Source organism: Aquarana catesbeiana, linkage group LG02, assembly GCF_042186555.1.
Source record: "Aquarana catesbeiana isolate 2022-GZ linkage group LG02, ASM4218655v1, whole genome shotgun sequence".
NCBI lineage: Eukaryota > Metazoa > Chordata > Amphibia > Anura > Ranidae > Aquarana > Aquarana catesbeiana.
Genome location: NC_133325.1, coordinates 195,637,180 through 195,925,537, shown reverse-complemented (window position 1 = coordinate 195,925,537; position 288,358 = coordinate 195,637,180). Strand labels below are relative to the sequence as shown.

The following is a 288,358-nucleotide window of genomic DNA, read 5'->3' as shown; positions in this document are numbered from 1 at the left end:
TCCGACATCCGGCCATTCTTCCCCACGTCCACATATAAAAAATCATAGTGTGCCGACACCACCGCCATTAAAACAATACTGTGGAACCCCTTATAATTAAAATAATATGACCCCGAATGGGGTGGTGGCACAATGTGGACATGTTTCCCATCTATAGCCCCTCCACAATTGGGAAAGTCCCAACGGCTGGCAAAATGGGATGCCACAGTCTGCCATTCCTGTGGCGTTGAAGGAAACTGGGAAATCAAACAAGAAAACCAAAATCAATTAATTTTGAAGCTAACATTGCAAGAAAATTAGACAATTAAAAACATTATTCCCCAGCATCAGTATAACATTCAATAATTTAATTGTTCTGGAATAACTAATATGGAAAGGCACACTTATCAGATTGCTTACCCCCTCTGATGGAACATTGATTACATTTTAGGGGGTTGTGAAATCCCTAAAAAAAATTACTTTTAGGACACGCAGGAATTTAGGGACTAAAAAGGCTACAAGACTGCAGTTGTCGCACTCTGCAGGTGCAGTTGCTAACCAACTTACAGTAAATGAGGTAATGTAAAAAGGCATTCATGTTGCAAGGAGTACACAATCACATGCAAGGGCAATTAATGAAAACACTTTGAGGCTTGCATATGATTTGATGATGGAAATCAGCAGAGCTTCTGCTCATTTACTAAAGCACTGGAACAAATGCACTTGTAGAGTGCACATGCATTTTGCAAAGTGCAACATATATTTGCTTTAGACAAATCAACACCACAGAACATTCCAGCAAATTTTAACGAGGGTGGGGGTGGGGGGGTTGTGAAATCTAGATAATTGCTCATTAGCAGCACACTATTTGGAGTGAGTTTAGGTGGGGGGGGGGTGGGGGGGGTTGTGAAATCTAGATAATTGCTCATTAGCAGCACACTATTTGGAGTGAGTTTAGGTGGGGGGGTTGTGAAATCTAGATAATTGCTCATTAGCAGCACACTATTTGGAGTGAGTTTAGGTGGGGGGGGGTGGGGGGGTTGTGAAATCTAGATAATTGCTCATTAGCAGCACACTATTTGGAGTGAGTTTAGGTGGGGGGGGGGGGGGTGGGGGGGTTGTGAAATCTAGATAATTGCTCATTAGCAGCACACTATTTGGAGTGAGTTTAGGTGGGGGGGGGGTGGGGGGGTTGTGAAATCTAGATAATTGCTCATTAGCAGCACACTAAATACACTCAAACAAAATACATTCCAAATGAGTAGACTAGGTGGATATGTTCCCATCACTTCATGCTGGGAAGGTTATTGAAGGAAAATATACATGCATGACAAAAAATAACAGGAAAAAATTCCAGCATGTGTGAGGATAAAAAGGGGACATTCACACTATATTGCAATGATGGTAAGTAGTGTTTGAAGCAAGAAATACATCACATTATCAAAGATTACATAAAAGAACATGTGATGCTAATAAAAGAAAAATATCTTACCTTAATATAGTCCTTCTGCAGGACCTGTATGATGGCAGAACAGGTCTCTGGGATAATGATCCCCAGAGCCTGGGGGGAGATGCCTGTCGAGAACTTAAGGTCCTGCAGGCTTCTCCCTGTGGCCAAATACCGCAAGGTAGCGACCAGCCTCTGCTCCGGAGTGATGGCTTGCCTCATGCAGGTATCCTGCCTGCTGATATAGGGGGTCAGCAAAGCCAACAAACGGTCAAAAACGGGGTCCGTCATCCGGAGAAAGTTCCTGAAATCCTCAGGATTATTCTCACGGATCTCACGGAGCAAAGGCATGTGACAGAACTGGTCACGCTGAAGCAACCAATTCTTGGTCCATGAACTCCTCCTCGCCCTGTTCATGGACTGGTCTTGGGCTGAAGAATAAACTACAGCACCAAGCACATACAATGCACGAGCTCTACGACGAGTACGTACAGGTAACATGGCTTCAAAACGGTCGGCTGGTCAGAACGCACTAAACAGAACGCACTGAAGAACAGCAAGGCCTGTGAAGAACGACCTGAAAATCAGGAACGAGCGGCCAATAAAACAAAGATTTCTCAATGCCAACTGACCAAACGCACTGAAAAGCAGATACAAACCTCACAAGCACAGACTGAACAACAGTTAAAACGAACTGAAAAATACGAGTCTCACAAGCGCGAATCGTCTCTCACCAAACTTCTACTAACACGAGATAAACACGAGATTAGCAGAAGGAGCCCAAAGGGTGTCGTACGGGCTATTGAACTTCCGTTTTATAGTCTCGTCGGACTTGGTGTACGTCACCGCGTACTAGGCTGTCGTACTTTTGTGTGGTCGTGTGTGTGCAAGTCCGTTCGTAAGAAAGTCTGCCGCAAGTCCGCCGAAGGTACGTCGGAAGTATGTCGGACAGGCTGTCGGACTTTTGTAGACGAAAAGTCCGACCGTGTGTACGCGGCATAAGTGTCACTTACAGAAACCTTGCCTTTTCTTCTGAAAATTGTCAGTTACACTGTCTAAAGAAGGACATCTCATCCACTGCTATCGGAGTGAGACTAACCTGGAAAGATTGCCCCCCACTACCAAGACTTTAAAGACATTTATGATAAGAAAAATGCAGATCAATTGCCACTGCACCGAGCCTATGATTGCCCAATAGAGCTTGTACCAGGTGCCCCAATTCCCTTTGGTTGCATCTACAACCTTTCTGAGCCAGAACTGAAAGCATTAAGGGACTTTTTAAAAGAAAATCTGGCAAAGGGGTTTATCCACCCTTCAACTTCCCCTGCTGGAGCCCCGCTATTCTTTATTGAAAAGAAAGATGGAACCCTGCAATAATGCATTGATTACAGATAATTAAATAAAATGACAGTCAAGAATAATTACCCACTTCCATTAATTCCATAACTATTCAAAAGACTAAGAACAGCAAAGATTTTTACCAAGCTTGAGTTGTGAGGTGCATATACAGGCAGTCCCCGAGTTACAAACACCCGAGTTACGAACGACTCCTACTTACGAACATACCTCAAATGTCGGCCACTTGTGCTCCACACTGGTCCTGGATACCTCCGGACATATCCCATACTGCAGTACTACATGTACTGCATGGCCAGAAGAGCCCCAGATAACATAACAAGCGCCCGGAACATCCCACATCCATGCACAGGCGGACGTTACACTTACGAATGCAGTGTTCCGACTGTAAGTTACACTTACAAATGCAGTGTTGCGACTTACGCACAACTTCGACTTACGAACAAACCTACAGTCCCCTATTGTGTTCGTAACTCGGGGACTTCCTGTAATCCTGTTCGCATCCGACCTGGAGATGAATGGAAGACAACCTTTCGGACACGATATGGGCATTATGAATCCCTAATAATGCCCTTTGGACTCTGTAATGCACCAACTACCTTTCAAAATGTCTTAGAACAACTACGGCAAAATAAATGATATATTAATTTGGAAAAATGTGATATCTAATCGAACAGACCCATATACAGTTCTTGGGCTACCTCCTCTCTCCTGAAGGGCTGAACATGGATTCCAGCAAGATCCAAGCCATCCTAGACTGTCCTTCCCCAAGAACATAAAAGGATGTGCAATGAACGGTTCTTGGGGTTCGCAAACTTTTATTAGAGATTTTTAAACACTTTTTTTTAAATTGTGGCTCCCATTATATGCAGCTATCCGCATATATAAGCATCTGTTCAAGCCTTCTGGACTGAGTATCAATTGTGGTGAACTGTGTATATGACCGAATGTTATTACTGTATCAATTTTATATCTTGGAATAAATTTATATTTTATCAATACCCTTGTGGTTGTGCTTACCTCAGTGACAGAAAAACATATCCATTAAAATCCCATCACCCTATGGGAGAGTGATGCTCTCTCTTATCCTTTTTCTATTGGTGAAAAAATGTTATTACACCCATGTGCATTTTATTACCGCCAAATGACAACTGCAGAACAAAACTATGATATCGGCAACAAGGAACTTTTAGCAATAAAAGAAGCCTTCTCTGAATGGAGTCACCTTCTGGAGGGCACCACACATCTCGTAACTGTCCTTACTGACCACAAAAATCTTGAATTTATTAAATCCGCAAAGACGCTCAATGCAAGGCAAGCAAGATGGACTCTTTTTTTCTTTTTTTTTTCAAGATTCAATTTTGTCATTTCTTACAGACCAGGATGAAAAATGGAAAAGCAGATGCAGTCTGGTGACTCTTCTACCAAATTAGAACCAGTAAGAACTATCGTACAAGACAGACACTTTTTGGGAGTAATGTACCCTGCAGAGCTTCTTTCAAAGATTGAAGAAACTTATGATAGGGACCCACTCTTAAACAATCCACCAGAAATTTGTACATGGACTTTTATGATGGCCGCTGGACCTTTGAATAAAGAATGTATGTCCCTGAAGAGGCACGACTTAAGGTCCTTCAGCTGGTGCATGATTCAAAATCTGCTAGTCACCCTGGAATTAGGAGAACAGTAATCCTCCTTGCTCATACCTTTTGGTGGCCTTCCTATTGGAAAGATGCAAAGGAGTATGTTTTCTTATGTGAAACCTGTGCCTGACAAAGCACCACGCTCCCTCCCGGTAGGTCTGCTACAGCCTCTCCCTGTGCCATCACGGCCATGGGGATCCATTTCCATGGATTTTATTGTGGACCTACCCCCTACAAGGGATTTACAACTGTCATGGTGGTGGTGGACTGTTTAACTAAGCTCATTTTGTGCACTAGCATTCCTACAGCTGAAGACACGGCTGAAATATTAATATGAGAAATTTACAGACTGCATGGGCTCCCAGATTAAATAATATCAGAGTCCCATTCACATCACGACTATGGAAAACAATCTGTTCTACTCTGGGAATTGAAGCTAACCTATCAACTGCCTTTCATCCACAATCAAATGGACAGACCGAGAGAACGAATCAAACTTTAGAGCAATATCTTCGTTGTTTCATCTGCCATCTTCAGGATGACTGGACCAAATATCTACTGTTAGCAGAATTTGCTTAAATAACATAGTTCCATCTCTCAAAGCCCATTATTCGCCAATTATGGATGTCATCCATCTTTTATCCCTGGAATTCCTGTAGAGTCATCTTTACCAACTGTAAATGCAAGAGTCTCTGCTTTACAAAATGATCAGGAATTACTGAAGACTTTACACAAAGTTCAAGAATCCCTCTAAGGAAATTGCAAATAGACACAGACGAACCATTTCCCCCTATTCATTAGGTGATAAGTTCTGGCTATCCACTAAACACTTACAACTTAAACTTCCTTCTCAGAAACGTGGTCCTAAGTTCATTGGACCCTTCAAAGTAATTGCACAAATTAATCCTGTGGCCTACAAACTTAAACTACCACCTTCTATGAAGATCCATCCTATTTTTCAAACAGCTCTTTTAAAGCCTTTAAGATATAATCCTTTTTCTGGTCATTCACATCCTCCACCAGACCCTGTCCAGGTGCAAGGGGAAGAAGAATTCATATTGGATAAGATTCTTGACTCCCGCATACATCGTGTAAAACTACAATACCTATTAAGATGGAAAGGCTATGGACCCCAGGAGGATTCTTGGGAGCCTGAGGAGCACGTTCATGCCCCTAGATTAATAAGAGAATTTCACCAGAGATTTCCTCAAAAACATAGCCCTAAGATGTCCAGAGCACATCCTGGGCTCGAACCTGGGACCTCTTCTGTGTCGGGCATTGACTCTTCTCGCTGAGCTATCTGGGATGCTGGACAGCTCCCTGCCTGATCTATTGGACAACAAGGGACAAAAAACAAAGAAGCAGCGCTCTATGGGCAAAAGCATAGATACTTATAGACCATTGGCTAAGTAAAAGGTTAGTTTATTACACTTGAGAAAGGAGAACAACAACTGTTAATTATAAAATATATAGGGAAAAAAAAAACGCGCTCAAGTATATATACAGCAGTCTTATTGCAGATAGATGATGTTAATCATAATTTAAAATATAAAAATAAATATAAAAAGTCCCAAAGTAGAAGCAGCAGCATATAGCAAAGATTGCCCGTAGTATATGGAAGAGAAAAGCTGCGCTATATAAATGCAGGTAAACAATGCGTTGTGTGTCCAAAACGCTAAAGTGCAGTACAGACGTATGGCACCCAGGTGAGCTAATCTTTAACAGTGCCACCACCTAATAAAAGACTTGCTTACCAGATAGTAAGCAAGAAGGAGCGGATGGCTAAAACCCAGCCAAGGCCTTTCACTACACCGGCAGAGGCGTCCAGACAGGGGCAGTCACTATCTTGGATCCGTGCTCCTATTCCTCCACAGCATGAATAATCCATAAAACTCAGCAATGATCAGGGTAATCAGTTGTCAGTGGGGATCTGCCATTGACAACGTCAACCTGTGACAAAACGCGTCTGGAGGAGGATACGTGCTGATGTCACCACACTGTTGTCCTAGGAGGACGGGTATCTCTATTATAGCCAGCCAGCTCTGCTTTTAGCGTGAATACTCTGCAATTCAATTGTAAGTGCAATACTTTTTTATTAATAAACCTTATAAAGCGAGATTACGCTATGGTTGCCTTTCTTTTATATGCCGATTACCCTGATCTGAGTTCTATGGGTTATCCAAGCTGTGGAGGAATAGGAGCACGGATCCAAGATAGTGAGTGCCCCTGTCTGGATGCCTCTGCTGGTGTATTGAAAGGCCTTGGCTGGGTTTTAGCCATCCGCTCCTTCTTGCTTACTATCTGGTAAGCAAGTCTTTTTATTAGGTGGTGGCACTGTTAAGGATTAGCTCACCTGGGTGTCCTATGTCTGTACTGCACTTTAGCGTTTTGGACACACAACGCATTGTTTACCTGCATTTATATAGCGCAGCTTTTCTCTTCCATATACTACATGTTAATTATAAAAACTTGCGGAGATTGCAAAAAATAGTCATAAGAGCATATAGCCAGTATAGATACTAGTATAAAAATGTTAAATGAACGGTACCACAATGACATCTGGGTAAGGAAGGGTCAACATCATCCAGTCGACTTGTTGGTTAAGCATGGAAAGAGATGTAGTAAACCATGTGAGATGACGATGGAAGCCCAGTGGAAGGGGGGTTATGTGTGACAGCCCTCTGCCTCGAGCTGGTGGTCAGGCTCTGCTGGTGTCCAGGATGGAGACCGCAATGGTGAAGGACATTTTCAGAAAGCTGTAAGATGCTGAAGTTGGTCGCGGGAGTGAGCCACGCTGAGCCGTAGGCAGTGTGGTATAACATCCACCGCTTGGAGATGGAACCGGGAGAGCCGAACAAACTGACTGGAGCTGAGCGCAGGGGTTGACATCAGGGCCATGCCGGAAAAAAGGGGAACAGGAAGCCCGTCTGTAGTGGTGAACTGCAAGCTCTGGGTTGCCGTGGCTTACATGTTTCACGCTCATGCGTTTTTTCAAAGTCACGGAGGGAGCGGCAACAACAGTATTTAAACCCATTGAAGGGGATGGGGAGGGGATGGAGATAACAAGCCCAGTGTATGTTGTTAACCCCTCTCGACCCTATAGTTTAAAATAAATTAAAGACTTTATAAGGTGCTCAATGCATATGAGCCTACTTAACTCACAGATGATGAACATAATAGTAAACTATTTAACCACTTCAGCCCCAGATAATTTGGCTGCTCAATGACCAGGCCATTTTTTGCGATACGGCATTGCGCCGCTTTAACTGACAATTGCACGGTCATACGATGCTGTACCCAAACAAAATTGACATCCTTTTTTACATATATTAAAAAAAAATGAATCAATATATCTGTAAATAAAAATAATAACATTAATAATAAAAAATATATATATATAAGAAATAAATAATAAAAAATAAAATAAAATGTATTCATGGATGAGAAATAAAAATATGATTATATAAAAAAAAATATATAAAAATAAATGATGAAAAATTGATATGGACAATTAGACACTGAGGAATACCATATACATTTTAATAAAAAAGGGGGGAAAATATATATAGGAATAAATCTAATATCCAAAAATCAAAAGAAGATAATACATGATTTAATCAATGATGGTGACGGGATTATCAATACTGAGTAATTATACATTTGGTGAGGAAAAGAAAGAGACTGCATGTATGGATCTATATATATTCATATCTATAAACACATTGCATATGAACATACATGCATATGGTTATTATTAGGACAACTCTATTAAGTCTAATCAGTAGTACTGCAGGACTCGGTGCAGAAAATTATCAGAATATCAAGTCTAATATCACATAATACTAAGAATATCAAGTTCTTCATGGAGGCCCTCGGGCAAAAGGGAACCCAACAGATAAATCCAAAAAGTTTTCCTCCTAGACATGAGGTAAAACCTCTCATTGTTGGTAAGCGTACCTTTAGGGATGGCCTCAATCGCCAAAACCTCCAGGCATCTAAAATCTTTGTTATGTGCCTGGAGGAAATGGCGTGGGATGCTGTGTTTATCAAAACCCTTTTTAATAAAGCTATGGTGCTCGCCCACTCTAGTACGAAGGGTGCGTATCGTATAACCCAAAACAAGAGGTAGCAGGGGCACCGCAGGACGTAAATGACAAATTCAGTCGAACACTTAATGAACTGCTTGATCTGAAAAGAACTTATACTTGCTCGGGGCAATGATATTACAATGATACTTGCGAGCCTCCCTGGATGTTGCCTCAAAGTACACGAGGTTGGAATTACAGCTGTACAATACTTTCTGACTAAAAATGGAGAGATGAATTCTATACAATCTGAGTTCTTGCTCAAAAGCATAGATTTCTGTCTATGGCATAATTATTTTACTTTGGATCAATTTTATCTCCAATGTAAGAGAACAGCTATGGGGGCAAATTTTGTCCCAGTGTACGCTAATCTTACTATGGGGTACTGGGAGGAGAGGCATGTCTGGGCCAACAACCCCTTCTCTGTGCACACTGTCTTTTATGGTCGCTACATCGATGATGTCCTGCTCATTTAGAGTGGGGGCCCAGTCAGGTTTTCCTCCTTTGTTGCCTACTGCAATAACAGCACACTGGGGTTATCGTTCACACACGTGCTGGACCTTACAGAGTTAGTTTTAGAGACTTGGTCTTATCTCACGATCAACAGAATATTATCACTAGCAATCATACAAAACCCACATTTGGTAACTTGTATCTTCATTTCGAATGTTGCCACCACCCAACCTGGAAGAAAAATATTCCCAACTGACAATTTCATAGACTAAGAAGAAATTGTACAAGATTGGAAGATCATACTCTGCAGGGTGAACATATGCAAAGAAATGGGTACTCAAGGGATCAAGTCCAAAATGCTTTTTTTTTTTAATATGAATAAGCAACCAAAAAATAAAGAGAACATCATTAAAGAAACGGAAAGATTTGTGTCGACTTTCAACACTAAATATAGGGCCATCTCGAAAATGATCTATAAACATTATAATATCTTGAAGCTGGACCAACATTTGGCTCCCGTTGCCTCCTAAGCCACAAATAACTTTTAGAAAATCACGCACCATAAAAAATATCATTGCCACGAGCAAGTTAGAAAAATCCAACAAAAGACCTCTGCTTGATATTAGGGCCTATTTTGACACTAGAACAAGTATTTTTTAATGCCGGAAAAGAGGTTGCCTTACTTGCCAATCCATCACTCATGGATGTTCGAAGATTGATACCAACAAAGGCACTTCTTTTCAGATCAATCAGTTCATCACGTGTTTGACTGAATTTGTCGTTTACATTCTGCGGTGCCCCTGCAACCTCTTGTATGTGGGTCGTACAATACTCAGTATTGATAATCCCTGTCACCATCATTGATTAAATCATGTATTATCTTCTTTTGATTTTTGGATATTAGATTTATTCCTATATATTTTTTTCCCCATGTATTATCTTCTTTTGATTTTTGGATATTAGATTTATTCCTATATTTTTTTTTTATTAGATATTCCTATATGATGGTATATATGATATTCCTCAGTGTCATTTATTTTTATAGATTTTTTTATATAATCATATTATTATTTCTCATCTGTTAATACATTTTATTTTTTATTTTATATATATATATATATATATATATATATATATATATATATATATATGGTTAAATAGTTTACTATTATATTCATCATCTGTGAGTTAAGTAGGCTCATATGCATTTAGCACCTTATAAAGTCTTTTTTTTATTTTAAGCAATAGGGTCGAGAGGGGTTAACAACATACACCAGGCTTATTATCTCCATCCCTTCCCCATCCCCTTCAATAGGTTTAAATACTGTTGTTGCCGTTCCCTTCGTGACTTTGAAAAAGCGCATGCGCGTGAAACATGTAAGTCATGGCAACCCAGCTCTTGTGGTTCACCACTACAGACAGGCTTTCTGTTTCCCCTTGTTTCCAGCGCGGCCCTGACATCATCCAGTGCGCCCAGCTCCAGTCTGCTTCCGCGACCAGCTTCAGCATCTTACAGCTTTCTGCAAATGTCCTTCGCCATTGTGGTCTCCATCCTGGACACCAGCAGAGCCTGACCACCAGCTTGAGGCAGAGAGCTGACACACATCACCCCCCCTCACCCATTCTGCCCAGGCTTCAATCGTCATCTCAGTTTACTACATCTCTTTCCATGCTTAACGAACAAGCCGACTGGATCATGTTGACCCCTCCTTATCTGCATGTCATTGTGGTACCGTTCATTTAACATTTTTATACTAGTATCTATACTGGCTATATGCTCTTATCACTGTTTTTTGCAACCTCCGCAAGTTTTTATAATTGACAGTTGTTGTTCACCTTTCTCAAGTTTAATAAACTAACTTTTTACTTAGCCAATGGTCTATAAGTATCTATGCTTTTACCCATAGAGCGCTGCTCTATCCATTTTCCAGTGGTTGGCAGCTGCACTGGGTTCTAGTCTATTCCACATCTTTCCGAGCATTTATTCATATATATGGTTGACAGCTCCTAGCGCTCAAGGAACTTTGTGTTTGATCTATTGGACAATCCTGCCTGATCCATTGGAAAACCCTGCCTTGTGTCCTGATTGTTGATGAACCTTGAACTCCTTGCTCCTCCCATGAACTTCCTATATAAGCCTTGCCTCTGCACTTCCTGTTGCCAGATTATTGTGGTCTGATCCTGCTTACTACTTGAGCTACTGTTTGTAAACGACTTTGGCTTGTGACACCGACTACAAAACTCTCCTCCCGCATTGACCTTGGCTTGTGACCCCGATTATGAAACTCTCTCCTGCACCAACCTTGGTTCGTGACCCCAACACTGATCATAGGTCTAGCTATTTAGACTTTCCTATCTCGGAGACCTGAGAACTGGGCTTGTCTGACGTTGTTGGCCATTGGTCTCCACTCATTACAGGTGTTCTAACACACAGGATCCATTCCTTCTGTACTGACAGAATGGCAATCTGCCTTATTTACATAGGCAGACTGCCATTCTGTCAGTGTACCGAACAATCAGCGGGTGCCGGCAGACATCGCGTTCATGGGACCCACTGATCACCTCCCGCGATGTAAAATGACAGTGGGAGTGAGCCACCGGTAGCACACACTTGTGTCCAATACCCGGAAGTGCACCTGCACAGCGTGGCCGCCTTGTGGCAGTAAATCTACTAAGGGGCGGTCGGCAAGTGGTAAAGCTGTTAGTTGTTCAAAGAATTGTGACTTAGATGCAGAATATTTTGCTTTTGGCAGGCAGACTACTTGTGCATGCCTGAAATAGAACTAGAATCAGGTGCAAAGACCAGGGGTAAAATTGGTTCCTGTTCTGGTGCAAGGGAAGCATCATCACTCTGAAGGAGAGTGTTGTACAGGCGTTCAGCCAAGTAAATGTTCACCTGAGGTTTTACTGTGACTCTCTCCCACCTGGCTTCCAATATAGCTACGGGTGGGTGTATTCCCCTGTGGTGTACTCATGGAGTAGCACGTCTAGATGCCTAAATGCATTGAGTTGCTGCAATGTGGTTGGCTGATTAGCAATTTGTGTTACCAAGCAATTGAACAGAAAAAAAAGTTGTGTTTATGTGTGTGTGTGTGTGTGTGTGTGTGTGTGTGTGTGTGTGTGTGTGTGTGTGTGTGTGTGTGTGTGTATATATATATATATATATATATATATATATATATATATATATATTCTTTTTTTTTTCCCTTATATTTTCATGTAGTGATCCTGCACAAAAAAATACAGTACTTCCCACCCCTGTTTTTAGCAACCCCCATGTGCTGCTTTGTTACTAGGATATGAAAACCACTGGATACTCACTCCCAACATTGCAGGAGTGAAAACCAATGGTTTTCGTGTCCTAGCATCAAGGCAGGGTGGCAGGGTTACTAACTAGGACTTTTTTAGCCAGGCTTCACGGGAACCCAATGGTCTACAAGTAAAACAATAAAATTATCGATTCTTTTACAAAGCTACACAGATTTTTAATATTATCTACTGTGCCCCACTGTCTGCATAGGCTATTTTCAAAGAAAAGGTGAACGTAGCTTTTAATATCTACAGTCATTTTTAAATGATAACATTGGAGGCAACCATATTTGTCATACAGGCCAGATTTCAAATATGTCTGCTTTTCTGCATTTCTATTACCATACCTCCCAACAGTCACAGATTTATTTATTTTTTATTCCTATTTTTTTTTTTATTCCCAGAACTACAGAATTCCCAGAGCATTAAAATAACTGATAGCTAAACACAAAAATCACATGTCAGCCATCCAGGTGCCTTTCACATTACTTATATTCATCCAAAAATAAGACACAATAGGCAGGCTATATAATCTTTATTGACATTTTCCTCAGCTGAATATAATCATCATCAGTAGCTGAAACAGTATTGTCTGCAACTGTAGCATTACTACTGTGTTCTTCAAACCACCCAGGGCTTCATTGCTTCATTTCCTAAAGAGCAGAGAACGTGTAGCCGTATAGCTGAATATAGTGCTATGTCCAGAGCTGTCAGTCATATCTCCAGAGTATTTTCAGCTCTGTGAACTTGTACAGCTTCTGTCTTTTTACCTTTTAAGTGAAATACATCTTGCATGGTCAGTTGTGATTTGCTTTGCATCCCTATGAAACATTTTTTGTCTGTATTTAAGTACATGGTCAGTTGTGATTTGCTTTGCATCCCTATGAAACATTTTTTGTCTGTATTTAAGTATTCACTGACAGAACTAAATCACCTACTCTCATAAATATTCATTGGCACAGAACTGTGTCATTACCTTTGCAGGCACTAAATATAGGCCTCCCTTGCTTTATAATGAGAAATTGTGCTTAATCCAAGGTGCACTGGATCAGCAGTATAAATGCAAATAGAGATGTGTAAAGAGATTTAAAATAATACATTTCATGACATCTGTGTGAGCTACTGAAAAATGTGCCCATCTCTGTGTTGCCTGCCTATGTATCCTATTCTCATTTTCCTCCTTAATTGGGATCAATACGATAGAAACATAGAGCGTACATTACTACTCTTCATTGAGAAGGAGATGACTTTCCTACAGCGGAATATGAACAATGCATTGAGCAGCACTATACCTGCCACTTTGTGTACTTTTTTCACCAAATAAAATTTGATCATTGCATGTCCCAAAAAGGTGAATTCTTTTTGATTGGCTCTCTATATTCATGCCAACCATAAGATGATGTCCACTTGAACAGGACAGAAAGAAGTGTAGCCGACATCGAACTACAGTTATATGGCACGGCAGATTTACCCTCTCCTTTCTAATGAGGTATACAACACAGCCGGACATTTGGACCAAACTTGTCCAACAGAATGAATCCGTCGGCCAATTCGACCGTGTGTGGGCTTCATCGGACCTGCAGCAAACCTTTTCTGTCAAAAATGTGACGGACTTTAGATTTAGAACATGTTTCAAATCTTTCCGACAGACTCGAGTCCAGTCGAAAAATCCATTCGTCTGTATGCTAGTCAGACGGAAGAAAACCGACGCCAGCGCAGCTATTGGCTATGACCTTCCTTATTCTAGTCTGGAAGTACGTCATCGCAGTCGAATCCGTCAGATTTTGGTGTGATTGTGTGTAGACAAGTTCGATTCGACGGAAGTCCGTCAAAAAGTCCAACGTGGTTCAGTCCGTTGAAAGTCCAGTCGCGTGTGCACAGCATTAGACTGCCTCTGTGTTCCCCTAGTGCTAGGTCAGATTACATACCTCATATTCCAAAGCCAAGCAGGGAGCATTGTGGGAACTAGACATGTGCATTTGTTTTCGTCCGAATGCATTTTCGTCCGAATTTCAGGTATTTTCGTTATCATTTTAACAAACGATAACGAAAGTGCAGAATCCGAAAAACAAAAGATCCGACATAAACAAACGCTTTATTTTCGTTTTCGTTGCTACAACAGTTCGATATAGATAGGAGATTCGACATGATGATGACAATAACAATCTGTGTCCATCAAACCTGTGGTCGAATGTGCCTAACCTTAGCTCTATTAGTCCAAGATTATTCTACATAGAGAGAAAAGATTCGACATAGAGAGAAAAGATTCTACATAAAGAGAAAAGATTCGATGCAGAGGAGAAAAGATTCGACATAGAGAGAAAAGATTCGATGTAGGAGAGAAAAGATACATAAAAATAATGATGATGATGAATGTTATTGGCTGATTGTAACCAAAGAGGAGGAGTAGTAAAATAGCTAGAACTAAGTACACACGTACCTTGGCTTATGGTGTCTGTTGAAAGTTCTAAGAAGATTCGACGGAGCAGGTAAACTATACAGCGTTGTACAGTTTAGCTGCTCCGTCGAATCTTCTTTGAACATTCGACAGACACCATAAGCCTTCAATGACAGATTCAACCTTAATTTGGATTTTCGGACGAATGCAATTTTTAACGAAAAACGAAATAAATAAAAACGAATTTCGGGAGTAACTAAATAAATGTATTTTTCGGACGAAAACGAAATTCCGAAACGAAATATTTCAGTGTGCACATGTCTAGTGGGAACTGTAGTCTCTTTAACAGACATGCCTGACCTGCAGAACTATCCAAGAACTACACCTCCCAGCAGGCCATCTGCTCTAGGGAGAGAACACTGGGAGAAGCTATAAAGGGTTCAGTAGATCAGGCCCAAGCTCTCTTGCTTCCCGGGTTTCATTAGGTAAACACCCCCTCCTCTGTTGTGCGAGAGGACTGCAGCCTAGCACGCGGCGCTCTCAGCTCTGACCCAGGCGGGTCCAGCGCCGATTGCTACACGAGGGGCATCACCGCCGCATCGATGTGATCAGCAGGACCAGACGACTCACTGTTCCAGCAGACAGACCTCATCTCAGCCCATTCTGCAGAAGAAAGAATCAACTTGGATCTCTTTTCAGGAAGTTTCTACACGGTTCTCCAGAATGGTGAGCGGGCACCTGCCCACAAATCCAGTACCAGGCACTAGCATACTCCACGGGACACTGTATACAGACACTTTACTCCTGGAATTGCCTTAAGGATTACTACTGGTCAGTCTCAGTTGCTTTGCCTTGACTGCATATCATTGTGCCACACTTAGAATCTTTGTTTCTTTGAACTACAACGTGCCGGTGAAGACAATTGCAAGGCCTTGCATCTTGAATACAGCTATTCTATCGCTATTTAAAGGGACACACCACTAAAACCTATATTACTTCATCTCCCATTAGGATTAAAGGTATAATAGGCCAGCCTGGTGTTCCCCTTTAGCAGTGGTATTATATACAGCTACCCGTAACCCTTTTGAGATTCATTCATTTATTGTCTGTTTCTGTATGCTGTGATATTATTTATCTGTAATTTCCTATTGTCCTTTAATTGCTTTGGGGAACCTTTTCAACTGAGTCTTGGCTGTTTATCCAGGACTTGGCTGACTAGTACCCCGCTACAAAACTCTCCTATTGATTAAGTAAAGTCCTAAGAGAGCTAATCAATCTTCATCATGTCAGTGTGTTATTTAAAAGGTATACACAACATGTCTGAACCTAGAGTGTCAAAAGGGCAGGAAAGTTCACAGGGTCAAGGTGGCACAGACAAACATGCAATTCTAAGCACACCCCTAGGGGGCAGTGCTACAGAAGATTTAATTTCTATGTCCCTTTGTGTAGGGCAGTGCACAAGGGTCGGTGGGATGTAGGGCAGTGGACAGGGGTCGGTGGGATGTAGGGCAGTGGACAGGGGTCGGTGGGATGTAGGGCAGTGGACAGGGGTCAGGAGGGCATGGTACAGGAAGATCAGGAGGGCAAGGTATAGGGGGTCAGGAGAGTATGGTATTGGGAGATATGGAGGGCACAGTACTGGGGGATCAGGAGGGATGGGGTCTCAAGAGGGCATGGCACTGGGGGGGCAGGAGGGTATGGTATTGGGGTATCAGTAGGGCTGGAGTGGCAGGAGGGCTGGGGTGTCAGGAGGGGTGTCAGTAGGGCTGGAGTTTAAAGTTTTATATGTAGAGTGGTACACGAAGGTGCAGTGGCCCTGATCCCTGCCACCTCTCTCACCTTCCCTTTGATCGATGAGGAGGGATGGTGGCGAGGGGTGCGAAGCGCTTGGGCATGTTCAGAGAAGAGCCCGAACCCGCCTGAGCTATTCTGGAGGCTTTCCCCGCCTCGCAGCTGCACATATACAAGGGGTGGGGACTGCCTCTGCAGCCTAAAATTAGGTGAGTGTGCGCATGCGCCACTCTGGAGCAAGGCCAATGGAAATGGGGCTCAGGTATTAGGGGGTGCTGGGGCAGCTGCTGCACACAGAAGGCTTTTTATCTTAATGCATAGAATGTATTAGGATAAAAAAACCTTCTGCCTTTACAACCACTTTAAGAGACCAAGGTGTCCTTTTATGAAACTGAGATCAGCGGCGATCCCGAGTCTCACCGCTGATCTCAGCGCTTTACCAGTTTATGAAACTGAGATAATCAGCGGAGAACATGTTCTCCGCTGATTATCTCAGCACAGTGAGAATTCACAGAAACGGCCAGTTTATGAAGGTGCGATCTCCACACCTCACTGGCGATCTGTGACAGAATTCTCACTTTCTGATTCACCATTTCAGAAGTGGAGAATCAGAGTGAGAAGCCTGAAACTGGCTGATATTCTGGAGAAAGAAAGAAGTCTTTTGACTTCTTTCTTTCACCAAACAGTCAGAGCACATCTTCCCCACCATTACACACCCCAAAACCAGCAGGATAGGAATTTATAGTGTATATATATATATATATATACACATCTATATATATATATATATGTATGTATGTATATATATATATATATATATATATATATATACACATCTATATATATATATATATATATATAGCTATATATAGATACATATATATATATATATATATATATGTATCTATATATAGATATATATATATATATATATATATATTTTTTTTTAGATGTTCACGTCTCTGGCTGGGTTCACACTTGTGCGATGCGTGAACCAGCGTGATTCCTGTGCAGGTTTTCACATCGCACCTACATTGACATCTGCGCACCACTGCGGGTGTCAATGTAAAGTTAATGACACCCCCAGATCATCTCACACATCGCAGTGCGAACTATGTAAGGGTGCAGGAATCGGATCGCATGGGTGTTCACACCCATGCGATCCGATTCCAGTGTGGACCAAATAAAGGGTCCTGTACCATTTTGGTGCAAATGCAATATGATTTAGGGCCAGTTCCCACTGCTGCGGTGTCCGAGATCGGATGTGATTCGCACCGCAGTGCAAAATCACATCCGATCTCTGTGCGATGCGATTTCAGCCATACAGATAGTATTGCTAAATTTGCATTGCCCTCGGACCAAACTCTTACAGGACCCTTTTTTTGGTCCACAGCAGAATCGGATTGCATGTGTGTTCACACCCATGCGATTCGATTACTGTCCGAGTTTGCAGATTGCACTGCGATATGCGAACTGATTTGGGGGTGTTAACTTTTAGGCCCAGTTCACACTTGTGCGATGCCGGACATCGCACAGGCATCGCATGTTATTTGCAGCACACTGCCATTCACATTACATGTGATGTCTGTGCGGTGCGATATCAGCTGTACAGATAGTATGGCTGATATCGCACCGCATTCGGTGCAAACACGCACAGGACCCTTTTTTCTGTTCGGACCAGAATCGGATCGCATGTGTGTTCACACATATGCGATCCGATTCATGTCCGAACTGTCAGTTCGCAGTGCGATATGCAAGCTGATCTGGGGGTGTCCTTAACAATGTATTGACACTCCCCAGCGATTAGCATATGGCAGTGTGAACTGACATGCGAGTCGGTGCGATGCGGGAACCCGCAGTGGATTCGCAGTGTTCTCGCATCGCACCAGTTTATCAATTTTTATGTTTATCTATAATGAAATATATTTTATTTTAATTTATTAATAAATATTTATATTTGTATACTTTATTAAAATTATTTTTTTAATGATTATAAATGTATTTTGCATTTATATGAATGGTGTATAGCTGCAATACATATGTGCATTACATTCATTTACTATACACCATTCACATTTAAATAGGGACATGTATGATCTTTAAATATTGATAAAAACAATGTTTTTTTTATAATTAGGTTAATGTATATTGTGTAGGGGGAATTTATCTTTATTATTTTATTAATATGTTGGGGAATAATGTGTGCTGATTTGTGTTAAACTTTTGTATTTTATGGTTCCTCATACTGTAATCCCGCTATATCACACGAGAATACAATGAGAGGAGCCATTCTCAGGAGTTCCCGGCGTTTGTAGATCGCTCCTCAACTCAACATGAGAAGCGATCTACACACTTTCATAAACAGGCACTCAGAGGAGAGCGATCTCCTCTGAGAATGCCTGAGAACTGAAAAGCGGTATTTTACCGCACTTTCATAAAAGGACACCCAAATGTAATTGTCTTAGGAAAAAAAAAATTCCCCACTATACAGCAGTAAACGGTACATCTGTATCCTGGGCACTTGCTCTAGGATAAGTGAACACTATGGGGCATATTTATAAAGTGGTGAATGTGACTTCTTTTACCAAACATTTACTGGTGGTGAATCCATCACTGTCATTTAAAACACATGTAGGATTTCTATGATCATAATTTGCCAGAAACACTTACAAAAAAAAAAAAAAAAAACTATACATATACAAAAATTAAAGAATGTAACAAGTTATTGTTCATATTTTAAATTACGTAAAGTTTTAGCAAGCAGACAAAAGACTCAACAATCTCAACACTGTTTTGTACTGTTTTTAGTGCAAGTGACAATGATAAATATACCTTGCATGATCAGATGAGGAAACATATAAGAACATAAGGATGTCTTGAAGGTCACGGGAAGCCGACACAAACCTCATTGATGAGATTTCTTTAGCTCTGAATACAGACCTGTCACATTGGCCTCCATCCTTTGGGACAGAAGTGCCATATCCTTTAGCCTCTGCAAGAAAGCTTTCCTTTGCTGTGTTATCTTCAGTCACCTTTCCACAGGCTATTCTACAGAGAATTGTGTATGATTCCAGTTTTAAATCCACACTAGCTAATATTGTTAAGAAAAAAAATGTGTCTAGTTTGAATTTTAACTGCTTGCCGACTAGCCGCCATTATTATACTGCGGCAGGTCGGCACGATCCCGTGAACCGTCATAGCTATACGTCGGCTCACGGGATCGGGATAGCAGGCGAGCGCGCGCCCGCTGCACAGCAGGGGTGCCGATGCTTGTGCCCAACGGTCGCGATGACCGCCGGTCACAAGGGACAGAACACGGAAGTGTGTGTGTAAACACATAAATCCGTGTTCTGTTCTGACAGCAGTGACCGATCATGTGTTCCTATTAGCTAGGAACCACGATCCGCCACTTCCTCTAGTCAGTCCCCTTCCCTTTCCAGGGAACACAGTTAACCCCTTGATTGCCCCCTAGTGTTAACCCCTTCACTGCCAGTGACATTTTTATAGTAATAAATGCATTTTTATAGCACTGATCGCTGTATAAATGCCAAAGGTCCCAAAAATGTGTCAAAATTGTCCGATGTGTCTGCCTTAATGTCGCAGTCATGATAAAAATCACAGATCGCTGCCATTACTAGTAAAAAAAATAAATAATAAAAATGCTATAAATCTATCCCCTATTTTGTAGACGCTATAACTTTTGTGCAAACCAATCTATATACGCTTATTGCGATTTTTTTACTAAAAATATGTAGAAGAATAAAGATCGGTCTAAACTGAGAAAAAATTAGCTTTTTTTAAAAAAAATGGGGATATTTATTATAGCAAAAAAGTACAAAATATTGTGGCTTTTTTTCAAAATTGTCGCTCTTTTTTTGTTTATATCGCAAAAAATAAAAACCGCAGAGGCGATCAAAAACCACCAAAAGGAAGCTCTATTTGTGGGAAAAAAAGGACGTCAATTTTGTTTGGGTACAGCGTAGCACGACCACGCAATTGTCAGTGATGCAGTGCCAAATCGCAAAAAATGGCCCGGTCATTCAGCAGCCAAATCTTCTGGGGCTGAAGTGGTTAAAATGTTTGCTGTTAAGTTTTTTGCCTCCAAAGTGTATAGAATGACAATGTACCATATAACTCCAATATTCGCCGTCATATTTGTACCTATTCAAGCAAGAGATGGGAGAATCGGGTCAGTTTTTTCATTTAACCCGCTGATTGAACAAACGGACCCAAGTATAGCCAGCCTAAGAATTTGGTCCAGTATATACAGGATAAGCACTGCTTTTTAACAGGTGAGTGTTCTATAAAAAGCCCAGTTACAATATGCCCAACAGCACCTTGACACACCTCCCCTGCCTTTTTTGTGGCATTGGCGCAGTAAAAGTTTCTTCCTGGCAGCCCAACCATGCAGCTCGTTTTTATGCAAGTATCTTCGTGCTTCTCAAAAACAACACACTGGGGGTGATTTATGAAAGCCATGCTCCATCAGTAGAGGCACGAAGCGAGGCGTAATGCACATTTCAATATTTACAACATGGTGCGCCAGTAACAGCTCGAGTCCCCCATTTACTATAGCGATCTCAGCGCATGGGAGAATGCAATCTGTGCACCACTATGGACATGGCACATGGCATCTCCAATTCAATATTAACAGAAGATGGAGGTGCCAATATTATGGGGTGATGTGAGGAAGTTTAGTAACAACTGCCAAAGTAACATATATGCCCAAAATAGAATGAGAAAGTAACTTTTTCAGAGAAAGCCTGCTGTGCCTGCAAGTACGTTTAGAACTGTGTTGGTTCACTGTGTGGCCAAAATCTTAGTAAATCTTAAGCAACGTACATGCAATTGCATGGGTTGAATGGGCGCACCTCTAAACTTGAAAAAAATTTTTTTTTTTTTATGCTGGTTCACCCCTATGTATTTTTTTTAAGGAGATTTGCACACAGGTCATGTTAGCATGTTACGTTGCCATGCACCTTGTTAAAATTATGTAAAGACTCTCGCTCCTCCAGCTCCTCCTAAAAGGACATTTACCTTCCCCCTCTGATGCATATGATTTCCTTGGGCTAGCTTTTGCGTTTAAAGGGGAACTCCTCCACACTCCATTCTCCAATGCTCTTGTCTCCCCCCTCTAATCCCTTGGATTTCCATTGGCTAGCTTTTGCTTTTAAAGGGAAACTCTACACTCCATTCTCCAATGCTATTGTCTCCCCCCTCTAATCCCTTGGATTTCCATTGGCTAGCTTTTGCTTTTAAAGGGAAACTCTACACTCCACTCCATTCTGAAAAGGCCATGAGCTGCCTTCACCAATCCAAACCACATCCTTTTTCAGAGCATGCAACAGGGCCAGCTAGGAAAGGGGCGAGAAGAGCTATCTCCCAACCCCCTCCTAAACCACACAAGGCCACATGCACTCAACATAGCTGGCTGCCTTTGGGGCATGTTGGGCTCAGCCCAATACCAACCACAAAGCACCTTGTACCCAATAGTTTAAAGGGGCTTGCCACATTCCGTAATGCCCCCTGTCTGCAGCCCCACCATAACCCCAGCCTAGGGTGGGGGAGAGGGCCTTGTCCCCCTGAATATGGGAACAAGGTGGTTGACTTTTTGGGTGCCCGAGCCCCTCCTGCCCGCAAGCATCCACCCCCTTTCATAGGCTGGCTTGCTGTGTGTTTGGCTAGGGGTTTGTTAGTGTGTGGGAGGGGCACAATATTTTTTTCGTTTGGGGTGGTATTTTTCACGTGGGGGTTCTCACTTTAAGCCTTAACAGACCCAAATGGCCTTGTATGTATTTGGGGGGGGGGGCAGGCTATTTTTTGTTTTGGGTTAAAATCTTGCAGCTTCAATGTAGATTTGTAAGTTTTCTCTAAAGTCGTACAGCTTTGAAGCAGCATTTTGATTACATGCTACAGATGCACCGCTTTACAGGCAGAGTAAGCCCCCCCCCCCCCCCCCCCCCCAAGTTATTATCTTTTAAGCAATTTTGCTTTTTTAAAGACACTTCTTGTTTCTTTTTTGGGGTTGTCCAAATTGGTGACATTGATATATGTCCCTCAAGGTGGGACCTGAGTCCCCATACCCATTTTAAGGCCAATAAATAGAATATAAGCCAGCCAAGTGGGAACTAGCAACATTAACAAGTCAGTTCCCATAGAATGCAATGGTATTTGTTGTATAACTTTTGCCCATGTTAGGCTCTTTATTTGCCCCCCTGGACTGGGAGGTGGGGTGGCCCATCTGTAATTTGGAAGCATGCTGGATGATGTGCTTAATTTTGGACAAGGGGGTGGCTTATTTTGTGCTAGCTGCATTTGGGTTGGTCTGCGCATGCTCAGGGACTTTGGTTTTTTGCTGTGGCTTTTGGTGTGTGAAATGTATTTGGGTTGGTCTGAGCATGCTCAGGGACTTTGTTTTTTTGTGTGTGAACAGCACTTGGATTTTTCTGGGCATGCTAAGAGAGTGTGTTTTTTGGGTTAGTAATTTAAGGATAGCCTTAACAGGTGTACCCACTTTGAATTTCTGTCTCTACACTGGGTGAACTTGCATTTTGTGTGTTTCATGGACTGTGCATGTGTTGTCAATTTCCTCATTAGCACACAAACCAAATCTATGTTATATAAAGCTTGCAGATAGCATTCTTTACTTTGCCCTGAAAAAAAAGGCCAGATTGCTGGATGTGTGTGAAATATTTTTGATGTTGTCAATGTGTGTTGTTTGTAGATTGTTAGTTTCACTTTGATTTAATTGTCTGTGCTGCATTATTTTGCAAAATCTTCCTCAAGATGTTGTGACTATTAAATGTTTAAATCCTTAAGAGACTGTCCGTTTGACCTCAAAACCATATTCTGTTAGTGTCTCAAATTAACATACATGTGTTTTTTGCTTTCCTTGCTCTTTTCCAAGTCCTGTTTTGTTGACCAATAAAATTTGAAGCAAATTTTTATGTTTTATGTGTTTTGTTAATAATTTGTTTTGCAGATGCATGCTCAATGCAATGAATGCATTTCACCCCCCCCCCCCCCCCCCTTAATCACTTGAGCCCCGGACCATTATGCTGCCTAAGGACCAGAGGTCTTTTTCCAATTTGGCACTGCATCGCTTTAACTGCTAATTGCGCGGTCATGCAATGCTGTACCCAAACGAAATTTGCGTCCTTTTCTTCCCACAAATAGAGCTTTCTTTTGATGGTATTTGATCACCTCTGCAGTTTTTATTTTTTGCGCTATAAACGGAAAAAGACCGAAAATTTTGAAAAAAAATGATATTTTCTACTTTTTGTTATAAAAAAAATCCAATAAACTAAATTTTAGTCATACATTTAGGCCAAAATGTATTCGGCCACATGTCTTTGGTAAAAAAAATGTCAATAAGCGTATATTTATTGGTTTGCGCAAAAGTTATAGCGTCTACAAACTAGGGTACATTTTCTGTAATTTACACAGCTTTTAGTTTATGACTGCCTATGTCATTTCTTGAGGTGCTAAAATGGCAGGGCAGTACAAAACCCCCCCAAATGACCCCATTTTGGAAAGTAGACACCCCAAGGAAATTGCTGAGAGGCATGTTTGTCCCAAGTGATTGAATAATGACAAAAAAAAAAAATATATTTACAAAAAGTTGTCACTAAATGATATATTGCTCACACAGGCCATGGGCCTATGTGGAATTGCATCCCAAAATACATTCAGCTGCTTCTCCTGAGTATGGGGATACCACATGTGTGGGACTTTTTGGGAGCCTAGCCGCGTACGGGGCCCCGAAAACCAAGCACCGCCTTCAGGATTTCTAAGGGTGTAAATTTTTGATTTCACTCTTCACTGCCTATCACAGTTTCGGAGGCCATGGAATGCCCAGGTGGCACAAAACCCCCCCAAATGACCCCATTTTGGAAAGTAGACACCCCAAGCTATTTGCTGAGAGGCATGGTGAGTATTTTGCAGCTCTCATTTGTTTTTGAAAATGAAGAAAGACAAGAAAAAACATTTTTTTTTTCTTTTTTCAATTTTCAAAACTTTGTGACAAAAAGTGAGGTCTGCAAAATACTCACTATACCTCTCAGCAAATAGCTTGGGGTGTCTACTTTCCAAAATGGGGTCATTTGGGGGGGTTTTGTGCCACCTGGGCTTTCCATGGCCTCCGAAACTGTGATAGGCAGTGAAGAGTGAAATCAAAACTTCACGCCCTTAGAAAGCCTGAAGGCGGTGCTTGGTTTTCGGGGTCCCGTATGCGGCTAGGCTCCCAAAAAGTCTCACACATGTGGTACCCCCGTACTCAGGAGAAGCAGCAGAATGTATTTTGGGGTGTAATTTCACATATTCCCATGGCATGTTTGAGCAATATATCATTTAGTGACAACTTTGTGCAAAAAAAAAATAAATTTGTCTCTTTCCCGCAACTTGTGTCGCAATATAAAATATTCCATGGACTCGACATGCCTCTCAGCAAATAGCTTGGGGTGTCTACTTTCCAAAATGGGGTCATTTGGGGGGTTTTGAACTGTCCTGGCATTTTATGCACAACATTTAGAAGCTTATGTCACACATCACTCACTCTTCTAACCACTTGAAGACAAAGCCCTTTCTGACACTCATTGTTTACATGAAAAAGTTATTTTTTTTTGCAAAAAAATTACTTTGAACCCCCAAACATTATATATTTTTTTAAAGCAAATGCCCTACAGATTAAAATGGTGGGTGTTTCATTTTTTTTTTTTTTCACACAGTATTTGCGCAGCGATTTTTCAAACGCATTTTTTGGGGAAAAAACACACTTTTTTAAATTTTAATGCACTAAAACACACTATATTGCCCAAATGTTTGATGGAATAAAAAAGATGATCTTAGGCCGAGTACATGGATACCAAACATGACATGCTTTAAAATTGCGCACAAACGTGCAGTGGCAACAAAATAAATACATTTTTAAAAGCCTTTAAAAGCCTTTACAGGTTACCACTTTAGATTTACAGAGGAGGTCTACTGCAAAGATTACTGCCCTCGATCTGACCTTCGTGGTGATACCTCACATGCATGGTGCAATTGCTGTTTACGTTTGACGACAGACCGCCGCTTGCGTTCGTCTTAGCGCGAGAGCAGGGGGCGACAGGGGTGCTTTTTTTTTTTCTTTATTATTTTTTTGCTTTTTTATCTTATTTTTAAACTGTTCCTTTCATTTTTTTTTTTTTAATCATTTTTATTGTTATCTCGGGGAATGTAAATATCCCCTATGATAGCAATAGGTAGTGACAGGTACTCTTTTTTGAAAAAGTTGGGGTCTATTAGACCCTAGATCTCTCCTCTGCCCTCAAAGCATCTGACGACACCAAGATCGGTGTGATAAAATGCTTCCCCAATTTCCCAATGGCGCTATTTACATCCGGCGAAATCTAAGTCATAAAATGCTCGTAGCTTCCGGTTTCTTAGGCCATAGAGATGTTTGGAGCCACTCTGGTCTCTGATGAGCTCTATGGTCAGCTGGCTGAATCACCGGCTGCATTCTCAGGTTCCCTGTTGAGACAGGAGAGCCAGAGAAAAACACGGAAGACGGTGGGGGGGGGCATTCCCTCCCACGGCTTGTAAAAGCAGTCTAGAGGCTAATTAGCCGCTAGGATTGCTTTTACATGAAAGCCGACCGCTGGCTGAAAAGAATGATACCAAGATGATACCTAAACCTGCAGGCATCATTCTGGTATAACCATTCAAAGTCGTGAATGGCGTACCTGAAGACAAAAAAAATGGTTAACAATAAAGCACAGTAAACGGTAAAGTATAAAAAATTGCATACGTGAAAAGCAAACATGATAAAACATAATAACAATAAAACATTGCAGAATAGAATACAGTAAAAAAGAGCAGAACAATAGAGAGAGAGAATAGAGAGAGAGAACAATGAAACGACAACTATTTTTTTTTATTTCATATATTTTTTTTTTTTTTTACACTTTTTTTGTAACTAACTTTTATAACGGTAACCGGTTCCAGGTTCGGGTCTCTCAAAATGCGATGGCATCTTGGGAGACCCTGTGAAAGTGTGCCTAGTCTGTGCAATGCTGTACCCTACGCTAATACTCAACTAGTGAATGGTAGCGTTCAAAACATTCACCAATGCAAAGACCAGGATTATCAGGACAGGAGGGACAATAATAGCGGGTGTCACGCCTATATCCGCACTTGCTGCAAACACATCTTTTTTGGGGGGGTTCGTTGGGTAGGGGTACTCGGGAGGACATAAAGAAAATGCCTCTCATGCAGCTGACTGCATTTGGTTGGGGATGTGAATGGGGGAAGTACGGGCGCTGCAGAAGTGGTGGGTTCCCAATTAGGATTGGCGAATGCAGCAGGAAGGGCATTATGGGCACGACGGGCCTGTGTTTGTCTTCTTGGTGGCAGCGCGACACTACTTGTGCTTGCCACCTCACCAGCTTGAACTGCACTTATGGGACTCACCACATCACCAAGTGTTACTGCAGTGCTGGTTTGACTACGACCGGGGTGTACTAGGCCGCTGGCGCTTGCCAGTTCAATAAAAAGCTACCAAAAAAAACTGTTAGCGATCGCAGGGATCAGGCCTGACTCTGCGAACGCTGCAGTTATGCGTTAAGTGTTTTGTAAGTGACAGTGATCGATCGATACTGCACTTGGGTGGGCTGAGCTGGGCCGGGCGGAGGGGCAAAATGCAGGTGCTAGCAGGTATCTGGGCTGATCCCGCTAACACTGCGTTTTTGGGAACCCTAAACTGCTGGGGATGCCAGTATAGATCTGATCGGATCAGATATTGATCCATTCAGATACTATACCACTAAGGGAGGTGTATGCTGCGTGCGTGGGTGTTAGCGGTACTGGCGCTAACCTGACGCTGCTTGGGGCTGGTGCTTGCCAGTTCACCAAAATACTACCAAAAAAACTGTTAGCGATCGCAGGGATCAGGCCTGACTCTGCGAACGCTGCAGTTATGCATTTAGTGTTTTGTAAGTGTCAGTGATCGATCGATACTGCACTTGGGCGGGCTGGGCCGGGCGGAGGGGCAAAACGCAGGTGCTAGCAGGTATCTGGGCTGATCCCGCTAACACTGCGTTTTTGGGAACCCTAAACTGCTGGGGACGCTAGTATAGATCTGATCCGATCAGATACTATACCACTAAGGGAGGATACGGTGCGTGCGTGGGTGTTAGCGCTACTGGCGCTAACCTGACGCTGCCTGGGGCTGGTGCTTGCCAGTTCACCAAAATGCTACCAAAAAAACTGTTAGCGATCGCAGGGATCAGGCCTGACTCTGCGAACGCTGCAGTTATGCGTTTAGTGTTTTGTAAGTGACAGTGATCGATCGATACTGCACTTGGGTGGGCTGGGCAGAGGGGCAAAACGCAGGTGCTAGCAGGTATCTGGGCTGATCCCGCTAACACTGCGTTTTTGGGAACCCTAAACTGCTGGGGACGCTAGTATAGATCTGATCGGATCAGATATTGATCCAATCAGATACTATACCACTAAGGGAGGCGTATGCTGCGTGCGTGGGTGTTAGCGGTACTGGCGCTAATCTGATGCTGCCTGGGGCGACGCATATCACCACCGGGGCGATCAGAGCGCTAAACCTTTATTCGGTAATAAACGGCGGGTGCCCTGACACTATAAAAAATAAACGAACTAACCAGCGTCAACCGTAACACTTATACGGTGATCAGTGGTGAAAGGGTTAACTAGGGGGCAATCAAGGGGTTAAAACATTTATTCGGTAGTATATGGGGGTCACTGTCACTATAAAACGCTGACGGCGAACCTAAATATTTACATCCCTAACTAGCGTCACCAGCGACACTAATACAGCGATCAGAAAAATGATCGCTTAGCGACACTGGTGACTGGGGGTGATCAAGGGGTTAAAACTTTATTAGGGGGTGTTAGGGGGGTACCCTAGACCTAAAGGGGGCTAACAGTAACTGACCTAACACTGTAACTGTCACAAACTGACACTAATACAGTAATCAGAAAAAAAAAAAAAAAAAAAACCTGCTTGGTGTCAGTTTGTGACGGGGGGGGGTGATTGGGGGGTGATCGGGGGGGCGATCGGGGTGTTTTGTGTGCCTGGCATGTTCTACTGTGTTGTGTAGTGTGTTTTCACTCACAGTGATGTCTTCTCCCCTCGGCGCTGGAACGGAAACTACCGAGCCGAGGAGAGATGACATAATTTCCTTTGCTGCTGTTTAGCATACAGCAGCAAAGGAATGTTCCCATTGGCCGGCAGCGATCGCGAGGGGGGGGCCACGAACGGATGGCCTCCCCCTCACCTCCGATCGCCGGGGAACAAAAGACGACTCCGGCACCGGGGGGGGGGTCCGATCGGACCCCCCACCCACGGAAGGCAAATCACGTACATGTACGTGATTTTGCCTGTCCGTGCCGCCTTGCCGACATACATCGGCGTGAGGCGGTCGTCAAGTGGTTAAACAATATTCATGCAACAGATTTCCCAGCTGCAGCTTAACTAGACTGATTGGCATGGCAAAACAAAAACAAAACAAAAAAAGGTGCAATTTGTCTACAAGCTACTTTCCTGGTGCCTTCATGGTAGCATATGCATGGATTGTGCGTATGCTGCCATGGATAGGCACCAGTAAAGGAAAATTAAGAAGTATACAAATTTCCATTTTAGCGCAGTGGTTCTCAGCCTCGGTCCTCAAGTACCCCCGACAGGACATGTTTTGGGAATTTATCTTAGCTAAAATAGATGTCCAAAATACCAAGCCATTGACTCTGATTTAAAGCACCCATGCAAGATGAAGGAAAACCTGCAAACATGGCCTGTTGGAGGTACTTGAGGACAGGGTTGAGAACCACTGATTTAGAGCACTGAGCTAAAATCTAGCTCAAGACAATCCTATTCTAATTGTGGGCATTTGAGGGAAACCAAGTGAGTGTTAGAACCCCTGCTTGTCTTTTTTAGGTTGGGCTTTGTGTCCCTTTTCTGAAAATTGTCTTAACTTCCTGTCACATAGCCAAACAGGAAGTGAGCGTAAAACCCTACCAATATCTTTCCTTGGGGACACACAGGTCAATCTAACTAGTGTCCCCATTAGGCAAATTGCGCTCTAGAACTTTGTTGTGTATACCCCAAATTATTAGGTATTTTGGGGTTTATTAAAGGCAAATCCATTCTGCAACACAAGTGTACTTGTGTATCTTGTAAATCTTAGGGGAAGCACTGGTGATTTTATCATCCAATCACGTAGAAGCAAAGATGCTGTTTTTTTATTTTCCTTGCAAGTCCCCCTCGGATCTCCAGCAACTGCACTTCCAAGTGCACTTGTAGTGCAAAGTGGATTTGCCTTTAGCAAACTAACCCCAAAGTCCAAGATACCTAATAATTTGGGGTGTACACAGCAAAATGCTAGAGTGCAATTTACCTAAAGGGGAAACTATTTAGATTGACCTGTGTGTCCCCAAGGAAAGACATTGGTAGGGTTTTACCCTCACTTCCTGTTTGGCTCTGTGACAGGAAGTGAATAAGTTTGAAGGAGAAAGTGGCAAAATTTGGGAGGTGCCCTCACCCTGTCAGGGGTGCAGACATCCCCAAAAACTGACAAGACTTCTAATCCCTCTGCACTCTATCCCCAAGCAAAAATAAGAAAGGATTTAATTTAGTTTAATTTAACTTTGCAAAGACACATTCCTTCAACTGTGATGCATGTCAATGGCCCATTTAGACCTTGTTTAATAGAAAACACTAGTTGCCTTTCACTATAAACATTTGTTGTCCTGGAAATCTGCATCTGCTTTTATTAATTTCCATAAAAATTGGGTTGCTGCAGCTAGATGCGCGACTGCTGTGTATGTGAGATGTGTAACTGCTGTGTGCGCGGAGGTATGTACCCGTGGCACATATCTGGTTCCCGGAAGCGGTGGCCATGCCCAGCTCACTGTTCTCTGAGGAAGAGATGATCCTTATTTGCAAATTAAGATAATTTTTTATTTATTTTTACATGGGGTAGCGTTTGTGTGGGTCATGTGTGTATGTCTAAATGATTTGGCCTCAAAGCACATACCTACTTCCCGTGTACAGATTCACTTCTGGGCCAATGTACATTGCTTCCTACAATATATATAATGTTCTTGTGTCCACTAGCAGAGGGAAGTTGGGTAGATGCCACACTCCCAGTTCTGGAGGAATAAAAATGGTCTAGCACAGGGGTTTTCAAACTACGGCCCTACAGTTGTTCAGGAACTACAATTCCCATCATGCCTAGTCATGTCTGTGAATGTCAGGGTTTTACAATGCCTCATGGGATGTGTAGTTTTCCAACAGCTGGAGAGCCGTAGTATGAAGATTCCTGATCATTCAGCATGTCTTGAAAAAAGGTGGTTTCTCATGTGCCTTGTATAATGCCCAAGAAATATCTTTGGAAAATACAAGTGGGTCATGGCACATCTACATTCCAAATATGGCACTTGATAGTCATGCACTATGCAATTTGATTGGCCAATCTCTGTATGACTCGATATTTAGGCAAAATAGGTAATAGGAAGACGCACTTGAACAATTCAAATTATAGGAAATCAAACAGGCTCTTGCACTAAATCTAATTTAAGATCTAACTGATTGCAGTGTATGTATTTAACCATTTGCCGAGCAGCCGCCGCAGTTTTACTGTGGCAGAATGGAACAGCTGGGCGGAACAATGTTATGTGACGTTGCTTCGCCCTGTGGCCACCGGAGGCACGCGTGCCCGCTGCACTCCCCCCGGAGCCAATGCAAGTGCCCGGCGGTCACGATCGCCACTGGGCTCCCGTGATCGCTGGTGACACACTAAGAACTGGGATCTGTGTGTGTAAACACAGTTTCCGGTTCTCTGAGGGGGGAAAAGACTGATTGTCTGTTCATACGATCTGTCATCTCCCCTAGACAGTCCCATCCCTCCTTCAGTTAGAACATAGGGAAGGAACACAATTAACCCCTTGATCACCCCCCCAGTGTTAACCCCTTCCCTGCCAGTGACATATTTACAGTAATCAGTGCATTTTTATAGCACTGATCACTGTATAAATGCCAATGGTCCCAAAAATGTGTCAAAGGGGCCAATGTGTCCGCCATAATGTCGCAGTCCCGATAAAAATCACAGATCACCGCCATTACTAGTAAAAAAAATAAATAAATAAAAAATAAAAATGCCATAAAACTATCCCCTATTTTGTAGACGCTATAACTTTTATGAAACCAAACACTTATTGCGATTTCTCTTACCAAAAATATGTAGAAGAATACATATCGGCCTAAACTGAGGAAAAAAAAAAAAAAGTTTTTTTTATATATTTTTGGGGGGTATTTATTATAGCAAAAAGTTTGTTTATAGCGCAAAAAATAAAAACCATAGAGGTGATCAAATACCACCAAAAGAAAGCCCTATTTGTGGGGGAAAAAAAAGGACGTCAATTTTGTTCGGGTGCAATGTCACACGAACGCGCAATTGTCTGTTAAAGCGACACAGTGCCGAATCGCAAAAAGTGCTCTGGTCAGGTGGTTAAAGATCAAGATTTGAAAATATTAATTTATTGGGTTTAGAAACACTTCTCTGTTCTTTTTTTTTTTTTTTTCAATACATTACAAACACATTTCAAAGATATATTAGAAGTGATAGGAATGAGATTAGCATCAAAAGGGTTAATTAACTGAGAACACCTACTAATTGTCTAACAAGACACATCCAATTAGATTAAATTAACCAACTGTATTGGGCGTGCGCTATTACCAATGAGAAAACCGTTACCTCAGCACCCCGTTACCTCAGCACCAGTTGCAGTTTACATATGAGGGTATTTATTATCGCTATTTGCGCTTCAATGTGTGCCTGTTCGTACGTTCGATTAATGACTTCTCCAGCGCAACAATTAATGTATGAACTGGTGCAGTGCCTTCTTAGTAAATCACCCCACTGTCTTTTTCTAGAGCAGCCTGCATTTCTCCTAAGGTTACCTGTGGGTTTTTCTTTGTATCCTAAACAATTCAACTGATAGTTGTAGCTGCAATCTTTCTTGGTCTACCTGACTTTGGCATCAAGCGATCCCCAAAATGTATAATTCTTAATAAGTGATTGAACAGTACTGACTGGTATATTTACAGCTTTGGATATCTTTTTCCATCTTTATAAAGTTCCATTACCTTGTTACACAGGTCTTTTTGGCAGTTCTTTTCTGCTCCCCATGGCTCAGTATCTAGCCTGCTCAGTACAGTCACTTGAGAGCTAACAAACCCATTGACCATTTATACACAGACATTTTGCAAATTTAAAAGCCACAGATGTGAAAAATAAACATTTAATTGCCATTTTAACCTGCGTGTGTCTGTACCAAGGCCAAACATTTCAGGGTATGTAAACTTTTGGTCAGGGCCATTTGGGTGATTTCTGCTATTATTTAGAAAGGAGCCAAACAACTATGTGATAATAAATGGCTTCATATGAACACTATCCTTAACCACTTCAATACCAGGCACTCCCCCCCCCTTCCTGCCCAGGACAATTTTCGCACTTTGAATGACGATTGCGTGGTCATGCAACACTGCACCCAAACAAAATTTTTATTGTTTTCTTCCCACAAATAGAACTTTCTTTTGGTGGTATTTAATCACCACTGGGGTTATTTTTTGCTAAACAAACTAAAAAAAGAGCGACATTTTTGAAAAAAAAAATTTTTTCTTCAGTTATAAAATTTTGGTTTCTCCTTCACTGATGGGCACTGATGAGTTGGCACTGATAAGGTGGCACTGATATGGAGAATTGATGGGCACTGATAGGCAGCACTGACAAGTGGCTGTGATGGGCACTGACAGGTGGCACTGATGGGCAGCACTGATGATGGGGTACTGACAGGTGTTACTGTAGGGACCTGATTGGCACTGTGGTGGGCACCTACAGCCATTTCTGATGGGGCACCTTTTTGGCAGCTGTGGTGGCACATCTGATGGGGCTGTACTGATAATCAATGTGCTGATTATCAGCACAGACCCCGATCGGCGGCTCTCCCTGTCAGCGCAAACCAAGGAATGCCGTTTACTGGCACTTCCTGGTTCATGCGATGATCAGCTGTGATTGGTCACAGCTGATCACATGGTGAGGAGCCTCCGTCAGAGGCTCCATACCACGTTCAGAGATACAGTGTGTCAGCCTGACACGCCGCACTCGATCGGCGGGCGCACGCCGGCATGTTATCCTGATGGACGTCATATGACACCCAGTTGGGATAACTTAACCACCACCCGGCAGTCATTCTGCTATAGGCCGGGCAGGAAGTGGTTAAAAGACTTTTTTTGGCATGATCAGTCCTATTTTCAATATCAATGCCAAAATTTCACAATTTCTGCCAGGGTATGCTAACTTTTGACCACAATTGTAGGTACTGGGTAGACATATTGGTAGAGTTGATAATGCTAGAGATTTCAGTGCAGCACAGAAAGTAGGAGGCTCACTGGGTTTCTGTCAGGAGGAAGAGACATTGTCATATATATATATTTTTTTTATCTTGGCTTGATATACACTTTAATCTGCACCTTGATAGATAATGGATGACAAAATTATGCTTTTTTTCACCTCTGTGCTTTATTTTTTGCCTATATGGAGGTTTCAACTTCATAATCGAAAATGGCTGTATATCGTATGTAATGGAAGGAGACAATCCAATTGCCCGTAATTGCTTTTCCCTATATATATATATATATATATATATAATGTTGATACCCTAAGCAGATTCTGACAAATTTAAGTATAAGGGGCATATTGTTTCACTTCAGTTTGAGTTAGCAGGAAGAAGTGTATATTGTACTTTCTCCGAATTCTAGTCTCATGTTGAAATTCTACAAAATTCCTACTAAATATAAAAGCTTAACCTGTATTGAGTTAATAAACAACAAATATCTGTAACTTTAAAAATGCGCCTTTTTGCGGAATGGTAAAAATAGAACGTATGCAAACATGTAAATATCCAAGTTTCTCTAAAAATCTAAAGGTTTTCATTTTTCCCTTACAGGTTTAAGAATTTGTGAAAGACCCCCAAAACCATATATTTTCTGAAAGCATATACAATTCTAGAATAAAATGGAGGTGCTACTGATTTTTTTTTAGACTCCACGGCATTTGCGCAAATGTTTATCAAAACAATATATTCGCTAATACACTAAAATCATTATTAGCAGATAAAAACACAGCTAATTTAACAAAATTTCTGTTAAATCTCTACTAAATATAAAAGCTTAACCTGTATGGAGTTAATAAACAAAAAACTTTAATTTTTACATTGCGCCTTTTTGCAAAATAGTGAAAATCGAATGTATGCAAAAATGTAAATATCCAAATTTCTCTAAAAATTTGAAGGTTTTAATATTTCCCTTACAGCATTCAGAATTTGTGAAAGACCCCTCCAAACCATATATTTTCTGAAAGCATATGACCTCTGGAATAAAAGAAAAAAAGGTGCTACAAATTTTTTAGGCCCCGCGGTATTTGTGCAAATGTTTATCAAAACAATATTTCTGCTAAAATTACACTAAAACCATTATTGGCAGATAAAAACACGGCTAATTTTACAAAATTCCTGTTAAACTCCAACTAAATATAAAAGCTTAACCTGTATTGAGTTAATAAACAAATATTTGTAAATTATACATTGCGCCTTTTTGCAAAATGGTTAAAACTGAACGTACGTAAAAATGTAAATATCCAAATTTCTCTAAAAATCAGAAGGTTTTAATTTTTCCCTTACAGCATTCAGAATTTGTGAAAGACCCCCCCAAACCATCTATTTTCTAAAAGCACATGATCAGTAGAAAAAAAAGAAAGTGCTACTGATTTTTAAGGCCCCGCGATTTTTGAGCAAATGTTTATCAAATCCCTATTTTCACTAAAAAAAAAATGCAGTTGCGGCGCATTTGTCAGCAAAAATGTGATTAAAACAGGTGGTGAGGAGGCATCGTATTGCTTCCTCACCGCCTGTCAGTATCCTCTGGAGCAATGCAATTTGGGCGCATGTCTAAATGTGCCCTTAGGGTCCTTTCACACTGGGGCGGGGGTGTTGTCGGCGGTAAAGCGCCGCTATTGTAAGCGGCGCTTTACCGTCGGTATGCGGCCGCTAGCAGGGGGGTTTTACCCCCCTGCTAGTGGCCGAGAAAGTGTTAAAACCACCGCAAAGCACCTCTGCAGAGGCGCTTTGCCGGCGGTATAGCTGCGCCGTCCCATTGATTTCAGCGGTATACACTCTGCTCCTTCACCGCTCCGAAGATGCTGCTGGCAGGACTTTTTTTACCGTCCTGCCAGAGCATCGCTCCAGTGTGAAAGCCCTTGGGGCTTTCACACTGGAATTAAAGCAGCGGCTGTTTCGGGTCGGTTTGCAGGCGCTATTATTAGCGCAATAGCGCCTGCAAACCGCCCCAGGGTCCTTTCACACAGGCTGTCCAATCAGTTCCACGTGTCAGTTTTTCAGATGGACCTATTGGACCCTCAAGTCTCCCCTAAGGAGCGGTGGATGTCAGCGGTGACATGTCTGTTGACATCCGCCGCCATCCGATCTTGCCTTCAAAAAAACAGACGGATAGTGGTCCTATTTTCCATCTGTCTGATGGATCGGATGAAAATGGACAGGTGGTCCCTTTTCATCTGCTCTCCCCATAGAGGAGAGCGGGACTGTGTCCGTCTCTGCACAGCGGAGACAGACCTGTCATCCGTGGGGGATTAGCAGACCAATCTGCCACTGAACAAGCAAATTCTGTCCCATGGAGGTGCCTGTGTGAAAGGGGCCTCACTATGATTTTTATTTTGTTTTTTACTTTTTTATATTTATTTATTTACACATTTTGTTTTTAATTTTTTTTTTTACACATTTTTTATTTTAATGGGGGCGGGGGGAGTCTTTGGAGAGACATCAGGGGTCTAAACAAACCTCTGTCTCTTTTTTTTAGACAGAGAATGGGAGAGAGTGGGGGGGCACTGAAGGGGGTGCCAGCAGGGAGGACATCATTTAAGAAAGAAAAAAAGTTTAACTGTACAATTGCCAGCGGGAGTGGCAGGGAGCCGGCAATTGCAACGGATCCACAAAGATCCATGTGGGGGGGGGGCTGATGCTGGGGGGATAGATGTAATAGGCAGAGGACAGTGTGAGGGGGACAGAGCAAACATTTGAGGTAGTGCAGGAGGGGAGGAAGCAGTGGGTGACAGGTAGAGAGACGAGGGGGGGGGGGGTGTCATTGTAGCTGAATAACTCTGATTGTTAGCCGCTATTGTTTTGTTCACCAGAGTCTGCTGAACATTTCTGATATAAGTTTATGGTCACTGAAGTGACCATGAGCTTATATCAGAGGAGGAATGTAGGTCCGTAAAAAAAAAAAAAACCCATTATAAATACCTTTTTTTTCTCTTTTTTTTTTTTTTTATAAGTGATCACATTCCCTTTCACTGCTCAGTGTACTGTTGCTTCTTCTCCCCCCAGCTGAGCTCTTATATAGCTGAGAACAGAGGGAACAGAGGGAATGTGATCTCTTATAAAAAAAAAAAAAGGAAAAATGTATACAAATGTTTTGCCTTTTATTCCAATTTTAAACTGTTTTACAAGGTGATTGTTTACAATCACTGTAAGTCTCTCTCCATGCATGAAAAGGCATCAAAAACATGCTACAAAAAACGCACTGAAAAACGAAGTTACTTACCGGTAACGTTCTTTCCCAGAGTCTTTCAGGACAGCCACCTGAGAGACCTTGGCTCCTCCCCTCTATAGGAAACACAGCACCAGCCTTCTATAAATTTCCTCCTCCCCTGCTGGCTCCTCAGTTCTTTCAAGAGCACCTCCAGTCCGCTGGAGAGACACAAGAACATATGATACACATAATCAACTAAATCACATTTCCTGTAAGGAAATCTTTATGTCTTAATATACATTTGGGTGGGTACCCGGCTGTCCTGAAAGACTCCGGGAAAGAACGTTAAGTAACTTTGATTTTCCCCTAATCGTCTTTCAGGACAGCCATCTACGAGGATAAATGAGCACTTACCCCTAGGGCGGGACCACGGCTTGTAAGACCTTGCGATCAAAGGTCTGATCTTTAGCCGACCAAAGATCCACTCTATAGTGTGTGGCAAAGCTGGACCAGGTTGCCGCTTTACAAATCTGTTCCAGTGTTGCTCCAGCTCTCTCTGCCTGCGACGCTGACATTGACCTTGTGCAGTGTGCCCTGATACCCTGTGGGAACTGCATGCCTCCTAACTTATAAGCCTGTTCAATGGCTTCTCTTAGCCATCTAGCTATGGTGCATTTTGAGGCCTCGTGCCCTTTCTTCGCTCCAGAACTTAAAATAAATAAGGAATCCGTCTTCCTAATAGTTTGTTACCTCTAAATAACGTAGGACGCATCTCCCGACTTCTAAATTATGAAACTTTATCTCTTGTTCCTTAGAGGGATTCGGACAAAATAACGGTAACACAATTTCTTGGCCTCTGTGGAATTTCGAGGCCACTTTAGGCTCAAATCCCGGATCCATTTTAAAGATTATGCGGTCCGGGAAAATTTGAAAAAAAGGGGAGTCTGTTTGATAGGGCCTCTATCCCACAGACCCTTTTGGCTGTAGTAATTGCTACCAAGAAGACTGCATTAAGAGTCAGCATCTTCAGGCTGCAATTACCTAATGGTTCAAAGGGGTCTGCTGTCAGTTTGCAGCACTAATGACAGGTCCCACTTTGGAAAGACTGTACTCTGTATCGGTCTCTGTCTGCTCAAAGATCTAAAGAGTCTGATTATCCATGAATTAGATGCTAATCTTCTTTCCTGGTAAACCAAAAGTGCTGACGCTTGACTCTTTAATGTACTAAGGCTTAGTCCTTTGTCTATACCGCTCTGTAGAAACTCTAGTTCCCCGTACACACGGTCGGATTTTCCGATGGAAAATGTCCGATCGGAGCGTGTTGTCGGAAATTCCGACCGTGTGGGGGCTCCATCGGACATTTTCCCTCGGATTTTCCGACACACAAAGTTGGAGAGCAGGAGATAACATTTTCCGACAACAAAATCCGTTGTCGTCAATTCCGACCGTGTGTGGCCTGTTCTGACGCACAAAGTGCCACGCATGCTCAGAAGAAATTCCAAGACGGAACAGCTCGTTCTGGTAAACTTAGCGTTCCCAATGGACACAGCACTTTCGTCACGCTGCAATGTTAAAAATGGTTTAATACAGCGCAATCTCTTCTTCTTTATAATGTGACAAGAATTAAGTAGTTTTGCTGCTCATATTCACACACACTTCTCACAAACTTATTTCGTTACTATTTATCGTGATTCCCTCAATATATTTTGATTTCTCACACCTGACAACATATTTTTGTATATTTTTTATATATTTTTTGGCTTTAATGTAGATTCTTTTTTTGTGATTGTATTTTTTTTATTTTTTTGGGGGATTTTGATTTGTACTCCGAAAATGTTTGTGTGTGTTTTTTGTGACAAGTTCCCACAACACCATTGATATGTTGTTCTATTTAATCTGTAGGAGATTGTTTGGTGTTGTTGTCCCTTGTTAATTTTACATTTTATGTTAGAAATGTACCTGAATCGTCACCAACAAACTGTCTTTTTTGGCTGAAAACACACACAGGAGAGTATAATTTCCCTTAAAAAATGTTATTAAGGGCTCACAACTAAACAAAGAGGGAGGCAACGCTGGAAAAACTGCAGAAGTGGGTGAAGCCTTGGACCCCCAGGGCAGACATCAACTATTTTTACTCAAAATTGGTGGCCTAAGGAGTCCTTATCTAAGGGAGTGCTGTCTGGTCCAGAAGTCCCAGAGATCATGAACAGCAGCAGATGACATCTGTGTCCCCAGGCTGTGGTCATACAAGAGACTGCAGCTTTTGTCAGACCAGACTGAACCCAGGGCCATCACTCTCTGGTCTTCCTTCCACGCTTCCTTACACGCGGTGGCTGTGGTGGTGGAGTTGTGGCAGCAGGAGGAGGAGGATGGTCCAATCAACCACGTCGGTCTTGGGTGTTAATTCACCACTCACCCCCTTACGTAGGACTTTGTACATAAGGTCCTCACAGAGCTTGCGTTGACCCTCCTGCATGCCCTGCAATTTGGTGGCAGCCATGCAGGCAAAGGCCCCTTCAGGAGTTGGTAAGGCTCGTAGGGACACCAAAGCCTCCTGGATCAGCCTGAATGCTGAATCCTGCATGGGACTCGGAGTGGCCTTCCTGGCTCGTTTATATGGCAGGCGGAGGGGAGGGACCTGAGACTCAGTCAGGCTGCGACTTGTCCCTGGCTTCTCCTGGCTGACACTTAGCCCCGCCTCCTCCTGGCTGCAACTAATCCCCGCCTCCTCCTGACTGCCACATTCCACAGCCTCCTCCTGGCTGAGGTCTTCCTGTGTATGAAAAAGGGACATAGTTTTATTTTTTTATTCATCAATCACACACAATTTTCACCTCCTGACTGTTGCAAATTGAATGTTAACAAATATAACAGACTATCCTTCTGAGCCCAGCAGTTTTCATTCTTGTCCCAATTTTGGGTGCCCACTACTGTCTATTGATATGTAAAACACTTTCAAGCAGCAATTAGTGATCAATAATAACATCTAGTAAACATCATTTCTTTATTGACCAGAAAAACGTTAAACAATGCTATACCTGACTCCAGCTGGGCTCCTCCACTTCTTCCTGGCTGGAAGGCCCAGGTTGGACATCAGAAGCCTCAGCTGGGGTGGAAGGAAGTGTGGAAGGAAGAGTGGAGAGGGATTCCCTGACTTCAGTGTGGTCTGACAGAAATCGCAGTCTCTCATAGTACCACAGCCTGGGGACATAAATGTCATCTGCTGCAGCTCCGGATCTCTGGGAATCCGTGACCTTCTTGCGTTCCCTAAGATAAGTGCTCCTCAGGCCACCAATTTTGGCTTTTAAATAGGGGATGGTTGCTGTGGGGACCACCGGCTTCACCAACTCCAGCAGTTTCTCCAGCGCTGCCTGCCTCTTCTGTTTGTGATTATAGTGGGGGTGTCTCACCTGCCACAGACAAGGCAGCTCCCTGTATTTGTCAATGAACAGGGGCAGGAAATTGTGGTCTTTGAACCCATCCATTTTCTCTGCAAGACACAACACAAGACAAACCCTAATGTCAGGCCAAACTCCCCTAATCTTGTTACAATATAGGCTTCCTTTTCGAAGCAGTATAGGCCCAAGTTTAGATCTTACCTTCGTTATCACGATCGGCGTCTTCGATGCTCCTTCCTCCGCTCACAGATCGTACGTAATACGCACGTGTGTTACGCTTTATACACACTGCGCATGCGTATAACTCCGCCTGCCCCTGACGTTCTTTCTAGTCTATTCCCCACCCCTTTTCGTTTGGCGCAGTGGGGGAAGAGCACATGGCGGATAGACAGCAGGTGCATGCTAATTGTAGCAACGAGGAGGAGGAGGAGGAGGAGGAAAGGCCGGATCCGGACACGTCCCGATCCAGAAGGAGATTTAAGGACTCAAATATGTCCTTTGGGGAGATGTTGGAGATGGTGGACATCCTGAAGAGGGCCGACTATGATGGAAAGTATGGGCCTTACCCCAACCCCAATGTCCGAAAGGCCAAGATCATGGCGAAAGTGGTCAGGAGTCTGCACCGGAATTTCGGGGTACGACGATCGAAAGATCAGCTCAGGGAGCGGTGGTCGGACCTCAAATTACGAGAACATGAGCAGTACAGAAAGATCCGGAGAGTGCTGCAAAAAAGTAAGTAGTTGTGCTGTGTTCCTATTCTTTATGTTTATTACGTTCGTGCTGCTCCATGTGCTTTTAGGAACTGTTGTACAATTTAAAATGGCAACTTTCATGTTCATGGGCACATTATTCGTTCGGATCAAACATTTTTCGTTCCAACTATAAAATACCATTGTTTAGCCCATATGCATTTGGCCACCATTTTGACGCCCTATACTGGTCTTCAAAGAATTGGGTTGTGTAGATGGCTTTGTTACTAGAATGAAATGCAAACTAGATTCTGTGTAAGGAGAGGACACTCAGCAGCTGTTTACACATCTGGACACTGGAGCACTAGTGTGGGACAAAAGAACACCATTTTTATTAGGGGGCCACACAGGTGCTCCAGTGTATACTATAGGGGGGGCTACATCTTTGAAGCTTGTACAAAACAGGTAAAGTATTGCATGTTGACAAAGGACACTAAAAAAGCTACATCTTGGAACTCTGCTAAAATTGACAATTGTACCCCACTTCCAAGCAATGTTTCATCTTTATAGTTCTGCCATCAAATATCTGTGTGCCAATTATACCATTTTGTTTTACATAGGGGATAAAAGACTCAGAGGACACCCCTCATCCGAGGAGACCAGAGCCCACCCCCCTCTGGAAGAAGGGGAAATCCCCCAAACACAAGCTGAGCAGGAGGAAGAAGACGTGGTGGAACTAGTCACCACAACAGGTGAGTGTCTGCGACCACAGGCTCAGATAAGAGATGGATGGCGGCATTTTTTTGAAACCTAATTTATTTTGGGGTTCCTCTCTTTTTAGGTGATCGTGAGGGTGTGGATCCAGATCCTTTCACATCCGAAAGTGCCCAGATCCTGATCGGGGAGATCATGGGGTGTAATTTACAATTGGAAATCATCAAGCAAAACATCAATGACGTTATTCCAAAAAATAAAAACATCATTGATGTTTTGGGGCGAGTTTAAAGCCCCTCCAAATCACTTTCTTCTTTTGTGTGCCACAATGTGCTAAATGTTTTTGTGATTTTTCCCAAAGCCAAATTTGGAGGATGCACACAGTGTGTCAACATGTGCTATCTGCCATCACGGGAGATCAATGGACGCGTTTTGGGGGTGCAACCCCTTCCTCAATTATAAAGTAGCTGAGAGGAAGGGCTTGCTCCCCCAAAACACGTCCCTTGATCCCCCCGTGATGGCAGCTAGCACATGTTGACATTGGTAAATTGGTGTGCATCTTCCAAATTTGGCTTTTCCTGGGGTGACTTCACCCCATCTGAACGCAATATCAAACACAGTTCCTAAATACTCATGTCTGATATTGCCTTCAAATGCGACCAAATGTGATGTTTGTAAGTTCAAAATTTGTGTCTTTTCTTGTTGGTTTTACACATGCCTGTTTTATCTAAAATGGACATTTTGAGTTTTGATAATGCCACCACAAAAATTGGTATACAACAAACATGTTGGTTTGTTTGAAAAAAAAACCTTTGGTAAATGCACATGTGATTGTGCAGGTATTAAAAAGATTGTTAATCAAGAATGCGTGGATTATTGTCTCAACGCTACAACACTTTTGGGGTGATGTAATTGTTGTTTTCTGAGAAAATGGGGGTTATTTCCTAAGGGCAAATCCACTTTGCACTACAAGTGCAGGTTCAGTGCAGTTGCAAGTGCACTTGTAGTGAAATGTGTTTTGGCATTTAGTAAATAACAGCCAACAGTGCTTTGTATAAGGTTACACAATCACGCCATTTTCTGCACTCAAAACATTTCTGTCAGGGTCAGCTAAAACAAACACAAGCAGTAAATGTCCACAAAGAATTTCTTTTTTTTTTTTATTATAAAAAGGCTTCACAGATTTGATGGCATATTGATAGCCCCCCTACCCGCAAAGAACTCCAGGTAGCGTAACCGGACATCACGGGCACTCAGGGAGGGCAAGCCAGGACGACCACTTTCAAGCGCCGTCAGTGTGGTTTGATGTATCATTCCGGCCTCAGGCCCAACTGAGCCAGCATAGTTGGCCGAATGTTTCCTTAAAAAGTTATGGAGAACACAGCACGCAAGTATAATATGGTTCAGTTTATACTCCGCCATATGGATGGGTGTCATAAAATAGGCGGAACCGGCTGGCCAGGATTCCAAATGTGTTCTCCACCACTCTTCGGGCTCTGGCCAGCCGGTAATTAAAAACCCTCTGTTCCGGGGTGAGGGTCCTCATTGGGAATGGCCGCATCAGGTGGTCCCCCAGCGCAAACGCTTCATCAGCAACGAACACAAATGGGAGTCCTTCAACATTGTCCTCTAGGGGTGCTGGCAAGTCCAAGCTGCCATTCTGGAGACGCCTGTAAAACTCCGTCTGGGCGATGACTCCACCATCGGACATCCGGCCATTCTTCCCCACGTCCACATACAGGAAGTCGTAATTAGCCTACACCACCGCCAACATCACTATACTATTGAACCCCTTGTAATTATAATAGTACAACCCCGAGTTGGGTGGTGGGACAATGTGGACGTGTTTCCCATCAATTGCCCCTCCGCAGTTAGGAAAGTCCCACCGCTGGGCAAAGTGGGAGGCCACAGTCTGCCATTCCTGTGGCGTGGAAGGAAACTGTTGAGAAAAAAAACAATAAACATTACTATTTATTCACAGAAACATGGCAAACAGATTAGACAAAAAACATTATGGGGCAACCTCCAGATAGCATTTAGTAAGGGGAATTTAACAAGGCCAAAGTATAAGGTACACCTATCATATTCCCCTCCCCCCCTCTCATGGGCCATTTCTAACATTATAGGGGGGGGGGGGAACTCTTGGACAGGTAACCCTCTTCACTTCATTGAGAGATGAATGCCTAAATAATGGGTATTACTTGGAACAGCCCCTCCTTAGTTACACTATTGGCAGACCACTGGACAGGTAAGAAGTGTCATAATACAAAGATATAAATACACATTGTACACATTTGAGGACATTTGGACATTCTGCTATTACCTATCAAGATAATAATAGAATACAAAAACTTGAAACAGTACCATTTGAAAGTATACAGGCAAACCCTTGCACTACATGCTTTGGGCAATTCATCCATAAATCTGACCAGTAAAGAGGTGGGTATAGTGTGTATGGGTTTGGCAAAGTCAGCAGATAGATGATTGAGGATACATAGAGAATTGGGATCAGCTGAGTTAGCAGTTGGGGGAGGGAGAGTTACTAAAAATTATTTGGGGACACCAACAAAAAAAAGCCTCTGGCACTCTGCCTCAATTTAAATCAAAAATAACATTTCCAAACATTTTAGGGGGTGTTTGGGGTAAAGCACTACTATGGAGCTGATAAAATACATTGTTAAGTGACTACATGAGGTGAATATAGGGCCAGGAGACACCATGCTGGGGAGGTTAGTGAAGGGCAAATATGTATGAAGGACCTAAAATAATAATTACATAAAAATCCAGCATGCATGAGAACAAAGGGGACATTCACAGCATATTCCAATCATGGTAATTAGGAAATGAGGAAAGAAATACAAGATATTAGCAAACATTCAATACAATAAAATTTGATATAAAAGGATAAAAATCTTACCTTCATATACTCCTTCTGCAGGACCTGTATGATGGCAGAACAGGTCTCTGGGATAATGATCCCCAGAGCCTGGGGGGAGATGCCTGTCCAGAACTTCAAGTCCTGCAGGCTTCTCCCTGTCGCCAAGTACCGCAGGGTAGCGACCAACCTCTGCTCCGGAGTGATGGCTTGCCTCATGCAGGTTTCCTGCCTGCTGATATAGGGGGTCAGCGAAGCCAACAAACGGTGAAATACAGGGTCCGTCATCCTGAGAAAGTTCCTGAAATCATCAGGATTATGCTCACGGATCTCACGGAGCAAAGGCATATGACAGAACTGGTCATGCTGAAGCAACCAATTCTTAGTCCATGAACTCCTCCCCACCCTGTTCATGGACTGGACTTGTGTCAAGGTCAGGAGCCCAACACCAAGCCCCCGCACAGCACGAACTCTACGAGGAGTACGCATACGAAACATGGCTAGAAAACGGTCGGCTGCTCAGAACGAAGTAACAGAACGCACTGAAGAACAGCAAGGCCTGTGAAGAGCGACCTGAAAAACAGTAACGAACGAACAAGAATACAATGACTACTTAAAGTCACGCGGAACTTGCTTGCACGCACTGAAGAGCAGATACAAACCCACAAGCACAAACTGAACGGCAGAAAACGATCTGAAAGCCACGAGTCTGAAAAAGCGCGAATCGTCTCTCACCAAACTTTTACTAACACGAGATTAGCAAAAGGAGCCCAAAGGGTGCCGCGTTTGGTTCTGAATCGGCCTTTTCTAGTGTCGTCGTACGTGGTGTACGTGACCGCGTGGTTGGCGATCGGAAATTCCGACAACTTTGTGCGACCGTGTGTAGACAAAAAAAGTTTGAGCCAACATCCGTCGGAAAAAATCCTAGGATTTTGTTGTCGAAATGTCCGAACAAAGTCCGGGTGTACGCCCTATAAGACTGCCACTGAGCTTTGTGTGTTGAAATGGTTTTCTGTGCACCATCTGTTAAAGCACTTCCATACTCTCTGGTAGATGTCTCAACCTACCTGCTTTTCAGCAGTGTATCTATTAAACGGCTTGAGAACCCTTTTGCTTCCAGCAGCTGCTCTTCAGATACCAGGCGGCCAAGTTCCACCTTTCCACTTGGGGGCAGTGTACTGGGCCCTGGGAGCGTAGATCTTCCTGGATTTTAATAACCAGGGGGGCTCTACTGTGAGTTCTTTGAGCATAGAGAACCACGGTCTCCTGGGCCAGTGAGGTGCTATGAGAGTTAGTGTTGTGTTCTCTGTACGTAATTTTCTTATTACAGCTGGTAGTAGTACTGGTGGGGGAAAGGCATAACATCTGTTGAATGCCCACCTCTGTGCTAGCGCATCTACCCCGAGCGCTCCATCCTCTCTTTTAGGGAGAAGAACGCTCTGACTTTTCTGCTTTCTTTCGAGGCAAATAAGTCCACCTGAGGTGTTCCCCATTTTTGAGTAATCTCCTCGAATACCTCCTGTTTTAGTACCCAAAAGCCTTCTCTCACTTTTTTCCTGCTGAGGAAATCTGCCGCTTTGTTTAAATCCCCTTTTAAGTGGACTGCTGACAATGAGAGTATGTTTTCCTCTCCCCAGTTCAAGATTTCCTCTGCTAAAGTCCACAGGGTTCCGCTTCTTGTTCCCCCCTGTTTATGTAGGCGATTACCGATGAATTGTCGGACCTGACCTGCAAATTATGTCCTTTCAACTCTCTCTGGAAGGTTTGAAGTGCGAACCATACTGCTTTCAATTCCTTCCAGTTGGATGATCTCATCCTCTCTTCCTTTTCTCAAGTCCCTTGCGTTATCTGAGAGCCTAGATGTGCTCCCCACCCTACGCTGCTTGCGTCTGCGGTTAAGATTCGGGAAGTGGCCGAAAATGCAGGCCTGCCAATTGTACCGCTGGGATTGCAGAAGTTAGTAACCCCAGCGTTGACATTATCTGCCTTATAGCACATGGTAGATTGGCCTGCATTGCGCTCACTTCCTTTTGATTTTTTTCTATTTTCTCCTTGGGTAGGAACACTCTTTGTTGAGCGGAGTCAATGATATATCTCAGGTATGTTATCTGTTGGGTGGGTTGGAGGTCGTCTAAATAGGCAATGATGGATATGCCTTTGACTCGCAATGGTGCCAGAGCTTCCGCCAGAATTTTTGTAAAAATTCTGGGTGAGGAGGAAAGGCCAAAGGGTAGAGCTCAAAATTGAAGGTGCATGGTTTCCTTTTTTGTTTCTATTGCTAACCTTAGAAATTTCTGACAAGTCTGATGTATCAGGATGTGGAGGTACGCGTCTTTTAAGTCTAGGGAAACCATATAACAGTTTGGGGGTAATAGCGCCTTCACTGAATATATGGAATCCATTCTGAATCTTTTGTAAGTTATGGACACATTTAAGGGTTTGAGGTTGAGGATTGGTCTGACCTTCCCTGATGTTTTTTGTACTCCGAATATGTGGAAGTAGAAACCCTGCCCTCTTTCTACCTTTGGTACCTTGGTGATTACTCCTTGTTCTTTGAGATCCTTTATGGCTCTTATTAATCCCTTGGCCTTTGCCTTGTTTTTTTGTAAGCTTGGTGGTGTAGAACCTGTTTGGGGGTGACTTTGAGAACGCTAAAGGATGCCTGTCTTTTATCGTTCTCAAAATAAATCGATTGGAGGATATTTCTTCCCATTGTAGGAGAAAGGCCCCCAGTCTTCCTCCCACTGTGACTGTCATTTTTTATTGTGGGTTTGCTCAGGAGGATGAAAAATCGCTCCTCCCTTGCCTTTCCCTCTCTGAACCCAAGGTTTTCTCTGGTTATCTGCCTTGGGTGTTGTAAAGCAGGATCTTGTGTCCCTTCTTTGCCTGCTTTTATTCTGCTGTGGTTGAGTCTAAGTTGCTTTGCATTTCAGCGAAAATGCCTTCTTTTTATCCGCTGTACGGTCCAACACTCTCTCCAACCCTGGCCCGAAGAGCAGGTCCCCTGTAAATGGGATCACGCAGAGTTTGGCTTTGGACGCGCAGTCCCCCTGCCATGTCTTTAGCCATAGGGCCCTTCTTGTGGAGTTGGCCAGTGCGGAGGATCTGGCTGCCATTCGCACCAGCTCCGCTGAATCATCTGCGATGTACGCGATACCTCGCAGGAGTGTGGGAAAAGAAGATAGAATCTGCTCTTTTGCAGTTCCTTCTTAAAAGTGTGCCTGTATTTGGTTCAACCAGAACTCTACATTTCTGGCCACCACAGTGACTGCCATAGCTGGCTTTAAGCTGCCCACTGTTGAGTCCCATGACTTTTTTACTAGAGAGTCCATCCTTTTATCAATCGCCTCGGATAGGACCCCCATATCCTCAAATGCTAAATCCGTGTGTCTCGACACTTGTGAGAAAGCTGCATCTAACTTTGGCGTTTTGTTCCATACTGATGCTGGGTCATCTGTGAATGGAAACATTTGATCATGTAGGGATAGAGGTTTCTTTTTCGTTTGTATACCTAGTGTGGTATAAATGGCCCCTAAAAGATGGTCGACCTCTTCCAATGAGAGTTTGTATCGGGATGGCTTTCTGGAAACCCCATCCAGAGCTTCACCCTCAGAATCTTGGGAGCCAGATGCTGCACTGTCAGGTTCCTCTTCCGCCTCCTCTCTAGGGGCTACTGAAAGGCCTGCACTAGTAGAGGGTATTGCGGAATCTGAAACCCTTCAAAGAAGGTCTTAAAGGATTGGAAAGAGCTGGATAACTCTTTAACAGATGCCGCTAGCTCACTCTGCTCCATGGAATGCTCTTGTACTAATTTACTAATACATTCTTTACATAATGCTTTCCCCCAGGAGTCTCTAAGGGTAGTTTTTCAAGAAGGGCACCTCCTTTTTGAATTATGAGGGGCCCTGGTTTTGTCCGTTTTCTGAAAAGACATAAAAGAATACCCCACAGTATTAATACTTTAGTACCCTCCCCTGCAAAATTGCAGGTGCGCAGCATCTTCATATGCGCTTGTCTCACCAGGGGCCTTATGAACCACCCTCTGACACCGGAGGGTCCTTTATCTACCCCCCCCTTTTTCCTGTATTTCCATATTGCTAAGGGAGGAGGAGGGGGTGGTGTGTTCAGGCCAGGGGAATTCCACCCTAGGTTCCCCTTACCTTTACATGGCTGGAGCTGGTCTATGCTGGAGCAGTCTGGTCTCTTCCCTCTGCGTCCGACATTGTGGTGTCACCTCCAGAGCCTCTGCTGTCACTACAGCATGTGCGGCTCCTCTCCAGCCCATGCCTGCCTCCCTTTCATAATCCGCGGCCGGAACCGTAAGCTGCAAACCCGGAAGTGCACGCCCCATCAGCCGTACATGACGTCACCCGCCACGGGCTCCATGCAGTCCCAATATCCGGCGTGGTTTGCACTGCCTGTGCTACCACACGCTGCTGAGGGTATGGGACAGCTGGGCCTGCACCTCATTTCACTGCGCTCGGTGCTGAAAGGGAGCCCCCCCGACCTCCACCTGCACTCAGGGATGCGGGGGTGACAAAAAGAAAACTTTAACCAGGTTAGTTTATCCATGGATTAGATCTTTTCCTGGTTTATCCAAGGAGACTCTACTCCCTTTTAGGACATGCTGCCTGAGCCTCTCCATTTCCTCTGGCTCTCCTTTGCTTGGTTCCAGTGGTGTCTTCCCTTTGGAGGAAACACAAATAATTGAGGAGCCAGCAGGGGAGGAGGAAATTTATAGAAGCTGGCGTGGTGTCTCCTACAGAGGGGAGGAGCCAAGGTCTCTCGTGGCTGTCCTGAAAGACAATTAGGGGAAAAATGAATGATTATGTAACAGAACTAATGTGCACCTAGGCTTATACGCATTAAATAGTGTCCTCTTGTATTACTGTTTTTAAACATTTGTACTGACCATAAAATTATTTTTAGCAATTCATAGCATTTCACAAGCAGAGATATTTTCTCATTTGATTATTATTACTAAAGGTTAAAGGGGGAACCTGAGGTTGTAGACCACAAAGTGCTTCTACAACATTCTTTTAAAGGGACACCTTTTGAGGACACTGTCATTTTTCCCTGCCTGGGCAAGGTGACAGTGTCTACCTAATTAATGTGGTTTTAATTCAGAAGGTTTTATTTACCTTAAAGTGGTTGTAATACCCAGTGAAGTGACTGGCCTCTGGTGAAACACAGAGATGAAACAAATCCTCCTAGGTTAAGTTGTACCTGGTTATCTGGTGTCTTCTCTACATCCATTCAAAGTGCAGAATTTATAGATCTTATCTGAGCAGTCACAAAAAAAGGGGGTTGGGGGGTTGGAGAGCTGAAGTTACACTCTGCAGAGCTCATTGAGGAGAGTTCTGAGAGCTGAAAGGAAAGACAGGACACACCCCCCTTTCAGGAAGCACACATGCACATAGCTGAGGCTATCAATCAGCTTGAGCTCCCTCCCATCACTTTTTTCTCTTGGTGTTAATGGACACACAAAGCCAGACTCAGTAGCGACCCCCCACCAGTGCCCCTATAGCACACGGCTTGCTATCAGTGCACTCGGAAGTGGTGAAGGAAATGTTAACTCTACCAGAAGAGAGCTGTTTTCTTCCCAGTCCTTCATTTTGCCTACAAACAACCTCTCACGCTGGATGGTGGTCATTTTCCTCATATTCACCTATGTTGTTAATGATGCAAGATCGGTGAGGGAGGATAGCGCTGCTATTTTTCATTTTCCAGCTTCTACAAAACCTAGTGAACCTATAAACTATTGGTCCTCCACCCTGAAGTATGGCCGGTAGCAGAGAAAGATTGTAAATATGGAAATAAAAAATTGAACTGCAAAAAAAAATTCCCTGTAAAATTATTTGGCCGTTTCACAACTGGGAAGATTCACCCTTTATATTTAAAGTGGCTGTAAACCTTTTGTTTTTTATTATAAAAACAAACATGTTTATACTTACCTGCTTTGTGCAAGGGTTTTGCACAGAACAGCCCCAATCCTCCTCTTCTGGAGTCCCCCACTGGCGCCCCAGGGAAAGCCGTTTGTCCTGGGGGCACCCGTGCATGCTCGTGCCCGAGTCCTGCTACTGCATCCATTGACACAGACAGCGTGACTCAGCCCCGCTCCCGTGTCACAGCGTTTGATTGACAGCAGCCGGAGCGAATAGCTGGATTGGATCAGGCTCAGGTAAGAAAAAGGGCTGGGAGGGATCTGCAGCACAGAAGGTTTTTCACCTTAATATATAGAATGCATTAAGGTGAAAAACCTTAAGGCTTTGGAACCACTTTAACCTTGACCACTGTGCACAGTACATAAAATACTTATACCGGGATCTGTGAGAAGAGAAGGGCCAGGGGTACGGAAGCTGTACTGGGAACTGTGAAAGGAGAGAGGCCAGGGAATCCAGATCTGTACCGGGATCTGTGAGAAGAGAGAGAGAGGCTGGGGATCGGAGTCCTTCATCCCAGGAAGATATTATTACAGGCAGGAGAGAAGTAGAACAACGAGGTAATTTGCATCAAAAAATTAAGGCGAAGTTTGATGTCTTTGATGTTGATATTCAGGGCCGGACTGGCCTACCGGGATACCGGGAAATCCCCCGGTGGGCCGGCTGTCTGGCTGCCCCTGGTGCCGCTGTGAGGGCAGCGGCGCCTGAAAGAAACATGGCTGCGGGGCCGCCAGGCTGACATGCAACTGCGCATGCGCTAGCGCTATTCTCGTAAGTGTGTACGGGCTTTCCCGAGCTAGCTGTGCTCGGGAAAGTCCGTAAACACTCGGCAATTCTAGGAAATGCGGGCGCATGCGCAGTGACACGATGGCGCCGAGCTGCGCCATTTTTAAAAGTAACGCAGTGAGTACTCGTCTGGTGGCCTCTTCCTCCTACTCCCCCTGCAGCCTCTGACCTCCTGCCCCCCCTGCAGCCTCTGACCTCCTGCCCCCCCCTGCAGCCTCTGACCTCCTGCAGCCTCTGACCTCCTTCCCCCCCTGCAGCCTCTGACCTCCTGCCCCCCCTGCAGCCTCTGACCTCCTGCCCCCACTGCAGCCTCTGACCTCCTGCCCCCACTGCAGCCTCTGACCTCCTGCCCCCACTGCAGCCTGACCTCCTGCCCCACTGCAGCCTCTGACCTCCTGCCCCCACTGCAGCCTCTGACCTCCTGCCCCCCCTGCAGCCTCTGACCTCCGTCCCCCCCTGCAGCCTCTGACCTCCTGTCCCCCCCTGCAGCCTCTGACCTCCTGTCCCCCCCTGCAGCCTCTGACCTCCTGCCCCCCCTGCAGCCTCTGACCTCCTGCCCCCCCTGCAGCCTCTGACCTCCTGCAGCCTCTGACCTCCTGCCCCCCCTGCAGCCTCTGACCTCCTGCCCCCCCTGCAGCCTCTGACCTCCTGCCCCCCCCTGCAGCCTCTGACCTCCTGCCCCCCCTCTGCAGCCTCTGACCTCCTGCCCCCCTCTGCAGCCTCTGACCTCCCCTGTACCATCCGCAGCCTCTGACCTCCCCTGTATCATCCGCAGCCTCTGACCTCCCCTGTCCCCTGTACCATCCGCAGCCTCTGACCTCCCCTGTACCATCCGCAGCCTCTGACCTCCCCTGTACCATCCGCAGCCTCTGACCTCCCCTGTACCATCCGCAGCCTCTGACCTCCCCTGTACCATCCGCAGCCTCTGACCTCCCCTGTACCATCCGCAGCCTCTGACCTCCCCTGTACCATCCGCAGCCTCTGACCTCTCCTGTACCATCCGCAGCCTCTGATCTTCCCTGTACCATCCTCAGCCTCTGACCTCCCCTGTACCATCCGCAGCCTCTGACCTCCCCTGTACCATCCGCAGCCTCTGACCTCCCCTGTACCATCCGCAGCCTCTGACATCTCCTGTACCATCCGCAGCCTCTGACCTCCCCTGTACCATCCGCAGCCTCTGACATCTCCTGTACCATCCGCAGCCTCTGACCTACCCTGTACCATCCGCAGCCTCTGACCTTCCCTGTACCATCCGCAGCCTCTGACCTACCATGTACCATCCGCAGCCTCTGACCTCCCCTGTACCATCCGCAGCCTCTGACCTCCCCTGTACCATCCGCAGCCTCTGACCTCCCCTGTACCATCCGCAGCCTCTGACCTCCCCTGTACCATCCGCAGCCTCTGACCTCCCCTGTACCATCCGCAGCCTCTGACCTCCCCTGTACCATCCGCAGCCTCTGACCATCTCCTGTACCATCCGCAGCCTCTGACCATCTCCTGTACCATCCGCAGCCTCTGACCATCTCCTGTACCATCCGCAGCCTCTGACCATCTCTTGTCTTATATCACGTCTGCAGTCTGGAGTGGAGTCAACAGTGGGAGTGCCGCAGGGATGGGGGTCATAGGAGAAGTCAGACATGTATGGACTGTGGAGAGGAAACTACAGGATGAAACCAGAGTCACCGAGCTGGAGCCGACTGACTGAGCCCTGTAAGGTGCACCTGAGAGGAGGTCAGTGACAGCGCCGCCAGGCCTACCTGAGGGGGGGGGGTCAATACAATATTGTAAGGGGGCACTGATATATAGGTTTCCCCCTTATATCAGTAAACCCCCTTACTTTAGTGTTTTCTTTCTGCGGAAGGTACTCTCTGGTCACCAGAGTCCTCCCCACATTCCCAGAGTTCCCCTTTACATCATAGTCTGCAGGATTCCACCTTACAGTGCAAGGGGGAACTCTGATGTAAAGAGGAATGCAGTGGACTCTGATATAAGTGGGGTCTCTGGTCACCAGTGCCCCCCTTTTATATCGGAGTTCCCGCTTAGATCATGATCTGCAATGTTCCCCTTTATGTCAGAGTTCCCTTGCACTGTAAAGGGGAATCCTCCTGATATATGGGGGAACTGTGTGTTGGGTTATATTAATCTGACCTTCATGTAAATGGATAAATATGGTTTTTGACTTTTGTTTAACTTAACACATTGCTAATAGCAGTTTATAGCTTAAATATTGATATTTGCACTGAAAACTGCCATTTACGGCACCTTTTTTTTGCAGTGTCAATAAAAAATGTGCCAGTAAATGGCATGATTTTTGCCTTGAAAAAAATTGCTGCTGTTTGTAAAAGCCATGTCTCTCTTATCTATATATAATACACTCTTCAAATGTGCTTTAAAATGCATGGTTTTCCCTTTTGTGAACAAGAAAATAAAGACGTTATGCGGTTGGGCTGGTATAAAAATACTATGGGGCTGGTATGAAATTATTTCCAGGGCTGGTTTTTATTCCCAGTCCGGCCCTGTTGATATTGGTTTCACCATTTGTTTAAGTACGTAGATGTGAGGGAAGACATCCGAATACAGGAAAGAGAAATGTGGATGAAGGAGAAAGAGGAATATCAATTACCACCCTGAAGTAGTGGCCGGTACCAGAGGAAGATTGTAAATATGGAAATAAAAAATTGAACTGCAAAAAAAAAAAAAGCCTGGGGATTTCAAGCTGTATCGGGATCTGAGAGGAAAGAGGCCAGGAATCCAGAGCTAAAAATTTAAATGCATTGTATGGTGTGCCCCCCAAATATGTACTTGTAGGAATCCAGAGCTGTCCTGGGATCTGTGAGAGGAGAGAGGCCAGGAATCCAAAGCTGTACCAAGGTCTGTGACAGGAAAGAGGCCCGGAATCCAGAGCTGTACCGGGGTCTGTGAGAGGCGAGAAGCCAGGGATCCAAAGCTGTACCGAGATCTATTAGAGGCCCAGGATCCAGAGCTGTACTGGATTTGTGAGAGGAGAGAGGCCAGGGATTCGAGAGCTGTACCGGGGTCTGTGAGAGGAAAGAGGCTGGGAATCCAGAGCTGTACCTGGATCTGTGAGAGGAGACAGGCTGGGGATCCAGAGCTGTACCGGGATCTGTGAGAGGAGAGAGGCAGGTGATCAGAGTCCTTCATCTCAGGAAGATACTAATACAGACCGCAGAGAAGAACGACGAGAAGAACATTCCTATCAGAAAATGAAGGCGAAGTTGATGACTATAATGTTGATATTGGTATCACCATTTGTTGGAGAGAAGAAGTACGTAGATGTAAGGGAAGACATCCGGATATAGGAAAGAGACATGTGGATGAAGGAGAACCTCAGGTTTAAAATGAAAAAAGGGGTGGAGGAAATGTTTAACTTTACCAGAAGTGAGCTGTGTTCTTCCCAATCCTTCATTTTGCCTACAAACAACCTTTCACGCTGCATGGTGGTCATTTTCCTCATCTTCACCTATGTTGCTGAGTATATGATAATGCGAGATTGGTGAGGGAGGATAGTGCTGCTATTTTTCATTTTTTCAGCTCCTACAAAACCTAGTGATCTGGGCCTATAAGCGACTGGTCCCCCCACCCTTTGCACAGAGCAGCACCTATCCTCCTCTTCTGGGGTCCCCCGCCGCCACTCCAAACCCCTCCAGTTCATTGGGTGCCCCCAGGGGAAAGCCGCTTTTCCTGGGAGCACCCGTGCATGTCCGCTCCCGAGTCCCACAGACAGCGGGACTCAGCCCCATCTTGCCCCCCATTCCTATGTTAGAGCGAATCCAGGCCTGTACCGGGATCTGTGAGAAGTGAGAGGCTAGGGAGCAAGGGAGCAGTCGTTCATACCGGGAGGATATTATTAGCAACCTTATCAAAAAATTAAGGTTGGTAAGGTTGAAAAAAGACACAAGTGCAACCTGTGTGTGCGCTTTTATGTCAATATTACATTGTCTATCCCTGTATGTTGTGGTTGTTTAGGTGCCTAATAGTTTTTTTTTTAATTTATGCTCCCTGCTGAAACCAATGCTTGTGGAAGAGAATTCCACATTCTTACCGCTCTCACCATAAGTTCAGTACTAGTAATCTATCCTCATAACTAAGATCCTCCAGTCCCTTTATTAGCTTTGTTGCTTTCTGTTCCAGCACATCCTTCCTGAGGACTGGTGCCCAGAACTGGACGGCATACTCCAGGTGCGGCCGGACCAAAGTCTTAAAGAGTGGAAGAATTATTGTTTTATCTCTGGAGTTAATTCCCTTTTTATTGCATGCCAATATTCTATTGGCTTTGCTTGCAGAAGCTTGGCATTGCTGAGCCTGTCATCTACCTGGATCCCCAGGTCCTTTTCCATCTAGATTCCCCCAGAGGTTCTCCCTCTAGTGAGTAAATTGTATTCATGTTTTTGCCACCTAAATGCATTATTTTACATTTTCCTACATTAAACCTCATTTGCCATGTAGTTGCCCACCCCATTAATTTGTTCAGATCTTCTTGAAAGGTTTCCACATACTGCAGAAAAGCTTTTGCCCTGCTTAGCTTAGTATCGTCCGCAAATACTGAGATTGAGCTGTTTATCACATCCTCCAGGTCATTTATGAATAAATTAAATAGGATTGGTTCCAGGACAGAACCCTGAGGGACCCCACTATCCACATTGGACCATTCCGAGTACTCCCTATTTATCCACTACCCTTTGAACTCACCCTTGTAGCCAGTTTTCAATCCAGGTACTCACCCTTAGGTCCATGCCGACAGACCTTAGGTTATAGTAAACATTTGTGGGGAACTGTATCAAATGCCTTTGCAAAATCCAGATACACTACGTCTACGGGCCTTCCTTTATCTAGATGGCAACCGACCTCCTCATAGAAGGTTAATAGATTGGTTTGGCAAGAACGATTCTTCATGAATCCATGCTTTCTGCTAATGATACCATTCTTTTTACTAAAATCTTGTATATAGTCCCTCATCATCCCCTCCAAGAGTTTACATAATATTGATGTTAGGCTAACTTGTCTAATTTCCAGGGATGTATTGTGGGCCCTTTTTAAATATCAGTGCTACATAGGCTTTTCTCCAAGCACCTGGTACCATTCCAGCCAGTAGACTGTTCATAAAAATTAGGAACAATGGTCTGGCAATTACTTGACTGAGTTCCTTAAGGACCCTCGGGTGCAAGCCATCTGGTCCTGGTGACTTATTTATGTTAAGTTTTTCAAGTCTGTTTCTGATTTTATCCTCTGTTAACCATGGGGGTGCTTCCTGTGACGTGTCATGAAGATAAATATTGCAGTTTTGGTTACTGAAGCCCCTCGTTTCCCTTGTGAATGCTGAGGAGAATACATTCAAAACTTTTGCCATCTCACCATCCTTTGTAACCAGAATCTCTTCATCATTCTTTATGGGGCTTATTTTACTATTTATGTACTTAAAGACTTTCTTGGGATTTTTCTTACGCTCCTTCGCTATGTGCCTTTCGTGTTCCATCTTAGCCGCCCTGAATACACCCTTACATTTCTTAATTGCTTTCTTTGTACAGTTGGAATGCTGATGATGATCCCTCAGCCTTGTATTTTTTTGAAGTCCTTCTCCTTTGCTTTTATATGAATTTTTACGTTGGCGTTAAGCCACCCATGGCTTTTATTAGCGCTTTTAAATTTATTACCCTTTAGGATGCACTGGCTAATACTCTTATTTAATATGCTCCTAAAGCACACGCATTTTTCCTCCGTGTTCTTTGTTCCTAGGATTTTATCCCATTTAGTATCTTCTATCAAGAAGTGTAGTTTCTGGAAGCTGGCTCTTTTGAAATTCAGTGTCTTTGTATTCCCCTTATGTTTCCGATTTGTGTGATTTATGGTGAAACTAATTGACCTGTGATCGCTGTTTTCTAGGTTTCCCCGTATTTCTACATCCACAATCAAGTCTGTATTGTTAGTAATCGGTAGGACTAGTAACGCATTGTTTCTTGTTGGTGCATTTACCATCTGACCCATGAAATTGTCCTGTAAGACATTTAGGAAATGGGGAGCCTTAGATGAATATGCGGTTCCTTCAGCCCAGTCTGTGTCTGGATAATTAAAATCCCCCATTATAATGACACTTCCCAGCCTTGCAGCCATTCCAAACTGTAATAGGACGTCCATCTCCCTCAGGTTAGGGGGTCTATAGCATACTCCCAGTAGTACTTTCTACTTGGTTTCCCCTCTTTGTAACTCTACCCATAAGGATTCCACCCCTTCCCTTGCTCCATTAGCGATGTCATCCCTCACATTCACCTGTATATCATTTTTTATATACAGGCATACCCCTCCCCCTTTTTTACCCTCCCTGTTGATATGGGTATTACCATTTGTTAGAGAGAAGTATGTAGATGTGAGGGAAGGCATCCGGATACAGGAAAGAAAAATGTGGATGGAGGAGTAGGTCTATCAGTGACCCTGAAGTACAGCCGGTACCAGAGGAAGATTGGAAATATGGAAATAAAAAAAATGAAACTGCCAAAAAAAATTAAAAATCCTCTGCAAAATTATTTGTCTGTTTCACAAGGGGTAAGATTCACCCTTTATGTTCAACCTTGTGACCACTGTTTACAGTACAGAAAATACCTGTCCCGGGATCTGTGAGAGGAGAGAGGCCAGGGATCCAGAGCTGTACCCAGGATCTATGAGAGGAGAGAGGCCAGGTATCTGAGCTCTTCATCCTGGGAAGATATTGCAGACCGGAGAGAAGTAAGAAGACAATACAATTCCCATCAGAAAATGAAGGCAAAGTTGATGACTAATGTTGACATTGGGATCATCATTTGTTGAAGAGAAGAAGTACGTAGATGTGGGGGAAGACTTTCTGGAAACAGGAGAGAGAAATTTGGATGAAGGAGGAGTACTTCAGGAATAAAATGAGAAAAGCGGTGGAGGAAATGTTTAACACTAACAGAAGTGAGCTGTGTTTTTCCAAATCCTTCATTTGGCCTACAAACAACCCTTCATGCTGGATGGCGCATTTCTTCAACACTGAAGAAATGACACTTTGCTACAATGTAAAGTAGTAAGTGTACAGCTTGTATAACAGTGTAAATTTGCTGTGCCCTCAAACACACAGCCATTAATGTTTAAACCACTGGCAACAAAAGTGAGTACACCCCTAAGTGAAAATGTCCAAAACTGGGCCCAAAGTGTCAATATTTTGTGTGGCCACCATTATTTTCCAGCACTGCCTTAACCCTCTTGGGCATGGAGTTCACCAGAGCTTTACAGATTGCCACCGGAGTCCTCTTACTTTCCTCCATGACCACATCACGGAGCTGGTGGATGTTAGAGACCTTGCGCTCCTCCACCTTCCATTTAAGGATGCCCCACAGATGCTCAATAGGGATTAGGTCTGGAGACATGCTTGGTCAGTTAATCACCTTTACCCTCAGCTTCTTTAGCAAGGCAGTGGTCGTCCTGGAGGTGTGTTTGGGGTCGTTATGTTGAAATACTGCCCCGCAGCCCAGTCTCCGAAGGGAGGGAATCATGCTCTGCTTCAGTATGTCACAGTACATGTTGGCATTCATGTTCCCTCTATAAACTGTAGCTCCCCAGTGCCAGCAGCACTCATGCAGCCCCAGACCATGACACTCCCACCACCATGCTTGACTGTAGGCAAGACGCACTTGTCTTTGTACTCCTTACCTGGTTGCCGCCACAGACGCTTGACACCATCTGAACCAAATAAGTTTATCTTGGTCTCAGACAACAGGACATGGTTCCAGTAATCTATGTCCTTAGTCTGCTTGTGGGCTTTCTTGTGCATCATCTTTAGAAGAGGCTTCCTTCTGGGATGACAGCAATGCAGAAAAATTTGATGAAGTGTGCGGTGTATAGTCTGAGCACTGACAGGCTGACCTCCCCACCCCTTCAACCTCTGCAGCAATGCTGGCAGTACTCATACGTCTATTTCCCACAGACAGCCTCTGGATATGATGCTGAGCATGTGCACTCAACTTCTTTGGTTGACGACCACGAGGCCTGTTCTGAGTGGAACCTGTCCTGTTAATCTGCTGTATGGTCTTGGCCACTGTGCTGCAGCTCAGTTTCAGGTTCTTGGCAATCTTTTTATAGCCAAGGCCAGTGATGGGGCACCCCAGATGTTTTGGAACTACATTTCCCATGATGCTCAACTTCACTGCAGCGTGCATGTGCAAGATACCGTATGTTGTGGAGTACATGAAGCAAGATCAGCGAGGGAGTATAGCACTGCTATTTTTTATTTTCCAGCTTCTACAAAACCTAGTGATCTGAGCCTTTGAGCAACTTGTTCCCCCACCCTGAAGTACAGCCAGTACAAGAGGAAGATTGTGAGTACGGAAATAAAAAATACAACTGCAAAAAAAAAAAAAAAAAATCCCCAGTAAAGTTATTTGGCTGTTTCATATAGAGGGAGATTCGCTTTTTATATTTAACCTTGTGACCACTGTTTACAGTACAGAAGATACCTGTACCGGGATCTGTAACAGGTGCGAGGCCAGGGATCCAGAGCTGTACCGGGGTCTGTGGGAGGAGAGAGGGCAGGGATCCAAGAGCTGTTACGGGGTTTGTGAGAGAGGCTGGGCATCCAAAGCTGTACTGTGAGAGAAAAAGGATCCCCGGCCTGAGAGCTGTACCCCGGCCTGTGAGAGGAGACAGGCCAGGGAGCCAGACCTGTACCGGGATCTGAGGCCTTCATCCTGGGAGGATATTATTAGAGACCAGAGCATAGGACGTGAAGATCCCCATGACTAAGCTCTTGGGGGGCAAAGTGAAATCTGTTGGGGGCGTGGCCTGGTTGGAGTCCAGGCTGAGGTTGCCACTCTACTCACCACTCCAGGATACCTAGATGCGAGACTGATGCCTTGTACACACGATCGGACTTTCCAACAAAACCGTGGAATTTTGTCCGAAGGGCGTTGTCTCAAACTTGTCTTGCATACACACAGTCACACAATTGTTGGCCAACAATTACGAATGTAGTGACATACTACGTGCTTTTTTTTAGCTCTTTAGCGCCACCCTTTGGGCCATCCTTGGGGCTCCCTTGGGCTTTCATTTCGTGCTTTTCAGTTCATTTCTGAACGGCCGTTCGTCAACCAGACATGTTGCAAAATTGGAGGAGATAATGTGTTATTTATTATTTACCTTTGAGTTATTGCTTTGTCATTTTTTCGGTTGATTAATGATTTGATTTGGTATATGTTTGGATGCATAGAATGCACTTTTTGGTTAAGTTCTATTGGCAGATAGCATGTCTAATTTTATTTGTTTTCTTTTTTAATGCACAATAAAAAAATTGTGTGGAATAATACTTGGCTAAGTGTTTTACATCAAATGACATTTTGGGAGTAGGCAGTTACATTTAAAAAAAAATACAATGTAATATTAACAAGGGGCACCAACATAGTCGTATCTTTGATCTTAAAAACTCTGGGATAATGGTGCTATGTTAACTTGCCCAAATAAAAAAATAAAAAGCATAATATTATTCTTGATATCACTAGAAAAAAAAGCCATTGAAAATTTGTTTGCAATAACTCCATCAGTATCACCAGCAAAGCAGGTTCATTATTATCCCATTAACCACTTTCCTACCAGGCACTAACACCCCCTTTCTGCCTAAGCCATTTTTCAGCTTTCAGCCCTGTCGCACTTTGAATGACAATTGTGCGGTCATGCTACACTGTACCCAAACAAGATTTTTTTTTTATCGTTTTCTTCACACAAATAGAGCTTTCTTTTGGTGGTATTTAATCACTGCTGGGTTTTTTATTTTTTACAAAAAAAGAAAAAGACCAAAAATTTTGAAAAAAAAAATGTGTTTTATTTTTTCCTGCCAGTAAATTTTGCAACCAAGTAATTTTTCACCTTCACTGATGTGCGCTGATGAGGTGGCACCGATGGGCACTGATAGGCTGAACTGGTGGGCATTAATAAGGTGGCACCAATATGCCGCACTGATCGGTGGCACTGATGGGCACTAATATGCAGCAGTGGTGGGCACTGATAGGCAGCACGGATAGGCGGTACATATGGGCATTGATTGCCAGAACTGACTGGCATGGCTAATGGGCACTGATTGCTGCCACTGGTGAGCACTGTATTGCGACGCTGTATTTCACCATTGTAATCAGGGCATTGATCACATTCCTACATGTCCCCCTGTGAGGAGATGCTGCTCTTTGGCTCTCCTCACCACACACTGTCAGTGTGAGGCGAGGAGAGCCGATTACCGGCATCTCTGTTTACATGTGACCGGCTGTGATTGGACACAGCCGATCACATGGTTAAAGAGCCGCGTCCGCAGCTCTTTACACAGATCAGGGTCGCATCGTGTCCTAGCAACAAGGCGCAGCCACGATCGTCCTGCGAGCTGCACCGCTCCGCCGTCATTTGATGGTGGGCAGGCAGCAAGTAGTTAAAGAAGAGAATATGCGCTGCATTTCGAGATTTCATAATTTGCCACGTCACGAATGTTAATTCTCCATTACGAACGCTTCTGGCTTGATCTTGCTTCCGAGCATGCATGTTTGTACTTTGGACTTTTGTCCGACAGACTTGTGTACACACGATCGGAAAATCCAACACACATTTGTTGGCGGAAAATTTGAAGACATGCTAGCCAACATTTGTCGGATTTTCCGCCAACAGACTGACATCGAACATTTTCCATCGGAAAATCCGATCAGGTGTACAGGGCTTGAGAGGCCACCCCATTGTCCTGGTTCCTATAAGGCTTCAGAGAACCGGTTCAAACCATCTGCATTCTAGCAGCAGCTGCGGAAGCGCACACACACACATTTTCTAGGTCACAGGAAATTATTACAGACTGGAGAGTAGAATGACGAGAAGATCATTCCCATTAGAAAATAAATGCCAAGTTGATGACTTTGATGTAGATATTGGTATCACCATTTGTTGAAGAGAAGTATGTAGATGTGGGGGAAGACATCTGGATACAGGAGAAAGAAATGTGGATGAAGGAGGACTTCAGGAATAAAATGAAGAAAGCGCTTGAGTTAATGTTTAACTCTTAGCAGAAGTGAGCTGTGTTCTTCCAAATCCTTCATTTGGCCTACAAACAACCCTTCACGCTAGATGGCAGTCATTTTCCTCATCTTCACCTATGTTGTTAAGTATATGAGGACGCAAGATCGGTGAAGGAGGATAGCACTGCTATTTTTCATTTTCCAGCTCCTACAAAACTTAGTTATCTAGGCCTATCAATGACTGGTCCCTCCACCCTGAAGTATGGCCGGGAAGCAGAGGAAGATTGTAAAAAAAAAAAAAAAGAAAAAAAAAAAAAAGGAAATAAAAAATTGAAGTGCAAAAAAAAAAAAAAAAATGGTTTATCAGCGCAGCCCCCCCCCAGATGCCCACACTAGACCACCAGGGAAGCCCCCAGGAGCATGTGGATGGGCAGGTACATCTCCACAAATGGGCACTGACTGGCACCTCTGTGGCAATTTAAAAAACAGGGATGCCCAGCAATGCCACCCATAAGTGCCCATCAGTACTGCCTACGAGTGCCCATCAGTGCCGCATACCAGTACCACCTATCAGTGCCACCTATCAGTGCCCGTCAGTGCAGCCATATCAGTGCCCATCATTGAAGAAGAAAATGTACTTATTTACAAAAAAAGTAACAGAAACAAAGAAAACCTTTTTTTCAAAATTTGTCTTTTTTTTTTTTTTGCGCAAAAAAAAAATAAACAAAAAAAAAAAAAAAAAAATCGCACAGGTGATCAAATACCGCCAAAATAAAGCTCTATTTGAGGGAACAAAATGATAACAATTTAGTTTGGGTACAGTGTAGCATTACCGCGCAATTGTCATTCAAATTGCGACAGCGCTGAAAGCTGAAAATTGGCCTGGGCAGGAAGGTGTCTAAGTGGCTGGTATTGAAGTGGTTAAACTGGTCTTTTAAGGACTGACATACCCCAATTGCTGCCAGCGCAGGCTGAACCACTGAACCCCAAATCAAATTGGAAAAATTCTGTGAGCCACAATGATCTTATGCCTTGCTTGTGCTACCTCCAGCTGCATGCACTAATCACGCTTCATATATAACGTGCATAGGATAAATTTACAAGTTATGCGCTGCGCTTGGGTGACCCCAAAAACAAAATTAATAATAACCAACTCTGTGCTTACTAGTGCGATAATATTAAATACAAATAATATGAATGTTGTATAAACAAACAAGGTGTGAAAAAACAAGTGCTTGTTACACCATAAATTAGTGCTTAGTGCTTGTTACACCATACATAGTGTCTTAATCAACATAAAAAATGCTTAGTGCTCAATATAAAGTATCCTGCTTGTTTGAATGAAAAAAATTAATAAATAATAAAAAAAAGTTCTCTTTGGCACTCTAAATAGTGCGTGCAAATAATGTCCAGCAGTGATAATAAAACAATGCGTGCAGGTGGTGTTCAGCTGTGACAACAATCCAACACCATGCCGAAGATATCCTGAGTGCTGCAAAACATGCTCCGGTGCTCCTTCGTTACCCCCTTAAGCTAACATGCTCACCTCAGAGCGTGTGACTCAGCTTCTACCCTGAGTCCAAATACGCTTTGGAGCCACCCCTGGGCTCAGTCTCAGTGTCTGCTGCATTCCTCCAGCTGGAAACAATGTGGCTCCATACATATAAATGAAAAGGAAACTATATAGTGTAATATAGTCAAAATACTTTTATTAAAAGAAAACGCTCCCCACACCGGGGTACTCACATGGCACTGGTGCGTCAGTGCACCATACTATACCATACAGCGCTGGTGTAAAGTCCGTGTCAGTCTCTCCGTCCTGGCCCCTCCCCTACGCGTCTTCGACACAGGGATCACGTGTCATATATCCCCCTGATGATGACACGTGATCCCTGTGTCGAAGACGCATGGGGAGGGGCCAGGACGGAGAGACTGACACGGACTTTACACCAGCGCTGTCCCAGCACACCGCACCAAACATCCAGTGACTTCGCATAGAAAGCCGTTATAGTATGGTGCACTGACGCACCAGTGCCATATGAGTACCCTGGTGTGGGGAGCATTTTCTTTTAATAAAAGTATTTTGACTATATTACACTATATAGTTTCCTTTTCATTTATATGTATGGAGCCACATTGTTTCCAGCTGGAGGAGTGCAGCAGACACAGACTGAGCCCAGGGGTGGCTCCAAAGCATATTTGGACTCAGGGTAGAAGCTGAGTCACACGCTCTGAGGTGAGCACATTAGCTTAAGGGGGTCACGAAGGAGCACCGGAGCATGTTTTGCAGCACTCAGGATATCTTTGGCATGGTGTTGGATTGTTGTCACAGCTGAACACCACCTGCACGCATTGTTTTATTATCACTGCTGGACATTATTTGCACTCACTATTTAGAGTGCCAAGGAGAACTTTTTTTCATTATTAATTTTTTTCATTTAAACAAGCAGGATACTTTATATTGAGCACTAAGCACTTTTTATGTTGATTAAGACACTATGTATGGTGTAACAAGCACTATTAAGCACTAATTTATGGTGTAACAAGCACTTGTTTTTTCACACCTTGTTTATTTATACAACATTCATATTATTTATTTATTTAATATTATCGCACTAGTAAGCACAGAGTTGGTGGTTATTCATTTTGTTTTTGGGGTCACCCAAGCGCAGCGCATAATTTGTAAATTGAACCACTGAACCTGCCAGAGAATTATTGTTTTTAAATAGGAATTCCAACTTATCTGTTGGACCCTTCAGCATTTGAGCATTGTCTACCGGACAAGTCAAGTTTTTATTCACAGAGGATATAGCAGCGTCAATTGCTGGAATCCCCCATTTCTTATTAAACTCTTCCTCCATAGGATAAAGTTTTGAAAACTTTTTTAGAGGAAAAAACTTTGGGTACTCAGAATACATAAGCTCTTTTAGTAATGAATGGATAGGAAAAGCATGAATAGCTTGGGGAGGCTTTAGCGAACCCAAACAAGAAGTGGGCTCATCGACTGACTCCGCTACTGGCAGCAAAAATGTGGAGCGGACCAATCCAGTCAGAGATTGTACCAACAACCTTTCCTGTTAACCCGATCCATCCGTATTAGACTCTTCAGAAGAGGAGTCATCAGCCTCCTTCTAGTCCCCTGAGAGAAATTCATCATCTCTCGCCCCCTGTTCCTCAGTTTGAGGGTCTTGGGTAATGCACGGGGACCTGTTACACTTAGTCCCAACTCTGGGATGCGATTAAGGCATCAATCTTTTGTTCCAAGCCTAAAATGGTTGAAGAAAAAACCTCTTCAGTAATATACAGGGGCTGCAGTGTTAAGAGCAGCTGCAACACCCGACGTCCCTGATGGCTCACTCTGACCAGCCAATATCACTCTCAGGGGAGGATGCCATCTTTTTTTTTAGATGGTTCTAGGCTTCCTTGTGGCTGTAGACGTCTTTCTATAGCCCTTTTTTGAAGTGTTTTTACCCCCCCCCTTCCGACCATAGCCCGATGCACAAAGCAGAGGTACTACCAGAAGAAACGCATCCACTGCTTGAACAATGGTCCAGCCCTGCCGCTGCTATTAATGCTCAGCCTGATGCAATAGTAAATGTGTCAAAAGGAATGCCTGTGTCACCAAACCTCTTTCATGCCCCTCTTGTTCTTGCATCCCTCCATCAGCTTGCAGCAGCAATAGTGGTGCTTTTAAAAACACTCATTCCCACGCTGGACGACGCCAATGCTGCACTAAGCCCTGACACCCCCCCCCCCCATCGCCTACGGCCCCCTCCGCTTAAAAAAACAGCTTTCCCTGTGATCCTATGGGATCACTTCGAGGGGAAAAAATGGCGAGGAGGGAACCGCCGAGTAGGGCAGCGTGCTGATCTTTTTTTTTTTTTTCCCGTTTTTCTCCTGACACTCTTCCTCGCGAACTGGGGAGAATACAGCACAGGTGGGGGGTGATGTCTGGTGAGGAGGAGCAACTACCCCCCTCCCCCAGACTTACCAGAGGTCTGCTGCTGGCTGGAGAGAAAAGGAAGCCTGCTGTTCCAGACACAGCGTGATCTCTTTGAGGAAGCATGAGAAGGTATGTGCTCCATACAGCCTCCAGTGGTGACACATAGGCATGACAATATTTGCTAATTAAAGGAGACATTTCATAAGAAAATTGGAAAATTTCTTTGAAAACACCACTTACCTTTCCCGCTGCAGGGTTTTCTGTGGTAAAACCAACAGACCCAATCTTCACCCTTCACGGTGGGTTCCGTTAACAAATCTTCAGGAGCCGGGGACCCTCAGGGAACCCACAATCCTGGACCTGTAATAGCATTCCGCCAGTAAAACTTTATGGCCCTAATACCAAAAGTACTGGATCCCGGGATTAAGCTCTCTAAAAGAGAAGCGTTTACAGGCAAAACCTCGTTTCTTTAAATGGATCCGGCTGCATAGCTAGCCCCAACAAAGATTGCACCAGTGGAGCTCAGCACAGGACATCTGTACTCGTGACCAACACTTTGGTCACTGGCGAAAAAACTGAGGTACTCCCAGTAGTGGGAGGGGTTATATAGGGAGTGGACTTCTGGTCTTAGGGTGTGCCAGTGTCCATCACCTGAAGATGGCCTATAACCCACATAGTAACTACTATGGCTCTGTGTCCCGTGATGTACGATAAGAAATACCTGTTCCAGTGACAATGGTCTACAAAAGAGTTTACCCTCACTGATGTAGAAAACAGTACCTGCCTCTATTATTCTGGTTAATAACTATAGCAAATATTAAAAGATAACTCAAAAGGGTACATTAATGAAACAATTCCTGACTGAGAAGCATCTTCTACCGGAATCTGAATTTCTTTTCATTATACTCAGCATTTTTTACATTCTTAACCACTTCAGCCCCGGAAGGATTTACCCCCTTCCTGACCAGAGCACTTTTTACAATTCGGCACTGCGTCGCTTTAACTGCTAATTGCGCGGTCATGCAATGCTCTACCCAAACGAAATTTGCGTCCTTTTCTTCCCACAAATAGAGCTTTCTTTTGATGGTATTTGATCACCTCTGCCGTTTTTATTTTTTGCGCTATAAACGGAAAAAGACTGAAAATTTTGAAAAAAAATTATATTTTCTACTTTTTGTTATAAAAAAAATCCAATAAACTAAATTTTAGTCATACATTTAGGCCAAAATGTATTCGGCCACATGTCTTTGGTAAAAAAAATGTCAATAAGCGTATATTTATTGGTTTGCGCAAAAGTTATAGCGTCTACAAACTAGGGTACATTTTCTGGAATTTACACAGCTTTTAGTTTATGACTGCCTATGTCATTTCTTGAGGTGCTAAAATGGCAGGGCAGTACAAACCCCCCCCAAATGACCCCATTTTGGAAAGTAGACACCCCAAGGAAATTGCTGAGAGGCATGTTGAGCCCATTGAATATTTATTTTTTTTGTCCCAAGTGATTGAATGACAAAAAAAAAAAAAAAAAAAAAAAAAAAAATTTACAAAAAGTTGTCACTAAATGATATATTGCTCACACAGGCCATGGGCATATGTGGAATTGCACCCCAAAATACATTCAGCTGCTTCTCCTGAGTACGGGGATACCACATGTGTGGCACTTTTTGGGAGCCTAGCCGCGTACGGGGCCCCGAAAACCCAGCACCACCTTCAGGATTTCTAAGGGCATACATTTTTGATTTCACTCCTCACTACCTATCACAGTTTTGAAGGCCATAAAATGCCAAGATGGCACAACCCCCCCCCAAATGACCCCATTTTGGAAAGTAGACACCCCAAGCTATTTGCTGAGAGGCATGGTGAGTATTTTGCAGCTCTCATTTGTTTTTGAAAATGAAGAAAGACCAGAAAAAAATTTTTTTTTTTCTTTTTTCAATTTTCAAAACCTTGTGACAAAAAGTGAGGTCTGCAAAATACTCACTATACCTCTCAGCAAATAGCTTGGGGTGTCTACTTTCCAAAATTGGGTCATTTGGGGGGGTTTTGTGCCACCTGGGCTTTCCATGGCCTCCGAAACTGTGATAGGCAGTGAAGAGTGAAATCAAAAATTTACGGCCTTAGAAAGCCTGAAGGCGGTTCTTGGTTTTCGGGGTCCCGTACGCGGCTAGGCTCCCAAAAAGTCCCACATATGTGGTATCCCCGTACTCAGGAGAAGCAACAGAATGTATTTTGGGGTGTAATTTCACATATTCCCATGGCATGTTTGAGCAATATAACATTTAGTGACAACTTTGTGCAAAAAAAAAAAAAAAAAAATTGTCTTTTTCCCGCAACTTGTGTCACAATATAAAATATTCCATGGACTCGACATGCCTCTCAGCAAATAGCTTGGGGTGTCTACTTTCCAAAATGGGGTCATTTGGGGGGGGGTTTGAACTGTCCTGGCATTTTATGCACAACATTTAGAAGCTTATGTCACACTTCACCCACTCTTCTAACCACTTGAAGACAAAGCCCTTTCTGACACTTTTTGATTACATGAAAAAATTATTTTTTTTTGCAAGAAAATTACTTTGAACCCCCAAACATTATATATTATTTTAAAGCAAATGCCCTACAGATTAAAATGGTGGGTGTTTCATTTTTTTTTTTTCACACAGTAATTGCGCAGCGATTTTTCAAACGCATTTTTTGTGGAAAAAAACACACTTTTTTAAATTTTAATGCACTAAAACACACTATATTGCCCAAATGTTTGATGAAATAAAAAAGATGATCTTAGGCCGAGTACATGGATACCAAACATGACATGCTTTACAATTGCGCACAAACGTGCAGTGGCAACAAAATTAATACATTTTTAAAAGCCTTTAAAAGCCTTTACAGGTTACCACTTTAGATTTACAGAGGAGGTCTACTGCTAAAATTACTGCCCTCGATCTGACCTTCGCGGTGATACCTCACATGCATGGTGCAATTGCTGTTTACATTTGACGCCAGACCGACGCTTGCGTTCGCCTTAGCGCGAGAGCAGGGGGGACAGGGGTGCTTTTTTTTTTTTTTTTTTTTTTTTCTTTATTATTTTTTTGCTTTTTTATCTTATTTTTAAACTGTTCCTTTCATATTTTTTTTTAAATCATTTTTATTGTTATCTCAGGGAATGTAAATATCCCCTATGATAGCAATAGGTAGTGACAGGTACTCTTTTTTGAAAAAATTGGGGTCTATTAGACCCTAGATTTCTCCTCTGCCCTCAAAGCATCTGACCACACCAAGATCGGTGTGATAAAATGCTTTCCCAATTTCCCAATGGCGCTGTTTACATCCGGCGAAATCTAAGTCCTAAAATGCTCGTAGCTTCCGGTTTCTTAGGCCATAGAGATGTTTGGAGCCACTCTGGTCTCTGATCAGCTCTATGGTCAGCTGGCTGAATCACCGGCTGCATTCTCAGGTTCCCTGTTGAGACAGGAGAGCCAGAGAAAAACACGGAAGACGGTGGGGGGGGGGGGGGGGGGCATTCCCTCCCACTGCTTGTAAAAGCAGTCTAGAGGCTAATTAGCCGCTAGGATTGCTTTTACATGAAAGCCGACCGCTGGCTGAAAAGAATGATACCAAGATGATACCTAAACCTGCAGGCATCATTCTGGTATAACCACTCAAAGTCGTGAATGGCGTACCTGAAGACAAAAAAATGGTTAACAATAAAGCACAGTAAACGGTAAAGTATAAAAAATTGCATACCTGAAAAGCAAACATGATAAAACATAATAACAATAAAACATTGCAGAATAGAATACAGTAAAAAAGAGCAGAACAATAGAGAGAGAATAGAGAGAGAGAGAGAACAATAAAACAACTATTTTTTTTTATTTTTGTTTGTGTTTTTTTTTTTTTTTTACACTTTTTTTTTGTAACTGTAACTTTTATAACTGTAACCGGTTCCAGGTTCGGGTCTCTCAAAATGCGATGGCATCTTGGGAGACCCTGTGAAAGTGTGCCTAGTCTGTGCAATGCTGTACCCTACGCTAATACTCAACTAGTGAATGGTAGCGTTCAAAACATTCACCAATGCAAAGACCAGGATTATCAGGACAGGAGGGACAATAATAGCGGGTGTCACGTCTATATACGCGCTTGCTGCAGACACATCTTTTTTGGGGGGGTTCGTTGGGTAGGGGTACTCGGGAGGACATATAAATGCCTCTCATGCAGCCGACTGCATTTGGTTGGGGATGTGAATGGGGGAAATACGGGCGCTGCAGAAGTGGTGGGTTCCCAATTAGGATTGGCGAATGCAGCAGGAAGGGCATTATGGGCACGACGGGCCTGTGTTTGTCTTTTTGGTGGCAGCGGGACACTACTTGTGCTTGCCACCTCACCAGCTTGAACTGCACTTATGGGACCCGCCACGTCACCAAGTGTTACTGCAGTGCTGGTATGACTACGACCGGGGTGTACTAGGCCGCTGGCGCTTGCCAGTTCACCAAAACGCTACAAAAAAAAGTGACAGTGATCGATCGATACTGCACTTGGGTGGGCTGGGCTGGGCCGGGCGGAGGGGCAAAACGCAGGTGCTAGCAGGTATCTGGGCTGATCCCACTAACACTGCGTTTTTGGGAACCCTAAACTGCTGGGGACGCTAGTATAGATCTGATCGGATCAGATATTGATCCGATCAGATACTATACCACTAAGGGAGGTGTACGGTGCGTGCGTGGGTGTTAGTGGTACTGGCGCTAATCTGACGCTGCTTGGGGCTGGTGCTTGCCAGTTCACCAAAATGCTACCAAAAAAACTGTTAGCGATCGCAGGGATCAGGCCTGACTCTGCGAACGCTGCAGTTATGCGTTTAGTAAGTGACAGTGATCGATCGATACTGCACTTGGGTGGGCTGGGCGGAGGGGCAAAACGCAGGTGCTAGCAGGTATCTGGGCTGATCCCGCTAACACTGCGTTTTTGGGAACCCTAAACTGCTGGGGACGCTAGTATAGATCTGATCGGATCAGATATTGATGTGTTCAGATACTATACCACTAAGGGAGGTGTACGGTGCGTGTACGGTGCGTGCGTGGGTGTTCGCGGTACTGGCGCTAATCTGACGCTGCCTGGGGTGTTGCATATCACCGCCGGGCGATCAGGGGGCTAAACCTTTATTCGGTAATAAACGGCGGGTGCCCTGACACTATAAAAAATAAACAAACTAACCAGCGTCACCCGTAACAGTTATACGGTGATCAGTGGTGAAAGGGTTAACTAGGGGGCAATCAAGGGGTTAAAACATTTATTAGGTAGTATATGGGGGTCCCTGTCGCTATAAAACGCTGACAGCGAACCTAAATATTTAGGTCCCTAACTAGCGTCACCAGCGACACTAATACAGCGATCAGAAAAATGATCGCTTAGCGACACTGGTGACAGGGGGTGATCAAGGGGTTAAAACTTTATTAGGGGGGGTTAGGGGGGTACCCTAGGCCTACAGGGGGCTAATACTAACTGTCCTACCACTGCTAACTGTCACAAACTGACATATGCAGTAATCAGGAAAAAAACAAAACAAAACAAAAAAACCTGCTTGGTGTCAGTTTGTGACAGGGGGGGGGGGTGATTGGGGGGCGATCGGGGGGGGATCGGGGGTGTTTAGTGTGCCTGGCATGTTCTACTGTGTTGTGTGTGTTGGTGCACTTACATGTCTTCTCTCCTCGGTGCTGGAACGGAAACTGGCCAGCCGAGGAGAGATGACATCACATCCTCTGCCTCTGTGTACTATACAGAGGCAGGGGATGTTTCTCATTGGCTGGGAGCGATCGCGAGGGGGGGGCCACGATCGGATGGTCTCCCCCTCGTCTCTCAACTCTCCCAGCCAAACGCCGACCGCCGATGGCACCGGGGGGGGGGGTCCGATCGGACCCCCCGCCCGCGGGAAGGCAATCACGTACCAGGTACGTGATTTTGCCTGCCCGTGCCGCTCTGCTCACGTATATATGCGTGAGGCGGTCGGCAAGTGGTTAAAAATGCAATTCTGATATAGAATTAATGGACCCCAATTGAATACCATACCTCCCCACCTTTAGAATTTGAGATAGAGGGACACCTAGGGATGGAAAAGACATGCGAGGCACACCACAACAAAAATGGGTGTGGCCAAAATGCGCTTAATATTGAGGTGGCTTAAAAGGAGCATGGTTGAATAGTCTCAAGCTTCATTGAAAACACCTATAAATGAAACATGGCTAAACGCGAGTTACATTTAGACGCGTTTGCACACTGGTACAAGCATTTGGCGTTTCAAATGCTATTTGAAACGCCTAAATGCATTTTTTTGCTTTTAAAAAAATGCGACTAAACTCAATTGCCTCTAAATGACTATAAACTACTCAGGGTACATGTACTGATAAGATAACAGAGGAGAGTTCAGGGGCTGCTAAAAAAAAATAAAAAAAAAAAAATAGCCAACTGCTCCTGAACATCCGTTTATCAGCAGCAGTGTACATGAGGCCTTAAAGCAAACATTTTTTTATATTTCAGCTTACTAACTTCTTAGATGTGATGACTGCATTAGTTTTCTTTACTTTTGAGGCTTTCTTCCATTTTCACCTGGTGATCCACACATTACAGCTGTTGTTTTTCAAAGGAACAAGCTACCCTGCAGCTGTAACAGTCAGAGTGTTGAGACAAACTATTTACCACTGACAGGGGTGCTTACAATGATCAGCTTTTATACAAGACCTTTAGCCAAAATGAAAAAAATCTGTTTGCTACACCTTATAAAGCGTATCTAAATCTGCTAGTCCATTTAACGCTCCCTTCCCCCCAGACTGACAATGCTGCTGTCCAAAGGAACCCCCCAAGGGCTGAGTTATACTTAGTCATCCTTCCTATCAGAATCTCACCTTCACATCAGAAGTCTGACTTTCACATCAAGAGTCCCCCTTCACGTTTAAGCCTCCCTCTCCCCCCCTCCCCCTTTCACACCATTAGTTCCCCCTTACCTTAGGAGTCCAGCAGTTTCTCCCTTCACATCAGAGTCATCTGTTCGCCTGAAAAAGTGCCACCTTTCATAACAGGAGTCCCAACCTTTAAATGAGAACTTCCCACCCTTCACATTAGAGTCCCCCTTTACATCAGGAATCCCCTCTTACATCAAGAGTTCCCCTTTACATCAGTGATTCGAAGCCTAGGATGTGAGCTAAAAGGGGGATACTGCAGGCTAGATTACAATGTAAAGTGGAGGGAATTATCTGGGGATTGGAGGAGCCTAGCAGGAACTATTGGCGGGGAAACAAGGAATGCTGATGACTGAACCTGAGTGCCTGTTGGTAGGGAAAGGGAGTAAGCGTCCAGTGGAGAGAAAACAGAGGTCTGGTGTGTCCAGACAGGAGCGATTGATGACTGGGAAGGTGAAATTGTGTATCAGAATCGTAGATGCTGCCGGCGGGGGGAGGAGAGCTGCAAAAAACGCAGCTGCTGGACAAAAGTCACCGATTGCAGAGAAAGGAGTATTAGAGCTGCACCTGTTAGTTGTGGGGAAGAAAGGCAGAAAACTGATGTGGCTGAACCAGGAGAAAATAAAGTGTAGACCAAAGGAGAATAGATGATCTGGACCTGGGAGTAAAGCTTGCAGGGGAGGAGAAAGTGTGCAGGGAGCAGAGAGATCACCAACCTGTCAGATAATCGGAGAACTGGCATGTCAGGCACTGGATGTTGAGTGCCCAGATTTGGACAGTCGGTGTGAGATACTGACAAACGCGGAGGCAAGGTTATGACGACAAATCGGCTGTCCTTTCCCCTGCCTGGTATGTGCGGTGCAGGAGAAGAGTGAGCAGCAGCGGAGGCAATGCGGGAAACTATTCAGCTGAGCGGGACATAAGTCTAAAGCCGTGGCTGTCCCGCAGAATCCGGGACTGTTGGGAGGTATGGAATACCTGTGCTAAAGGTTTGATATACTTAAAGTGTTTGTTACCCCAGTATTTCATATTCCTAATATGTGCCTGCTGTACCTTGTACTTGTGAAAAAGTCTCCTGTTCTTTGTTTTGCTTTGCGTGAAATCCCTGGTATTCCTGCCAGTCCCTCTGCTTTCCTATTAAAAACTGACCACACAAAGGAAGAGAGCACACTGTGGTCAGTACTCTAGCTATGCTGGAAACGCAGCCTGATCTCCAATGATCAGGCATGTCCTGACAAACATGCCTGATCACGCTGAGGTTTCAGGAAAATAAAAAAGTGTACCCGGGGACAATATCTCACATATGGTGGCAGTGGCTGAAGATTAGGCATTTTAGCTACGTGTTTACAATTTCATTAACTTCCTCACCTTTTAAATCTTATCCTTTAAGTTCACCTTTCCAGAAAAAATAATAAATGCACATCTTTTTGCAGGTAAAAAAAAAAAATGCATTTTTTTTTTGTAGTTGGAGCCTGTAAAGCATTGCACCGGCGATCAGTAGATCGCTGCTGCCATGCAATTCTCATGCACACTGTCAGTGTATCTGCTTACCTGTACAGGCAAGCCGATTTTCACCGACAGGAAGACTCAAACTACCACAGCGCTGAGAACTACAAGCCGCCAGCTGCTAAGTATGTCGGGGCTTGTAGTTCGTTCGGACACACAGAGCTGCGTGTGAGTGACGCGGCCGTGTGGGCGGAGCACCTTACAGACACATGGTTTTCAAACAGTGACAGCTAGTATGGGGAACTTCGCTCCATACTGCTGCCACAGGAAGAGGAGGCAGTGGGCGGCAGCTGCAGCACTGGGAAAATGTTACATGTTCTCGAAAGGTGAACTTATCCTTTAAAAAATACCCACAACACATGTTGCTGTGCAGTTAAGTGGAGGAGGCCCAGAGACATCTGTGAAAATCGATTGCCTTTGTTTTTGTGGCGGCAAAATTTTACTTCGCTAGATCCTGGAAGATGCCCACAATACCATTTGATTTGGTTAAGTCTAAATTGATCTGAATCATGGTAAATGAGTGCATATTTTCAATCCTGAAAGGGGAACACAGCATTGTTATTGAATTTTTTGCTGTACTCTTTTTTTTTTTTTTTTTAAACCCTCAATATTATTGGAAAATAAAAGATGAAAATGATACTACATATTAAAAAAATATTTTTTTTAAGTTTGATAGGCCTAATTCAATATGATTTTAACCCCTAATTATAATATTGTGCTTAATTTTAAGCGGTCCTGTGTAAGTACAAATCATGCTTTTAACTATGTCCTCTATGTGATGTCACTGAAAAACTACAGAAATGTCTGTACAGTGTGTGTATATGTAGTTCTATATTCCTGAAAGAAAATCCAGTGAGCTAATCATTTCCTGTACTATGCACTGTTCTTGGTAGTTTTTCCCAGTTTACTCTGTGGATTACAGAGGGTGTGCCCCCCTATGTTACGGAATATTGTGTAGTCCTACCACACTTCCTGTCATATGATCTACCACCTATAAAGACTGGTAAGCTGCAAAATGAAAAGCAGGGACCGAGAGCTCGATCAAAGGATCAGGGTGCTGGCAAAGATGGTGGGAAAACAGCATGTCATTCCACATGTGTAGTCCAAAATGGCACACACATTTGCAGTACAAACAACCCAGGAGGAAGCTGGAGTGATGCAAAAAAGATGCTCCTGCAACTAAACCTTTATGGAACTCAGGGCAGCATAGCCCAGCTTAAGGGCTGAAGCAATAACTTACCACAGTGGAGGTCCTAAGATTTTCTGCTGCCCCAACAGGCAGGGTACCTGCCCCATCCACAGACAGGGTTTCCCTGACAGCAATCAACTCATTACACACATACCAGAATGAGTAATAGTTCTATGGCTAAAAATGAGGGATTCATTTAAAGTGGTTGTAAACCCTGATACACCACTTTTACCTACAGGTAAGCCTATAAACCAGGCTTACCTGTAGGTACCTTGAACATCTCCTAAACTTGCACAGTTTAGGAGATATTCAGAATATGCGCTGCTGCTGACCTCATCTGCGCATGCGCACTTAAGAAACGGGCCACTGCTGCCGTTTCTTCAAGAGTCGTGCCGTGACGTCATCGCGGCTACGGCCAATCGCAGCGCCAGAGCTGCAAACCCAAAAGCAACTCCGGTGGAAGATGTCTGCGCTGTACTCGGAGGGCTGACACCAATCCAGGGCATCGTTCTAAGGTACTTTTTTTATAATAAGCTAGTATGCGAAGCATACCAGCTCGATTTGCCTTGGTCTTTCAGGGTTTGATTTTGTTTTTTTCTCCCCGAGGTTTACAACCTCTAAGTATTTTTTAAATGATAAACTGTATTACATCCTACACAGTCCCTGCTTTTAGAAATGTATGCTTTAGGGCAATTTGCAGGCCTGAAATGTGCATTTTGACATACGTGCAAAATATTTTTAAATGGATGAAGCAAAAGGATTAGTGCCAGTTCACATCTACGCAGCTTCAAAGTCACGTAACTGACAGACGATATCCTGCGCGACTTCATTAACTGGTTCCTGACCGGTGCTCACGTCTTTTTAAGGGGGCAGAATGGTTCCCTTAACCTCCCTGGCGGTATGATTATTTCGGATTTTAGGTGCTGAAAGCGGTACCATTATTTTGCATGGAAATTTGGCGTTTTATATTGTAGGTCTGTAAATCTTAACAATAACACACTTAAATCTGTCCAAACCAGAGTCTAGTAGATATCCCGGGTATGATAAAGTTTGAAACACAAAAACATAAATTATAATATAATAAATAAAAATAATTAAAAAAAATTAAAAAAAATAGTAATAAAATAAATTTCCCCACAATTCACTATCGCTCAATTCTGCAAGTGTTCTAATTTATTATCGCTGTTTTCTAGCTGGTCTAAAGCCACTTTTGACGTAAAGGGACACTTTTTGGTTGCTATGGACAATCTCCAGTTTCCAGGCAGAAAGAACAGTGTATATCATGTAAAACTGCATGCAGGGCATGGGACAAAGCACTGGGGACAAAAGGGATGTGAAATCATTTCATACAGTACTGTAATCTGTAAGATTACAGTACTGTATGTGTTATGATTTTGACAGTTTTTTGAATTTGCCGCCAGGCTCCGCCCCCGTGCGTCGCGCCGCTTGCAGGGAACGGAGCCTGGCACGGAGAGGCTTCGGAGGAGGACGGAGCCCTCGAACACTGCGGGGGACATCACAGGATCCCGGGGACAAGGTAAGTAACGCCGCCCCAGGATCCTGCAATGCGATCCCGAGTGTGGCTCGGGGTTACCGCTAATGGTACTGAATTTTAACCCCGAGCCACACTCGGGAAAACCGCCAGGGAGGCTACAGAGCCATCAGAGGGACCCGCGCGTGACTGGCGGCACGATTGCGTCTACGAGAGCCAGCACGGGAATTTGTGTGTAAAAAATTCCTGTCTGGGGAGAGGAGACATATGGTTTGTTCCTAGTAAGTTGGAACAACGCTATGTCTCCTCTCCTAGTCAGTCCTATCCCCATACAGTTAGAACACACTGAGGGAATACACATTTAAGCCCTTGATCACCCCTAGTGTTAACCCCATCCCTACCAGTGACATTTACACAGTAATCAGTGCATATTTATAGCATTAATGTATAAATGTCAATGGTCCCAAAAATGTGTCAAAAATATCCAATCTACCCGTCGCAGTACCGCAAAAATCGCAGATCACCGCCATTACTAGTAAAAAAAAAAAAAAAGCCATAAATCTTTCCTATAGTTTGTAGACGCTATAACTTTTGTGCAAACCTATCAATATACGCTTATTGCTATTTTTTTTTTTTTTTTTTACCAAAAATATTTAGAAGAATATATATTGGCCTAAACTGATGAGAACATTAGTTTTTTAAAAACATTTTTAGGGATATTAAAGCAAAAATGTAAAAAAAATTTTTTTTTCAAAATTGATTTTTTTTTTTTTTATAGCGTGAAAAATAAAAAACCAGAGGTGATCAAATAGCTTCAAAAGAAAGCTCTATTTGTGGGTAAAAAAAAAGATGCAACTTTCGTTTAGGTATAGCATTGCATGACCGCGCAATTACCAGTTAAAACAGCGCAGTTCCAAATTGTAAAAAGTGCTCTGGTCAGGAAGGGAGTAAAACCTTCCGAGGCTGAAGTGGTTAACAAAAGTCAATGCAAGTTGCCCCAAAGTAGTGCAGGAACCTTTTTCTGAGCGGAACCGATTAGAACGGTTCCATTGCAGTTAGGCCCCTTTCACACTGCCACGACTTGAAAGTCCCGCAATTTTGACATGATTTCAGGGAATCCCTGTGTAAACTTGGTCTGTGGACCTCAACTCGCATCAAAGTCGGATCAAAGTAGTACAGGGACTACTTTGAAGTCCGTGCGACTTGAAGTCGAACAGATATGAATGGTACTCGTAAATCATGGGGTACAACTTGTCATGCGACTTTGCAGTCCCAAGTCGCAGGAAGTCGCACAAGTGTGAAACGGGTCTTAATGGAGTGCAACTTTGTCATGTGACTTTGATCTCTCAGGTCGCATTACAAGTCATGGCAGTATGAACTGGAACAGTACCCAATCTGACATATCAGGGTTACCTCCAACACAGGTCAGAGAGCCAAATCACTCAACTTAAACTGGGATCTAAGGATGGAAATCAATTGGCTGTCAGTGAAGTCTTAAAGGTTGAGCACACCTTTCAACCTTTTAGTTGTGGTTCTGTTAGCGTGGAGCACAGCTGACCAAACAGCTGGTCAGTGGTCCCAAATGATTTTGTATTCTTGTGTCCCTAAGAGCCCTTGCACACTGGGGCGGGGGGCGGCGTCGGCAGTAAAACGCTGCTATTATTAGCGGCGCTTTACCGTCGGTATGCGGCCGCTAGCGGGGCGGTTTTACCCCCCGCTAGCGGCCGAGAAAGGGTTAAATACCACCGCAAAGTGCCTCTGCAGAGGCGCTTTGCCGGCGGTATAGCCGCGCCGTCCCATTGATTTCAATGGGCAGGAGCGGTAAAGGAGCGGTATACACACCGCTCCTTCACCGCTCCGAAGATGCTGCTGGCAGGACTTTTTTTACCGTCCTGCCAGCGCATCGCTCCAGTGTGCAAGCCCTCTGGGCTTGCACACTGGAATGAAAGCAGCGGCACTTTCGGGGCGGTTTGCAGGCGCTATTATTAGCGCAATAGCGCCTGCAAACCGCCCCAGTGTGCAAGGGCTCTAAGGAGAGGCTTTCAAACAGCCTGTGTGCAGCGTGCACCCTACTTGCTGAAGTGAGTCGTCAGTATAGGGATGTAAAAAGCAGCATCTCTGGTCTGGCAAAGACTGGTTATGTCACTGATCTAGCACATTAGCAGAGCCCTTTGCTTGCAGGGGGACACATCCAGGTATGCTTCTGCAGAGGCAACGCCACTGCAAGATAGTCAGTCATCAATATTTCACTAATATGGGAAGACCTATGCAAGATGGCTGACTGGACAGACTTCCAGGATTTCAAACAACCTGTCTGAATCTGGCAGAAACTTGAGTAAAGAGAAAAAAAAATTAATTCTCAAAAAACTGAACAGGCTTATTAAATGTGGAGTTGCCTTACAGTTTTTTGCAGCTAGTGTCCCATGCCAGCTGGGTTGAACATAACTGAAATGTAGAATTAAAAAAAAAAAAAAAAACGGGGTGGAGAGGGATCAGAATGCCTTTTTTTCAATTTGTCTGTGCCAAAAAATAAACTGACAGGATTATAACCCTCATGACATAAAAAGTAACAAAGCCATTGCAGTCAGCCAGTCATTATACCCACCATACAGTAAAAAGTTGCAGTTGTCAACGTATTTCTGAAGATCTGTTTATAAACATCACTTGAGGAAAAACACAGGTAACCAGTTGTCCTGAGAATGGTTGTCATCTGAACTGTCTCATCAGACAGCTCAGATCACAAGCATGACTGGCTTTGAACATTCTGATAGTTGTGATGACCAATCACAGTGATCACAACGCTAAGCACATTTGAGAACTCTCAAAATGGAGAGGGTGAAAGTGAGAATTTATGAAGATTAGTGAATGACAAGATCAGCAGCAGATTCATAGAGAGAGAGAATGTGAGGGTGTGAGAGAACAAGTGGGGGGGGTAAAAAATGATTGTGGGTTATTGTAACCCTTTCATCTCCTCCTCTCTCGTGCAGAACACCTCTCCACACTATTTGACCTACATATTAACTTCTATGTTTGTCTATCTTATTCTGCACATTAGCCCCCTCATCTCTATCCTTCCACTGCATTTTTAATTATTACCAAAAAATTTTGGCAAAAAACAAGATCACCTTGGGGTGTTTACTTTCCAATAAAATTGGGTTGTTTGGGAGGTTTTATACGGTCCTGTCATTAGGGAAATAAAAGATGTGAAAAGTTAACCACTTAAGCCCCAGACTATTTGGCTGGCAAAAGACCAGAGCGGTTTTTGCGATTCGGCAGTGTGTCGCTTCAACTGACAATTGCGCGGTCATGTGACATCGCTCCCAAACAAAACTAACGTCCTTTTTTCCCCCACAGAGCTTTCTTTTGGTGGTATTTGATCATCTCTGCGGTTTTTATTTTTTGCGCTATAAACAAAAAAATAGCGACAATTTTGAATAAAAAACAAATTATTTTTTACATTTTGCTATATAATAAATATTCCCAAAAAATATATAAAAAAACATTTTTTTTCCTCAGTTTAGGCCGATACATATTATTCTACATATTTTTGTTAAAGAAAAATAGCAATAAGCATTTATTGATTGGTTTGCTCAAAAGTTATAGCATCTACAAAATAGGGGATAGTTTTATTTATTTTTTTTAACTAGTAATGGCGGCGATCAGCGAATTTTATCGTGACTGCGACATTATGGCAGACACAACGGACACTTTTGGCGCTATTTTGGGACCATACACATTTATACAGCGATCAGTGCGATTAAAAATGCATTGATTACTGTGTAAATGTGACTGGCAGTGAAGGGGTTAACCACTAGGTGGCGCTGTAGGGGTTAAGTGTGTCCTAGGGAGTGATTCTAACTGTGGGGGGGGCTATGTGTGACACGACACTGATCACCGCTCCCGATTACAGGGAGTGGTGATCAGTGTCCTGTCACTAGGCAGAATGGTGCTTGTTTACATCATCATTTCCCCGTTCTGCCTCTCCGTAAGACAATCGTGGGTATCCCCGCAGACATACCTTAATATGCCAGTACGTGCCCTTCTGCCGACGTATATAGGCGTGAGCCGTTGGCAAGCGGTTAAAAATTCTACAATTTGTACCAAAATACCGCTAATCAACCAGTACCAACAAACCACAGTATGTTTAAATATTTAGAGTTTGTTAAAAAAAAAAAAAAGGAAATATATATAAAAAAAAAATCAATCTTTACTTTTCATGAAAGGGTTGTGAAGTAGGTCAAGTTTAAAAATGGCTGCACACTGTTGAGTGAGACACATTCAAAGTTTATGGTCACAACCAGTCTTAAGGGGAATTAGGAAACACAGGTCTCGGTTTTTTTGTTTGGTACAGAATGTCTGTAATCATCAGTCCTTTCCTGATATGAAGCTGCTGTTTTTCTTTTGAAGAGACGCAAACTTAATCTTAGAAGCTCACTGTCAACCAATGGAGGATTCGAGTAAGTCTGTTTCACAGTGCCCTGGTGGGAGAAAAAAAAAAAAAAAGTCCAATTAACGTTCTTAAAAAAATGTTACATAATCTATAATCTTATGTTAATAAGGTTGGACAAAAAAACAAAAAACTTCATCCAGATAAATCTATATGTGATTTTTATTCTCATTATTATAGCCCTGCATATTCTGCTTCATGAGGAAGATACATTTTTTGAAGAAGTTGTTGACACTCAGCTAGTACCACTTCCTGGGGAAGGAAGTTCCACATTTTTACTGCTCCAACAGTAAAGAACCCTTTCCAAAATCTAAGGTTTATTTTTTTTTTCTAACCTCACATTATGGAGTCGCCATCGATATATTTTTTACAATGCAATCATATCACCTTTTAAGCATCTCTTCGCCAGAGTGAATAATTGTAATCTATGTAAATCGATCTCATAGCTGAAGGGAACGAGAGGCAGCAGACAGAAATTACACTTAATACTCTGGATTGAAACACTTTAAAAGAATATGCTTTGTTCATATTTCATGTCAAAGGTTTCCAACATTATATATACACACACACACACAATATATATATATATACAGTGGGGACGGAAAGTATTCAGACCCCCTTAAATTTTTCACTCTTTGTTATATTGCAGCCATTTGCTAAAATCATTTAAGTTTTCCTCATTAAAATGTACACACAGCACCCCATATTGACAGAAAAACACAGAATTGTTGACATTTTTGCAGATTTATTAAAGAAGAAAAATCTCACATGGTCCTAAGTATTCAGACCCTTTGCTCAGTATTTAGTAGAAGCACCCTTTTGATCGAATACAGCCATGAGTCTTTTTGGGAAAGATGCAACAAGTTTTTCACACCTGGATTTGGGGATCCTCTGCCATTCCTCCTTGCAGATCCTCTCCAGTTCTGTCAGGTTGGATGGTAAATGGTGGGCAGCCATTTTTAGGTCTCTCCAGAGATGCTCAATTGGGTTTAAGTCAGGGCTCTGGCTGGGCCATTCAAGAACAGTCACGTAGTTGTTGTGAAGCCAGTCCATTATTTTAGCTGTGTGCTTAGGGTCATTGTCTTGTTGGAAGGTAAACTTTCGGCCCAGTCTGAGGTCCTGAGCACTCTGGAGAAGGTTTTCGTCCAGGATATCCCTGTACTTGGCTGCATTCATCTTTCCCTCGATTGCAACCAGTCGTCCTGTCCCTGCAGCTGAAAAACACCCCCACAGCATGATGCTGCCACCACCATGCTTCACTGTTGGGACTGTATTGGACAGGTGATGAGCAGTGCCTGGTTTTCTCCACACATACCGCTTAGAATTAAGGCCAAAAAGTTCTATCTTGGTCTCATCAGACCAAAGAATCTTGTTTCTCACTATCTTGGAGTCCTTCAGGTTTTTTTTAGCAAACTCCATGCGGACTTTTCCGTTGGGTCACTCTGCCATAAACCCCTGACTGGTGGAGGGCTGCAGTGATGGTTGACTTTCTACAACTTTCTCCCATCTCCCGACTGCATCTCTGGAGCTCAGCCACAGTGATCTTTGGGTTCTTCTTTACCTCTCTCACCAAGGCTCTTCTCCCCCGATAGTGGCCAGACGGCCAGCTCTAGGAAGGGTTCTGGTCATCCCAAATGTCTTCCATTTAAGGATTATGGAGACCACTGTGCTCTTGGGAACATTAAGTGCAGCAGAAATTTTTCTGTAACCTTGGCAAGATCTGTGCCTTGACACAATTCTGTCTCTGAGCTCTTCAGGCAGTTCCTTTGACCTCATGATTCTCATTTGCTCTGACATGCACTGTGAGCTGTAAGGTCTTATATAGACAGCTGTGTGTGGCTTTCCTAATCAAGTCCAATCAGTAAAATCAAACACAGCTGGAATCAAATGAAGGTGTAGAACCATCTCAAGGATGATCAGAAGAAATGGACAGAACCTGAGTTAAATATATGAGTGTCACAGCAAAGGGTCTGACTACTTAGGCCCATGTGATATTTCAGTTTTTCTTTTTTAATACATCTGCAAAAATGTCAACAATTCTGTGTTTTTCTGTCAATATGCGGTGCTGTGTGTACATTAATGAGGAAAAAAACTGAACTTAAATGATTTTAGCAAATGGCTGCAATATAACAAAGAGTGAAAAATTTAAGGGGGTCTGAATACTTTCCGTCCCCACTGTGTATGTATGTGTGTCTGTATCTATCTATCTCTATATACACACACATTATATATATATATATATATATATATATATATATATATATATATATATATATATATATATATATATATATATATATATATACACACATACACACACACATTAAATGATTAATAATTGGATAATTGGCATGTTTCCTCACCTTTTCATTTTGCACAAGTTGCTTACGAATTGCCAAGTCCCTTCTAGAACACAAAGCTTTACAACAAGGCCCAAGTTTACTGAGTAAGCCAGCTCTCTCCCTTCTTCTGAGTAGTGCAGCCATGTTAAGAGCTCCTAGCTCATGTGCAAACAAGTTTTCTGCTTCTAAAGAAAATTTGAGGAGTTCAGTTTTTAACCAAAGCAAAACAGAGCAATGAAACAATTGTGAAAATAAATGCCATAAAATGTACCACAAATTAAACAATCAACATATCCAAAATGCATACAAGAGTCATTTCAAAAAGGATATACAGTGGATCAAAATAAATGCAACTCAAAAACACACAAATAGAGGTCGACCGATATATCGCCATTTAATCGGCATCGGCCAATTGTGCTGATAAAAAAAGGCCGATTATAACTTCAGCAGGACTTGCAAATGACTTCTGCAATAGAAGTCAATGCAAGTTGCCTGAAGTCTTCCATGTAGCGACTTGTTTCTCCTCTTTGGGCAACATGCCAAGTCTGATAAAAGAAACAAGAAGAGATACAATGTTTCTACTTATCAATGGACTGAACTCCCTGTGTAGGAGTTCTCAGTTTAACCATTTAAAGACTAAATCTTTTCTGACACTTGTTGCTTACAAGTAAAAATCCTGTAAAAAACTAAAAAACAGTAAAGTTAGCCCATTTTTTTTGGCCAAAAGTTTTGATTACCTGTCTTTGTGTATTTAATATAAGATATCTTTTTTTTAAAATCTTAATTATAAATACAAGTGAAGTGATTGGAGGTTTGTTTTGTTTAATAAATGTTAGACATTTTCTGTATCACTTATTAAGGCTGCTTTCACACTGGAGCGGGCATGCGTTGATGGTAAAACGCTGCTAGTTTTAGCGGCGCTATTCGGCTGCTAGCGGGGCGCTTATAACCCAGCTAGCGGCCGATGAAATGAGTCCATGAAGCGACGCCGCCGCTCCAAAGATACTGCTTGCAGGACTTTTTTTTTTTTTACATCCTGCCAGCGCATCGCCTCAGTATGAAAGCACTCGGGCTCTCACACTGAGACTGCAGGGGAGCCGTTTTGCAGGCACTTTACAGGTGCTATTTTTAGCCCAAAGGAGCCTGAAAAATGCTCCAGTGTTAAAAAGGGTCTAACTGTTAGATTTTATGAGATGAAGGGGGGAAAAAAAAAAAAAAAAAAAAAAAAAAAAAAAATCGGTATCATATCGGCCACCGCGATTTCTAAATATCGGCATCGGCCAGAGAAAAACCCGTATCGGTCGACCTCTACACACAAACCAATATGTGCATCCAGTCTATAAATGAGTATCCTTGCAAATGGTATCTATCAAATTGTGCCCTACTTCCAAACGAAAAAAACTTTATGGGTATTCCTTTTTATGTAAAGCATAATAAAACTCCTAAAAGGGTTACTTAAAAAAAAAAAAAAAAAAGTAACCTTGCTAGTTCAAACAGCAAAAAGGTATACTATTACATTAAATAATGCATAGAGGAAGTTGAGCGGTTTTAAATCATAACGGACAAATCAGAAAAAAAAAAAAACACACACACACACACACACACACCTGTTAGACATCTCAACAGGTGGTAAATAAGCAAATGGTATTAAAGCGGAGTTCCACACAAAAATGGAACTTCCGCTTTTCGGAACCCTTCCCCCCTCCGGTGTCACATTTGGCACCTTTCAGGGGGGAGGGGGGTGCAGATACCTGTCTAAGACAGGTATTTGCACCCACTTCCGGCATAGACTCCCATGGGAGTCTACGCCTCTTCCCGTCCCCACCGCGCTGTCTCCTGGGAACACACAGCTCCCAGGAGAGAGCGGGGACCATTTGGGACTCGCGCATGCGCAGTAGGGAACCGGGAAGCGAAGCCGCAACGCTTCACTTCCTGATTCCCTCACCTAGGGTGGCGGCGGCAGCTGCCGAGAACCGAGCGGGTTCTCGGCATCCCCTGCTGACATCGCTGGACCCTGGGACAGGTAAGTGGTCATGTATTAAAAGTCAGCAGCTGCAGGATTTGTAGCTGCTGGCTTTTAATATTTTTTTTTTTTTTAGCGGTGTGGGTGAACCCCCGCTTTAAGCAAATAATTTTTTTTTGTATTTTATATATAGGTGTACTGAGGTAATTTTTTTTTTAGGTTTTGTTTTGAATGTAATGAATACCAAACATGCAGACGAGAACCCAGAAAGCCAGAGCCACAAACTGGTAGTGCAGATGTCCACAGCAAAGTGTAGAAATGGCTGATGCACTGGAAAGTAGCAGACGTGTATATGCATCTTTGCACCTGGAAGTTCCCATAAGTGCAAGCCCTGCAACACCAAATTGATGTCCAAACAGAACCCAGGTCAAGGGACTAACTCGACTTGCAGTGGGATCTCTTAGAGACACACAAGTCAACAGAATTTGTTCAAGGGTCTCCTGAACGCACAAATTCCAGCGAGACAAACTAGAGAACCTGTCTGGATGTACACTCAGCCCCCCTTATTTATAGAGGTTGGGGAGCACCTTCATGCAGTCTAGTCAGAGGAGTTAGCAGAGCTCTGGTTCCGTGCTTTACTGTCTGAATGGGAGAACATCACTTCAGCCACCTGTGGCCTTGCCAATGACAGTTTCAAGAGCAAGTCTTTTGAAGAATAAGATGTTCCTTTCATCCCATCAGCACCCTGCACGTAGACCTTTGCATTAACACAGAAGTTAGTCCAATGCAAGACAAGTTTTGAGACTTGTAACAAGGTGTCACAACAAAAGCATAAGGTTCCAGGCATTTTCTCCAGCTGCTTTATGAAGCAAGGGGAAGGATCCCTTTTAAGGAACTCTACCCACTCTGACATGGTCTTAAGCCAACAACACAGGAGCTCTAAAAAACAAAACAAAAAAAACCAAAGGCATAGAACTGCAGGCCAATTTTCCAAATGTTAAGCAATACACCCAGCATCAAAAAGATTGGAAACAACCTCCTGCATACCCTGGTCAACTGCAGAAAAAGGGGCACAGGAGGTTCAGAAAGACTTTGCTGGAATGTGCTTAGAGCCTCTGTGAGCAGACTGCTCCAGTAACTGGACACAGACATCCAAAGTCCAGAGTGAACATGGAGGTCTTTGTGGGCATTAGGGCAACTTCGCTACCACCCTAACAGAACACAAGGAAATTTGTGACAATGACAACAATCCTTTAACAATAGATGTCTTAGGTTCCAGTTCCATCCGAAAGTATCGGGTAAACACACCCAGACCCTCCATGGCAGTACGGGTTACATGTAATTACATAGTAAGGTTGAATAAAGACACCAATCCATACAGTTCAACCTGAGTGTGTGTGTGTTTATATTAGCACCATTATCCATATCTCTATACATTGTATTCACTAAGAAACATCTTAAAGTTTTCTGAATTTATCTACACTCCCTGTTGACACCACCAACTGTGGAAGAGAGTTCCAAATCCTTACCACTCAAACAGTAAACACGCAGTTTCGTCCAACTTCATTGTGTGGCTGCTTGTCTTTTTTAGAAACCTTCAATTATAAAGATTCATCCCAATGCTAGAATCGCCACTTAAAAAGTTATGTATTGTGATCATATCCCTTCTTGAGCGCCTCTCCTCCAGGGAGAAGTTGTTTAGGCTCCTTTCACACTGGGGAGGTTTGCAAAAAAATAGCGCCTGCAAACTGACCTTAAACTGCCGCTGCTGTTTCTCCAGTGTGAAAGCCCGAGGGCTTTCACACTGGAGCGGTGCGCTGGCAGGAGAGAAAAAAAAAACTCCTGCAAACAGCATCTTAGTAGCGGTGTAGTAACAACTCCTGCCCATTGAAATCAATGTAGGCGCTTTGCAGGCGGTTTTAACCCATTTTTGGCTGCTAGCGGGGGTTAAAATCGCCCCGCTAGTGGCCGAATACCGCCGCTAAAACGAAGGTAAATCTGCGCTAAAAATAGCGCTGTTTTACTGTCGATGCCCCCACCGTCCCAGTGTGAAAGGGGCCTTAATGTTTCTTCTGGTTTCTTATAATGAAGGGAACCCAGCCCCTTAGTAGCTTTGTTGCCCTTCTCTTGACTCTCCAATTCAAGCACATCCTTCCTGAGCATTGGTTACCAAAACTGGATGGCACACTCAAAATGTGGCTGAACCATAGTTTTTTAAAGTGGTAGAACTATAGTTTTATCCCTTGGGTAAATATTGGGTAAATACCCTTTTTAAATGCATGCTAACAAAATAGCCTTGCTTGATCCAGCTTGGCATTGCCTGCGATTGCCGAGTTGTGATTTACTAGGACCCCAGATCCTTTTCCATCTGCTATCCCTCACCCCCAGAGGCTCTTCCCCCTCGCGAGTAATTTGCATATTTTGAGCACCTAACCTCATTTGCCATCTACATGTCCAACCTCCATTTTAACTAGTTTTCATCAGCAAACACTGAGGTTGAACTATTTATTCCAACTTCTATATCGTTTATTAACAAGTTAAACAAAACTGGTCCTAGGACAGAGCCCTGGGGCCTTCTGCTCACAACTCTAGACCATTCAGAAAATATGCCATTAAATTGCCACCCTCTGGATATGCTTCTGCAACCAGTTTTCTATCCAGGTACATACATCTCATAAATGCCAAATGTCCTTCATAATTTGTAAAATAAGGATTTATAGGGTACTGTATCAAATGCGTTAGTGATATCTAGGTACACTACATCCCTAGGCCTTACTGCATCCAAATTACAGCTTACCTTCTCATAGAATGTTAAAGGGTTGGTCTGGCAAGAGCAGTTCAAAAAATATATTTTTTGGTTACTACAAATGATCTTTTAATCAGCAAATTCTTGGATTTGGTCCTATCACTTTCCTTCAATAGTTTACATACTGCCTAGGCTGACTGGTATGTAGTTAGCAGGTAAATATCTTGGGCTGCTTTTTTTTTTTTTTTGTGATACCCCATTTGCATTTGGTCAACCAGTTTTTACCATCCCAGTCAGTAAGCTTTCCTTCAAATTTATAAATAATGGTATGGCTTTAACATGGCTAATTTCTTTGAGAACTCTCAGGTATATGCTATCAGGTCAGTGCGATTTGTAAGTTTTTCTAGTCTATTTTGAGCACTGGTCTCTGCCAGCCACACAGGCACATTCAATGCGTTATTAACATTACTGTTAATGCTGAGGTCACCCGTAGCGGTGGGAATGTCCTCTGTATCTTTGGGAAGACATGTTGCACCACACCTGTGTGGACGATCTGTGGAATTAATAAAAGCTGTGCTTGCCTAATTTTACATGGGAGATGGGCACGTAATTGTGGCATGTGCATTTTCCCATATTACTGGTGGTGCTCACCTTGAAGTGCAGATTTGTTTGACACTCGGAAGAACAGTAATGGTGATGGGAAATTTTTGTTTGGACTGATTCTGTTTAAAAATAATTTTTGATATTTACTTTGCATTGGTGGACTATGATCACAATTTTTATCCTTAAAACAGACCTTCACTTAAAAGTTAAAGTACTGCTCATCTGCCTCCTAGCCCCTCTAGCTCCCTTGTGGGAGCAGGTACCTTTTTTTAGACAGGTAACCACTCCCACAGTTCTTGGATTTCTGGGAGCAAGAGGACCCCAGCGCTGGCTGCCACAGGACTCTGGAGAAAGCTGAATATATCTGCTCTTTTAGATCATCGCCTAAACAAAACAATCATACCACAACAATTCATGATGTGCCCGTATAGTAAAGGTTAAAATATAAAAGCACTTACCATTAGGTTTTTCTATAGCTTGCTGGCAGGTTTCTTTAACTTTACTGAACAAGTCAGGCCCAGCTAAACGTTTTGAAATGCCAACACGCAGTAGCACAGCGCCAGGTGTGAATTTCAGGAGGGCAGCACCAGATTCACGAGGTTCCGTTGCCTGCTTGGGCATTAGACTAGACCAATCTACATCAATTACATCCAGAGGATCTGTACAATAAGAACACAATTCCCATCAAAACTAAAAATTAGATATTACAGGTCTATCATAAATTGAAAGCATACATATTTAGAAGGGATTTTATTAATTTTACATTTCACAGTGGAATAGACGATCACCAAACAAGAACATATTTCTTGAATGTCAAAAATAGAACATATTCTGCCTTTGGCAAAGCAGATGGGCCATTTCAAATTTGAACGTCTCAAATACAAAAATGTATAGGACTTGGTTCTTGTACATTTTACACACTCACTGCTTAAAATATCTTATATTTGGCATTTAAATACTATGACTGTTACCAAGATGACATTACAGATTTACAAGATTTTTTTTTTATTATTGATATGTCAACTATTACAAACTATTAAAATCAAATTAGACATATAAATAGGATGTGGCCAAGTAAGAAACCTCTGCTTGGCCAAATTTCTGTGAGATTCAGTGTAATGCAATGTGATTTTTAGACCATTTATTTAAATGTTATTGGCGATTCACAAAAAAAAAAAAAAAGAAAAAAAAAAAACTCAGTGAACAAATAGCTTGCTAATATTTATTCTTCGAGATGTATGATACATGTTAAGTGCAAGTCCTCAAAAAAACAAAAAAAAACATGTGAAACAATGTACATAAGTCCTATGACAATTGTTGTGAAGAATTTATTTTCCAAGAAGCACATTCTGGCCATGTAAATCCCACAGATGGCAACTTGATATTTAAACAGCTCCCAAACATAACACCTTGTGGAAATAAAGTGAAGATGATCCCCACTCACCGAATGTAGTTGACCCTCAATGCCTTATGACAAGAGAGATCAAATGAGCTTAAATGGTCTCCGTGACCCAAGGAGCCATAGACTTAACTCCAAAAAAAACATAGATCCCACCTTACTGCGTTTCATACATCCCAGGGTAAATCTCGTGGCAATCAGAGAAAACAAAAGCAGGCTCCACATTGCGTAAAAAAAAAAGTTATGACTCTTTAATAAAGGCCTTCAGGCAGGTAAGGATTAAAAAATGAATAGGTGGCAGACCAACCTGTTTAGATATCCGTAATAGCCAATGCTATAAACCATATGAAAGGCTCAGGGGTGATGGCGTGCGTTCCACCTAGAGAACAGTACATAAGACCGTGCATCCTGTCGCCTTTCGTCATCAGAAGCTTCTGATGACGAAACACATCAAGATAGGACACGTGGCGGGTTGTAGTGGGGATCTCCACTTTATTTCCACGAGGTGTTATGTTTGGGAGCACTTTCAATATCAAGTCACCATCTGTGGGATTTACATGGCCAAAACCTGTTTCTTGAAAAATAAATTCTTCACAAAAATTGTCAAAGGACTTGTGTACAGTGTTTAACCTTTTTTTTTTATTTTTTTTTTTTTGTTTGATTGTTTTTTTGAGGACTTGCACTTAATATTTATTCTATGATGCATGTTGTTATTAGCAAGCGCTGTTTTTTTTTTTGTGAATCACCAATAACCTTTAAATCACTAGATTGAAACAGCTGCTGCATCTTACACTATTCATTTGTTTAGGTTTCAAGTCATCCAGGCGCAGTGTTTTGTATATCGCATTTATATAAATGGGCTGAAATATCACTGGATCACACCAAAAGTAGTGCATTAACTACTTTTAAATTGCACAGTACTTCGGTACCGCGCAATCCAGAGCAAGCACATGCCCTACGTTTGGGGTGTCACTAGGATTACATTGACACTCACATATCACACATACATTGCATTTTAAACGCGGTGTGGGAAACATGGATTTCCCGCACGGATGTTCTGGTGTGAATGGGCCCTGCGAGCTAGTAACGGGAGTTGTTTAAAAGCTTTGTTCTAGGTTATTTTTCTAAGTCTACTAGATTGTACAGTGAGGGAAAAGTAATTGATCCCCTACTGATTTTGTACCTTTGCCCACTGACAAAAAAATGATCAGTCTATAATTTTAATGGTAGGTTTATTTTACAGTGAGAGATAGAACAAAAAAATCCAGAAAAATGCATTTAAAAAAAAAAAAAGTTATAAATTGATTTGCACTTTAACCACTTGCCGACCGGGCCATTGCCGAAAGACGGCAACAGCGCAGTCGGCTAGTTCTGGGTGGACGTCCGTGGGACGTCATTCCAGAATGTTGCTCCTGCGCGCCCCCTGGGGAACGCACCCGGGAACATCCGTGACCGTGATTGCGGCCGATACCACGTGATCGTTCCATCAAATGACGGAGCGATCACTTGTAAACAAACCGGCGTCACGTCATGACGCCGGTTCCTCCCTCCCCTCTGTGTACCGATCTGTACAGTGCGAGGGAAGAGGGGGAGAGATTGCAGCAGCGCTGTGGGCTGGATGTTTAGTGCCCACAGTGCTGCTCAATGCCAACACTTCTGGCAACACTTCTGCCAACACTTCTGCCAACACTTCTGCCAACACTTCTGCCAACACTTCTGCCAACACTTCTGCAATAAATTTTAACAGAAGCAAAGAATTTTTTTTTTTTTTTAAATTGAATTTTCAGTCTTTTTTGATTCATAGCGCAAAAAATAAAAAATCCCAGCGGTGATTTACCACTTCCCGCCCGCCCTATAGCGGATTGACGTCCGGGAAGTGGTTCTGTTATCCTGACTGGACGTCATATGATGTCCAGCAGGATAACATGCCGCAGCGCGCCCCCTGGGGCACGCATCGTGGCGATCGGTGGAGCGTTGTGTCAGTCTGACACACCGCTACACTGATCTTGGTAAAAAGCCTCCGGTGGAGGCTCTTTACCACGTGATCAGCCGTGTCCAATCACGGCTGATCACACTGTCAATAGGAAGAGCCGTTGATCGGCTCTTCCTCACTCGCGTCTGACAGACGCAAGTAGAGGAGAGCCGATCGGCGGCTCTCCTGGCAGGGGGGGTCTGCGCTGTTTATCAGCGCAGCCCCCCCTCAGATCACCCCACTGGACTACCAGGGATGCCACTAGGACCACCAGGGAAGGGGCAACGTGGATGGCCAGGTATGTACCCCATGGCCATCCACATGTGCCCAATCTGTGCCAATCAGTGCCCACAAATGGGCACTGATTGGCACTATTATGTCAATGATCTGCCCAGCAATGCTTTATCAGTGCCACCTGTCATTGCCCATCGGTGCCACCTGTCAGTACCCATCGGTGCCACCCATATATACCAATCAATGCCACCTACGAGTGCCCATCAGTGCCGCCTATGTGTCCCCATCGGTGCCACCTATGGGTGCCCATCAGTGCCACATACCAGTGCCACCAGTGCCGCCTATCAGTGACACACATCAGTGCCACACATAAGTACCCATCAGTGCCACCCATATATACCAATCAATGCTACCTACGAGTGCCCATCAGTGCCGCCTATGTGTCCCCATCGGTGCCACCTATGAGTGCCCATCAGTGCCACATACCAGTGCCACCTATCAGTGCCCATCAGTGCCGCCTATCAGTGACACACATCAGTGCCACACATAAGTACCCATCAGTGCCACCCATATATACCAATCAATGCTACCTACGAGTGCCCATCAGTGCCGCCTATGTGTCCCCATCGGTGCCACCTGAGTGCCCATCAGTGCCGCATACCAGTGCCACCTATCAGTGCCGCCTATCAGTGCCACCTCATCGGTGCCGCCGTCTCAGTGCCCATCAGTGCAGCCATATCAGTGCCCATTATTGAAGGAGAAAGCGTACTTATTTACAAAAAAATTTAACAGAAACAAAGAAAACCTTGTTTTTTTTTCGAAATTTTCGGTCTTTTTTTATTTGTTGCGCAAAAAATAAACACCGCAGAGGTGATCAAATACCACCAAAAGAAAGCTCTATTTGTGGGAACAAAATGATAAAAAATTTGTTTGGGTACAGTGTAGCATGATCGCGCAATTGTCATTCAAATTGCAACAGCGCTGAAAGGTGAAAATTGGGCTGGGCGGGGAGGTGTCTAAGTGCCTGGTATTGAAGTGGTTGAATACCACCAAAAGAAAGCTCTATTTGTGTGAAAAAAAGGACAAAAATGTCATATGGGTACAGTGTTGCATGACTGAGTAAATGTCATTCAAAATGTGAGAGCACCGAAAGCTGAAAATTGGTCTGGTTAGGAAGGGGGTTTAAGTGCCCAGTTGTCAAGTGGTTAATGAGCGAAATAAGTATTTGACCCATTCCCAAAACATGACTTAGTACTTGGTAGCAAAACCCTTGTTGGCAAACACAGAGGTCAGACGTTTCTTGTAGTTGGCCACCAGGTTTGTACACATCTCAGGAGGGATTTTGTCCCACTCTCTGCAAATCCTCTCCAAATCATTAAAGTTTCGAGGCTGACGTTTGGTAACTCAAACCTTCAGTTCCCTCCACATATTTTCTATGGGATTAAGGTCTGGAAACTGGCTAGGCCACTTCAGGATCTTAATGCGCTTCTTCTTAAAGCCACTCCTTTGTTACCTTGACCGTGTGTTTTGGGTCATTGTCATGCTGGAATACCCATCCACGACCTCTTTAAAATGCCCAGGCTGAGGGAAGGAGGTTCTCACCCAAGATTTGACGGTACATGGCCACGTCCATCGTCCCTTTGATGCGGTGAAGTTGTCCTGTCCCCTTGGCAGAAAAACACCCCAAAAGCATAATGTATAACGGTGTGGATGGTGTTCTTGGGGATATAGGCAACATTCCTCCTCCAAACACGGCGAGTTGAGTTGATGCCAAAGAACTCGATTTTGGTCTAATATGACCACAACACTTTCACACAGTTCTCCTCTGAATGATTCAATAGTTCATTAACAAACTTTAGATGGGCCTGTACATGTGCTTTCTTGATGAATGGGACCTTCCATGGGCTGCAGGATTTCAGTCCTTCACGACTTAGTGTGTTACCAATTGTTTTCTTGGCAACTATGGTCCAAGCTGCCTTGAGATCATTGACAAGATTCTCCCATGTAGTTCTGGGCTGATGCCTCACCGCTCTCTTGATCTCTGAAACTCCACAAGGGGAGATCTTGCATGGAGCCCCAGACCGAAAAAGATTGAGTTATTTTGTGTTTCTTCCATTTGCAAAAAAATCGCACCAACTGTTGTCACCCTCTCACCAAGCTGCTTGGCCGTGGTCTTGTAAGCCCATTCCAGCCTTGTGTAGGTCCACTATCTTGTCCCTGACATACTTGGACAGCTCTTTGGTCTTGACCATGGTGGAGAGATTGGAATCTGATTTGCTTCTGTGGACAACTGTCTTTCATAAAGATAACAAGCGGAGATTAGGAGCACTCCCTTTAAGAGAGAGTGCTCCTAATCTCAGCTCATTACCTGTATAGAAGACACCTGGGAGACAGAAATCTTGCCGATTGATAAGGAATCAAATACTTATTTCACTTATTAAAATGCAAATCAATTTATAACTTTACGTTGTAAAGCGTTGCGCAAACTGATGGCGCTATATAAATCCTCTATAAAAATAAGTCTTGTAAAAAAGTATTTGCTCCTTTTGTACACTATCTCGGACATAAAATGGTACTTCTTTCCTGGAGTGTTACCCAGTATTATCTTATTAGTGCGACAGGAACACAACAGGCACACTTCAGTCTTCCACACAACAGTATAGTGGTAGATAGTTCATAAGTACAACTAAAATAAAGTTCACAACTCTAAGGCCCATTTCACATGGGGCAGACTCTGATTTGATCAGCAGGTAATCTGTCTGCTGATCAGAGCAAACCAGGTGGACAACAGGTCCGTGCACGCTCAGTTTCTGCAGAGTGGACACAGATCGAGCCCGTTCTGCTCTATGGGCAACCAGGAGTAAAACAGACTCCGCTGTTCATTTACACCCTCCTGCCCTCCGATCCGATGGAGAGGGACATAGCCCCTTCTGTTTTTTTGATCGGATTGGAGGTAGGCAGGTGTAAATGGTCCGTTTACACCTGCCAGTCTATAGGGGTGAATGGAGGGGGCTGATCAGGTCAGCCTGAAAAAAACGACAGGCAGACCTGGTCAGACTCTTCGTGTGAAAGGGGCCTAAGATGACATTTGAGATGCTTAAGAGTCACACTGTTACCATGATTTGGCAAGCAGTTTAATTATAATGAATCTTATTGTGAATGCAAGCGTAGTGCACACTTCTGCATTTAATTTGCATAGCATACACCTGACGTGACAGGTCATATCATGTTCCGGTTTGCAGTGTGCCCAAGAAGCATTATGGTGGGGACACGGTCCAACAACAGTACGAATGCAATTCAACTATTTGAGATTAAAGTAGTAAATGGAATAAGAGCACAATTTTTTTTTTTATCCTCTCATAAGGTTCAGCTGTGGTAGCCAATATAAAGAATACAATGCGGAAGAAAGCCAAGCCTTTGCAATAAAATCTATACACAACACACTGGCATTAAACATGGTGTAAGAACAGTGATGTGCAATAACCTTCTGCTACCCGATATTGATAACTACACAAATGTAATTAATTTGCAGGTGTCAGAGTGTAAATGTGATTTAATCCCTTGTTCACCAAGGTACGGTACTGTTCAAAAGTTTTAGGCAGGTGTGAAAAAATGCTGTAAATTAAGAAAGCTTTTAGACAAACCATCACACTTCCAAGAGTGCAAAGGAAGGAAAGTTGGTGGCACATCCAGCATAAAAAGTTTGTATCTTTATTAGAAATCCATTAAAAAACAAGGATGAGACATGCAAAAGCGCTGTGCCCTCTCTTATTTCTTACTCATCACTTCCAGGAGACCTAGTTCTTTATGCTGAAGATAGTTCTTATCGACACCGGCTACATGCTTGAGGTCGCCATTCCTGCTGCAGAATATATTTACATGCCTCCCTAATAATATGGAATGAGGCAGTTTGTTCATGAATTTTGGAGAGCGGTACAATAATTTGTATCTGCAGGCAACAGTGAAGCATGATGGAGGTTCCTTGCAAGTTTGGGGCTACATTTCTGCAAATGGAGTTGGAGATTTGGTCATGATCAGTGGTGTCCTAAATGCTGAGAAATACAGGCAGATACATATCCATCATGCCATACCCAGGGAGGTGTGTGATTGGCCCCAAATTTATTCTGCAGCAAGACAACGACCCCAAACATACAGCCAATGTCATTTAGAACCATTTTCAGCGTAAAGGACAACAAGGAGTCCTGGAAGTGATTGTTTGGTCCCAACAGAGCCCCGATCTCAACATTGAATCTGTCTAGGATTACACAAAGAAATATAATTGAAGAATTGATGCCGTTTGAGGGAAAGGGTGGTCACACCAAATATTGATTTGATTTGTATTTCTCTTTTCATTTACTTTCCATTTTGTTAATTGATAAAAATAAACCTTTTATGACTAAAGCATTCTTAATTTACAGCATTTTTTGAACACCTGCCTAAAACACTTGCACAGTACTGCACATTGTCCTGGTATTGAAAGGAACAGATTTTACAGCTAGCAGTTGGCTTTGAGATAAAACACCCTTTCTCCAGTGCCTGCGGTGGTTGGAGGTGGGATCATGGTAAACTGCTCCCAACATTGACCTAGGCACAATTGGGGAAAAGCTGTTCCCTAATCTAAGCAACACAAATTTTGTCATTCCCAGGTTCAGAGTGGTCATTCCGTGCCTACTATGGCTAGGGGAGAGCAGCTAACAAGCAAGATCTGTGTTTAATTAGATGCAGTGGAGCAGGGGAAGAAATTGGGGTCTAAAATCCTTGTGAAAGCAATAAAATTTAAAAAAAAGCATAAAAAAAATAAAACAAATGTAAAAGCACCCCTGTACACATCTGGATGCAAGCATGCATGTAAACAAATTGTGCCACATGTAAGGTATCACAGTAAACATCTGAGTGAGAGCAATAATTATAGGACCATAAGCCATGGCTAAAGCCTAATTCCAGGTTTTCTTTCATTTTAATTAGCTGGCCCAAATGAAAAAAATATTCTTTTACATGATGCAGCCACTGTTGGTGCTCTATAAGCTGTATGTAGCATCAGCTAAATATATAGTATGCAGCAATGTGTTTTAGCAGCAATACATGGACATTGTTATTGATACCTTACTCCATGAGCCGTTTTAAAAAAAAAAAAAAACGTTTTAGTACCATAAGAAACCACTTATGTGACTAAAGAGCATTGTCAAATAATATTAAAAGTGGTTGTAAACCTTCTTTAACAATTGAAAAAAAAACAACAACCAAGAAAGGGGCATAATGAGCTAGTATGCATAGCATACTAGCTCATTATGAATTACTTACCCGAGAACGAAGCCCCCGCAGCCATCCTCGTTCCCCCTCCGGCCGGCGACATCTCTCCCGAGGGTTACTTTCGGGTATCGCGGCTCCGGCGCTGTGATTGGCCAGAGCTGCGATGATGTCACTCCCGCGCATGCGCGTGGGAGCCGCCAGGAACGGCACAGCACAACTGAAGCAACGGCACGTACGTGCCACTGCTTCAGTTGGCTTAAGTGCGCATGCACATGCAAATACAGGGATATCTCCTAAACCATGCAGGTTTAGGAGATATCCAGAGCAGCTACAGGTAAGCCTAATTATAGGCTTGCCTGTAGTTTAAAGTGGTTGTAAAGGGTTTCCAAACACTTTAAGAAGAGCCATATGCACCACAAGCCAACAATACAAGCTAACAATAAAACTATGAACTACTCTTAAACCCTGTTGGTCTTCACATATGGAGTTTTTCTGCTTTGATAAAAGGCAAGTTATACCTGATTATCCAATCAAACACTGTAAAAGAAGATTGCATATGAGCTTGCACAATTAATTTACCCGATATCTTTTCATCATCCTGTTGGTCTTCCTTCTTTTCAGCATCATCAGCTAGAATTTCGTCAAGCTCATCATCGCTGATTGGCTCATACTCTTCTCCAGCCACAGAATCATCAGACTGATCTTCAACAAGCTTAGAGAACTGATCCCCTACAAGTCGCAAAACAATTGAAAATGGTAGTAGCCTTGTAATTGGCATTCTTGCAGTTATAAGCATCAACTCTATTGTCACATCCTACGAATCCGAGGACAATTGGAGATATAATAGTCAGGAGGCCTAGTTGTTCTTGATTTATTTTTCAAGCAAAATACTAGATACATTTTTGCTAAACTGTCATTCAGAGCAGCTAACTTCAAATCAAATTTTACAACTGATCATTTCTCAGAAATGGAGTCCATTCACACATTAAAATGCATTTCAGGCCGAATTGTAATGGATTCTTATGTCTATAGATTATATATGCTGGTCCCAGATAACAGCAACTTGAGGTTTCCCTTCTCTCCTTCCCTCGCTCTTGCTCAGCTACTAAAAGCATTCCAATTCTCCCTTTTCAGTCCCAAGGAATTTGTAGAGGTATTACTTCTGGACTTTAATGAAAAAATTGGTGTACATAGGTGTGCTCAGCCTATTGCATTAGGGTGAGCACCCCACAGCTCAAACACACATGAGCACCACCTGCTGTCACAGGAAGGGGCTATGGTGGTGGTGGGAGACAGTTGATTTGGCGCATATTATGGTACATCCTAAATACGGGTGTAACGTGTTCAAAGATGAACCTAGACTTTAATATATTGGGGGCATTTATACTGGCCACTGGCACCCCTAACCACCCACCTGATGCCGCTTTTGGATAATGCTAATGCACATGGGGTGATCAGGGTGTGCCCAGGCACACCCGGCAGACCCTGCGCGCACCCCTATGTTGCTGTACATTAACATGTCACCGCTGCCACAAAAAAAATGAATGTTCCATCAACTCAAAATGAAACTTGTTTTGCAACTTTTGATATACAGGTTTTTCTATGCATTACCTGTGTTCTGTAAAGTGTTGCCTTTAATAAACAGGCATTGAATAAATCATTTAGAGCTCACGCAAAGTCCAACAAAAATTCTTAATACAGTGCCTATAAAAAGTTTACACCCCCTTGGAAACAAACAGAAAAATTATGGCAGAAAATGGCAGAATCCACTGTTGACGAACTCACCATCTTCGCTGGAAGTACTAATGACACTGGCTGGAAAAGGGTTAAACATCTAGGGTGATCAAAGGGTGCCTAACCAGTGTTTGTGTGTACGGTTTTTACTTAGGGATGTGATTTGCTTCCCTGCTTTGCAAGGAAAGAAAATCCATCACTTACCCCGTTAGGACGGAGCTTTGCCTTGTTTACATAGGTAGAGCATCGACCAGCCTCTTTGTGACGATCGGCAGGTGCTGGCAGACATCCATTCGCCAGGCACCCGCTGATCGGCTACCCTGTACCAGTAAATCTGCTATGGGGAGGTCGGGAAATGGTTGATGTATTTAACAGAGGTGCACCAAATAGAAATTTTGGTGCCGAAACCAAAAATCCAGGATACACTTAGCCGAAACCGAAAATTACAGTTTTAAAAAAATATATTTTTATGTATAACTAATTAAATTGGGCTTTTTAAATATTTAAAATATCAATTTGTCAGCCATCATCGGCACCTTTAGTGCAAGAAAAAGCTCAAGAAAAATTTAATAAAAAATAAAAAAAAAAACCCTCTCCATAAATCTGTGCGGCAGGTACAGTGCAATATTATTCAGCTTCATCACATGGGAACTTTGGGGAAGTTTTTTTTGTATCACTAAATGATGACTAACACTGTGGAAAAGCAAACCGAGCACTGCAGAACTATATAGTGTATTTGTATAGTACAAATAAATGCAAAACACATAGCGAGAGTCTCCTAGTGTTGGTTGCACGTCTGCTGGACTAAGCCATTAGTCATATGATCTCTTAAGGCAATGATCAGCAAATCTGAAATCTAAGGCTCCATTCACACCTGGGTGTTTTGGAATTGCGGGACACGTTTGCGATGCCATTGCTTCTCAATGGCACCCAAATGATGGCTACAGTGCGGTCATCCAGTTCTGGAAGGGAATTTATTGACATCCTCCCAGAACCGCACCCAGTGCGTGCTGATCGTTGTGTTGATCACAGATCAGGGTAAAGGGCCAATCACAGTGGCTCTTTACCACGTGATCAGCTGTGTCTGTCCAATCACAGCTCATCACTATGTAAACACACGTGCCAGTTTTCAGCACTCCTTTCCTCACGCCGTCACAGTATGGGGAGAGAGCCTGTAACAGGCTAGTGTGAAAGGGCACATCTATACTGATCAACAGTGCCCACCCATTAGTGCCCATCAGGGCAACCCATTAGTCCATCAGGGAAGGAGAAATTAAATACCACCAAAGGAAAGCTCTATTTATGTGAAAAAAATTATAAAAATTTCATATGGGTACAGTGCTGCATGACCGCGCAAATGTCAAAGTGCGACAGCGCTGAAAATTGCCTTGGCAGGAAGCAGGTAAAAGTGCCCAGAAGGCCCTCCTATAATACCATCCATCGCGTAAGACAATTTTAATGCAATAAAGGAATGACCACAGAAGACAGAGGGCCCTCTAGCTACTGTACTCCAACATAAGGAATTTACAGGCAAGTTAAAATCGTCAATCTTAATTGTATAGTAATGGACACGGGGTTTGCATTCACAGACCATGGGAAGTCCTGAAGCAAACTCAGGGGTGGGCAACATGGAAAACCACCCCCACAAAAAACATAGGTTAAGGAACCTGAAAATACTCAGGTGACAGCTTAAAGCACCTTACAGCCAAAGTTCGCATCAGCCAACACCTGAACATCCTTCTGGTAAAACCTGGAGAAGAGGCCCCATGTCAGAATACAATACCACAAAGGGGGAGATTACCGCACCAACACTACTTGTGTTGGTACAGCGATCTGTCAAAACCTGCAGCATGTACCAGGCTTAACGGTTCACATATACTTTTATGTGCTTTAACAGCCATGCCGTTACAGTCAATGACTGAGAAGCATGATGAACACAGAGGGCCCTGAGATAGCAGAACTGGTCTGCTGGGAAAAGGCCAGGGGTCGCCTCCTACTATTCCAAGTATGTGTGTATTTAATTCTTCTGGGATAATTCATTACAACAAGAATCACCATCTTCTACTCTTGCTCTTGGTTGTGGACCAGTTGAGGTAGAATACCAACTAGATGGAAGGCATACATTAGCCTGAACTGGGATTAGAGGATCATCAAACCATCCAATGTGTGTGCTAAAAGATCATTAGACCTGGCCACAAAACACAGGCAGTTTGAAGTTGAATCTGGAGACCAAAATATCCCCATCTGTAGTCTTCCATTTCTGACACACAAGATTAAAGATGGCCGTGGTGAAGTGCCCATTTCCCATGACCCAGGTGGTGACAGCTGAGGTAATCCATGTTGCAAAGCCATTTTGATTGCTGTGAGCTTCAGGATGTTGATGGGGGACTTAACTTCCACCAATGACCACATTCCCTGGACTGTGAAAAACTGGAACACTGCTCCCCAGTCTGAAAGACTGGCATCTTATCATTGGCGTTTTTTGCCTAAGCGCCTGAATGCACCTCAATAAAAGCCTGTGTGTCCATGCACATATAGGCTTTTAGAGGAGTTTAGGCGCAGCAGAGGAAGCATCGCATCCAAGAGGAGCTTTTGGGCATAGGAAAACTGCAAAAGCAGCTAAACTCTTTTAGACGTGCCTAAGCCCTAGGCACGCTTGTCACTTGGGTTTATTCATTTCGATGGCCAGAATAAAATTACATTTCTGGCCAATGAAATAAATGTCCAAAACACCAAACTCTGATAAACGCGTCTAAACTGATTTGAAAAAAAAAAAAACAGCTTAGGTGAGTTTTTAACACAGATTTTCTCCTATCAGGTGAAACCAGGTTTACAATAAACCAGGACTTCCCTATTAAGGGTGGGGATTTACCAAGCTAGAGACTTTCTTGCTTGGCTGGACAGGAGTACAGATAGATTGAGAGAAAAAGAATGTGCTAGTTCCAGGTCGACAAGATGTTGTCCTGGAGTGTTCTTGACTGACTGATGTCTCTAATCTTAATTCTCAAGCCAGGGCTGAAAGAGGGAGAGAGAGTGCGCAAGAGAGACAGAGAGCGGAGAAGAGAGAGTGAGAGGACAAAAAAAAAAAAAAAAGGAAGAGAGATAGAAGAATGTAATATATCCATGATCGGACACAAGTATTTCAGGTGAAAAGAAGGCAGAAAATCAGAATTGTGGAAAATGATCACCCCACCAAACTGTAGCATCTGAATTGTCCTGTGGATGCTGACAGATAGCTGGAAAGGAGAGGAGTGGTTTAGAAGATTATCCAGAAAACCTGTGACCTGGATGCTCCGAGTTCTTCAAAGTGGACCAGTGAAAGACGAGAGGTTTGCACAATAGAATCTCTGATGGCGTCAACAACGTAACATAAAGCCGCAGGAAGGTTAGCCAACCCCTGGGCCTGCTGTTCAGGTAATACTTTGATGACCTGCTTAACATGGTCTCTTAAGTATTGACAGACTCCAATCGCTGCAACTGCAGGTTGAGCCACTGAACCTGCCAAGGAGAAAACATCCTTCAATAGGGATTCCATCTTTTTATCTACAGGATCCCTGAGCATTGTCTACAGGACAAGTCAGACTATTGTTTATGGAGGAAATGGCAGCATCAATGGCCGGTATTCCCCACATTTTAATAAACTTTTCCTCCATCGGATAAAGTATTGTAAACTTTTTCGGCGGAAAAAAACGTTTGTCTGGGTGATCCCACTCAGAATAAATGAGCTTTTCAAGTAAATTATGAACAGGAAAAGCATGTGCTGTTAGAGGAGGCTTCAGTGACCCCAAAGAAGAAGAGGGTTCTTTAACTGATTCAGATATGGACAGCTTAAATGTGGAGCGGACCAATCCAGTAAGGATCTGCACTAAGACTTTCTCCTCCTGGGAAGTCGCAGAGGGCCCCTCTCCACCTGATTCCTCAGAAGAGGAATCATCCTTCCCGTCCCATCCCGATCCTCTGAAAGGGATTCCTCTCCTTTATCCCAGAGCTCCTCTTCCTGAGGGTCTTGGGAAACAGAGGAAGGCCTAGTGTGTTTTCTTCCACTGAGTGAAGATGTAATCACGGCCATTAAACTCTCCTCTAAACCACTAATGGCTGAGGAAAAAACCTCCTGTGTAATGTATACAGGGGCTGAAGTTCCAGAGGCAGGTATAGCCCCTGACCCCAATGGCTCCCTCTGGCTAGCTGTCCCTGGCCCCTCAGGGGGGGAGGATGCTGCAGAAAGGGGGTCCTCAGAACCCGACCGAGATCCCCTAGAGTCTCTGGTTCTTGGGGTGTTTGAACCTCTTCTACACATAGTGCAAAGCAACAAGGTGGAGGTATCACAAAATGAACACTGACTGCTGAGTGATGTAGTCTGGCTAAAAGCCCTGCTACCAAATGCCCAGTCTGGTGTTACCTTAGCAAATGCTGCCTAGGAGAATGCCTGTGTCCCACCTTACATGCGACCTGTCAGCTCTGTGTCCCTCCAGAAGCCTGTGTGCACCTGTACAGAGTGCTTTAAATAGCCTGTAGCTGGCCTGAGTGGGCGTCTAAGCACCTGTGCTGACGCTCCGCCCCCCCCCCCCTCGAATTTTGAAAAAACGAGCGCTTCCTGCGCTGGCCGACCCTCCGGAAACAATCTGGAGGAAGGAGAGAGGCCGGTAGTGATGTGCCTGTAACCTGTAAATGGCGGCAATGGCGGCGGCGGTGCTCAAGCGGTGTACAACCACCTGTGGCCTCCCTCTATCCTGGGGGGAACATTCGTACAGGAGAAATCCCCCCATCCCATCCTACCTGGAGCCGGCCGGAGACGCTGTGCAGCGTGAGAACACTGAGACCGATATCAGCATGTGAAGGTATGTGCTCTTGGCAGCCCCTGGTGGTCACAATAGGCATAGCATGCATTTAACTTAAAGGAGAATACCTAGTAGAATTAAAAAATTCTGTGGAATCCCCTCTTACCTTATCCAGCCGCAGGGTTCTGTTATACAGACCCAATCTTCACCTCTCACAGTGGGCTCCGTTTAAACAAACCGTCAGAGACTGGGGCCCCCTACGAATAGGGAGATCCACAGTTCTGGCCCTGTAAAGCACCCGGCTAGAAATTAGGCGAGAAAAAACATTTTCTAATATGCGGGGTCCAGCTCTCTAAAAAGAGAAGCGTTACAGGTAAAACCTCGTTTCTTCGGACACGAGGCCCGGGTACCATCCAATTCGGCCACGAAAGGACACTTTGAATGGATCTGGTTCGCCTGGCTTGCCCCAGTATAGGCTATGGGATATTCCGCTTGGAGCTCAGCACAGGACATCTTTAAAGTCCATCACCTAAGACACTGGCGTAAAAACTGAGGTATCCCTGCAAGGGGAGGGATTATATAGGGGGTTGAACTTTCTGATAGGGTGTGCCAGTGATACCTATATAACCCATCAGTAATTACTGTGGCTCTGTGTCCCGTGATGTTCGAGAAAGAAATAGGATTTTTATAACAGCTTACCTGTAAAATCCTTTTCTTTGAAGTACATCACGGGACACAGAGCCATAGAAGTTACTATGTGGGTTATAGGCCACCTTCAGGTGATGGATACTGACATGCCCTAAATTAAAAAAGTGCACTCCTTATATAACCCCTCCCACTGGTGGGAGTACCTCAGTTTTGTAGCAAAACAATACACGTGTATACCAAACAAGGGAGGGATCTCTGTGTCCCGTGATGTACTTCAAAGAAAAGGATTTTACAGGTAAGCTGTTATAAAAATCCTATTTTCTTATCGTACATCACGGGACACAGAGCCATAGTAGTTACTATGTGGGATGCCCCAGAGCAATGTCAACTGAAAGGAGAGAGACACAACAAAAGTAGGGCACCAAGAGACTAGAGGACTCATACTGCAGCACACTGCGCCCAAAGGCGATATCCTCATGATGTTTTACATCTACTTAATAGAATCTGTTAAATGTATGGACTGAACACCAAGTTGTGGCCTTGCAAATCTGAGCCATGGATGCTTGCTGATGCACTGCCTAAGAAAAACTAACAGCCCTGGTGGAGTGCGCTTTAATATGAAAAGGATGAATTTTCCTCTTTAAACCATAAGCTTGAACAATCACTTGAAGAATCCATTTAGAGATGGTAGATTTCGACGCTGCCTGTCCTTTAGGACCATCTGGCAACACAAACAAAACATCTGTTTTATGAATCTGAGCGGTCACTTTCAATAGACCTTGACCGCCCTTCACCACATCAAGAGAATGTAGTGACCTTTCTTCCACAGAAACGAGGTTCTGGAAAAAAATGAAGGCAGAACAATATCCTGGTTTAAATGAAAACCTGATACTACCTTCGGTAGGAATTCAGGATGAGGCCGCAATACAATCTCATCTTTATGAACAAACCAATCTTTACAAGAAAGAGCAGCCCACTCTGATATTCTTCTTGCTGAAGATATGGAAACCAAGAAAATTTTTTTTCCCCCATCAAGAGGACCAAGGGAATATCTCGTATTGGCTGTTTTTGTAAGCTGACAGGACTAAAATTAAGTCCCAAGGGTTCAGGGGTGACCAAACTGGAGGATTAATCCACGTTACCCCCTGAACAAAGTTACAAATCAGAGAGTGTGAAACAAGTTGTCGTTGAAAAAAAGACCGATAAGGCCGTCATCTGGCCTTTGATAGAATTAGCAATGAAGCTAGCCTTGAGTACTATCTGTAGGAATACAAGGATCCTACCTATGACATAATGCCTGGGGTGCCAACTCCTGGATTCACACTAGGAGACATATGCTTTCCAGATTCTATAGTATAGGACTCTGGAGGCCAGCTTCCCAGCATTAACAAAGTAGAAACTACTGAAGCCAACAGCCCACAATCTTTCAGAATGTGGGTCCCAATAGCCAAACCGCTAATTTTAGCGTTTGTAAGGTAGGATGGAATACCGGACCTTGCGAGAGAATGTCTGGCCTTAGTAGTAGAGTCCAAGGGTCCCCTACCGCCATCTTTATGATCTCAGCAAACCAAGATCTCCTGGGCCACAAGAATCACCTCCTTCCCATTTGGCTTGATCCTGCGTGAAGGCGCGGAAGCAGAACAAGAGGGAAAGCATAGATCAGTGAAAAACTGATCCCACGGAAAAACCAAGGCATCTGTTCCGTATGCCATCGGATCCCTTGTCCTTGACACAAAGTTGTCGATCTTGTTGTTGAACCTGGACGCAAACAGATCCACATCGGAATTCCCCATCTATGACATATTGACAGAAAGATGTCGGGGTGAAGGGACCATTCTCCCGGGAACAATTGTTGGCGACTCAAGTAGTCCGCCTGTCAATTCTCTATCCCTGGAATGAAAAATTGCTGATAGGCAAGGAATGTTGTTTTCTGCCCAAGATAGAATATGATTCACCTCTTTCTGGGCCACATGACTTCTCGTGCCCCCTTGGTGATTGATATAGGCCACAGCTGTGGCATTGTCAGATTGGATCCTGACAGGACAATTCCTTAGTCTGGGCCTCCAGGCCTCGAGGGCCAGGTGTACGGCCCGAATCTCTAGAATATTGATGGGCAAGGTCATCTCTGATTTGGACCATTTCCTTTCAGATGCTTCTTCCAGGACTGCTCCTCAGCTCAGAGGGCCAGCATCTGTTTTTACCACCTTCCAGGTAAATGGTAGAAAGGATTTTTCCTTTTTGAAGATTCTTGGATATCAAGCACCAATTGAGGCTCTGATGCACATCGGGGGATAAATGCATTGGAAAATCCAGAGCTTGGATCCTTTTGTTCTAAGTTGACAGAATACTGTTTTGCAGCAGTCTTGAATGAAACTGCGCATAAGGAACGATTCTTCTTTGTTTTCACCAACTGAATCAGTTCCCTTATGGAACTGATCCTTTCCCGGGCAAACACTCTTCTGGGCTGTATCCATGATCAGCCCCAAGTACTGCAATCTCCTTAATGGTTTTAAGGAGGATTTCTCCAGGTTGAGAATACAACCTAGGTATTCCAGGTAGCTGACTGCGGTGACCAAAGGTTGGTTTAAGCGGGCTACCGATTGATCTATTAAGAGAAGATCGTCTAAGTAGGCTAGTATTGTTATACCTTGAGCCCTTAAAGTGGAGTTCCACCCACTTTTACAACTCTTCAGCATCCCTCACTAAACTGTGCACTGTAAACGAATTGGATATATATTTTTTTTTTTCTCAGCACCTACTGTATATCTGCTGTATTCATTTTTCACTTTCTCCTCCCTGGCCGCGGCCCATCGCATCATTTCCTGTTTGCAATGCCTTCTGGGAAGGGGCGGCAACTTCCTCTGACACTGCCGTTGCTATGGAAACCTGACCTGAAACCTATTACACTGCTTGTGCTGCACTGAGCATGTGCGAGATCTGCAAGGATGAGATCCAGGAAGAAATACAGTCTGGCTTCAGATGCCCACACTAAAGATGGCCACAGCCTGCTGTAAGTTTATAAAATAACAAACTACTGCTATAAACTAACAAAACAGACCTTAGTTTACAGACTAATTTTACTAGAATATATTAAGCTTGTGTATTATAGGGGTATTTTTATTTAAAAAGTATAATTTCGGCCGGAACACCACTTTAACCTGGCCAAATGTGGAGCCAGGACCTTTATAAACACTCGAGGTGCAGTAGCTAGACCGAAAGGCAGAGCTACAAACTGGAAATTAAGATTTTCTACCTCGAAGCATAGAAATTTCTGGTGAGCGGGGAAAATCGGCACATGGAGCTAAGCATCCTTGATGTCGATTGACGTCAGAAGTTCTCCCCCTTGTAGTATGGAGATTATTGATCGGATCGACTCCATGCAAAAAGAACGGATATTCAAAAACCCGGTTTAGATCTTTGATACCTAAAATGGGTCTGACATCCCCGTCTGGTTTTGGAACCGTGAACAGGTTTGAATAAAACCCTAAACCTTGCTTCTTTCAAGGGGACTATTGATATCACTCTTTGAGACAAGAGATGATCCAAAGCTAGAAAGAGAGACTTCTTTTTCACTGGATCTCTGGGAACGTTTGATCTGAGAAAACGAGGAGACAGGAACTCTCGGAACTCTAGTTTGTAACCTAGAGAAATTGAGGAAGCCAACCATCTGTCCTGACATTGTTCCTGCCAGACTCTTGAAAACTGTAGAAGCCTTCCCCCCACTCAAGCGAGTGGGGTGCCCCTACATAAGGAGGCTTTAATATTCCGTTTTGTGGGTTTCCTCCCCCAGGTCCTCCTTTGACCCTGGGACTGACCCTGAGGTTTACCTCTTGAAACTGATAGTAGAGGCCGTCGTGACTGCCTGGAGGCTGATGCCCCTGGCACTGAAGAAGAAGCAAAGAAAAAAGCTTCTTAACCAGTAAAAGGGAACTTTCCCATTAGAAATTCTTTGGATATACTTATCCAGATCGTCTCCAAATAACCGTTCATCATAAAAAGGAAAACTTGCCAAGAGCTTTTTGCATGGCGCTTCGGCTGATCAATTTTTCAACCATAGGATTCTAGGAACATGTACCAGCCCTAGCATGAGCCGTGAGGCCTGGAGAATAGAATCTTTCATAACGTCTACTGTAAAACACAACGCTTCTGATATTCCAGCCAAATCCTGGGCCTGCTGATCAGGACTAACCGAGTACCTCTATAAACTGGTCCTATATAAGGACTGAGATACTCCGATTGCTGCCGGCGCTGACTGAACCTGCGAGCGAAATAGTTTTTTTCTTTTCTAAAAAGGAACTACAACTTCTTATCTATTGGATCCTTTAGCATATGAGCATTGTCTACTGGACAAGTCATGTTTACAGAGGCTATAGCAGCGTCAATTGCTGGAATTCCCCATTATAAAACTCTTCCTCCATAGGGAATACTTTATCTGGGTGCACCCACTCAGAATACATTAGCTTCCTTGGCCAAGAATGGATAAGAAAAAATAGGATTTTTTAAAACAGCTTACCTGTAAAATCCTTTTCTTTCGAAGGACATCACGGGACACAGAGCCACAGTAATTACTGATGGGATGTCCCAGAGCAATGCTACCTGAGGGGGGGGGGGAACCACGACCAAGTAGGGTGCAATCAGACCTGAGGACCCTGTACCGCTGCCTGCAGCACACTACGCCCAAAGGCGATATCCTCATGCCTTCTCACATCCACCTGATAGAATCTGGTGAATGTATGAACTGAAGACCAGGTTGCGGCCTTGCAGATTTGAGCCATAGAGGCCCGGTGATGCACTGCCCAAGAAGCACCAATAGCCCTTGTGGAATGTGCCCTGATCTGAAACGGAGGAATCTTCTGTTTCAAACCGTAAGCTTGAATGATCAACTGTCAAATCCATTTAGAAATGGTAGCTTTTGACGCTGCCTGTCCTCTATTGGGACCCTCTGGCAGCACAAACAAAACATCCGTCTTGCGGATCTGAGTAGTTGCCCCTAGATAGGCCTTAACTGCTCTTACTACATCCAACGAATGTAGAGATCTCTCTTCCGGAGAACAGGGATCTGGAAAAAAGGAAGGTAGAACAATGTCTTGGTTTAAATGAAAATCAGAAACCACCTTCGGTAAAAAACTAGGATGAGGGCGTAGTACCACTCTATCCTTGTGTATAATCAAATAAGGCTCCTTACAGGAAAGAGCTGCTAATTCTGATACTCTTCTAGCAGAAGAGATGGCCACCAGAAAAATTAATTTCCTTGTCAACAAGACCAAAGGAATCTGACTTATTGGTTCAAAAGGCTGTTTCTGTAACACAGCCAGGACCAAATTCAAGTCCCAGGGGTTTAGGGGCGCTTTAACCGGAGGATTAAGACGCATCACCCCCTGCATAAAGTTTCGGACCAAAGAATGCGAAGCAAGTGGCCGCTGAAATAATACTGATAACGCAGAGACCTGGCCCTTGATGGTACTCAAGGCCAGCTTCATCTCTAATCCCATCTGTAGAAAATCAAGGATTCTACCTATGACATATTTCCTGGGATGCCAACCTCTGGATTCACACCAGGTTATATAAGCCTTCCAGACTCTATGATAAATCATCCTGGAAGCTGGCTTCCTTGCATTAATCAAAGGTAGATATGACAGGACCTAAGAGCCCACGACTCTTCAGAAAGTGGGTCTCAATAGCCAAACCGTCAAATTTAGCGTTTGTAAGGCAGGATGGAACACTGGACCTTGAGATAACAGGTCTGGGCGTTCCGGTAGTGTCCACGGGGAACCTACCGTCATCCTTACTATTTCTGCATACCAAGTCCTTCTGGGCCAAGCGGGGGCCACCAGAAGTACCGACTTCCTTTCCTGCCTGATCCTGCGAAGGAGTCGTGATAGTAGCAGAATAGGCGGGAATGCGTAAATCAGTGAGAACCGATGCCACGGAATCACCAACGCATCCGTCCCGCATGCAAGAGGATCTTTTGTCCTTGCCACAAATCTGTCTATCTTTTTGTTGAATCGGGATGCAAAGAGATCTACATCTGGAACCCCCCATCTTTGGCATCTGGCCCAAAAGACGTCGGGATGCAGAGACCATTCCCCTGGAAGTAACTGCTGGCGACTTAGATAGTCCGCCTGCCAATTCTCTATTCCCGGGATGAAAACTGCCGATATGCATGGCACATGCATCTCTGCCCAGACTAAGATCTGGTTCACCTCTTTTTGAGCAGCTCGGCTCCGGGTGCCTCCCTGATGATTGACATAAGCCACTGCTGTGGCATTGTCGGACTGGAGCCTGACTGGACAACCCTGTAGCCTGATAGTCCAGGCCTTTAGAGCTAGATGTATCGCCCGGATCTCCAGAATGTTGATGGGTAAGGTCCTCTCTGTCTTGGACCATACCCCTTGGACCGCAGCCTGTTCCAGAACTGCTCCCCAACCTGACAGACTGTTATCTGTTGTTACCACCGTCCAGGTAACCGGTAGAAAGGATTTCCCCTTCTGCAGGTTTTCGGGTATGAGCCACCAATTGAGGCTCTGACGCACCGCATGCGACAGGTGCATCGGAAAGTCTAATGCCTGAACCTTCTTGTTCCAGGTCGACAGAAAACTGTGTTGCAGCATTCTTGAGTGAAACTGAGCATAGGGAACTGCTTCGAATGAAGACACCATCTTCCCTAATAGCCTCATACAAAGGCGGACTGAGGGACCCTTCTTGGTCCTTACTGTCAGAATCAGCTCTCTCAAAGCAGTGATCTTTGCCTGGGGTAGAAATATTTTCTCCTGGCTTGTATCTATAATCAGACCTAAATACTCCAGTCTTCTTACTGGTTTTAGGAAAGACTTTTCTAAATTGAGGATCCAACCCAGGTGTTCTAGATACCTGACCGTGGTCCTCAAGTTTTCATTCAAAGAGGCTACCGACCGGTCTATCAAGAGCAGGTCGTCTAGGTATGCTATGACAGCTATACCCTGAGCCCTTAATCTGGCCAGAGGAGGAGCCAAGATCTTTGTGAACACTCAAGGTGCAGTGGCTATCCCGAAAGGCAGAGCCACAAACTGGAAATGGCGCCCTCCTACCTCGAAGCGCAGAAACTTCTGATGAGCAGGAAAAATGGGCACATGCAAATATGCATCTCTGATGTCTATTGATGCCAGAAATTCTCCTCCCTGCAGGGTGGGAACTACTGTTCGAATTGATTCCATGCGGAAGGATTGAATCCTTAGGAATCGGTTCAGATCCCTTAAGTCCAAAATGGGCCTGACATCCCCATTTGGCTTTTGGACCGTAAAAAGGTTGGAATAGAAGCCCAATCCCTGGTCCTTTGCGGGAACTATCATAATGACCTCCTGCGACAAAAGTCGCTCTAACGCTAGAAGGAGCGACTGCTTCTTCTCTGGGTCTCTGGGAACATTTGATCTGAGGAACCGAGGAGAAGGGAATTCCTGAAACTCCAGCTTATACCCTAAGGTTACCGTGGAGACTACCCATCTGTCCTGGAAGTCCTCGTGCCAGAGCTCTGAGAACTGTCGCAGTCTTCCCCCCACTCGAGTGAGCGGGGGCGCCCCCTCATGCAGAGGTCTTAGTGTTTTGCCTAGTAGGCTTCTTTCCCCAGGACTTCTTTTGTCACTGGGGTTGACTCTTGTCTCTGGACCCCGATGGAGGCGGCCGTCGAGACTGCCTGGAGGCTGAAGCCCCCGGCGCTGGGGAAAGAGTCCGTTTGAAAGAGGGACGCTTACTCTTCTTCTTGACAGGTAAGAGAGTGCTTTTCCCACAAGAGATTCTCTTGATATAGTTATCCAAGTCCTCTCCAAACAACCTTGCACCACGAAATGGAAACCCAGCCAGTAGCTTCTTACATGGTGCTTCGGCTGACCAATTTTTCAACCATAGGATTCTACGTATATGCACCAACCCCAGTGAAAGACGGGAGGTTTGCACGATAGAATCTCTAATGGCGTCAACCACAAAGCATAAGGCCGCTGGAAGGTTAGCAAACCCCTGGGCCTGCTGTTCAGGTAATACTTTGATGACCTGCTTAACATGGTCTCTTAAGTATTGACAGACTCCAATCGCTGCTCCTGCAAAACATCCTTCAATAGGGATTCCATCCTTTTATCTACAGGATCCCTGAGCATCTGAGCATTGTCTACAGGACAAGTCAGGCTATTATTTACGGAGGAAATGGCGGCATCAATAGCCGGTATTCCCCACATTTTAATAAACTTTTCTTCCATCGGATAAAGTGTTGAAAACTTTCTCGGCGGAAAAAAACGTTTGTCTGGGTGATCCCACTCAGAATAAATAAGCTTTTCAAGTAAAGTATGAACAGGAAAAGCATGTGCTGCTTGGAAAGGTTTCAGTGACCTCAAAGCAGAAGAGGATTCTTTAGCAGTTTCAGGTATGGGCAACTTAAATGTGGAGCGGACCAATCCAGTGAGGATCTGCACTAAGACTTTCTCCTCTTGGGAAGTCGCAGAGGGTCCCTCTCCACCTGAATCCTCCGAAGAGGAATCATCCATCCCATCCCGATCCTCTGAAAGGGATTCATCTCCTTTATCCCAGAGCTCCTCTGTCTGAGGGTCTTGGGGAACAGAGGAAAGCCTAGTGCGTTTTCTTCCACTGAGTGAAGACGTAATCACGGCCATTAATCTTTCCTCTAGACCATTAATGGTTGAGGAAAAAACCTCTTGTGTAATATATACAGGGGCTGAAGTGCCAGAAGCAGGTGTAGCCCCTGACCCCGATGGCTCTCCCTGGCTAGCCGTCCCTGGCCCATCTTTAGGGGGGGAGGATGCTGCCGACAGGAGGCCCTCAGAACCTGAACGAGATCCCCTAGCGTCTCTGGTTCCTGGGGTGCTTGAACCTCTTCTACCCATGGTGCAAAGCAACAAGGTGTGAGGTATACAAATGAACACTGCCCGCTGAGCGATGTAGTCTGGCTAAAAGCCTTGCTACCTAATGCTCAGTCTGGTGTTACTTCAGTAAATGCTGCCTAGGAGAATGCCTGTGTCCCACCTTACATGCGACCGTCAGCTCTGTGTCTCTCAGAAGGCTGAGTGCACCTGTACAGAGTGCCTTTAATAGCCTGCAGCTGGCCTGAGTGGGAGTCTAAGCACTCTGTGCTGACGTCCCGCCCCCTCCTCTACCGCCCCCCCCCCCCCCTCGAGTTTTGAAAAAAACGAGCGCTTCCCGCGCTGCCGACTCTCCTGTCATGCTTCCGGAGAAAGGCTGGGGATGGGGGGGGGGGGAGGGAGGGAGGCTGGTAACAAGATCTGCCTGAACGGATATCTTGAGCGATGGTGGCCATTAGGCCACAGAGCCCGGGTGGTATAACCACTTTCTAGACCCCTGTGGCCCCTCTCTAGCCTGGGGGGGAACATTCAAACATGAGAAATCCCCCTTTTCACCTTACCTGTTTGCAGCCTGCTTGAGACGCTGGGACATAAACAGCGATTACAACACCTGAGACAGAGTCAGCATGTGTAGGTTTGTGCTCTTGGCAGCCCCCGGTGGTCACAATAGGCATAGCATGCATTTACCTTAAAGGAGAAAAGCCACTAGAACTCAAAAATTCTGTGGAATCTCCTCTTACCTTATCCAGCCGCAGGGTGCTGTTTACACAGACCCAATCTTCACCTCTCACGGTGGGCTCCGTTTGAAAAAACCGTCAGAGACTGGGGCCCCCATCAGTAGGGGGATCCAACAGTTCTGGGACCGTAAAGCACCTCGCCAGAAATTAGGAAGTTTAAAGCCATTTTCTGATCTGCGGGGTCCAGCTCTCTAAAAAGAGAAGCATTACGGGTAAAACCTCGTTTCTTCGGACACGAGGCCCGGGTACCATTCAATTCGGCCATGAAAAGACACTTTGAATGGATCCGGTTCGCCTGGCTTGCCCCAGTATAGGATCTTAGGATATTCCCTTTGGAGCTCAGCACAGGACATCTTTACAGGTCCATCACCTAAGACACTGGCGTAAAAACTGAGGTATCCCTGCAAGGGGGAGGGATTATATAGGGGGTTGAACTTCCTGATAGGGTGTGCCAGTGTCCAATCACCAGTGATACCTATATAACCCATCAGTAATTACTGTGGCTCTGTGTCTCGTGATGTTTCAGAAAGAAACATGAATCAGATCAGGGAGGCTTTAGTGACCCCAAACCAGAAGTGGGCTCATCCACTGACTGCATTACTAGCAGTAAAAATGTGGAGCGGACCAATTCAGTGAGAGACCGTACCAACAACCTTTTGTGCGAACCTGACACTTCTGTATCAGGTTCATCGGAAGAGGAGACATTAGCCTCTTCCTGGTCTTTTGAAAGAAATTCGTCATCTCTTGCTCCATGTTCCTCAGCAAGAGGGTCCTGAGCACTGGACGGGGACCTGCTACGCTTAGTCCCACTATGGGATGCAAGTAAGCATCAATCTTTTGCTTCAAACTTAAAATGGTTGAAGAAAAAAACCTCGTTAGTAATATACACAGGGGCTGCAGTGTTTAAGAGCAGCTGCAACACTTGCCCATCCTGATGGCTCACTTCGACCAGCCATATTACTGTCAGGGGAGGATGCCATCTTTACTGGGATGGATGTAGGCTTCCATGTGACTTGTAAAAGTCTTTCTAGAGCCCTTTTTGAGGTGTTTTCTCCCACCCCCTTCTGACCATAGCCTGATGCACAAAGCAGAGGTACTATCAGAAGGAATGCATCCACTGCTTGAGCAAAAGTACAGCTGTCACTGCTATTAATGCGCAGTCTGATGCAGTAGTAAATGTGTCAAAGAAATGCCTGTGTCACCAAAGTCTTATAGGGAAACAAAACATCTGTTTTACCTTTGCTCTTGTGCCCCTCCGCAGCTTGCAAAAGCACACATGGTGAATTTTAAAAGCATACCTTCCCGCTCTGGACGTTGGAGGACGCCAACGCTGCGCTAAGCCCCGCCCCCCCGCGTCACCTAGGGCCCTTCCGCTTTTTTTAAAATATAGCTTTTTCCCGCGCAAGAGCGGGCTCCTGATCCCATGGGATCAAGGGAGGGAAGCAGAAATGGCGAGGGGGGTCCAGAAGCCGCCGAGCGGCATGCCGTTCGCGCCTTTTTTTTTTTTAAATCTTCAGTGCTCTTTTCCCACTGAAGAGGGGAAGAAAAACCAGCGGGGGGGGGGGGCGTCTGGTGGGGAGAGGGACCCCCCCCCCCAGACTTACCGGAGGTCTGCTATTTGGCCGGAGGAAGAAGCATCTGCAGCTTTCAAGACACAGCATGGGCTCTCTGAGAAGCATGAGACAGTGAGTGCTCAATACAGCCCCCAGTGGTGACACATAGGCATGACAGCATTTACTAAATTAAAGGAGACAGTCATAAGAAAATTTTAAAATTTCTTAGAAAACTCCACTTACCTTTCCCGCTGCAGGGTTTTCTGTGGTAAACCGACAGACCCAATCTTCACCCTTCACGGTGGGTTCCGTTAAACCTTCAGGAGCTGGGGATCCTCGAGGAAACCCACAATCCTGGACCTGTAATAGCACCACCGCCAGTAAAACTTTATGGCCTTAATACCAAAAAGTACTGGATCCCGGGGTCCAGCTCTCTAAAAGAGAAGTGTTACAGGCAAGACATCGTTTCTTCAGATACGAGGCCCGGGTACCATTCAATTCGGCCAAAAAAGACACTTTAAAATGGATCCGGCTGCATGGCTAGCCCCAGCAAGGATTGCTCCAGTGGAGCTCAGCACAGCACATCTTTACTCGTGACCAACACCTTAGATACTGGCGAAAAAACTGAGGTACTCCCTCCAGTGGGAGGGGTTATATAGGGAGTGCACTTTTTAATTTAGGGCGTGCCAGTGTCCATAACCTGAAGGTGGCCGATAACATACATAGTAACTACTAGGGCTCTGTGTCCCATGATGTACGATAAGAAAGCAGTACAGCAATCTTAAAATGATTGCTTGGGAATGCAAAGTGCAGAAAATGCTGACATGGTCAATAAAGAGTATTCTGAGATCTCAGTAGGCCATCTGCAGAGTGCGTGTTATTTGGCCCTTTAGTCCCAGCTCCCTCGTGCCTGTGATCCACCCACTCCAGTGGAGTGCTCACAGAATGGAATGCAAAATAAGGGGATTTTGTGTGTTCAGAATGCAGGAGCCCTGATAATCCAGGTGCTGACCATGTTTCTAACTCCCCATTCCTCTTGCCTATGTATCTGCATTGTGTGTCAAGCAATGCATGTTTATTAATAGTCAGTAACTGGTCCTAATACAGGGATATGCTGCCTCACCATATCCATGTCGCTGAGCCCATTAGTAGTCCAGGCTCTGCCTGTCGCAGTGGGCATAGGCCCTGAAGCAGTCTTCTGGGTCTGGGAACCATAGATTTGGACCATGGACCTGTGTAGCACCCTGTGGCTAACCACACATACTGCACTCCATGCCAAGGTGAGCCCTAAAGCAGGATCAAGTACCTGTAGCAAACACAGGCTGGACCCATACAGTGAGAAGAAAGAAAAGAAGAAAAAAAAATAGGTTGATCACTGAAGGACACTGAAGTCTCATGGAGTGGGTAGACTTATATGAGTGTGCAACAGGGGTGGCCCTAGCAAGTTCTTTGCTAGTGTCCAATCACCTGACGGTAGCCTGCACATTACAGGTACGATTAAGATATGTTATTGACCCCTTATAAACAACAATTTAACATTTGCATGTAGGAAACTTTGTAGTATTATAAAGGGTCAGTCTAACCAAACGTTACATTTGGGCTGCATCACCCACTGAACTATTGTCTCTTGAAGAATCCAGCAATGAAATCGCAAAACCATAATAACTGGATGTTTCCAAATCATCTCCAGGTCATCTTACTCCAGGTTTTGCAAGTTAAAAACCCATTAGGGGGAAGGAAACTGCACAAATGTGAACACTTAAGGTGCATAGATTCAAAGTGAAAACATTGGTGGGTAGGTTCTATCCAAAAATAAAATATCAATTTTAGATGGACTTAATTACCAAGTATCAAACATACACTATATTAGGGTGGGTCAACACAATATTGAACCCTTCGGACTAAGACTGGGATCCCATTAAAGTTCATGTGCGTGTAAAGGCAGACGTCCCAATACTTTTGGCAATATAGTGTACATTTTAGACAGCTTATCCAAAATAGTTTTTCTGGTTTAAAGGATAAGTTACCCTTTCTGAACAGAATACATGCTACACCCATATTTAGGGTGTAACATGTTGAGCATCTGGCCCCTGACCCGCTGCCACGAGGGTGGGGATCGCGAGGAGAGGGATTTTCTCCCCATACTTGCTGTCACAATTTAAAGAGCACGGCCGTGCAGAGCTCAGTCCATACAGCCACGTCACTGATTCACAGATCCCTGTGAATCAATGAACTACAAGTACCGACAGCTTTTGCAGCCAACAGCTTGTAGTTCTCAATTCACTACTAGGTCACCGATGAACGCTCTAAGTAGTACACTGAGCTTCTAGTCCGTATGCAACTGTCTGCCCATATCGGTGGTACAGGCAGGCAGCTACACAATCTGCAGGAGCTGTCATTACACCCACGATTAATAGGGAAAAATAAGCACAGCGCTGCGCCAAAAAAACTGAAAAGATATATAATACAGTTAGCAGCTAACACCTCTAGACACAGGTAGGGGTTAGAAATACTAATAATAATAGTGTAGCGCTATGTGTATATATATATATAAATTATAAATCTTACGTATATAAACAGTGAATAGAAACCTGATCATCCCTTGCGGGGCAAAATAATATTGCTGTGACACTATGTGTTTCAAAACAACACTTGAAATACAGTGAATATTGATAATCAATAATAAAAAACAATATAATAGGTCTAGGAAACCATATATATGTGGTAAATAAACCAATCAAATCCATAAAAATTAACAAATATATTAATAGTGACTAGTGGAATAGAAAACCACCACCGAAAGTCTATGAGGGTTGTGTGTTGAAAATGATGGAAATAAAACTCCCGAGTTTCCTCGTAGATGGAATTGGTCACATCTGGCAGATGGATAGAGGGTCTACGTAGGTGGCGCGACCATCACCGGAGCATCAAAAGAGGCTTACCAGAGTTAGGTGACTTGAAAAGACCTACGTCTTACAAGTCAGAAGCTTATTGACCACCCGGTCTGGCAAGATGAATCATCAGATATCCTTAGCTTCCAACAGAGGGAGGGGTCTCACCACAGATTTCAGCGTCCCCAAACGGTCCAACAGGCCAAACGAATATTTCAAATATCATGCGAGAAATAAGACTCACATGGCATGATAACGTTTAAAAACATCAATTTATTAAAAGAAAAGAAAAAAACTCACATGATAGGAGATCAAAGACAGCTCAAAAAAGATCAATCGCGGTAATGGTGAGGGGTCCACCCGACATGTTTCGGCTACAAAGCCTTCATCTGGGGTGTGGAGCCCCCCCACCTCACCGCTTTTTAAACAAGTAATGACCCCCACTGGGAGTGTCACAATGCCGGAAGTTACACAATTGAAGTCACTTCCGGTTACTAGAAATAATAATTTACTATTAGACTAGCATAGAAATATATGAAATATGAAAAGAACATTACACAGTATCGTACATCTATCATCCAAAAATAAAATAAAAAATCCGGATTATATGACAAATGTTATACTAGCAGCTTGGTCTGCTAATTCGGAAGTGATCCGAACGCAAACCCAAGCCTCTCTATCGATACAGCCAGCTCGCATAGGCTGTAGCGCCGTCACGCTCCGTCCATCTGATTTGGCCTCGTAATCCGTATGCGCAATGACGCCATCTTCCGCTCTTCAAGTGCGGCGTCAGTGCGCTCCACTACTAGGACCAAGCCTCTCTTTCATACCAGCAGTCACATCTCGTCTCATACGAGAAACGAGACGCTGATAGGCTAGAGAGGACCGGAACCCAGCCATAATGATCTGACAACAGATTTAAGGTGTCAGCAGAGATGGATCTACACGGAAATAGTATTTAGATATATCATGATGGCGAAACTACATGAAATCTATGAACAAAACTAATTAGTAAAGGGGCACCAGCCATAACCATATATTAATAAAAAATGTAATAAAAACTAAAATGACACTACCAATGAGGGGCATCGCATAACAACCTATGCAACAAAATAAAAATAAATATAGGGAAAAAAGAAAAAAGGAACTGGACAAGACCTCAACATGAGAAAGCATCCTCCATATAATAATCATTATACAAATTATGCATATCCCAAGATAAGGTTAATACATACTTAATAATATGCAAAGTATATTAATCTAAAATACATATTGACATCAATAACCAATATATTAATCTAGAATTCATATTGACGTCAATAGCAGTAATTAGGATTAAAAATTGTTGAAAGGGGACCATAAACGAAATAAACGAAGCTTGATTAATAAAAGGATTGATGTCCCACTCCACATTGCGCTACAAGGGTAGTTTACCTCCTGACTTGCCCATGTGGTAAGCAGTATGTGGGGCGGACCATCAGATCATTTACAACACGAGTTTCTGAACACATTATCACACTTATCAAAGCAGGTAGCACTAAACACACTGTGCCTCAACACTACAGGGAATTCCATGACCGAAACCCTGAGGGCACACAATTTCTTATCATCGATAAATATGTTGCCCCCTAGCGGGGGGGTTCGACCCTTAGGGGTGTCTCCCGTTTGGAGACTTATTGGATTTATGAATTGGGGTCCCACTTTCCGCAAGGTATCAATGTGGAGTGGGACATCAATTCTTTTATTAATCAAGCTTAGTTTATTTAGTTTATGGTCCCCTTCCAACAATTTTTAATTCTAATTACTGCTATTGACGTCAATATGAATTCTAGATTAATATATTGGTTATTGATGTCAATATGTATTTTAGATTAATATACTTTGCATATTATTAAGTATGTATTAACCTTATCTTAGGATATGCATAATTTGTATAATGATTATATGGAGGATGCCTTCTCATGTTGAGGTCTTGTCCAGTTCCTTTTTTCTTTTTTCCCTATATTTATTTTTATTTTGTTGCATAGGTTGTTATGCGATGCCCCTCATTGGTAGTGTCATTTTAGTTTTTATTAAAAATGTTTTTATTGATATATGGTTATGGCTGATGCCCCTTTACTAATTAGTTTAGTTCATAGATTTCATGTAGTTTCGCCATCATGATATATCTAAATACTACTTCCGTCTAGATCCATCTCCGCTGACACCTTAAATCTGTTGTCAGATCATTATGGCTGGGTTCCGGTCCTCTCTAGCCTATCAGCGTCTCGTTTCTCGTATGAGACGAGATGTGACTGCTGGTATGAAAGAGAGGCTTGGTCCTAGTAGTGGAGCGCACTGACGCCGCACTTGAAGAGTGGAAGATGACGTCATAGCGCATACGGATTACGAGGCCAAATCAGATGGACGGAGCGTGACGGCACTACAGCCTATGCGATCTGGCTGTATCGATAGAGAGGCTTGGGTTTGCGTTCGGATCACTTCCGAATTAGCAGACCAAGCTGCTAGTATAACATTTGTCATATAATATGGATTTTTTATTTTATTTTTGGATGATAGATGTACGATACTGTGTATTGTTCTTTTCATATTTCATATATTTCTAGGCTAGTCTAATAGTAAATTATTATTTCTAGTAACCGGAAGTGACATCAATTGTGTAACTTCCGGCATTGTGACACTCCCAGTGGGGGTCATTACTTGTTTAAAAAGCGGTAAGGTGGGGGGGCTCCACACCCCAGATGAAGGCTTTGTAGCCGAAACATGTCGGGTGGACCCCTCACCATTACCGCGATTGATCTTTTTTGAGCTGTCTTTGATCTCCTATCATGTGAGTTTTTTCTTTTATTATTTTATTAAATTGATGTTTTTAAACGTTATCATGCCATATGAGTCTTATTTCATGCATGATATTTGAAATATTCGTTTGGCCTGTTGGACCGTTTGGGGACGCTGAAAGCTGTGGTGAGACCCCTCCCTCTGTTGGAAGCTGAGGATATCTGACGATTCATCTTGCCAGACCGGGTGGTCAATAAGCTTCTTAGACTTGTAAGACGTAGGTATTTTCAAGTCACCTAACTCTGGTAAGCCTCTTTTGATGCTCCGGTGATGGTCCCGCCACCTACTTAGACCCTCTATCCATCTGTGGCTCCTTATCTATCTATCCATCTGCCAGATGTGACCAATTCCATCTACGAGGAAACTCTGGAGTTTTATTTCCATCATTTTCAACACACAACCCTCAGACTTTCGGTGGTGGTTCCACTAGTCACGATTAATATATTTGTTAATTTTTATGGATTTGATTGGTTGATTTACCACACATATATGGTTTCCTAGACCTATTATATTGTTTTTTTATTATTGATTATCAATATTCACTGTATTTCAAGTGTTGTTTTGAATCACATAGTGTCACAGCAATATTATTTTGCCCCGCAAGGGATGATCAGGTTTCTATTCACTGTTTATATACGTAAGATTTATAATATATTAATATATATATATATATATATATATATATATATATATATATATATATATATATATATATATATATATATATATATATATATATATATATATACACACACACACATACACACACACACACACACACACATAGCGCTACACTATTATTATTAGTATTACACCCACGATTACATGCGTCTAACAAAAAAAATTTAGTAAAATGCACATTTTTTTTTAACTGCAAAAAAAAAAAAAGTGCATTTATTTTATTTTTTTGTAAAGGTGAACTTATCCTTTAGGTATCATCATATACTTAAATGACATTCGTTTTTACTGCTTGCAGACTGCTATATGTACATTTACTGCAGCAGGGCCGATGCTCTGTGCCAGATCACGTATCTAGTACATAATCTGACACGTCTGGGGCGCACTGCTGGCGACCCGGTCCCACTGTGCTTAAACACAGAGGGAGCTCAGCAGCAGGTACAGTGGACTCTATGTCCGCCGGCACCCACTGATTACACAGTACAGAGGCAGAACGACAATGCCTATGTCATTGTAAGAGGGGAAGGTACTAATCCTGTGTTTCTGCTAAGCAGAAACACAGATCTGTGCCTTACCCTAGTCAAAGCACCTCTCCCACAGCTAGTAAGCACAGCTTAGGCATACATTTAACCCTTTTAATCACCCAATGTTAACGCCTTCCCTGCCAGTGTCATTAGTACAGTGACAGTGCATATTTTTAAGCACTGATCACTGTATTAGTGTCACTGGTCCCCAAAAAGTGTCAAAAGTGTAAGTTAGGTGTCAGATTTGTCTGCCATATGATCGCAGTCCCGCTATAAGTCGCTGATCGCTGTCATTCCTAGTAAATAAAATAGCCCATAGTTTGTAGACGCTATAACTTTTGAACAAACCAATATATGCTTATTGGGATTTTTTTTTTAACAAAAATAAGTAGCAGAATACATATTGGCCTAAATTGATGAAGAAATTAGATTTTACACATTTTTTTATTGGGTATATTTTATAGCAGAATGTAAAAAATAGTTTTTTTTCTTCAAAATTGTCGGTTTATAGTAAAAAAAAAAAAAAATAAATAAAAACGCAGAGGTGATCAAATACCACCAAAAGAAAGCTCTATTTGTGGGGAAAAAAGGGCAAAAATGTTATTTGTGTACAGTGTCGCATGACCGCACAGTTGTCAGTTAACCACTTATGGACCGCCCACTGCCATTATACAGCGGCTGTTTGGAGGATATAGTTGTTATGGCAGAAGCTAGTTGCCATAACCTTGGTATCCTCGTCTTCAGCGGGCAGCCCGCTACAAGATAAAAGTGGTCTCTGCGGCGGATTCGCAAGATCACTTTTATCGGTGGCGGGAGAGGGCCCCCCTCCCGCCGCGATCCTCTCAGTAACTAGGTATGGAGACGAGTGAGGGGAAGATGGCCCCCACCCGTCTCCATACAATAGCTGGGCGGAAGCAACGTCATAACCTCACTTCCGCCCACAGCTCTTAAAGGGCCATTTTTTTTAAATCATTTTTTTAAATGACAATTTTTTTTTTTTTTTATTATTGCATTTTAGTCTAAATATGAGATCTGAGGTCTTTTTGACCCCAGATCTCATATTTAAGAGGTCCTGTCATGCTTTTTTCTATTACAAGTGACAATTTTTTTTTTTTTTTTAAACAGTGTAAAAATAAAAAATTAAAAGGTAAAATAAATAAAAAACCTTTTTTTTTTATAAACGCGCCCCGTTCCGACGAGCTCACATGCAGAACCGAACGCATAGGTGAGTAGCGCCCGCATATGAAAACGGTGTTCAAACCACACATGTGAGGTATCGCCGCGATCAGTAGAGCAAGAGCAAAAATTCTAGCCCTAGACCTCCCTCTGTAACTTAAAACATGCAACCTGTAGAATTTTTTAAACGTCGCCTATGGAGATTTTTAAGGGTAAAAGTTTGTCAACATTCCACGAGCGGGCACAATTTTTAAGCGTGACATGTTGGGTATCAATTTACTCGGCATAACATTATCTTTCACAATATAAAAAAAAATTGTGCTAACTTTACTGTTGTCTTATTTTTTAATTCAAAAAAGTATTTTTTCCAAAAAAAGAGTGCGCTTGTAAAAACCGCTGATCAAATACGGTGTGACAAAGTATTGCAACCACCGCCATTTTTTTCTCTAGGGTGTTCGAAAAAAAAAATGTATAATGTTTGGGGGTTCGAAGTAATTTTTGTAGCAAAAAAAACCTGTTTTTAACTTGTAAACAACAAATCTCAGAAAGAGGCTCGGTCCTTAAGTGGTTAAACGCAGTGCCATAAAATGGCCTGGGCATGAAGTGGGGTAAGCCTTCTGGTTAAATATGTCCCTGCAATCTCTTAGATCGATATTTGAACTTACCTTCAAAATTTTCAGTTTTTTCTGTTTTACGGTTAGTGATCACATCTTGCACATTTTCAGTGTCTCTGTCCAGAGAGGAGTTGTTTCGGCTGGAAGCCTCATAGCCTTTATCATTGTCTCTCTCTTTTGTGTCACTTCGTTTCTGCTCGGTTGTTGTGGGGACATCAGCAAGTTTAGTTCTCTCTTTCTCCATATTATCAGGAATAATTTTCTCCCGCTCTCTTTCCATGTCTCGCCTTCTGTCTCTTTCTCGGTCTCTATCCCGATCTCTTATTCGATCTCGCTCTCTATTTCTTAGCCAGTCTTTATCGGCTTCTCTATCCCACTCTCGTGGCCTAACATCTCTCCTTTCACGATCCTTATCACGGTCCCTGTCCCGATCATGCTCAAATCGATCTCTGTCAGGGGCTCTTTCTCGGCTGTCAAAAGATCCAGATCTTGAATGTACCTGACGATCAGAATCGGGTGAACTTCTTCGCGAGCTATGACTTCTAGAATCCCTGCCATCTATAAAACAAAATACACAATACTTAATTTTAGATCCAACACAACTGGCATATCACTCTGGGAAACAAATGACAAAGTCTGTGCAAAGGGGCTGCATTCTCACTCCATTAGTTAAAGGCTGATCTGAACCCATTAATATGTGCCAAACGGTATGCTAATACGACTCCCAATCTAAACCGTGCAGACCTGTGTGAGGAAGGAGTTAAACATCAGTTAACAAATGTGAAGAGTGCAAAAAATGGAAACCACCTAAAACAAGTTTTATAACACAGAAAAGAGATATACAAACATTAAACTTGATTTCCAAATGAAAATGCATTAAGAAAACAAAAAAAAAAAAAACACTACAATGGTTTAGGGGAGGTACGTACCTTTCTTTAGATTTAACAGATTGACTTAAACTTTATGCATTACAATTATCATCCTAAAATGATTACTGGATAGTCATCATGAATACTATTTTAGTTCCAAGATCTTGGGGAAAAAGGTTACAATAAGATTCGATTGTGCACTGAAAGGTGTCATATCTGCATCACCTGACCCCTTTTCAAAAACATAGCTAGAGCTACTAATGCAATTCAAAACCCCATTAAGAGCATGTTGCATCCATGTGTCCCCCTTCTCTTGATGTTCACAGGTGGTCTTGTGTTATGCTGTCGCCTAGAGGAGGATCGGAGAAAGGCAAACTTGTAGGCCAGGCCACGATAACTCTACTACCAGCATTCCTCAGTTTTGTAGTAAAGCCACCAAGAGCATGAACATGTACATAGAAGGTCGAGACCTGTGTCCCTCAATAGAATATAAAAAAAAAATTAACTGAATTTGAGCAGTTCTGCAAAGACGAGTGTGCAAATACTGCAAAATCTAGATGTGCAAAGTTAGTAGAGACATATCCCAACAGACTAAAGGCTGTAATTAAAGCAAAAGGTGGTTCAAGAAAATACTGACACAAGGGGGTGATCCTTTTTCCAACTCAGATTTTTTTTTCTTCAATTTTTGTTATTTTTTTCTGACATGTTGGTGTTGTAAGTTGCACGGAGTAAATACAGCTGGATAAAACAAAAAATGTGTGTCTTCATTTCAGGCTGCAAAGCAACAAAATGTGATTGTTCTAAAGGCGGGTGATTCTTTTCTATACCCACTGTATAAACTTGAGTTTGGTGGTGTTAAAACACATAACCGCGCAAGCCGCAGTTCACCATTAGGTTTTATTTGTGTACTCTATATAATAGGGGATAACTGTGCAGAGGTTTATTTATAAGTTTGACAAATTCAGTTAAATTTGATGGTGACCGTTTGTGGACTGCAGTCTTCAAGTCATTCCACCGATTTCCAATGGGGTTTAAGTCTGGGCTCTGACTGGACCATGCAAAGACATTCATCTTTTTCTCCACTGTGTGGTCATTTTTGCTGTGTGCTTTGGGTCAGTTATGTTGGAAGGTAAACCTTCATATTAACAACTTTCTGGCAGAGAGCAGCAGAATTTCCTAAAGAATTTGATGGTATTTTGCCCCATTGTTCTTCTATTCTGACAAGTGCTCTAGTCCCTGCTGCAGAAAAACACCCCCATACCAGGATATTAACACCATTCCTACAGTAAAGCATGGAAGTGGTATTTGGATGGTGAGCTGTATTGGATTTCCACCAGACATATCGTTTGGTGTTGAGGCCAAATAATTCAATCTTAGTCACATCTGACCAGAAGACCTTTTCCATGTATCCTCAGGATCTTCAAGGTGTGTTTTCGCAAAGCTCATTTGTGACTGCAAGTGGCCTTTGAGTAGCTTTTTTCTTGCAACCCTGCCTTACAAGCCACATTTGTGGAAAATGTGTGATATTGTTGTTACATACACACAATGACCACTCTGTCATAAATACCTGCAACTGCTTCAAAGTTGCTGTAGGCCTCTTGGTAGCCTCTGGCCAGTTTTCTCCTGGCTCTTTCATCCAGTTTGGAGCAACAATGGAATTCGAACTAGGGGGTTGATCTCCCACCCCACTTTTTTTCCCCTTTTACTACCCACTAGAAAATTATTGCCCTAGAGGGGCCATCTCTAATAACTTTTAACCCTTAAGTGCCTGGTTTATCACACAAATACAATATGATTGTGCCAAACTTGAGCTTCTGTAGTGTAAGTTCGGTACAATCCCCTTCCTAATTGTGCGCTTGTACTACTAATTTTGCAAAACTGAATAAAAAGATTGAAATCTATAAAAAAAAAAAACTGCTTGCAGGAAAATTTTTGAACATGCAGCTTCAATATGCACAGATATTAGCAAAGTATTGGACATGTTTAGTTGTCCACTTTGGTGTTCACAATATGGGAGCATCTAATATTCACTAACCCATGGTGACAGGGAGCCCTTCCAAGATTGTGAATTCTACGCCCTCTACCACTAATCTCCTTTAATCATGGAGGCGTCACTAAAGTGGAACTGCTATACATGGTAGACACTTGCTGAGTGTTAATACTCCCAAAGTCACTAAAGTATTCATTTTGTGAAGTGTGAAATACGTCTAGTTGATTCTGCCTTCAGCTGTGTCTCCCATCTTCCCTGTGTCCCCACTGCAATCTGAGATTGTGTAGACCAGGTTGTGTCCTCTACGGAGCACACTCAATTTCCGTTCCCTTCTAAGCTCTTATTTTACTCTTTTTTTCTTATCTGTGCAGCCCACATCACTATAGTCACACATATGGGCATACACACAGTGGTAAATGACAACCCCCTCCCTGCTCCTTCATTTCCACCTGTTGCTAAACACTATGGGGGGCGGGATATAGTATGCTGATTACATTCACCAAGACTCACAAAACACTTAGTTTTAACCCTTTCATGACTAAGCCTATTTTTGAAATTTGGTGTTTACAAGTTAAAATCCGTATTTTTTTTACTAGAAAATTACTTAGAACCCCCAAACACATATACATATATATATATATATATATATATATATATATATATATATATATATATATATATATATATTTTAGCAGAGAATCTAGAGAATAAAATGGAGATTGTTGCAATATTTTATATCACACGGTATTTGTGCAGCGGCGTTTTAAACGCAAATTTTTGGGAAAAGAGACACTTTCATGAATTTAAAAAAAACAAACAGTAAAGGCACCCCAATTTTTTTCTATAATGTGAAAGATGATGTTACGCCGAGTAAATAGATACCAAACATGTCATGCTTTAAAATTGCACGCACTCGTGGAATGGCGACAAACTACGGTACCTAAGAATTTCCATAGGCAACGCTTTAAATTTTTTTTATGGTTACCAGGTTAAAGTTACAGAGGAGGTCTAGTGCTAGAATTATTGCTCTCGCTCTGACGATTGCAGCGATAGCTCACATGTGTGATTTGAACACCGTTTACATATGCGGGCGCGACTTCCGTATGAGTTTTCTTTGCTGCGCGAGCTCACGGGGACGGGGGCGCTTTAAAAAAAATGTTTTTCTTATTTTATTTATTTTTATATTTATAAATTGTGTTAAAAAAAAAAAATTTGATGACTTATATTGCTGTCACAAGGGATGTAAACATCCCTTGTGACAGTAATAGGTGGTGACAGGTACTCTTTATGGAGGGATCGGGGGGTCTAAAAGACCCCTGATCCCTTCTTTGCACTTCAAAGTGTTCAGATCGCCGTTTATTTTTTTAAAATCACTTCCGAGTAAACGGGAAGTGACGTCATGACGTCGCTTCCGTGTTTACAATTAGAAGGCTGGAATGAAGCCGCCCACAGCTTCGTTCCAGCCCGCCCCCAGCCGCCGGAGGCAGCCAATTGGTCACCGGGCCTCCTGATCGAACGGGACCGTCCCCTCCCGCTGCTCTGGTATAACAGCCAAGCGGCTTTTAGCCGCATCGGTTGTTATACCCAGGAAAGCCGATCGCCCGCTGTAAAAAACAGTACCGGAATGATGCCTGCAGCTGCGGGTATCATCCCGGTATAACCCCGGAAAGCAGAGTACGCATATCTGCGTACGCTCAGTGGGAAGGGATTAATATAAAGCAGTATTAAATATAATATATCAAATGTATTTGCCAATACCTGTAAAAGTAAAAAGCCTTGGATGCAGATGCTGTCTGACCACAATTAAAGCTAGTTTCAATCATCTTTGACTCTGCCTACACCATATTAACGCACAAAACATACACATTTGATATTCAATAAAGATTTATTGGAAACTATAAAACAGGTTTTTGATATCTATAATTATTTTAAATTGTTTTTCTGAAATTGTTTCTTTGTGCACCAATCAGGGCTGGCCAGACACAGATTCACATCGTAGAGTACGAATATCAGCATAGAAGAGCCCCTCTCAAAGACCTCTCATTGCAGAAGCCAAAGAACAGGAAAAGATCATGTGACCACACAACAATATTGCAGGAGTAAGGTACTTAGGGGATTAAAAATAAAAAGTGGCAAGATACATATGATTTATGTGAATGAATTCTGGCAAATAACCACTGTTCTCTTTAGTATCACTTTAACCACTTCCCGCCCACCCGTCATATGACGTCACAGACTTTGAGTGGGGGCATCATTCAGATATCTTTTTAGAGCCGGCGATTGTCTTCACCGCAAGAACAATCATAGCGGCTGTTCAGCCGCTTGATCATTCTTACAGGTGGCGGGAGAGGACGCCTCCCCTCCTGCCGCCCTCCGGTGCTTCTACCGACTCACCCGTGCAATCGGTGAGTCAGAGAAAGAACCAACCGTCGCCGGATGTTGACAATGGAGATTTCAGGCGGGCTAGAAGGTCACCGAAGTCTCTATGATTGTGCGGAGGCCAGGCGCGATGTTATGACATCATACCTGGCCTCGGCAGTCGAAAAAATGCTGCCGCCTCGGCTGGGAAGCTGAGATTTATTTTTTTATTTCAGGCTTCCAAGCCTAGAGGTGAGATCTGGGGACTTATAGACCCCAGATCTCACTGTGAAGAGGACCTGTCATGACATTCCTATTACAAGGGATGTTTACATTTCTTGTAATAGGAATAAAAGTGATCTGAATTATATATATATATATATATATATATATATATACATATATATATATATATATATATATATATATATATATATATATATATCCACATGCAAGGTATTAAGGTATTGCCGCCAACGTTAGAGCGAGAGCAATAATTCTAGCGTAAGACCTCCTCTAACTCTAAACAGGTAACCTGTAAAAAATTTTAAAGCTTCGCCTATGGGGATTTTGAAGTACTCACGTTTGGCGCCATTCCACAAGTGTGCGCAATTTTAAAGCGTGACATGTTAGGCATCTATTTACTCAACCTAACATCTTTCACATTAAGTAAAAGAATTGGGGTAACTTTACAGTTTTGTTTTTTTTAATGCATTTTTAATTTTTTAAAAATGTGTTTGAAAAATTGCTGTGCAAATAGTGTGAGATAAAAAGTTGCATATTACCTAAGGTCTCTGCTAAAAAAACATATATAATGTTTGGGGGTTCTGAGTAATTTTCTATGAAAAAAATTATGACATGTAGGAGAGAAGTGTCAGAATTGGCCCCTTAGGCAAGTAGGTAAAGTGGATGTAAACCCGTTTCACGAAATTTGAGCTGGGCACATATATCTGCAGTGTTTTATCTTTCTTCAAAGCACTATGTCCCGTAGCCGTCTCCTGCTGCGTTCTTCTGTTATCAGCCTGACAATTCACCGTGATAAAAGCAGCCAGAGGTTTGTGTTAGGGAGGTTGCTATAAATAGATTAGCACAGAGCTGAACGAAGCGTAAAGTCTCTACCTATGAGGAGAGGGGGTGTGTGCCTTTCCTCCAATCCAATCAGCTGTCTTGGCTGTATGCCTAGGCTTCTACGCAGTCTTAACCAGGAAGAGAAAATCAGTAACACGATGTGCACTTTCTAAAGGATATATATAGTTGAAGACAGCAGATATACATGTAAAACATATGTAGGAAGATTTATTTCATCCCCGTGTATCATCTGAGGCTGTTCACTTCACTGGGTATATGTGAAGGTTTACATTCACTTTAATATTGGTGCATATTGAATCTGCATGTTAAATTTCCAGCACGCAGGTTAGCCTATTAAAAAAAATAATTAGGATTTGCAATACATTGTGTGCACTACTATACACTTTTTTGGTTGATAAAATGGACGATTATTTGTTACTGATATGTATATTGAGATCGATTGAAAACATTTCCAGCACACAGGATGGCAAACTGGTTCTTGGAACAAAAGATCCTGACAATCTCACAGTGTCCGCAGAGAATCTGCCAGAGGCTTACCAGATCAGTGTACTGCACCTGCCTGGGCCAGTCAGAAGCAATAGGGATCAAAATGCCCTTAATCTAAAATCAAGAAAAGCAGACAAGGCCGACGTTTCAGGGCAGGAAAGTAATCGTATAGGGTGTACAAAATCCACAAAGCCACCAAAGCATCAACTACTTCTACTAGAGTATCCCTGGAAATAAACGTGTCTAGATTGATTTTGAACTTAAAAAAGGCAAGAAGTCCATCCAGCATCCCCCACCGACAAAACAGGTCCAGAGTACCTGAGAATGTACGAAAAACTCAGAGTCTAGGAGATGCGTTCTGAGGAGTCTGCCTTCCACTTTTCTATCCCTGAGACGTTCACAGCTGTCTAGGCTAGAATGTGACGTTCTGCCAGGACAGGATCTGGGGTCTTACTGTGGGCGAGACTTCAATTTCCTCCCTGATGGCTGTTTGGCAGCGCTATGGTGTTGTCTGACTGAATTTGGAATTGAATGATTCTCCAGAAGGACAGTACGAAGCTGCAAAGACAGCCAAACCACCTAAAGTTCCAAGATGTTGATCAACAAGAACTCTCAGACTACCAAATCTTGCTCACTATATGGATGACCAGAAGTGCCAAGTTCCTCACTGGAGAGACATCTTCCTTCAAAGGGCATATGCGCATATAAATAGAAATCAGAGCTATTCTGGAAATGTGTAATTTCTTGTTCTAGAGCATACACACAAAAGAGCACAAAACAGCACATAACTGCTAATTGCTCAGTTAAAGCACGGTCCAGGAATTCAGGATTTTGTCGATTGCCCCAGTGATGGTGAACCTTGGCATCCCAAATGTTTAGGAACTACATTTCCCATGATGCTCACGCACTCTGCAGTTTAGTTGAGCATCATGGGAGATGTAGTTTCAAAACATCTGGGTTGCCAAAGTTAGCCATCACTGCGCCTAGTCCAGTTTGTTGCTGTTTGACAGACAGACATTGCAGCAATGGCTGGCTGCACAGCTGGGCCTGTTTGTAAAAAGAGACCTTTAACCTTTTCGCTGACAGCAGTTTTTGAAATTTTTGCACAAATATTTAAAATCGTTTTAGGCCTGAAGATTACATAAAACCCCCAAACATATTTTCTGAAAGCAAAAAGAATAGGAAATGCCTATTTGGATTTAGCAGGTCTCTTTGTACACAAAGGCGCATGGTGAGACGGAGATTTAACAACGCAAAGACTTTTGTGAACAGCAGAGGTGAGCATATCCATGTTGGCAAGCACATTGCATGAAGCCATAATATCAAATGCACAGGAGCCTTAAGGTGAGAAATTTTCAGTGGCCTCATCTAAACACCACCTCTGGCACTGGTGTCCTGTTCATTCCTTTGTCTCTTCTAGGCTGAGCATATCAGGCTCCGACTGAGCTGGAAAAGAAGTATGCTAATTCTGCACCCTGGAGAGGGATTGCTGTGGCTCCAATTTTGCCTGGTTTCCACCATTCCTATGGGTGGGGGTACTTTGCTATGAGGAAGTACCAGAGTAGGGTGCGGAAATGGGGTTAAGTGTGTCCGAGAGGGAGTACAAAGCAGTATGTAGAGAAGTACTCATGGCAAAAGAGCAGGAGGAAGCACCCAAGTACCAAGAAAGAGGCACTAGGAGGAAGTGGCAGTGGGTGTGCAACCTGCAGTGTGAGGTAACACCTGGTCATCCACCTGAGACTAAGCAGTAAGTTTGAACAGTTTATACAGTAAAGTGAAAACAATAACAGTCCCAGTTTTTACAGTAAAAGGTCAGGGATACAACAGGGTGACCCTGTCCTCATCACTGGTCCCTGTATCGGATTCCAGGATTCATGCATCATGTTGGACACACCCCTAGAGGGGTCTTTAGGGATGAAACATGGCCCTGGACCTGTATATCACCATGCGGCTTGCATTGCACAAAGTGCCAGTGAGAGCGTCCACGCAGGATCCATTGCCCAAAACACTATTAGCCCCTTGCTGACCAGCGCACGGCGATATACGCTGGCACAATGGCATGACTGGGCAAATGGGTGTACAGGTACAAATTTAAAATCGCGGCATTGTGGGCACGCACAATCCACCTGCTCTGTGAGCGTGCCTGCGGGTCCAGGGGACTCGATGTCTGCCGGGGGGCCCGCGATCGTGTCACGGAGCGACAGAACGGGGAGATGCCTATGTAAACAAGGCATTTCCCTGTTCTGCCTAGCAACATGACAGATCTACTGCTCCCTGTCATCGGGAGCAGTGATCTCTGTCATGTTCTAGTGAGACAATCCCCCCCCAGTTAGAATCACTCCCTAGGACACACTTAACACCTTCATCGCCCCCTAGTGTTTAACCCCTGCCCTGCCAGTGTAATTTACACAGTAATCAGTGCATTTTTATAGCACTGATCGCTGTATGAATGACAATGGTCCCAAAATAGTATCAAAAGTGTCCGATGTGTCCGCCATAATGTCGCAGTCACAATTAAAAAAAAATAAATAAATAAAATTCGCAGATCGCCGCCGTTACTAATAAAAAAAAAATAATAATGTCATAAATCTATCCCCTATTTTGTAGACGCTATAACTTGTGCGCAAACCAATAAATATATGCTTATTGCAATTTTTTTACCAAAAATATGCAGAACACATATCGGCCTAAACTGAGAAAGAAATATATATATATATATATATATATATATATATATATATATATATATATATATATATATATATATATATGGGATATTATAGCAAAAAGTATAGCTTTTTTTTCAAAATTGTCGCTCTTTTTTTTGCTTATAGCGCAAAAAATTAAAAACGCAGAGGTGATCAAATACCACCAAAAGAAAGCTCTATTTGTGGGAAAAAAAGGGCGTCAATTTTATTTGGGTGCAACATCGCACAATTGTCAGTTAAAGCGACGCGGTGCTGTATTGCAAAAAGTGCTCTGGTCAGGAAGGGGGTAAATCCTTCCAGGGCTGAAGTAACTTAAATGTCGTCCTTACAGGATAGGTCCAAAGGTTTTTACTGAGGTTGAACCTATCAGGATTCACTGCTTCTACTGCTGTATTACAAGACAGTGAAGAGTTGATTGAGTAATCTGAAGATAAATTAAGCTAAAGAGTGTGTCACCCCAACACTTCATATTCCTGATATGTGCCTGCTGTACCACGTACTTGTATGAGCATATATCTTTTTTTTTATTGCTTCCTTTATGTGAAATCCCTGGTGATCCTGCTAGCCCCCTTGCTTACCTATTAAAAAAACTGACCACACTAAGCAGGAGAGCAAAATGTGGTCAGTGCTCCAGCTGTGCTGGGAACTCGGTATGCTCACTTGTAAAAGAAAACTGGGGGGAAAAAAAAAAAAAATTTTTATATATCTATATGAAAATATTTTGCCTTTCATTTCTATTTTAAACTGAATGGGTTGTTTTACAAGGTGATTGTTTACAATCACTTTAAGCCAAGAGTGATTTATCTGTAAAGCAGAAGAGGTTAAACACCTTCGGACACTAGGAAGAAACTGAGGGCTCACAGAGTGGGGTAGCATTAAGGAAGGGGGAGGGGCAAATGTACCAGTCTATAACCCACAGTCTATGAATATTCAGCCTGTGTTCTGTACAATAAAGACAATAGGTTAGTCTTTAAACACAACAGAGTTGAAAAGATACACATTCCCCTATGAGACTAGCAATACACTGAGGCATGAAGTTTGTCGGAGAGGTGATCCTGGGCTGGCCTACAAGTGGCAGTATAACCAGAAGGTTAAAGACTTTCCAAGTCCAAAAATGAGAAATTTCTATATTTTTGGGTTCAAGTGGGGCACACACTAAGAAAATCAGGCTAACAATCTTCCGATTTTCGTAGTTTTACAGCAAGTCAGAACCGACGAAGGAAATTATGTACAAAAATTCTTGTATGGCAAAGGTTTTTTTGTTTTTGGTTTCTGATCATGCCCAGTCTTACATTTCAGATTTTTCACGTACAAAAACGGTATGCATTAAATGAAAATCGTTCATTCTGTTTCCGTACGAGAACATTTTTGTGGTTTGTCCCTTCGGAAATTTTTGTTCAGAAGGTCGGAATCGGCTGACAGAAATTTGTACGATCGTTCCTCGGATGAAAACGTTTGCCCAATTTTCTTAGTGTGTACGAGCCTTAACAGTCCAACCATGGCTAAATCGGAGTGTAAAACCACACTGCTTTATTTTTACATGCTCTGCTGTAACATAACTGCACCCTCATATAGCTTTTTAAAACTGTAAAAATTCACTGCCACTGACCAAATTCTTTTTTCTTTTCTGATCAAAGCCAGTGCAGATGTTAGTAGTAATTAAAATACACCTATTAGAGTTCAAATACGTTATTCTAAATATTTGCACACGTTTTCTGCCACGAGTTTGGTCATTCCTTCGAGACACAATTTAACATTTAAGCCATCCATATCAAATTGTTTGCTTAAACATATTTTAGCATTCTTATTTTAGTCACATATATACACATTAAAAAGGTATAATAAACAAACAATGTATTAGATATGTATTATCTACAAAGCCCACATGGAGTTTATTTGCCATGTGCAATGCTCTCCCTAGTGGCCTAGTGAGGTACTACACACCTGAATGCCGTGTTGGGATGTGTGGCTGCAACCCGATCGCATGTCCTGTATGTGGAATGCACAAGTTAGAGCTTTACAATTCAATATTTCACATCAGGAAAATGACCACAAGCATTTTAGCAAGAACCAAAAAGTTTCTATACATCTACTGGGAAAACACAATCTGTTAACTTTGTATAAGAGAACAAGGTATGCAAGGTATGGACAAAACCACTTCGAAGCTCATGTTTCCTTAAAATACACACATTTCATACAGGTTTTACATATTAAAACAGGTCAGAACACAAAGATCCAGTATGTTAGTCAGGAATAGGTGGAAGAAATTACGCACAAACATCCTGTATAATTAGGGACTTAAACAACACAGCCTCAGTGGCAGGGAAAGGTAAATTTAGAACTCCAGCAGGAAGTTTGACTCCTAAAAAGGCATTAGAACCCAGTGGGCAATTTAGCTAGAAACTTCCACTGACCAAAATTACAGTTCTGAATTAAGTGGCAAGCCAACTCTTAACCTTGTGTGTCAGAATATGGTTTCATGATCCTTAAAAGTTGAAGCCCATAGGATTAACTGAAATACACAAGGCTGATCGGATGTGCTTGACTGACAAATGCTAGACTGTTCACCTAAACAAAAGTTAAGGAAATCTTACAGAACCTAAACAAAATAGTTAAAGAAATAAGGAGTCTACCTGATGAAGTGCTGCGACTAGGTTCTCCCCTTTTCAGCTGATCAATTCTAGACTTGCGTTCACCAGAGGGCTCATTATTTTTAGTTCGTTCTCGGTCTTTGGAGCCTCCGTGTAACATTTTCCTTCTAGCAACCGGATCATCTCCACTGCGGTGAACCGAGTCAATAGACGGAGATCGGATACGACCGGAGGTACGACTCTGGTTACTAGATATGCTACTGCTACGTTTCTGTTCAGGAAGCTTACGACTAGGTGGTTCATCCACAGCTGTAAGTCTGGGATCTTCTTTCTCCACTTTGAGTTTTACTGGCTTTTTAATTGGCTCTTCTGTGTTTCTATCTGGAATGAAAGCTTCACCTTTGTCAGGTACATCCTCATCTGACCAGTCACTGAATGTGGTTTGGGTTGGTTCAACCGTCATCTTTTCTGGCAATACCTCAGGAAGTTCCTCTTTTAAAGCTGCTGCTGTAGGAACTGGAGCCACTATAGCTGGTGGTGTCCTGGGGCCCTTCTTTTTCTTATTGAGTTGTACAGCGAGTTCTTCATCAGAGACATCAGAATCACCCTTCTTTCGCTTCTTCTCCAGATTCTTCTTTTTAATGGCCTTCTTGGGTGAAAAAACTTTTACTTCTTCTTGTGGAGATTCAGTCACAATTTTTTCAACTAAAATTTCTTCATCTTTTTTCTTCTTTACAGTTTTCTTTAGCATTTTCTTCTTGGTTTTGTCATCATGCAGTTTATCAGAAACCTCTCTTTCTTCTTGCTTATGTTGCACTGGGTTATCAATGTCTTTTGTCTTTGAGATATCAGCATCTACTAATTGCTCTCTTTGTTTTTCTGAAGCGGATACTCGCTCTTTAACTTCTGGCTCCTCATAACGCCTGGAACCTTCTTTTCGGTCAGATTTGCGTTCATCTTCCTTCCAGCGAGCCGGTCTTTCTTCCGATACATGTGCAGGGCTTAGAGCACGAGACTCTTGGGGTCGGACAACCTGACTTAGGAGCCTATGTTTCTCATCTGAAAGCAAAAACAGTCAATTACATTTAATGTTTTATGTTACAAAAGTCCTTTAGCTCCAAGCAAAAGGTTGTAAGACAACCAGTATTTCAAGATTGAACATTCAACAGCCATATGTAAGTCCACAGATCTCATCCACCCCTCCCTTTCCCAACCCTTTTATCTTAATCTTACAGAACAGGACACATGACTAATTTATAGATCATTAGACATCCGAAAGCAATAAACTGTGTGGTGGGCATCATCAAAGCAAACCAAAATTGCCTACAGGCCACAAAAAAATACTTACCTGTAAAATTCTTTGAGTACATCACGGGACACAGAGTAAGACCATTATTCCTCACTTACTGGGTCTCCAGCTGAATGGACACTGGTAGACCAAAAGGTCTTTGGACAGGAAGTGATCTCTACATAACCCCTCCCATACAGGAAGTATTTCAGTTTTGTAGCAAGTACTTAATCCTCAAAAAGTGGGAAGGAACCTCTGTGTCCCGTGATATACTCAAAGAAAAGGATTTTACAGGTATGACGAAAAAAATCCTAATCATACATCACGGGACACAGAGTGAGGCTAATTGTTCCTTACTTACTGGGATGCCCCAGAGCAATAGCCTTGAGGGGAGGAACACTCCCTGCCAAAACAATAGCCATCAGACCTATATGGCAGCCCGCAGTACACTGTGGCCGAAAGCTGAATCCTTGACTGCTCGAACATCCACTTGATAACATTTTGTGAAAGTATGCGCTGAAGACCAGGTAGCAGCCTTACAAATCTGAGCCACAGATACCTGATGGGAAAAGCCCAGGAGGTTCCTACACCCCTGGTAGAATGAGCTCTCAACCTGAAGGGAGGAGCCCTACGTTTCAGACCATAGGCCTGAATGACCAATTGGCAATGGAAGCCGCTTGCCCCTTCTTGGGTCATTCTAGTAAAACAAAAAAGGAGTCTGATCCTCGAATAGCCGCAGATCTAGACGAAAACTCTGCTCACACTACATCCAAGGAATGCAGTTGTTTCTCTTCCGCCGAACGAGGCTGAGAGAAAAAAGAAGGTAAAACAATGTCCTGATTTAAATGAAAGGCCTACAGCACCCTGTCGTGGTGAAGTATCAAGTATGGTTCCCTGCACGAAGGGGCAACCAAGACCGACACCCTTCTAGCCAAGGCCATCAGGAAGGCTAGCTTGCGTGACAGCAAGACTAATGAAATTTCCTTGATAGGCTCAAATGGTTGTTTCTGTAACATAGATAGCATCAAATTTAAGTCCCAAGGACACAAAGGTGACACAATGTGGGGGGAAGCAAATGAGTTACCTCCTGTATAAAGGCCCTGATCAGTGAATGGGAGGCTAAGGGCCTTTGGACTCAAAGCCAATCTGATTTCCACAGCCGACTGTAGAAAAGAGAATTCTCCCAATCACTTATTTCCAAGGATGCCATTTTCTGGCTTCACACCAAGCAATATAAGTCTTCCAGACATTATAATAGATCTTCCTAGTGATGGTTTTTCTGGCATTCACTAGGGTAGACACCACCAGTCCCAAGATGCCACAATCCTTTAACAGCCTGGCTTCAATAGCCAAGCCGTCAAATTTAGAGACTGTAAATTGGGGTGGCATATAGGACCTTGAGACAGTAGATCGGGGCGGCGCGCAAGCGTCCATGGCCTGTCTATTGCCAATCTCACGATATCTCGGAACCAGGGCCTTCTGGGCTAGGCTGGTGCCACCAGGATCAACATCCTCGCTCCGAATCCTGCACAACAAAATGTGGAAGGAGAGGGATCGGGGGGGAAAAAGCATAAACCAGGGAGATCTGGTTCCATGGAACTACTAGAGCATCTGCCCCGATTGCCAGGGGATCCCTTGTTCTGGACACAAACTGCTGTAGCTTGTTGTTGAACCTGGATGCCAATAGATCAACCTCTGGCAATACCCAACACTGGCAGATTTCCCAAAACACGTTCGGGTGTAGGGACCATTACTACCGAGCAATCTGCTGGCGGCTGAGATAATCTGCCTTCTAGTTCTCTACTCCCGTGATATGGACCGCCGATAGAACCGGCACATGCCCCTATGCACAGGTAAATATGTGGTTCACCTCCTCCTGAGTTGAACGGCTCCTGGTACCATCCCTGGTGGTAGATATAGGCCACTGCAGTGGCATTGTCAGACTGAACCCTGATGGGGCAGTCCTGAAGCTCCACCATCCAGGACCGTAGGGCCAGATGCACCGTTCGTAACTCCAGGATGTTGATGGGCAGGCTCTGCCCTTTACCATCTTCCTCTGAGCCGTGAGCCCCTCTGGGGTTGCTCCTGAGCCTGAGACACTGGCGTCGGTTGTCAGTACTCTACAAGACTCCGGGAGGATGGATCTTCTTCCCTTTTGCAGGTTCCAATCCTGCAACCACCAGCTTAGGCTTAAGCGTGCCCGGGGAGATAAGGTCATGGGGTAATCCAGGGCTTGTGCTCTCCTGTTTTAAGCTGACAAGATGTCTTGTTGTATAGACCTGTTGTTTAGTCTGCGCATGTGTACAGACATGAGAGCCAGACCAATGACTTGCTGTATAGAATCCTTTGAGGCATCTACAGCAAAACACAGCGCTCGAGGAATATCTGCCCTATTTTCAGCAATATCATCCTACTGGTTAGACATATCAGGCTGTCTGACCTGATCCTTCAAGGACTGGCAGGCTCCAATTGCTGCAACAGCTGACTGAATAGCTGTACTGGCCAAAGAAAAGGAAGTCTTTAATGACTCCAGTTTCTTGTAAACAGGGTCTTTCAAGCCCTGTGCGTTATCCACTGGACAAGTTAAGTTCTTGTTTAAGGAAGAGACTTCCAATTTCTTAAACTTTTCCTCCATGGGATATAAAAGGGAAAACCCCTTAGGAACAAAAATCCTGTCAGGATGTTCCCAATCAGCATACACTGCCTGTTCCAACAGCAGGTGCAAGGGTAAAGCCTGTGCAGCCTGAGGAGGCTTCAGGGACCCCAAAGAGGACAAGGGAGGCTCCGAAACCTCTGTAGGAGGTAACTTAAAGGCAGAATGAACTATCTCGGTAAGAGTCTGGATCAAAAGCCTCTGCGACTGAGAGGCCGATACCAACTGGACATCTTCTGGCCCAGATTCCTCAGAAGCAGACTTCATCTGCCAGGCCCTTCACAGAATCCTAGGCATTTAGCTCTTCCACACCCTCAACCCATTCCTGCTTCAAATTAGGAGGCTCAGGGGAGGGGGATCTGTCACACTTCTTGCCACCCTGCGGGATGGAGGCAATCATACCATCAATCCTGTGCTCTAACCTGGCTAGGGCTGAGGACAGTTCATCCCTGGTGATAAAGGCTAAAGCAGCAGCGTTGACTGTAGGCACAATACCAGACAGGTGCAGCGGCTCAGACTGTCCAGAAACCTCTGGTCCCTCAGGGGATACAACACTAGGGTTTCGATTAGGCTCCTCAGGAGCTACTGACATAGGTATGCCCTTTACTGTAGTGTTAGCCCCGCTCCTCTTTTTTGAAGACATTGCAAGCCACAAAAAGGGAGTACCTGGGTTTAGTATTTTACCCCAGAAGAGAGACCCTTTAATATGGCTTACCAAGCACCTATGCAACAATCCTGCTAAGCTCTTTAGTTTGCCAACCAACACCTGGTGACTCACGTGACCCGGGTAAGGAGGAATGAACTTCTGAAAGAGAAAGGTTTTCAGAGCCTGCTCTGTGTCCCACAGCTGTCCCCTGGAAGCGCTGCACGTCAGCCACTCTCAGCTTAAATAAGATGGCTGTGTGCCAGGATGCTCTGTGCCTGCGTGAACGGTCACGGTCCCGTGTGCATGCATGCAACAAATTTTCGTGCGCGAACCATCCACAAAAGACAAGACAGCATAAGACAATAAGAAAGCTTACCCTTTCCAACAGTCAGCCCAAAACTCCCCTCTGCAGTCACCGCTACACAGGTGTTCAGCCTTAGCTAGATTGACAGATTGTTACACACATGGGGCACCCCACAATAAGTAAAGGGGGGTTTCACTTACCTGTCCAGGTGCAGGGCAACCTTAGAAACTAAGAGCCCAATCTTCACCCATCAAGTCAGGTTCCTGTCACTTGAGGACCTTCAAAGACTGGGTACCCTTTTCATGTTTTATGGTCCACTCCCTTGGACCTGTACAGCACCCTGCAGGAATGCTTTAGCTCTGTGGTGTCCAGGACTCTACTGCGCAGGGTCCAGCGCCCAGAGGTCGCATTACAGGCAAAACCTTGCAGGATCCTTGCGTCTTCTTTGCGAGGCTCAGGTACCATTTATCTTAGCATATAAACTTGTTTCAAATTAATCCAATCGGTCAATCCCTGGATTAATTTTAGAACCATGCTGGGACTTCAAGACCTGGAGCTCGAGAGAGCTCAAACGTGCCCACCCACCTTGCAGACACTGGTAAAAAACTGAAGTACTTCCTGTATAGGAGGGGTTATATAGGGGATCACTTCCCGTCTAAAGACCTTTGGTCTACCAGTGTCCATTTAGCTGGAGATGAAGTATAACCCAGTAAGTAAGGAATAATAGCCTCACTTGGTGTCCCGTGATGTATGATAAAGAAACAAGGTTATGGCAGCCGAAACTAATCAGCCTGAGGACTGAACAGCCACCTGGTAAAACATGGGGTGTACTGCCTTAAAAAAAAAAAAAAAAAAAAAGTCTGATACACCTGGCAATGTTGGAGCAGGAGGCCTGTTTATACGGCTCCATTTTGCAAACAAAAGCCATGGCTGCCAGGTAGAACCTGAAAGGCCTAAACCTCATACCAGGGAAACACACGTGCATGATGTGGGATGCCGGTTCGGCAAGCCCAGATCATCAACAGGTTGCCGACCTGCCATCCCAGAGTATCAGTGTGCATGAAGCTGGCGCTGGCAGCAGAGGAAACAGGTGGCTGCGGAGGGAGACAGAACTTGGCACTACAGAAGCCACATAAGCCGATGCTGATTCTCTAGTGCCAACTCCCCACAGGCAAAGCGATACCAAGAGCACTTCCCCTGGGACCTTTCTAGCAGCCTGGAGAGCAATGCCAGCAGAAGCTGGAAGAGGAAAAGTTTGGTGTATTAAACATCTCATATACTGCACTTTTGCAACGGGCATATTAGCACTTATTAAAAATGGTTATTAGGCTGCTTTCACACTGATCTGCAGGTGCAGCACACTGCTGTTTTCCTGCGGGTTAGCTGCACCGAGCCTTAGACTTCTATTATATCCTGCAGGTCTGGTGTGCTTTCTGAAAGCACGCCAAAACTCCTGAATGCAGAAATTAACTCTGTAGAATATAAGTTCCGGTTACTACACAATCAGCTTGCATAAGGAAACAGACTTTAAAGACCTAATTAACAATGAAGTACCCGACTCAAGTGCATTCAACTAGATTACTTAAAATTCTATTTTGTAGAGATCATTAAACAATTGTTAATATCTATAAAATTCTTACTCTTCTCATCACCACTGTTATAAGTATCGCTCTCTGGAGAGTGTTCTCTACGGCGCTTTGGAGACTGACGTGGACTTGGGCTACTTTCATTTCTATGCCGCTTTCTGTAAAAGTAAAATGGAAAGAAAATAAAAAAGTAAATGTAGAGCGAAAACTATAATTTGGGTTAAAGAATCTGAGACTCTGTACAGGGCACTGATAATGGAATACCTACACGGGCAGCAAAATAAAGTGCTCATTTTTGTTTCAGTACCTTGCTTCTCAAAAGGTAATTATATTAGATGAATGCCAGGCAACATGTAGGTGTGGAGTGAGCTAGTAGTTTAATCCAGTAAATAATGCAAATGCACTGTAAACAGAAGGTTCACTCAGTTTACAGTAATCTGAATTCTGTGTAACTTCCAACAGAACAAGTACACAGCCCCTCTACACATGATTAGTAGGGACTGTATTGGGAAATAAACTTCCTTGAAGATTGTGCTGTGTAACTTCAACCCTTTCTGCATCACCAATCTCGATTGAATTGCCAAAACAAGTTTTCAACTGATTTAGGGCTGTGAGAAAAGTCTTCTCCCAATGGGTTGAACGAAAAAAAGCTGACAGCTCTGATTGGAGCTGAAGTACTAACGTCAGATAGTACAGCAGTCTCCCTCCCCCCCCCCCCCCCCCCGCTGAGCTGTTGTGGTTCTGACAGGGGGACGGCCCCCCGCCAGAGCGGTCTGATCAGCCAATGGCTGAGAGTGCTGATCGGGAACCAGTTGGCTGCTGGTTTTCCAGCATGCTCGTTAGACAGAACCAGCCAAACACACACACACCTGCCATACACATAGGTCGAATGTCGGCCAGTTTTTATTGAACCGGCCGAAGTTGCCCAGCATTCGGCCCATGTGCACGAGGCTTTAGATATTTCAGGGAGGGTAGCAGGGTATTTCAGGATCAACAGCAAAAGGCAATGGGGTGTTTCCCAATTAAAGAGAAATTAGATTTCAGGCTTACAGAGAAACATTAATGCTTGTATAATTATGCAACTTACTGAACATTTATGACTTAGTCCATCATTCTTTACTAAACAGAAATTCAACCCTTTCTCCTCCCTGTCTGCATTTACAAGCATTTATCGGCTGTCAGTTTGACCACCAATATTTGTTTAATTTACACAGGAGCAGATCCCTTCGGCTTCTGACAGCCAGAACAGCATCTGCAGTATCAAGAGTTAGGCCCCTTTCACACGGCCGGTTAGTTGCGGCTTCCGGTTTCCTGCGGCAAGAATCCGTGGATTTAATTAGCATTGGCCAGTCAGACCATTTAAACTAATGGCGGGCTGACAGCGGCCGCTGCTGATCGCACGTAGCCGCACACAGAGTGAATAGCTGCGATTCCAGGACAGATGTCAGAGCCTGGACGCAGTCAGCCTGCCATTAAATAGGCTAAGCGGCCAATGCCAATTGCAAAATCCGGTCATTCCTGCAGCAAAAATCTGCAGATTCTTTCCGCAGGAATCTGGAAGTTGCAACAAACTGACAGTGTGAAAGGGGCCTTGTAATGATGCAATGTCATTACTTCATTGTTACTTTTCTTGGTTCATATCCCTAACAAATCAAAGTGACCTTTGATCAACACGTGTCAGAGAAAATGTGCTAGTTTGCTACCAATATTGGTAGCAAATGCTAGCCATTTGCTACCAATAATATGAAAATTATTTCTTAGTTTCCATTTGTTTCTAAACTATTTTATTTATAAATAACTTGCTATGCTTTGCAATATACACAGGTGAAATTATTATAAACATGCATTTTTTTATTGTCTGGAAAGCTTTTTAAAAACAAATTTTTTTTTTTGGCTTGCTACAATTGTCATTCAATTGTGTGTAAAATCACTTTCTTGGTTCGCATTACAGTCTTAGACCAAGGCCTTTAACACAAAGGGTCCAATCAACACAAACACAGAATCCAGGTGGATCAGGTGGAATGGACTATGAAGTCCATTAATACGCGGCCACCCATAGGGCAGAGTAGGCTCTGCCCGTGGTCGCTCCGAATAAACTGAGCCAGGGAACTGTCATCCACCCACTCTGATCAGCAGGTGATCAGTGGACAGACTCTCTGCTGATCTCAAAGGAGTCAAGCCTATGTGAAAGGGGCATAACAAACAAAGGGGGGCTTAAACGTTGTTGTAGATTCATACCTTTTGTTATTCTGAAGAAATCCCTGTGTTTGTCTGTGTCTATTTGGAATGTAAATATAATGGGAGTGGTTTCATAATTCTCATTCAGACTCCCCCCAATCCCCCCCCCTCCCTGCAATTTTCTGGGACAAATCACAGATCCCAGAAGATTGTCCAATAACTGAGAAGGCACAGTGCGCACCCAGCTGTAAAGCTGCAAGCTGTCACAGGTGGGTGCCCACACTTGCAATGGGAGAGGAGCCAGGGAGAGGAGCCAGGGAGAGGAGCCAGGGAGAGGAGCCAGGGAGAGGAGCCAGGCTTCGGGCGGCTGCATCGCTGGACCGTGGGACAGGTGAGTGTTTATTAAAAGTCAGCAGCTACACTTTTGTAGCTGCTGACTTTTAATAAACCTAAAAACGACTGGAACACCTCTTTGATTTTTTATTTTGGATAAAGTAAGGTAAGGTAAGTAAGCATGTAAAAATAGCACCTGTAAAGGGCCTCTCCTGCCACTCCAGTGTGAAATCCCAAGTGCTTTCACACTGGAGCGGTGCACTGGCAGGACGCCAAAAAAAGTCCTGCAAGCTGCATCTTTGAGGCGCTGTATGAATGATGTATACACTGCTCCTAAAGCGCCCCTGTCCATTGAAATCAATGGGCAGCGCCTCAGAAGAGCTGGCAAAGCGCCTCTGCAACGGCGCTTGGCGGGCGCATTTAACCCTTTTCCGCCCGTTAGCGGGGTTAAAAGCATCCTGCTAGCGGCCAAAAACGACGGTAAAGAGCCTCTAAAAATAGCGGCGCTTTACCACCGACACACCCAACATCCCAGTTTGAAAGTAGCCTTACACATCTGTTGGGCTTTAGTACTTTAAACGAGTTTGAGTAGAATCCTTGGAACCAGTCTTGTTGAGGTAGTGGCATAATGACTTGAGGTGAGATTCAGGGCATTTAGCCGATCTAGCTGTCCTTGGGCGGTTTTTGGTTGATTTGAAAAAATAAAAAAAGTTATGGGGTTTTGAACTCTTGAAACCACAGGTCTGGGATGTCTCTGACCCAGATAGGCAAACTGTAACAATGTCCTCCCACTATTAGGAGTAAGGGCCCACCTTTATTGTGAAGAGTACTTCGGAAAAAGGCTTGGTGGCTTTTGTGTGCCAATCCCTATGCCAAAAGGAAGGGCTGAACTTTAAGCTTTTAGGTTGAAGCCCTGTAAGAATGGACAGGTGCTTTGTTTTGGGGGTTCCTGAGGAGGAGGCGGGAGCATTGGGCACAGCTCCCAAGGTTTTTCTGAGGTGGCATTGACCCTGATGAAGAACGCAAAAGGGAAAAAAAGCTAGTTAAGCCAATAGTAATTTCTCCAAAAGGGGGAAGAGGTCCATCACCTTAGGACCATAGCAAGAAACTGCTAACTCACAAAGTGGGCTAGGGTTATAGGGGGAACGCTCAGAGGGCATTGGACCAGTGTCCAATCACCTGAAGGTGCCGACCTATAAATCAAAAGGTCTGTTTGATATTGATGAATATATATATACATACACACACATACATACATATATATATTTATTTCAACTCAACACAGAATTAACTATCACATAACAGTCTTTTCCCAAGAATAAAAAAATGTAAAGCTTGACACTTACTTGGTTTTCCTATCTTCGTGGGCATCTTTCAGATTTCTTTCTTCCCGTACATCATCCCTTTTCTCTCTACGATCTTCTCTTCCTTTGTCCTTTTCATCCCAGTCTCTTGGACGCTCTCTTTCTCGCTCTCTGCCTCTCTCTCGTTCTCTTTCACGCTCTCTCTCCCGTTCTCTTTCGCGTTCTCTGTCCCGTTCTCTCTCTCGCTCCCTTTCACGTTCTCGTTCTCTCTCACGCTCTTCTCGTTCTCTTTCCCTTTCTCTTTCTTTCTCTCTCTCACGCTCACGAGCTCTCTCACGTTCAGACTCGCGCTCTTTTTCCCTCTCTCTTTCCCTCTGTTCTCTCTCACGCTCCCTCTCCCTTTCTCGCTCACGCTCTCTAGTTCTGTCATCCCTCCTATCATCTGTTCGGTCAACTCTGCGCTCATCTCTTCTTTCTTCACGCTCATCATCATTCCTTCCTCTGTGAGGTGCTGGAGATGTTGGTCTTTGATCTAAAAATGAGAAGACAATTGAAAATGTACTTTGTTAGTAGAAATTTCCTTGACTACATACTAGGGGAGATGTACACAGAATCTGGTGCAGTTGTGCCTAGCAACCAGCTAACTTCAAACTTCAGCTTGTTCAATTAAACTTTGCCAAAAAAAAAAAACCTATACACTGATTGGTTACTAAGCACAGCTGAACCAGAATCCGTGTGCACCAGTTTTAGTAAATCTCCCCCACTGACTGCTCAAATTAAAGCAGTCACACAGAAAAATAGTGTATATAACCTATTTGACCGCCAGGGACTGGCATACAAGGAACCCTCCCTAACCTTAAATAGTATATTTTAGAACAGTTAGAGTTGTAAAGTCAGAAGGTTTTTTTATCTTCATGCATTCTAAGCATGAAGATAAAAAGCCTTCTGTGCGCAGCAGCCCTCCTCAGCCCCCCTAGCACTTACCTGAGCCCCATCTCTTTCCAGCGATGTCCACGAGTGTCTTGGCTGTCCCGGACTCTCCCTCCTGACCTCCGCTGACCATCCCTGCTGACGCTGAGGAGTTTGGTGCCTGTCATTGGGATCCCAGGCTGGGATTACAGCCACTCGCTCAGTGTGGTCCTCTATAAGGGACCACCACCTTCTGGTAAGCGGCAGCTGTTTTCTGTGGTGGAGGATATACCTATTCACTTAGTCACTTGAGTGTGGAATTTCACCAAAACATCACTTTTTGGATCAACATTTTTACTGGACTTTTTTTGTTTTCACTATATGGATTCATTCTTTATTATTATTGATTAACTTTGGGTTTTTTTTCAATCTCTTTTGTTGTATTTTCACTTCAGTCAGTGGATATTTTTAGTTTTATTTTGCAAAAAATGTTTTTTTTTTTTTTGATAACACTTGATTGTATTGATTTTTATGCACTTCAATATGCAATTTTTTAGTTGATGCATTTAATTTTGCATTTTCATCTTGATTATTGTGCCACTCACATATTAATTTTTTGCACTTAAATTTGGGCAACATAGATTATTGATTTTGCCACCATTCAGCGCGACTTTTTATCTTTGTATATTTGTACAGTGTCGTATAACACTTTTTAGTTGCAGCTCACCTTATTCTTACTCTTTAGCGCAGAATTTTTTATATCCATCTCCCTCCTGATTGGCTGAGACACAGCAGTGGCGCAATTTGCTCCCACTGTTGTCAGAACCAGTTAGCCAATCAGAAGAGAGAGGGACGGGGCCGAACCGCAGCTCTGTGTCTGAATGGATACACGGAGCTGCAGCTCGGCTGCCCCCATAGGAAGCTGCTTGCTGTGGGGGCGCGCAACAGGAGGGAGGGGTCAGGAGCACAGAAGAGCCACCCGAGAAGAGGAGGTTTAGGGCTGCTGTGTGAAAATCCACTGCACTAGGGCAGGTAAGTATAACATGTTTGTTATTTTAAAAAAACAATCTGAAAAAGCAAACTCAGAACCAATTTCCCTTAGACCACTCTAACAGACTAATTTCCAATATATAAATGATAGATAGATAGATAGATCCATATAGATATAACATCACACACGATTAGTGTTGCATTTTGACCTGACATAGGGGACTAGAAGTAGGGGGCGATCTGGTGCAAGGAGGAAACAAATGGAAGGCCAGGTATATACTGAAAGAAAACCTTTGTTATTGAAATTATGTTTAATAAATATGTAGGGAGCAATACAAATTGTATTTATTATGTACTCAATAATATTTAGACTAATGACCTTACCTCTCTCTCTGTCTCGGCGATCTCGATCCCCATGTCTACGATCAAATGAAGAATCTCTTCCCTGCTCCCGACTTTCATATCGTTCTCTATCTGCATAACTACTCCTGGACTCCCAGTTGTCATGGTAACTGCTGCTGCTGTGGTTATCAACCTGAGAGGCTCTTGTTCCACGACCAGCTTTTAAAAAAAAAAAAAAAAAAAAAAAAAAGGATCAGCTGTGATAGGTTGTCACCTCAATATAAACTAAACTACATAGAAGTTTAAATGGGAATTGAATTGAAATTTAATGAGCTTTAGGTTTATCGAGTAATTTTTGGAGCTACAATATACGTCAATAGTTTGTGTACATTGACAATGCAGTACCAGCTCTCCTAAATGGCGATGCATACGATCACAAATTCAAATCTCATACAGCACTCAAGAGTTCAGAAAATAACTTCAAAAAGAAGCAAAAGAAACTAAAGAAGATTTTAGAATGATTACTTGATCTGGGGCGCACAGACTTAAAAGAGGAAGTAAACCCTGATGGGTTTTACTTCCTCTTCATTTCCCTGCAAAGGTAAAGCATTAATGGGCTACTATGCACCGCATAGTAGCCCATTATGTGTCACTTACCTGAAAACAAAGGCTGCGATGTCTGCGTTGTCCCCGCTAGCAGCAAGCACCCATCTTCTACCCTCTTCCTTCCGGGGGCCGCGAATGCCGGCTCTGACTGCCCGGAGTCGCATGCGCGCAGGAACCGCCAGTCGCGGCCTGACCCGCTTTAGAAACGGCACGATCTGCCTAAAGTGCGCTTGCGCCGTAGACTTCGGCACACAGCTTTATTGTAAATATCTCCTAAACTGTGGAGGTTTAGGAGATATTTCCAGCACCTACAGGTAAGCCTTAATATAGGCTTACCTGTAGGTAAAAGTGGTTGTACAAACACTTTAAAGATAAATAATGTTTGTAGTAAACGCTATTAGATTGTAAGCCCTTATGAGCATGGTTCTCCTAACACTATTGTGTTGTAACTACTGTATACGGTCTCCCTTGGTTGGTGCTATATAAATCCTGTATAAAAGAATGAAGAATGCCTCAGACTACATGGGGTTGGTGTAGCCACCTGTTTTCCCCAATGTCTTAACACAAAGTTGGAATCTACATTTACAGGTTGGCCTGCTGCCCTAGGAATCACCACTGTTATAAGTGAGCCCCACCAGGGCTATCTGTGAGTATGTGTGGTCACTCTGAATACGAAGTCTGATATAAATTGCTATGCGACCCAGAGTTGTCAAGTTAACAAGTTTATTAAAGACCTGTAGTAAAAATGGCCAAAGTGTTAAATCAGAAAAATAGAAAATAAATATTGAAGCATCATTTGGATATACTGGAGACCATAAACACTAGTTGATGACTATATATGCAAGCATGATCTGACTGCAGAATTCTCAATTATACAAACAACCACCAAAAATCCATAAGCATGCATGTTCATGCTGCCCAAGGGAGGCAGAAAGATTTCACATTGGGTATATGCCCACACTAGCAGATAAACTAATAAATAAAACAAAAAAACAAACTGCTTTATTTAGTACATAAAAAAACAAAAACAAAAAGAAACCACTATAGAACAAGCATGTGAAAGTTAACCCCTTTGTGTTAGAGGGTAAAACAAACGATAATGCCAGAACACAATTTTGCAACTTTGACATCCAGGTAGATTATACCTTGTTTTTTTTTTCAGTACCAATTGGGCTTTCATTTGGTGGTAAATTGTAATAGATATCCCAACAAACTGGCCCAATATTGTAAAAAGAAAAAAAATAAAATTATATATACACACATACACACAGTGGGGACAGAAAGTATTTATTCAGACCCCCTTAAATTTTTCACTCTGTTATATTGCAGCCATTTGCTAAAATCATTTAAGTTAATTTTTTCCTCATTTATGTACACACAGCCCCCCATATTGACAGAAAAACACAAAATTGTTGACATTTTTGCAGATTTATTAAAAAAGAAAAACTGAAATATCACATGGTCCTAAGTATTCAGACCCTTTGCTGTGACACTCATATATTTAACTCAAGTGCTGTCCATTTCTTCCGATCATCCTTGAGATGGTTCTACACCTTCATTTGAGTCCAGCTGTGTTTGATTATACTGATTGGACTTGATTAGGAAAGACACACACCTATCTATACAAGACCTTACAGCTCACACTGCATGTCAGAGCAAATGAGAATCATGAGGTCAAAGGAACTGCCTGTAGAGCTCAGAGACAGAATTGTGGCAAGGCACAGATCTGGCCAAGGTTACAAAAAAATTTCTGCTGCACTTGAGGTTCCTAAGAGCACAGTGGCCTCCATAATCCTTAAATGGAAGACATTTGGGACGACCAGAACCCTTCCTAGAGCTGGCCGTCTGGCCAAACTGAGCTATCGGGGAGAAGAGCCTTGGTGAGAGAGGTAAAGAAGAACCCAAAGATCACTGTGGCTGAGCTCCAGAGATGCAGTCGGGAAATGGGAGAAAGTTGTAGAAAGTCAACCATGTAATATGGCAACCTGGAGGAGTTTTGTACACAGTTGGTGTACAGAACACCACTAGAAAGGTCATTTCCTGCTCGGGGAAAGAACTTTACACTAAGCTAAAAGGCAGGTTTTAGGCATCCTCTGTTTAAAAAAAAAAAAAAGTCATTTTAGGCATAATACTCCCTAAGGATTAATCACTTCTAAAAAAGGGATGCAGACACTGCAACTTTTCTCAACAGAACCATGAAAGAGCACCAGCTGATTAAAATGAATAAGTCACTTCGAATCAAAATCAGTATCCAAAGACAGTGGGACAAACTGCTTTTCTTTCAGAGAACAGACAGGTGGAGTCTGCAAGGATTTTGACAAAATTTGTTGCAATGTACATTAAATGACCCAGAAGAGATTGTTTTTTTCTCAAGAAAAGTTGTTACTCTTTACAAAGAAAATACTACAATAATAAAATGTGTGAAATATATGTGAACACACACTGGTTTTCCATTTATTACACCAAGGTACTGCTGTAGGTAAAGGAAAGAGGAGTGAAAAAAAGCTACCTTTTTCAGGAGGGTCAGGAGCACGTACTCTTGACCGGCCATTGCGATCATTTCTGGTATCACTTCTGGAGTCATTTCTGCTCTCACTTCGTGTTTCAGATCGGGAAGCATCTTCTCGTCCATGGCTTCTTCTGTAACTTCGATCTTCATACTGATCATCCTTTCGGTGGGATTCACGGTTATCTCTTTCTCTGTAGTCATGTGTGTCACGGGCTGACCGAGTGTCTTTCTGCTCACGGTTTTCTTTACCATCTCTGTAGTCCCGGCTATCTCTGGCCTCACGGCCTTCTTTGGTGTCTCTAGTTTCTCTTCGATCACGATTGTCTCTTATGTCTCTGCGATCACGACCATCGCGAGATTCTCTGTCATCTCTGTGCTCTCTAGAACTACTTGGTTCCCGGTCATTATCTCTATCATCTCGCTCTCTGTCTTTGTCCTTTCTTCCTCTGCTGTCTAAACAAAAAATACATAGTTCTTGAAAATTTCCTTAAAGTAGATGTAAACCCCATTAATGAAAACTGACCTGGGCACATATAAATATGTAGTGTTTACTTATCTCTCTCCAAAGAGACTGAGTCCCATGTTTTTATGCTGCTTCGTTCCTCTGTTATCAACATGATAACTTCTGACAATTTCTCCAAAACACGAGATAAAAGCAGCTGAAAATTTGTGTCAGGGAGGGTGCTATAAATATATTAGCAGAGAGCTGGTCTATTCACAGTAAGGGTTCGACCAATATAGTTTTTCAGGGCCCATACTTCGGCCGCCTTTCAGGCCGATAGCAGGTGCCGATAGTGTGTAGATTTAAACTTTTTTTTTACTGTTATTGCTGTCACAAGGAATGTAAACATCCCTTATGACAGTAATAGGCAGTGACAGGTACTCTTTATGGAGGGGTCTGGGGTCTACTAAGACCCCACCCCCACCTCTGCCCTTGAAAGTATTCAAAACTTCAAGATCGTGTTCTTGAACACTTTCCATTTTTTAAAACTGCCGTCTTTAGGATGCCAGTAATCCAGAAGTGAGGTCATGACATCGCTTCCAGGTTACTAGAACCGGGACCCAAACAAAGCCGATCTGGCTTTGTTCGGATCTTCGGCCAGCCAGTGGACACGCCGGCTGGTTGCTCGGGCCTACCAGTGGGTCTGGAGACCCGGGCGGAGCGGCGGGATGTCCCCTCCTGCCGCTTGTAATAAATAACAGCTGAGCGGATGCTTCAAAAAAAGTGAAAATCGGTTGACCCCTTAATCACAGCACAGCTCTTCAAGTTTCTTCGTTCCTTTGCCTATATGGAAGGGGGGGGGGGTTATGTGCCTTTCCTTCAATCAGCTGTCACAGTGTATGCCCAGACTCCACACCCACTGCTGGAACAGGAAGAAAAATTAACGGCTTCTAAAGCCTTGGCTATGAAGATTTTTTAGGTACAAAAGTCTGGCGCTGTTCCACAGGCATACACAATTTTAAAGTTTGCCATGTTAAGGTATCAATTCTCCAGGGCCTCTGCCTATAAAAATATAAAATCTTTGGGTCTTCTAAGTAATTTTTTTTTTTTTTACTAAAAATGCTGATTTTACATTTTATGAGAGAAAAGATTTTTTCTGAACTGGAAGTGGTTAATACATTTTTAAAATATGCAATTAAATGTAACCAGCTTAAGAAGAACGTCACTTTGAGAATACCAAAATCTGCTGTCTGGTAGTGCAGGCCACCCAGCCCTTTAGCAGCTACTATTTAGAGACACCAGAAAAAATTGTAGTTAGAGAATCTCTACAGGAAAAAATTTTTTTTAGAATAACCAAAATTTTGAACAGGAACCTCAAATCACTTTACATGGAGCACATACCATCCCTCCTGTCGTGCCGCCTGTCCTGGGAAGCAGACGTTCTCTCCCTCTCAGGTCTTCCTTTTTCTCTAGCTGGGGAGTGATGTTTAGACTGACTTCGTCTCCTCTGAGGAGATGATCCATGAGTACCATACGGAGAGGAGGAGCGCCTTCCAGCAGGTGAGGAGGTCCTCTGATAATGAAGGGATGGGGATCTTCTGCGACGAGGGGAGGGAGAGTGTCTCTGTACAGAGGATCCAGACTGTGATGATGGAGAATGATGTCTTGATGACATGGGAGAGTGATGACGTGCAGCAGGAGAAATTGACCTAACAAATGTAAAATAAAAAATAATGTTTTTGGAAATTGCACATACATAATTTTTCTAACCACCAACTCTAAGTTGGCTCCTTCAGTAGAAGATAAAAGGGTTGATTCTTTAAAGCAGAACTGCTACTGCTGGTTAAGATTATGGAAATATTTTTTCATCCATAGCCCGTTCAAATAGGACTTTTGTGCTGTAAAATCCTATTCTTGGGGTTGATAAAGGGATGCTGAAATGGTAAACTTTTGGGGTATACCATCACCTGCATAAATCAGACAATGCCCCCCCCCCCCCCCCCCCCAAAAAAGGAAAGAAAAAAACCCCTCCTACTTCCAGCATGCCTCAGAATCAAGAGTAAACACACAAGAGTAGGGCAGCAGTGTCCTACCCCATGCTGGTAGCATAGGGGTTATTCTGGGCATAGAATGGCTCAATTTTTTCTGTTCTTATAGACATACATCTGGAAGAAACTCACAATTATTGTAGATCTAACCCCTAAATGAAAGACATTTAGCTTCCTGGAGCACAGTGCATCAAAATAATTTGCCATTTAATCATAAAAATCACTGTTTTGAAAGTGAAATGCTGAAACAACATGTTAGAGTGTACATAAAATTGTAGTGATTTAGGTTTTTTGAGATTTAAAAAGGAATGTTAAAATGCAATAGCTTTTGTGAACTGACTTTTACACACACAAAAAAAAAAAAAAAAAAAAAAAAAAGCCACAAAAATGAATAAACTATGCCTGTGCTAAATACATATAGCTAAACAATGGAATATTAACAGAACAGAAAATAACAGATTGTAAAACAGAAAATCCAGCACTTGTTAAGCCCACTTTTCAAAGCCTACTATGTAAGATTTTTTTACATACATGGTTGTTTCTTCATATCACTTTCTATGCTGAGGAGCCCAATCCTAATGAAAGAATGACCAGAACTCCGAAAGCCTGATTTATCACATCCTGTCCACACATGAAAGCCTGACAGATGCATCATTGGAAAGCACAAACATGCATTCAATATAGCAATATATATATCACCATCCGAAAAGCTACACTTTATCTTGTAACCAGAACCACCACATAAGGTATGAGATTTACGCAAAGGAGTTTTATGTAGGTTTTCTTCTCGCAGGCTGGTCACGTCACAAAAGCTAGTCTTTAGCCCAGGTTCACACTAGCGCAATCTTAGACATCGCATGTGATTTGCACCCGCACTGCAGGTGCCGATCGCATGCAATGTCTGTGAGATGCAAGTTCAGCCATACAGTTGTATGGCTGAACTCGCATTAAATTCGCAGGAAAAAAAGTGCAGGACTTTTTCCCCCCCGCACTGAAATCGGATCGCATGGGTGTTCTCACCTATGCGATCCGATTCCTGTGCGCCTTCACAGTTTGCACTGCGATCTGGGGGTGTCATTAACAATGTATTGACACCCGCAGCAGTTCGCAGAAGGCAGTCTTAACTACCTGCGGGAGGGGATCGATGCAGGAACCAGCGCTGTAATCACGCTGGTTCACGCATTGCACTAGTCTGAAACTAGGCTCAACGTATTCACTTGTACAAGAAAAAAAAAATCCCTCAGCTAATCCATCTTGAAAAGAAAGAAAAGCCTCATACCTGCGGGAAGGGGAGATGCCATGCTTGTGAGAGGAGGATTTGACAGGTGTTGGCGATGATGTGCGACGCCTTCGGGATGTAGGTGGAGAGTAGTCTCTTGAATGGGAAGAATTACTGCCTGAGCGCTCAGCTGGGCTTGGAGACCTTTTCTGCCTATGAGATCCTTCTGAAGTATCCCTAAATTAAATGAGAAAACTCTTGTGTAACTCAGAATGACATTTGTCTTAAAAAAACACTGAGCCAAATTTCATAGATTGTTGTTGCAAAGAAAACTAAAGCAGCAGTTGACCAGAGGCCCATTTTCTCTCTAAACACTATCTTTAGAGTCACTTGGCCCTCCTTTGCTTTTAGATTGTAAGCTCTAAAGCATAGGGCACTCAGATTCCTCTTGTATGTAATTGTATTGTAACTGTACTGTCTCCCTCCATTTTGTAAAGCGCTTTGCAGACTGTGGGCACTATATAAATCCTATATAATATCTATACTAATTAATGGGACTGTTCTAGATTGAGGAAATATTGCTGATTGTAAAACAGGACCTAATACTTAACCGTCCTGCTCCCTGCACCAAGGATCTGTGCCATTTGAAGAGATACCACAGCCGAAGAACCATGTAAAAAAAATGACCAGAGCGCCAAGCCTATTGCATCACATCCTTTACTTTAGTTCTTGTAATTCTACTAAATAATCTTCAGCACTTCAAGACTTCATTTTCGAGAGTTTCAGGTGCCTGGTTTCCCTCTTCTGCAGTTCAATCTATCAGCTCTTATGTCACTAGGAAACGCAGCAATGATGAAGGGGCTGACAAACAATGGAGCACAGCATGGACCAGGCTGTGAGCGAAGATTGGAGATGCTGCCAGTGGGACAAATACATTTTAAGATATTAGAAAAAAAAAAAAAAAAAAAGTTATATTGTCCCAGCAGCGGACCATAAAAAGGTCTCCCTAGACATACAATAACAGTGGCAAAAAAAAAAGTATCAAACAAAATACACCATGACTGGCTTCAGATACAGAAAATATGCCTTTTGGAGTGGCCCAGACCTTAAAGTGGTCGTTAACCCACTTCTATTAAATGGTCTTATCCCCTCTGTACCTTAACAACATGTGTCCCTGTGCCTGTATTCTGTAAAAAATCTGCGATGTCAGGGCTCAGCAGCCATGATTATGGTGGTCTGTTTGCAGAGGGGAGGGTATAGCCAGGCAGGATCAGCCAGGTTTTTTAGGGTATACAGGGGGCCAAATGACACACCAAAAGCACTGTACTGTATAACATGCTTTAAAGGAACAGGATCTGTTTTTTGTTTTTTTTGGGGGGGGGGGGGGGGGGGGGGGGTTAACAATCACTTTAACCCCATACCCCATAAAGATACAGTGGAATGACCTCAAAAGAGCTGTTCACACGAGATATGCTACAAATGTGTGAGCTGAAGCAGTTTTGTAAAGCGGAAATTCCTCCTGAACATTGTGCAGGGCTGATACAAAGCTACCAAATGGCCTTGCCTGAAGCTAGTGGCTACCAAAGAAGGTTCAACCAGCTATTAATTCCACTGACTTTTTCCTCCAGCACTATGAATGTTTAATGAGTGTATTCAATAAAGACAAGAGAAATTAGAATGGTTTGTGTAGTAATCTGCTTAAGCACATTTTGTTTGTCTATTGTTTTAGATGAGTATCAGATCATATTTTATGGCGAATTACTGCAGAAAACCAGTTAATTCAAAGCAGTTCACATACCTTTTCTTGCCACTGTATATTAATACAAGGTGCAACTCTTGAAAAAACTCAAATCTTATGTTGTATAATCTTAAAAGTAAATAAATATGAAAAACCATAGTACAGTCTTATATGAAATATAGAGTGCAAAGAGAATAGAAAATCAAGTGCTACGCAGTATCAAAAAAGACCTATACACAAGTCTGTTCTATATAAAACAATTTTTTTTTCTTTGATCTTCTTTGCATCTCTCGAATCAGTGTCCAGCAATATCAATTCCAGCAATTTATTTTATTTAGAGGATTGCAGCAGATAAGATAAATATTGACTCCATACATAAGTCGAACGTATATTCCAGTCCTCTGCAAAAGTACATTTATAAAAATACAAATATCCACAGAGGTGTACAGTACGATATACAAAAACCACATTGAACAACTAGAATCCATGTGCGGAAATGTCAAAAGTATATCTAAATAAAGAGAAAGGACTTGGTACAATGGGTATATAGAAAGACCTCTTGGATTCCGAGTGGTTGCAGGAAAGGAACTTATGCTCAGACAACCTCAGACCATAGTAAGCATAGTGCCTGGATCCGTGCACACCCAACAAGTTTTTCAATATATTATAAAAAGAGGGTAGTACAGAAACGAGAAAACAAAAAAAAACAAAAAAAAGTATACACTCCTTTTGAGGGTCAGAAAAAGTTATCTGTAAATCTTTCCAATTTAGCAAGAAAGGAGGGATAAGATGCAGCGTGAAGTTCCAAAAGAAACTTGTATGAGGTGGAAAGGGATCTTCAAATTGGACCCTCTCCCAAACATAGCTCTTTGAAAAAAATGCAACTTCCTAGGAAAAAGTACAGATTTTGGGTAGAGAGTGCAATAAGACCCCTTTCACACTGGGGCGCTTCTCAGGCGTTTTAGCGCTAAAGATAGCACCTGTAAAGCGCCTCTCTCAAGCCTCCCCAGTGTGAAAGCCCGAGTGCTTTCACACTGGGGCTGTGCGCTTGCAGGACAGAGAAAAAAGTCCTGCAAGCAGCATCTTTGGGGCAGTGTGGGAGTGGTGTATACACCACTCCCACACCGCCCCTGCCATTGAAATCAATGGGCAGCGCTGCCGAATCGCCTGCAAAGTGCTTTGTCAGCAGCGCTTTCCAGGTGGTTTTAACCCTTTCCTCGGCTGCTAGTGGGGTTAAAAGCACCTTGCTAGCGGCCGAAAAGCGCCGCTATAACAGCAGTAAAGTGACGTTAAAACTAGCAGCGCTTTACCGCCGATGGGGCCTGCTCCCCAGTTTGAAAGGGGCCTTAATCTGATCACTGAAATGCTCCCCAATGATCCAGAGAAGGGTTAGAGGAGCTAGGGAGCAAAGTGCCAATCGCAAACTAGGCATTGGAATGCAGGAAATGAGAGGCACGTAGTAAGCCTTAAGGTGACAAGGAATGTAAGTGCAAGTCAGTACGTCCAGGTAAGAACCCCAGATGGCCCATTATTAATTCCAGTGGTTTAACACAGCATGCCAATGGTTCACACTTTAAAGTTCCACTGAAGAATTCTTCTAATAACACACTCCTTGACCCCGCTGGTTGTTACGCGTAAACAACCCTTAAACTAATAGGCGGGTCTGTAAACACTTTTGGATAATTATGAGGTACCCCCCCCCCCCGCCCATCATCAAATAGAGATGTATGAGAAAAATGGCAAGAACGCTCAATAAAGTATGAAAAAAAAACCCTTTACAGGCAATGCCGCCTTTCTAGAAATGTTTCACAGACAAGATAAAGGGCTACTTTGCCAGCAAAAACCTTCAGAAGAACATCCCTGAAGAATTAAAGTTTGGTTTGTGCAAGGCAGAGAGAGAACCAAATTAGGGTCCAAAAAAAAAAGAAAAAAAAGAAAAAAGGTGCTGAAACAGGGGCCCAATATGAGAAACACCTTCAATAAAGGTTTTTACAAGGGACTGTGATGTCAGAGGCAAAGAGGATGAATAAGGTCAATACCTAACTTTTAAAAAGGGGCCTAGAAGCCAAGTCAAGACCTATTTGCAGCCCATCTCCTGGGCTGAATTGACTGCATTCTCACCAGGCAAAATAAGATTTCCAGGTACGATAAGAGATCTTCCTGGAGGTGGTTTTCCTTGTTTTTAGTAAGGTATGAATCACAAACTTAGAAATGCCTCTATCCATTAACCGCTTGCCGACCAGCCACCATCAATATACTGCGGCAGGTCGGCACGATCCCACGAACTATCGTAGCTGTACATCGGTACCTTTAAGCGGGATAGCAGGCGCGTGCACCAGCTGCACTGCGGGGGTGCCGATGCGCATGGCCGCGATGACTGCCGGGTGGGCCGAGAGCCAGAACAGGGATGGGTGTGTGTGTAAACACACAAATTCCTGTTCTGTGAGGAGAGACAGTAGCTACAAACAACGATCTGTCATTTCCTCCAGTCACTCCCATCCCATTACAGTTAGAACACACACTAGGAAACAGTTAACCCCTTGATCCCCCCTAGTGTTAACTCCTTCCCTGCCAGTGACATTTACACAGTAATCAGGGCATTTTTATAGCACTGATTGCTGTATAGTTGTCGATGGTCCCAAAAATGTGTCAAAAGTGTCCGATCTGTCCGCCATGTTGCAGTCCCGATAAAATAGTAAAAAAAAAAAAAAAGCCATACATTTTCCCCCTATTTGTAGGCGCTATAACTTTTGCGTAAACCAATCAATATACGCTTATTGCAATTTTTTTTACCAAAAATATGAAGAATACATATTGGCCTAAACAGGAAAAAAGGGCTTTATTAAAAAAAAATTAGGGATATTTATTATAGCAAAAAAGTACAAAATATTGAGTTTTTTTTCAAAATGGTCGCTCTTTGTTTAAAAAGGGCAAAAAATTAAAACCACAGAGATGATCAAATACCACATAAAGAAAGCTCTATTTGTGGGGGAAAAAAAAGGGACATCAATTTTGTTTGGGTGCAGCGTCACACGACCGCGTAATTGTCAGTTAAAGCGACAGTGCCGTATCGCAAAAAATGGCCCGGTCATTGAGCAGCCAAATCTTCCAGGGCTGAAGTGGTTAAAGTGATTCTAAAAGGTAATCTACTAGACCCCTCATGTTTCACCTGCCCTACATTGAAGCTTATGGAGCACAAATCGCAAACATACCAGGAATGTGTGGAAGCAATTTAGCCAAAGCAGTAAAGGTCATTCTGGGTGGGTCCTGTGTCAGGCTCTCCTGTGACAACCCAAGTGCCATTAAAAGGACAGCTTAATAGTAATGCTATTACAAAGAAATTATTAACAGGTTGCAGAAAGATGAAAAACAAGGCATATAACGCTAACCTTAGCCTGTCTTTTCGGTCTCTGTGCTTCTCAACATCCCTGCCTCTTTCCTTTACATCCTTGACTCTCTCCTCAACACGATCCTTTGTCTTATGCTTATCTTTATGTTTCTTTGAAACAGGAACTTCTTCTTGAGCTGGGGGTGGTGGACTTGGAGTCCGAGGTCCTTTCTTCTTGCTCTGAGCTCCTTTGGAATGTCTACGATAGATTTCAAACACAGTTATGGTGGTGTTCCCCTTACAAATAATTAGTATATGACTGAATTTTTACAAGTAAAAAAAAAAAAAAAACCAAAAACAAACAGTACTATGCAAAAGTTTTAGGCAGGTGTGAATAAATACTGTAAAGTAAGAATGATTTAGGCCCCTTTCACACGATCGGACTGTTCAGGTCCGCCTGTCAGTTTTGACGGCAGACCTGAACGGGCGCTCCATGTTAGACTATGGAGCGACGGATGTCAGCGGAGACATGTCCGACCCTGTCTGATCCCCTAAAAGCAGATGGATGGCCCTACGTCCAGATCTGTCGCTGGCGGATCGGATGAGATCTGACGAAAACGGACATGCTGTCCATTTTCATCCGATCCCTCCATAGGCAGCAGTGGTGCCTGACAAGCCCCTCCCTGCTCAGTGAGCAGAGAGGGACCCGTCATCCGCCGGCTCAGCGGAGAGATCTCCCGCTGAGCCGGCAGACCGAGGCGGGCTCCGTGGAAACGGAGTCCGCCTCGTGTGAATGAGGCCTAAAAAAAAAACAAAAAAAAAAAAAAAAACAATTGTTTATTTTGTATCAATTTACAAAATACAAAAAATCAAATCAATATTTGGTGTGCATACCCTTTGGTTTCAATCCAGCATCAATTCTTACACAAGAGTCAGATGTATGATTAACCAACTACACCAAGCAGGTGCTAAATGATCATCAATTTCATATGTAGATTGAAACCCAGTCATTAACTGAAACAGAAACAGCTGTGTGAGAGGCTTAAAATTAGGTAAGGAACAGCCAAAACTGCTACTAAGGAGGAGAGAATGTGGAAGTCAGTTTCATGTCACAGGTCATACACCATGGCAAGACTGAGCACAGCAACAAGACAAGATAGTTCTACTGCATCAGCAAGATCTGTCCCGGGCAAAAATTTCAAAGCCAACTGGGGTTTCAGGATTGTGCTGTTCAAGCTCTTTTGAAGAAGCACAGAGACTGGCAACATTGAGGACCGTAGACACAGCGTTCAGTCAAGGAAACTTAATGCAGCAGATAAAAGACACAGCATGCTTATTTCACTTCGACATCCGAAGATGTCCAGCAGTGCAATCAGAACAGAACTAGCAGAAGCTAGAGGAGATCCAGGTACACCCATCTATTGTACAGAGAAGTCTGGGCAGAAGTGGTCTTCATGGAAGAATTGCTGCTAAAAATCCATACCAGCGACTTGAAAACAAAACCAAGCGACTCAACTATGCACGAAAACGTAGAAACTGGGGTGCAGAAAAATAGCATCTAAGCCACATACACAGTACATCCCATAATACTTTGCTTCCAAGGCAGACAAACAATGGGATACAGGCAATTCAACACATAAACCCCCCCACCCCCAAACTATCTAGCAATGGTCAGACGAATGGTGGCATTTATCTTCATATATTTCTTGGGGATATTGTTCAGAAATATGTCCCAAGTGAAAGAGCCCCTTCATTCATTCAACACAAACCACACATCTAGAACCCTGGATGACAGGGGTAACACGAAACGCTGAGTCCAGTGTGGTTGTACAGAGAGTCTGATTAGTGCAGATCAGGCTGAGGTTCACCCTATGCCCCTAATAGACACAGGGTAACTTACACGTAGGAGGGGGCGGTGGAGCTGGACAAGGAGTTTCAAGAGCTCTCCAAGGTAAGCTAGGTTCCACAAGCCCCCAGTCCAAAGTGACTCCCGTCACAAGCATTTCTGCTTTGCTTTTTGCAGTTTACATGACAGGTACTCTGATGGCCTGGTCACAGGTATTCGATACTCATATGAACTGTGACAGGTACTCAGATGAACTGTGACAGGTACTTTGATGGGTGGTGACAGTTACTTTGGGTGGTGACAGGTCCTCTTTATTGGGGGGGGGGGGGGGCAATCGGTGTGTGTTGGTGTACACTGTAAGCGGTAACGAGATGTTACTGCAATCTCCTCACACACGATCGGTGTGTGAGGAGGAGAACCCGGTAACATCTCGATACCGCTCTATGTTTACATTTCATGATCGGCTGTGAAAGGATCACAGCCGATCATGTGGTAAACAGCCGCTGGCCAATGGCTGTTTACCAGTGTCGGTGACAAGCAGTGTTCCCGGGAACACACCGCCACTGGCGTGCAAAGTGGGGTGGTACCATCTGTGATCGGCCGTGACTTCATCACGGCGGATCACGTGGTAAACAGCCATGCCCAATGGCTGTTCACCCACCTCGGTGTCGAGCGGCGTCTCTGTGACACCCCGCTGAAGGTACAGGGCTGCGCGCACATGATCGCGCGCATGCCCTGTTTAAATGGACAGACGTCATATGACGCCCGCCCAGAATAAGAGCCACGCCGCCTGGTCGTCATATGATGCTAGAAAAACTCCTGCAAGCAGCATCTTTGGAGCGGTGTATACACTGCTCCTGCCCATTGAAATCAATGGGGCAGCACGGCTATACCGCCGGCAAATCAATGGGGCAGCAAGCGCTCTGCGGTGGTTTTACCCCTTTCTTGGCCGCTAGTGTGTGTATGTGGGGGGGGGGGTAAAAGCGCCCCGCTAGCGGCTGAATAGCGCCGCAAAATTGACAGTCAAGCAAAGCTAAAAATAACGACACACCCACTTCCCCAGTGTAAAAGGGGCCTATGAACCATCTTCAGTGTAAAGAACAAGGAGCCCTGGAAGTGATGGTTTGGCTCCCACAGAGCCCTGATCTCAACAGAGTGTCTGAGATTACATTAAGGCTGCATTCACACCTAAGCATTTTCAGCTCATAAAACGCCCACCAAAAAAACGCCTGAAAAACGTCCAAGCAAAATCCCCTTCATTTCAATGGCACCTGTTCACATCTGAGCGTTTTGTCACCTGAAGCAAAAGGTCTGAAAAACGCCCATTGGGGCAGACTACAGGCGTTTTTCTGCCTTTTACATTGGTGATCTGTACAAAATCGTGGCAAAAACATCAGCGAAATCACGGTAAAAACGCCCGACTTTGAAATGCTCAGATGTGAATGCAGCCTAAGAGAAATATTTGAGGCAGCCTACATGCACAGAAGATCGATGGTTAGTTCTCCAAGATGTTACATAGTAGGTGAGGTTGAAAAAAGACACAAGTCCAACCTAGGTGTGCGATTATATGTCAGTAGTACCTTGTATATCCCTGTATGTTGTGGTCGTTCAGGTGCTTATCTAAAAGTTTCTTCAAACTATCGATGCTCCCCGCTGAGACCACCTGTGGAAGGGAATTCCACATCCTTGCCGCTCTTACAGTAAAGAACCCTCTACGTAGTTTAAGGTTAAACCTCTTTTCTTCTAATTTTAATGAGTGGCCACGGGTCTTGTTAAAATCCCTTCCGCGAAAAAGCTTTATCCCTATTGTGGGGTCACCAGTACGGTATTTGTAAATTGAAATCATATCCCCTTTTAAGAGTCTCTTCTCCAGAGAGAATAAGTTCACACCTGCCTAACACGTTTGCAAAGTACAGTATATACAAGTCCCCTGATGTCATGGGTGTTTCCACTTAACAGTACTCATATGATGATGTGCGAGTCCCATTGAGTGCAGTACTGTGAGCCAGACCAGAGTGATGAAGCCCCCACAGAGCATGTGTCCTCAACAGTTTGAGCTCACAGCAAAAAGTGGATTGAATAATGCTGGCAATCAATCATCCTGTAAACAGAATACCCATCTGGTATGGGAGAGAACCAGATTAAAGGTTTTGCATCTACAGCAACATACAGTACTCTATTTTCACTTTATTTAGCAGCCAATAGCAAAGTAAAGTACCATATATGCTCGAATATAAGCCGAGGCAATTTTACCATAAAAAACTGGGAAAACTTATTGACTCGAGTATAAGCCTAGGGTGAGAAATGCGCAGCTACTGTAAGTGGAAAAGAGGGTCAACAATGCCCATTTGCATGCCTCACTGTGCCCATTTGCAGCCATAGGTCCCCGAACTTCAAACTCGGTAGTTAAGGGTTCCTAGATGCCCACTAGCTGCAGCCAAAATTTGGGGTCTATGGACCCAAAGGGTCCTGAAATGACATTGCTGCAGGTGGACACAGTTGACCGACTTTGGGGCCCCCCTATCTCGGGGCCACTTGTTACTAGGAACCCCAAATTTGGTGTGCAAACCCAGTGGAAACAGCACTACAATATATCCAAAGCTGTGGTTCCTAGAACCAAGTGGTCCCGAGATACGGGGCCCCAACTTCGGTTCGGAAAATGTCAAGCACTTTTCTGCAGCAGAGAATGACATATGTGCATAAATATATGCAGGGGAGTAATGTACCCTTATAGTAATGCAAACCTGCTGTATTGTCCTGAACGAATTGTGAATTCAATTTTGTATAATGGGGAACACCCAAAGATGGGTGGGAGAATTAAAACACCACAAGGGGTACGAAGTGAACTAAAGAAGGAGAATCAGGATAAGAGAAAAAAAAAAAACAGCAAATTCCCCAGAACAACGAACTACCCAAAAATCATGAATCTGTCTGTGGCTCTTCAGTGGATACAGTGATTCTCTCCACATCAATCTCTGACAAAGATTTAGTCCAAGCTTTACTACCATGTTTGTCTGAAAATAAGACCGGGTCTTATATTAGTTTTAACAAAAGACACAGTAGGGCTTTATTTTCAGGGTAGGTCTTACGTAATGTGCTGACTTCTCTCCCCATCTCCCTCCCTTGTCAGGAATCCCCAGTGTGAACTAAATGTACAATGTGTGCGTTTCTGTAATATAATTGTGCCAAATACCTTCGTTATAGCAACGTGACCCGCCGGAGCTCTCTTCCCCGCTCCGAGCACTGCAGGGGGGGCACCAAGATCCCCTGCTGACAGCTGGGGGGGGGGGGGATGAGGAAAGGAGGGATGAGGAGGGAGGGATGAGGTCAGCTGAGCGCCGCTGTATTGAAGGTATTTGGTACATATATATTACAGAAACACACACATTGTACATTATATAATACTGTAATAGAGTAATATTAAAAAAATAAAAATTAATGATCTAGTATTTAAAACCACATACAGGACACGTAAAAGGAAAAACCTTAAACTGACCTGGTTGGTAAATCTGAAGGTGGTGGAGATGCTCCTAAGGAAGTTCTCTTTTCCTTCTTGCTGGTGGGGTTATTGGACTTTGGGCTGGACTTGCGTTTTGGAGACTTGCTAGATTTACTTGGTGAGGGAGACATTTTTGCTACAACTTCAGGTGAAATCTATAAGAAACAAATTTAGGAATTAGATCTATGAATATTTACAAGCATCCAAGCAATGGGAAATTTAATCGGTAACAAACAAGGATGGAAACCTGGCTACTAAAGGGCACAGGAAAAAAAAAAAAAACCAAGACAAGCATATTTATGTTCCAAGATCTGCCATTTAATCTCACCAACCACAAAAACACAACTGTCTTTATAATTCTTCACAATTAGGCTGAGACAAACACTGAGTCTGAGAAAGAATGCAAAGATCCATAAGAGCAGAAGGCAAACACAAAACTGAGCTTTTGTTGTCCCATTCACACATACCTTAAAAAAACACTTCTTACCTTTCTCAGGACTAAAGCTGGCCATATTCTGATCCAAATTTGGCTGCTTCAACAGGGACCAGCTTAATTTCAATCAGTGTGTGGCTGTCCCTGTTCAACAGAAGTTGATCGATTACTCAATCCACCTCGTTTGTGTGGATGGAGAAATCTTATTTTATTCAGCTCGCTGGCTAAAAAAAAATAATTTAAATAAGTCTTTGGCCAGCTTAAGTCTCCTGCAAAGCTGGCCATACAAATGTACAACCACAGTTCAAAAAAAAGGGAAGCTTTGTAAAGATCTACATAAAAACAGAATGCAATGGTTTGCAAATCTCATGAAACCATGGAACCCATATTTTATTTACAATAGAAAATAGAATACATATAAAATGATTAAACTGAGAAAACTTACCATTTGAAGAAAAAAAAAAATATAGAAGGCAATTTTGAAATTGATGTCAGCAACATGCCTTAAAAACAGTGATGTATGAAACTTTCTAGACAAATGCCACAGAAGGGGAGTAAAAGATCGACTGCATCAAGCCTGCACCCGTTTCTTCCAAAATCCACAGCTGCTGAAGATTTTTTTTCTCCGCCCACGGCAACACTGTACACACAGTAAGCTTCCAGATGCAGACAACACAATATATTTGGCCAAGCTGGATGGATTACTAGTGTTACCCTCTCCCTCTTGTGATTATATCTAGCGGCCGCTCAAAGCAACATCAAGAATCGGGGCATCCCTGATGCGATGAGTCATCCCTGTTGTCATTGGGGTCTCCTCCAAAATCTATACCAGACCCTTAACCACCCCAGCAGGCCACGCCTCTAGGACCACTCCCTATGACTTCATAGGGGTGGGGTCACCTTGGACCTACCATGAAAACCACACCCTATGATGCCATAAGATGTGGTCACGAGGACCGTTTTGTGACATCGCAGGGGCTGGGTCACCCAGTGAAGTCGGACAATTCCACCCCTATGACATCATAAGGTGTGGTCTCCAAGGGCAGTCAGAGGCAGGGTCATCCAGTGACGTCCCCGGGTGACCACACTCCTTTGCTTGGAGGAGAAGCAAATCATGTCATACGGCAAGTGTCAGGCGACAGGAGCCTTCGTGTTCGGCAGACGTCATTTTTTTTCCTCCATGCAGGTCCATGGCTGGCATTTGTGATTGACTATTGATTTACATCCGGGGGCTTTTGTTTGTTTTTTAAAGAACAAAATTTGTCTTGTGTTTTTATGACTTTTGGTGAATGAGTAGGGATACTTTTTACCCCGAACTCATTCACATGGTGGGGTGACGATCGGGGGGGGCTTCCAGATTCCAATGTTACCCCATGCACCCACACAACCACCAAGCCAGGGTTGTGGGGCAGAGGCCCTTGGCCTCATCAACATGAGCAAAGCACCCCATCCCCTATGTTGAGGGCATGTGGCTTGGGATGGTTCCCACCCCCCTTCCTTTCCTGGCCTGCATGCTCAGACAAGGGTCTGGTATGGATTTTGGGGGGGATCCTATTTTATTTAAATTTTTTCTCCCCTTAAAACCCACACATTTCACAGCTTAAATTAGCCACTATTACAAACTATTATCTCTTTATAAAAACTTGAGTAAGGATTGCTTGGTTGCACGTTAATCTATTGTTTAAAATTTTAAGCACTCTGTACTTTATTATGTATGAATTGTAGTAGGGTTGTCCCGATACCGATACTAGTATTGGTACCGATACCAAGCATTTGCCCGAGTACTTGTACTCGGGCAAATGCTCCCGATACTTCACCCGATACCTGGTCAGTGGTGATCGGTGAGTGGGGGAGTTACAAGCTTCTCTCCCCCCCCCCCTTTCAGCTGCTTTAGTGAAATCTATACAGCGGTGATCAGTGCTTGCAACTCCCCCCACACACGATCACCGCTGACTGTCACCGCATCCTCCTCAAGTCCCCCTTCATGTCCCCTCCGTTCTGTTGTTCCACTCCTTTCTTCCTCCGTGTCCCCCTCCGTTCTGCTGCTGTCCCCCTCCTTTCTGCTGCTGTCCCCCTCCAGTTTTCCTCCGTGTCCCCCTCCGTTCTGCTGTACCTCTCCATGTTCTCCTCCTTCCTTTATTGTATGGACAGAGTCAGCTGACTCTGCCCATTCACATAACTGAAACATTGTAATCTCCTGTGATTACGATGTCTCAGTTTATGAATGGAGAGGAGCCACTGTCTTCTCTCCATTCATTTTCAGTGCAGCTGAGGCTGCAGAGAAAGGAACTGGGGAATCTCTATCCTCTGTCTCTTTCTCTGTCTCAAGGGGGATATTTCAGGGGTCTATTAAGACCCCTGATATCTCACAAAGCCCCCCCACAAGGTTCATAAAAAAAAAAAAAAAAAAGTACTGCAATAAATAATTAAAAAAAAAATTGTAAAAAATAAAAATTAAAATAAAAAACAAACAAACAGACACCATCCACCCCTGCCTCCCTAAAAAAAAAGGAAGAAGAATGCATTGTAAAAAATAAAAAAAACAAAAAAAACAAATTGTAAACAAAATAGTAAAAAAAAAAAAAAAAACACCCCAAAAAAACCACTGTCGCGTGACAAAAAAGTATCAGTAATCGGTATTGGTGAGTACTTGGGGGGGGGGGGGGGGGGGGGGGAGTATCGGTACTTGGTACTCGGTCTTAAAAAAAAGTGGTATCGGGACAACCCTAAATTGTAGTTCATGTGTATGACTGGATTTGTTTATTTTTATTCTTGCAAATAAGGCTGTACCACCACTTTAGGGGAATTTAGTGCTGGCTTTGATGGTCTATAAAATAAAGCAATCGTGTTACATAAAAATATGCAATCAATCTTTTTGGACTGAAAGATTTAGAAATACCTCTTTTTTTATGACGATCTCTTCTCGCTTTTCCATGTTCTCCTGTTCTAATTTCATTAATTCTCGCTGAATCTTCTGACGCTTCATTTCCAATGACAATTCGTGGTCATAGTCATAACTGCCATCACCATTATCTGAATCAACTGTAATAGATAAATAGGAAGCTTTGTATTTTTATTTAGGTCTCACGGTAAGATATTTAAACAGCTGCTGGATTTTTAATGATGGGTTTAGGGTTAGGAGCTCAGAACATTCATTAATTATATAGCTTGGTGGGTGCCTATACATTCACACCCCAAGACAATATTACCTAATAGAAGAGATGCAGAGCTAAAGTAAATGGGACACCAAAAAGCATCCACCTAACTGCCCTAAAGAGAATGCCGCCAATGATCTTATCGTGAATCAGTTTCCCAAGGAAAAGTTTCTTGCCACTGCTTAAATCACAAAGGACTTGTTTCAAGACATAAAACTATAAGACAAGCTATGCATATTATACCAATGGATTTGTGGCCTCATTAAAATCAAACAGCAGGAGCATTACAGCTACTTTAAATTGGCCACCAGGCATACAGCTAAACTCATGAATATGTTCTGAAATATGTTCCCCATCCCTGAGGAGCCTACATTGGCTAACCGTAAAGGATCGGATCACATTCAAGACCCTCTGCCTCACCCACAAATGCCTACAAGGAAACGCTCAATACCTATGCGAGAAAATAAAACGCTACATACCTAATCGCAGTCTTCAATCAACCAACCAAAACCTCCTCCACATTCCCAAATCCTGCCGCAAATCGAAGGGAGAAGGAAGATTCCCAGTCCAAGGACCACGGCTATGGAACACTCTATCGACCAACATCCATATGGAAGAAAACCATCAGGCCTTCAGGAAAAAACTCAAGACCTACCTCTTCTAACAAGCTGGACCACACAGGACGGACCAAGTGCCTTGAGGCGATTGAGTTCGCATTTGCAGCGCTATACAAGTCATTCATTCATAAAAGCACTTCTTATATGCTTTAATTGAAATAAAGCCTACAGACCTACCCTACTGTGCAAGGGAGCTTGTGGCCATATAAATGTAACAGCAAGAGTGTGAGTAGTCCCCAGCCCAGCTTTCTATATGTTCTGAGGGTGGAAGTCCCTTTAATGATGTTGCAAAATGATTCAATTATGCAGCAGATCACAAGACTAACTCGACTACGAATTCAAGTCTAAGTGCTCCAATTACATACAAGTTTATTTTACCATCAATAACAAAACAAATAGGTCCACCATGTATACACAAATCAGCAAGGAATATAAACCCAAGGATCAATTAATAAGCTCGATTTATAATGGAAAGCTAAAATGTGCTTAAACTTGTTTTGCTATGCAGCACAAGGAGCATAGCTTACCCATAATCAAGTGCATCCCAGGTCTGTCTGACTGCTGCTTAGTGCGGGCATTATCTGACAGTATTCATCTTTAAAAGTAGAACTGAAGTCCCAATACTTACCATTCCTTTAACGGTCCGATGTCCCGTGCTGGCATTTTCTACATGCACAGGAGTTGAGTCATCCCGGCACACAGGTGCATTACCAGAATGTATACTGTAATGCACTTGCACAGCTCAGTGTACATACCAAAGAAAATTGAGCAAGCAGGTAGGATTATTTTATTGCAGAAGAGAAACTACATGCCTGCTCGCAGTCTTTAAATCTGGAACTTTAGTTCCGCTTGAACATCATCTGCTGCAAATACTAAAGTCTTGGGCCACTTGCCTGCTCCAGCAACCCACTTCCTCCATCCATAGAATTCAAATTATTCGGTCAGAGAACACCAACAGCATTCTGTGAATGGAAGACTGGCTCCATCTCAGATAATTTCAGAGCACTTTGCATCTGAGAAAGAAAGTTATGAGTTCTATAAATCGGGGGGGGTTAGAAATGGCAGGGAAGCAGCAGGTGATGTGAACCTTAGCAGTGCTGGATTTCTGCACTATGTAGCCAGACATAGGAAACACCTCAGGAGGCAAGTTCTGTTTCTGGTGCTAAAAAAGAAAAAAAAAAAACCCCACATATTTAACTACATTTAACACACTTGCAATGAGGGCACACCTGGGCTTGTTGCCGAGCCGCACTGTGTGCATCCAATGAGACTCATACAGTCAATGGTAACCATAAGAAAGAGCGCTAGTCGAGCCAGTCTTGTGTGGACAGATAACCAGGCAAAAATCAATAAGATAAACCATGTATTGAATTATTGTTACCATAAGATGATTTAAAAAACTGTTAAAATTCTCCTTGCATAAATATATGACAATCAGCTTGCTCACTCTGTGGTGGTACCTTATGGCGGTGGCCAGAATGGACTGGCTTGTTGAAGATTTGCTGTAGTGGCGGAACCCTCATGCCCCCTTACGAAACCCACAAAAACGGGGAAGGGTGAACCCAACTCATGTAGGGACTGCATTTTTATCACACCTCTCCTGGTGTGTTCATCCATATAGCTGCTTATTGGGCACAAGTAGTACACTGAAATTGTTCCCATTGCTACAAATGTCCCAGTTTCCTGGCGCCAGACCTTTTCTGTTGTTGTCATCCAATGAGACTTACCTCTGCCCCTGCTCTCTCCTCACTGGCGGTGATTGGCAGCAGCTGTTCTCAACAGCAACCACTGCTACCTTGAAGTCTAGTGAGGAGAGACAGGTTGCTCTCGGGCACAGCACTGAATCGAGATCAGGCTCTGATAAGTATAAGAGGGGTGGGGGGAAGCTGCACTCAGGTTTTTTACCTTATTGCATAGAACGACGCAATAAAAGGTACAAAAAAAAAAAAAAAAAAAAAACATCTGCCTTTAGAACCACTTTAACAATGGCAGTTCCCATGACAGGGCAGAGGAGCAGAAATTCAGCAAAACAACTTCATCAAAGAACATGTGCAACAACAAGAGCCTTGTAGGAAAGGGTTAAATCCCATGTTCAGCGTTTCAGCAGTCTGTCTCCCTTGTGCAGGGATTCTTGTCATTTCATATATGGTCACCTATAAAGGGAGTGAGGAGATAACACTACAGTGGGGACACTAGCAGCACTAAAACCTGCAAGGTTATGACTCCAACCCTCTTTCAACCCCCACCACACACAAACTTCTACATTATGAAGACTCTCTAAAAACACTAATGTTCTAACATGAAGACACTACGGGGTCTATTTCTGAAAAAAATAAAAAATTGCTGTGCAAATGTCTCAAGCATCCCCACAGTCAACACAAATAAATCCTGTGTAATAGGTTTACTTTCTAGGATCATCAGCTCCATCCAGTGGCCATAATAGTTTTTTTTTTTTTTTTTAATTGGGGTATTTCAGCATTATGGTCACTAGATGAAGTTGACAATCATAGGAAGTAAACATATTAGACAAAATTACAGGGATTATTCATGAAGGTTGTGCAGCACTTTTTTTTAAGCAAACCCCAAAAGTATTACATCAATACGGCTAGATGCACACATATGAACCAATGCCATTTTAAAAACACACATGCCCTTAACAAAAGTTTCCCAACACTACTATAGGGTTTTTCATAAAGGTTTTTTCTATCCTACCTTATACTCACTCATTTTTCCACATTGGTCAACTGTGTCAAAAGAAAAAGAACACCTGATTGCAATTGGTAAAAGCTCTAAATTTAAGCAATAGGCAGAGTACGTACAATTAAAATTTTAAGTGGATTTCCATTATGATGCACAGTTTTATATAGTAAGAACTGCTGTTACATTTGTGGAAGTTTCCATGTAATTCACAGTCAGCAGAAAAGTCATCAATATGGAGCACACTAGCCAGTAAGGTTTTCCCTGTCTTCCTATATGTCAGTCCTTGCAAACAATGAAAAAAAAAAAAATAATAATAATAATAGAGGACTCTTCAGATATTTTTGTGCCGCCCAATTCAAAAAAAAAAAAAAAAAAAAAAGGATCAACCACAGTGCAAGACATCCATCGCTAAATAAATATGCTGCCCAATTCTTGTGTAAAGAATTATAAAAATATAAAATACCAATGCCCCTAATATTTTGTTTCCATGTTCTCACCTTCTCTAGTGGTTTCCCATTCACCGCCCTCCTCGTCACTGTCTGGAGTTCTCTCTTTAGTAATTTTGATATCTTCTTTTTCTCTGTGTCTTCCCCTGGAAGACTCTTTCTATAGGAAAAAAAGACAAGACATGGTTGAACCATGCATGTAACACTACATGTCCATACAACAAATGAACACTGCCACAAACACACATATCTAGAGAAATCAGTCTATTGTTGTATTAGTTATATCCACGTGGGTGTGTTTGACTTCATTTAAATCAATCAAAAACCTGTGCGTAGAGTAAAAAAGAATTCAGTGAAAACAAGTGGATCCAAAAACATAGGCAGGTGATTTTACATGCAAATCTTGACTATTCCTGGTCCAGGGTATTCCTGCCCCATCCCAAAGCTGGCCATACACTAGTAGACTTTTGTTCAAAAGTTTTCATTGTAAGAAGGTTTTTGTTTCCAATCAGTGAGCTCCAGGGCGGATAAAGATTAATGATTTAAAAGAAATAAAATTCAAAAAAATGATTTTTTTTTTTTAATTTAAAGTCAAATTTGTTTTAATAAAATGCTTTTGGAGCAAAAATCTATCTAAAAGATAGTTTTCTATTTAAGATACATTAATAAATCTAGTTGACTTAAAGCCTTTTTACTAGTGGACTTAAATCATGATTTAAACCGTGATTTAAATCAAATCTACCCTGGTGAGCTCAAATAGACATTCATTTTTATCTGATGTAAGCAAAGGAGCAGAATTGCAAATTTTTCTCAAATGAAAAATGTTACATTTCATTTGGAAAAGTTCATTTACTCCAAAAGAAATAAGGCCCAAGTGTTCGGCTTCACATTAATAATGTTATTTCTCCTCCCTTTCTACTACATAGGGGTATTCAACAGAGGTGCCCTTTATCCCCCATATTATTTGCCTTAGCGGTAGAGCCTCTAGCCATCAAGATTAGGAGGGCCCCCAATCTTATAGGTTTTCGCAGAGGTCTGTTGGGAGGAGAAAATATCCTTATATGCGGACGATACCCAATTATATTTGGGAGATACCACAGATTCACTACAGTCCCTAATGGCGCTTATTAATAGAAGTGGAGACTTTCGGGTTTTACTATAAAATTGTACCAGATCAATTCTTGTGCTCCTTGATGTGCTGGGCTCCCCTTTACCTGAATGAGCCAACTCAATATTGAACCCTACAAACTAAGACTGGGATGCCATTAAAGTTCATGTGCCCCAATACTTTTGGTAATATAGTGTATGTATTAAATATATGGTCTTGCTCTCCTCCATTTCCTCCTTATCAGCATCTCACAAGCTATCTCAATTCATACTCCATCGGGCTTACCGGACACCTGCCAAACTGTTTGACTGGGGTAGAAGATATACACCCATTTGGCCTAAATGTAATGTGGAGACTTTATACACATGATCTGGCAGTGCCCAAAACTGACACGGTATTGCAGAGGTATTGAAAATTATTTCTTCGATTACCCATATCCCCATTCACAGTGATCCATTAGATGCTAAACTAAATCAACTGGGTACCTAGAACATGATCGTTCGCCTTCTGTATTTAGCCAGAAAGTTAAATGCTCAATATTGGATGCCTCTGTGATATCTACTAAAAAGCAGTGGGTGGATAAAGGTGATTCTTTTTTACTAAGAGCAGCTTACCTACAGTTATTGTAATGCTTTGCGCAAATTTGATTTGATCTGGCAGAGGTAAAGAAACCATGGTTAGTAATAGATAGGCTGCTGCAGATATGAGTGTTGATGGTCCCCTTATTGGGGCAAAGATAATGCTCCCCAGTTTCTTATGCTGCTCTGATTATACATGTCTTTTTGATAGGACATGTAACACTGAATATTTTTAGAAGAGAGCTGTCGTCTGCTTTTTTTATTTTACCTGCCTTGTGTTTGTACTGCTGTTTGTTTTCCTTTGGAAAGGTCCTACCTAAACTACTCTCTTATATTCCATGTGTAAATCGACAACGCAACATATTGTATTGCTTTGTTCTTAATAAAAGTTTGGATTAAAAAAATAAAAAGAGCAATATTGCCAGCTTAACTCCTGAGCCTGAAACTGATGACATTAAAAGGTTAATGGGAGAGCTCAGAAGGTGGGAAAAGTGTGTCCAAGATTGTTAAAGGAAAAGTCTACTGCTAACTTCAGCAGCCTATATCTTTGAAACCATTGATCGCTGGGAATACCAAGGCCATGCATACAGGTTCCACGCTACATTTTTAGTCAATATACAATACCCTTTTATGGTATTGGTCTAGTGATTATAATGGCTTAAAGTGGATGTAAACCCGTTTCATTAAATTTGAGCTGGGCACATATCTGCAGTGTTTTCTTATCTGTCTTCAAAGCACTATGTCCCGTAGATGTCTCCTGCTCCATTCTTCTGTTAACAGTAGAGCTGCATGATTCCGGCCAAAATGAGAATCACTATTTTTTTTATTAATTCATTAAAGTGTGTTTTTCCCCAAAAAAATTGCATTTGAAAGACCTCTGTGCAAATACAGGGGCACATAAAATATTGCAACAACCATCATTTTATTCTCTAGGGTCTCTGCTAAAAAAAAAAAATTATATATAATATATATATATATATATATATATATATATATATAATATTTGGGGGTTCCCAAGTCACTTTCTAGCAAAAAATACTGATTTTAACATGTAAGCAACAAATGTCAGAAAAAGGTTTAGTCTTTAAGTAGTTAATTTCCCTCATTTACAGACCGAAGTTCATTCCTTTGATCTAAAAGGACAAAGTGTTACAATGTTTCTCCCTATCTCAGTCTAAGTCTAAGGCAACTGTTTTTTTTTTGTTAGACAGCTGTCAACTGTGAGCAGAGAACTCTGCATAGAAACTGAATATGGTTTGTTAAGATCGCGAAGGGGAAAGAATCGCGATCTAATTCTTTAACGATTAATCGCGCACCTCTAGTTAACAGCCTGATAACTTCTGACAAGTTCTCTGTCACATATGATAAAAGCAGCCGGAGTTTTGTGTTGGGAAGGTTGCTATAAAATAGATTCAAAGAACACCCCTGAAAGTCACCACCTATGGAGGAGAGGGGGTGTGTGCCTTTCTTCCAATCAGCCATCTTGCTGTATGCCGAGGCTTCACTGCAGTGCTAAATAGGAAGAGAAAATCTAACAGGATTTGAACTCTCTAAAGAATATATAAAGCTGAAGACAGCAGCTGAAACTGTTCACTTCACTGGGTATATGTGAGGCTGTTCACTTCACTGGGTATATGTGAGGGTTTACATTCACTTTAACCACTTCAATACTGGGCACTCCCCCCCCCTTCCTGTCCAGGACAAATTTTCAGCTTTCACACTTTGAATGACAATTGCGCGGTCATGCAACAATGCACACACAATTGTTATAATTTTTTTTCCCACAGAGCTTTCTTTTGGGGATATTTGAAGAAAGAAGAAGAAAGAAAGAAGAAGAAAGAAAGAAGAAGAAAGAAAGAATAAGAAAGAAAGAAAGAAGAAGAAAGAAAGAAGAAGAAAGAAAGAAGAAGAAAGAAGAAGGAAGAAAGACCAACATTTTTGAAAAAAAAAAATAAAAAGGTTTTTTCTGCTATAAAAGTTTTTCTTCTCCTTCACTGACAGACAGTGATGAGTTGGCACTAATATGTAGAATTGATGGGCACCGATATGCACCACTGATAGGCAGCACTGAGGGAGGAGGTACTGACAGTTAGTGGTGGGCAACGACTGGCATCTGTGATGGGCACCTCTGATTGGGGCTGCGCTGATAATCAATGCATCTATTATCAGTGCACACCAACAGGAGAGCTACCAATCAGCTCTCCCTGTCAGCACGAACCAAGGAAAGCCGATTACCGGCACTTCCTGGTTACCGCTGTGATTGGTCACAGCTGATCACATGGTAAAGAGCCTACGTCACAGGCTCTTTACCACGATCGGAGATGCGGTGTGCCAGAGTGACATACACGCTGGGGGCGTGCACAAGCAGCTTATCCTGCTGGAAGTCATATGACACCCAGGCAGGGTAATAGAGCGTCATTGCGGATGTCAATCCGCAATGGGGACGGGTGGGAAGTGGTTAAGGAACTAATACTGTAAAAGCTCTATTCAAAATTTTATGTTTTGGGCAAAATAGCTGCAATTTTGCTTGCAATCGCAAATCGCTCTGCAATCGCAAAACGCATTTTCAATGGCACCAAAAATGTAATGCAATTTTGCAGCGATTATCACGCATTAATTGTGCAGCAACTGCAACGTGCAAAGTTTGTCGCCCAAAAAAAGCTCCTGGCTCCTTTTTGGGGCAACAAACTTCATGCGTTGCAGTGTGTGTCAAATAAATGGCACCCGAACATGCCCAAGGTCCAAATATGCCAAATGTGAATAGAGCCTAATACATAAGGCTAAAAATACCCCCACTCTGTAGTTCTGTATGTGGATACACCTATTGTTTTTTTATTATAATCTGTTACATGCCCCTACTGCTTTAGTAAACGATTTTAACTGCACTAAATCCATTATTAACCACTTAAGGACCGAGCCTGTTTTTAACATGTAAACACAGAGACTGAAACAAGTTTCTTTTTGCTAGAAAATTACTTAGAACCCCCAAACATTATACTTTTTTTTCTAACACTCTAGAGAATAAAATGGCGGTCATTGCAATACTTTTTGTCACATCGTATTTGCGCAGCAGTCTTACAAGCGCACTTTTTTTGGAAAAAATTCACTTTTTTGAATTAAAAAATAAGACAACAGTAAAGTTAGCCCAATTCTTTTTTATATTGTGAAAGATATTGTTACGCCCAGTAAATTGATACCCAACAAGTCACGCTTCAAAATTGCGCCCACTTGTGGAATGGCGTCAAACTTTTACCCTTAAAAATCTCCATAGGTAATGCTTAAAAAAATTCTACAGGTTGCAGGTTTTGAGTTACAGAGGAGGTCTAGGGTTAGAATTATTACTCTCGCACTAACGATCACAGTGATACCTAACATGTGTGGTTTGAACACCGTTTTCATATGCGGGCGCTGCTCATGTATGCGTTCGCTTCTGCACGTGAGCTCGTCGGGAGGGGGTGCTTTAAAAATGTTTTTTTTTCTTATTTATTTTATTGATTTTAAAAAGTAAACATCCCTTGCATTAGAAAAAAGCATGACAGGTCCTCTTAAATATGAGATCTGGGGTCAAAAAGATCTTTAATATAAGATCTTTAAAAAAAAAAAAAAAAAAAAAAAAAAAAAGGTTGTCATTTGAAAAAAATGACAACAAAAAAATGGCCCTTTAAGAGGTATGGGCAGAAGTGACGCTTTGACGTCGCTTCCGCCCCGCTATGGTATGGGGGCCATCTTACCCTCACTCGTATCCATACAATAGGAAGGAGAAGGACCTGATAGCCTCCGCTGCTGCCAACTGCTCCGGTAAGCGGCGGAGATCGGCGGGCCCTCTCCCACCGCCAATAACGGTGGCTCTTGCGGCAAATCCGTTGCAGAGACCACCATTATCGTAAACAGAACCACCCACTGAAAAGATGGATACCTCGGTTGTGGCAGCAGCTGCTGCCGTTACCAAGAAATCCATCTTTAAAGTGCCGACGTATATATACAGTGGGCAGTCGTTAAGTGGTTAAAAATACCACCACAAATAGGTCCCAGGTTGAGCAGGTTTGGTTTTTTTTTATTATTCTACAAACTACTAGGAATTTTGTACTTGCCCGTTTTGTCTGGGTAATTTTGTTAATATCAAACCCTTATATAATATCTAAACTCTGCTGCCTCTAAACTCTGGTAAAGTCTTTGTGCGCATGGACACACAGGCTTTTATGGAGTTGAGTTCCTGTGTCAGCTGACATCCGCCGCTCCATAGGGGAGACTGGGGGGTCCGATCTGGTCCGCCAGCCCGTGTGAAAATGCCTAAATACATGCAGGAAGCCCTTTAGAAGGGGGTTGTAAACCCTTGTGCTTTTTCACCTTAATGCATTCTATGCATTAAGGGTGAAAAACCTTTTGTAGTGCAGTTGCCCCCCAGGGCCCCCCCTTTTACTTACCTGAACCCGGGCCTTTCCAGCTACTGGGTGAGCACACCAGTTCCAGCCGGTGTCTCGGGACCTGATTGGATAGATTGATAGCAGCGCAGCCGTTGATTACCACTGCTGTCAATTATATCCAATGGTGCGGGAGTCGGGGCCGAGTCCTGCTGTCTGTGTCAATAGTCGCAGCAGAAGGACACGGGAGCGCAGGGAGAGCGGCTCTCCACGCAGCATTCGAGAAGAGGAGCCAAGAGCGCCGCTGAAGGACCCCGGAAGAGGAGAATAAGGGCCACTGTGTGCAAAACCAACTGCACAGAGGAGCTGTGACTTTTTTTTAAACATGCAAACCTTTAGTTACCCATTATCCTTACATGCGGCTTGGATTACCTCTGGAAACCCCTCCTTGAAGCTGAACCCCACTATATAAAATGTTGGTGTTAGGTACGCGTCAAATACGCAAAGCAAGCTCAAATCATGAAGACGAGGCCTAGAGATTCAACAAACTGCAATTCTTATCCTAACTCTCCAAAGATGTTTAAGTGCTATATCGAGTTAGGATACATAATAAAACAGGTAATTGGATAGCTGAGATTGAACAGATGATTTAGACCATTTAACACTTAGCTGCCAGAAGATTTTTTCCCCCAATTTATTTTGTATTTGCACACATTAAGATGCATATTTTTGGCTTGAAAGTTAGATTAACTACCAAACTCATGCACCCGCAAAACAGTGAAAAGCAAAAAGGCAAACAAAATTAAAAATAGTTGATACCTTATAAACCTAACAAGAGTGTGTAAAGAAAATGCAGACAGCCCATTTTTCCGCAAACCACACGAAACAGCACTTTTGGGACCCAGTCTACTACAACAAATACAGTCCCGACATTTTCAGACGTAGGCACCCCGATGTGTGGGATTACATTTTTACCTGCATATAAGTCTGTGGAGGGGGCCTCAATTTTTTGGGAGGATATTTTAGGGGACAAAAAAGTCCCCTGTAATAGGATTTCTGTGTCCCATGATGTACTCCAAGAAAAGGATTTTACAGGTAAGCTGTAATAAAAATCCTATTTTCTTTATCGTACATCATGGGACACAGAGCCTTAAGTAATTACTTAATGGGATGTCCCATAGCAATGCCACAAGAGGGGTGGGAGAAAACAACCTGCGGGGTACACCCAGACTTGAGGATCTATACTGCTGCTTGCAGCACACCGCGCCCGAAGACAATATCCTCATACCTCCTTACATCCACCTGATAAAATTTTGTGAATGTATGTACTGAAGACCAAGATGCGGCCTTACAGATCTGAGCTATGGAGGACTGATGACGCACTGCCCAAGAAGCACTAACTGACCTGGTAGAATGCACCTTAACTTGAAATGGGGGAATCTTACCCCTTAAATCATAAGTTTGAATTATCACTTGCCGAATTCACTTAGCGACAGTGGATTTTGACGCTGCCTGTCCTTTCTTAGAACCCTCCGGCAGAATAAATAAGACATCAGTCTTACGAATCTGAGCAGTTTTCTTTAAATAGATTTTCACTGCTCTCACCACAGCAAGACAATGTAGTGACTTCTCTTCCCTGGAACATGCTTTTGGAAAAAACAATTGCAGGACAATATCTTGGTTCAGGTGAAAACCTGAAATTACTTTTGGCAAAAAAACCTGGGCAAGGGCGTAACACCACTCTGTCCTTATGAAAAATCTAATATGGCTTTTTACAAGAAAACTAAGTTTAAGTCCCAAGGGTTCAAGGGAGGTTTGACGGGCGGATTAAGCCACGTCACCCCTCGTATAAAGCCCCGGACTAAGAATGAGTAGCAAGTGGTCTTTGAAATAAGACCGAAAAAGCTGAGACTTGGCCTTTAATAGTACTTAAGGGCAATTTCATTTCTACCCCTAATTGTAGAAAGGCAAGAATTCTGCCTATGATATATCTCCAAGGGTGCCAAACCTTGGATTCACACCAGGAAACATAAGTCCGCCAGACTCTATAATATATAGTTCTGGAAGCTGGCTTCCTAGCATTAATCAGGGTAGAGATAACTGACCCGGAAAGCCCACGTTTCTTTAGAATGTGGGTTTCAATAGCCAAGCCGTTAAATTTAGAGACCGTAAGGAAGGATGGAATATCGGTCCCTGAGAGAGCAGATCTGGCCCTAGTGGGAGGGACCATGGGCACTCCACTGCCATCTTTACGATTTCTGGGTACCATGACCTTCTGGGCCATGCTGGTGCCACCAGAATTATCGGCTTTCTTTCCAGATTGATCCTGTAAAGAATTTGAGGTAGCAACTGAATAGGGGGAATGCATAGATCAGTGAGAGCTGATCCCATGGGGTCACTAACGCATCCGTTCTGCATGCGAATGGATCCCTTGTTCTTCGCCACAAAGTTGACCAACTTTGTATTGAACCTGGATGCTAAAAGAACCACGTCCGGAGTCCCCCATTTTTGACAAACAGCCCGAAATATGTCGGGGTGAAGAGACCATTCCCCTGGGAATAACCGCTAGTGACCTAAGTAGTCCGCCTGTCAAATCTATACTCCCAGAATGAAGATTGCAGAAAGGCATGGAACATTCCTTTCTGCCAAAGTTAGAATATGGTTCACGTCTCTCTGCGCCGAGAGACTTTTGGAGCCCCGTTGGCGATTGATATAGGCCACAGCTGTGGCATTGTCGGATTGAATCTTGACAGGACAATCCTGTAACCTGAAAGTCAAGGCCCTTAGAACCAGGCGTACTGCCCGAATCTCTAGGATATTGATGGGCAAGATTCTTTCGGTTCTTGACCACTGTACTTGGACAGTGGTCTTTTCTAGTACTACTCCCCAGCCTGAAAGGCTGGCATCGGTCATTACCACTTTCCAGATGACTGGCCTGAAGGATTATCCTTTCAACAGATTCTGGGTTAATAACCACCAAATGAGGCTTTGGGTCACTCTTGGGGACAGCCGCATTGGTAAGTCTAAAGCTTGAATTGTTTTGTTCCAAGCAGATAGGATACTGTTTAGCATCCGGGATCGGGATAGCAGGTGCGCGCCACCGGAGGCGCCTGCTGCACTGCGGGGGTGCCGATGCTCGTGGCCAACAGTCGTGATGACCGCCGGCCATGAGCGATCGCGAGCACGAGAGGCAGAACAGGGAAGTGTGTGCGTGTGTATAAACACACAAATCCCTGTTCTGAGAGGAGTGACAGATTGTGTGTTCCTATTAACTAGGAACCACGATCCGTCACTTCCTCTAGTCAGCCCCTTCAGTTAGAAACACGTAGCAGGAAACACAGTTAACCCCTTGATTTTCCTAGTGTTAACCCCTTCCCTGCCAGTGACATTTTTACAGTAATCAGTGCATTTTTATAGCACTGATCGCTGTATAAATGCCAGTGGTCCCAAAAATGTGTCAAAAGTGTCCGATGTGTCCGTCAACCAAAAAGAATACATATCGGCCTAAACTGAGAAAAAAAATTTGCTTTTTTTTTAAAAAAAATGGGGATATTTATTATAGCAAAAAGTACAAAAGATTGTGTTTTTTTCAAAATTGTCGCTTTTTTTTTGTTTATAGCGCAAAAAATAAATACCAGATACAATTACGAATGAATACGCATTACACAAAATGCCTCCACTACACCAAAACAACACTACAGATTATAGTTAGAGAAACTTGAAGCATAAATTACTTTTCACTAAAAGATAACTCATACCCGGGAGGGAGAAGCTTGTTCCTCAGCAGAGCGTTTTTGTGGCTCTGTCTCAACCTCTTGGCGCTTATTTTTCATTCGCTCACGGAGATCTCCAGTTGGCCTATCTGGTGACCTGTTAACACAAATTATTAAAATGAACACTAAACGATATAAACCTTCAGCATTTTGTTAGAATTTTCAATACTATATCCTAATATGACCAGTGTGTGTGACTGAGGCTTACAAAGACCAATTCAAGAAATGTGTAGACGCTATACCAAAATAATAAAATTAAAAAAAAACTTTCCACCATTACAAACTTCTGTTCTTCTAAAGTCTAAACCATGTGCATAAACGCATTAAGAGTGCCTAAAGTAGTTCTAAAGGCAGAAGGATTTTACCTTAATATATTCTCTGCATTAAGGTAAAAAAAACCCTTCCATAATCAACTCCCCCTTCCCTAATAATTACATGGCTCCTCTTTCAATCAAATGCTGTGCCCCTTCTGCAGCAGCATGGTTCTCGCTTCCTCTTCACTCAGGAGACAGGGGCAGCACCAGCAACCATTGGCTCTTACTGCTGTCAAATGCTTAGAGGAGGGAGCGGGGGACGGGGCCATCCATAGACACCACAGGGGTTGATTTACTAAAACTGGTGCAAAATCTGGTGCAGTTGTGAATGGTAGACAATCAGCTTCTAACTTCAGCTTTTTCAATTAGGTTTGACAAAAAAAAAAAAAAAAACCTGGGAGGAGGACTGGTTTCTATGCAGAGATCCAAAAGATTTTGCACTCTTCAGTTTTAGTAAATCAACCCCAATAAGTTTTAAATCTAGTTACAACTGATAAAGAAGATAGGTAAAGACATTACTTGTGACAAAACACAGCTACTCAGCCCCCTCACAAACAAAGATAACCAAGTTATGCTGTGTGAATGGGGGTATGTAACAAATATAAAAGTAGGTGTTATCCCAATTTGGCTGAAACAGTGGAAATACACCAAATTTTCTTTTTCTCGTATGTATTTTAACTTGGGTTTCTTTCTCCTCTTGTATTTTTATGTGCAGTTTATCATGGTAAAAAACTGAACATTTTACACTTTAATAGCATATTATATATTTATATACTACACTGTAGTTTTTAGTTCTGGTAAATCATCCCCACATAGTCTAGCTTGTGCGCTTGCCCACACAGTTTGCTATGAATGGCACTAATAAAAAAATTAAAAAGGGGGACCAGAAAGCATCGGTGGGGGACCCCAGAAGAGGTCGTAAGGGGCCACTCTGTGCACTACCACTGAATACAACAGGCAAGTATAACATTGATTATTTTAAGAAGAAAAAAAATATATGCCTTAAGTGCTGATTCACACCAATGCAGTGCGGGAAAGCGATTCAGACAGGAATCACATCACGTTCCTGTTCAAATCACATGCATTTCTTTGCAGTGCGATTTGAGCCCATTTAATTTGTATGGCGCAAATCGCACCCCACCCGCACAGAAAAGGTGCATGCACTTTTTGCCACACTGGAATCAGACCGCATGGGTGTTCACACCCATGTGATCTGATTCAGCCAATCGCACTGCATTAAGCAACCCGGATTTGGGGTGTCGTTATTTTTCGCTGCCAATTCCGCACCACATCGGTGTGAACCACGACTTAGAACTGCTTGAAAGCAGACCTTGTCGTAAAATGCAAGGTCCTTTAAATACATCAGGTCCCATCCCCCGTCATAAATTGTGGCTTTACAATTCACATGAAAAGCCTATAAAGAAAAAAAAAAGTTAGTACACATACTTTACCTCCAAGTTTCCTGATTACAGAGGTTAATGACACGCTGCTTCCAGTGAGATCCCAGAAAATGCCGAGTAACAAAATTTCACAAGGAGACACTCCAGCTCAGTGAAGTACTAGGGGTACGCTACTTTTGGCAAACATAACTGAGAATTCATGACAGAAAAGTTGATATATTGAGGATAGTAAACTACACACACCCTCTCAACGCAACAAAAAGCAGTAATTTGAAAGGCTAAAATATGCAAATTACCTTCTGTAAGATCCACTAAATCCTTTTCCTCTTGGCGAATGAATATATCTGCAAGTATTACCATAAGCACAGTTTCCAGTTTTCATCCAGTTACGACACTGCGTCTGTAAATATGGGAAGTATGGAATCAGATCACGTTTAGCTGAAATAAAAATAAAATGCTTTTGTTTAGAAAGGATTTCTGCTCTTACCTCTGCACTGCTACCAGTGCTAGGCCCAAGCCTCTCAAATACACTTGGTCTACGTGATGTGCTATCCGATATGGTCTTGGTATTTTCTACTGTGACCTTCCGTCGAATTTTTGACATCTTGTTCTTTTTCTTAACTAGAAACATATCAAAAATGATTTTTGTAAATTCAGGACCAAACACATTAAAACTTACAATGTAACAAAAAAAAATAAATAAAAAAAAAAAAAAGAAAAACAGACAGCGCAGACTCGTCCAAGCAGATCCGCCTGCTCAACAAGAGACCTATCCGCTGATCCCCACTGAGCAGGCGGATGACAGGTCCGTGTCTGCTCCGCTATGCAGAGCAGACTCAGACACAGCCCGCTCTTTTCTATGCGGCCGTCACATGGAAACAGACTGCCTGTCTGTTTCCATCAGACTGTCATCTGATCCTCTGGCATACGGATCCCCATCTGTTTTCAGCAGAGTGGACTGGATGCGGTGGGTGTCAGCAGACACAGAGAGCTATGGATGGTCCAATCAGGTCTGCCTGAAAAATTGACAGGCGGACCCAATCAGTTTGTCAGTGTGAAAGGTCACCCCCCCCCCCAGTGTGAAAAGTCACACTGAAACGAATGGGAGGCGCTTTTCAGGCGCTTTACAGGTGCTATTTCGCGTGCTAAAATGCCTGAAAAACACCTCAGTGTGAAAGGGGTCTTAAGATGGCCATATAAATCTGTTTTGGCACACATTTTATATATACTATATATATATATATATAGAGATAGAGATAGAGATAGAGATAGAGATAGAGATAGAGATAGAGATAGAGATAGAGATAGAGATAGAGATAGAGATAGAGATAGAGATAGAGATAGAGATAGAGATAGAGATAGAGATAGAGATAGAGATAGAGATAGAGATAGAGATAGAGATAGAGATAGAGATAGAGATAGAGATAGAGAGAGAGAGAGAGAGAGAGAGAGAGAGAGAGAGTTTTTACTATTGCGATTCACAATATATGCAACAGTCCATACTCAGAGGTGCCTGCATTTTTCTTCTCCTCTTAAATCCGTGTTGGACCGAGTGCATGTTTATCTCATGTCTACTAAGGCCTGGTTCACACCTATGAAGATTTTTGGTGCTTTTTGCAGAAACGTACTACAGTCCATTTAACATGGTTTCCTGTGGGACACGTTCATATTATATGCTTTTTATCAGCTGCTGTGTTTTTGGAAAGGGACAAGGACTTTAAATAAAATTCAATGGAGATGACGCAGAAAAGCATGTAGTGTGTATGACGCATTTTGCATTTTTTAATCTGCCCAACAAATTTGTCAAAAACATTAAAAAAAAGCAAAACACATCAATAAACTTGTGAAACGCACGTGCAAAAACACTAAATGCACCGCAAAAAGGGATCAAAAAGCAAACTGCGTAGGTGTGAACCACTAACAGCATACTCTGCCCCTGTGAATATTAACAGTTCTGTGAAAAAGATTTCTTCATGGTCACATCAGGTTTGTATGCACAACCACCCTTTGGCTTTGAATTTGGTGAATTTTGTATACTGAAAATTCCTAAGGCCTGGCTCACACCTATGCAGTCTGCTTTTGATCCATTTCTGCAGTGCGTTTTGCACACGTGTTATTTTATAAGCTTTGCATTTTTTTATGCTTTTTTAGGGCCAATTTGTTGATGGGCAGATTAATCTCTCATTGCTATTCTGCATCCTACAAAACGTGAGTGAGGCCTCACGCTGGACTTTAAAGAAGTTTAAAATGGCCAACAAGTTCAATGTAAGAGATCTACACAACTTATATAAAAGAAATAATAAATTGAACCCCTTCCAGCCCACCCTGACATCCTTTTAACTAGACAATTACACCAAAGGGGCTGGAAGGTCTGCCTCATGTGACCACTGATTTGCTGTCACATGATTAGGAGCAGCTTGGTCTCCGTACCGGGAGCATGCTCTCAGTACAGAAGCCTCTGCTCCCCATAAATGCATATGTTCGGTAAGTGGGCGTTAAAGCCCACCCTTTTTGCAGGCGCACATATGTGTCACAGGGGCAGCAAGAGGTGAATCAAAACCCATTGTTTAAAAGAGAAGTTCAACTTTTGTAACCTGCTACACCCATGTTCGGGGTATAACATGTTAAAAATGCATGTGCGCCCCCCCCCCATCCCCTTTGACAGCAAGCGAGGGGGATCTTCCCTCCAACTCATTGTCACAATTTCTAAAAAATAAAAATGCAGTCCTGCAACTTACACACAGAGTCAGCAAGAAACCTGCTTATCGTGGGTGCAATGCTTTACAGGCACCTACCATAACAAAAAAAATTATAAATGCACATTTTTTTTTACCTGCAAAAAGTGTGCATTATTATTTTTTTTTTTGTAAAGGTGAACTTGGTGACCAATGCAAAAAGTGAAAATGTGCTATCTTAAAGCGGAAGTAAACCCATCCAAAAAACGGTTTTATTTCCGGCACGTGCCGGAAATGTAACACTCCGATTGGTTGTGCTCTCAACCAAACTGTCAAACCATCCAACAGCTGGTGTCATAACTGATCACATGTGCAGCATCATGGCAGTTGTAGATTAAACAGAGGCAAAGCAGGCAGCTTCCTTGGCTGAAAACAATAGAGGGGTTTACTTACACCTTAAGGAAAAGCATCACAACCACAGCATGAGTACACACCCTTGGGGAGCAATAAAAAAGCGGTGCAGCCACGTGTTTTACTCCCCCCCCCCCCAATATAAACAAATCCTAACATCTCTCATACACCTGCCTATGACAACTGCTATTTCTCACAAGATTTGGAGTGAGATTTGGGGATGACACTCCTGTTTTTGAGAGCTTGTTAACCCCTTTCATCCCAGCCAATTGTAAAATTATGTCTGGGCCGGAGCACTGTTCTGGAAAGAAGTCATATGACCTCCTCCCAGCATCGCGTCCACCGAACACAGCCGATCACAGATCACTGTACTGGTCCGCTGCCGGTAACATGTGATCGTTGTGGTCAACCTTAGCAGATCACATGACAGTACACAATAAAAGACTGTTAAATGTGTTTGTATACTATTAGGCCCCTTTCACACTGGGGCGGGAGGTGCGTCGGCAGTAAAGCGCCGCTATTATTAGCGGCGCTTTACCATCGGTATTCGGCCGCTAGTGGGGCGGTTTTAGCCCCCGCTAACGGCTGAGAAAGTGTTAAAAACCACCGCAAAGCGCCTCTGCAGAGGCGCTTTGCCAGCGGTATAGCCGCGCTGCCCCATTGATTTCAATGGGCAGGAGCGGTGTATACACCGCTCCGAAGATGCTGCTAGCAGGTCTTTTTTTCCCGTCCTGCTAGCGCACCGCTCCAGTGTGAAAGCCCTTGGGGCTTTCACACTGGAGACAGAGCAGCGGCTGTTTCAGGTCAGTTTGCAGGCGCTATTTTTAGCGCAATTGCTCCTGCAAACCGCCCCAGTGTGAAAGGGGTCTTATGATGAGCTCAAAGATTGGTCACAGTCATGATGGGAGTCATCACATGGTACAGACAAAGCCAATTACAGCCCATCTGTACCATCTGTTTAGCTGTGGCCAATCACAGCTCTTCACAATAGTAAACTCTGAATAAGTAGTTTTAATTTAGAAAAAAATGGTTACTTATAGTTGTAAAATGTTATGAGTAATCAGTGTGTGCAAAAAAATAATAATCCTGATCATCTCCCCAGAGTAGTATAGTGTTGCTGTGGTAACACTATTACTCTGGTCACTGTATGAAAAAAATTAATCAAAAAAATGTAAAAAGAAAATGTAATATTTAAAGAATTGAAAAAGTATGTAACACACTGAAACTTTTTTTTTTTAATTCCTTCATTTTGCAAAAAGGCAAAAAACAAAATTACAACTTTAAAAAAACACTAACCATGCCTCTTACTAAATACCTTGGACTGTCTACTTTCCAAAAAGAGGCCATTTGGGGGATATTTGTACTGTCCTATCATTTTCATGTCTCAAGAAATGAGATAGGCCATCAGTACCATAGTTTTGGGGACTCTAGTACTTTCCTACAGACAAATATACATTGATTTGGGTTATTTTCACCAAAGAAATGTAGAATACATTTTGGCCTAAATTTATGAAGAAAGATTATTTGCAAAATTGTATAACAAATGAAGAAAAATGAATTTTTCCTAAAAATGTACTGTCTTTAGTATATTTTGCAAAAAAAAAGAAAAAAAAAACAGAAGTAATTAAATACCGAAAAAGAAAGTCATATGGGTACAGTGTTACACAACTGCGCAATTGTCATTCAAAGTGTGACAGCATCGAAAGCTAAAAATTGGCCTGGGCAGGAAGGGGGGGTAAAAAAGTGTTTTGTATTGAAGTAGTTAAAGGCTAAATTCACCTTTCTGAACTTGTTACATCCATATTTAGGGTGCAACATGTTCACACCCCCCCCCCCCCCCCCCGTATAGTCTACAGATATATGGAAGAAAAAAAAAACAAAAAAAAAAAAAAACAGAAAACTTGTGTGCAAGAGCCCCAAAAAGTCACAGAGCAACATGATAGTAAGGATCCACAGCTGATATGTGGAGGGCCACAGAGATGCTGAAAACCACTGTAGTAATCTGTGCTACATACAGCGATTTCCAGGCTCTGTGCCAGTAGCTTTCCCTCTGCACACCACAGGAGGATGCTTGCTCAGCACTGCTACCATTCACAGAACACCATGCATGTTTTTCAATGACTACAAGGGGTTCTCCGATTGGAAGAGGTTAAGAGGTGGGCAGTAACGCCAAGACCTACCCTTGCCCAGTGAGAGAACACCTTGTATGCATACAAGGCATTCTGTGAATGGCAGCGATGCCGCATGAGCAACTTCTTAAAGCAGGGTTCCACCCAGAAATGGAACTTCCACTGTCCGGATTCCTCCCTCCGGTGTCGAATTTGGCACCTTTCCGGGCAGAGGGGGAAACAGATACCTGTCAAATCCAGGTATCTGCTCCCACTTTCGCAGAAAATCATCGCACATTGTGCAGCGACCTACACAATGTCCAGCAAATCCTCCTCCTCCACCCCAGCTGCCTTCTGGGAGACACACAGGTTCCAGGAGACAGCAAGGACCAATCAGAACGCGCAGCACAACTCGAGCATGCGCAGTAGGGAACCAGGAATGAAGCCAAAAGTCTTCATTGCCTGGTTCCCTTACCAGGAATGAGGGCGGCAACACCCAGGAGTCAATCTGAAGATCAGCTGGGGTGCCGACATTGTGGGCTCCCTGGATAGGTAAGTGCCCTAATATTAAAAGTCAGCAGCTGCAGTATTTGCAGCTGCTGACTTTAAAAGAAAATTCCGCCAGCAGAAAGCCGCTTTAGGTTACTATGCAGAAAGGCACCTGCGCTTACTCCTAGTTTACACTTGTGGTTGGGAGGAGGAAGGAGGGAATGCGAAGATCACTGTCAGCTTCTGGCAGGTTGTCACTATGCTGCCTGGTGGCATTTGTACAGACACACACACAAATCCGCCATGCCTGCACACATACTAGGCTTAGTAACACACTGCTTCATGTTTTAAGAGAGAGAGCTTAGTTCCTTGCTGCTCTATGAGAAGTGATCCACCACAAGCCCTTACAGGATTAAGAAGATGGCAGCTATCAACATAGTAATGGCAACCACTACATCAGTTTTCAGCATGCCCTGGATATCTGATGTGGGTTATTACATGGAGCCAAGCAGCACTACCATAAGTAAAGAAAAATATAATTCCTGGAGTTCTGCTTAAGGCTCTGTTCACATCAGTGTGACCCCCCCTGTTATGCAAGTAGGGCAGCCCATTCATTTTAACGGGCAGCCCTCCCGGCAGAAAGGTGAGTAATGAAGTTCCAGATCCTCCTTTAAATCTGCACCGCACAGAGCCTCATGGTGCTGTGGCATCATGCAGATTTGCACCTGTGAAAACGTGGACAGTACCATTAAGAATTAAAGGCACCCCCACGCATCTGCTAAAGGGCAGGGTGTTTTGCCTATGGGTTGGGAATGTGCACAACTGTGCAAGTGTCCATGACCCTCACAAGCGTGAACCTAGTCTTAGGCTCCATTCACACTTGTACAACTTGTCATGTAACTTTGGACATCAAAGTTGCACAAGTCGTTCCCCATGTTTTCCAATGATACCCATTCATATATGTGTGACTTAAAATTGCAGCAACTTTAAAGTAGTTCATGAAATACTTTTGTCTGACTTTCACGCAACTTGAGGGCCAAAGACTCGAATATTAACCCTCAGAAGTTGCATGAATGTTGAACCTGAATGCTATACAATGCAACAGTTTTCCATCATCACTGGTCAAAGCCAAAGTCGTAACCAAGTTGCACCCCAAAGTCGGAGCAACTTTAGAGTCGTACAAGTGTGAATGGAGGTTTAGGCTAAATACACATCTATGTGTTTTTTTTTTAGTGCTTCTGCAGATCCACAGAAACGCACTACAATCCATTTAATCTTGCATCCTATGGGTCCCGTTCAGTGCAGTTTCCTGCAACATGTTTTTTGGAAAGGCCCCTGCTCGGCTCCATACCATTGGATGACAGAAGCGACATCAAACGTCACTTCCGCCCAATGGTCTTAAAGGGGAAATGTTTTTCTCTTAAAAAAAACAAAAAAAAAAAAAAAAACACACTTTTTTTTATTGCTTATAAGCGTAAGACCCCTTTCACACTGGGGCGGTTTGCAGGCGCTACTGCGCTAAAAATAGCGCCTGCAAACCGACCTGAAACAGCCGCTGCTGTGTCTCCAGTGTGAAAGCCCCGAGGACTTTCATACTGGAGCGGTGCGCTAGCAGGACGGGAAAAAAAGTCCTGCCAGCAGCATCTTCAGAGCAGTGAAGGAGCGGTGTATACACCGCTCCTGCCCATTGAAATCAATGGGGCAGCGTGGCTATACCGCCGGCAAAGCACCTCTGCAGAGGTTTTTAACCATTTCTTGGCCGCTAGCGGGGGTAAAACCGCCCCGCTAGTGGCCAAATACCGCCGCTAATAATATCGGTGTTTTCAGATTGCACATTAAAAAGAAGGTCCTGTCATGCTTTTTTTTTTTCTATTACAAGGGATGTTTACATTCCTTGCAATAGGAATAAAAGTGATCCATTTTTTTTTTTTTTTTATTTAAAAAAAGACAGCGTAAAAATTTAAAATAAAATAAGAAAAATGTTTTAAAGCCCACCCATCCCGCGCGCAGAAGCGAACGCATACGTATGTCGTGCCTGCATATAAAAACATGTTCAAACCACATATGTGAGGTACTGTTAGAGCGAGAGCAACAATTCTAGCCCAAGACCTCCTCTGTAACCTGTAGGAATTTTTAACCGTCGCCTAAGATTTTTAAGGGTCAAAATTTGTTGCCATTCCATGAGCGGGCGCAATTTTGAAGCGTGACATGTTGGGTATCAATTTACCCAGTGTAGCATTATCTTTCATAATATAGAAAAAAGAATTGGGCTAGCTTTACTGTTGTCCTATTTAATTCAAAGAAGTGTATTTTTTCCAAAAAAAAATTGCGCTTGTAAGACCGCAGTGCAAATACGGTGTGACGAAATATTGCAACGACTGCCATTTTATTCTCTAGGGTGTCTGGAAAAAAAAAAATTATATATATATATAAATTTTTTTTTTTTTTTTTTGAGGGTTCTAAGTAATTTTCTAGCAGAAAAAAAAAAAAAAAAAGTTTAAAATATAGGCCTGGTCCTTAAGTGATGACGTATCACTGGCACCACAAGTGTGACGCATATTGTGTGTGTTCCTGTAGTGTAGAGATGCGAATGCAGCCTAATACTGGTGATAACACTGCTCTCCCCATCCCCCCTGTATACACAGAGCTCTCGGCTCTCCTCCTCACCCCGATAGCGGCGGCCTCCGCCGCCTGTAGCAGATTCCCGGGCCGTGACCGCTGTGTGTCTGGCGGCCGCAACTGGGAGATCAGCGCGGTCTCCCAGTGCCGCGGACCGACCGACCGCCCGAGCACGGCGACCACCTGCGCCTCCAGCCGCCCTCCCCGACAGCGGCTCCGCCTTCCCCCTCCTCTTCTTCTTCGTCTTCCACTGCGGCCACCACGTCTGCTGCCGCCGCCGGTCCCGGCCTCCGGGAGCGATCGTGACGCAGCACCGGATACAAACTAGAAAGCAAGGAAACCACACACAGGCCGAGCGCTTCCACCGCTGAGCCTGCTGGGAAACAGCGCTACCTCACAGGAAAAGGCTGGTGTTTCGTCAGATTAGGCGACCCGTCAGAATGTGTGACGGAAGTGACGTTTGGTCGCCGCCATCTTGCTACACCCCGCACTCATCCATAGTAAGGATGCACTGCGAAGGGGGAAAGCGGACATCTTCTTACACCCACTGCACACATTTTTAAAGAGGAAGTAAACCGTCTCAAAAAAAACACCCTGCAGGACAAAAGCATAATGAGCTAGCATGCATTCATTGTGAATTACCTGAGATCGAAGCCCCCAAAGCGCCCCTCGTTCACCTCCTCCGTCGCCGCAATGATACCCGGAGTGATTTCCGGGTATCACTGCTCCGGCGCTGTGACTGGCCGGAGCGGCGATGACGTCACTCTGGCGCATGCGCGTGGGATCGCCTTCACTAATCCTTCACTAACGACACGCTTAGTGCACCTGCGCCATCGTCTACAGCGCGCATGTGCCCTAGACATCGGTGCCCGTTTTTAGGAAAATATCGGTTAAGGAGATATTTCTTGCACCTACAAGTAAGCCTTCATCTAGGCTTACCTGTAGGTTAAAGTGGTCTGTAAGGGTTTACAACCATTTTAACAGTAAACTGAGGTTATATAGTGAAATACAGTACTTAGAACTCCGTCTGACTGGTTAGATGTTGATTTTTAAAAGCAGCGGCAAGCCTGCTGATCTCATAGCTTTGCTAATCTGACAGAAGTTCGCTGCTTTTAAAATTCAACATCTAAACATTCATACGGAGTTCTAAGTACTGTATTTCACGATATAACCTCAGTTTACTGTTAAGTGTAAAATGCAACACTCAAGTGGGTGTAACAAGAGGTCCGCTTTCCCCCTTCTCAGTGTATCCTTACTATGGAGGAGTGCAGGGTGTAGCAAGATGGCAGCAACAAAACGTCACCTGGGGATAGGATGTAACCTCAGTCTGAGCACTGCGGATGCGCCACCCCCCGCTAAGGATTATGGGACGCAAAGGGAACCTGACTGGAAGGAGAGAAGTGTTTAGATGAGACTTGTGAGGGGAATTTTCTTCTCTACCATCTCACACTCGGCCACATCTGCAATAAGAAAGGCTTTCTAAATGCATTACTACAGAAACTGGGGGCTGTATGTTTAAGTGGAGTTACAGCATTTTTCTTTTTTAACCACTTCAGCCCCAGAAGGATTTGCCCCCTTTCCTGACCAGGCCGGTTTTTGCGATACGGAGCTGCGTCGCTTTAACTGACAATTGCGAGGTTGTGCAATGTTGTACCCAAATAAAATTGACGTCCTTTTTTTCCCCCACAAATAGAGCTTTCTTTTGGTGGGATTTGATTACCTCTGCGGTTTTTATTTTTTGCGCTATAAACAAAAAAAGGCCGACAATTTAGGGAAAAAAACAATATAGTTTACTTTTTGCTATAATAAATATAAAAAAAAATCTTAAAAAAAAACAATTTCTTTATAAGTTCAGGCCAACATGTATTCTTCTACATATTTTTAGTAAAAAAAATCGCAATAAGCGTATATTATTATATCGTCTACAAACTATGAGATAGATTTATGGCATTTTTATTATTATAATTTTTTTTTCACTAATAACGTCAGTGATCTACGATTTTTATGCACTGATTACTGTATAAATGTCACTGGCAGGGAAGGTGTTAACACTAGAGGCAATCCAGGGGTTAAATGTGTACCCTGGAAGATGTTTCTAACTGTGGTGGAAATGTACTGACTGAGAGTAGAGAAATCGCTGTTCCTGATCACTAGGAACAGACGATCACTCTAAACTCTCCCGTCAGAACGGGGATCTGTTTGTTTACATTGACAGATCCCCGTTCTGGCTCTCTGTGAAGCGATCGCGGGTGGACGGCGGACATAGCGGCCGCCAGCCACTCACATCAGCTCCCCCCGCCCACTATAGCTGTTAAAGGGACCACCATACAGCTAAGGCAATTTGCGGGAATGAGGCGACTTGCCGCAGTATAATGACGGGGGCTGGTCAGCAAGCGGTTAAAAAAAAATACCCCGTGTTGTTTCCACCTAATCCCATATCCAATGGGATTAGTAGTGAATGTAGGTTCTGTAAATGCTTTTCTTTTTTGTTTTTTTTTTATTTACTTTGTCCCCACGAAGCGCGCTACCATCTGCAGTGTGAGCATCTGAAGCCCACTGGTATCTCATTCCGGGATACGGCGCTGCTTGCTATCTCACGCATGCACATATCATACAAAGCGCGGTGAGACAATGTTACCTGGGATTGATGACACTTTTATCCCCGGCCAGGGATCCTCAAACTATGGCCCTCCAGCTGTTGCAGAACTACACATCCCATGAGGCATTGTAAAACTCTGACATTCACAGACATGACTAGGCATGATGGGAATTGTAGTTCCTGAACACCTGGAGGGCCGCAGTTTGAAGACCCCTGCCGGAGACAATGGGCAGGCGGACATGATGTATCTCGCTGCAGCGAGGTACTGTGGAAGAGGAGGATTAAAACCTCAAAAAAAGTTTTTTGCACTGCAGGAAAAAAAAAGGAAAGTAGGTTAAAGGAAGTGGTCAAGAATGTGGGGGGGGGTTTGGTAGTTGATAAAATGCTTTGAACTCCGCTTTAAGGCTGGGTTCACACACATGGGAATTGGATGTGGGTTTCTCTGTATCCAATTTGCATGACAGGCAAGTGTGACCGGCTCTCACAGGTCCAGGGCGGCCGCAGTCCACATTCAAAAAGGGTCCTGTGCGTCTTTGGACATTTGGACCTGACCCAGTGAACAGGAACTCACCAGACCCCAGGCACGAACCTGCGGCCGCACATATGTGAACCCGATCTAAATGTAGAACTAAAGGCAGAGTGTTTTTTTGGGATAGAGTAAGAGAGGGTTATAACCCCTGTCAGTTTTTTTTTTTGCCACTTGTGTCCTATTGAGGAGATTTCTCTTCACTTCCTGTCTCATAGCTGGAGCCTTCTTTTGGGGGGTGGTTATGAGAAATGACCTTCCACAAACAGGATATTGTGCTAAACCTGTAGGTAAATAAGGGTAGATTTGGACGCGCATCATCTACCAGTTCTCTGAAGAGTGATTTGTGTTTGGATCGCTTTTCAAAGGTGATTAGCTGGTGGCAAGGAGGTAATGTGACCCCATTTTTGCCAACAAACACTGTTGCGGGGCATTCTGTGTTCACCCGTACAGGTCGCATTCGACAGGCTTGCGAACCACTGATCGCTCCATGTTAGGTAGTTTTTGAAACAAAGCATCGTGACCGTGGCATGTCAACCCCTGCCTATTTCAGCTTAACAACAGGGTTCAACCATGCATTTTCACCAAAAGGTTAAAGCCCACTGCCGGCTGACGTCACAGAGACGGTCTACGCTCTGCAGGGATCCCGACAATAATGTCAGGATTTGCTCCAGATGCTTGACCAGCAGCTGGCTCAGCCTTTCAGGCAGGGCTTGACAAATTTGCTTTAAGACTAGGAACAAGCTAAAAAAGTTAGAAACCATTTTTTTTAACAAATCTTTCAAATGGAAAATGTAACATGTTCCCAAAGGTGAACTTATCCTTTAACCCTTTCACAGCCAGAGCCGTTTTTGCACACGTTTAAAAAATAATCGTAGGCCTGAAGATTACATAAAACCCCCAAACATTATATATTTTCTGAAAGCAGACACCCTACAGAATAAAATAGTGATAGTTCCAATTTTTTATGTCACACGATGTTACCAAAAAGGTCTTTTTTAATTTTAGGGGGCAGAAAAACGCAATAAATTACCTAATTTGTTGGTAAAATATAAAAGCTGAGGTTGCACCAAATAAATAGATACCCGATGTGTCAAACCTAAACATGTCAGTACCCTATATTTTCCATAGACAACACTTTAAAAGTCCCCCTATAAGTCATCAGTTTAGTGTTACAAAGGAGCTCATGCTAGAATTATTGCTTTCTTTCCAGCATGCGCTGCAATATGTAACGTGTATCGCAATCAGCGTTTTCAGGAGTAGGCACCCCGCCATGTGCGTTTACGTTTGTAAATGCCTATATGGGGGGGGGGTTATGTGCTTGGGTGTAACTAATTTTTTTCCAATAAAAAAATGTATTTTTTTTTTCTACTTTACTTTTTTTTTTTCACAAAGAGGACAAAATGTAGTGGTCTCCTTTTTGGCAGCTGAAGCTTCCCACTGTTGTCTGTCACCAAAAAATACCAGATGCAGCTTGTCACTTTTTAAATGTAAAGGTAATTTGGTGGCAGGCAGCAGTGACAGCGAAGAAGAAGGCTTCTGGCTGTCTCTCCCCAGTGTTACAAGTGTCCGAGGGTGAACCGACACATGCGCATTGGCTGGGCCCCAGAGTGAGAGCGGGCAGTGAGAGATGATGTCATCTCTCTGCATGGCTGTGAGGGCGGAACTGCTGTGATGCGGGGTGGGTGAGCAGAGATATGACATCAACATCATCTCTCACCGCCCACCCCACATCACAGCAGTTCTCCACTCACAGCCGGCCGCACCTGTGACAGAGCAGCCTTTGCGGCCCAGCTGCAGAGGGGCCGCAGCCCGGTGGTTGGGGAGCCCCGCCCTATGTGATTATTTTTATTTTGGTGACAGGCTCTCGTTAATGAGACATCCAGGGTCTAATAGAACATCGCACTGCATTACTTAGTTTTATGAACGGGGGAACTGTCAAGGGGGACACGAAAGTGACGTCGCTTCTGTATTTTACTGGGCTTTTATGTGATAGACCAAAACAAAGTGGCACATAATTGTGAAGTGGAAGGAAAACGATAAATGGTTTTCAAAATTTTTTACAAATACATTTCTGAAAAGTGTGGTGTGCATTTGTATTCAGCCCCCTTTACTCTGATACACCTAACTAATATCTAGTGAAACCAATTGCCTTCAGAAGTCACCTAATTAGTAAATAGAGTCCACCTGTGTGTAATTTAATCTCAGTAAAAATACAGCTGTTATGTGAGCCCCTTAAAAAACCTTAGTGAACAAACAGCATCATAAAGGCCAAGGAACACATCAGACAGGTCAGGGATAAAGTTGTGGAGAACTTTAAAGCAGGGTTAGATTCTAAAAAAATATCCCAAGCTTTGAACATCTCGGGGAGCACTGTTCAATCCATCATCTGAAAATGGAAAGAGTATGTGTCAGGGCTGGGCTCAGCCCTTCCTTCTCAGAGCTGGCCGCTCAGCTGTCAGCTAATTTCCAGCTCCTATCTCTTCACAGTTACTCAGCTGTTGATGATTTCCTGCTCGTCAGTCCTGCCTACTTAAGCTACTTAAGGATCACTGCCTTCGCCTTGGTCAACATCACAGAGACATTCTCCTGCATCCTGTTTAAAGACTTGGTTTGCTGACATCCCTTTTATTTATTTATTTCAGGTGCTTATATAGCGCCGTCAATTTACGCAGAGCTTTTGGCTCCAGATCCTGCTTGCTGTTCCACTACATTGATCCTTGACTTCTGGCTTGGCTGATTATCCGTTCCGGTTGCTGCTCTTTGGCTATGTTTTGACTACGTTTGTTCTTTGTACTTTTATTATTAAACAAGTGTGATTTAACTGTACTTCTGTCTCGGTCTGATTTCATGGTTTCTGACAGTAGGCGAAGGCCATGAATTCAGAAGATGCAGTCGATCCACTTGTTGGTAATATTTTTTCCAGATTGGATGAACTGGATCACCGCATGGATCAGTTTGCCATGGCGTTACAAACGCTCCTGAGTCGCACAGCTCACCTGGAATCTTCCACTGTGGCCGCCCCAGTACAACCTATGTTGCAGGCCGACCCTGCTGCTGCTCCAGTCTCTGTGCAGGCACCCGCCTCGAGTATTACCTCTATAAGAGGTATGTCTGGTTCTGCTCTGCTTCCCCAGTGATTTGGGGCGATCAAGTCCAATGCAATGGGTTTCTCAACCAGGTTGAGATATACTTTAAGATGCTGCCCCAGGCCTTTCCCACAGACAGAAGCAAAGTAAGTTTCGTGATATCTTTGCTTTCTGAGAGAGCCTTGGCTTGGGCAAACCCTCTATGGGAGACGCAAAAACCTGTTGTCTTGTGCTACCCTGAGTTTGAGGCTTAGTTTAAAAGGGTATTTGACGTTCCCGCACACTCCGCTTCTGCTGCCAAGTGCCTCATGTCCATCGAATAGAGTACGAGAACTGTTGAAGACTACGCCATTGAATTCCTTACTCTGGCAGCAGAGGTTTCGTGGAACAATTAGGTCCTCGTGGCTGATTTTTCTCATGGTCTCTCGGATACCATCAAGGATGAGATAGCAGCCCGAGATATACCCACTGAGCTGGAGAGGTTGATCACGTTTGCCATCCTCATTGACTCCAGACTCAGAGAAAGACTCTCTTTTAAGGAGTGCTTGCGGAAGCCTTCTGTACATTTGTCTCCGAGCTTTGCAGTCCCACCCGTGCCTCCCTCACCTCCCATCCCTCCTGGTACCGAGTTGGTCAGTGAAGGTGAACCCATGCACTTGGGTTTCACGCATCTCTCTGGGGATGAGAGAACCTTTAGGAGGAGGGAGAGATTGTGCCTTTATTGTGGCCTGGCAGGTCACTTTTTGAAGTCTTGTCCTACCCGTCCAGAGAACGCCCGAACCTTGAGGTCCTGTCATGGACAGACCTTAGGTGGCATTGTTTCATCCCCAGTTATCCAGAAGGATAAGCCCCTGGTTTTGGTCACCCTTGGGCTGGATCGTCCATCGAGATACAGGCTCTAATCGACTCTGGTGCTTCAGGCCTGTTCATTGCTGCTGCCTTTGTATTGAAGCACTCGATTCTGCTGCAGCTCCGTGACACTCCACTTGCCATTGAGGCTCTTGACAGAAGACCTCTACAGCCTGCCCATGTGACTCATGAGAGTTGTCCATGGTCGTAGGGGCTCTTCACCATGACATAATCCAATACCAAGTTATTTCCTCACCTAAGTTTCCACTGGTTATTGGTTCTTTTGATTGGCTCCATGCTTCTCTCCTGGTCACTACAATGCAGTGAGACATGCTTCCAGAAGGTAGCCAAGGTCCTGTGCACCTCTTTATTCTCCTCCCTGCCGGAGGAGTACCGCGATTTTAGCGATGTCTTTGACAAAGGTCAAGCCGGTAATTTGCCTCCACACCAGCCGTATGATTGCGCAATTAACCTTCAACATGGTTCCATACCCCCTCGTGGCCGTGTTTACCCTTTGTCGGTCTTGGAGGATAAGGCCATGGAGCAGTATGTTGCAGATTCTCGAGGTTTCATCTGCAAATCCTCATCTCCTGCTGGTGCTGGTTTCTTCTTTGTGAAGAAGAAGAGTTGTGAACTGAGACCTTGTATTGATTATAGGGGTCTCAATCATTTCATGATGCAAGAAGAATGCTTATCTGATTCCATTGATTACAGAATTATTTTACTGTCTCAAGGTAGCAACGGTTTTCATGAAGCGTGATTTGAGAGGGGCATACAATCTCGTGAAGATTAAGGAGGGCAACAACTGGAAAACTGTGTTTAATACCAGAACAGGCCATTATGAGTACCTCGTAATGCCTTTTGGCCTTTGTAACACCCTGGCAGTTTTCCAGAAATGTATTAACAATGTCCTCTGAGATTTGTTGCAGTTATGTGTGGTGGTTTATCTTGATGATATCCTTATATTTTCCAAATCCCTGGAGAGCCACCACACAGATGTCTGTCATGTGCTTCAGAAACTAAGAGAGAACAATCTCTATTGTAAACTGGAGAAGTGCGAGTTCCATCGTGAACAGGTTAAATTCCTGGGTTATGTCATTTCCACTGCTGCTTTTTCGATGGACCCAGAGAAACTTTCGGCAGTCCTACAGTGGCCCCGACCCGTGGGCTTACGTCCTCTGCAGCGTTTCCTGGACTTTGCCAACTATTATCGGAAGTTTATTCGTAACTTCTTGTCTCTGGTCAAGCCCCTGACTGATATGACCAGAAAGGACGGTAACCCACAGAGTTGGTCTTCGGAGTCCATTAAGGCCTTTGAGAGTTTCAAGGCTGCCTTTGTTTCTGCTCCTGTGTTGGCACATCCTGATCCTACGTTACCTTTTATCTTTGAGGTTGATGCTTCTGAGACTGGTGTTGGCGCCCTTCTGTCTCAACGTCCTACCTCCTGAGAACGCTATGCTTCCTTGTGACTACTTTTCCAAGAAAGTGTCGCCTGCGGAGTGCAATTACGAGATTGACAAAGAGCTGTTGGCGATCATTTTAGCCCTGAAAGAATGGAGACATCTCCTCGAAGGTGCCACTGTGCCAGTTCTCATTCTTACTGACCATAAGAATCTCACATTCTTGTCTAAGGCTAAACGCCTCTCTCCCAGAAGGAGTAGTCAGTAGTCAGGGTAGTCAGTTTGTGTCCCGGTTCTGGCTAGCCTTTTGTGCACAGTTGGGAATTCAGCTTGTCTTTTCCTCTGCGTATCACCTGCAGTCTAATGGGGCCGCAGAACGAGCGAATCAGTCCTTGGAGCAGTTCCTACGTTTCTATATTTCTGACCATCATAACAACTGGTCAGACCTATTGCCGTGGGCAGAGTTTGCTCACAATAGTGCCTTGAATTCTGCTTCCCGATTGTCCCCATTTTTGGCGAACTATGGTTTCCAACCTTCCATGTTGCCTGACTCATTTGTTCTGCAGAGTATTCCTGCGTTAGAGGAGCATCTCCATGGTCTTCGTTCCACTTGGGCACAAATCCAGGAGGCTTTGCAACATGCTAATGATAGGTACAGACGCCATGCTGACCGCAGACGCCTGTCTGCGCCTTCCTACCAGGTTGGGGACAGGGACTAGCTGTCATCTCGCAACCTCAGACTTCGTGTTCCCTCACTGAGGTTCGCACCTCAGTTTATTGGGCCTTTCCGTATTCTTCGCAGGATTAATCCAGTGGCTTACACATTAGACCTTCCTTCTAATATGCATATTTCAAATGTATTTCATGTCTCCTTATTAAAACCTTTGGTCTGCAACCGCTTAACCACCTCAGTGCCACGTCCTCACCCTGTACAGGTTGAGAACCATGAGAAGTATGAAGTACAGTCCATTGTTGACTCCCATAGGTTCCGTGGGCGCATACAGTACCTGGTGCATTGGAAGGGGTACAATCCAGAGGCACGCTCTTGGGTCTCATCCTCAGACGTACATGCCCCTGTCCTCCTCCGTGATTTCCATAGATGTTTCCCCTCAAGCCTGGTGGTCCTCCAATGGGGAGGGGTCGTTGAGGAGGGAGTACTGTCAGGGCTGGGCTCAGCCCTTCCTTCTCAGAGCTGACTACTCAGCTGTCAGCTAATTGCCAGCTCCTATCTCTCCACAGTTACTCAGCTGTTGATTTCCTGCTCGTCAGTCCTGCCTACTTAAGCCATCCAGTCCAGAGGATCTCTGCCTTGGTCAACATCACAGAGACATTCTCCTACATTCCTGTTTAAAGATTTACTTTGCTGACATCCCTTCCGGCTCCAGATCCTGCTTACTGTTCCACTACATTGATCCCTGACTTCTGGCTTGGCTGACTATCCATTCCGGTTACTGATCGTTGGCTATGTTTTGACTACATTTGTTCTTTTTACTTTTATTATTAAACAAGTGTAATTTAACTGTACTTCTGTCTCAGTCTGATTTTGTGGTTTCTGATAGTATGGCACAACTGCAAACCTACCAGGACATGGCTGTCCACCTAAACTGACAGAACTGGCAAGGAGAGCATTATTCAAAGAAGCAGCCAAGAGGCTCATGGTAACTCCAGAGGAGCTTCAAGATCCACAGCTTAGGTGGGAGAATCGGAGAATCTGTCCACAGGACAACTATTAGTCGTGCACGCCACACGAGAAGCAATGTGGGGGACACAGCAAACACGTGGAAGAAGGTGAGATGAGACCAAAGTTGAACTTTTTGGCCTAACAGCAAAGCGCTATGTGTGGCGGAAAACTAACACAGCACATCACCCTGAACACACCATGAAACATGGTGGTGGCAGCATCATGTTGTGGGGATGCTTTTTTCAGCAGGGACAGGGAAGCTGGAAGCTGGAGGTGATGGGAAGATGGATGGAGCCAAATACAGGGCAATCTTAGAAGAAAACCTGCTAGAATCCGCAAAAGACTTGAGACTGAGGCGGAGGTTCACCTTCCAGCAGGACAACGACCCTAAACATACAGCCAGAGCTACAATGGGATGGTTTAGATCAAAGCATACCCATGTGTTAGAATGGCCCAAGTCCAGACCTAAATCCATTTGAGAATCTGTGGCAAGACTTGAAAATTGCTGTTCACAGACGCTCTCCATCCAATCTGACAGAGCTTAAGATATTTTGCAAAGTAGAATGCTCAAAAATGTCACTCGCTAGATGTGCAAAGCTGGTAGAGACATACCCAAAAAGACTTGCAGCTGTAATTGCAGCGAAAGGTGGTTCTACAAATTATTGACTAAGGGGGGCTGAATACAAATGGACGCCACAATTTTCAGATATTCATTTGTAAAAAATTCTGAAAACCATTTATCATTTTCCTTCCACTTCACAATTATGTGCCACTTTGTGTTGGTCTATCACATAAAGTCCAAATAAAATACATTTAAGTTTTTGGTTGTAACATGACAAAATATTTTCAAGGGGTGGGAATACTTTTTTAAGGCACTGTGTGTGTGTGTCTGTGTGTGTGTATATATATATATATATATATATATATATATATATATATATACACAGTGGGGACGGAAAGTATTCAGACCCCCTTAAATTTTTCACTCTTTGTTATATTGCAGCCATTTGCTAAAATCATTTAAGTTCAATTTTTTCCTCATTAATGTACACATAGCACCCCATATTGACAGAAAAAACACAGAATTGTTGACATTTTTGCAGATTTATTAACCACTTGCCGCTCGCCATATAGCAGAATGACGGCGGCAAAGTGGTTTCAATATCCTGACTGGATGTCATATGACGTCCGCAGGATATTGAGCCGCTGCGCGCCCCCGGGGGAAACCAGTCACACTGGACCACCAGGTATGCCCCCTAGACCCCCAGGGAAATACTAACCAGTGCAAAGGCAGCTGCCAATCAATGCCCAGGCAGCTGCCAATCAGTGCCCACTCCAATGCCTACCACTGCCAGTGCCACCAGGGATGCCTATCAGTGCCGCGTATCAGTGCCCATCAGTGCCACGTATCCGTGCCCATCTGTGCCCAGCAGTGCCGCCTATCAGTGCCCAGCAGTGCCGCCTATCAGTGCCCAGCAGTGCCGTCTATCAGTGCCCAGCAGTGCCGTCTATCAGTGCCCAGCAGTGCCGCCTGTCAGTGCCCATCAGTGCCACCCATAAGAACCCATCTTTGCAGCCTTTCAGTGCCCATCAGTGTCGCCCATCAGTGCCCACCAGTGCCACCCAGTGCCACCCATGAGTGCTCATCAGTGCCGCCTATCAATGCCCATCAGTGCCGCCTACCAGTGCCCATCAGTGCCACATATCAGTGTCCATCGTCAGTGCCCATCAGTGCCCGCTCATTGGTGCCGCCTTATCAGTGCCCATCAGTGAAAGAGAAAATTTACTTATTTACAAAATTTTTAAACAGAAACAAAAGCAAAACTTTTATTTTTTTCAAAATTTTCGGTCTTTTTTTATTTGTTTAGCAAAAAATAAAAACTGCAGAGGTGATCAAATACCACCAAAAGAAAGCTCTATTTGTGGGAACAAAATGATAAAAATTTAGTTTGGGTACAGTGTAGCATGACCGCGCAATTGTCATTCAAACTGCGACAGCACTGAAAGCTGAAAATTGGTCTGGGCAGGAAGGTGTCTAAGTGCCCTGTATTGAAGTGGTTAAAAAAGGAAAACTGAAATATCACATGGTCCTAAGTATTCAGACCCTTTGCTGTGACACTCATATATTTAACTCAGGTGCTGTCCATTTCTTCTGATCATCCCTGAGATGGTTCTACACCTTCATTTGAGTCCAGCTGTGTTTGATTATACTGATTGGACTTGATTAGGAAAGCCACACACCTGTCTATATAAGACCTTACAGCTCACAGTGCATGTCAGGGCAAATGAGAATCATGAGGTCAAAGGAACTGCCTGAAGAGCTCAGAGACAGAATTGTGGCAAGGCACAGATCTGGCCAAGGTTACAAAAAAATTTCTGCTGCACTTAAGGTTCCTAAGAGCACAGTGGCCTCCATAATCCTTAAATGGAAGACGTTTGGGATGACCAGAACCCTTCCTAGAGCTGCCCCACCGGCCAAACTGAGCTATCGGGGGAGAAGAGCCTTGGTGAGAGAGGTAAAGAAGAACCCAAAGATCACTGTGGCTGAGCTCCAGAGATGCAGTCGGGAGATGGGAGAAAGTTGTAGAAAGTCAACCATCACTGCAGCCCTCCACCAGTCGGGGCTTTATGGCAGAGTGGCCCGACGGAAGCCTCTCCTCAGTGCAAGCCACATGAAAGCCTGCATGGAGTTTGCTAAAAAAAACACCTGAAGGACTCCAACATGGTGAGAAATAAGATTCTCTGGTCTGATGAGACCAAGATAGAATTTTTTGGCCTTAATTCTAAGCGGTGTGTGTGGAGAAAACCAGGCACTGCTCATCACCTGTCCAATACAGTCCCAACAGTAAAGCATGGTGGTGGCAGCATCATGCTGTGGGGGTGTTTTTCAGCTGCAGGGACAGGACGACTGGTTGCAATCGAGGGAAAGATGAATGCGGCCAGGTACAGGGATATCCTGGATGAAAACCTTCTCCAGAGTGCTCAGGACCTCAGACTGGGCCGAAGGTTTACCTTCCAACAAGACAATGACCCTAAGCACACAGAAAATAACGAAGGAGTGGCTTCACAACAACTCCGTGACTGTTTCTGAATGGCCCAGCCAGAGCCCTGACTTAAACCCAATTGAGCATCTCTGGAGAGACATAAAAATGGCTGTCCACCAACGTTTACCATCCAACCTGACAGAACTGGAGAGGATCTGCAAGGAGGAATGGCAGAGGATACCCAAATCCAGGTGTGAAAAACTTGTTGCATCTTTCCCAAAAAGACTCATGGCTGTATTAGATCAAAAGGGTGCTTCTACTAAATACTGAGCAAAGGGTCTGAAAACTTAGGACCATGTGATATTTCAGTTTTTCTTTTTTAATAAATCTGCAAAAATGTCAACGATTCTGTGTTTTTCTGTCAATATGGGGTGCTGTGTGTACATTGAGGAAAAAAAATGAACTTAAATGATATTAGCAAATGGCTGCAATATAACAAAGATTGAAAAATTTAAGGTGGTCTGAATACTTTCCGTCCCCACTGTATATATATATATATATATATATATATATATATATATATATATATATATATATGGAAAATGATAAATGGTTTTTAAAATTTTTTACAAATAAATATCTGAAAATTGTGAGGGGTGTACTCCCTTTTGTGAGATACTCTATATATCTATATATATATCTATATATATCTATATAGATATATATAGATATAGATAGATATATCTATCTATATCTACCTATATATATCTATATATATATAGATATATATAGATAGATATATCTATCTATATATATAATTTTATTTTTTTTTTTATCCTACTGCTAGCACACCAATTTTAAACCCAACATAAGTATCTTGTATATGTAGCACATAAATGTATTTCCTCAAATTTTCTTTTCTCTAATTGTTAACTCTGAAGAAGGAATCTATTCCACCAAACGTGTCAGCTCTATTATTTTACCGAATATCAATAAAGTCTGAAACCGAAGCATTTTCATGTATGACTTTACACGCATGGCACTCCTTATTGCACACACAAGCCATCAGTCTGAGGAACCAGCACTTCTAATGCCCTGTACACACGACCGGTTTTGCCGTCGGAATAAACTCCGAAGGTTTCTCTGACGGAACTCCAACGCTCAAGCGGTCTTGCCTACATAGGTCACACCAAAGTCCGACCATCCAGAACGCGGTGATGTACAACACGTACGACGGGACTAGAAAAAGGAAGTGCAATAGCCAGTAGCCAATAGCTTCCGTCTCATACTTGCTTCAGAGCATGCCTCGTTTTGGGTCCATCGGAACAGCATACAGACGAGCAGGTTTCCCGATAGGAATTGGTTCCGTCAGAAATATTTAGAACATGTTCTATTTCTAGGTCCGTCAGAATTTTCGAAAAGAAAAGTCCAATGAGTCTTACACACGATCGGAATAGACGATAAAAAGCTTCCGTCTGACTTTTTCTGTCAGACATTCCGCTCGTGTGTATGCGGCATAAGAGTCAAGCAGCCCAGAACCTTTATATTGTTCTCATGAATCCCCATCGAAAGCCTTGTTGTTGAAGTTCTGAAACTCTACCAATATGAATTCTCAAATCCATCAAGTGCCACAGATACAAATATACAACCTGTCAATTGAAAGAGTAGAGCAAAGGAATGTAAAATTGTTTTCCACAGGAGGCAGAGATTCAAATTCATTTTCAAACCTGCACTTTAGAATTTAGTGAAATCTTATTGCTTGCCTTGGACAATATCTTTATTACACTTTGTTCTGGTTTCTTTGTTCCTCTTTTCTTTCTTTCTTTAAATAAGTCCCAAAACCTATTTCTGTATGATGCTGGATTTTGTACTATTAGATTATGGGGGCATATTCATGCAATAAACAATAGGGAGTCATTTACAAGATACGGTAAATACAATAAAAAGACTATATTGTATTTTGATGCATTTGTAGTCATATTAGATTATAAGAGTTCATGTGTCCAATGTTGGCTGTATGCAATTTATTTCAGGTAGTTAGCTATTACAGCATTTTTTTAACAATATGTGCAGATATTATTTTAATCCCAGTTAGAGCGTCACTGCATGTTGGTCTTATCAACTTTGGAGGAAGCAAAAATCCATAAGCCCCTTTATCCCGAAGCTCGATGGTGAAAGAATATTTAATTCCCAGATCATATGCCCAATCATCAGAGCCACCTGGAGCCAAGTCTGCAAAAGAAAAAAAAACAAAAAAAACACCATATTAAATTTGTATTATTCAAATGTTCATTGCAAAGCCATTGTGAACTGTATTCCACCTTTCCACCATTTATATATGTATTTAAAAAAAATCACCAGTGGAGCTATAAAGTCTTGAAGAACTAATGTTTTTCTATTGATCTCACAGTAGATTTAGTGAATCAGTAAGGATAACTGAAAATGTTTATTTCATTCAAGAAAATTAACTACCACCCCTCTAGGAATTGAAATTGGAGAAATGTAAATATTTTCTGACTTTTTATTATAAAAAATGTAATTGTTGCCTCATCCTTGTCAAAGTACAATCCACAAAAATCCAGGTCTACATTTGTTTCATGTATGTCATTCCTTTTCCTTATACATATTCAGAGTCAGAGACTTCTAAAACATTGAGACAGCAGAATTACATGACAGCCAGGGAACTCACATTCTCAAAGCAGAGTTCAAAAATAGTAATCAAATGCATAGTTGCCAACAGTCCCGATTTTCCCGGGACAATCCCGATTTTGGGACCCTCGTCCCGGATGGAGGCTGTCCCGAATCGGGATTTTCCATAAGGAAAATCGGGAATGTTTTTTTTTTTGTTTTGGAGCAGCTGGCTCCTGCAAAATGGCGGCCGGCGCCGCCGCTTGATCTTCCCCCTAGTGCCTGTGTGTTGTGTAGTGGAGAGAGGAAGGGGGCTCGATCCGTGCAGCCAATGAAGCGGTTGCACGGCCCCTCCCCTCTCCACTGAAGGAGAAGACAACGGTGACGGCGCCGTGTCTTGCCAAAACTAAGTTCCCCTGCCCCGTACTGCGCAAGCGCTGCACCTGCGCAGTACAGGGGGTCCATACTTGCCGAGGGGAACTTTCTCGGCAAACAGAACACCGGCCGGCCGCACCTGCACTGAGCGGGGGGTGAGGGGGGGCTGCATTGAGGGGGGTCTGCACTGAGGGGGCTGCACTAATTGAGGGGGGGCTGCACTGAGGGGGCTGCACTAATTGAGGGGGCTGCATTGAGGGGGGTCTGCACTTATAGAGGGGGGCTGCACTAATTGAGGGGGGCTGCACCTAGGGGGGGTCTGCACCTAGGGGGGGTCTGCACTAATAGAAGGGGGGCTGCACTGAGGGGGGCTGCACTAATAGAGGGGGGCTGCACTAATAGAAGGGGGCTGCACTAATAGAGGGGGGGCTGCACTGAGGGGGGGCTGCACTAATAGAGGGGGGGTCTGCACTAATAGAGGTGGGGTCTGCACTGATGGAGGGGGTCTGCACTGATGCAGGGGATCTGCACTGATGGAGGGGGTCTGCACTGATGGAGGGGGTCTGCACTGAGGGGGTCTATACAGACTCTGCCTGGGGCACCTGATGCAAGGACAGACTCTGCCGGGGGCACCTGATGCAAGGACAGACTCTGCCGGGGGCACCTGATGCAAGGACAGACTCTGCCGGGGGGCACCTGATGCAAGGACAGACTCTGGCGGGGGCACCTGATGCAAGGACAGACTCTGGCGGGGGCACCTCATGCAAGGACAGACTCTGCCGGGGGCACCTGATGCAAGGACAGACTCTGCTGGTGGCAGGCGACGTGGCTAGTGACACGCTCAGGGATCCCACTGATTTGGCATTATGGTGAGTTGAATGATTTAATTTTATATTACAATGTAATAATAGAAATAATGCGCTTCAATCATCCTGACACCATAACAACCATGGTGCCGGGATGATTGAAGCGTTAACACCAGGTGTTTGGAGTATCTTTCTAGAATACACATATTTCTATTGTGTAGGATCTGGGGCTGCTGTCCCGTCATTCCCCTCTCCCCCTTTCCTTCTCCCCCTTTCCCTCTCCATCCCTCATTTATCTCAGACTCTAACCACACCCTCTTGAGCCACGGCCATTTAAGCCATGCCCACTTTTGCGCGTAAGCCACGCCCATGCTTCGCGCGCCGCACTTGTCATTTTTTTGCTAGGCCACGTCTACAAACGAATGCTCCGCCCCCTAATTATTCTACGGCTCCGCCTACAGCCAAAAAAGTGTCCCACATATTTTTTTTGCAATGTTGGCAACTATGCAAATGTTATCCAGATAGCCAAGTTATACAATTAAAGTGGAGTTCCACCCACTTTTACAACTCTTCAGCATCCCTCACTAAACTGTGCACTGTAAACAAATTGGATATTTTTTTATTTTTTTTTTCTCAGCACTTATTGTATATCTGCTGTATTCATTTTTCACTTCCTCCTCCCTGGCCGCAGCCCATCGCATCATTTCCTGTTTGCAATGCCTTCTGGGAAGGGGCGGCAACTTCCTCTGACACTGCCGTTGCTATGGAAACCTGACCTGAAACCTATTACACTGCTTGTGCTACACTGAGCATGTGCGAGATCTGCAAGGATGAGATCCAGGAAGAAATACAGTCTGGCTTCAGATCAGTAAGATGGCCACGGCCTGCTGTAAGTTTATAAAATAACAAACTACTGCTATAAACTAACAAAACAGGCCTTAGTTTACAGACTAACTTTACTAGAATACATTAAGCTTGTGTATTATAGGGGTGTTTTTATTTAAAAAGTATCATTTCGGCCGGAACACCACTTTAAAGTTTGTTATGCAGAGTCTCTAACATGCTGCAGTGTGGTTTGTAGTAGCCAAGCAGATCAATTGTGCAACCATTGGGCTACTAGCTACACTAGAACACGCAGCAGCTCACAGCAGGAGTCCGGTGCGTCTCTATTCACAGGTTCAGGTCCGATTTCAGCCCAAATTTTGGGCTAAAATGGACCAAAAGACACACAGGGCTACTGTAAAATTTGCACCGGAGCCACTGCGAGATGTGTGAACCGGCTCCATAGAGAGCCAGTCACAATTTCCTGGTATGCGCATTGGATGCAGGGAAATAAGTGTGTACCCAACCTTAAGCCCAATTTCAGGCAAAGCTTTATTTATTGTTTTAAAAGGAGTGGAGAAGGATCAGAGCATCAGCCTGGTAGGTTGATTTCTCATCTCTACCTGTCAGGAAAGGAGGGAAAGGCTTTCTAAGGTGCCGTTCACACTAGTGCGATTTCTCCTGTGCCTGCTGCTGCACAGCCAGTCCCACAGCATTTCATTCTTTCATCTGGACACAGAAATCAGTCTTTGGCTTGGTTTTTGTGGTTTTATTAGGGGATGATAATTTGGATGGGGTAAGGGATTATGGGATGCCCAGTGTGACAACATTTCAGGGACACTTCCTCCCTAAATACTTCCACCAGCACAAACTTGGTTCCTCTTAGTATAGCTCATGCTGGCTCACTCATGAGGGAACTAACAGTCGATCACCAGTTCAGCAACAGCCCATTATAGGCAGGAACTCACCATTACTTTGGCAAAGCAATGCATAAGGAGTGAGCAGCATATACCATCACCTTCTGCTTCCCTGTGGCCACTAGTCCCAGTTCCACCTCTTGTAGAAATTGCTAGTCCGCCTGGCTGCCTTCCTCTTCCCAGTCCTGACTGACATGCACATGGAGACTCCCCAGGCCAAGGTTTGATGAAGAATTGGCACACCACTGTCTTCAAGAGAACACAGTTACAGCTGGCATTCTCTCCCCTTGTCTGTCTCTGCACCGTGCTGATCTACTCACGGTTTCCCCATGCTCGGTCTGCTGCCTCTGCAGCTTGAATCCCTCCTGTGGTGGGACCCTTCCAGGCCAACCTCCCAAGCTCCAGAATAAGGTAAGGGGTCCCTCCATCTTCCACCACCTGACTCTCCTGCTGGCATGGCTCATGTCTATTTAATGGCTCCCTGCCAGGCCCCCAACCTGGGTATTGACTAAAGGCCCCTAAATATTCAATGCAACCCCTCCTAGCTTCTGCCCACTATTTTCTAGAATGTTCTCCGACATTACAGAAACAGGGGAAGACACCAGAGAGCTGCCAGGATGAGTCATTCAGCCCTGGTCTCTAATAACCCTGAAAAAGATTAAGTGACTCAGGTTTATCCCTGGGCCAAGCTATATTTTTCCTCTTCTCACTTCTAGTAGCACAGACTAGAGGGTGCTAAACTTGCAATGCATGGCAATGTAAATCACATTATTCTATATGGTGCCCATTCACATCAATGTAACATCACATCAATGCGGTGCAGTGCAAGTGTAGGTGCTTCTTTGGTGCATTTTTGGCCCCATAGGCTTAAATAGGGTCGAAAACCACACGAAAAGCATATATACATGGCCGGATTTGACAGGGTGTTGTGTTTAAAAGTCACGTCCTACAAAAAAATGCACGAGGCATAAAAACACATCAACACATGTAACAAAAAGACAGAAAAATGTAGTTATGCAACAGCACTAATGTGATCATAGGCTTTCAAGATCACCTACAAGATAACATAGCAGGGGGAAAGTGTTAGAACTTCTGACAATCTTTTAATTGATTTCATTGCCTTCCTGCCCTAGTGACAACTTATCCACCTACTTCTTACATCAGAGAAATGGGAAGTGAGGACAAATTTCAGTCGAGTCACAGACAGTACAAACAACCTGAAATAAAATTTTAACTTTTCTTCATGCCATCCGAAATTTAGCAAATAGCTGGAATTAGGTCTTAAAGCAGTATTAAACCCTAAATCCAAAATGTAGGGGTGCACCAAAATTTCGGCCGCCGAAAATTATCGGCTGAAAGAAAAAAAAGCTGATACCAAAAGGGGGTGGGGTCCGCCCTGTGTGCTGCCCATTGCGGGAGTGTCATCCTGGCGCGCCCAGTCCTCCACTCCCTCCTTCTCTCCTTACTTCTATCTCCGTGTGTCACGGAGCTGAATTTCAGGGCCTGCAGTAACAATGTCCCGCCTCTTGTGATGGATGGCACACTGATCCAATGGCGGAACATTGAATCAATGTGACGTGATCACAGGAGGCGTGACATTGTTCCTGTGGCTCGGGCAACTCAAATCTGCTCCGTGATACACAGAGATCGCCGCTCTGATCGGGGCACAGGCAGGTTGCACTCACAGGCACTGGTGAGGCTGCTAGGTACAGGTACTGGCACTGATGAGTCTGCTGGGCACAGGTAGGCTGCATCCACAGGCACTGGTGAGGCTGCTGGGCACAGGCAGGCTGCATATGATGGGCACTAGTGAGGCTGCTGGGCACAGGCAGGCTGCATGTGATGGGCACTGGTGAGGCTGCTGGGCACAGGCAGGCTGCATCCACAGGCACTGGTGAGGCTGCTGAGCACAGGTAGGCTGTATATGACTGGCACTGGTGAGGCTGCTGGGCACAGACAGGCTGCATATGACAACACTGGTGTGGCTGCTGGGCACAGGTAGGCTGCATATGACAGGCGCAGGTAGGCTGCATATCACGGGCACTGGTGAAGCTGCTCGGCACAGGTAGGCTGCATATGATGGGCACAGGTATGCTGCATATGAAGGGCACTGGTGAGGCTGCTGGGCACTGGTAGGCTGCAAATGATGGGCACAGGTAGGCTGCAGATGATGGGCACTGGTGAGGCTGCATATGATGGGCACAGGTATGCTGCATATGAAGGGCACTGGTGAGGCTGCTGGGCACAGGTAGGCTGCAAATGATGGGCACAGGTAGGCTGCAGATGACGGGCACTGGTGAGGCTGCATATGATGGGCACAGGTATGCTGCATATGACAGGCACTGGGGAAGCTGCATTGATCTCCTGTATTATGTCTGCTAGAGGTGCACCAAATGGAAATTTTGCTAATACTATTAGCAGTGTGTTTAAGTTTAAGTAAGAGACTGAGGACATGATACAAGGGCTGGTTAGAGACTGAGGACATGATTATAAGAGATGATTAGAGACTGAGGACATGATACAAGAGATGGTTAGAGACTGAGGACATGATACAAGGGATGGTTAGAGAATGAGGACATGATACAAGAGATGGTCAGAGACTGCAGACAGCATTTTTCTTGAGCTTTTCTTGCACTAAAAACTGTAATTTTCGGTTTTGGTTTCTGCACCAAAATTTCCATTTGGTGCACCCCTACAAAAATGCAATATATTGTATCTTACCAATCATTAGATTTGGCAGCTGCATTCTGTTTTCAGGCATTTTCCTCTGTTTTTATCTGGTGATCAGGACAGTAACTCACTTCCTGTATTAGAGTGCTTCCACTCTGGATGAAGAGGCAGAGGGGAAGACAACTAGATAGTGGGATGGATGATGTATGTAACCACGGGTTAGTGGGATGGGTGATGAATGTAACCCCATCATGGCCCAGGAAGGAAGAGTAAGGGCCCATTCACACCAGAAACTGCATACAACTTGCTAATTTTTGACTGCATGTTTACATGCATTTGACGTGTGCTTGAATGTGTTTTGTGGTTTGTTTAGCACTGCATTTCCAGTGCATTTTGGCTTGGCTTTCTTGGCTTAAAGGAGCGCAGTGCGGTTCATTTGAAGCGCGTTCGTAACGCGTTACCTGCATTGCGAAAAAAATGCAGCATTATCTACTTTTTTTTAACTGCGCTGAACTGCACTACAATGACGTGAACTGTGCCCATAGGATTACCTTGGATTTGGGCTGTCTATGTAGTTGGAGTGCAGTTTAAAATGCATCCAACTGCGTTCGGTGTGAAAGGGCCCTAAGAACTCATTTCTGCTGCGGGATTAGGCGGGGAGAGAAATAGTAGCTGACCATGTTCCACAGGGAAAGGATGCAGTGGAAAAACTGCTCATGGACCTGAGAATGAAAAAAAGGAGGCAGGAAGAGAATTTATCATGGACAGGGTAGAGGGAGTCATGTACAACTTGTCATTCCTCCCTCCAAAGGGAGCAGTTCATATCCTTTCTCCTTATGTATAAAACCATTGTGCAACGGAATAACTAGGACCTGTTCATGAAAATTCTAAATTTAAAGAAAGGGTGCAACAAATACCAGAACATTTAACAAAAGTAGACAATGAAAAATAAAATAAAAAAATATAATAGGGACATCACTGTTTACAAAAATCAAAAGGTTTACAAATGGCAGGAAGATGAAGGAGGATTGATATCAAAAGAATCATGAGTAGAAAGGGAAATAGGACCACAAAAAATCAGATCAGATTTGGCTAAAGGTCCAGAAACATATACAGTAATACCTTGGATTACGAGCATAACTTGTTCCAGAAGAATTCTTGTAATCCAAAGTAATATCATATATATCATATCCTGTATCAAAGTGAGTTTCCCCATTGGAAATAATGGAAACTCAGATAATCCGTTCTACAGCCACTGCTTGTCTATGCAGTACTGCATGTGGCCAGAGGTGCGGGGGAGCCTAAGACACTCGGAAACACTCGGAGACACTCTAGAATCACTGGGAGACCTTCAGAGACTGTGTGACTCCGAGCGTCACCAGCGCCCCTGCACCTCTGGCCAAATGCGGTACTGCACACCCTGTTGGCTTGAATCCTGCAAAGTAAGTCAGGATGTATTTTTTAAAAAAGCTTGTATTGCGAAACGCTCGTAAACCGCGTTACTCGCAATCCGAGGTTTCACTGTACTAGCGAGTAGACAAATGTAGGAAGAAATAGAACAAAAAGAGATCCTGGAAGGGTAAATATCCCACAGAATGATGGAGACAGCTTCGGATTTTAGAGTACCTATATTTAACAGTTATGTACCGTTAAGGAATCCACCATTAAACAATTAGGAGAACAGGGAATTATTGGGTTGATAAACCTGTTAGACAAGTTCCCTATAAGAAAGGTCCTCAAAATTTTAGCAGAGTGGTAATTAGAGGAAATACTGAGATCCAAGACAAGGAGAAAATCAGAGGGGATAGCAATATTTTACACAAGGAGGATATCAGAGAGGATACCAATATACGAGAAACGATGGACCCCAGAGGGAAGAAAGACCCCCACAACGGGGGTTGGGGGGTTGGGAATAGAGCAGCTGGAAGGAGTCCTACAAGGCTCAGCAACATACACCAAGAGAAAGGAAAAAAAAAAGAGAAGAGAGGACTACAGAGACCAAATTAAGGATTGAGGAACCGTTCAATTTTTAGGGGGACAACAGTTTACTGAGGTTTTTAAGGGCATGATAGAAAAATATATTAAAAGACTTAAAAGGGGAGAAAGAGTTGGAGAAAAAGATCAAAGCCCTAGATAGTAATCCTTAATAGAGAAGTATGGCTTTTTTTTTTCCTTTTCAGAATCATACTTACCTAGGTGGATGCAGCATCAGATCCCATCGGCCCTAACACTGAGAACCCAGCGATCAAACACCGCCAAGCAAAAGATCATAATGGTCACTGTTGCCTTCCAGCTGGTGGTATGCTGGAAATGCTTTCCAGCTGGTGGTATGCCGAAATGCCAACCTTATGTATCCCTAGCTCAGTCGGCGTCTGACGTCTCCGACCGAGCGCGGAGGAGATGTGGCTACTGTTCATGCGCCAATATTGAGAACCCTCCACTGGCCTCCTGTAATACTGTACTGGCGCATGCACAGTAGCCACATCTCATCTGCGATGGCAGACGCGGACCGAGTGGGGGATACATACGGCTGTCATTTCCGGCATACCACCAGCTGGAAGGCAGGGGCGACCATTATGATCTTGTGCTGCTAAGTAAAAGGTAATAATTTGACCATTAATAGTAAAGTTATGAATGACTGGTATGTATATACCACAGTGCTGTAATGTGTTTGTGACCTATATACTGGTGCTGTATTGAAAATAAAGTGTCTGATTTGTAATCTAGATGTGTATATATTTTGAATGGTTTCATGTTTGGCTGCTGATTTGAGGATTTTTTCAATGTGGGTTTGGAGGCGCATCCCTTGAGGCACCAGTTCTGGCTGACACTGTCTGCGATTTTTGAAAGTTTTTCCATGTAGATGTGGTTGTTTTTGTTTGTGATTATATATTTTGTTATGATGCAGCATGTAAGACCATTTATCTCCCTTTTTTTTTGGCAGCGATGTCAATGTATGATAGCGCCATGTATTTGTGATCGCAGCTAGCTGCTGGCACCCCTGTACTTATCCGTGTGTATATCAGAGTTTTTTAAGTATAGTGGAGGCTATGTTAGCCCACAAATTGGACATATGTTGTTTGTGTCCAATACCCTATGTGATGTTGGAAGTAATTTTGCTCATTGTATTCCCTTCGCCTGGTCCCCACGTGTCCCCTGTGATCACACAATGCCTCCCCTCCATATTTCTGTGGACTTGGTGATTTTCTTTCTTTCTATGTCTCTCTGGGTAAGTTTGTTAGGGGAATGGACAGAATAAGCCATGATATGTGAATATTAGTTTTTTTGTATTTGTATGAATAATTATTGATTTGATATATGATCTTATCTTCATTAGAGCTCTATGAAAATTGGTGATCCTTAGAAATCCCCTGAAGAAGCCAATGCTGGTGAAATATGTTGGGATATAACATGAAATATTGATCGTCTCCTATATATGGACATCAGTGACCACTAATGCGATATATACTATACTCTGATTTTTATTGAACCCAATATTGTTGTAATTTTATATGAATAAACTTTTTTTTTTATACAAAATGTTTTTCTTCCAATTATGGGCACCGTTATAATCCCAATCATCCTGTTGTTGCTATTTTCAATTCAATATGGATGAGGTGCCGGATATCATATTGTCACCCAATTTGCTATTCAAGCTAATACCTACAACCTTTGGTAAATAAGGGAAAGTCTTTTTTGAAGTATAGCAAAGATCTTATTAATATTTTGAAGAATTTGAGAGTAAATGGGGAGTATATTCTGGCAACTGTAGATGTTGAATCACTTTATACGAATATAGAACAAAATATGGTCTAGAAACGATATTATGGTCATTAACCAACTTATCAGCTCTAAAGTAGGAACATACTGAAGTTATAGTAATAGTCCTGAAATTAGCAATGATTTTTGGTACGATAAACAGTCAGGATAAAGGTGTTGCAATGGGAGCAAAGTACACTTCTAGTGTTGGGGGCAAAGCCAAAATTTGTATATAGGATAGCCCCAGCTCTTAGAACTAAGCTGGTTCACAATATTTTAGATCCACCATAAAGAAATGAAACATTTTTAGATCAGAAGGGCCTTAGTAAATCTGGAAGATGCAAGGCATGTAAAACAATGTCTGATAAGGAGAAAAAGAAGAGGCAATTCATGTCATTATCCACCCATAGAAAATATAGTATTCGTAAATTCATATCTTGCCATAGTAAATTCGTTACCTATGCCCTGGAGTTGCAGCTCCAGTACATGGGTCGAATAACTAGGAGACTATCGATAAGGATCAATAAACATTTTAATAATATTAGAAAGGGCTATAAACAACATAGTATATCAAATCCTTTAAGGTTAAAGTAGTATAAGGATCCTAGCCAGCTTGTTTTCTATGGGATAGATAGAATAGTGAATAATCGAAGGGGCTTAAATATGAAAAGGGAAGGGTCAAAAAATGAGACCCAATGAATTTACGAATTAAATACACTGGAACCATTGGGTCTCAATTAAAATTGCTTTATTTCAGACTTTTAATCCAAGTTTTAATTTATTGCTATGTGTAGCCAATATCCATTACAATTTGAGCTATAATGAGATTTTAATATTTTCCTTTATATTGTTCTTACTATCAATATTGCACTATATATGGGGTGGAATTGTTAATTTTAGCTGTGATTATGATTAGATCACTTATTTATAAACTTTGAATGGTTCCTGTGTTAGTATATTTTATTGTGGTTTTCACATTTTATTATGATTTGTTATTATATTGTGTATGGTGATTAAGTTCCACTCTTGCCCACTGGAAGAGATGGAGAGGGCAGATTTGCAGTTTATTTCTACCTCCCAGTACTCATATAGTTTTAATAATATACAAATTACCTTTCTCAGCTTATTTTGCTTATTCTGTGTCTTTTTTTAATGTGGGCGGCAGTTTAATGTTAGCATATTAAGGAAGGAAAGGGTTAACGGCCAAGCATTTATGATCAGCAACCAATCACAGAGACACTGCTTCTTGAAGATGTAATTGATTGGATGAAACGCACATCAAATCTCTAGTGATTGCGCTCCCTCTAGTTGCTGAGTGTTCACAGCTGGGTGCCGAGTGATAGGCACTTTATAATGTGAGTTAGCATTTGTGATTTTTTGGTTTAAATTTTTTTTTTAAATAAATAGTTTTATGCAATGGGATCCCCCTTGTTTGGTCTATATTCCTTTAAATCTGAGCAGAGGAGGATATGGCTGCTGATATCTGGGGGAATAGAGAAAAGGCTGGAGGGAAAGTGAAGTCTAGAGAGAAAGGAAAAGGAGAAAGATTCAAGTGTATCCTGAAGATGGTAGCACACCCTAAATAAAGTACTTTTGGACCTTTAAGTTGATAAGGTCCCACAAATACTGGAGAGTGGCTAGCGAAGTGGGGTGGTGGACACTGGAGCACACAAATATTTTTTTGTGGTGAAGCTACATTCTTAGTATTGCATGTTGGAGTAAAAGTGGATAGGACTCTGACTAATTGAAAACTTTGTGTACTTTCTGCTGCACTTTATACATCATATTGTATGGTGATCATAGGCTAAATCAGGCATGTCCAAAGTTGGACCCAATTGCGGCCCGTGTTCCGGTTTAATATGGCCCCACTGGTAATTTGTATATAAATCTTTTGTGGCCCCCAACGAATCCCTGAGCACCGCGCAGCACTCAGGGATTTGTTGGGGTGCCACAAAAGATATATACCGCATTTATATTTACAACACACACTTTTTTACCCTGAAAATCGGGTGAAAATCATGTGTGCGTGTTATTTGCCGATCATTCAATTTGGCTGCCTTGGAGGGGACAGGAAGGAGGCGAGATTCTCCTGTATGTAATCTGTCAGCGCTTGTCCTGCCCCCCTCCTTGTCCCCTCTGAGGCAGCAGATGGGCATGGATCAATCTACACTGATGGCAATGGTGAGGCTGCATTCATGGCAATGGCGAGGCTGCATTCATGGCAACAGTGAGGCTGCAGATAGGCACTTATTAGGCTGCATTGATGTATACTGACCCTTATTTTGCTTCACAGTTTTTTATTTAAAATTTAAACTTCCCTCTTAAAGTGAAGGTGCGTGTTATATGCCAATACATATGGTATATCCAAATAACACGCCCAAGCTCATCCTTAGTCCTGAGCGGCGCTCAGGGGATTGTTGAGATATATATATATATATATATATATATATATATATAGACTCTTAGACTCTTTTACCACACACAGCCACAAAGGCAAGAGAATTCTTGTTGGGCAGTATATTTGTAATTTGCATTTAATTTTAATGTTTCAAAGAATATCAGGCAAAATGGTCGGCTCTCACGCATGTTCACTTCATCAAATCTGGCCCTCTTTGAAAAAAGTTTGGACACCCCTCGGCAAAATAGATATATTTTATTTATTTTTATTTTTATTATATATTGTTTGCAACCAATACTTACAGATAGTATTTGCTCCTGGGCCAGATACATATTTGATTTTTGAGGATAGCTTAATACCATCAATGACTCTATTTGCCAGCTGTGCCTAAAGAAAAAAATTGTAATAGTGAAAGCAACTTTAAAGAGACAGTTTAGCTTATATTGCAGTTGAATATTATTAACAACCTAACAACCATTCAAGTGTTCTGTTCATACCGGGAACGTTTTACTGTGTATCATATAACAGCTTTATTTTTATTTTTTGCAATGTCTGCTTAAACTCTGTGGAGGCCCCTAAGCAGTGGAAACCTTGATGCCCCCCTTGCAGGTTTCTGGAGGTTTTTCATGCATGTGCTCTAGTGAGATAACATTGAACTTGTTGAACCAGTAGATGGCAGTGTTTATAACTTTGTAGCTGCATCTATGCTATGTTCAATGTCTTTTCCCTGAATAAAGTTGCTGTTTCCTGTCTGCAGTTAAAGTGGAGGTCCACCCTAAAAAAAAAAATTACATAAGCAGGCTTTTTAAAACATTTTTAAAAAACATTTGAAAAAAAATTTTTTTTTTACCTACCCTAAATGCCTGTTGCTAGGCAGTCTTCCTAATCTGCCACTTCCTTCTCCAAGGAGCTGTTCCTTCTCTTCATCCCTCACGTGGTGTTCTGGGAAACTGGGCGTGCTGTCTTCTGGGACCTGTGTGTGTCTCAGAACTCAGCCGCCAATTCACAAAGCACCTCGCGACTCGCGCATGCGCAGTAGGAAATGGGCAGTGGAGCTGCAAGCCTCCACTGCCTGTTTCCCTTAGATAGAATGGCAGCGCTGGTACCCGATCTGATGGATGGATCGTCCTCTGGGGGCCGGCCGACATTGCGTGCTCCCTGGACAGGTAAGTGTCCTTATTAAAAGTCAGCAGCTACATTGTTTGTAGCTGCTGACTTTAACATTTTTTTTTTTTCAGCTGGAACACCGCTTTAAGGTGGTTCTGAAGGCAAAAGTGTGAGGAAAGGCCTTCTGTGCACAGGTTAACAGGTTCCTTTTTGTGCTCACTGGAATTGGGCATTTGCGCGCGCACACAAGCTCTCGCGCAACCTGTGACATATGTTGGCACCAACCAGGCTATTTAAACTCAGCCAGTGCTCAGGTTCAGTGCTGCTTTGTCTTTCAGCCTTCTGTATCTCCTGTGTTCCTGTTATCCTGTATTCTGATAACAGTTACTGACCACTCTCTGAACTCCATCTGCACCGTCCCCGGCTTGTCCTTAACCTCAGCTACTGTCTGCTCCATTGGCTTCTATTGCACTGATTGGCTCCTGACTATAGGGGTGCACAGCCTATTGCATTACGCTTTGCACCCCAAAGCTCAAACACACATGCGTGTGTATATATATATATATATATATATATATATATATATATACACACACACACACATTATATTGTCAAACGTATTGGGATGGCTGCCTTTACACACACATGAACTTTAATGGCATCCCAATCTTAGTCCATAGGGCTGAATATTGAGTTGGCCCACCCTTTGCAGGTATAACAGCTTCAACTCTTCTGGGAAGGTTGTCCACAAGGTTTAGGAGTGTGTCTATGGGAATGTTTGACCCTTTGTCAGCAAATCCCTGTGAGACGTCTGGCACATAGATGTGCGCAAGCGCATAGAGCTTCCCATAGAACAGGCACATGCATGCGCGTGAGAGTCCGCAATCGTGTGTGCGCATGCGAACGTGGGCATAGTTCCTCTAGGCGCCAGATGGCCTATTTAAAGGGAGTCGAGCCTCCTATCCTTTGCTGACTGATCTTCAGCTGTGTCCTGTATCTTTATCTGATCCTGTGGGCTCTCCTAGTTACTGACCTGGCTTGTTCTTTGACCTTGGCTGTGTATCCTGTTTCTGTGCTGCTGCTCACTTCTGACCCGGCTCCATTCCTGACTCTGGTTCTGTTTATGATTTGGTACCCCGCTGCCCGTCTGCTGATGACCCTGGCTATTCCTGAGACTCTGATCCTGGCTTCTGTTAACCCTCGGGTGCCTGCCTGGCTTCCTCTTGCTCCAGTTCTGCACACCGCTGCATACTCCAGTCTCCAGAACCCTGACAAGCTGCCGACCCAGAATCATCCACATCAGGCACTCATGTCCCTCTTGTCCTTCAGCTTCCTCTGTCTGATCCTCAGTGGGGCTAGGTCAGGAGATAAGAGAGACTGACCTCATCAACTCAGTCTCCTATCAGGTACCTGACACCCTTCTTCCAGAAGTGCATTTGTGAGGTTGGGCACTGATGTTGGATGAGAAGGCCTGGCTCGTAGTCTTTGCTCTAATTCATTCCAAAGGTGCTTTATCGGGTTGAGGTCAGGACTCTGTGCAGGCCAGTCGGGTTCCTCCACCCCAAACTCCCTCATCCATGTCTTTGTGCACCTGTCCAAATCATTTGGTGGTGGGGGGATTATGGCGTGGGGTTGTTTTTCCGGGGTGGGCTTGGCCCCTAGGTTCCAGGGAAGGTGTCAGTATACCAATACATTTTGAACAATTTCATGCTCCCAACTTTGTGGGAACAGTTTGGGGATGGCCCCTTCCTGTTCCAACACAACTGCGCACCAGTGCACAAAGCAAGGTCCATAAATACATGGGCTTAGCAGGGGTGGTGGAAAATTAACTTCAAGTGCAATAATTCACATTATAATAGTGACTAAAACATCAAAAATTAAGTGTAACAATCTAAAAAATAAAAATTCCAAAGTGCTATAATGGTGTGAACCTCCCAACTAAAAAGTTGTTGCACATGAAGTTAATTTGTATTGCAATTATCTGTAGAGGGGGTTCCACCATCCCTGCTAAGTTTCATTTGTTATGTCTTGTTTTCATTTTGAATTAGATGTGAAGTTGCGTATCACAGAGACCGGTATTGTGGTAATATTCAAGTTTATTGAGATTTCCATACATTAGAGGGTTCCACTATTATTGTTAAGTTATTGATTAGTAAGTTAGGGCTGCACTTTTTTATTTTTTTTGTCATGTGGGAACACATAACAGTGCTTAGCGGCAAGCCTTTTACTGACCCTTTTTTATTTTACCTCCAGTAGTTTATTGTAAATAGTGGTGTGGTGATTACCTATTATACTAAAAATTGGCATGTGGCATTAATAAACATTGACAGATTTCAGTTGTGCTCCACCAGGCCACCCCCCCCCCCCCCCCTCCATGGACAATGTGCCTGGCTGCAGAGTTCATCTGCCTATCCCTGCACTCAGTGCACTGATGGGCACTGATTGGCAGCACCGATGGGCACTGATTGGCAGCACTGATGGATACTGATTGGCACTGATAGGTGGCACTGATTGGCAGTGCCAAATAATTCTAGCCAAAGAACTCCTCTGTAACTCTAAACTGGTAACCTGTAAAAAAAATGTAAAGCGTTGCCCATGGAGATTTTTAAGTATCATAGTTTGTCGCCATTTAACAAGCGTGCACAATTTTAATGTGTTACATATTAGGTATCTATTTACTTGGAGTAACGTAATCTTTCACATTATACAAAAAAATTGGGCTAAGTTCAGTGTTTTGTATTTTTTTTAAATCATGAAATTTTTTTTGCCCGAAAAAACACGTTTGAAAAACTGCTGTGAAAATGCCACGTGACATAAAAAATTTCAACAACCGCCATTTTATTTCCTAGGGTCTCATGCTAAAAGAAATATATAATGTTTGGGGGTTCTAAGTAATTTTCTAGCAATAAAACACTGATTTTTACATGTAGCCCAGAAACAGAAATCATGAATAGTGACTATGCTTCTGTCGCAGTCTGTGTTAAAGACAAAAAATAGAAATACAAACAGTAACATGCAGCAAGAAACACATGAATGTGCTGTGTGCAAGAAACAAGGTCATTTATTGCAGAATCTGGAAAGCTAGAATGCAAAAACAAACTAAACGACAAAAGTGTAAAGGAAGAAACTGATTTTGCTTCAGATAACGAATATTTTCCAAAAGCTGCACCTCATTTTTGCAGGCATGGTGTGTTGATTTATGAGCCACAAGTCAGATGACAAATGACAGAAATTTCTTTATTCACCTTGACCAGAGGAAAACTTGTCCTGTATGTCCCTGCTTATGAAACTAATCTTTCATCGGTGAAGAAGCTCACAAAACAAGGAAATGTAGTGACCTTCCAAAATGACAGTTGTGTCATCACAAAAGGGGATATCTTACTTGCAAAGGCTAAAATTACAGATGAACTGCATCAGCTGAACTGCAAAGAGGTGGTTAATACCGCCAAAGAGGAAAAACATTCAAACTGCATTCACACATGGCACAGACGGCTTGGGCACAGAAGGTTTGACATAATAAAGAATTTAACTGAGAAAGATTATGCAAGTGCAATAAAAATGAATCCATGTTATAAAACAATGAACTGCACCAGCTGTATAAAATGAAAATGACAATAATGCCTTTCCAAAGCAGAGTAACAGCAGAACTAAAAAAACCTCTGGACATAATTAATTCAGATCTTTGCGGTCCAATGGAAAAATTGACTCCAGGAAAGAAGATATCTTTTCACTTTTTTAGATTTTACTCCAGGTATACTGGGGGGGGGGGGGGGGTTGCTGATGGCGGTGTTGTCGGGGGGAATGGCTGGTCTTAGTCCATCAATCATCAATTATTGAAGCACATTACTTCTATTATCACATTGTCATTGTAATGAAATAGTTTCACTCACCATAATGCAGAATCAGTGGGAGCCCTGAGCTTGCCACTGTCGCCACCAGATGCAGAGTGTCACTTGCCACCATCACTTGCCCCCAGTTGCAGCTTGTCACTTGCCGTCACCTGCCACCAGATGCAGCTTGTCACTTGCCACTGTCGCCTGCCACCAGATGTAGCTTGTCACTTGCCACTGTCGTCTGCCACCAGATGCAGCATGTCACTTGCCACTGCCACTGCCACTGCCACCAGATGCAACGTGTCACTTGCCATCATTGCCTGCCACTAGATGCAGCATGTCATTTGCCACCGTCACCTGCCACCAGATGCAGCCACTGTCGCCTGCCACCAAATGCAGCTTGTCACTTGTCACCGTCACCTGCCACCAGATGCAGTGTGTCACTTGCCACCATTGCCTGCCAGCAGATGCAGCATGTCACTTGCCACCATCACCTGCCACCAGATGCAGCATGTCACTTGCCACCGTCACCAGCCATCAGATGCAGCTTGTCACTTGCCACCGTCACCAGCCACCAGTTGCAGTGTGTCACTTGCCACTATCCCTGGCCACCAGATGCAGCATGTCACTTGCCACTGTTGCCGGCCACCAGATGCAACTTGTCATTTGCCACTGTTGCCAGCCACCAGATACAGCATGTCACTTGCCACTGTCACCAGCCACCAGATACCAGATACAGAATGTCACTTGCCACCTTTGCCTGCCACCAGATGCATCTTTTTTTACTTGCACCGTCAGCTGCCACCATATGCAGCTTGTCACTTGCCACCAGATCACGCATGTCACTTGCCACCATTGCCTGCCACAAGATGCAGCTTCCCACTGTACCCTGCCACCAATAGATGCAACTTGCCACTTTTTAAGAATTTAGGGCCAATTTCTGACAGTAGTGAAAGTACTTCAACAGTGAAAGGCGCTCCTCGTCTTTTCTCAGCGCTACGGACTCCAACATTCAGGAGCATGAGGAAACCGTCACATGTGCAGTTAGGCTCGATTCACACCTATGCATGTTGCTTTTGAGTGTTTCTGCAGTGTTTTTTGTGGTGCTTGCCACGTTTTTGAGCAGCGTTTTTACAGCATTTTTGCTGCGCTTTTGCTGCGTTTTGCGTTTTTTTTTTACAGTTTGTTTTAGACTGTATACAGTCTAAAAAAAAGAAAAAACGCCAAAAATGCAAAACACTGTAAAAACTCCACAAAAACGCTGCAAAAACGCTGTACTTGCATTTTTAAAGCTGGTCCATTGAATTCTATTACATGCAAAACGCTGCATTTTGCATGAAAAAAAGTCCCTGACCCTTTCCAATAACACAGAGGTGCAAAAATGCATTGATGTGAACATGTTCTATAGGAACCCACATTAAAAAAATCCCATTCATTTATGCAAAATGCAAAATACATAAAAAAATGCGTTAGTGTGAATGGAGCCTTAAACTCAACAGGGTTCACCTATGAGATGTAGATAGGAGGACCTAGCCTCTGCCACTGCAGCTCCTTCAGTGCAGCCTGTGTGTCCCAGCTGCAAACAGGGTACAGACCAGCAACGGTCCACAGCTCAAGAGGTTGAGGATCCCTGTGTTACACAACAATGGTGACGTACCAGAGAAACTTGAACAGTATTTGGCTCAAGTAAGCAACAAATTTGGCAAAATGCTGAGTGTATTGCGCACAGACAATGGAACTGAATATATGGGTGATAACACTCAGGCGATTTTCAGAAAGCATGGCATAATATTTCAAACTACTGTACCATACAACCCATAACAAAACAGAGTTGCAGAAAGAATGAGCTGTACTCTATGTGAGAGTGGAAGAACCATGCTGTTTGATGCAGATATGCTAATCACATACTGGGAGGTGACAATTATGACCGCATGCTATCTCCAAAATCAACTACCAGGAAAATCAACTGAGAAAACTCCATATGAACTGTGGAATAGAATGGCCCAGAATTTGAAGCATCTAAAAAAATTTTTTAAAAGGTACAAAATGAGATTCTCGCGCAAAGGAAGGTTAACTTGTGGGGTACAGTGAATCTCAAAAGGGATACAGAATTATATAGCAAAACACAAACAAGGTAACCATCAGTAGAAGTGTAAATGTCGTAAAAACTTCAAAGTGTTCAAAATTTCATGAACACAAACACTTCAAAACTGAGGGAAATTCCACATCAGTGTGACATGATGATAAGCAAAAAAGTAATACAAAAATATAAATTAACACAGACAAATGCTGTAAAAGAAGAAAACCGCCAGAAGAGGCTTTAATCAGGAAATCCACCAGAAGCAATAAAGGCATCCTAGCCAAACGTCTGTCCTATGTTGCTCGCATAGCATTAAAACCAGAGCCAGATTTGATTTGATTTGATTTGAGATGCAACCCGCTGGTTGAAAGATAATAAATTAAAATTATATGGCCTGCCTTACTGGCAGCACCAAACTATACTTGGGTTATCAGGATTCAAGGCCCGTGATTCACTTATCTTTTCACCCTTTGGTGAAATAATAAAAAAGGGTTACAACCTCTATACATTGTGTAGCCAGGTACTGGCACAAGGTTTCTGTAGGTAATGTTTGACTGAACTACACCAAACTGTTGTGGGACAGCAAGTTCCAGTATGTCCATCCATTGTGTTCCTATTGACTTTCATTGCTCCTTCCTAATTGGCCCAGATCAGGTGCCAGTGGGGAGAATGTGCTGAAGAAAAGGATCATAGGATGTGTAGTTCCATCACCTTTATTTGGAACTGCACTTTGTTAGGAAAAATAAAACTTCAGGGTTCCAGTAACTGGAGAGGAGGGGAAGAGGTCAGTTTTAACTGCCGGGAAGGTTCGGAACTGGGGAAAGAGACAGGTATTTGGGACAGAGTGCTGAGATTACTGATGTCTGTTTGCCAGTCTATCCTCATCTGTTCCAGAAGCACAGAGTGGGGTGGCCAGTCTGCTCCCAGCTGTTCCAGAAATGCCAAGTGGATTTGCCAGAGTCGTTGCATCAGTCCATGAGGGGCCCCTCTGCCATCAGTACCGTCAACTGAAGCGCAGGTGTTTGGTGAGAGAGTTGATAACCCATTCCCATTCACTGCCTCATCTCATCACCCATTGAGAGTTTTCTAGCCTATTGAGTCCATCATCAAGGCTACTACCTCATATATCCAGAACTGCATTTCTGACTCAGTATTGCTTTTGTTAACTCCCCTCCCTTCCTGAACTTATTATAGCCCTGCTACTGGTTTGATTTAATGAATTAAATCCCTCCTGTTACCTTTGCTACAGTTGTCCTTCAGACTTTAAGCAGGGGAAGACCATTGAGCTCCATCAATTGTGCCCCATCATAAGTGCCCCAACCAAATTGGCAAAACCAAATCCTCTTTCCTCTTCTGTGGGGTAAATTATTTTTCCCTCTTTCTTCCAATATCCACCTCCACAGACTTTACCATCCCAGCCTCATTCAGTTATTGGAGTTTGCTTAAAGTGTGTACAATAAACTTTTGCAGGTAGGGTTGGACATAGTTGGGTCACTCCAGGGGTCTGATGGTGGCATTTCCAGAGGGATTGGTACCATATTGCTTGGCTGCCATCATTGCATCCCTTGTGATCCCATTACAGTTTAAGCTGATCTTAGCATCTGGTGAAGCCCGGGCCCGGTCATTCTTTGCCTTATTGTCCACAAACATCTGTACCAAAGAAGGTCTTTGTATAGTGTTAGGGGTTATTGTATGCTCTTGTTCATTAAATGTGTTACTTTACTCTGGTTTGGACTGTTTGATATTATTAGATCTACAGTTCATACTTTATTTGGTGATGCTTGTTTTATTGATTGGGGGGGGGTGTCAAAGTGGTAACATCAATAGTTAATTCATCAGATTAGTCTCAGAGGGCTACAATTGTATTGTCTATTTATTCACCTCTAGTTTCTGTGCTTGTGGAACTCTGACACAGAAAATGTCATTAGAACAGGAAGTAGGAAGAATTTCCAAAATACTAATAAAAGCCGAAGTGAGGTTAGTGAGATTATTTCAAAAAGTCCAGTGCTTCAAACATCCAACTTCAATTTCCAAACAGGTATGTATATTCTAAAATCTCCAATCTCCCAGACTCTTACCAGTGACCCAGTCATAAAAATTGGGTCCAATAAAGCCCTTGTTCTCCAACCCTTCTGTGTCTTCTCTATTTATTTAGTGTTCTTCTTATTTTCTCTGTATGTTCCCAAAAGAAAAAACTCATATAGTGTAATATCTCCAATACTCATTATACAAAAATAAATCAATGTGCTCTCTTGTGTACATGTTCACCAAATGGTATCAAAACACCAGTAATCTGTGAGCCGTTCTCCCCCTCAGCCTAAATGCTTACCCAAAAGCACAAACTTTATCACATATCTTAAAGTTAGTTCTTCCAATTTCCAGTTCTGAATTTACCTTTCCACAGTATCTCTCCAAGAAAGAAAAATATATAATAGTGTAGTATAGTACATTAAAAATAAATATAAATATAATATACCTTAAAATTTGCTCACATTAACCTGTGCTCATATTTGTGCCAAATCAGTGATCCACTTACAACAGCTACAGTGTACTTCCCATGTGCCACACACCTTACCCTAGCAACCCCTAAACACAGCATTGAGTGATCTCGTTTTAAACTCCAATTTTCATAGACCAGATCCTTCTGGCAGTAAAACATTCAACTCTACAAAAAAAATTGGTATGAAGATGCAGAACATGTAAAGAAAAAAAGGGAAGCCAATAATGCAGAAATCCATTGTGATAGTCTGGCATATAGGTGCTCCTCAGGTTGTTGGGTGTATATAACTGGGGGATTCCCTAGTGTGTGCAGCTCCCCTGAATAGAATACGCAGTCACCTGGATACTGAGGACAAGTTTTCTATTATTGTGATTGGACTTAGATATAAGCAATGTTTTGTGGCAGATGAGTATCTATACCAATTGTTGATACAATTACTTGTCTCCTGATATGGCATAAGGCTTATTCTACCCTCACCAGTTGAAGTAATTTCTAGTTGGGACATATTTTATCCCGTCAACCTTCATAATTCATGTCCAGCTGACTGTACAAGCTCACCTAACACACACCATTTTTCACAGTCTCCTTGCTATAGCTCCAAAGCACTGTGCCAATTTTCTCTGCTGCCAAGGCATAAAAGGTCCTGAAGAAGCTTATTGATGTGACACGCGTCAACCTCTTGGACAGTTCAGCAAACTTAAGGTTTTCATTATGAATGTATATGGCTTAATTTTTGTGAGGGATTTGTTCCCATGTGGTTTTAACACATTATTTTATTATTTGTAATAAAGATTTATATTTTAAGAAATTTTTGTGTTAGTCCCTTTCTCGGACCATTAAAGTCCAATATATAAGGTACTTTTTTTGAAATGATATACATTATGGATGTGGTACATTTACAATAGCCAACTATTTCTCTTTCTAATATAACCTTAGAATCACTTTAATCATACGAGTCCCAGGACCATTTTCACTTTTCAGCTATTGGCCTATTTTTTCAGCAATAACATTTTTATTACTTTAGATACATAAGTTAGGTTAATATACTTTTTTTTTATGCGGGGGACAAGAAAAGAAATGGTCCACCTTTTGGTAATGTTGTCCTAAAAGTTTCATTGATCACTAAAGATAAAAATACACTTTGACCAATTAAATTAAAATGAACAATCGTTACTATAGATAAAAGTTACTACTGTATCATCACTGAAATAGCTGCTATTAGAAGATCCTATACACAGATCAGGACTTCAAACAGGATTTCAAACTAATAGCATGTCCTGCTAGCTTGCATGCACGGTTTACTAGGAAAGAGCTCTTGGATGTACCTGGAGGAGCATCATTTCACAGTTTGCCTCTGGCAGCAAAAAGGCTGGGCTAGGAAGAACCCTTGTAGTAAGCTTTAGAAATCTCACAGATGGTCTAACCCTTAAGCCCCTTTCACATGGCCAGATCCGTTTTTGCTCAGCAGGGGATCTGTCTGCTAATCTCCTGCTGAGCTGAGTGGAGCAGGTAGATGACAGGTCCGTGTCTGCTAAACTTAGGCAGAGCAGGCGCAGAGACAGCCTGCTCTGCTCTATGGGCAGCTGGATGTAAACAGATCGGCTGTCAGTTTACACTCAGTTTACACTTTTGCCGGATTAGATTGGCCCGGAGGTGTAAACTGACACAAGTCCCTTTACATCCAGCGCTCCATAGAGGAGAAAGGAGGGTCCAATCAAGTTGTTTTTCAGCCAGATCCGATCAAACCCTTCATTCTCTATGGAGTGCCAGATGTAAAAAGACTTGAGTCTGTTTACACCCGCCTGGCTATCTTTGGGTCCAATCCAATCTGGCAAAAGAGAACAGAATGGGATCTGTTCCCTCGTGTAAAAGGGTCCTCTCTCATTCTTTCCAAAACTGAGTTGGGCTCTACATTGACATTTACAATTACATGAAATATTTTGTTCTCTTTAAGCCACTAGACTGTCACCTATAAATATATCAACATCTACAAAAATGTACAAAATGGGCCTGTCTCTTACCAGTTCATCATGATCCTTGGACTTTTCTTTTTTATAAGAATACGGAAACAGCACCATCTGAGAGTAAGAGTGAATTGTTATGTAACCTTTTATTATATCCAAATTTTGTTTGATAAAATCAACCACTGCAGCCACTTCAGGTTCAGATTCTGGAAAACGTCCACAGTATGTTTCATGACAAGGATTACTGGAGGCTCCTTCAGCTAGAAATAAGGAAATGGTTATTCTGTAGGCACAGTTTCCTTTAATATTCTTAAGGCCCATTCTCAACCTGCACTTAAAATGCATGCTACCGAGCTTGTTCACGCCACATATGTTGAGCTTCATTAATCAGCAAAGTCCCAACGCATGTGTTGGCAGGTGCAGTCTGGTTTCTCTACTGCAAGTGGCACCAAACCTCATCGGCATTGCAGAGAGAGAAGTCATGAGGAGCATGGTTTCCTGGGTCATTGGGGCAGCTATCTTATTGGATGCTGGTGCCCCATGTTACTCCGGCAGACATCTTAGGTCAGGCAGAGTCTATTTAAGATCCTGGCTCCTGGGCTTGGAGCGCATTTCACATGTGGGTAGCGCAGAGACAGGTTACCTGTCTGCCAGGGACAGTGCTTAGTGTCAGGCAGAGGTTTCAGATGAGCAGGGAAAATGCAGTGACACGCCATTCTTCCTGGAAGCCTTTCCACTTGGGTACAGACTGACCAGCCAGGACACATTCTGCCCCTCAAGACAGACCATATTGGCACACCTGAGACCTACTGCTAACACTTTGCTATACATATTGTGAGTGTACCTGGTCGGGCTGTCTTCAAACCGGGCTAGCTGTACTTTCTAAACCTTAATTGCAATACAATTCTGTTTCTGCAACTGCACTCTGAATGTGTTTACTGCAGCCACACCCCGCTGCGCCTCCCCATACATGGACAAGGTGAAATACATTGCTATGTATTTTGTCAGTTCACACCAATGCACTGAAAAATGAGGCAGGCACCATTTTATTGCATCGTGCTGCATTGTGTAAAAGGGAAGTAATGTATTTCTTAAAAAAAAAACACACCTTAACATGCAAAAAAACAGTGCATGCACCTCAACGCACATCATTGGCACATGCCTGGCTGATGTGCATGTTGTGATGTGAAACTACCCTTGTTACTGCATAGTGTAGTCAGTTGTGGAGCAATTTATTTTGCGTTGCACCCCAATGCACTACATTTTAGTGTACCACAGTACACACTACATGATAAAAAAAAAATTGCATCTCTGCTAAATGTGCATTCCATTGGCACTCAATTCAAAATTATTATTGTGATAAAGAGTGTAGCTGCGCTGACTGTAAAGTGATATATATACCTTACCACGTGAACAATTTTTATCTGTGATTTCTGAAAAATTATTAATAAATTCATTCATCAAAACTCAGAATAATAAAAACTGAAATGAAAGAAATTACTAAAATGAAAAATCATGTGTTAACAATGGTCCCAATAATCCTCTTCACAAGCTGCCTATCCGAATCTCACGTGCACAAATTCACATCCGTGATTTGGAAAACATTTCACCAATTCGTAAAGCACCACCACCTTAAAATGGACGCTCACCAGAACCAGGGAGAAATTGCACCTTTGGTTTATGCTGGAATAACCACTCCACTCTTATAGGTATATCTGAGGTTCCCCAAATTGGTTGCTACTGGTTACTCCTTACACCTCCACATTAGTCTCGGTATCTCATAAAAAGCAGACATCCATCATTGCGCAACATATTTTTAAAATGTATTAAATCAATAGAGTAAAAATATAGTATATACACTCACAAGTCTGGTGCCTTTAGACCAGCACTGAGTCTTTCCAGCAGTGTGTTTTTGGCCCTAGATAGCGCCGTTCCGTCTCCCAGGATTGGCGTGCGGTCCAAGCCTCGATCTGGTACAGGTTGGGGCAGGTAGTGATGTTGGCGTTTACCCAGAAGCCTCTACGCATTTCAAATACAATCATGCGTCATCAGGAAGCCCAGAAAACACATAGAGTCTTCTGGGTAAACGCCGATGTCACTTCCTGCTCCAACCAGTGGCAACCAATTTGGGGAACCTCAGATATACCTATAAGAGTGGAGTGGTTAACCCAGCATAAACCAAAGGCAATTTCTCCCTGGTTCTGGTGAGTGTCCATTTTAGAAGGTGGTGGTGCTTCACGAATTGTCAAAAAGTTTTCCAAATCACGGAGCTTGTGAAGAGGATTATTGGGACTATTGTTAACACATGATTTTTCATTTTAGTAATTTCTTTCATTTCAGTTTTTATTATTCTGAGTTTTGATGAATGAATTTATTAATAATGTTTCATGAATTACAGATAAAGAATTGTTCATGTAGTAAGGTATATATATCACTATTGGGTCAGCGCAGCTACACTCTTTATCACAATACTACCTACTCCACAGTATTGGTGGGGGATTTATAACTGCAGCAGATCTGACATTTAAAGATAAATTTACGTATCATATATTTTTTTTTTTGCGCCGGTGACACACTTTTTCAATTCAAAATTAATAGGCTGCCTTGACGCAGCACACATTAACACATGTGTTTACTAAAGTGCACTAGTATGAACTTTTTTCAATAGAAATTGTATTGCAGAAGTTACTCTTAGATTCAAATGTATAACCACAAAGGGACATATTTTAAAACATGCTTACTCATTTGCATTTACAAAAGTGTGCACTCTGGGATTATATTAGTAAATATCGACAATATGATTAAAGTATTGTAGCTGTTTTGTTAGTAGTTAATTTGAGTTTGGTGAATGGGTTGTTTTCCATAATGTTAACCCTTGATTTAAAAAATAAAAAATACTTGACGTATTACATAAGTGAAATTATAAAGTTAAAGCATAAAAAGCATACCACACCACCCTGCATCAAAGTTCCTATTAAGATCTACTCCAATGCATTTGTTATGTGGATGTATAGAGCGATTCTTTCTCCACATCCGATGCTGAAAAAAAAAACAAGCTTGTGTCATCTACAGTTATTTAATGGTTTTAAACAGATTCTCACATAAACCATAGCAGTTGCATATGATGAGTATCTGATGCTTTACAAATCTGGACTGGAAGAAAGCAATTATGGGTAGACATTTGGATGTTAGGAGCATATAGTGGGGAAAAGTATTCAGACCCCCTTAAATTTTTCACTCTTTGTTATATTGCAGCCATTTGCTAAAATCATTTAAGTTCATTTTTTTCCTCATTAATGTACACACAGCACCCCATATTGACAGAAAAACACAGAATTGTTGACATTTTTGCAGATTTATTAAAAAAGGAAAACTGAAATATCACATGGTCCTACGTATTCAGACCCTTTGCTCAATATTTAGTAGAAGAACCCTTTTGATCTAATACAGCCATGAGTTATTTTGGGAAAAATGTTTTTCACACCTGGATTTGGGGATCCTCTGCCATTCCTCCTTGCAGATTCTCTCCAGTTCTGTCAGGTTGGATGGTAAACAAAAAAACCTTAGGCGCATTTAAAAACATAACTAGTATAAGCAGCCTTCAAAATTTCCACTTGCTTCATCACATTAGGAGAGTGGAAATAAGCTGAAAGCGAGATGAGGTGGGGGCGGGGCGGGGTGGGGTTGGGCGGGAGCTGCCAAAGTTTTTTTTTCCTATTAACAAGCTGGTGATTGGTTGCTCGGACCACCTAGCAACCAATCACCAGCTTGTTAATAGGAAAAGTTAACTTTGGCAGCCCCGCTCCCATGTCTAGTGCTGTGCTTTGCTGTAAGTCTCTCTTCATCCTAAATTAGTGAAAGTGTTATTCATTGGTTTTAATTTTTTTAATGCTATACTTAATATAGCATTAAAATAGGGCTGAAACAACTAATCGATTAATAGAAAATTAATCGATTATGAAATTAATCGATTACTATTTTCATAATCGATTAATCGGCCAGTAACATAATGGGGTTAAAAAAAAACTAAAATGAGCCCTTTATACAAAAAGAGCAAATAATCGCTACTGCAAATATTACTTTCACAGTTCTACACTAAAAAAAAAATTAACCCCTTACAATAGTGATTATCTGCTTTTTTTGTACTATAAACGGCTAATTTTAGTTTTTTTCACCCCATTATGTTACTAAATGTCTTAGACCTGGTTCACATCTATGTGTTTTTTGGTGCTTTTTGCAGAAAACGCACTACAGTTCATTCACATGGTTTCCTATGGGACACATTCACGCAAAACGGTGCTTTTTTTGGTTCAATATACTTCAATAGAGAAGCTGCAGAAAAGCATGTAATGCCTTTTTGCAGCAATATGGGTTTTTAATCTGCCAACAAATTGGCCAAAAAAATGCAAAAACGCAAATCGCAGCAAAATCACGTGCACAAAAATCAAAACGCATAGCAAAAAGCACTGCAGAAACAGATGAAAAGCACACTGATCAATTTTCAGACGAGAATATTCAGACGAAAAATATCTTTGTACATTCACTGAATGAAAGAACGAATAGTATATACAGTATATCTCCTCTAATAGTTTATACAGTATATCTCCTTTAATAGTTTGTACAGTATATCTCCTCTAAAAGTATATACAGTATATCTCCTCTAATAGTATATACAGTATATCTCTTCTGTCTGTTATGCTCAGTGGATTCGATATTTTGCTCCCTAACCATATAGTTGGTTATTTATATTTACCACTACATAGAGATATTTAAGAATAAATTACCTTTTTTTTTAAACTGTACACATTAACTAAATTATACACCACACTTTTTTTTAAGGTTATTAACCGAATAATTGATTAATCAAAACAATAATCGGCCAACTATGAAAATAATCGTTAGTTGCAGCGCTACATTAAAATATTTACTTAAAGCGGTGCTCCAGGCTCCCTTACCAAAAATTGAAAGTCAGCAGCTACAAATACTTTAGCTGCTGACTTTTATTATTATTAACCTGTCCATGAATCCAGCGGTTTTTCAATCCGCTCTCGGGTGCTGCCACTGCCATCTCAGGTAAGGGAAATCGGCAGTGAAGCCTTGCGGCTTCACAGCTGGCTCTCCACTGCGCATGTGCAAAGTGTGCTGCACTTTGTGAATGGCCCGGCGGCAGGGAGAGGAGGAGGGGGGCCGAACTTCCGCATGAGTCCGCATGAGTAGCCAATCATATTTTATCCTTATTTTATTTATCACAGTCAGATCAATTAAATATGCTTTATGTTAATATTCTTAACCTCCCTGGCGGTTTTCCCGAGTGTGGCTCGGGGTTAAAATTCAGGACCATTAGCGGTAACCCCGAGCCACACTCGGGATTACATCACAGGATCCTGGTGTGGCTTTACTTACCTTGTCCCCGGGATCCTGCGATGTCCCCCGCTGTGTCTGCGGGCTCCGTCCTCCTCCGAAGCCTCTCCGTGCCAGGCTCCGTTCCCTGCGAGCGGCGCGACGCACGGGGGTGGAGCCTGGTGGCAAATTCAAAAAATTGTAAAATCATAACACACTTACAGATTACAGTACTGTATGAAATTATTTCACATCCCTTTTGTCCCCAGTGCTTTGGCCCATGCCCTGCATGCAGTTTTATGTTATATATACTGTTCTTTCTGCCTGGAAACTGGAGATTATCCATAGCAACCAAAAAGTGTCCGTTTACATCAAAAGTGGCTTTAGACCAGCTAGAAAACAGCGATAGTAAATTAGAACACTTGCAGAATTGAGCGATAGTGAATTGTGGGGAAATTTTTTTTTTTTTTTAATTATTTATTTTTATTTATTATATTATAATTTATGTTTTTGTGTTTCAAACTTTATCATACCCGGGATATCTACTAGACTCTTGTTTGGACAGATTTAAGTGTGTTATTGTTAAGAATTACAGACCTACAATATAAAACGCCAAATTTCCATGCAAAATAATTGTACCGCTTTCAGCACCTAAAATCCGAAATAATCATACCGCCAGGGAGGTTAAAGTTGTTGTTGTTGTTAATAGTAATTTTTGTAACTTAATTCTGCATAAAACATTTAATAGTGTAATTTCATTAGATCATTTATGAGAGCGTGTTTAGGGGCAGGATTAGAGGTGGGGCAGGGTAGGGGTTGGATGGGCAACTGGTGGCAAGTAACTCTGGCTAGTAGCTCAAGACTTGAAATTTTGAGCCCTGCTTTAATGGATGTAATCTAACTATAATTTCTCCCAACATCTAAGATTCCCCAAAATGTGTGCAACTTTTGAAAGGTATTTTTTAAAGTGGAACGTCACTCTCCCAATCAATATTGAATGTTTTTCAGCCTAGCATCAGTAAATAGGTGGGAAATGTATCATATTTACTTGTTTTAAACATTTTTTTTTACATTTCTTCTGTTACTTCTTTGTTTGTTACCTAGGCATATGATGTCATGCATCCCAGGAGTCTTCAGGAGGGGAGGGGAGGAGGAGGGGTTTCCCCGATAAGCACACCCACCTGCATGCTTGCTTGAGCTAGGGGCAGATGAATTCCATAAAGTAAATGCTAGCTACATTATTCGTTTACCCTTACTCAAGATGGCCACAGCCAGAAATGCTAGGGAGGTGTTTTTCAAAGTAATTTTTTAACAAAATAATGTATGAAGACATTGATGGATGGGGGAGTTTGCTTTGAATATTAAAAATGAGTTAAATAGTGTTTTGGGTTTGTGTTGCTCAGGTGCAGTGAAGATCCGCTTGAAGGAGGCTGACCTCCTAAGCACATAAAAACACTTAAATATATGTATGTGGCTTATCTGCCAAATCATTTGTTATTTTGTTAACCAGTTTTGTGATCCAGGTGCATTTGCAAGACAACATTGCTAGGTCAGTAGCACCAGTTTTGTTCACTGCAGGCAAATTAGACAACTTGGTCATTGAACTGCCACTAATCTTCTGAGTGGACTTTCTGACTGGACCAGGGCCGTCTTTAACGCAGGGCAAAAGGGGCAGCTGCCCCTGTCATTGCTGTGGGGCCCAAAGCAGCTGCCACTTAAGCCCTGCGCTGCCCGCAGTTTTTCCGGAGAAGCGGGGGGAGCCGATCCCCCCTGCTCTCCCAAGTGGCGGCCACATTAATTATACAGGGGAGCGGGACAGCTGCGGGCTTCATGTGTTTGAGCCCGCTCGTCCCGCTTCTCCCTCTGTCAGGAGCTGCGGACCGGAGTCAATTACAGAACGAGAGCGGCGCTTCGTGTTCCTCCCACCCCCGCCTGGCAGACCTGTGTAGCACACAGCCGAGTGAAGTTTTCTGGCTGTGTGCTGGGTCTGATAGGCTGGGACTGTGTTGCACCGCTGTGTGATCAGGTAAGAAAGAACAAGGTGGAGAGAAGGGGAAGAGGATTCATTTGTGCAGACTGCAGAGAATTGCTGGTACAGAGGTGGACATGGGGGGGGGGGTACAGAAGTGAGAAGACATGGGGGGTACAGAGGTGGACATGGGCGGGGGTACAGAGATGGACATGGGGGGTACAGAGATGGACATGGGGGGTACAGAGGTGGACATGGGGGGTACAGAGGTGGACATGGGGGGTACAGACGTGGAAGGGGTACAGAGGTGGACATGGGGGGTACAGAGATGGACATGGGGGGTACAGATGTGGAAGGGATACAGAGGTGGACATGGGGGGTACAGAGATGGACATGGGGGGTACAGAGGTGGACATGGGGGGTACAGAGATGGACATGGGTGGTACAGATGTGGAAGGGGTACAGAGGTGGACATGGGGGGTACAGAGTTGGACATGGGGGGTACAGAGATGGACATGGGGGGTACAGGGGTGGAAGGTGAACAGAGATGAACATGGGGGGGTACAGAGATGGACATGGGGGTACAGAGGTGGTGGGGGGGGGTACAGAGGTGAACACAGAGGTGGACGGGGGTACAAAGGTGGATGGAAGGATATAGAGGTGAACGTGGATGGGGGAGATACAGAGGTGGATAGGGGATACAGAAGTGAGCTGTAGATGGGGGGGGGGGTACAGAGGTGGACATGGGGGGTACAGAGGTGGACAAGGGGGGGAACAGAGATGGACATGGGGGGTACAGAGGTGGACATGGGGGGTACAGAGATGGACATGGGGGGTACAGAGGTGAACAGAGGTGGTGGGGGGGTACAGAGGTGAACACAGAGGTGGACGGGGGTACAAAGGTGGATGGAAGGATATAGAGGTGAACGTGAATGGGGGAGATACAGAGGTGGATAGGGGATACAGAAGTGAGCTGTAGATGGGGGGGTACAGAGGTGTACACAGTGGTGGAGGGGGGGTACAAAGGTGGAGGGGGGTACAAAGGTGGAAATTAGGGGGTGCAGAGGTGAACACAGGTGGACGGGGGTACAAAGGTGGACATGGGGGGGTATAGAGGTGGACATGGGGGTATACAGAGGTGGTGGGGGGTTACAGAGATGAACCCAGAGGTGGACGGGGGTACAAATGTGGACATGGGGATGTACAGAGGGGGACATGGGGGGTTACAGAGGTGGACGGAAGGATATAGAGATGAACGTGGATGGGGGGATACAGAGGTGGATGGGGGATACAGAAGTGAGCTGTGGATGGGGGGATGCAGAGGTGAACATGGATGGGGGGTAATACAGAGGTGGATAGGGGGTACAAAGGTGGACATGGGGGGGTACAGAGGTGGACGGAAAGATATAGAAGTGAACGTGGATGGGGGTACAGAGCTGAACACAGAGGTGGATGTGGGGTACAAAGGTGGACGGAAAGATATAGAGGTGGACATGGGGGGGGGGGGGTACAGAGGTGGATGGGGGATACAGAAGTGAGCTGTGGATAGAGGGGTACAGAGGTGAGCTGTGTATGAGGGGGGACAGAGATAGACAGGGAATACAGAAGTGAGCTGTGGATGAGGGAGCAAAGTGTTGTGCATAGGTGACCAATAGATAGTCACTTTGCGGGAGGGAGGAGGATATGCAAGTACTTCCCCTTGTGCTGATTTTTTTCTGTGCCCTGTATGATACAAACACCTCAAAGTACACACAACCAATCCCTGTGTGTCATCCTGGACTCCTATCTCCCCCCTTCCCCCATTATCTTGAACTCCCCCATCCCCCCCCCCAATCATCCTGGACTCCAATATCTCCCCCCCACCCATCATCCTGGACTTCTCTATCTCTTCCCCCATCATTATTATACAGGATTTATATAGCGCCAACAGTTTGTGCAGCGCTTTACAACATGAGGCCAGACAGTACAGTTACAATACAATGCAATACATAAGTTTACGTGTGTGTTTTGTTTTTTCAAATGTTGGGGTGGAGAGACAATTTGCATGGGGGGGCCCAAGAATTTTTTTTGCCCAGGGCCCAATCAATAGTAAAGACGGCCCTGGACTGGACATAACTCATTCCCGACTCCTGCCAGAAACTTTCCAATGTTAGACTGACAGCACTGAGCAATGCAGTAAAGCCAAATTGTCTTGCAACTTTTTTTCCTTATTCTCCCAGGCTAAGCCCAGCTGTGCAGGGTACTGCAGAAGGCTAATATTAGGACAGGTTCTGACACATATGCTAACATTGAAAAATGTGTTTAATATTTTATATCTGTATTACAATTCTGCTTGTATGTCTCTGCTTGTCCTCCAGCTTTATAAGGCAATAAAAAAAAGTTATAGTTTTAGTACATAACTTTTTTTGTAGAAGTGTAATTAATGTTTTATTTTTTTTTTTTTACAAACTGGTCATTAGTGGATGTTTTCTTATCTGTGAAGTGAGACAGACAGATGGAATTTTGGTCATTTACTAAAGGGGTTGCAAATCTCCATTCCAGAAATGTGTGAATATTCATTGTAAGGCATTTGCACATAAGCGATTGTACAGGACAGTGCTTTTCACATGTTTGAATATCTGAAGCAAATGCTCACACATTTTTTTTTTAATTACAATTCTTAACCGTGTTAGTATATCAGCCTCAGTGTGTGCATAGAGCTGCTATGTTTTGTCTGTATACTAGTATACTCTGCAAGGAAAAAACTTTTGCTATGCCCTAGTTGAGCCCTAAAACTGTCACAGTTGGACAGATTAACACTTATACATATGTTTTATGTAAATCCTCATATTGTAAAACAATTCATTCAGCAGATTGACACTTACTGTATATACTCATTGTTTAAAAGTATATGTAAATCCTCACGTTGTAAAACAACCCATTCAGTTTAAAATAGAAATAAAAGGCAAACCGTGTGTATACATATAAAAACACATAAATACCTTTTATCCCCTTTTTATAAGTGATCGCATACCCTCTGTTCTCAGCTGCATAAGAGCTAGGGGAGGAGAAACAGCAGCACACTACTGAACTTCCCAGTGAAAGACGGGGGGGGGGGGGGAGGTGGAGGTCAGGACAAGTCTGATCATCGGAGGAGAGCAGGCTGAGTTCCCAGCATAACTAGAGAACTGAACACGCTGTTCACTCATGCCTAGTGTGGTCAGTTTTTAATAGTAAAGCAGAGGGACTGGCAGGAACACCAGGCATTTCACACAAAGGAAGCAATACAAAGAGAACAGGATAATTTTCCATACTAGTACATGGTACAGCAGGCACATATCAGGAATATGAAATATTGAGTTAACATATTCTTTAACACTAAATCTCAACATTGAAATACACCACATTTATAAAGAGGTATGTATGTGAATGATCCTTGCTTAGTATGGCATTATGACCATGATGAACCTAATTACTTGAAATAAGCCCTACCTATGCATTTGTCTAAGGCAAGCCATAGATTATACCATTTTCTTTCCTTCCACCATGGGTGCAAGCAAAGAAATTCACTTCAACACTGACTGTGGAATCTCTCCCGCAGCGCTATTGTATTCTACTGCCAGGGAGCTTAACCTACTGGCAGAACTTAATGATGAGAAAGGGTACAACTTGAGCCCCAGTATTTCTTTAGCTTACACCCTGTTCCAAATTATTATGCCAATGATATTTTTCTCATTTACCTAAATAATTGATGTAAACAACAGTCAGCATAATTCTCATGTTATCAACTATTAAGAGTACAATTCAAATTTTATTGAACAAACCTCCTAATAATAACAGTTTTTTTTTTCAAAATAAAAAACTTACAATGCACTGGTCCAAATTATTACACACAGTAAGTTTCAAAAAAACGTTATAGGTTGTAAAGAACTGAAAATTGTAATTTGTTGTGTTTTCAGCATATTTACTGAAATCAAAAGCTATTTCAATCAAACTTTGAACAACATTTTAACTTTTTAAACATTTTAACAGGTCACGTTACATTTTAACATAGGACCCCTTATTTGATAGGAGTCCTATGCATCCATTGAACATGTGAGTTTTTGGACAGTTTCTGTTTGAATTTGTTTGCAAGATGTCAGAATAGCCTCCCGGAGCTGCTGTTTGGATGTAAACTGCCTCCCACCCTCATAGATCTTTTGCTTGAGGATGCTCCAAAGGTTCTCAATAGGATTGAGGTCAGGGGAGGATGGAGGCCACACCAAGACTTTCTCTCCTTTTATCCCCATAGCAGCCATTGATACAGAGGTATTCTTTGCAGCATGAGATGGTGCATTGTCATGCATGAAGATGATTTTATTACGGAAAGCATAGTTCTTCCTTCTGTACCAGTAATGGAAGTGGTCAGTCATGAACTCCACATACTTTGCATAGGTCATCTTTACACCTTCTAGGACTCTAAAGGGGCTGACCAGCTCTCTTCCCATGATTCCAGCCCAAAACATGACTCCACCACCACCTTGCTGACGTCGCAGCCTTGTTGGAACAGGGTGGCCGTCCACCAACCATCCACTACTCCATCCATCTGGACCATCCAGGGTTGCACGGCACTCATCAGTGAACAGGACTGTTTGAAAACTAGTCTTCATGTATTTTTCTGCCCAATGCAGCTGTTTCTGCTTGTGAGCATTGGTTAGTGGTGGCCGAATGGAAGGTTTATGCACAGTTGCAAGACTCTGGAGGACTCTACACCTTGATGTCTATGGGACTCCAGAGGCACCCGCAGCTTCAAATATCTGTTTGCTACTATGTAATGGTGTTTTAGCAGCTGCTCTCTTGAACCGATGCATGGATCTGGCAGAAATCTTCCTCAATGTGCCTTTATCTGCACGAAACCCGTCAAACTCTGAATCAGCCACAAATCTCTTAATAGTGCAATGATCATGCTTAAGTTTTCATGAAATATCTAATGTTTTCATACCCGTCCAAGGCATTGAACTATTTTACTCTTTTTGGCAGCAGAGAGATCCTTTTTCTTCCCCATATTGCTTAAAAATGGTGCTCTGCTTAATAATGCGGAACACCATCCTTTAGTAGTTTTTCCTTTAATTGGGCTCACCTGGCAATCTAATTATCACAGGTGTCCAAGATTGTTTTCAGTGATCAAAAGGGCCCTGAGACACAATGCCATCCATGAGTTAAAATGAAAAACAAAATATTTAATCTTTGTGACACTGAAATAGAATTTGCATAATAATTTGGAACAGGGTGTATAAGGAATGAGGCTAGCTGATGGAATGGTGGTTTGCCTGGTGAGCACCTGCAAGTTACATCTATAAATAAACAAAGATCATTACCAGAATAAACACTGTTTTATGACAAATAATATACTTACAGTAGTCCATGAATAGTGGTAACCATCTACGTTCATCACTGGTAATACATAGAAGTTAGTATATTGCAAAAGTTTAGTCATTTGTAGGTCCACACCATAGAAACCGACAGCCTAGACAAAAACATGTGACTGTAAATGACAGAACTTGTTTATTTTCTGATATATATGATATATGTTATAGACAGCCTTTAAAAGTATCTGTTGGTTATCAAAAAAATGTGTGTTGAAGGTTTCAGTATGCCTGTGGAGGACAATGTGTAAAGCAAAGCTGTCTATGTTCACCAGCTCTTTCACAACACAATCATAGCTGTCTCAAAATGTGCAGTCGAAAGCAAATATGGAATGTAGTACCTTAATCTGATTATTATTAACCACCTCCTGTCCGCGCTATAGCCGAAAGACGGCTACAGCGCGGACCTAATTTGCCAGGAGGGCATCCATAGACATCCGTCCGTGCTTGAGTGGACTGCGCACCCCTGCAGGGCGTTCGCGGCGCGCTCTGTGCTCAGCGAGTCTATGAGACTCCCGACCCCTTACCACGTGATCAGCTTCAGTCAATGACAGCTGATCATGTGATGTAAACAGAGAAAATGGAAAAGGAGAGAGGTGAAGACCAACCAGGAAATAGGGGAACCCCACACTCTGTGTCACATCCTATTAGAAAATTTGGAGAAAGAGATATAGCCCCAAGGATAATGCGGACACAGAGGAAATATGAATTGGGGTACACCTTAGTTATGTAAAAATCTATTCACTTTATTGATACAAAATATAAAAAAATATAGAAATGAGGGTGTACAGCGATTGTAAAAACAATGATACATCACAATTGGGAATAAAAATAGCCGCTAGAAGATGATCACCAACATGTTTCGGAGGACAAAAAGAAATGTTTTTGACATATATATTTTTCCTTCTTCAGGGTTAAATAGAAAAGCAGGCTATTCCATTTCTATTGAGAAAAAAACAGTGAATAATATATCAGTATTTAGAGTAAATGGTTTACAAACAACAGATTTAAGCATAGTAATAGTATGGCACATGCAAAAAATATCTTTCGTACTTACAGATGTATGTTCAAATCTTGAAACAATGCACATCAGTGGATGAAATGCCCGACCAGGGGTATTTGCTCTACTGTGCCCCGCAGTTGAATTCATATGATTTGGGGTGTCCTATGAAATCAATCCTATGTATATAGGATGCAGGCTAGGTCAAATATAGCTGTAATACGTGGGGATAGGTGTGATGATTGTCCTAAAGCAGTCCAACAATGCTCACAGGGATACCCAAAAGCAATGGAGACGAGTATCTATTAGGGATGTGAAAAAGTTGGCCATAAGGACAGGACATATAGTGACCCATAAGAAGTAAGATGACAATTTGCCAAAAACAACGTGGCAAGGGTTCAGACATTAGTACAAAGTTTGCATTATCTGTGATGCCGGTATCAAACAAGCTCACAGAAGTCACTGGCATTTCCTGGCTGTGCAGAAATTAATGCTGTTAACAGCAGGAATATATACACCCAGAGACCAGGGAGGGGTCAATTAACGGAATTAGTGATGTAATTGTTTAAAAAATGGGGAGGAGGGGGTCGTCAGCTGACGACTCCCCAGAACATCTGACACGCCGCGTCAGTCCCCATACCTGTCTCCTACAAGTATCCCCCGGCCGATGCGGCATTCGGCGTCACCGCGTCTAGCGCAGTGACGTCAGACATCAACACGGACGCCGACACGGAGATGGGCGGGTACACAAGGCGCTGGAAATGCCTAGTGCGCCTGTCTCCACAGGAGCATCCGCCGATGCAACCCTGAATAGGGAGCTGCCCCAAAGGTGGCACGGAATGCCACAAATGGGGCCCCCCGTGTCGGGGAGCCTCGGTGGACCACCAAGAACAAATCACCTCAATCCCCATAAGGAATAATAGACATGTAGACACAGCGAGATTTTTACCGAGGCCGTCGGTTAACATCTAGACAGATGAGTCTATTGTTTATACAATATCTGTAACAGATAACACAGATAATAATAAGCTGCATATGATACAATATAACATTTGTTTGTAGTAACAATAGGCAAGAGGACCTACAGAATTAGAATACAATAAAAATACATGTGCTCATTTATATGTAAAAAACATACTGTCAATATTAGGAAAAAGGGGGGAGAGGGGAAAAGAAAGGAGAAGAAAAAAGGAAAAAGAAAGAGGTGGCAGAGAAAACGGAAATGCGATTACATGTCTTTGTCAAAAGAACCTGAAGTAAAGCCTGGTAAAAAGGACCTGAAACTGAAGGCCTCGTTGAGGCCACGGGGCGAGGTGGCATTGAGATGGAATATCCACCTAAGCTCCCTTTGAAGGAGAAGTTTGTCAAGATCCCCTCTGCGGGTGCCAGGGTGCACTCGATCCAATACCAATACTTGGATTTTGGGACAAATGCCATTATGAATTTGCAATACATGTCTTCCTAACGGTACATCAGGGTTGCTGGTTTGCATAGCCCTGATGTGACGATATAATCTTTGCCATAATTTATGTACCGTCTTCCCCACATAAAAACAATTGCAACTGCATAGCAATAAATAGACAACTGCACTCGTCTGGCAATTAGAAAAATGTTTTGGCATAAAGCGCATTCCACTGGGCAAGTATATATTCCTTCTAGGATCCATGTATTTACAATATGCACAGGAACCACATGTGAATGTTCCCAGCGTCTTACATGGGTCCCCTCTCCCTTATCCCTGCAACTCACTTTTGACCAAAAGATCACCAAGAGAGGTGGCACGTCTGTATGTTAAACTGGGGGGCAGGGGTTACATATGGTCCCACAGTGGGATCAGATGTGAGGAGATGCCAATATTTTCTACAGATTTGTCTGATAGATGAATGATCACTAGAATATGTGGTAATGATCCGACTGTGAGTCTCTGGTGATTTATTTTTGGCACTCAATAGATCATGTCTATTTCTGTTATCTGCCCGATTAAAGGCTTTCTTAAGGCTCTTGCGGCTATATCCTCTTTCCAAAAGGCGCTTTTTCAGGTTATTAGCTTCTCGTTTGAAATCTGAGTGGTTGGAGCAGTTGCGCTTAATCCTTAAATATTGTCCATAGGGGATGGATTGAATAAGGGGTCTGGGATGGAAGCTAGAAGATGGTGTTGCCTGCAGTAGTTTTCCTGTACAATTTGCAAGATAGCATGTTTGTCTAATTCTTAAATTTTTCCACATCCAAGAAAGTAATCTTGGAAGGGTCAGAAATCATGGTGAACTTGAGATTAAATTCATTTTGATTTAAAGCTGACAGACAATCAACCAATAGTTGTGAAGGTCCATCCCAGATCACGAAGATGTCATCTATGTACCTGTGCCACATAACAATGTGGCACAGGTACATAGAGAGATCCTCGTCACAGAAAATGGTTCGCTCCCATTCCCCCAGGTACAGATTGGCGTAGCCAGGGGCACAACAAGTGCCCCTGGCTACGCCCTGCACCTGGAGGAAGAGTCAATCGTCGAAGAAAAAAACATTGTGTTTTAGAATAAATTCTAAGGATAGTAATATGAAATCATTAAAAGAGCTTTCGTGGTGACTAGTCTGTGAGAGGACCTTTTGCATACAGGCAAGCCCCTTGGAATGAGGTATCGAACTATAAAGAGCTTCCACATCGATACTGGCAAGAATACATCCCTCTGAGATCTGTACACCCTCAATTATTTGTAGCAGGTGAATGGTATCACGTATATAAGAAGGTATGGAGAGAACAAAGGGTCTAATGTGCTCATCCACAAGGCATGACAGGTTTTCAGTGATGGCACCATTGCCCGAAATTATGGGTCTCCCCGGGGGGGTCACTGGTATGTTTGTGGATCTTCGGGAGGGAGTAGAAAGTTGCCAATCTCGGATAGGAAGTATGAATGAAGTCAAGGGTTTGTCTAGAGATAACCTTATTTTGAAATGCCTTATCCACAAATGCATAAAATTTGTTTTTAAATGCTTCAACAACATCGGGACCGACCGGACGCTACCAGTCCCGATTACTTAGGATTTTCATGCACATATGACTGTACTTGTCATTGTCCATCAAAACTATATTTCCCCCTTTGTCTGATGTCTTCATAGTAATTTCATGTTTATTAAGCAAGTTTTGGAGGGCAGTCTTCTCATTTTTAGTAAGGTTATCCGAGACAGGAGGTGTAGGTTTTAGATTTTTAATTTTTTGGCAATTCATTTTTAGAAAGGTAGATACACCCTGGTTGGAACTTGATGCAGGATATAGTGAGGATGTTTTCTTGAGAGAGGACTTTTTGGGGGCAGTTTCCCCCGAGGTGGTAGCACCAGTGAGGAGGGCTTCTAGGTCGATATTGTCAATGAGATCCTTAGGTTCACTCTCCTCAAGCAATGAGTTAAGGTTATCCAATGCTCGCCTTTCACTTAGGGTTCGAAAACCCTTAGTTTCGGGTTTGGTCTTATCGAACATGCTTTTTAAAAGAAGCTTACGTGTATATAAGTGAAGATCTTTAATAACTTCAAATTTATCCATTTTGTTTGTTGGAACAAAGGTAAGGCCCTTGGATAGAACCAAGATTTCATCTTGTGTGAGAGGATGAGAAGAAAGATTGACTACGTTGAGATTAGTAACGAGGGGGGGTGCTAGAGTGGCAGCCGAGGCGTGAGAGTGGGAAAGTTTCCCTGATTCTTAGGGAAAAACATAGTTTGAATTTTGGGAGTGGTAAGGGTGCATGCATTCATCCCAGCCGTCGGTTCTGACCCAGCGTCAGTATCCACAACCTCTTGTGGCGCTGGGTCATTTCCGGCAACTGAGGAGGACGCATCAGTGGAATGTTTCGATGAGCGTTTATTGGTGCCTAATGTGGAGGAATTATCATTATCCCGTCCTCTTTTAGGTTGTCTCATACGTTTGTTTTTGAAGGATCAGGAGGATGCCATAGAAGACAGAGATGAACTATCTGATATGTCTGTATGTGAGGTACATATATTTAAGGAATAAGCGCAACTGCTCCAACCACTCAGATTTCAAACGAGAAGCTAATAACCTGAAAAAGCGCCTTTTGGAAAGAGGATATAGCCACAAGAGCCTTAAGAAAGCCTTTAATCGGGCAGATAACAGAAATAGACATGATCTGTTGAGTGCCAAAAATAAATCACCAGAGACTCACAGTCGGATCATTACGACATATTCTAGTGATCATTCATCTATCAGACAAATCCGTAGAAAATATTGGCATCTCCTCACATCTGATCCCGCTGTGGGACCATATGTACCACCTGCCCCCAATTTAACAGACGTGCCACCTCTCTTGGTGATCTTTTGGTCAAAAGTGAGTTCCAGGGATCAAGGAGAGAGGACCCATGTAAGACGCTGGGAACATTCCCATGTGGTTCCTGTGCATATTGTAAATACATGGATCCTAGGAGGAATATATACTTGCCCAATGGAATGCACTTTATGCCAAAACATTTTTCTAATTGCCAGACGAGTGCAGTTGTCTATTTATTGCTATGCAGTTGCAATTGTTTTTATGTGGGGAAGACGGTACAAAAATTATGGCAAAGATTATATCGTCATATCAGGGCTATGCAAATCAGCAACCCTGATGTACCGTTAGGAAGACATGTATTGCAAATTCATAATGGCATTTGTCCCAAAATCCAAGTATTGGTATTGGATTGAGTGCACCCTGGCATACGCGGAGGGGATCTTGACAAACGTCTCCTTCAACGGGAGCTTAGGTGGATATTCCATCTCAATGCCATCTCGTCCCCTGGCCTCAACGAAGCCTTCAGTTTCAGGTCCTTTTTACCAGGCTTTACTTCAGGTTCTTTTGACAAAGACATGTAATTGCATTTCCGTTTTCTCTGCCACCTCTTTCTTTTTCCTTATTTCTTCTCCTTTCTTTTGACAAAGACATGTAATCGCATTTCCGTTTTCTCTCCCCCTTTTTCCTAATATTGACAGTATGTTTTTTACATATAATTGAGCACATGTATTTTTATTGTATTCTAATTCTGTAGGTCCTCTTGCCTATTGTTACTACAAACAAATGTTATATTGTATCATATGCAGCTTATTATTATCTGTGTTATCTGTTACAGATATTGTATAAACAATAGACTCATCTGTCTAGATGTTAACCGACGGCCTCTGTAAAAATCCCGCTGTGCCTACATGTCTATTATTTCTTATGGGGATTGAGGTGATTTGTTCTTGGTGGTCCACCGAGGCTCACTGACATGGGGGGCCCCATTTGTGGCACTCCGTGCCACCTTTGGGGCAGCTCCCTATTCAGGGTTGCATCGGCGGATGCTCCTGTGGAGACAGTAGTTTTCTGCACAGGCGCACTAGGCATTTCCAGCGCCTTGTGTACCCGCCCACCTCCGTGTCGGCGGCCGTGTTGATGTCTGACGTCACTGCACTAGACGCGGTGACGCCAGATGCCACATTGGCCAGGGGATACCTGTAGGAAACGGGTATGGGGACTGCCGCAGCGTGTCAGATGTTCTGGGGGGTCGTCAGCTGAGGACCCCTAGTGCCTGTTTTTCGCCCCCTCCTCCCCATTTTTTAAACAATTAAATCACTAATTCCCTTAATTGATCCCCCATGGTCTCTGGACGTATATATTCCTGCTGTTAACAGCATTAATTGCTGCACAGCCAGGAAATGCCAGGGACTTCTGTGAGCTTGTTTGATACCAGCATCACAGGTAATGCAAACTTTGTACTAATGTCTAAACCCTTGCCATGTTGTTTTTGGCAAATTGTCATCTTACATCTTATGGGTCACTATATGTCCTGTCCTTATGGCCAACTTTTTCACATCCCTAATAGATACTCATCTCCATTGCTTTTGGGTATCCCTGTGAGCATTGTTGGACTGCTTTAGGACAATCATCGCACCTATCCCCACGTTTTACAGCTATATTTGACCTAGCCTGCATCCTATATACATAGGATTGATTTCATATCACACCCCAAATCATATGAATTCAACTGCGGGGCACAGCAGAGCAAATACCCCTGGCTGGACATTTCATCCACTGATGTGCATTGTTTCAAGATTTGAACATACATTTGTAAGTACGAAAGATATTTTTTGCATGTGCCATACTATTACTATGCTTAAATCTGTTGTTTGTAAACCATTTACTCTAAATACTGATATATTATTCACAGTTTTTTTCTCAATAGAAATGGAATAGCCTGCTTTTCTATTTAACCCTGAAGAAGGAAAAATATATGTGACAGACCTAGCTGGAAAAGAGGCCTCCTGCAAACCGATTATGGGCCCTGGCATTTGGGGGGACAATGCTCTTTGTGAGCTGTATGCCTGGGGACCCTGGAGGTGGCGTTACTTTAGATTCAGGTCCATGTCCCCCAAGACACACAGACTCTGGGGACCCTGGATATGCCATTGTTATGGGAGTCGCTAATAGTGGCACAGGGTGAATGAGAACCCCACTATGATCTGTGCTAGTCAGAGACTCAATGCTGTATATGTGTGTATATATAATGTGTGCTGTCTCATTGTGTTGTGTACTGTTTGCTGTGCTAGTTTTGGGTGGGGCTGTATTCCAATGTTCTATTATGTTTGTCTGCCTTGGATCACAGGATGTATATTGCATTGGAGGGAGGGGGGATTCTTCCAACAGCTCTCCCTTCTAACACTGTGTACTGATGAGACGTTAAACACACCTGACCTGTGTGTCCATTGTCATTGGACAGTTTAACCCGCCCTCTTTTCCAAGGGTGGGGGGAAAGTGTCTCTGAGTTATTTTATCTGTTGTGTCCATGTGTTATAATAAATGTGTTGATTCCTGCTGAAAACCTGAAGACAGAGCCTTGTCTCGTTTTTGGGCTGGATTATTTGTATGGGTTCCTTGTTCGGCTGATTGGAGTGTTCGGTAGCTGCCTTTGTGTTTGGGTATGGAATGTCCTAAACGACTTTAACCCCTTTCATACTCGGGGTGTCGTTACACTGGTGGCTAGCAGCGGGATCATTCCCACAGCCCAGAAGGACAGCTACAAGAGGACACAGGACAATGGAAGCACAGTATGGACGGCTAAAGCTCTCTTCCCTCAAGGACTTACTGGAGAACCGGAGCCGACCTGCCAACAACCGTAAGAAGAGGGACATTATCTCAGAACTTGTCGAAATGGATAGAGCTGAAAGACCCAATATAACCGAAAGGCCCAGCATAGCAGACTTCAGTCACCCCAGTGGAGATATGGATCTGGCATCAAAGTTCCCGGGGCTGCTGCGGATCATCCTTTCAGCAATCCCCAGGACTGTGTCTGTGGATGAATACCTGGAGCTCTGGCAGAAGATCCGGGTAAGACACTGGATTATATCCCTCCAGGTTGCTGCAACACAACAGGGCAAGTGCTTTCCAACCCCAGAGCAGCAGGCCAGTGAACAACGGGAGTTACGGATGCAATTCCTGGGAGAGCGGCCCCAGGAGCAATGGGTGACTGAGTTGGACAGGCTGGTCCAGAAAGAAATAGAGCTGGACAATCGGTATCGGGCTCTGCAATGGCACGTGGAGGAGGAATATTTAGGGGAGAGAACAGAATGTTCTCCGGAGGGATATGACTTTGGTGGCCCTGGATTGCTGTGGGAGAGCCTTTCAGATTGTTTTGTGTATGGCGATGAAGGGGAACCTACCCTGGAGGACCTCCGAGAATACAGAGAGGCTATGTTCAGACTTGCAGGGGTCTCAGAGCTTAAACCTGATCTAGACTATTTGCTAAGGAAGAAACAGCATCTGGAAAGGGCATACAGGAAACTGCTAGAATGCGTTCAGCAGCATGCCAGAGAATCAGCAGTGGAAACTACAGAGATTGCCGTCTCCAAAGCTGAAGTGCTGACAACAGGGCAGAGTTCTGCTAACCTCTGCCCAGCACTGATGGCATCTTCTGGGTTCCACGGACATGAGATTGTGAACTTCTATCCCCAGACACCAGTTGCAGACACAGGGGATTTGATGGACTTTTCTGCTGGGGAGGAACAGCCGGGTGAGCCTCCAGTGGGGGAGCTGGTGTTAAGGCTGGGCTTCAGTATGCTCTGCCCAGCACCAACAGCAGTATCTGTGGAGTTACAAGGAACTTCCCCAGCTGAAGCCTTGGCCACCGGACAGAGGGTCCAAGACCTCTGCCCTACACCTGCGGCGGTTCCGGAGGCCCAGGGTGAGAAGGAGACGGTCTCTTCTCAGCAGCATATGGCACCCAAGAATGATGCCACCAATCCAGCAGAAGAGCTTTCAACAGAGCAGAGTGCTGCAAGCCTCTGCCCTCACCTAACAGAAGAGGGAGTTCCTGTGGTAGTGGAAGGGACTTCGGTCTTCACTGACACAACCCCAAAAATTGGAGCGGCACTGGGACAGGAGGATTTCAGCCATCCTTTTGCAAGCACTGGGGGATTTTCACCTACCAAAAGTGGATGGGACTTCAGTCTCCACTTGTATACCCCAGGGATGCTGGGCGGTCGGCCCAGATCCCCAACAGCGTGACGGAGTGAGCCCAGTCACCCTGTCTTCTCTCCAGCGGCTGAAAAGACTCCCGGGAGAAGGGCCAGTCCAGGCCTCTCCCCAGCGGCGGGCATGTTCTCTGAGAGATGCAAAGGTTGGCTGGGCGAGTAATTCTCTGTTTGGAACAATTTATTTGGGGTACTTTGTGGATACCGGCATTGGGGGACTGGAACTACTGACTAACTTCAGAGTCAACCCGTCTGGGGTCTCCTCCTGTGTTAGTCTCCTGCCGAAAGGGGAGAAATGTGACAGACCTAGCCGGAAAAGAGGCTTTTGAAGGGAACTGAATGCCAGCCTCCTGCAAACCGATTATGGGCCCTGGCATTTGGGGGGGCGATGCTCTTTGTGAGCTGTATGCCTGGGGACCCTGGAGGTGGCGTTACTTTAGATTCAGGTCCATGTCCCCCAAGACACACAGACTCTGGGGACCCTGGATATGCCATTGTGATGGGAGTCACTAATAGGGGCACAGGGTAAATGAGAACCCCACTATGATCTGTGCTAGTCAGAGACTCAATGCTGTATATGTGTGTATATATATAATGTGTGCTGTCTCATTGTGTTGTGTACTGTTTGCTGTGCTAGTTTTGGGTGGGGCTGTATTCCAATGTTCTATTATGTTTGTCTGCCTTGGATCACAGGATGTGTATTACATTGGAGGGAGGGGGGATTCTTCCAACAGCTCTCCCTTCTAACACTGTGTACTGATGAGACGTTAAACACACCTGACCTGTGTGTCCATTGTCATTGGACAGTTTAACCAGTTTAACTCTTTTTGTCCTCCGAAACATGTTGGTGATCTTAGTCTAGCGGCTATTTTTATTCCCAATTGTGATATATCATTGTTTTTACAATCGCTGTACACCCTCATTTCTATATTTTTTTATATTTTGTATTAATAAAGTGAATAGATTTTTACATAACTAAGGTGTACCCCAATTCATATTTCCTCTGTGTCCGCATTATCCTTGGGGCTATATCTCTTTCTCCAAATGTGATGTAAACAGAGCCGGTAATCGGCTATTTTTTTTCCTCATGCTTGTAGCCAATCACCGGCGGCTGTGAGAGTGACATCAGTCCCGATCGTGGAGAGCCTCTGCAGAGGCTTCTGTGCCCACCTGTGCTACCTACCAGTGCCCAGCAGTGCCACCTACCAGTGCCCACAGTACCACCCATCAGTGCCCACAGCGTCACCTATCAGTGCCACAGTGTCAATTATCAGTGCCCACAGTGCCACCTATAAATGTCACCAATCAGTGCCTCATCACCAGTGCTGCATATCGATACCACCTACCAGTGCCCACCAGTGCCCATGAGTGCCACTCATCAGTGCCACCCATCAGGGCCCATCAGTGCCATCTTATCAGTGCCGATCAGTGTCACCTTAGCTGTGCCTATCAGTGCAGCTCATCAGTGCCATGCGATCACTCCACATTTGGGTCCTCATATGAAGGAAAGAAGGGCTCCCATAGTGTAGTAATTAAAATAGCTTTATTAAAATAAATAAATTAAAAAAAAGCTTCCCCACCAACAAGCGTGGAGAAGCTGAACAGACTACACTGTCTAACATGTAGGAAGAGCTGATCCGCAGGGTGCGCTCCAAGCTCCCTACTTCCATGTTGGGTATGACGTGAAAGCGTAGCCCCGCCTTACGTGTTTTGTCATTGGACGTTCTCAAAGGCGGCGCCATCATTCAAAGTGTGACAGCGCTGAAAGATAAAAATTGGTCTGGGCAGGAGGGGGGTTTAAATGCCCAGTAAGCAAGAGGTTAAACATAGTTTTTCCCACCAACCATAAGTATGTTAAAGTATTTTGTCTCCTTCTGAAAATGTTTTGCCTGAGCAAGGGGGTAATTGAAATGTATCAAGTTGAATCCAGCTGCAATTGGAGGTAAACTTTGTGATGATGAAGGAGTTGGCATAGATGCAGTGGGTTGAGTGCCACTGGAAAAACTGTCTGCATACTAGCCATGGTGGAGGGTATCCACCACATCTCCTGAATGGAACTGGACAAAAGGTAGAGTGGATGAAGTGGTGAAGGTGGGAAGAGTGAATTTTGTGAGGACAAAGCAGAATGGAACATAGAGTGGGCAAACTAGTGAAGAAGATGGATTGAAGGTTCAGTTTTAATTGCACTTAAATGTTTGTCACTGTCAGGGGTCAGGCTTGGAGGTCAGTAGCTATAGCAGTGGAAAGGGGCACACAGAAACCAGCAGGATAAATGCACAAGCAAGTCCTCCTGGCGGATGACGTGGGCTCATCCAAGGCGCAGAGTCTAAGCACTAACCAGATTTCTCCAAGAGCTCCTGATGACAGAGATGTATTTCGCTGTATGGTAGTGCCAGGTGGAGGTCCTCAGGATCACAGCACCAGGAGGTGAGCAAGCCATGGTCCAGTAGCAGGTTGAGACCAAGTAGAAGCATGTGGGTGGGGCCTACTTCATCCTGCTCAAGGGGGTACCTTTTGCGCAGATGCCCAGGACCAGGCGGGGACTGTGGTCAGGTGGTAAATCTAACATTAAGGCAGTTTCCCGACTTAGAGATGAGCCGTCACTGTGTGCAGTAAAAAAACATACAGAGTCCCTCTGTGAAGTGTCTTGTGCCATGTCACTACACACTGTAACTTGGTAGATGTTGCATTAGGAGGGACATGCTGATCCTGCACCCACTCCACTAGTCCAGCATACCTCTGTTACCTCACTCCCAGTAGCAGAATGGGGTCCCGCCATGCATATAGCATGGACCTCATGTGGTAGGGAGCCAGAACATCGACCCACTCACTACTGGAGGACCTGTCACCTTTACCAGGTACCACGCCTAATGACTGGTTGCTTTGTGTCTTGAACTTATGCTTGGATACTCTTAGCAACTACACTCCTCTTTCTTGTCTTGCTTAGATAACCTTCTGTAGTGGTGTTACTTCATATGTCTTTGTGCTCTACAGACCCTGGTTGTTTTGATATGCCAGAACCCACATGCACCCCTTTAATAACTTCAGACCAGGCTTAGAACAGTTGATGCAACTTTACTGAAGAGATTCCAACATTACAGTCCAATATGAACAGAGTCCAATCCCTAACACTAACTATAGCTGTATGGCTGCCCAGGCATACCTCTGCAAGACAGTAGTCCATTGTGGCACCTCCTGTGCTTGGATGTTTCCCAGCCCTGGTGCCTCCAACAGACTACAAGGCCAGTAGTCCCTCTTCACAGTGCGGGCCAAGACCGCAAGCTAAGCTAAGCCAAGCGCATTGGACCTCAGCCTTACCTCTTTTTATACCACAGATGTGATGGCATAAACCAAAAAGCCCAGGAACTGATCACACATAACTTAACCCTTTCCTTCTTTCCTTCTTGACCTTCACGAAATGCTGTATAATCTAGTGCTATATGTTATCCCCCAGACCAGTGTGTTTTAGTATGGCTTCTATAAATTGCCAGTTTACCCTATCAAAGGTTTTGGTTTTTCTGGTGTTGGTCAAAAGCAGGAGACCTGGGTACCGGAGTTGCCATATGAATATGTTAGGCTGAGCATTTTGATAACTTTTCTCACGGGTCTTACAGGAAGGAAAAAAAGCCAACTTGGCCTGAGCTAATGAATTCTGAGATGTGGGGGAGGAGTTAAGTGGCCTCGGATTTTGTCACAATTGTCAGAAGTATGTTTAGAGGAGTGATGGGATGCTAACTGTCACAAGAGGAAGGGTCTTTCCCTTCTTTAAGGATAACTGTAATGTGAGTCCTTAGTGAGTCCTGGTAAAAGTGGGAGTTGTGAGTTTAGGAGCTAAAAGCTTTGGTGAGAATGAAAAGCATATGGGGGAGTAAAGTCTTTTACTATTGTATGGTCAGGTCATCTGAGCAAGTTTAGTGGCACCTGCCTGGTGTATAGTTTCTTGGAGTGGCTCATGTGTAATGGTAAATAGTTTGGGTTTTAATAGAGGGTATAATTTGGGTAGGCTGGACAAGGAGAAAAAAAATCAAAGATTTTATCAACCCTGGTTTGGGAGGTGGGGCTGGGGACTTTACCTTGTAAGTTGTAGAGGAAGTAGTTAAAGTTCCAGGGCTGTGATCCTTATCTTTATGTAGCACCCTCTTAGTATAGGTGCTAGGATGTAAATAGTTAGATTAGTCTAATTTGCTCTTCCGCCTAACGATGGGGCTAGAGGCAAATCTATCTTCAGTATTCTGAACAGAATGCTGCAATTAATTAGTTAGGACTGCTCATGGTGTTCTGGTACTGTTAGGTTTGCCTAGGGGCTCCTCCCGCCTTCTAGAAACTAGTAGAGCTTTCTGGAACATGGGTGGGAGCTAGACAAAAAGGCAGCATGAGTGTGTAGCAGTCTCAGACAATTACAGGGGAGGTGCCCCTGGGAATACTGAGCTTGGCCTATATAATCAGAGAACATGTGAGCTCTAAGTTCTTCCCAGAGAGTGGAGTGCACCAGATTGCCCCCCCTGTCACCTGCTGCCATGCGGCCTCAGGGCACCATGTCTGTATGACTCCATGTCGCTGACCTAGGAGTCCACCCGTTCCGGTAAGGGCACACGCACTTCTTTATTATTGATGATGCAATATCTTTGATGTCCACCATATCTAACAGTGTTCAGGTCTTCACCACTCTTCACTAGAAGATCAGCCTTGGTTGGACTATAACTCACACACCTGTATATATATTTTTTCACATTTTCCAGGGCCCCCTGGTGTTTGGTTACTCATTCACTGAGTTTATGTAAATTTATTGGACACTTTGTATTTGTGATTTGTTGCATTATTTTTCTCCACCACCCCTTTCATTTATGTATTTGCTTGTTATGTCTATTATCACAGGTTCTTTTCAAGACAGCCCTATTGTAAGCTTCTGCCAAATTCTCTTTCTACTGCAGTCTAGCAAAAAAGAACACCAGTACAAAAAGCCTGTGTGCTTGTTTCCTAAACCAGGTAATCTTACCTTTATAAAAGCTTTTCACTACACATAGTTTGAACAAGCCCTAAAAGTTTCAGTGCCTAGCTTTTACTCACATGGCCAATGAACCACAAGCAGAAGGCAGGAGAGATCCATTCCCTTGCATGTATTCCACAGTCAATCCATATGGCATTTGTTGTATTCGTATCTTTCCCAGATAGCTAAAATATAATAAAAATACATTGGCATCAATAAAGTGAAACTACTTATGATAAACGTATGCATAAACGCGGAATGGCTTTAAAAAGATTCTAAAACCTTGTGTAGCGCTCTCTAGTGTGCTAGGAAATTAGTGTAGGGTTTTTTCTAGTGCATGTCAATTTCCAGGCTTGGCTGGTAGCCAAGCCTGGGTGTGTTTTGTGATCTGGGTTGGGAGTGGCTCAGAGTAAGTGCTGGGTGATTGACAGGTGGCATCACTAAGATCTCCTACTTCTTTCTAGAATGTTCCAGTATTTTATAGAAAGAGAGGCTGGAGTTGGAGCCACCTGGGGTGTTCTAAGGAGCCCTGACCAATTTCCAACTTGGATTGACAGGGGGCAGGCCTCCCTAAATACCCAGAGTCAGCCTAGCTGGGGAGGAGTTGATCAGGTGGAAGAATGGAGATGGAGTGTTAGGCTGTCGGGGCCCTTGAGGAAGCTCCCCAGTCTGGGTGGGGGGGGGTGACCTTGGGCCTGGGCTCGGGTGCGGACGGGGCCCTCCAAGGAAGCGTGGAGGTGTCCTGGACAGGAGGCACAGGAGGAGCAAGAGAGGACAGCAGGGGAACACTGCCGGGCAAGACTCCAGGAGTTCCACTGAGACAGCCAGGAGAGCTGGTGAGTGTGCACACAATCAGGATTACTGGGGAGGCACGCCTGAGAGGACTGTTGTGGACCAGTCTGTGATGGGTGCAGAGCCAGTCTGGAGGATTGGGGTGGCAAGGGCAGTGGAAAGGGGCAGCTGCAGCCAGGAGGGCTGGCAGTGCCTGAAGAGGTGGTGCTGGGAGCAGTAGTCACAGGGACAGCTAGCACTCTGACTTTTCTATTTGCTACACCATATGGGCCTGGGGTCCCTGCCTGTAAATGGCACTTGCTTTGGAGCTAGCTGAGCCAGTGTTAGGCCTACCAAATCAATGCTAGCTAGTCTGGAGAGGAAAAGAGAGAAAGCGATGTGCAGGAGGAGTATGGAGTGATACTCAGTAGAAAGGAAGAGATGTGCAGGAGGAGAAATTGAGTGATGTATATACCGGATATACAGTATTTCACAAAAGTGAGTACACCCCTCACATTTTTGTAAATATTTTATTATATCTTTTCATGTGACAACACTGAAGAAATTACACTTTGCTACAATGTAAAGTAGTGAGTGTACAGCTTGTATAACAGTGTAAATTTGCTGTCCCCTCAAAATAACTCAACACACAGTCATTAATGTCTAAACCACTGGCAACAAAAGTGAGTACACCCCTAAGTGAAAATGTCCAAACTCGGCCCAATTAGCCATTATCCCCTCCCCGATGTCATGTGACTCATTAGTGTTACAAGGTCTCAGGTGTGAATAGGGAGCAGGTGTGTTAAATTTGGTGTTATTGCTCTCACTCTCTCATACTGGTCACTGGAAGTTCACCATGGCACCTCACGGCAAAGAACTCTCTGAGGATCTGAAAAAAAGAATTGTACATAAAGATGGCCTAGGCTATAAGAAGATTGGCAAGACCCTGGAACTGAGCTGCAGCATGGTGGCCAAGACCATATAGCGGTTTAACAGGACAGGTTCCACTCAGAGCAGGCCTCGCCATGGTCGACCAAAGAAGTTGAGTGCACGTGCTCAGCGTCATATCCAGAGGCTGTCTTTGGGAAATAGACGTATGAGTGCTTCCAGCATTGCTGCAGAGGTTGAAGTGGTGAGGGGTTAGCCTGTCAGTGCTCAGACCATACGACGCACACTGCATCAAATTGGTCTGCATGGCTGTTGTCCCAGAAGGAAGCCTCTTCTAAAGATGATGCACAAGAAAGCCTGAAAACAGTTTGCTGAAGACAAGCAGACTAAGGACATGGATTACTGGAACCATGTCCTGTGGTCTGATGAGACCAAGATAAACTTATTTGGTTCAGATGGTATCAAGTGTGTGTGTGGTGGCAACCAAGTGAGGAGTACAAAGACAAGTGTGTCTTGCCTACAGTCAAGCATGGTGGTGGGAGTGTCATGGTCTGGGGCTGCATAAGTGCTGCCTGCACTGGGGAGCTACAGTTCATTGAGGGAACCATGAATGCCAACATGTACTGAAGCAGAGCATGATCCGCTCCCTGCGGAGACTGGGCCGCAGGGCAGTATTCCAACATGATAATAACCCCAAACACACCTCCAAGATGACCACTGCCTTGCTAAAGAAGCTGAGGGTAAAAGTGATGGACTGGCCAAGCATGTCTCCAGACCTAAACCGTATTGAGCATCTGTGGGGCATCCTCAAACGAAAGGTGAACTCTAGCTAACAGGTTTAAGCAGCTACAGCAACACTTTTTTCCTTTCCTTACATAAATAAATAAAATTTGATCATTGTAAGTACCCATGTCAGTGTTAAATGGTTTGTCTCAACCCTCTAACTGCTACATTTGTAGCACATCTTTTTCTGTTAAAAAAACAACAGACTTACTGGCAGCACCAGGTGAAAATATAAGAAAGACAGCTTAAAAAGGAAAACAAATGCTGCCACCACATCAAAGAATTGGTAAGCTGCAGTATAATAAACAGTGGCTGCTGTTGCTGTATATTTTGGGGTGGGGACGGCAAACACAAGACATTCCACCGCCAACCCCCCGTGCGGTCGATTGGCCATCCCCACACTTACCAACCCCTACCCCCCCCCCCCCCCCACCCCATCAGGTGTGTAAAAAACAAAACCATTGGAATCCATGCATTCTGCGCCCTGCATGTAGATACAGGGCCTGGGCGCATGGATTAGGGGGACGCCCTGCATGGATGGGCCACCACTGATGATGAATGTTTGCTTTTAGGTTTAATAAAAAGAAATTTTTTTTCCACAGTTACACACAAGCCAGGTTGACCAGCAAATGTGACAGTGGTTTAATAAAACTGTAAGGGGTTTAAACCACAGCCATTGTTTTAAACCATTGAAATTGAAGATGACTGTTGTAAGTGGATAAGGCATGTGAAGCTAAACTAGATTTAACATTCTATAAATTACCATTATATGTTTTAACTGCATGCAGTGATCCAAATACAATATTTGTTTTCGTAAAAATGGTCCTTTATTGCCAAAAAATAGATATTCACTATTCATCTTTTCAGAACAATGAGGTGCTTTCATTGGGTTGTTGTTTACAATTGTATTTGTATATATACCTTTAGTACATAGAGTGGACGCTTTTCATATGAACTTCCAATGTTAATTCTCTCTAACATATCGGGATTTTTCTCTGTCATTTGCTCCATCCAGTAATATATCTAGAAAAAAAAGGAAAGGAAAAGCATGCTTACTGATAAATCATAATTAATGCAATAATTTATGTCCAGTTATTTGATATCTAGAGCTGCCTATTTTTTCCACCTATTTTTGTATACTGTTTTAAAATTATTGTTATTTTTTTCCCATGATCACTACAAGTATAGTGAAAACGTAATGACTTTAAAAATAGACCTAAGTAGACTTGGTCTGAAATAAATGTTTAGCATAGTGTGTTTTCTATTATGTTATGTAAAGCCAATGCCCAAGTTGAGCTAAAAATAAAAACTGAAAAACCAGCACAAGGGACATAACTTCTCGTTCACACTAGCTGTACATAGTTACATAGTTACATAGTTACATAGTAGGTGAGGTTGAAAAAAAGACACAAGTCCATCAAGTCCAACCTATGTGTGTGATTATATGTCAGTATTGCATTGTATATCCCTGTATGTTGTGGTCATTCAGGTGCTTATCTAATAGTTTCTTGAAGCTATCAATGCTCCCCGCTGAGACCACCGCCTGTGGAAGGGAATTCCACATCCTTGCCGCTCTTACAGTAAAGAACCCTCTACGTAGTTTAAGGTTAAACCTCTTTTCTTCTAATTTTAATGAGTGGCCACGAGTCTTGTTAAACTCTCTTCTGCGAAAAAGTTTTATCCCTATTGTGGGGTCACCAGTACGGTATTTGTAAACTGAAATCATATCCCCTCTCAAGCGTCTCTTCTCCAGAGAGAATAAGTTCAGTGCTCGCAAACTTTCCTCATAACTAAGATCCTCCAGACCCTTTATTAGCTTTGTTGCCCTTCTTTGTACTCGCTCCATTTCCAGTACATCCTTCCTGAGGACTGGTGCCCAGAACTGGACCGCATACTCTAGGTGCGGCCGGACCAGAGTCTTGTAGAGCGGGAGAATTATCGTTTTATCTCTGGAGTTGATCCCCCTTTTAATGCATGCCATTATTCTGTTTGCTTTGTTAGCAGCAGCTTGGCATTGCCTGCCATTGCTGAGCCTATCATCTACTAGGACCCCCAGGTAGTACTGCTTCTATGAATGGCAGTAGGATATGGGAGGAAAGGGTGGGCATAGTCGGGGTCTCTTGATAAGAGCTCCTGACAGCCCCTTGTATGCATGCTGTATTAACAGCTCCCCACCTGCAAATTATGATGGTAGGGGTGGGGAGATGGTGGAGGGGGGGGGGGAGAAGAGTCAACACAAGGGACACATTTTGCTAACTGTACATTATCTCCCTTGTGGTGATTTTTTGTTTTTATTTGTAGCTAAACTTTTATTTTTTTTAACAAATATGTCTGTTCACTTTTTTCCCTATTGTAAAATATCACAGATTATAGTCTCTGTCCACAATTACTTTTCAATTTCCAACACACATTCTTTAAAAGTTTCTGACATCACAATTTATTTTGGTGTGATTTGGAGTGATTAGAAAATCTAGGAATAGGACTTACATCTTCTAGTGAATGATATTGCTCATAGTAGGAGACGGAACCGCGTTGGCCAGTAGTGTCATTGTATGTTTGTTGATCAATGAGCTCCTGGGCATTCTGAACCAATACTCTAGGACAGATATTAGCTTGTTAGGATTCATTGAGACTGATATGTAAAGTGGCTCACATAGAAGCTGCTCATGACTTACGTGTATGTGATTGCAGATTCCTTCAACTGAAATTTTACATCTTCCACAATGGATGCATTTACATAGAAATGAACTTCTTTGTTCTTTTCTATGTGTTCAGGTGAATCAGGCTTCCACAGAACAATCTAAAAGTAAAATTAACAACAAAAAAAAATTAAGAGTCTGTAAACATTAAAGTTAGTTTATCAGATAGAAACATTACAGGTTCACTTTGAAGCCTAAATCCTAGTACACGCGATGAGATTATCGGATGAATGATCGTCTGGTTTTTTTTTGCATGCTAGTCTCCATATCAAAAACGAAAAGGTTGCTAAAGTACAAAAATTTTCGTACGACAGAATAAAAATGTTGGTGTCATGTATTTGTATTGTATATAGATGAAAAGTGTACTGATTAAACGAAAATTGTCAAATCTGGTATCATACAAGAAAAATGTTCATGTTTCCCTTCGGAAAAACTTTGTACGAAAGCTATGTACTAACAATCAGATTATTGTACGATCCCTATGAAAGCGGTATTTTTTAACGATATTCTGATTGTGTGTGGCTTAAGCTCCCTTTTATCATGTTTTCTGCTGTAAAAGGGAGAGGCTCAATGGCAGTGGTAAACTATGCATGAAACAGGGACATCAGGAACCATCCAGTCCTGATTTTTTAATAGGCAAGATAGAAAACAAATGCACTTTAGTTTCATTGCAGGTGGGCTTTGTATGGCAAGTCATAAATCTAAACTTATGCCAGCTCCTAAATAATTGGGTGCCACCCTATTGGGTTCCCCAAAACAAAGAGGCAGTTCTGGTACCTTTTAGCATTCTGCTAGTAGTCAGCCTTTCTACCCAGCAGCAGGCTCCTGTGGCAGAAAGAATGAAAGAGAGCCCAAGGGCAGCTGAGACTAAAGCCTAGTACACACAGGACTTTCGGCCCGTGTGTACTGCAGCTGGTCAGACAGAAGCCAGCCTTTCAGCCAGCTTCTGTCAAAGGGTCACAACCAAAAAAGGTTTGCCAAACGCCCCCCGTTCAGGACCCTGTCGGAGTCAGGGCCATCCCCCTGTCAGAACAGCATAGCACAGCAGGGGAGATTGCTGTACTAACATTAGATAGTTAGTACAGTGGTTCCAACCTGAGCTGCCAGGTTTTCTTTTTTCATTCAACCAAAGAACTTGCAGTGTGTACTAGGCTTTAGTGAGGCCTGGCTAACTGGTAAGATGGGAATCTAGGACAGTTTTTACCCTACCTAAAGCTCTACAAAGCCTACAGGCACCAGGACCCAGACTAAAACTTATTAAGATCTGAAAAAACAAAAAGATTATTTAGCTAGGAAATTCAACCTTAAAAACTATGAAAAAGGATTATCCGAAACAAACTATAAGAAAAATAAAGGTGTGCCGCATCCCAAATATATAGAAATAGGGGACCCCCCCTGGGGGTGTGAATTTAAAGGCACTATCAAAACAATATAGGTAAATGTAAAAAAGTATAAAGTTTATTCAATACATATAGATCAAAGAATAAAAAAGAAAGGATGCATTAAATAGTACAAACAAGAGGCCAAACGGCGTGATACATATTCCTAAAATCAACGACGTTTCAGAGATGAACTGTGGTCTCCTTCATCAGGGGTTTTCACAGGAAGTATAATGTATTGTAATAGCCAAAGAAGTACATGTATGCCTCCAAAAAATCAAGTTAAAATAAGGAGAGTTGGGGCCTGCGGTCTCCCACCGATCCTGTCCACCAATGGGTACCAAACCAGACGCGGCAAACAGGAATGAAGGGGGAGGGAAATATCCCCCTTCAAATACCCAACAGCCCAGCTGAATTCTGAGAGTTCAGACTCACAGTGGGCTGGCATGTGTACTGGGGCCCAAGAAATGGGAGGCCTAAATGAGCAGATGGTAATGCTTGTAGATCAATGGAAGATAGAGGGAGGCAGTTGGGAGGTCTGGAGAGATGTAAGTTTGGCAAAATCAACGACTGCTTGGAAATGCTAGACCAAGACTCAGCCAAAGAACCGTCGTACCCCTGGCCCTACCTAGAGCTGTACTGTACTGTACTGTACTTTGTGTACTAAATTAGCCACTATAAAAATAAACACATCAACGCGTGTTTTTTAAAAGTTCTATACCACATCTAAGTTCTGCAACAGTTCTGAGATTAAAATAAAGTTATGGCACAACAGAGAAAAGGGGAAGACAGTCGCTATTTGGTTGTCACACAAAATTACAACAGTTTTTTGGTTGCAAAACAGACCAAGAATTAAACATATTTGTAAGCAAAATGCTCATCTGAAATTAGATACAATTGTGTTAATAAATGTGCCCCAGAGGCAGTGGTGTCGGGAGGGGGTGGCTAGACTTGACTGAAGCCCCGAATGTGCCCCCGAAAAGCCCCAAGCCTCAGGCATGCAGCTCACAACTGAAAGCCCCGAGCGGCGAGCGCTGGGACCGATCTGATCCCGAGCGCCGCTGAGTTTGGCCGAGTGCCATAGCAGGTCCCGCCTTCTGGAGCCTGCAACGCCTATGATGGATGTCCCCCTGGTCCAATGCTGGGACCGCGAGACGTGTGACGTCCATCATAGGTGCTGCAGGCTCCAGAAGGCGGGAATTACAATGGCCGCGCCACATCCCCGCTCTGCGCTCAGGCGGGCCGCTCTCCTCTCCTCCTCGGGTCCTCCTCCTCCTCTGACTGACTGCCTGGCTGCTATGACACCGCACACCACAGATGAGGCAGGTCAGACAGTGTATGTAAATGTCAGTGTATGTGGGTCAGGTAGGTCACTGTATGTAAATGTCATTGTAGGTAGGTCAGTGTATGTAGGTCAGTGTAGGTAGGTCACTATCGTCAGTGTAGTTAGGTCAGTGTATGTAGGTCAGTGTAGGTAAGTCAGTGTAGGTAGGTCACTACCATCAGTCTAGGTAGGTCAGTGTAGGTAGGTCAGTGTATGTAGGTCAGTGTAGGTAGGTCACTACCATCAGTGTATGTAGGTCAGTGTAGGTAGGTCAGTGTAGGTAGGTCACTACCATCAGTGTAGGCAGGTCAGTGTAGGTAGGTCACTACCGTCAGTGTATGTAGGTCAGTGTATGTAGGTCAGTGTAGGTAGGTCAGTGTATGTAGGTCAGTGTAGGTAGGTCAGTGTAGGTAGGTCACTACCATCAGTATAGGCAGGTCAGTGTAGGTAGGTCACTACTGTCAGTGTATGTAGGTCAGTGTATGTAGGTCAGTGTAGGTAGGTTAGTGTATGTAGGTCAGTGTAGGTAGGTCACTACCATCAGTGTATGTAGGTCAGTGTAGGTAGGTCACTACCATCAGTGTATGTAGGTCAGTGTAGGTAGGTCAGTGTATGTAGGCCAGTGTAGGTAGGTCACTACCATCAGTGTATGTAGGTCAGTGTAGGTAGGTCAGTGTAGGTGGGTCACTACCATCAGTGTAGGCAGGTCAGTGTAGGTAGATCACCACCGTCAGTGTATGTAGGTCAGTGTAGGTAGGTCAGTGTATGTAGGTCAGTGTAGGTAGGTCAGTGTAGGTAGGTCACTACCATCAGTGTAGGCAGGTCAGTGTAGGTAGGTCACTACTGTCAGTGTATGTAGGTCAGTGTAGGTAGGTTAGTGTATGTAGGTCAGTGTAGGTAGGTCACTACCATCAGTGTATGTAGGTCAGTGTAGGTAGGTCACTACCATCAGTGTAGGTAGGTCAGTGTAGGTATGTCATTACATCAGTGTAGGTAGGTCAGTGTAGGTAGGTCACTACCGTCAGTGTATGTAGGTCAGTGTATGTAGGTCAGTGTAGGTAGGTCACTACTATCAGTGTATGTAGGTCAGTGTAGGTAGGTCAGTGTAGGTAGGTCACTACTGTCAGTGTAGGTAGGTCAGTGTAGGTAGGTCACTACCATCAGTGTAGGTAGGTCAGTGTAGGTAGGGCAGTGTATGTAAGTTATACCCATGACACAGGATTCCCAGAGAGTATGGACTTTCTAAACACACTGCACAACAGAAGCTGTTTACTTTCTGACTATCTGTGATTGAAACTTCATATAGACCTCTGTGAGGGGAGGGGGGAGTGGGGGACATGTTATTGCTCTCACTCATTTAGTATATTAAATGTTAACTGCACTGTGAGTTACTAAACCCTGTGAAAGACAGTCTTTTTTTCAGTGGAGGAGCTAAGGACAGCCTGTAAACATGTGTAAAGAAGCACAGAGCTCCAACTGTTGGCTGTATTAAAATACAAACTAATATATATAAAATCTAAAATTTAAAATAAAAAATAAAACATATTTTTAAACATATGATTCTTCTTTTAACCCTGAACATAATGTAGAAAGAAAATATATACAAGACCACTCTACATTTCCTTTGAAACAATAAAATATATACAACCAAGTTATGGTGTACACATAATTAAATTGTATGAACAATTTAGGTTTCTTCAATAAATTTTTATGGGCAAAATAGATCAAATTAAAGTATAACGGCTATTTTTGTTTAAACATTTCACTTAAAGGAAAAGTACAATCAAAGCTTGTTTGTCTGTACTTCTCCTGTGGATCACTGTGCTCATGGAGCACTGATAACCGAGCAATCAGCGGTGTTTGATCGCTCAGTCTTAGAGGCGGCAGGGAACAGATGCAGCATCGGACCGATGCTGCATCCATCTAGGCAAGTATGATTCTTGAAAAAAAAAAAATGCCAAACTTCTCTTTTAAGACACTACATATGCTCATGATTACCCAATCATGTTTTTTTATAACAGGATTTAGCAACATAGTCTTCTCTTGAAGTCCTGTGCTGGTTATGGAACACAACGTTGTAACAGTTACAAAGGTGACATAACCTGGCACTATGAGGGCATATAACTAAAACGACAAGGTATTTTAAAATAGCTAGTGGTGAGAGTCAATCCTAGCAAGTAACTTCAGCGTTGTGATATTATTGCTGAACTCTACATAGATATAAAACACATTAATGCAGTTTTGTCATTAATACATTGTTAAAAATAATTGTATTAATCGCCCAATCAGAGAACAACTCGTACTCCTTTATTAAAAATATGGAGTGCTTCGTGAATGGCAGTGGAGCCGAGCCTGAGCCTCCCAGCTCATGACCTTGAAGAGTATGGTGATCACCATAGAAGTGACAACTACTACAGTGATTTTCAGCTTCCACAGCATATGATATGTAAATACTAACATTGGTCAAATTTAAACCAATATAACTATGCAATAAAGATTATACCTAAACTTCAGCTTTAAAGTGTGTCTATAGCAATAAGTATTTATCAGTTTAGTTAGAGTAGCAAAGGGATGTTTAGGGCCTCTGTGCATCATTGTGGAAATTTCCCTTTTCTTTGTGCTCCACAACACACAATGAGTGGTGACAGGAGATGTCTCTAAAGTCATGGGTAATCATCTCTTAGGCTCCTTTCACACTTGTACGACCTGAAAGTCACGCGACTTTGCCACGACTTTGCCACGCGACTTTTACTCAACTTGAAGCAATGCCTGTGTAACCTTGAGGTCTATGGACCTCAAGTCATATCGAAGCCAGACCAAAGTAGTGCAGGGACTCCTTTGAAGTCACCGCGACTTGAAGTCACACAGATATGAACGGTACTCATCGGAAATCATGGTGTACGACTTGTCATGTGACTTTGCAGTCCCAAGTCTCAGGACAAATTGCGCCACTGTGAAAGGGGCCTTAGACGGTTGTCACTGGAAAACGTCCCTACAGGACAATTTCCCCTCACCTCATGTTTCAGTAACAACTATTAAAAGTTTTGACAGTTGTACAATAAGTAAAAGCAAACAGGGTCACTTATCCAGCGCTCAAGATAAGAAGTACATATAGCTCTCCTCCAGCCCGCAGCTTAACGGCCTGAAAAGGGGGATTTTCAGCCTCGATATATGGGAGGAAGCAGAAGGACCAGATCCTCTAGGACCCGGGGTTCGTCCCAGCCTCCATCCGGCTCCGCTACGACCATCCGGACATACTTTAACCGGCCCTCCATGTCGGAGGACGAGCGGGACAAGATGGCGCCGACAGCCTCCTCCTCCGCCACGAGACTGCAACGACGGCAGCCTTCGGCGGCTCCATCTACACCCCACGCTACAGCGGGACAGACTCAGGAGATGGATGGGCTGACCGACCAGGAAACCACAGCGGTGAGTCCTCCCCCATCTCTCTCCGCACACGAGGTATCCCGGAGCACACCGCGGGACATCACACTAGGCCGCACTGCACCCTCCTATACACAGTGCTCAGAGGCCTTTCCGCAACTACTGCGCTCATTAACAGACCCCTACTTGCCCCAGGGGGGAGCGACTTCTCCTACTCCCTCTCTCCAATCGGGTGATTTTCCCCCACTGCCAGAACCGGAGGGCGATTGGAGCTGTGATCAGGGACTAAGGGCACACCACGGAAGATTTAGTCCCCAGCAAGTGCACGGCCCCCCCCCCGAGCTCCCCCCAGCCACAAAGGCATGTGCGTCAGGGTGCCTTCAGACCGGTGGAACAGGGGACAGATCAAGCCAAATCATATGCCCAGGTGGCCTGTTCACCAAGCAGGACCCCTGTGGATGCTCTGGTGGGGGCCCACCCCCCTCCTCCTAAGCAGAGGCCTTCCTGGGGAGACTTGCAGGCACCCCAGACGCAGCCCCAGGACTCACAGGATCCCATGCTCCCCCCAGCGCTACACAGGGAATCCTCTCCTCCATGCTACCCCCAATTTCACATGGGACACAGCCCATGCATGCAGCAGCCTACTTCCTGGCAGGACTGTCTCCAAGCCATACCTACCAAGGAGGACTTTAAACTCCTCATTGAAGAAGTTAAATCCGCTTGTCGGGCGGAAATCCAGATTATCCATACTAACCTCAAACACCTCTCTGAGAGGATGCAAATGGCGGAGGAGGAAATCCAAGAGACTAAACTGGCAGTACACCGTACTCAAATACAAGGGGCGGACCACCACTTAATGCTCCGGAACATGCAACGTCATATCGAAGATCTTGACAATAGGGGGCGCCGAAATAATATCCGAATCAGAGGTTTACCTGAGACAGAAGGTCCCGAAGACCTCCATGAAACCCTGCAGCTTCTGTTCAACAACCTCCTGGGGGACCCCCCAGACAAACCTCTAGAAATGGACCGAGCACATCGGGCCCTGCGCCCTAAGGGACCGGCCTCTAGACCCCGAGATGTTATCTGCAGGGTCCACTCCTTCCCTTTAAAGGAGGACATTATGCGCAAAGCACGCAATGCAAAGAAAGTGGTCTTTGAAAACACACAACTCCAGCTTTTCCCAGATCTTTCCTGGATTACTCTGCAGAAGAGAAGATTGCTCCAACCCCTGCTCATCTTACTCCAAGAGAAAGACATTACATATTGCTGGGGCTTTCCCTTCAGCCTTACAGGCCGCCGTCAGGGTAAATCTGCAATATTACGCTTCCCGGAGGACTTGGAAAATTTTTGCGACACCTTGGAGATCCCTATCCCTCGGATGCCTGATTGGAACCTTGTGGACTTGCCAACGCCACCCCCAGTGGTATGGCACAAGATCCCCCCGACTAAGCGCCCCAGAGACCGGGATTCTCCCCGAGGATCTACTAAACCCAAGCCTAAAAAAGGCTGACTGGCGAGATACTTACTTCTGCCCTACCCATTTTTGCTATGAGCACCCCCCCCAAGGCCTTCCTTCAGTCATTTTGTTTTCAACATCGGGCATTTTTCTTTTATAGGAGACTAGTTAGTGTTAGTCCTAGTTGTTTCCGGCCCACTAGTCCCCCTAGTGGTTTATCCTACTAAAGTTCCTCTTTATTATATTGTTCAGATAGCTTAATTACAGTTGAATTTGCACTGAGAGGTTCTCTATGCCCCCCCGGGCCGAACCCTGGTTTGGGGTTCTGACCGGGGAGACTTATTGGAACTTAATGGAGCTCGGGCGGTCTACACTGTCCGGGCCCACAATGAATCGTTTATTCTTATTTGTGATGACAATAATCATTCTTTCTCTTTTTTACCTCTCTTTCTCTCTATCTTTCCTTCTTTCTCCTCTCCCCCCCCTCCCCCCCCTTTGGCCTGTCGCGAGTCTGGGACGGTCATCTGGTCGAGCCTCATCTATGGATCTCCTCGCTTTCCGAACTCCGTGGGAGTGTCCCAGCAGGACAAGCTAAGTAAACACGCCCTCACACACACCAAGAACCATGGTTAGATTCATGTCACTTAATGTTCAAGGGCTGAACTCAAATAAAAAAAGACATCTTACATTGAAAGAACTTAGGAGATCAGGGGCAGACATAGCGCTACTACAGGAAACACATTTCAATAGGGGAGAAGCCTTCGCCTTCGCATCCAGACAATACCCCCAGGTCTTTCAAGCATTTAACCCCCGCAAACGCGCAGGTGTGGCAATCCTATTTAAGCACGGTTCCCCGTTCAAATGCTTAGAGTCCTTTATTGACCCAAGGGGACACTACATAATTTTACGAGGCCAATGGCAATCGCAGGCGGTAACTATTTGCAATATCTACGCTCCTAACACGCACCAGATACACTTCCTATCCAAGGTCTTTACACGCCTATTTAAGTCCCCCAATGAATGTCTGATTGTAGGAGGCGATTTTAATCTGGCTCATTCAGTGGGTCTAGACCGTCATGTGATTAACCCCACAGCCCCCCAGGCCCGAGCCGCTCGTGATTCCAAACTATTTAGACAATTAACTAGACGTCACGCCTTATTTGATGCATGGCGAGCACTCCATCCAGGAGACAGACAATATACTTTTTTTTCGGCCCCCCACCGTATGCACTCCCGTTTAGACTACTTCTTCGTTAATAACGCCACCCTACGGGTCACAAAGACAGTCCAGATCCTTCCCATTTCTTGGTCAGACCATGCCCCAGTAACTCTATCACTTGAGATGGGAATCACGGCACGTAAACCTAGCAACTGGCGGTTAAATAACTTTCTTCTCCAACATGTCCCGTCTAGGTCGGAACTAGAGACGACTTTGAAAAACTACTTCTTAGACAATAACACTCCCGATGTCTCCCTCACAACCCTCTGGGAGGCTCACAAAGCAGTTCTTAGGGGACGATGTATTGCGATCTCTTCGGCCATGAAGAAAAATGCGATAGCATCTAAACTTCAGACTGAAAGAGAACTCAAAACCCTAGAACTTCGCCTACAGGCTTCACCATCTATAACTCTCCTTAAAAAAGTAGTATGTCTCAGAAACAACCTTCGAGATCTGGCACTAGGCCAGGTGGAGAAGGCACTTTTGCGGCTAAAACAAACCTATTATGATAAAGGCAACAAAGCCCACTCCTTCCTAGCGCGCAAACTGTCTGAACGCTCCCATATGTCCACCCCCCACCAAATTAAAGATAGGACGGGCGCTCTGCTTACACACCCTCAAGACATAGCCCAGACCTTTGGGGAATTCTACACAACCCTATATAACAATCCTGAGATCCCCCGTGACCCATTACCTTCTGACCTCAATGACCGAATGCGACACTATTTAGAAGACAGCGGCCTTCCCAGACTCCAAGGTGCGGACCTTGTGTCACTTAATGCCCCAATCACAGAGGAAGAAATAACAGCCACTATAAAAACTCTGCCTACACACAAATCCCCTGGACCGGACGGGCTTCCCTACGAGTACCACAAGACATTCCTCTCGATTCTCCTACCCTACATGTGTAGGATGTTTAACGCCTTTTTTCAGAACACCACCATCCCCGCGGACATGCAGAGATCATTCCTCACGCTAATCCCCAAGCCTGACAGGGACCCCTCAGTATGTGCTAGTTACAGGCCAATCGCACTTCTTAACTGATTTAAAAATCTTTACTAAGCTTCTCTCAGTGCGATTGAATCTGATACTTCCTTCCTTAATACACAAGGACCAGGTGGGCTTTGTCCCCCTGCGTCAGGCGGGGGATAACACGAGACGAATTATTGACCTTATAGACGTGGCGAACAGGGAGGGACTAGATGCGCTGGTTCTTGGTCTGGACGCAGAAAAGGCTTTTGACCGCCTTGGCTGGCCTTTCCTGTTCGCCACGTTGCGCTGCATGGGATTCCGAGGCCCTTTTCTGCAGGCTATTAGACACTTATACACTAATCCTTCATCCCAAGTTAAGACCCCCTTTTCGTTATCGTTGGCCTTTCCGATTGCTAATGGAACTCGCCAGGGGTGCCCGCTATCACCGCTATTATTTGCGCTGTGTGTTGAGCCCCTGGCGGCGACCATCCGGAAAAACACGAGCATACATGGGATCCCGGTGAGAGGTAGGGAATTCAAGCTAGCATTGTTCGCTGACGATATCATACTTACCCTGACCCAACCTAGGATTTCACTCCCCAACCTACACGCTGAGCTCGACCTGTACAGATCCCTATCGGGCTATAAAATAAACGCAGCCAAATCTGAAGCTTTACCCATTAACATACCGGCTCAGGAGATCCAACATCTACGACAATGCTTCCCTTATCACTGGAATGAGCTATCCCTAAAATATCTGGGAGTCCGGATTACTCCCTCCTACTCTACCCTTTACAGAGCCAACTACCCCCCTCTTCTAAAAAATATAAGAGACCTCCTGAGAAAATGGAAGGCTCATCATATCTCCCTCTTAGGGAGGATAGCCTCGGTTAAAATGGTCATTCTGCCAAAACTGGTCTACCTATTCCAAACGCTTCCCATTCCAGTCCCAACAGCGGAGCTGCGGAAACTGCAGGCGGATATGATCCGCTACGTTTGGAATTATAGGAGACATAGAATACCACGATCGGTCATGCTGGCGTCACGAACAGACGGCGGGTTGTCCTTCCCTGACATAACCAAATATTATCAAGCAGCCCAATTACGAGCCCTGGCTTCCTGGTTTACCCAACGCTCCTATAACAAGTGGACAGTGAACAGTATGTTATGGAATGCGATGGTGAAGGTAGACCCCTCCCAGCTCCTGGGCCCCATGCTTCACCTTAACACGCTCTGGCGTAGATTGTCACGAGCCCACAAACTATGCTCCGAGAGATCAACCCTTACGTCTTTTCTATATAACCCCAAACTGCCTGCAGGCCTCACTCATCAGATGTCCTCCCCGTGGGCGACCAGAGATCTGTTCCATTTTGGCCACCTAGTCCACCCATGCACACGCAGGCTACTCTCCTTTGCGGAGCTTCAAAAAAAATTTGGCATCCCAAGGCAGGCATTCTATGGATACCTGCAAATAAGACACTATGCCCAATCCATTGCTCCGGACCTACAATTCTCAACTCCAACTATGTTTGAGGGCCTGATATTGGAAGGCTCGGCTAGACGTGGGCTGATCTCTGACATATACCAAATATTGAATTCCTACAGTTTCCTAGACCAGGGCAAGCACACATACATGCTCCGCTGGGAGAAGTATCTAGGCGAGGAGATACCGGAAAACACATGGCAGGTGATCTGGTCCCAGGCAGCCAAGAGTTCACTTTGTACTTTGTATAAGGAGAACGCATATAAAATCCTTTTTTTCTGGTATATGACGCCTGAGCCCGAGCCATCTACCCTTCCAGTTCGGACAGATGTTGGCGATGCCACAGGGATAGAGGGACCCTATACCATATCTATTGGTCATGCCCTAAAATAGTCCCGTTCTGGACGGAAGTCCAACTACTACTAACTCGCTTGCTGGGGGTGAGGGTGCCCTGGACTCCGAAATTATTTCTTCTTGGGGTATCTGGGTTGAATATACCCCGCCACTCTAGGAAACTACTAGGCCATGTAATCACGGCGGCGAGGTGGCTGGTCGCCCTGCGCTGGAAAAAACAGACCCCTCCCACTCAAACAGATCTTTACACCAGAATAAAGGATATAGAACTCATGGAAAAAATGACAGCCCGTTTGCAGGATAGACTGGAAATACATGACAAGGTTTGGGAAGACTGGCACAGGCGGGAGGACCCACCCTAGGCTGGCGACAGAGCCTCCCCCCCTTCCCCCCCCTCCTTCCTACATTCTCTTTTCTCTTTATTTCTCTTTTTACTATCCTTTTCCTTAATGTTGGACTATGTCCAGAACAAAATAGATATTTGATGGTTGACGAATTTTGCGGATGAAGAATCTATTACATCTCTACTTTATCTAGATGAATATATCCTACTGCCTACTGAATACCAGTTTGAATGTCTGCCAAATGTATTTTGTATTGAGCAAACTACAATTCTTTTGTATCTTCATACATCTGCAACTGCTATAATCAAATATAACATTAAGGAGAAAGCAAAAAAGTTCCAAAGAAATAGGTTCTTTCCAGCTTAAGCAGCGCTCGAAGCACTGCTTAAGCTGGAAAGAACCTATTTCTTTGGAACTTTTTTGCTGTCTCCTTAATATGATATGACAATTTCCTTAAATAGCAAAGTTCAAGTTGTAAAGGTGCACAGTGAGAAACACATGAACTCTTTTGAGTCCTTCAAACACCCAGATTTATCCAGATTGGAGTATTTCGGACAGTTGCACTTTGTAATTGCAGAAAACCTAATAAAAACCTAATGCTGAGTTTGGCTGCGCAAATAGTAAATTGATGGTATGAGCCATTATAGTACTGGAACTAGAAATGTATGCCTAACCAAGCTGAGGGTGTCCTTCTGTGGTGATAATTTCATAAGCAAATGCTTATGAGGACAGGTTCAAGAACTTGTGCCTAGACATCTAGCTGCTAACAATGCTGCAACTATGTAGGTAATACATTCTACTGTAGAAAATTGAGTAAAGTAAGCCAAAATAATACTTCTCATTACCTCATCAGATGATGATGTGATGTTCTTTAAAACTCCAACCTGCCAATCACTTCGAGGTAGAACGTATATCACTTGGTCTTTCCTAGCAAACAGAGTACAATATCAAATCTGCAAGTTATGTAATTTAACACAAAGTATATTTTACTTAAAAAAAACATGCACAGTGTTAGTTTATTTAAGATCACTGCAAATGTCATAGTCTATTCATTGGATCAATCAGCACTGATCCTTTGGCCTGAATGGGTACTTCATATTCTCAATCAGAATGCAATCTGTCTTAGTGATTTTGGAATTTAACTCCAATATTCAGTAGCTTCAGTAAATGGATGTCATTGCTTTATCAGTTAGAGCAAGTACCACACGTAATACCCTTTCCTTATAGTTGGTATTAGCTGATGTTATTTTTATGCAAGGGAGAGAATATGCACATCCCCATTGGCTACCAAGGGCAGGTAATAGAAAGCGTTTGTTGATTTAACCCCTTGTCTACCAAGGTATGTTTATAAACATCCTGGTATTCAAGGGGTTTCAAAAATGTATATACATATTTACAACAGACTCCCAGTTTTCAGGGGGCTTTCTGTTCCTCTGAGAGGATGTTCCCCAATCTCCCCTGTGGCTAATGAACCTGGAAGCTCTGTGCATTACATCACTTCCGGGTTCTGAGCACCCATTCACTTGCTACAGCACAATATGTGCTTTATTAATTGCAGTGAAGGGCAGGGTAGCCCTTGGGGGTCTAATAGACCCCTGATGTCTCCATAAAGAGAATCTGTCACCTGTCAATGCTATCACATAGAGGGCTTGCTAGCTCATCCATGTTTTATGGACCTTGCTTTTGTGCATTGGTGTGCAATTATGTTGGAACAGGAAGGGGCCAACCCCCAAACTGTTTCTACAAAGTTGGGAGCATGAAATTGTCCAAAATGTCTTGGTATGCTGACACCTTAGGAGTTCCCTTCACTGGCACTAAGGGGCCAAGCCCAAACCCTGAAAAACAACCCCATACCATAACCCCCCTCACAAAGCAAGGTCCATAAAGACATGGATGAGCGAGTTTGGGGTGGAGGAATTGACTGGCCTGCACAGAGTCCTGACCTCCACCCGATAGAAGACCTTTGGGATGAATTTGAGCGGAGACTGCGAGCCAGGCCTTCTCGTCCAACATCAGTGCCTGACCTCACAAATACGCTTCTGGAAGAATGGTCAAACATTCCCATAGACACACTCCTGAACCTTGTGGACAGCCTTTCCAGAAGAGTTTAAGCTGTAAAGCTGCAAAGGGTGGGCCAACTCAACATTGAACCCTATGGACTAAGACTGGGATGCCATTAAAATGAATGTGCGTGTAAAGGCATGCATCCCAATACTTTTGACAATATAGTGTATGTCAGGGATTACCATGAGTATCAAATATGAGAGCAATACCTCTAGGGACGAAATTCACAGTTAACAATAAACCAATAACCAGTAAAAGCTTTAAAAACATTGCCTATGGACAATTTTGGGTGCCAAAGTTTTTAGGAATTTCAGAGACACATGCAATTTTAATGCTTGACATGTTTGTTATCTACAGTATTTACTGAACACAACCTCTTTTTATATTTACCACAAAATTAGGTATTATATTCTGTTTCTTTGCACTAAAATTTATTTTACTGTATTTTGTACAGAAAATATGTGTTTGATCAACAGTTGCGCCAATATCATTTAACATAAAAAGTTACAACTACCTAAAAAAAATTCTGGAGGGACTCTTCTTTCAGAAAATATATAGTTGTTTCTAGCAAATATAGATTTTATAGACTTCAAAGAAAGAAACACTTGTTCTCAGGTACAGTGCAGTGAAGATAAGACAGAGCTTAAGTTTTGTGGATGAGTTGTTCTTTGGGACTTTTGATTAGTATTCTATTAAAGCGCTCATCACTGATCACCCTAATGCCCTGTACACATGATAGGATTTTCCGACAACAAAACTATGGATTTTTTTCCGAAGGATGTTGGCTCAAACTTGTCTTGCATACACACAGTCACACAATCACGTCAAGAACGCGGTGACGTACAACACGTACAACGAGCCGAGAAAAATTAAGTTCAATAGCCAGTTCAATAGCGGCTCTTCTGCTTGATTCCGAGCATGCGTGGACTTTTGTGCGTTGGACTTATGTACACACAATCGGAATTACCGACAACAAGTTTTGTTGTCGTAAAATTTAAGAACCTGCTCTCAAACATTTGTTGGCGGAAATTCCGACAACAAATGTTCTATGGAGCATACACACAGTCGGACTTTCCGATAACAAGCTCACATCGAACATTTCCCGTTGGAAATTCCGTATGTGCGGCATTAGTGGATGCCAAGACAAAAATATTTGTGGGACAAGCCATATTAAGAAAACAATTAGGACATACAGCTTGATGCTGCCCAAAAATAAAAAATAAATAAATAATATAATATATATAAAATAAATTAATACACACCAATTTGCAAGTACAAACCAGTGCAGTACAGCTCATAGTAAAGACAGATGACATTTCATAGATTCGTGTGGATAGTTCCACTAGTTCGCTTTCCAGTGCTTTCTCTAGGTTAGACTCTCTTTTCTATAGGTTAGTGTTCTATAATAATTCATAATTCTATGATAAATTTGATCTAAAAAATGTGATATTTACTGTTCTGTAGGAGAAGATGTCGTAGGATCCACTGGATTTCTAAAATATTAAAAAGATAAAATTAAAAACACCACTTTGTAACTGCTCTATAATTGAATAGAAAATACTGTCAACTTGTGTGAAATGCTATGTAGCATTGTCCAAATCAAAGAAGGATACTCAAATTAAAGAAAATCCAAAAGCCTTTATAAACTTACTGCCACTGCACCAACACGCACTTACTTACATGCCATCAGTGCACTGGCGTGTACATATATACTCACCAGCACTGCACTTGCTGCCATTAAAACTATGCGCACAACCTCCCTTGGTGCCACTGTAGCCACGCACATTTTTTTACTTGCTGTCACTGCATTGATGCACTCTTATTTATTCCATTAAACAAGTGGGCAGACTAGTTTAAATCAAAGAAAACCTTCAGAAAGAGAAATACAGAGAATGCCATTGCTGACCCTCTTCTGAAAATGCTAGTTGTATGGCTGTCCCTGAACTCATCACTGTAAGTTGTTGGCTTAAAATAAACATGCAGCTAAAAAAGTTGCAGAAAAGTCAGAACTCCAAATCTGCATATATGCTCTGGGTCGCTGAGTAGAAATTAGAGATGAGCTGAACACCCCCCTGTTCGGTTTGCAGTAGAACTCACGAATAGGGGAAAAGTTCTAACCCAAACGGTGATCCCTAGTGAAGTCTATGGGAGCTGAACAGGAAAAATCAAAAGTGCCCATTTTGAAAGCTTATATGGAAGTAATTGGCCATAAAAGGGGCATGGGGTTCCAGGTACTGCCCCGAGGGGCATGTATTAATGCAACAAAACTAAAGTTTTTTAGGAGCTGTGATTTTATAGTGCCGGGGGGGGGGGTCCCCTTAGTCTGCCTGTAAAGTGGCATATCTGTAGCATGTATAGAACATGCTGTAGCAAAAATTACATTTCTAAAGAAAGAGGGGCCCTTTGGGTCTGATATGGACTTTAAGGGGAACCTCATGCCAAAATTAGGAGAAAAAACGGGGTGGGGTGCCCCCCAAAATCCATACCAGACCCTTATCTGGGCATGAAGCCTGGCAGGTCATGAAAGGGGTAGGAAGAGCGAACGTCCTCCCTCCTCCACCATACCAGGCCACATGCCCTCAGCATGGGGGGGTCGGTGCTTTGGGCAGAGGGGCTCTGCTCCCCACCACAAAGCACCTTGTCCTTATGTTGATAGGGATAAGGGCCTCATCCCCACAACCGTGGGCTGTGGTTGTGGGGGTCTGCAGGCAGGGGGTTTATCAGAATCTGGAAGCCCCTTTAACAAGATCCCTATGTGAATGAGTATGGGGTACACAGTAGCCCTACCCATTCACCAAAAAATTGGCAAAGATTAATAAAAACACACAGACAGTTTTTGACACAGTGTCCCTGATGCAAAACTTTAATCAGGCTGCCCATCGCACCCAAGAAATAAAGAAACAAACAGCTCCCACCATCTATGACGGCCGACCGCCTACTGTCAAAAACTGTCTGTTTTTATTACTTTTTGACACTTTTTTGATAAATGGGTAGGGGGTACCCCCATACTCATTCACACGGGGGGCAGGATCTGGGGGCCCCCTTGTTAAAGGGGACTTCCAGATTCCAATAAGTCCCCTGCCCGTAGACCCCCATACCCAGCCCCCCATGTTGAGGGCATGTGACCTGGTGTGGTTCAGGAGGGGGGTGGTATTGACCTGGGGGGGGGCGACACACATCGTTTTTTTCAGCTTTTTTTTAACCGGCAATTTATTTATTTTTTATTCAGCTGTCAGTGGCCCTGCTCCTTAACAAAAAATCAGAAAAGAAAGAGGGCGCACCAACATAGTGCATTACCACTGATAAACTTTAATGCAGCATAAAAACAGCAAAAATTATACTCACAAACGAGCTAATAAAGATAGCTTTCAAAAGGGCGCAAAAGCGCTGTTCTGTAGATCGACACCCCAGGACCTGTTGCCCCTTTCTTCAGAGCCTAAGCGGGCAAATCTAGCTTGAATACCCATTGTTCAAACGAGGGCTGCAGGACACTAGGCATTACTTCTCTAGGTGGCTGCACCACATATCCAGTTCATGGACACCTGAGCGCAGGAGAGATTTTTTGTGGGTTTTTTTTGTGTTTGCCTGCTCCTTAACAACCAGCTCATACTGCGCAAAATGCACTGTGCAGCGTGCAATGCACTGCAGGGCGTTCGGCAGGGCAAACACTCGATGAACACCCTGCAAATTCAGGTGCTGAACGATAGGGCCAAACAGCCAATATCTCATGCTCAGGCCAAACCGTTCGCCCAACACTATTGGAAATCATTGAAGCCTTTGGATCCGCATGACAGCCAGTCATCTAATATTTTCAAAAGGAGAGTTATGCAATGGCAGCCTGCAAATTTGCTCATCTGAAGTTTTCTTTATTCACTATGCATTAATGTATTTAAAAAAAAAAAAAAAAAAAAAGTCATTTTAGTACAACTCCAGTTCCAAAAAAGTTGGGGCACTGTAAAATCTACACAAAAACAAATAGCAATGATTTGCAAATCTCATAAACCCATATTTTATTCACCATCGAAAATAGTAAACATATCAAATGTTTAAACTGAGAAAATTTTAAGAAAGAAAATGGTCATTTTGAAATTAATGGCAGCAACACACCTCAAAAAAGTTGGGACAGGGCAACAAAAAGCTGGCAAAGTAAATTATATTAACAAGGAAGAGCAGAAAGAACATTTTGCAACTAACTGGGTTAATTGCAACAGGTTAGTTACATGACTGGGTATTAAAAGAGCATCTTAGACAGTAATGCCCCGTACACAAGGTCGGATTTTCCTATGGAAAATGTCCGATCGGAGCGTGTTGTCGGAAATTCCAACCATGTGTGGGCTCCATCGGACATTTTCCATCGGACATTTTCCATCGGATTTTCCGACACACAAAGTTGGAGAGCAGAAGATAAAATTTTCCGACAACAAAATCCGTTGTTGGAAATTCCGATCGTGTGTACACAAATCCGACGGACAAAGTGCCACGCATGCTCAGAATAAATAAATAGATGAAAGCTATTGGCCACTGCCCCGTTTATAGTCCCGACGTACGTGTTTTATGTCACCGCGTTCAGAACGATCGGATTTTCCGACAACTTTGTGTGACCGTGTGTATGCAAGACAAGTTTGAGCCAGCATCCGTCGGAAAAAATCCTAGGATTTTGTTGTCGGAATGTCCAAACAAAGTCCGACCTCTGTGTACGGGGCATAAGTGTCTCAGAAGTAAAGATGGGCAGAGACTCACCAGTCTGTGAAAGGTTGTGTCTAAAAACTGAAATACAATTTCAGAATAATGTTCCTCAACATAAAATTGCAAAGACTTTAAATATATAATATCAGCAAAAGATTCAGAGAATCCGGAGAAATCTCTATGCGCAAGAGACAAGACCAAAGTGCAATTTTGGATGCCAGTGATCTTTGGGCCTTCAGACAGCACTGAATTAAAAACAGGCATTAGTCTATGATGGAAAACACTGCATGGGGTCAGGGATTACTCTAAAAATCACTGTCTGTGAACGCAGTTGACTGTGCCATCCAAAAATGCAAGTCAAAGCTCTATCATGCAAAGAAAAAGCCATATCTGAACATGACTCAAAAACACTGCCGTCTTCTCTGGGCCAAAGCTCATTTAAAATGGTATGTTGCAAAGTGGAAAACTGTTCTGTGGTCAGACAAATTTAAATTTGACATTCTTTTTCGCAACCATGGGTGGTGCGTCCTCCAGACTAAAGCGGAAAAGGACCTTCTGGCTTGTTATCAGCAATTTATTCAAAAGCCTCCAACTCTGTGGTGCATTAATGCAAATGGAATGAGCAGCTTGCATACCTAGAAAGGCATCATCAATGCTGCACATATGCCCCTATCCAGACAATGTTTTTTTCAGGCCTTGCATATTTCAGCAGGACAATGCTAAACTGCATACTGCACTCACAGCAAGGCTTCGTAGTAGAAGAGTCTGTGTGCCTAACTGTCCTGCCTGAGGCCAAACCATTCACCAATTAAAATATCTGGAACATCTTGAAACAAAAAATATGAACAAGAAGACCAAGGACTGTTGAGCAGTTAGAATTCTATATCAGGTAACTGGTCTCCTCAGTTCCCAGACATTTAAAGAGTGTTGTTAAAAAGAAAAGGGGTTGCTACACTGTAGTAAACATGGCCCTGTCCCAACTTTTTTTGAGATGTGCTGCCATCAATTTCAAAATGACCATATTTTTTTCTTAAAATTGTACATTTTCTCAATGTAAATGTCTCATATGTTTTGTTTTTTCTATTTGTAAGTAAAATATGGGTTTATAAAATATACAAATCATTGCATTCTGTTTTTATGTAGATTTTACACAGCACCCTAATGTATTGAATGTATTTTCATTAGTAGGGTGTTCCGCTGTGTTTGCATTAGCATAATCATTACACTTTGGAATTTAGACTATGTTTTTGTGTATTTACTTTTGGCCTTACTGCAAAAATAAATAAGTAAATAAATTGCAGCTGAAAAGAATGCATGTTATTTATATACCTCTACAACAGCTAACAGTAAATTGTGCAGTCTTGATTTTTGCTCTCAAAATATATGTAGCACAAAGTTTTTTTTCTTTTTGACATAGTAGGGATGTTTTTTTTTCTGCTGTCTGTTTCCTGCAGGGTAGATTTTCATACATTTCCTGTCCTAGAGACCCAGCAGGAAATGAGAAAATCTTAGACAGCTGTCACCGTCCCCACTAGATGATTTACCCTCACCTCTTCTTTTAACAACTCTATCCTCACTTTCTGTTTTGGGGACAATGGCCAGCAGGACAAAAAGTTAAAGTAAAACTCCCCAGTGGGAACATAGACAGCAATAAAAACCTGACCTAATTCTTTTCTATAATTATATTATATCTATTTTGCAGTCCGGTTATCCGGTTTTGTGTAGCTGTTTTGGTTTGTCTGAGATGGGTGGCTTTACCTCCCATTTATTACTATGTCTTTCCTATTCTATAACATAAAATAAAATAAAAAAAAGTTGCACTTTAATTAGGCATTGACATGAATGTAGAAAATTGCATTTTTGGTCCCTGTCCCTTTTGGTTTTACATGCTAACAGCATATAAATGTTTTTGACTTCCTACTATACTACAGTATTGCCTATGTATTATATAGTAAAGAGGAGTGTGCAAAGTACACTTCTATACGAGTCCGTACAAAATCCACTTAAGAGATTATTAGTATTGTGGATTAACATTCTATTATTATTATATTATTATCATTCCGTTATAATTTGGTGCTGTATGAGAAAAGAATAAAAAACATTACCTTAAAGAAATCGCCTGGTTGTCCACTAATAAAAGGCCAAATATAACTAGCAATAAATAAGTCTTCATTTCCAGCAAGTTGGGTGTACGTTTACCATCTGCAATCCAAATGTTAGAAGAGTCACAATCTCCCACTTGCTAGGGTCTGTAGGAGTGTTTGCACTTCAGTTAAATTTTAAAGAGTATAGTTCACATTGCAGCACTGAGCATTTGTTTTGGTATACCTGTCATCCTTTCAGAATTCTTTTTTTATTCTCCCAGTATTTTGTCACGCTAACTAAACATCATAGGACAGCAACTCTCAGGATTAGAAGTGAAAAGCCAGTTGTTGATAACTTTTAAATGTTGAATCTGCTTATATTTTGCTTTCCCTAGTTCCTCCTTTCTCCCCGTCATCAACATGCTAATGACAATTTTTTTTTATTTAAAATCTTTTTATACATTTTTTCATTGAAAAAAAGAAAACATTACAAAACATGACACAACATCCACAATCACATATAACATTCCTACATTTGAACAGAAAGGAAGATTCAATGATATTTGCAGTGTAAAAGTAAGGAAACAGGGGCTCCCAATATGGGACATCTCTCTGGTTCCACCTATCAAAAATACCCCCCTAAAACTACAAATTTGCCACCCTGTATTTACCATCCATGTAGCTATCTACCCGCTTCACCTTAAATGACAATGTCCCCTTGCAAAAAATGTACCCCAGTTACACTACTTTCCCAGTAAGAAGGGAAAAAAAAAAATTTTTCCTATCAAAAACTAAAAGTTGCCACCTTGTGTTTACCACCAATAAGCTCACTGCTTGCAAAAAACACACCCTTTTGGTTTAGCCTTAAAAGAAAAAAAAACCCTAAAGTGAAATCATTATTTAATAATTGTTGATTTAGAGTGATTACTGAGACAGCTACATAGAGCTATCAACCCAATTTACCTGAATAACCGTGTCCCCTTACAAAATATTTGCCCCAGTCACACTACTTTATCCTAGTGAGAAGAAAAAAAAAAGGGGGGGGGTTAGGAGAAAAGAAAGAGAGAGAGCTGGAGGGGCCTGGAACAAGTAAGAGATGGGGATAAAGTCAAAGTAAAGGGCTGCTATCTGCATAGCTCTCAACTGCCCATGATTTGGAGGGACTGTCCCTGATTTGGAGCAATGTCCCTCTGTCCCTCTTTCCCCCTCATTTGTACCTGATTTTGGTGTGATCTATATAGTTGTATATAAAATGCAATTTTTATCTTTCAAAAAGTGTTTTCCAGTGCTAAACCTTTTATCCAAATTATAAATTGCTGCATTTGTAAATTTTAAAAGCTAATATAAAGGAATAGTAGTGGTAGAAAAAAAGTTCCTTTGTGGATTTACCTAACCGTTTTTTTGGTAAATTCGCCTTTAAGGGTGCGTGGCAGGGGTGTGTCATATGCCTACATACATTTGCTAGTAGGTGTCCCTCATTCCCATCTCAAAATGTTGGGAGGTATGTATCTGTTCCCTGAGATCTTCAGTCATCCCAAGGGAGAGCTGTGCTGTGTGCTGGACAGGAGGAAATGATGGAGGATACACTCTGTGATGATCTCTTCCTGCTCCTCCCACCTGTACAGGAGCTGTGAAAGCCCCGACTCAGCCAGACAGGAACCTGAGGAGAGAGACAGTTTTCATCCAAATGCTGCATCAGAGAGGAGTTCGGCAAGCTGTCTTCTGGCAACACAGGGCA

At 43.3% G+C, this 288,358-nt stretch overlaps 2 protein-coding genes across 9 annotated transcripts; both read right to left on the bottom strand.

Moving 5' to 3' along the window:
• Positions 1–81,743: 81,743 nt before the first annotated feature.
• ZC3H13 (zinc finger CCCH-type containing 13) lies at positions 81,744–194,996 on the bottom strand. Of its 6 annotated transcripts, XM_073614151.1 has the most exons (21): positions 194,621–194,996; positions 186,758–186,891; positions 186,567–186,670; positions 184,542–184,653; positions 174,788–174,896; positions 170,718–170,860; positions 167,383–167,540; positions 162,102–162,299; positions 157,035–157,211; positions 155,109–155,416; positions 153,266–153,718; positions 150,193–150,369; positions 147,952–148,441; positions 144,149–144,252; positions 137,660–138,676; positions 136,971–137,015; positions 125,578–126,084; positions 99,092–99,241; positions 90,116–90,316; positions 84,367–84,530; positions 81,744–82,034 (listed from the first exon to the last, which is right to left on the bottom strand). In XM_073614151.1, exons 2-21 carry the CDS (start codon positions 186,872–186,874, stop codon positions 81,870–81,872), a joined length of 4,899 nt encoding a protein of 1,632 aa, XP_073470252.1. In that variant the 5' UTR covers positions 186,875–186,891; positions 194,621–194,996; the 3' UTR covers positions 81,744–81,869. The 6 variants fall into 6 exon arrangements, with proteins under 6 accessions (XP_073470252.1, XP_073470253.1, XP_073470255.1 ...); XM_073614152.1 differs by lacking the exon at positions 136,971–137,015; XM_073614154.1 differs by lacking the exon at positions 157,035–157,211.
• Positions 194,997–209,635: 14,639 nt separating this feature from the next.
• CPB2 (carboxypeptidase B2) lies at positions 209,636–288,079 on the bottom strand. Of its 3 annotated transcripts, none has more exons than XM_073614148.1 (13): positions 288,010–288,079; positions 286,642–286,738; positions 281,305–281,343; positions 278,632–278,713; positions 265,845–265,969; positions 265,657–265,765; positions 264,091–264,192; positions 260,808–260,912; positions 246,243–246,353; positions 236,508–236,598; positions 233,617–233,819; positions 222,378–222,462; positions 209,636–209,932 (listed from the first exon to the last, which is right to left on the bottom strand). In XM_073614148.1, exons 1-13 carry the CDS (start codon positions 288,062–288,064, stop codon positions 209,745–209,747), a joined length of 1,392 nt encoding a protein of 463 aa, XP_073470249.1. In that variant the 5' UTR covers positions 288,065–288,079; the 3' UTR covers positions 209,636–209,744. The 3 variants fall into 3 exon arrangements, with proteins under 3 accessions (XP_073470249.1, XP_073470251.1, XP_073470250.1); XM_073614150.1 differs by lacking the exon at positions 288,010–288,079 and adding an exon at positions 287,292–287,313; XM_073614149.1 differs by lacking the exon at positions 288,010–288,079 and adding an exon at positions 286,865–286,972.
• Positions 288,080–288,358: the final 279 nt, after the last annotated feature.

What these genes read in the sequence shown, in the direction of transcription:
- ZC3H13 (XM_073614151.1), bottom strand. Translation starts at nt 186,874, where the DNA reads ATGTCAAAAATTCGACGGAAGGTCACAGTAGAAAATACCAAGACCATA. An exon ending in AACAAGCTTCTCCCTCCCGG is followed by an intron (nt 174,897 to 184,541) that starts GTATGAGTTATC and finishes TTTTTCCTATAG; the next exon opens with AAAGAGTCTTCCAGGGGAAG. An exon ending in AAAAACTGAAAATTTTGAAG is followed by an intron (nt 99,242 to 125,577) that starts GTAAGTTCAAAT and finishes TGCGACTTGTAG; the next exon opens with GGGATCAGTTCTCTAAGCTT.
- CPB2 (XM_073614148.1), bottom strand. Translation starts at nt 288,064, where the DNA reads ATGACACACCCCTGCCACGCACCCTTAAAGGCGAATTTACCAAAAAAA. An exon ending in GCTTGTGGTTCATTGGCCAT is followed by an intron (nt 246,354 to 260,807) that starts GTGAGTAAAAGC and finishes GTTTTTGTCTAG; the next exon opens with GCTGTCGGTTTCTATGGTGT. An exon ending in CCAAGGATCATGATGAACTG is followed by an intron (nt 222,463 to 233,616) that starts GTAAGAGACAGG and finishes TTTTTTCTTTAG; the next exon opens with GCACAGCTGGCAAATAGAGT.